Raw genomic sequence first — 288,358 nt, 5'->3', positions numbered from 1 at the left:
TCTAAAACTTTAATTTGATCACATCTCACTCTCCTATTAAAAATTCAATCATGGCACCCCAGAAAGATTAGAATATTATTTAAACTCTTTGACATGTCAGGGAATGCCCTCCATGAGTTGCCCCCTACTTACTTCCTCATGTTTCCTTCTTACTTCTCACTGCTCACACTCACACCCCACCCTCTCTAGTCACTCTAAATTATTTGCAGCTCTCTAATCCCCTATGTTCTCTCGCATCTCTGTGCTTTCTACAAGCCACTCCTTCTTGCTGAAACACCTTCTTTTGTCCATCCCCAGGGTCCTGCCCAGCCCCTATACAACCTTCAAACCTCAGCTAAGATTGTACTGCCCACAAGAAGTCTCTCTTAAGTCTGTCTTCCCTGGTCAGGGTATGAGCCTTGGAGCTCAGCACATAGTAAGGGTTCCATATGTTTTTGTGGAATAAAGTTACCAAATGAGATATGAAGCAACTTGCAAAGGGAAAGGTACTGTACAAATGTTCAAGTGATTATTTTTATTTTTATGAAAATATTTTTTTAAAAAAATTCCTGAAGTATAAAAACTCATTAAAATCAATCAACATTTATGAAGTTATAGCCATCTTTATGATACGGGATTTCTGGACTGGAACACAGAGTGTTCCCCTGGGCAGGATGGCTTCCCCAGATTCTTTGTCCGTCGGAGTCAAAGAATAAAACCATGGGCGGAAGATGGTATAGCAAAGATGGAAATTTATTGAAGAACAAGTACAGACTCCCAAGTGGGGAGGGAAAGAATCTCACAACAGAGACTCCCACGTGGGGAAGGGGAAAGAGTCCTACCAAGTTCTTTCCCCAACCCCCCCCCCACCCCCCACCTCCCCACCCCCACCCCCCCACCCCTCCTTAATAAAGGCTGCAGTTTTTGTGCTTCCATATCCCCTCTGATTGGCCACTATTCCCTTTGATTTGTTCACTATAGTAACTCCAGAGCTCAAAGGTCAAACCTCACATGGGACATGTAAGGTCCTCTTCTTTATTGTGTAAATATAGACCTTTGGCTACTCCCAGTTCCATTGTCTTATGGAAATGCAACTGCTGCCTCTCCCAACTTCCTTGTCTTATGAAAATGTATTCTTTTGCAACTCTATAGCCCTGTGTTTTTTTCCATAAACCCCCTTAATTTTAAAAAATTCCCTAAATCTGCCTATTTTCCCCCTAAAAATTCCTATTTCATTTAGTTTGATATTTCCATTTTCAACCTACCAATGTCCTTACTTAACAGAAAGCTGCTGTATTATAGCCTCTTAGTTTGCGAAAAATAAATTTTATAAGAACTAGTGTTGTACTAAATAGAAACACATAGAACAAAACTATTTTAAGTGATTTACATATTAACTCATTTAATCCCCACAACCACTTTTTTAGGTAAGAACTTTTATTTTCCTCATTTTATAGATAAGGAAACTGAGACAATAAGAGCTTAAGTAATGGGCCCAACATTATACCAGTACATGGTGGAACTGTCATTAGGAACACTACCACAGAAGCACTATTCATCTTATAAGAGAAGTTTACATTCATTACGTATCTACTCCAGCAGTCCAGCAGGACTTAGGAAATGTCTGCCTTTAAGTAAACAAGCATGAATAGCAGCTCTGCAGTCTATTCATATCTGAAGGCTGATGGAGACTTTTGTGCTAATGGACAGAAGTCCTTTGGCAGAGTTGCAGTGTTGCAGGATAAAGAAGATATTTGATCGTCTTTAAAGCATTAGACTTTGGCAGCTATTCCAGTGTTGGACTGACATATTGGGGAAAATGAAAAATAAAAGAAATTGGGTCTGGTGATCCATACTGAGCATAAATCAAAAGAATTGGATCAGTTTTCTCACCTGAATTCCACTTCACCTTCACCCAGCAAGTCCTCTTCTCTCTTTGTCCACTAATTTTCCTTTGTCGCTAAAGGTCTTTCACTGCTTGGAGAAGTATCCTAAGTGTGTAGAGGAGAACCATTGGTCTGGGTGGTTTGTGTCCTCCCATACCTGCTGATGAGCAAGTTACCTAATCTCTTGGGGCCTCTTTGCCCTTCCACCTCCTCCTACACTCCCCTCAGTGAATCAACATGGGGACATTAATGTCAAAGCTGCTTGAATACCAGTCACTGTACAATATCTTTCTCAATACTAGTCTGTCAAACACTTCTTTCTCTGTGTTTCCTTCATATTTCCGTTTCCATGACCTGGCAATCTGGTTAAGATGCAGTCCTCACTCTGGGTTTTGTGCAGGTGCCGGATGGAATAGCAGATGTTGGAGAACAGCCTCTTCCTATGGGCTCCTGGCCCCAACACAATTCCCTCATGGAGAAGACACTAATAGTTGCTACAAAAGCTCTGAAGTCCCCAATTGATGGCTAAAGTGGTCTCTAATGAAAGGCAATTATTGCTTATGGTAATCTCAACTCCCAGTCCCAAATCCCAAAGCCCTAAGACACACTGAGTAGAGTATAAGACACACTGAGTATAGTCTAAAAGCCCTGAGCCCCAGTTCTGCACAGTCCCTTGAGGAGTGAGATACCTCTGCTTTAACTTCTCCAAACAGAACAACGTCAAAAATTGTGCCTGTTGCCATCCTCGTCAACGTAACCATATCTTAGAAGAGGGGTATTTTGCAAACACAAGGCTTTGCAGGAGGACACACTGGGGACTCTACAGAGACCTCAACAAGACACAGCACATCTTCTAAGTTTGCCCTCCATGTGGATCAGGTGTTTTATTAGGCCTCCCCCTTTTTTTCTCCTTAAAAGCAAATGAAATTATAGGGAAAACAATAGCCTGGGATGTTGCCCAGAGGAGAAATTGGCAAGTTCTTGTTGGCATAACTTTTGCCAGCTCTCTTCATCTTTGACACTGACGTATTTTTAGCCCCAAATTCATAGGTATTTTGTTAAGTCATTGAATTTCAACATGTCCCAATTTAGAAAAGGAAATGAGAAATAAGAGAACGTAAGACCACATAGTTCATTGATTCATCATTGTACTAAGAGTTCTAAACAAAGAGCAAGAGATACAAAATGAAACAAAGCCCTCAAAAAAACCACCCACAATGCCTGTCCTATAATAAAACAAGGCCTGAACTCTAAAGCAAGATGTAGGTAAGATGCCATGGGGATTCAATGTAGGCAACATTACTTACATGGGGGTGAATCAGGAGTGACTTTCCAGAGGAGGTGACAGTTACTTTAGATAGAGGTTAGGGTGGAAAGATGATGGGAAAACTTTTCAGGAAAGGGGACCAGTGTGAGCAAATTCATAGGGTAGGACAGCCCAGGGAATACTCCTGGGATGATGAGTGCAAGGAACTTTGGCAACAGAAAAGGTTGTCACTAGGCAAGTCCAGAACTAGGGTGATGTGAGTGAGCCACTCTCCTTAGGTACAAAAGTTAAGGAGGCACCAAAAACGTTAGTAAACAAGGTAAATAATATTTAAAAATCAATGCAAAAATTTTATTATAAACAAAACATCATATTAAACAAATATGGCAAGAGTGTCATTGATTTTTCTTTTTGCCTCAGTCTCTAATTATTATATTATGTCATAATAGACGTATCATATGATATCATAAGACTTATCATATGATATGTCTTAGCATAGCACTAGTATTAGGAGATATGCTTTAAAAGGGAGAGCAAGACCAGAGGGCTTTCAGGAGACTGGCTTTTAAAAAATGCCTTTTAATCATCTAGGGATATTCCACTTCTTTCCTCTCTTCCCTCCACGTAAGAAAGAAAAGAAAATGTAGGAAGGTCAATTTCATGAGATTGAATACTTGCAGAGTATGTCTATCATTTCAAAGCATTCTCTTCATCTAGCTTCACAAGAGCCCTAATTATTGAGAGAGATAATGGGACTCCTCATTTGTCCTGATATAAAAACAAGGCAAGAGGGGCCCAAGGTCATATAGTTAGTTACTTGGTAAGTAAACTAGAAATTTTGCCTATCCTATATACATTACTAATGGACTCTGCTTAAGCCACAGCCCTCAGTGCCCAAACGCACATTTATTTATGACCACATGCACACACATGCACATGCAAGCCAGAGCTCATTAGGTGAAGAGGTGAGTCCTCTGGGCTAGGCTATATTAACAAACTACCTTAAAACTAGAGTGACCTTACACAATAAGTTTTTTTACCCATGAAAAATCTAGTGTGCTGAACACACTGTGCAATATACAGACAATGTATCATAGAATTGTACACTTGAAACTTATATAATCTTATTAACCAATGTCATCTCAACATATTTAGTAAAATTAAAAATAATACAATTATTTACCACAGGAAAAAAATCTAGCATGAGTTAGTTAGTTCTCTTCCATCTTGTAGCTATGCCATTTAGAACAAGTGGCCTTCAAGATTGCTAGTACAGGGGAAGAGCAGGTGAAGGTCATGTGAAATATCGCTAAGGACCAGGCCTGGAAGTGGTCTACTTCACTTTTCCCACATCCCGGTGACCAGAATGCAGTCACATGGTCTCTACACCACTGCAGGGGATCTAGAAAATATACAGGAACATGTGAATATTTGTGAAAACAAATACTGGGGCTAAAATCTCTGCCACAACCCTCTTCCTTTGTTGAGTATAATTTCTGGAACCCATCCCAAAATTTCCAAGGACACTCAAGGGCTCACTATTGCATTCATATGGCTCTCCATTTTTCCATTTCCACTAAAGCATTATTTACATTGTACCTACTTCCCATAACTACTCACCCTACCCAGTACCACATTGTGCAAATCATAAAACATGGCATTTTTTCTTTTTTTCTTCATTCTTTAAAGCAAAATTAACACAGCGCTTGTTTGGATAACAGACTTCTAATAAAGATATTATAGAAAATCTCCAGGTTAGCCAGATGTGACTCATCTGGACTGGGGTTGGTTTACTTGGCCAAACTGGAGCTCAATTCATGATTTGTTTCATGTGTCTCTCATCATCTTTGGGTTAGCAAGATACTCGGTACATCTTCTTTTTCTAACAAAGGCAGAAGCACAGGTGAGCAAAGTCCAATGACCAAATTTCAAGTCTTTGCTTAATCGGGTCTGCTAATGTCCATCTGCCAAAGAAAGTCCCATTGTCAAGGTTAACATCCTGGAGCAGTGAAAGAAGAGTGGAGTGAATATTTCTGAGCAATAATCCAGTCTTTCCTATCATCCATAAATACTCATGCACTACCACCCCAATCACATGCAAAATTGATTCACCACCATCCTGAGACCCCCACCCACTGACTCCAACAAATTATATCATTGGGATCAAAGTCTAGAATCTTGTGATCTCTATCAGTCTAAATGCAGCTCCCCTTGGTGTAGAGAACCATGAACTAAAAAGACAAGTTATCTGCCTGCCCTACAAACACCCAACATGCATTGATGAACCAGGCAGGATGACCTCGGTAAACAAACCCATTAGAAAAGGGGAAGAATGACAGTCACGTGGCAATTACTGGTCCACAGCAATTCTGAGCTCCTACTGGGAAAATATTGCCATATCCCCCTCTCCTCAGAATAAATGCCTTGTTAGGCCATTAACCTACTCCCTGGTGGAGATAGAGCACCCCAGCTGGGGTTCCTCATGGGTCTTAGAAAAATATCATGACCGTTAGATATTTTTCATGCCCAAAGGTACTTTAATACTAAATGCAGATAACTTTTATTTTGGCCTTTTCTCTTGCCATTAGCAATCCCTAAGCACTTAGAGTTTACCAGAGAGAAGACATTATAAGTTTTGGTTAAGAGTATGGATTCTGATATTGGGCTGCTTGGGTTTGAATCCTGGATCCATCTTTTTCTAGCGGTGTGATTTTGGAAAATATGCATAATCTCACTGTACTTCAACTTCCTCATCTGTAAATTCAAATAACAGTACCAACCTCATAAAGTTATGAAGGGAATCAAATGAAATAGAAATGAAAGAGAGAAAGTAAAGCCATGCTTCAGTAAGGTACCCTGATCTTCACCATCAGAAGGGTGTTCCCAGACCACTTCCCGAATTCAATCTTTCTTTCTACTTCTTATCTGAATCTTTACACATTATAGAGTCCAAACCAATGGATTACTTTAAAATAGCACTAAAACTTCCTATCTGAGTTATAATGAATGTAGATCCCACTAGTAAAAATTGTGAGGTCCACAGAAATAGCCAACATTCCCTAATGCCTACTGTGTGCCAGGCAACATGCCAAGCACTTCACATGTAACTTAAAAATTAAATACAGCCCTCACCGGTTTGGCTCAGTGGATAGAGCTTCAGCCTGAGGATGAAGGGTCTCAGGTTCAATTCTGGTCAAGGGCATGTACCTTGGTTGCAGGGCACATCCCTAATAGGGGGTGTGCAGGAGGCAACTGATCGATGTTTCTCTCTCATCGATGTTTTTAACTCTCTATCCCTCTCCCTTCCTCTCTGTAAAAAATCAATAAAGTATATCTTTTTAAAAATTAAATACAAATGATTAAAACAAAATGTAACATTTCTAATCATAATGTGGAAATATCCTCCTCAAAGATAAAGCATTCTTTCTTAGAGTAGTAGTCCTCATAAATCCATTATGCAACTGTCATCTCATCGCCTCCCTATTTCATTTTGCTCTTCCCTAGCTCAATATTAACACTACTGCTGATGTCACATTCCTTGTTGTTGCCATTACATAATTTAATTTCAAATCTTTATCAGTATTTCTCCCCATTATATGTGGAATTTCCTTCATTGACATTCTGTCTTTCATGGGTTTCCCTGGAGACAGGCTTCATGGAAAACTCCTTACCTGAGGATTCTCTGCCTCTGGGGCCTGATTCCATGCCGCTATGTGCTGCAAACACTTGCAAATGATAATGACAGCCCAGATGGTTAGTACAACAGAGGAGGTTTTTGATGAGCATTTTGCCGAGCTGTAAAGATAATTAGTACAACCTGGTTTATTAAGAGCTTTCCTCTGGGCCTCCTTCTCTTCCTTGTTCTTCAGGTTATAAAATCAGAAAGTTCAGCCTGGGACTCACAAGTAGGTAGAACATGGTCACAGCTTTTTCCCTTCCAGGGCCTTGCCTAAATCATTGCATGCATAGATTAAAGCTCGGCTCCCCAAGAGCAACCAACTGCAGTTATATATAAGGCAAAGGTACAGCAAGTCTTAGCCAGGCAACCTGAGTTGCAGATGTTTAGATGGCCTTGTTGATGAACAGGCAGGTGAACAGGATCACAGATAGTCTGGTCAGAATCATATATAGAGCAAATCATATGGAGTAGCAGAAATCACACAGCAGCAGCTGCTACAGGAAGCAATCTACCCAGGTTAGTGCCAGCAGCGATGGGAGGTCACAGAAAATGAAATCAATTGATGAGGGCACTGAGAGGAGAGAGAGACAGTGAAATGTGTATCTAGGCTTGATTACATTTGTCAAACCTCCTAAAATATGAAGTCACCAGCTTCTGCCATGGGACTTATGATGATGACATAAAGCAGGGGTTGATAATGGCTGAAAAATAATCATAGACATCTGAAAATCTAACTAGTATTTCCAAAGAAGAGACATTAATTTCACTCAAGTAATATTTTAGAATATTAAGCACCGGCTTCCCACCATCGCCATCAATTCTTCCAACCCAAGACCCTATGTTCCTTACAGCCCTGGTTTTACCTCCATGACTCAGGAAGCAGGGATTACTTGTCATGCACTTTCTCTTTAGGAGCAAGCCTGATGCATATTTCCAGACTAAAGGGTAGAATGAGTATACTACACATTAATGGGGGAGAAAAAAAATGAACAAGTGATCTATAAAGGGGACAAGAGACAAACTGCCATCAATTTTTCACCTACTGTACTGAACACTAAAAGTCAAAGGAAGAAAACTGTCCATAAAGATCAGACAAAATGATTTTGAATTTAAAATTTAATTCCAATCAAACTATCACTCAAATGTTAATTAATCATACAAGACATTTTCTGACCACAGTGTAAGGCATTCAGCATTTAACAAAGGTCTAGCCAAAAAGGATATCAACCTTTGACATATTGAAATAGCTGGTTCAGTTACACTCAAGATAAAGTGGCACTCATCCTGAAATTCCCAGTTATTTAGAAATAACTGACAAAAGGGATCGAGGAGTCATGAAACCATGGGAGGCGATAGTAAATGATCAGGATACTTTTAAATAGAACCTTTAAAAGAAACAAAGTTTGCTTCTTGCATGCCACAGACATCGAGCCTGTGTTAGGTGCCAGGAACTGTGAGGAATGTGTTCAACCTGAAGGAGTGCATTCATGTGCTCATCACATCATCCACATATATTTACTGGGTACTTACTACACGACAGGCAGTCTTAGGCACTGAGCACACAGCAGAGAATTTACATAACTGTGGGGCAACAGACAACAAAGCACAAAAGGAAAACGTATTATGCCAGATGGTAATAAGAGCTATACATGAAATGATAGCAGTAAAGGATGTGAGGGAGGTTGTTTGCCATTTTAAATAGGATGATCATGAGAACCTCATCAGAACGTGATATTTGAACAATGATTTGAAGGAATCAAGGGAGTAAGTTCGACAATACCTAGAGGAATAGGATTCTAGTAGAGGGAACAGCAAGTGCAAAGGTCCTGAGGTGAGATCATGTCTGCTGTGTTCAAAGGTCAGCAAGGAGTTCAGAGTCTAGGAGAAGAAACAATCATTCAAGAAAGGAACTATTTAATAATTCAATATGACAAGTAATGATGCTGGGAATTTTTGTTAATTAATTATGGGAAGCTGTGCCAGAATTCTGGTGTGGGACTGCAGAATGAGAATGTTTGATATTGCTGGCAGCAGTGGGCAACAAGGTCAAGTTAAACTAAACCTTTGTGCACATGACAAGTGAAAAAAATGTGATTTGGCAGCTTTGGGATGGGTGTAGACCAAGTAATCCTGATCCGTTTCCTCACCTGAACCCCACTTCACCTTTCTCTGGACACTCTCTTTCACTCCTTGTTTATTGTTCTTTCATTGCTCATGACCTTGTACTCTTCCACTGAGGCTGAGGGTGTAGAAAAACAGCACCATATGAGGTAGCCAGTCACCAGGGTCCTCATCCCCAACCCCTACCCCATCTCACCACTATCCTCGACTAGCTGTTCATTTCCTGACTAAGTCCTTTAAGCTCTCTAAGCTTCCACTTCCTCAGCTGTTTAGTATGCACCCCAAAAAAATATGTGATAGTCATGACTTAGCCGCCTGAAAACAGGAAGCTGGAGGTACTCTAACTTGGTGATTAACTTTTCTTCCTATTTCCCTTTCCATGAATTCCTTACCTGTGGTTACCATATGTCCACCCCCAACCCCATGCAAGCACAGGAGGATGGGAGAATAGGAATACTCTTAGTCTTGGGCTCCTGGCTCCAGCATAAGACTCTAGTAGTATGTTCTAGTAGAATACACTGTTGTATTCTATCAATGGCTGACCTGGGTCCCCAAGAAGAGATTATTGCTATACATTGGGATTCCTTACATGCAAATGGCACCCTTAATGTGCGAATAGAAAAGGTCTCTTCTCCCCCATCTCTAAAAGCATTTGCCCTTTTGGGCCATCTCTAACAATGGTTGAGGAAGTCCGAATTCTGGTTCTGATTTATTCATGAAGAGTTGCTTGTCTTCTGAGGTCCGATTCCCTCATTTGGAATAATGACGAATCACAGGTTCTGCCACCCTCACCAGCTGTGACTAGAAGAAATTTTGTAAATACAAGGGCTCCCCCTCTATGCTTCACCCAGAGATGGTATAATGGGAACCTATTCACCTGGGGAAAGACAAGGCCTATTGTAGCCACAGTTTGTCCTCCTGGGGTCAGGTGCTTCATCAGGTTTCTCCCTTTAATCTTTAACACAAGAGAAACCTCAGGGGGGAAAAAAATAAGTAGGACAAGTACATTGCCCAGAGAAGCAACTGGCACAGTCTGCAGGTTGGCATGACCTTTGCCAGCTCTATGCAGCTGAGAAATTGTGGCAATTATTCTTAGCATCTGATGTACAAGCATTTTTTATGAGTCTCAAAATGTCCAGGCAAGAAAAAGGAGAGGTACAGGTCAGGAAGAAATCCTTTGCTAAAAATGGGACCAGGAAGGGGACAGGTGGTAGCCACCTGCACATTCAGTCATATTGTCATTGTTTACTGTGGAAGGTGCTCTACAGTCCATGGGCTGAAACTTACACACACACACACACACACACACACACACACACACACACACATATTTCCTGCTTTCAAGAATTTTATAGGCTATCATGTAATCAATCACTTGATTGTAATTGTAATTGTCATATATGTAATCAATCATTTCCACACCAGGATAGAAATTCAGGAAGATGATTCCCAAGGAAGTGGCATTTGGACTGAAGCTTGTCACGTAAAATTTCAAACTCCCTATTCTTCTTGCCCTATCTTATCTTTCTCCAGAGCTATTATAAACTTCTAAAATAAGATGTAATTCACTTATTACATTTATTGTCCATCCCCCTCGCCCCTATGCTAACTCTGACCAAGGCTGCTCCTTCACTTTCTTCCCACTGCATTACTCCTGGTTGAGAAAAATGCAAAGAAAGAAAAATGAATGGGCTCTTATATTTGTAGAGTACCTGTGACTTTTCAGAGCAATGTCCCATCTCAGATGAGCTCTGTGAAGAACATATATCATATGACCTTTCTATTCTGCTGGAGCAGTAATATAGGCAGGGGGTGGGGGAGAAGGATGGAAGGTTACTCAAGGTCATTCGCTTAATACCCACCAACACTGTAGAGATGTCACTAGAATTTCTCCCGGTATATAGGAAGCTCTCAAACTACAGAAGTCATTATTTAATTTTTCTTATATCACATTTTGCAGGGGGAAAAGCTATTAAATTATATTCTTAGTACTACCATCTGGAACTGTGAATATTTTTCTGACTCCTTTGCCTTTCCTGCCTCCTTACAGAAAATAAAACCACCCTTCACTTCAGTGCCCTAGCTTTCACAAAGACCCAGGAAGATTTTTTCCCAACTAACAGAGGGTGGTAGAGGCAGCTGCACTAATGCAAGGCTCCCGCCTGTTCCTTGCCTCCGAAAAAAGTTTAATCGTGATTATAATGTATTCATGAACCACATCATTAGTAGAGTCGCAAGTCAGAGATCCTGAGTTTTACCATCCTGACAGCTCATTGTTAAAATGATATTCTTTCTACGTATCATCACATAAAACAGATTCAAACAAAATACGATATTTCTAAAAGATGAAAGGTGACTTCCTCGGGAATGTTAGGACATTTCTACTTTTGCCTTATACTGCTAACTGGTAACAATAATGGCTTGTTAACATGTTACACGGTAACGAAGAAGGTGAGAATAACTGTTGGGAGCCTTCCTCAAGCACTGCTTCCGTTTCTCGGATCTCTAGGCTATAAATCAAAAAGTTGCATGCAAGAACTGAAAGTTCCATTGCAATGATCCCATCCATTTCTTATTACAGAAGACAGGCTAAATCTCTAAAAGACAACAGAAGACTGCTCTTAAATAGTATCTTCTTAATTAGGCTATTAATTTGTAACCCCCTGTAATGCCCGTGCTATTTTTGTCTCTTCTAGTAGAGGCCACATCATTCTGAAAGTCAGTTAAATAAAGGAGGATTCTTTCCTATTTCTTACAGAACTTCACTTTGCCAAAGCTCAGCATGCCTTCAGTCAAATTTTACTTTATGCATCAGAATGAAATTTAACTTTAAGATCACTCATTCTTGTTTTTACAGTAAAGAATTTGGGTTCTTCTACACAGGTCAAGTGTTCGCCATTCTCATTAGTACTTGGAAGCTCTCTTTGCCTCAAGTTCTGTATCTATATTAGTCTGCTGGGGCTGCCATAACAAAATGCCATGGACTGTGTGGTTTAAATGACAGGAATTTATTTTCTCACAGTTCTGGAGTCTGGAATCTAAGACCAGAGTGTCAACGTGGTTCCATTCTGGTGGGAGCTCTCTTTCTGGCTCCCTTACTGTAGACGACCGCCTTCCTGCTGTGCCCTCACATGGTGGAGAGAGGTTTCTCTATTGTCTCCTCTTACAAGGACACTGATCCCATCAGATTAGGGCCCCAACCTTATGACCTGATTTAGCCTTAATTATTTCCTTACTCCAAATGCAATCACACTGAGGATTAGGTTCCACCATATGAATTGGGCGGAATAAAATTCAGTTCACAGTAGTATCCAATAACCATAGTCAGGCCTTATCTATCTGAAAAAATTGAACGGTGATATGATAAAAGTTTAATAGTCTGGAAAATTTATTGGGACTTGCCCTGAGAAGGCCTGAAATTAAGTAGTTTATATAAAGTAAACTCTAATTATGGAGAACTTTTCCTTTGTTCCCCCCTAAATAAACATAAACCCCACCTTTATTTATGTTTTTGATTGCAAAATTTGGCTGTATAAGCGAATGTTTGTTTTTCCGAGATAAAGGCACATACCTATTATCAAGTTATCAAAGTCTTGGGGCAAGAAACCCCTCTAAAATTAAAAACCCTTGGGATTATAGATAAACATTATATACTAGAGGCCCGGTGCACAAAAATTTGTGCACTCAGAGGGGGGGGGTCCCTCAGCCCGTCCTGTACCCTCACAGTCTGGGACCCCTTGGGGGATGACCACCTGCTGGCTTAGGTCCCCTCCCCAGGGGATTGGGCCTAAGCTGGCAATCAGACATCCCTCTGGCAGCCTAGAAGCCCTCAGGGGATGTCCACTTGCCAGCAGGGAGCAGGCCTAAACTGCAGTCCGACATCTTTAGCGCTGCTGAGGAGGCGGGAGAGGCCCCCACCACCACCACTGTACTGGCAGCCGTCAGCCTGGCTTGTGGCTGAGCAGAGTTTCCCCTGTGGGAGTGCACTGACCACAAGGGGGCTGCTCCTGCATTGAGTGTCTGCCCCCTGGTGGTCAGTGTGTGTCATAGTGACCAGTCATTCCCAGTCTTTCTGCTGTTAGGGTCAGTTTACATATTACCCTTTTACTATATAGGATAGAGGCCTGGTGCATGGGTGGGGGCCAGCTGGTTTGCCCTGAAGGGTGTCCCGGATCAGGGTGGAGGTCCCGCTGGGGTGCCTGGCCAGCCTGGGTGAGGAGCTGATGGCTGTTTTCAGGCTGATCACACCCCCTTCAGGGTGGGGGTCCCCACTGGGGTGCCTGGCCAGCCTGAGTGAGGGGCTGATGACTGTTTTCAGACTGGTCACACCCCCTTCAGGGTTGGGGGTCCCCACTGGGGTGCCTGGCCAGTCTGGGTGAGGGGATGAGGGCCATTTTCAGGTTGGCCAAGCCCCCTGGCGATGGAAGCTCCCAGCCTCTCCTTTTTTTCTTTTTCTTTTTTTTATTCTGGGATTTATTAGCCTTCTATAATTGAAACTTTGTTGCCTTCAGTGGAACTCAGAGCCGGCTGCGGCAGGCGGGAAGCTTGGCTTCCTCCATCACTGGGGCAACCAAGCCTCCTGCTCACTCCAGCTCCGTGGCTGCCGGCCGCCATCTTGGTTGGGTTAATTTGCATATAGTCACTCTGATTGGCTGGTGGGCATGGCTTAAGGCATAGCAAAGGTACAGTCAATTTGCATGTTTGTCTTTTATTAGATTAGATTGAGAATAAAAAGCTCTCTCTCAAGAAACCAGCAATAAATATCTAAAGACAGATTTTTGCCTTCATTCCTAACTGGCCACGGCATCTGATACCAGTAGACATCAACAAATAAATTAATTCAATTGAATTACAAAAGTTCTGAACTACTGCTCATATAGTACCTTCAAGAAATAGACCATGTTGCTACTAGTATACACAGGTCACATCAAGATGAGATCGAGACCTCATACCAGAGAGAGGCTAGAGCTAGATGGTTAATCTGACCTCACTCCCAGAATTCCTTCTTAATGTTCTCCAGAAAGAATGGTCAGGAGGTTAGTGAAGAAATTCTCTCTTTTGAGCCACACGTGCCATGTGAAGGAAAACCCTCTCCTTGGCGGTGCATTTAGCCCTCCCTGATAATGGATAAAAAGATGCGTTAACATCATGTTGGGTTGGGAAACATGGCAACTCCCACACCTTTTAGGCTCTCTCAGCTTCATCACAGAACAAAAAGACCATAGCATTGGTTTTTCTTACTAAGCCAAACACTCCACCTTTATAGTGAATAAGGCAACCTGCAGAAGACTCTGTGTCTCTAAGACACTGGGCTTGGAGTAGAGACTTTATACTCTTAGTTTCCCTCCTGTACGTGGAGGTTTCAATCTAGAGCTGCTTACTGCGTTCCTTCATCCAGTCAGTCTCTCTCTCTCTCTCTCTCTCTCTCTCTCTCTCTCTCTCTCGGCACTTTAAATATTTCCTGACTCTCTCTTATTAAGACTTGCTTGTATAACTTCCTTACAATCAATTATTACCAGCAATTAATATTTATTGCCATAAAATGATAATCGGTTGTACATAGCAGACTAATTCCAGAGACCCTCTTCCCTCCATCAAACCCTAATTATTTCTTCTGTCCACTTTCCTCATATGCTGAGTCATACTCTAATGATATACCGACACTATTAATAATCCCTCATGTTTATATAGCTCAGGAAACCGGAGAGCCAAGCGTAGAAGAGTTTTGAAAAGTCACCTAGTCTAGACACTGATACTCTGTATGCATCTCTCTTCTATCTGAAGCAGGGGTTGCAAACTGGTGGGCCAGAAGAGACATCCAGCCAGATAAATTTGGTTTGGCCCATTTTCTAAAAAGTGTTCTAAAAATAAAGAAATGTCACATTTAAAATTTAATTTTAAACTTTTCTAGAGAAAAAAATAGTCTTGTTTTAACTTAGGGTAACACTTGGCTAGAGCTGAGAAGTGGTTGCTCCTTTAGGCAGGACAGAGCCTCTCAGATTCACAATTCCCCACCCCTCCTAATGGAGTTATCTTCAACCCACACTGCTCTGTTGTTTGACTCTTTGTCTATTGGGGAAATCAGTCCCTGATGTTTTACTCTTCTACAACAATCCCCAAGAATTCCATAAGTGTATGTTTGAGCACTCCAGGGAAAAAGAACTCACCACCTGCAAACACAATCCATTCCCTCTTCGAGCAGTTCATTCCCAGCTCTTCCTTCAACTCTGAAAGCCGAAGCATCCCCCGCTGGCTCTAGCCCATCTCCTTTCTACTAGACACAGGAAAAGATCCCCTGTGAGTTTTCTCCATGACAGCATCCCAGCTCCTTGTCTAGCTTGGTTTCCAGTTCCTTCACCATCTTGGTTTTTATTTCCTGGACATGGTCCACTCTGTTTTTATTCCTTTTAAAGTATAAAATCCAGAGATGAAGGTTTTCCTTCTGATAGACTCAGCTCATCCCTTTATCTTTTAGAATTTCATTCCAGTACTAATTAAAGGAGTGTTTACTAAACCCTTATGAGGTGCCAGGCAATGGCATCACACTGACAAGCAGTGACAGCTCAGTGCCTTCCTGAAGCTCACGTTCCAGAGGGGAGACAGTGTTACTGAGCGATCTCCCAAGCAAACGCAAAATAAATTTCAGATACATCCAAGAATTAGGGCATAAAAAAAAAAGAAAATTAAACAAATCTAGGGGTAAATATGGATGAATAATATGATAATCTTAGCCCTAGCTGGTTTGGCTCAGTGGATACAGCATTGGCCTAGGGACTGAAGGGACCCAGGTTCAACTCTGGCCAAAGGCACATGCCAGAGTTACAGGCCCAATCCCCACTAGGGAGCGTGCAGGAGGAGGCAACCGATCAATGATTCTTTTTCATCATTGATGTTTCTAGCTATTTCTCCCTCTCCCTTCCTCTCTGAAATCAATAAAAATATATTTTAAAAAATATATAATAATCTTAGAGAAGACTTTCTAATCACAACAGGAAACTTAGAAGCTACGAAGGGAAAAAGGATAAACCTAACTTCATCAAATTTTAACATTTTTTTTTAAAGCTAAACACACCACAAACAAAGGCAAAAGATAAACTTGGGAAAAGATTTGCAACACAAATGACAGATGAAGGACTGATTTCCCCATTACACAAATTACTCTTACAAATCAATCGACAAAGCACATAAAAAATTTACAAAAGGAATATAAATGATGCAAACAAATGAGACGATTCTAAACTTCATTAAAAATGAAAGAAATACAAGTTAAAACAATGAGATATTTTCTAAGTAATATTGGCCATGATATTTTACTCCTTTATTTATTTATTTATTTATTTATTTATTTATTTATTTATTTATTATTGATTTCAGAGAGGAAGGAAGAGGGAGAGAGAGATAGAAACATCAATGATGAGAGAGAATCATTGATCAGCTGCCTCCTGCACACACCCCCACTGGGGATCGAGCCCACAACCTGAACATGTGCCCTTAACCAGAATTGAACCTGGGATGCTTCAATCCACAGGCTGATGCTCTACTGAGTCAAACCAGCTAGCGCTTGGCCATGATACTTTAAATATGAACTCCCTGCTGCTGTCAGTGTGTCCGGGATCTGGCTCTCCCATTCAGTACACATGGAAACAGCCCCTCTGCAGGAAATTCATTGGAGTAATGAAAATCAGCATCATGCCAGGTTGGTGTTACTCATTGATTGAGCATTGACCTATGAACCAGGAGGTCATGGTCGACTCCCCATCTGCCACATGCCTGGGTTGCAGGCTTGATCCTCAGTAGGGGATATGCAGGAGGCAGCCAATCAATGGTTCTCTCTCATCATTGATGTTTCTCTCTCTCTCCCTTCCTCTCTGAAATCAATAAAAGTATATTTTTTACAAAGGAAATAAAATCAACATCACTAATCATTAGAGTAATGAAAATCAAAACTACAATTATATGCCACCTCACACCTATTAGAACGGCTATCAAAGAAGAAGAAAAAACAGAAAATAACAACTGTTGGTGAGGATGTGACAAAACTAGAGCCTTAGTGCATTGCTGATGGGAATCCAAAATGGTGCAGCCACTGTGCAAAACAGTAAGTCATTCCTCAAAATGTTAAGCAAAGACTTACCACATGATCCAGTAAATCCAATTCTAGGTATTGCACCCAAAAGAGTGGTAAACGGGGGCTAGAACAGATATATGTAGACCAATATTCATAACAGCATTATTCTCAACAGCCAAGATATGGAAACAATCTAAATGGCTATCAAAGAATGAATGAATAAAGAAAATGTGTGATATGCATATAGTAAAATATTATTCAGCCTTTAAAAAGAAGGAAATTCTGACATTTGCAACAACATGGATGAACCCGAGGACACTATGCTAAGTGAAATAAGCCAGTCACAGAAGGACAAATACTGCATGATTCCACTTATATGAGGCATCTGAAATAGTCAACCTCATAGCAGCAGAGAATACAATAGTGGTTTTCAAGGACTGGAGACAAAGTGAGGAGTTGCTATTCAATGAATATGGTTGAGATTATGTTCATCCTAGAAAGGAAATAACTACCTCTTAGCTCTTCATCCAATATCTCTGACACAGGGAATTACTCGTGTTATAAAATTTATGTCTCCATTTTTTTCTATAACACTTAATACATTTTAACATACTATATTGCTTTCTATTTCATTTACTTATTTATTATATTCAGTTTATTGCCTATCTCCTTCATTAGGATGTATGTTCCACAAAGGACGAGATTTTTGCCTATTTTCTTCATTGACAGAGCTCCCAAACTGCTAGCACTGTGCCCCACATATATTATCCTCTTAGAAAATAGTTAATTTATTGAATTAATAAACATTTTAGATTATGTCTATAGTGAAAATGTAAAGTAACAGGTGCAGACGGGCTATATATACAATATCTTTTGGGGGAAATGGGGTTTCAAAACCCAAAGAAAGCACATTTACTAAGGGCAGAATCAGAAAGATTTCAGATGTCCATTCCATTACGGGGGGAAGCACTTCTGCTGTAGCTGTCCCTGTCATTTTTTGTGCATTTGCAATATTATGTTTTATATAAGGATAAAGGCAAGTTGAGAAAAAGACACAATGTTCTTTTCAACAGTTTTCAGAACAGTTCCTGGTTTTTGAAGAGAGAAGAGTGAAAACAGCCGAGCCCTCTTCCCGGAGAGGATTAAAGGATGATTTGTATAGTGCCCATGAAGCATCTTGGGCTCCACACACAGCCTGGCAGATGCACCACAGGGAGGCAGGCAGCCTTCCTTCCTTTCAACTTCAGTCAGCTTTCCCCAGTTTCCCAAGTGATTTATCCTCCTACACTCCCTACCTAAGATTCAGGAGAAAATACTGTTGGGGATTTGATGAGGCGAAATGGGATTCAGAGCCTTGAATTATCACTTGAAACCTATATAATCCTATAATCCTATTGAACAATGCCACCCCAATAAATTTGAAAGAAAAGAACCTAGAGCTATCTTATCTTCTTTGAATTCCATCACCAAACAAACAAACAAACAAAAAACAACCTTTTAACCATAATGCTTCATTTTCTTTTTACCTCCTGCCATTATTGCTGCCCAAAAGATCTGGGAGATCCAAGGGGTGAGAGTTGGGGTTGAGCAGCTTATGGTCATTTGCTACCAAAAAGATCTGGGAGATCCAAGGAGTGATGCTGGGGCCTGAGCAGCTTATGGTCATTTGCACAAGCCTATGATGGCATTATCCCTTCCCTGTAGGTTAGACAAATAGGTTGTGAGTGGGGGCGGGGCGGGGGGGGGGCAGGCAGAAAAAGAAATCTAAGAGGTATTTCTATCTGTACTGTATAGATCTCCATGACAAAGTAATAATAATAATTTCTTTGTGATTGTTGATCTTAACTAAAGCATTATGACTCTCCCTGATGATATTCATACCCATATACAAAAGTAAATATATATACACTCTAACCAAAGGCCCAATATATGTGTTATGTGGGTTATACTTCATCATTCTAGCCAATATCCATGCCCTTATGTAATAATCTAGTTAATTTGGCTTTACACCTGCATTCATTCATTTAAATTAATATATGTGAAAAAAGGAAAATCACAAAGTATTGGTGGTGTTCTTTTCTCCCCCTAGCTCTATTGACATGTAATTGACCAAATTTAAGATGCACAGTGTGATGGTTTGCTGCACATAATGTGTTGTGAAATGTTTACCACAATAAAATTAGTTAACACACTCTTCATCTCACAGAATGACCATTTTGTTTTTGTTGTTGTTGCTATGGGGAAAACATTTGAGATCTATTCTTACAGCAACTTTCAAGTGTGCAATACTGTATTATGAACTATAGTCACGATGCTGTACAATAGATCCAGAACTTATCCATCTTATAATGGAAAGTTTAAAGCCTTTGACCAACATTCCCCATTTCCCCAACCCCCAGTCCCTGGTAGCCATCAATCTACTCTCTGTTTCTAGGAGTTCAACTTTTTAAATTCTGCATAAAAGTAAGATCATAGAGTATTTGTCTTTCTCTGACTTATTTCACTTAGCATAATGTTGCCAAGGTCTATCCATGTTGTTACAGAATTTAGGCTTTTTTATGTTTATAGATGAACAGTATTGGTGTGTGTGTGTGTGTGTGTGTGTGTGTGTGTGTGTGTGTGGTCACATATTCATCTGTCAATGGACACTTAGGTTTTTCTATGGGTTGGTTATTGTGAAAAACACATCAATGAACATGGAAGTGCAGATAGTACTAATTTCAGTCCTTTGGACATATACCCAGAAGTGGGATTGCTGGATTATATGGTAGTTTTGTTTTTAAAAAAAATTTTTAGAAACTTCCAAACTATTTTTCATCGTGGCTGCACCAATTTACACTCCCATGTAAATTGCACAAGAATTTACTTTCTTCAATTCCTCACCAGCATTTGCTATCTCGTCTTTTCTTTTTTTATCATAGCCATTCCAACAGTAATGAGGCAACATCTCACTGTAATAGTTTTGATTTGCATTTCCCTTATACTTAATGATGTTCAGCATTGTTTCCTGTACCTGTGCCCATTTGTATGTTTTCTTTGGCAAAATATCTATTCGGGTGCTCTGAATTATTGGTTTAATTGCTATTGAGTTACATGAGTTCTCTATATATTTTGCCATTAACTCCTTATCAGATATATGGTTTGCAAATATTTTTTCTTATTCTGTAGATTGCCTTTTTATTTTGTTGTTTGCTTTGCAAAAGCTTTTTAGTTTGATGCAGAGTTGCTTGTTGATTTTTGCCTTTTTTGCCTTTGCTTTTGATGTCAAAAGACTATTGGCATGCATTCTTGTGGCTGCAGAGGCTTGCCGTGGGCACGTGCGCAGCAGAGGAGGCCAGTGATGGGAGTCAGGCTGGAGGTGGGCATGTGCACAGCTGGAGGGGCTAGTACAGGTGAGCCCAGTGGCACAGGCCAGTAACAGGGGTCAGGGAGAGATCCAGGCCCATAAACAGCTGTCAGACCCTGGCTGTTGGTGTATATTCTTGCTGCTGCAGGGTCTAGCCACAAGCACACTTGCAGCAGTGGAGGCCAGTGACAAAAGCCAGGCCTGCAAGTGCTTGCATAGCATTGGGGGCCGGCTGCAGGATTTGGGACTGGAATTTTGTACTCACGTGGCTGAAGGCCTGGCTGGCTGCTGGTGCAGATCCCTGGCTCTATTTGGAGGAGGGAGATGGAGTAAAGAGGTGGGAAGAACTCGGGTGGCTGGCATCTGCACCCACGAAAGCCTGTGGGTGAAGACCAGTGAAATCTGCATGGGCCTCCTGGAGGCTGTGCTGGCCTTTGGTTTCTTCCGTGGTGAAAGCTGCTGGGGTCTCCTGCAGAGCAGATGGCTGGGAACCATGGTCACGCCCACTTGTGTGGCTGATACTGGAAGCCCCTGCCTGCCTTCCTTGTGCCTAGCCATTTCTTTATATCTCGGATTTGCTGATCTCTGGGTGGGAAAAAACCGAAGCGGGTCTTTTGTGCAAGTTCCTAAAAGGCAGAGGACACTGGTCACTCACCCCACCGTCCCTTTCTCACTGAAGGAGACTCTTTCTAGCTGGGGTGGTGCTTCTTGGCACTGAGGGGATGAAGTCGTTGCAGACAAAATGAAGCTGTTACTGCTTACCTTTTTGTATAGTTACTCTCAGGGTTTTTTTTGTTCCACTGTATTGCTGAAGTTTCTTAAGTGGACTCCTAAGCTCTCCCAGAGCCGTCTTGGTTCATGGATAGATGTGTCTTACTTGCTGATCTTTGTGGAGGGCAGATGGTGGGGTCCCTTATACCACCATCTTGGTGACATCACTTTTCAGTGGTTCTAAATGAGAACATGGCATTTTGGCTTCTTGATGTGTTGAGTTAAAATGGTTAGTTCAAACTCTGAAAGTCTACTTTCTTCATCTTTTCTATATCATTTTCGGTAGACTGAGGCCAGTATTACAGGTAAAAGTTTATAATTCCAAAACCCAGTTCCTAAAAGGGATACATTCAAAAGCTAAAGGACATAAAAAGAAAAAGACTGGATTCTGTTACTTTAATGATTTTAGGATATAATTATGAAGATGTTTCTTAAACCACTTTGTTAATGCAAATGGATATATTAAAAAATTGTACGTATTTAATGTAGACAACTGGCTGAGTTTGGAGACAAGTATATATCCATAAAACCGTCGCCACAATCTACATTGTATACTTAAAATTTTGCTAAGAAGGTGGATATTATGTTGTGTTCTTATCACAAAGTAATAACAATTAATAATAATAAGATAATGTGATGACTTGGAGGTGATGCTTTTTTATTGCATGGAAGGAGATTTGTAACAAGGAATTGTCTCATATGATTCTTTTTTTTTTTTAATATATTTTATTGATTTTTTACAGAGAAGAAGGGAGAGGGATAGAAAGTCAGAAACATCGATGAGAGAGATCGATCAGCTGCCTCCTGCACGCCCCCCAGTGGGGACGTGCCTGCAACCAAGGTACATGCCCTTGACCGGAATCGAACCCGGGACCCTTGAGTCCGCAGGCTGATGCTCTATCCACTGAGCCAAACCGGTTCGGCTCATATGATTCTTCATATGGAAACTGAGAGTCCTATAATCCAGGAGGCCCAGGAAATCAGTGGTGAGGGTTAGTCTGAAGGTCTGAGAATCCCACTCCAAGTACAGAAGACCAGTGTTCCAGCTCATGCAGTCATGCAGGAAAGGAATGAACTCTCCCTTCCTCCACCTTTTATTCTATTCAAGCTATCAACCAATTGGATGATGCACACCCACACTGGGGAGAACAACCTACTTTACCGAGTTCACCAATTTAAATGCTAACCTCATGTGAAAGCATCCTCACAAATACCTAGAAATAATGTTTAGCCAAATACCTGGGCACCTGTGACTCAGTTAAATTGACACAAGAAAATTAACCATCACAACATTCTGTTTTCTAAAAGATTATGTGTAGAATCCATTTTAAGAAGAAGATAAATAAAAACTCTTGGCACAGGGCCTGACACACAATAGGCAATTTGTGAATATTTTCATTTGTTTATTATTATATATAATTGGAAATTCAACATAAATGCCATTTATTCCAGCGCCTTCTCATATTAATCAGAAGATAGTCTCCTAAAACACATTTAAATTTATTTTATCTTACCCACTTTGTGCATCCTGAAGCAACTGTATATACATCAAATACCATGCATGTATCAAAGGTCATTTATTTATGGACAGAGTTGGTTGCCGCTTACTAAGTAGAAGGTGGGAGGAGTGTGAGGCAAGCTCCCACAGCTACCAAAATAGCATACCCACTGCTTAGTATTTTGCCCATTTATTCATTTTTTAAGTTGAAAGTTTTCCCTGCCTTTAAGTATACAAGAAGCCTTGCAAGGGGTGATTTCTTCAGCCTATTAGCACAACCTGGCATATAGCAGAGGTTAACGAAAATGTGTCAGCCTCTTAAGAGGAACCATTTGTATGAGGAACACATGGTGTGTACCTGAGTATACCTGAAGAAGGTCACAATTCAGGAAAGGAAAGGTGTACCAATGAAAAACTAGATGCCTCCAAAACTATATTTCCCCAGTTTCACCACTGTGCCAAGAATCCCTCCTAGAATGGCCATGCTCCCTCTAGCTTTCTGTGGCCTAACATGTATTCTAGAATGAAGCATACAATATTGTGTGCAAAGGAAGCACCATGTCCTGGGATACACCATTTGTTTCTTAGATGAAGTAGATATGCCTCCTTCCATCTCCTTCCATCCATCACACTGAAGTCAAAGGGATCTTTTTAAAATTCAAATAGGATCATTTCATGCCTTGTTCTTGGAGTCAAGTCCACAAGTCCCTGAGTGAGCCTGCAAGGCTCTCTGTGACCGAGTTTGTCCTGAATTCACCAGCTGCATCTCACAATAAATCCCCTCACTCCTTATGCTGCAGCCTCTCACGTCTCTCAGTTCCTCAAGGCATCCTGTTTTACAGGACCTTGCATTTGCAACTCTTTCCATTTGGAATAGTCTCCCCCACCCAAGATTCTGCCATACTTATTCCTTAAGCCTCAGCTTAAATATTAGTTCCCTCAGTGAAGCCTTTTCTGACCACATCAAAGTAGATCAGAACCCTATTATGTAGTATAACAATATTCTGTGCTTCTTTTGTTCCACTTTCCAATATCATATAAAAAAATCAATTAACTGTGTAATGGTTTAATATCTAGGAGGGTTCTAATCTCTAGGAGGAACATGTCTGTCTTACTTGCTAATATATGATGGAACTTAGTATTATGTCCAATACATAGTAGATTGTCGGTAAATATTTTCTAACATGGTGAATAAGATTGAATCTCCATGGAGATGTTTCCCAAGTAATATTTCAGCAGATGCAGAGGTCATTAAAAGGTGGCACTCGAATTCATAGTTATCTGTCTTCTGATAATAAAGTAAATGTCCTACAGGAGATGGAAGTAGATAGTGGTTTTCATTATGGGAGAATATAAAACAGCTTGAGTTGACTGAGGCAGATGGTCCATGGAAAATGTTTCAGAAATAAAATAGTTCTGATCTTTGGTGATCAAGAAATATTTCAAAAGTTATATGTGAGACTCAATTCAGCTCTACATCAAGACCAAATTGTTTCTAGTAATTAATGCAAATCATTACATCTTTCTTTTATTCTACAGTGTCTTGGTCCTCTACATTATCTTGGGAAGTAGACTAACAGATTCTAGTTCAACATTTCACAGTCACATCTCCTTTCCCCTCTATTTTTTCTTTCTCTGTATTTTCCATGACAAATACTTAAATTGAATATGATTTAATGTTGAGAAAAGGTTTTGTTTTTGGTCAAGGCTGATTTCCACCTCACTACCTGCAACCAAAGAATGTGACTGCCCTTACTATGTAAATAATAAGCTATTGTTTTGTAATTACTTCAGGTGCAAAAATTAGCTTCACAGGAAAAAAAAAATTTGGGTTCCTAAGAAAACACTCAACAATACCCGGGTCAGGTCAGAAAAATAAATTTTACATTTTATAGCATGTTATTATTCATTAAGTCCTTTGACATTCCATCTCTCTTAATGCTGGCTATAATCACAGCAAGGCAAAACTTTTTACTGATGTGAAAACTGAGGCAGAGAATTTCTGGATCAAGGTCATAGAGGTAATAAATAAATCACTAAAATTCAAACTATAATTTTCCGCCTCAATATGTCTTTGTAATTATGAGCTCTGGATCATGTGTTAAGGGAACAAGCCAAAAGCCCAAAGGATGATTTGTAGAAACTTTTAATTTTTTTTTTTCCACTTGGAAACCCTCACCCTATGAAAGTTCTTCTTCAGAGCCTCCTTCGCTTCCTTGTTTCTCAGGCTATAGATCATTGGTCCAATGTAGGAGTGACCACAATGCAAAATACTGACACAATCTTGTCCTCCCCGAGAGATTTGCTCATGTTATCTTTCAGGTATATGAATATGAGTGTCCCAAACTGCAGTCATGTGAGAAACTCAGATGGAGAAAGTCTTGGCTTTGCCACCTACTGTACAAATCTTCAGAATGGTCCAAATGATAAACAAGTAGGATATAAGAATCACTAAAATGCTTTGGTTGTTATGACCAAGAAAGCAAAGAGGTAGATCACTTATTCCCATAGCCTGGTCTCACCACAGGAAGCTTCAGCAAGGGTGGAAGGTCACAAAAAAAGAAGTTCACCTGGTTGGACTTACAGAAGGAGACTGAGAAGGTACACTCCGTAGGGGTTGAGGAATTGAACATGCCACTAGCATATGTACCAGCACCAGCACCAGGCACGTCTGTGGTATCATGGAAGTGGCATAAAGGAGGGGGTTACACACAGCCACACAATGATCAGAGTCCATGACAGCCAAAAGGAACCACTCAGCACTAGCCCAGAGTGTGCACGAAAAGCACTGGGTCACACAGTGCTCATAGGTAGTGACCATCTTACCAGTATCCAAGGTCTCAAGCAACTGAGGGACAAAAGCATAAGAGTAGCAAATGTCCAGAAAGGAAAGGTGGCTGAGGAAGTACCTGGGAGTCTGGAGGCAAGGGTCACTCTGACTCAACACTATCATGCCCAGGTTGCCCCCTGGTAATGAGATAAAGAACCGACCACAAAGATGAGACCCATCTGCAGCTCTCCCTACAGCTGGGACCCCATCAGAATGAACTCTGTCACCACAGTGCCATTCTCTGCCATGAATCCTAGAATGCACACAGAAATTTTTTTTAAGTTTCATTAAAGATAAGTCAAGGTGAATATGGCTAGATTTGATCATTTTTAGTAATGATAACAATCTTCTAAATTTGTAAAACACTTGACATTCTTCACAAACTTTATTTCATTTGACCTTAGAAGCACAAATTGTTAATCCCATTTTCAAGAGAAGAACATGAGGGTCAAATAAGTAAAGTGACTAGTTCACGATTTCACAGTAAGTCAAGAGGCAAAGCCAGAGCTACAGTTCAGTTCCTTGGACATTTCCATACTTCTGAAGGGCTCCAAATTGAAAACTTCATCAGCTTCACCGCAGAGCCAGAGAATTCCACATGGTTAGAGAAACCAGTAGAGAAACCCTACTGGTAGAGTTTTAAGGTCATAAACTTTGAAATCAGACCTCAGTTCAAATTCCTAGAGACCTTAGGCAAGTTAATTCATCTTTCTGAGCCTTAATCTCCCTATTGACTTAATGGGGATTTCAACACCAAAGTCACAATATTATTGTGAAACACATAATGTACATACTGTGCCTAGCAAACGGTCTGACTCACACACTGAGAATTATTTTTTTCTAAATTATGCAACAATGTAACAAGCTCCTAGGTTCATGAACATTTTGGAATCTTATCTCCTAATCCACAGCCCCCTGGAGTTCCAATATCAACCCTATCATTCTTTGAAGTTCTTTTGATGTGCATATAAACAAATGGAATTAGGTGCAAGACAGTGAGCAGTGAGCCGTGAAGAGCAAGCACTGTTAGGACCTCTACAAACTGCTACGGGCCAAGTCACTACTTCCTCTCTGTTCCTGCCAAGCACCATGGTCCGGTTTCCAAGTACTTCTCTTATTCCAAAGGACCTGCCCCATTTTTTTTAATGCCAGATCAATATCAATTCAAAAGATACATGAATCAAGCTATTCCAGAATTAGCCTGCACAGCTCATCAAGGGACAAAGCCATCACACTGAGTTTAGAATTCTAATACAGATGGAGTTCTTGCCACTTACTTGGACAATCTTGCCTCAGTACCTTTGAGTGCTGATAATTTGGGGTGATGAAAATACTGAATGTGCACTTCAAAGGTGGTTCTTCTTGTAATTCTTCCAACCTGGAAATAAAAACTGAATTTGAGAAAGATCTCATAGGATTTCAGCTAAATAAGAAAATGAAACTTTGATCAATGTTTGACAAAAGCTGAACTACTGGTGAAATAAAGGCCCGCAACTGATGTTCTCCCCTCACCAATTTCCTGATGATGTAAGTATTTGGGAGTGTTTTTCTTTCCTCAGGAGCCATTCTAATTCTGACCTTTGACCAAAACAATGACTTGCTCTGTTCTGAAAGGAATTTACACAAATCATTCTGACCAAAGAGGGAAGAGAGAGAGAAAGAGAGAGAGAGAGAGAGAGAGAGAGAGAGAGAGAGAGAGAGAGAGAGAGAGAACTACCATTTACTGGTATTTATTCAGTAAGAATCTACTGAGAACTCACCATGTGCCAAGCACGCTTCTGGTTGCTCAAGTGTGTGTGTGTGGGGGGGGGGGGGGGGCCGTGTCGAAGAAATGGACAAAGATCTTTGCCCTTATACAGCAGTCATTCTAGTAGAGAGACAAACATATACAATACATTTTTAAAGTATATTTTCTATTATAATAGAAGATGGTAAATGTTATGAAAATTTTTTAAAAGAAGGAACAGCTAGGTGTGGGGAATTGGTGAGTCAAGTAAGGAGAGTAGTATTAAATAGGACTGTCAGGGAAGGCTCATTGAAAAGATGACATTTTAGCAGAAATGCTGGGGATCAGGCAACTATTCCATTTATTTGCACACATCATTATCCACAAACAATAGAAAATAGAGACACAATTCACATGCAGTGAACCACCCCACTTCCAGTTCAAAATATGCTGAGTTCTTCAGGTCCTTGTGAGAAGCTTTCAAGGCAACTGTGTTCCAAAGGGTCAGCCTCCTAAAACAAAGAGAAGCCCCTAAGGTATCAGAGGCCCTACAATCAGCCCCTAATCATTTGGTGTAAAAGTAGGACTGGAATCCAAACAATAGAGCATAGTGGCTAAGAAAATGGGCCCTGGAAACAGACAGAACTTGTTATTCCAAACTCAGACTCAGTCATTTCTATTTGTGTGACCTTGGGCAAGGCACTTGACCTCTGGAATCTCAGTCTCGACATCGATTGCAATAACATCACACTGCTGTCCTGTGAGAGGTAAAAGAGATAATTCATGAAAGCACATGCGCTGCGCCTAGTACAGAGTAAAGAATCCATATAATTGTGACATAAGGGACTTTTCAACCACTAAGCAGTTCCGTCCTTCCGAAATTTAATGTATCCCCATTTTATTGCTGAATAAAATGAGGCTCAAATGGTTAAACCAACTTTCCCAAGACTACACGGCAACAGGACTTCAGGCTTCAGATTCATGGTGCTTTTTATGAACCTACACCTTGGCTCATCACTTTGGCCCAGGAAGTAGGATGCTGTAGCCCAGCTTCCGGCAACCCCAGCTGGGGAGGCACAAGTCAGGAGAGCTACCTCACTCCACTGCTCCCCAAAGAGGCACCTTTAGATCTCCTCTGGGGGAGGGCAGCTATTTTCCTTTGGAGAGGAGTGTCATGGTAGGGGAGGGGCAGTTGATTATGATAAGCCAGAGAGAGCAGATATGGTAGGAAGGCTGGAAACAGCATCCGCAGCCCTGGATCCAAGTCCAATTTCTGCCATGGATGTACTGTGTAAACTTAAGCTACTGTCTTCCTGTCTTTAGGTCTGTGTCCGCCCATGAGAAGGCTGCACTGAACGACCTAAAATGCTGCGTCTTGTTCTATAACATGATGGTCTCTCTTCTCCTCTTAAAATTCCAATGAGAGAGGGAGAAAGCATCTCTCTATATATATAGAGAGAGAGAGAGAGAGATAAAAGCCTAATATGCAAAGTGTCCCCTTGGGAGTTTGACGGGGAGTTCAATCACTCGCTATGACATGTGCTGACCACCAGAACTAAGGAAGGCCCCCACTGGCAGCTGCTAGGGACCCTAACCATACATGAATTTTGTGCAGTGGGCCTCTAGTATATCAATAATGACATTAAGCTAACACTCACTCTGTGTCAGATATTATTCTAGGTGTTTTACACAAACTGCCTCATTTACTTCTCACAACACCCAAACACCAATAGTGTTATTATCCCCATTTACAGACTGGGAAGCAGGGTTTTATAGAGATTAAGCCATTTGGTTTAAGTAAACCACTGAGCTGGGATTTGAACCTCAGTCTGTCAGACTCCAGCTCCCACCTGTCATCCCATTGCTCACGAGCACGGTGATAATGAGTTACCATGTAGTGAGCACATTTTTATGACCAGAATTTATATACATTACTCTCTACATCTGAGCAAGGAGGACAGTAACGTAAGTTTTATAAAGGTTTTAGAAAATGACCCCAATTCAGAGGTGGAAGCACTATATTTGTTCTTTTTGTAGTATCGACTTTTTTCCTATCTTGCCTGCAGGGAGGGGAGGGTAGAAAAGAGTCACAGGACTACCATCAAATTGAACTCTAATGAGGAGGGTGCAGCCACCAAGGAACCATCCCCTCCAGTACAGGTTTAAGGGATCAGACAAGAGCCATGTGAGCCAATCTTGCTCCTGCTTCCTCATTATCATCTGCCTACCTGTCCTTCCCCTTTGCCCAAATCTCATTCCTCATTTTTAATTTCTTTTTTTTTTTTTATAATCTCTCTTTCTGAAAGTTCACTATTGGTGTATAGAAATGCCTCAGATTTCTTGGGGTTAATTTTGTATCCTGCTACATTGCCAAATTCATGTATTAAGTCTAGTAGCTTTTTGATGGAGTCTCTAGGGTTTTGTATGTATAATATCATGTCGTCTGCAAATAAGGACAGTTTTACTTCCTCTTTTCCAATTTGGATGCCTTCTATTTCTTCTTCTTGCTGAATTGCAATGGCTAACACTTCCAGTACTATGTTGAACAGGAGTGGTGAGAGGGGGCATCCCTGTCTTGTTCCTGTTCTTAGGGGAAATGGTGTTAGTTTTTGTCCATTGAGTATGATGTTGGCTGTGGGCCTGTCATATATGGCTTTTATTATGTTGAGGTATGATCCTTCTACTCCCACCTTGCTGAGAGCTTTTATCAAAAATGGGTGTTGAATTTTGTCAAATGCTTTTTCTGCATCAATTGATATGACCATGTGGTTTTTTTCTTTCAATTTGTTTATGTGATGTATCACGTTTATTGATTTGCGGATATTGTACCATCCTTGCATCCCTGGGATAAATCCTACTTGGTCATGGTGTATGATCTTTCTGATGTACTGCTGGATCTGATTTGCTAAGATTTTGTTGAGGATTTTGGCATCTATGTTCATGAGGGATATTGGCCTGTAATTCTCTTTCATTGTGTTGTCTTTACCTGGTTTTGGTATTAGGGTGATGCTGGCTTCATAGAATGAGCTTGGAAGTGTTCCTTCCTCTTGAATTTTTTGTAGTAGTCTGAGGAGGATACGTTTTAGTTCTTCCTTGAATGTTTGGTAAAACTCCCCTGTGAAGCCGTCTGGTCCTGGGCTTTTGTTTGCTGGAAGCTTTTTGATGACTGCTTCAATTTCTTCCATAGTTATTGGCCTGTTGAGATTTTTAGATTCTTCCTGATTGAGTTTTGGAATGTTGTATTTTTCTAGGAATTTGTCCATTTCCTCCAGGTTGTCTAGTTTGTTGGAGTAGAGCTGTCCATAGTATTTTTTAACAATCATTTGTATTTCTGTGGGGTCTGTTGTTATTTCGCCTCTATCGTTTCTGATTTTGTTTATTTGGGTCCTCTCTCTTTGCTTCTTGGTGAGTCTGGCTAGAGGTTTGTCAATCTTGTTTATCCTTTCAAAGAACCAGCTCTTGGTTTCATTGATTTTCTGTATTGTTTTTTTGGTCTCTATGTCATTTATTTCTGCTCTAATCTTTATTATCTCCTTCCTTCTGCTCACTCTGGGGTTTTCTTGTTGCTCTCTTTCTAATTCTTTGAGTTGTAGAGTTAGCTGATTTACTACCATTTTTTCTTGTTTTTTGAGATAGGCCTGTAGAGCTATAAACTTCCCTCTCAGGACTGCTTTCATTGTGTCCCATAGGTTTTGGATTGTTGTGTTTTCATTGTCATTCGTTTCCAGGATGTTTCGAATTTCTTCTTTGATTTCATTGGTAACCCAATCAATATTTAATAGCATGCTATTCAGCTTCCAGGTGTTTGAGTATTTTGGGTTGTTTTTATTGTAGTTTATTTCTAATATTATGCCATCATGGTCTGCGAAGACACTTTTTATGATTTCAATCTTCTTGAATTTGTGGATACTTTGCTTGTGACCCAATATATGGTCTATTTTTGAATATGTCTTATGAGCATTTGAGTAGAATGTATATTCCCTGGCTTTGGGGTGAAGTGTTCTGAAGATGTCTATTAAGTCCATCTGATCTAGTGAGTCATTTAGGATTGCTGTATCTTTGCTGATTGTTTGTCTAGAGGGCTTATCCAGTGTTGTCAGTGGTGTATTAAAGTCCCCTACTATGATTGTATTGTTGTCGATCTCTCCTTTGATATCTTCCAGGAGTTTTTTTATGAATTTGGGTGCTCCTGCATTGGGTGCATATATGTTTACCAGAGTTATATCTTCTTGTTGTATTGATCCCTTTAGTATTATGAAGTGGCCTTCCTTATCTCTTGTTATGGCCTTCACTTTGAGGTCTATTTTGTCCGATATAAGTATTGCTACCCCAGCTTTCTTTTCCTTTCCATTTGCCTGAAAGATATTTTTCCATCCTTTCACTTTCAGTCTGTGTGAGTCCCTTCTAATGAGGTGGGTTTCTTGTAGACAGCAGATGTATGGGTCATGTTTTTTTATCCATTCAGCCACTCGATGTCTTTTGTTTGGAGCATTTAGTCCGTTTACGTTTAAAGTTATTATTGAAAGGTACCTGTTTGTAGCCATTTCTGTTTTTGTGTGGCTGTTTTCTTTCTGAGCTTTTTATTTCTTATTTTTATACCAGTCCCTTTAGCATTCCTTGCATTGCTGGCTTGGTGGTGATAAACTCCCTTAGCCTTTTTTTGTCTGTGAAGCTTCTTATTTCCCCTTCAAGTTTGAATGATAACCTTGCTGGATAGAGTATTCTTGGATTCAGTCCTTTGCTTTGCATCACTTTGTAAATTTCTGTCCATTCTTTTCTGGCCTGATGTGTTTCTGTTGAGAAATCATTTGACAATCTAATGGGAGATCCCTTGTATGTAACTTTCCGTCTCTCTCTTGCAGCCTGTAAGATTCTCTCTTTGTCCTGAACGTTTGCCATGGTAATTATGATGTGTCTTGGTGTGGGTCTTTTCGGGTTCACCTTGTTTGGGACTCTCTGGGCTTGTGTGACTTTTTTCTTCCCCACCTCAGGGAAGTTTTCTGATATTATTTCTTCTAATAGGTTTTCTAATCCTTGTTCATCCTTCTGTTGTTCTGGTACCCCTATTATTCATATGTTGTTTCGTTTCATGTTGTCCCAAAGCTCCCTTAGGCTCTCCTCCTGTCTTTTAATTTTTTTCTCCAATTGCAGTTCAGTTTGGGTGTGTTTTGCTTCCTTGTCTTCTAATTCACTAATTCGGTCCTCCGCTTCTCCTAGTCTACTGTTGATACTTTCAATGGAGTTTTTCATTGCAGCTATATCACTCTTCATTTCTTCTTGGGTCTTACTTAAGTTGTTGATTTTTTCATCTGTTTCTTCTAGCTTCTTGCAGAGGTTGTCGATTTTTTCCTCCATCCGGTTTATGCACTCTAGGATCCTTATTCTGAATTCTTTTTCTGTCATGTTGCATGCCTCTGTATTACTTAGCTGCTTTTCTGGAGAGTCCTCCTTCTCTTTCCTTTGGGGGTTTCTTTGTCTACCCATGTTTGATCTCACTGACATATCTAGACGTTGAGTCGTTCAGTGGTTGCTCCCTTGGTGGCAGTGACTCCTTGGTCTGTGGTTGCTCTTCGGGTGGTTGCGGTAGCACCTGCTCTTCAGTTGGCAGCAGCTCCTCTGGTGGGTGCTGTTCACAGCTGTGGTGGCTCTTCTGGCTGGTGGGGCGAGGTTTCACGTACAGCTGCTGTTCCTCAGCAGAGGGTGTTGGTGCTCAGGAGGTTGCTGTTGCTTGGATCTGCGGCGTTGATTTAAAGGCACAAAATACAACACAACAAGGCACCACGTACCAGGCACTATACACAAATATATTCACGATATTAATAACCCCAAATAAAGGAGACCACCTGAATTAAGAGAATTAGGGGATAAGGAAGAAGGAAGAGAAAAAGATAAAAGAGAAAAAAGAAAAGAAAAGTAGGGACCAAAAAAAGGAGTGTAAAAATGAAATTGGGAAAAAGGAGGGGGGAAAATAAAAGCGAGAAAAGAAAAGAAAAGAAAAAAAAAAGAGCGAAAAGAGAGAATGAAGTGGAAGAGCGGAAGAGACTTTTTTATATGAGGAGAATACTCCTATGGAACAGCCATTAATCCCAACAAATTCCAGCAACAGCTCCCTAGGGATGAATGCAAACTAGAAACAACCAATAATATAACGATGAAAATAGAATGGAGAACACTAATCCCAAAATAAAATAAAGAGAAAATAAAATGGCACTTAAAAAAAAAAAGGTAAAATGGTAGCAGTAATAATACTGGTTAAAAATAAGAAGGTAGTAATTAAAAGGGTAAAATCAGGTGATGGAAAAAAGAAGAAAGAAAAAAAAGGGGAAAAAAAAGAAAAAAGAGAAAAAAAATTGATTTCTTAGTTAAAAGGTGAAAAAAGAAAAGAAAAAGAAAAAAAAATTGCAGTAGTGAAGGTCCTTCAGTTCTTCTATTCTTCAGTGTGGCTCGCCTTAGACCTGCCAGGTATCCAGGAGAGTGTTGAGTTTCCCTGCGATACACTGTTCCTCTGTGTTGTAAACCACAGTCCTTATTTTAAAGCAAGCCGCATTTGTTTCCCAGACTGCCTTCTTTTGTGTTTAGCAAAGAGTCAGTTTGTGGGTCAGCCTCTGGGTGGCAGTGTTCTGGGGTTGGCCTCTGAGGCTATAGGGCCTCTCTGTCCAGTGGAAGTTCACTGCCCAGAGCTGGCTGCGTAATAGTTAGTTACCGGCGCTGTGTTGTTGCTGGGATTGAAAATCCCTCTATAGGCCAGACCCTGTTAACTCCCAGGGACTGATCAGGTTATTTTAATCCTTGATCTCTTACAGGGTGGAATCTGGGTGTGGCTGTGCTCCTTGCCTGGGGGCTGGGGGGAGGAGTCTCACTCTCCGGAGAGAATGTCTGCCCCAGACCTGGGCTCGGGGGTGTCTCAGCACTCAATTCGCTGCCACCTCTCCCAGCCCCCCCTCTCTCCTTAGTCTCTCCCCAGATTCCACTCCTCCGCACACTCTCCCTCTCTTCAGCACAGGTGAGTGTCTGTATCCGAAATGTCCCATGAACAGGATTCAGTAAAAACAAACAAACAAACGCCAGCCGCGGAAACGGGAAAGGCTTGGTTTCTGTAAGCTTCTTCTCTTACCGGGACTGCATGGTCTGGTCAGCTCTTCAGGCTGCCCCCTTTAGGCTCAGTCCTCTGTGATCACAGAACCCAGCTCTCAATTTTCCCGGCGGCGCCAGGAATCCCGCGGTTCTCCTTTCCCCCGTCAGGGGCTGTGCCTGTCCCAAGGGACGCGGCTGCCGAACGGTCTCCCTCCGACTCTCTGGGTTCAGAGGTCTGGCAAACTTTCCTGCCCAAATCCCTGGGTTTTTTACCTTTCCAGGGGAGTTCTGCTCTTCCTGGCTGCAAACCGTCTCACCAGCTGAGCAATTTCGCCAATTCGGGGTGGATGTTACTAGTTTCAGCTGCTCACTCCATTTGCTCCGGGACAGGACCTGGGACGCGTCTGCCTATACCGCCGCCATCTTGCTCCTCCTTTAATTTCTTTTATCTTGCTTCCTGCCATGCATTCTTACAAACCACTTTACATCTCTTTTGTAAAGAAACATTGATGAATAAATAAATGCAAAATAAAATGGCTTGTTGACCAGGTGCCAGTATAATCAGAAGGACAGGTCCTATCAGCCACAGACCAATAATAGTGCCGCCAGAGGACTTGGCCAGATGGGCTCTGGAAAGACCGCACACGCAGGGTGGTTCAACCTAAATCAGACTTATCTGCAGGTGATGAAGAAAGACAGAGGCTCGAGGGAGAACACGGAAAGCTCGGGGAGGTCTCCGGGACTGTGCCCCTGAAGCCACAGGCGTTTCAGAAGAAAACCCAGCAGGTGTGGGTGTTTAATCATCTTAGAGCAGAGAAAGTACTGAGCTAGGAATCAAAAGGCTACTATAGATCAAACAAGAAAATATACAGGAGGACGATTCTAAAAGTAAAAACATTTGCACTTGGAAGAAATTGTTAGGAGGCCCAGACACCAGCTTTATAATAACATATAATAAGTCCAAGTCTCCCGGCAGTGACCTGGGCCTCCATATTGAGACAGTGAGCAGCAGGGAAGGTCCCTTAACTCAATATGACTCCATGCGATCCTTCCAAGCATCAGTGTGCTCATTTTGCAAAGGGCAGAGGAAAATTTTAGAGAAACTGAGGTTGCCCAGTGTTGGCAGATCCTCTGAGGATTTGGAAAGTTCGGTTCTCTCCAAGAACAGTGCCGCTTTGCCTTGTGATGCATTGTTTACATTCCTGAGCTGGTCCGAAATGATTGATAATTCCACACAGAACAGCAGATCCATTCCCTAATGATTAAGATTAAGGAAAACAAACAGCAGCTCCACCAATACTCAGGCGGGGAGAAGAGCCATGAATCAGTGCGGCCTCAGAGGAAAGTATTTGGTCCCGGGCCATTTAGATAAACTAAGTTGCTGGGGAAATATGAACAGAGCAGCAGTTTCCTGTTTTTAAAGCCCACAAAATAGTTGAAATTACTGGCTCTTAAGGATGCACAGGAAGAAAGTGAATCCTTAATGTCATGAACCCACCATGCTCCACGGAATTGAGTAACGTCAGCATTTCACATTCTCTGAGATCTGTTATCTAAAAGTTGATCAGGCACAGAAGTGCTTCTCTCCGACACAGGCCTCCCCTGGTGCACTTCTGTAACCCTAGGGTTATCTTTCTCCCACATTAGTTATGTCTGCCCAAGACCCACAGCCCCATTTTTATGTCAGCCAATGGCAAACACACCTAGGACATGGAATTCCAAAGCTAAAGGAGAAAGACCTTGAGATTACTAATGCTCCCAAAACAAACGTCCACTAAACCTCGGAAAACTCACAGGGGTTTCAGAAGAGAGAAATACCAGCAGGCGCTGGTGTTTAATCATCTTAGAGCAGAGAAAGCACTGAGCTAGGAGTCGGAAGGCTACTATGGATCAAACAAGAAAATATACAGGAAGATGATTCTAAAAGTAAAAACATTTGCACTCGGAAGAAATTGTTAGGAGGCACAGACACCAGCTTTATAATAACACATACTGTGGAAAAGATATCACCATGGATCTAAAGAGTATTTATATAGCTCAGCAAAACTAACCTACTTTGATCCTCCAAGTCAGGCTTAACGTTATTTAAAGATGGTGAGGAATAAAGTTTGTATGATGTGTCTAAAGTTAAGTAGCCATTGCTCTCAGCTGGAAGTATGCAACAGAGATTCATAAAGGACCTGCCTTTATACTCTGTGCCAGGCAGTAAGCTGGACACTGGGGAGGTAGATGAATATACAGAACAAAATGGGCATGGATGACAATGGTTCTCCTGCTGCCGCTAAAGTAGAACTGGCATCATCTGTTTGTGATGGCTTAAAGAGGAAAGGGGAATAAGAGAAGGAGTTAAAGATGCTTTGATGGCTACTCAAAGTTGTCAGGATGGACTTGGGTTCTCAAAATATTTGAAAGGTAAAAAACAAACATCGCCCCCTCCACCCACACTCTCTCCGTGTTCAGGTAAAGAAGTTGCTCAATCTAGGAATGAAAATAAAGTTTCTATTTAATTTTCCCTTTTCCTTAGGAACTTGTTTGGAAAAACTTTAGTTGTTAATTTTTTAGTTGAATTAAAGCTCAGAAATATATTTTTAAAAAATATTCTCCAGCGAGCCTCTGAAAATAGCAGAAAGGCAGACCAGCCTGGTGTCATGGAACTGGAATGCTTTGAAGGTCTATCACCGGAGAGTCAAATCCCAGCCAGTTGCTTAAATTCTCTGAACTTCAGCTTTTTCATCTATAAGATGGACATGAACAGTACCTGACTCATAGGAGTGCAACCCCTCTTTTGGGTATCTACCCGAAAATTTTGAAAACATTCGCCAACACAAGCATCCCTCTGTTCATTGCAGCATTATTCATGGTGGTCACACATGGAAACAACCAAAGTGTCCCTCACCAGCTGATTGGATAAAGATGTGATACATATATATATAACAAAATACTACTCAGCCATAAGAAAAGATGAAATACTGCCATTTGCAATGACATGGATGGATCTTGAGAATATTATGCTAAGTGAAATAAGTCAGCTAGAAAAAGTTAAGAGCCCTATGATTTCACTTATATGTGGGATATAAAATTGAAAGCACAAAATGAACAAACAAGGTAAACGAACAAACACAAACTTGTAGAAAACACAATAGTAGTATGGTAGTTACCAGAGGGAAGGGGAGTGGGGCTAGTAAAGGGTAAAGAGGGTCAAAGGTATGATGATGGAAGAAGATTTGACTCTGGGTAGCAAACAATAAAATATACTGATTTTCCACAGCCAGATTTTATGTGGGCACCCCTTCCCAAATCTGGTGCTCTGGCCTGGGGCCCCCAGCTTGGGATTGAGAACCCACTCTCCTCAGGGGGGAGCCTTGGCAGCTGAGATATCTCTCCAGGACCTCAGCCACTACCCAATTATATACAGAACTGGGAAGAGGTCATATGAGGTCACATTTGCATTTATACTCCACCCCCTCTCATTTACTCCTGGGAGGTAAATCCAACAAGAGATGCCTTCCACATATGTCAGAAAACCTTCTTTATTGTTTTATTTTTAATAGGGTGTATCTGACAGATGGAATTTTAAACATTTTATGTAGATAAATACATATGCCTTTATGGTTTCTTTCTGTGTGTGTGTTTGTTTGTTCTAAAAAAATACAGTTCCCCCACTGAAAGCTGACAAAGATTCACCTATATTTATAACCTTTGATATATCTGAAGTTTGTAAGCTGAAATAGATACAGGTCAAATTTCTCTTCCCGCATAGTTAACCAACAGTTCCACCATCAGTGATTCAATTAATGTTTCTTTCTACAATTATGTAAAATACCACCTTTATTATATCCTAGCTACTCATGTGTACTTGCACATGTCTGAAAAACAGTTTCAATCATTAAAGTTCCAGAGTAAGCTTTCTTACTATTATTATTTTTCCAGATTTTCTTGGCTGCTTTCACCTACTTATTCTTCCAAATGTATTGAAATATATTTTGAAATATATTTTGTAGTAATATATAATTTTTCTAAGAAACCCCCACATAATGATTATGAAGTGACATCCTTTTCATAACATCCATTGATACTCATTTGATCAGTTTGGTAGATATTCTTCCAGATATTTCAATGCCCACATAAATATATATAAAAGCCTAAGTGACCAGCTGACTGGCCAGCTGGTAGCTATGACACACACTGACCACCAGAGGGCAGACGCTCAACACAGGAGCGGAAACCATAGGCATGGAAACATGGAATAGACTCGTGCACCGGTGGGGTCCCTCGGCCTGGCCTGCAGGGATCAGGCCAAAACCAGCTCTCCGACATCCCCCAAGGGGTCCTGGATTGCGAGAGGATACAGGCCAGGCCAAGGGACCCCACTGGTGCACTGATTCCATGCACCGGGCCTCTAGTAAAACAATAAATTCCTCAGGGCTGATATCAGACCTTCTTCCATTGAAATTGTTAGAAACCCAATAAAATTAACTTAAATGAAAAATGAGACATACTGACTCAGGTAACTGAAAATACTTGATCTGAAGCAGAGCAGCCCCAGGAACACAGATGATGTCATCAAGCTACAGGCTTTCTTTTTATAATTGAGATATAATTGACATTGAGATATAGGTAATGTTGTATAAGTTTAAGATGTCCAATGTGGCAATTTCATACATGTATACTAGTATACTGCAGTATGATTACCACCATAGTGTTAGCTAATGCCTCCATCTCCTCACATAGTTATTTCCTTTTTGCAGTGAGAACATTTAAAACCTAGCCTCTTAGCAACTTTGAAGTACCTATAAGTTGCTAACTATAATCACAATGATGTGCATTAGATGTCCAGAATTTAACCATCTTCTAATTGCAAGTTTGTGGCCTTTGGCCCACATCTCCCCAATTCCATCATCTTCCAGCCCTTGATAACCACTATTCTCCCTGTTTCTATGAGTAAGGCTGCTTTACTAGTAGACTCCATATATAAATAATATTATACCATCTTTCTCTGTCTGACTTATCTCATTTAGCACAATGTCCTTAAGATCCATCCATAATTCAAATAGCAGGATTTCCTTCTTTCTTATGACTAAATAATATTCGTGTGTGACATTTTCTTTATCCATTCATCCAAGATAGTCCCTTAATTTTTCCCATGTCTGGACTATTGTGAATAATACTGAAATGAACATGGGTGTGCAGATATCTCTTTGGGAGAGTAATTTCCTTTATTTTGGATTTATAGACCCAGACATGGGATTGCTGGATCATGAGGTACCTATTCTTCCCCAGGATTGCTTTGGCTATTCAGGGTCTTTGTGGCTCCATACAAGTTTTAGGATGGTATATTCTATTTCCGTTAAAAAAAAAAATGCCATTGGAATTTTGATAGGGATTGCCTTGAAGCCAGTCTTTCTTGATCTATGTCTTAAGCGCCCTCTGGTCTGTCAGTACTCCTCATAGTGGCATCAGAAGCTTCGGGTATAAACTCAAATGTCTATCAGGAAGAAAGCACATCCTTAAGTATCCCAGTTAACAGATCAGTGCAACCACCTGCAGCTGCTGTGAGAGTTGGCTCCTGATCACTCACAGCAACAGCCTTCTCTGGAGCATTGACCTCAACCAAGGAACCTGCTTCTCCCAGAAATGGGGGTTACACCTCCACATCTTGGGGGCAGCCTACAGTCAATGAATAAGTGACATAGGCTACAAAAGGCCAAATCCCTTGCCTAAAGGCAGAACTGAGTGTGTGGTATAATTCATACTCCAGAGTTCCCCTAAGGATCAGACCAAAGCTAGATTCCAACTGAGACTGCATCTTTGCTTATTTATTTCCTGTACCCTTCACTCCTTTACAGGTTTCTTCTGAGAACACTCTCTCCATGAAACACTTTCCCAAAAATCTCTGTCTATAGTCTTTTTTAAGAAACTCAACCTAAGACACAATATTATATTCAGATTCACCCAAGGAAGAAAGGTAATGAATACTCTGCAATCACCCATTTCCACAAGTTCCCCAGGGGAGGTTCCATGGAATGCTATCATTATGGCATATTCTCTCTCCTTCTCTACTTTGTCCCAATTGCCACTCTCCCTTGTAAACCACTCCAGGGAACATTTGCAATCCCGTACACATACTCTGTACTATACAGTTATTTCAATAGGTATTTAATTAGAGGGAATAGTGATAAATATTGTCAAAAATGCATTGGAAGATAGAATTGTCAGTTCTACCAGAAGTTCTGATCTGTGGCTGCCTCCCTTCTTTATAATATATTCTTGCATCATTTGACATCTATAGTTGCAAAAACCGCCCTGGCCTGGCTGAATGCTTGCTAATTACTGAAAGGGTTTATCCCAGCCATATCAGTTGGGAGTGAATGGGTACCATAAATGACCTCTCTGACTGCCCTCTTGCTGAAAAACTTCTGATCCTACATTAATGAGTGGATGAACACATACAGGGCAAAGGGGCGATTCTCCTCAGAGGGCTGAGTGTCTCTGGAAGCAGAATACTAGTTATTAGAAGGACAAGACTGGCTCTCCAGAAACACACAGTCTAGCTGGGGAGATGAAACTAACCACCAAGGAAGAGCCATGAACAATGTAAGGCAAGTGGAACTAAGTGCCAAATTCTGTGGTGATAACAAAGGGAGTACAGGCTTCAGGGACCTGGGAAGACATGTGAGCTGAAATAGCCAGAGAAAGCTGCCAGCAGAAACTCTGGAAATAGATCTTTACAGAAGGCTAACTAACAAGCTACTCTGGATATAGATTCAAATGTTTCATATTTAGACCACCCTAGCCTTATTCCCTCCTGAACCAATAATCCGTCCTCATGAAATTCTGAGCAGACAACACAGCTAGGTTTCAGGGGCTGCAACGAGACCTGACATCAGGTCTAAAGATGGATGCAGGTGAAAGAGAACTTCACACAAGTCCTCAGATATGAGTTCATCAGTCCTGGCACTGGTACTGATGAACTGGTACAGTGGGACATTGAGGACCACTGGCAAAGAGGAACCAAGTTCATTCAGTCCCTATAGAAACGGAAAATGAGCTTTCAGACTAATGAGACTTAAGAGTTGCCACAAAATCCCACAAGATTTCTGTTTTCTTAGCAATTTTTTTATTTTTCAATTACAGTTGACACACAATGTTATATTCATTTTACGTGTATAGCATAGTAATTAGACATTTATATAACTTATGAAGTGAATACCCTGGCAAGCCTAGTACCCACCTGGCACCACATATAGTTATTACAATATTATTGACTATATTCCCTATGTTGTACTTTACATCCCTGTGACTGTTTTCATAACTGGCAATTTGCACATCTTATTCCCTTCCCCTTTTTCATCCATTCCTCCAACCCCCACCCTCTCATCTGGCAACCATCAAAATGTTCTCTGTATCTATGAGTTTGTTTCTGTTTTGTTTGTTCATTTATTTCCACATGATTTGTTTTTAATCCTCTCAGATGTGTGGAGAAGATGAGATAATGAGTTCCTGTTGAAGTGTGTTTTCCCAGATAAGGCGGGCTTTTCCCAGGAGCCGTGGGGGCTGTCCCAGGTGCTGATTTATGGTTCTGGAATAACATTTGTGCTCACTGCCTCCCTCCCACAAGACCATCCCCAAAAGCACTTTAAATATCTTGCTGGTTTTCTTGGTTAAAATCTGTCAGCTACATTAATCTATTTGAGAAATATTAGCTGCTTTCTACAAAATTCTTAAATTACCTTGAATTGCTTTGATTCCAAACCTAAGATAAATCCAAATGGATTATTTTGTCAGGTAATTAAGATGGAATTGTGACCTTGATAACGTTGAGAAAATACTGGCTCTGAAGTAAGGTTCGCACAAACTAGGGAAGGTGAAACTGGGCAGAGAATCTGGCCATTGTCATTGTAATTTGTCATCGAATGGGATTGTGTCCAGACTGGAATTTTAGCTCTTGTATAAAATATACAGGTAAGTTTTAGTAAATTTTTTTTAATCTATAGATGTAATCTCTTTAGACTTATGTGTCACCAGGTAAATTTTAGAAAATATAAACACTTTCATGGGACAAGAATGGGGTATTGGAGTGCAATACTTAGACAAGGGACATTACTGTAAATTGTGGTACTACCTGTAATTATGCTGGAGGTGGGATTGATCATATGTACTATAGCTTTGGCCTTAGAATAAGACAGAAATGAGTTGGAATCTGGGCTTTTTCAATGACTAATCATGTCATCCTCAGCAAGTTACTTAACTATTCCAAGTTTGTATTTTCTTCAGGACAAAATAATACCTTTATCACGGGGTCATTGTGGGGGTTATGTTAGATAATGTACATAGAATGTTTAACATCCTGATTGGCACATAGCAGGTGCTTAATAAATGACAACCAATATTAGGAAGAGCAGCACACCATAATGGTTCAGTCCCACAATTCTTAGATCCAAGAGATCAAGATTAAGATCTAAACATCTTCTCTTTCTAGCTATGAAACCTCAGGTAAAATGCTTAATGTTTCTAAGTCTCAGTTTTTTCAACTGTAAAATAAAGATAAATATTTCACTCTCATAATGTTATTGTCAAGGTGAAATGAAATAAAGCATTTAAAGTACTTTGCATGCTACCTGAGTCAAGTCAAGAGCTCAGTAAATGTTGACAATAATATTTTGAGACACCAATCTCAATAAGGTGAGGAGAAACTTTGTTGAGTTCCTTCATTCTCCCCAATGAACTCGACCTTTGGAAGCAAGAGAAAGAAGAGTTTGGGATAGGTTTCAAGTTAAAGCAAGCACGAGATTTAAGGGCCATCTCTTTTCTGAAGGGTTCCTCTTGGTAAGACTGTCACTCTTTCCCAACTCTCTCCAGAGGTCTCATGTTTTTCTACATTACATATTATAATCAAAACATTTTACAAGTGAGTATGTCAATCCATGTGTCCGATGGCCTTCTTAAAATGTCTACTGGTCATAGACCTTGGTTTTTCCTCTTGAAAACTGTTCTGAGCTCAAGGAACCTGTTGCTGCCCTCTGCTTTGGGCCCATCCAAGCTACTGGCACCCCAAACCCCTTCTTAAATAAAATCATACGAAACTGGGTGCCACCATTCTGGTCCTGAAATTTTTCTTTCTGGGAAATATTCTGGAAATTGACTTTCTGAAAAATAAACACACTCTACCACATTAGGTAAAAATCCATGTAGGTTTTCAAAAATCATGATTATGTTTCCATTTTATTATTGAGAAAACTTGGACTCTAATTGGTTAAGCAGTTTTCCCAAGAACATAACAAAGGTGGGATATGGCCCAACTAAGACTATCTTAACCTTAAAAGAAGAAAGAAGAAAAGACATGAACTACCAAAAAAAAAAAAAACCCTCCAAAACCAAACTTAATCTTCTTCTCCCATGGAAGCTGAGTATTTGCCTAATAGTCTGAATTGCTATGAGTTTAAAAGTTGAGACTTGGGTCTACAGAACATGTAATTCTTTTTTCTGTAGGAGGACAACATGTTGTTGCAGAAAAAGCACAGGATTTATAGTGAGAAAATACCAGATTTAAGTGCTGATTCTGTTTCTCCAGGTGTGTGGCAAGTTAGCCAACTTCCTTCACCTCTGAAAGCCTCACTTTGGTCATCCATAAAATAGTCCTAGCTACACCCAACTTGTGGGGCTGCTGGAAGGATTAGAGCTAATACATGAGGTGGGCCTGGCATGCATGTGGCACAAACCCAGTATGGCTGCATTTGTAGCCCTGTGACCTGCCACCTTATCTATGGTCATATGCACTAAACAATCTTGCCCATAAATTAGAAGGAATGTCTGGACCTTGCCATGAAATGGACAGAAAGTAGACAATGACAATTTCAGAATTAGATGTTGAGAAAGATGTTAAAATTAGTCAAGTTTTCTTATGAGTTAAAAGTAGAAAGAACATGGTTATCTAAAGAACTACAGGAAGATTTTCTGATTCCAGTCATCATAAATATGAAATAAAATGTAGAGAAGCAGAATGAATTAATAGCAAAAAGCACAGAATACGCCATCAAATCAAAATCATTAGCCTTCAGAACTCAGATCTTCCACTTATTAAACTAGGTGGCCTAAGACCAACTTATCTCCCAGAAGTTTAAATTCCTCCCTGGTAATAAATACATAAATAGATAGAGGATAGATAGATAGATAGATAGATAGATAGATAGATAGATAGATAAAGATAAGGTAATAGCAGCTGCTTGAAGGTCATCCAGCCTGTACTGCTGAAGTGGGGTAGAGGGAGCAATCCAAGGAGGTTATGTTTTAAATAATATGTCAGCGTCTCCCTCTCACTAATAACCCCTGATTAGACCTGGAGGAAGCCCCCAAATCAAGACTAAAGTGGAGAAGATTAAAGTGGACAGAAAGACTTTTAGTTATCTTTTTATTAATATGATGTGATATAACTGGCAAAAACATTGTGTAAGTTTGAGGTGTACAATGTGTTGATTTGATACATTTATATATGATAATATGATTACCACCATAGTGTAAACTAACATCTCTATCATTTCTTATAATTATGATGTCTTCTTTGTGGTGATAACAATTAAAAACTAGTCTCTTGGCAACTTCGAAGTTTATAATACAATATTGTTGATTATAATCATTATGCTGTGCAATAGATATCCAGAACTTATATCTTCTAGCTATAAATTTGTAGCCTTAAATAACATATTTTAATATCATGTGACTAAGCAATTTTGCCCACATTATTAATTATGTAATTAGAACAAAATATATCAACAGGTAAGATGAGGGGATAGTCAATATGGAGAGCAGATTCATCATCTTCCAACTTCTGAAAGGTTTTCATGAGCAGGGATTAAATTGTCATGATTGCCTGGAAGGTGTAAAAACTAAGCCAATGTGTAGAAGATAAAGGGGGAGGGAATCCAGGTTCAAAAACAGAATTAACAAGTAGAGCTGTCCACAGATGGAGGCTCACCCAGCAACTTACGACCACATGGAGAGTATGTGGTAGAGGAGTCTCCAGCATCCAATGGGGACTAGAACTGATGCTGAATAGATTCTTTTCAAATCTAAGAGTCTATCTGTCTCTTATCTTCACAGAACTGTCCAAATATAAACCAAAATTTGTTTGAATCAAAGCACCAGCTCATGGCTCAGCTCCAAAAATACAGGAAAAGAATAGAGATGCCCAAGGAGAATCAGCCAGGTAAAGAATTTCTCAAAAAGAAGCTCAATAAATTGGCCTGGAAATATAAACCTAACCTCCACTGACAGAGAAAGAAACTGTATTTCAATTCTAAGGTTTTCTTCTTTATCTCAGTCAAAGTTCACATTGAATCCATGGCCAAGAATAATCTCACCACAGTGACCGAGTTCATTCTCATGGGCTTTACTGACTACCCCAGGTTAGAGATTCTCTTCTTTCTGGTGTTTCTGAATTTCTATGTAGTCACCCTTCTGGGAAATGTGGGGATGATTATTCTGATCCAGCTGGATGTCCAACTGCACAACCCAATGTACTTCCTTCTGAGCCACCTCTCGCTTCTAGACGCCTGCTACGCCTCAGTCATCACCCCTCAGATGCTGGCCACACTGGCCACAGGCAAGACGGTCATCTCCTCTGGCCAATGTGCTGCCCAGTTCTTTTTCTTCACCATTTGCGCAGGTACAGAGTGTTTCCTGCTGGCAGTGATGGCCTATGACCGCTATGTTGCTGTCAGCAACCCACTGCTCTACACCGTAGCCATGAATCCCAGAATCTGCTGGAGGTTAGTGGTGGGAGCCTATGTCTGTGGGATATCGGGGGCCATCCTGCGAACCACATGTACCTTCACCCTCTCCTTCTGTGATAACAATCAGATTAACTTCTTCTTCTGCGACCTCCCGCCCCTGCTGAAGCTTGCCTGCGATGACACAACAAACACTGAGATTGTCATTGTCTTCTTCGGCAACTTTGTGATTTTAGCCAATGCCTTGGTCATCCTGATATCCTACCTACTCATCATCAAGGCCATTTTGAGAGTGAAATCTTCAGGTGGCAGGGCCAAGTCTTTCTCCACATGTGCCTCCCATCTCACTGCTGTAGTCCTTTTCTTTGGGACTCTCATCTTCATGTATCTGCGGAGTGGCTCAAGCAAATCCCTAGAGGAAGACAAGATTGTATCTGTCTTCTACACTGTGGTCATCCCCATGCTGAATCCTCTGATCTATAGCCTGAGAAACAAAGATGTGAAAGCAGCCTTCAAAAGGGTCGCTGATAGATTCCAGGTGTTTTGGAACATGTACATCTGAGTGAGAGGACCTCTCCTTGGGTCCATTTTCTTCCCGTATCAATATAGTCCAAGAGGCACCAACATTATATGCAACCTCTACCCACCAACAGAAGGAAGGTAGATAGGAACTATGAAGCACACAAGAAAAAATGCAAATGTGGTAACATTTGTTTCCAGCAACCCTATAGTACTTTCTTCTTCCCAAATCCTACCTCAGAGCCATTCCTAGAACTCAAAAGCCTCATGTTACACTCTGACATCATGACTTACAGAATCTCCAGGGCCCGAGGTGCCTTCAGTTTTTCTCTTTCCATCCCATTAATTTTTTTTCTTTTAATAGCTGAGTGACTGGTTATCTTAGCAAACAGGGCATGTTGTATAAGACAAAACTGAGTCTCTAAATGGTCAAGGGAAGGGATTGTTTGATAAACAGGCTTTCCTCTTCACCATTCTAGAGACTTGGGTCACACACACAACCTCACCCTCCCCCACCCCTCCACCCCCCACCCCCATTCACTTTCCAGGGATGTCTTCCTTCTTGCTAGTGCCAGAAAAATAGAATTTCTAAATTTGTAAATTGCCTTCCCACTTGAACACTCATTGATTTTGTGTTCCTGCTTTAATGCTACTCCGACATCTTCAAGATTAACTAAACCATCTTATCTTTGGGGCTGTCTGCTCAATGGCCAATACCCTAGTTTATGAGGGATATGGTGTGACAGGGACATACACCCCACAAGGCCAGAAAACCACACTGTGCTGAATGACCTTACTCAGAATGTGTTTTGTAGTCCAAGGCACTCATCCAAACACTGCCCAAATGTCAGTGTATCAAGCTAATCTGAATCTCTAAAAGAAAATACTTAAAAGCTAAGTGAGGTAGGTGTTGGGGAAAGCAAAGACTATTAGGGGGGAAATCTCTGTTAGAAATCAAATCAATAAAAAATGAAGGTGGGCCTCATCTTTAAGACCATTTGTTCTATCAGACAAGTTGTTGTTCTAGACCAGGAGGTGGTAATTTTTTTGTAAAGGACTATATAGTAAATATTATAGGTTTTGCAGGCCATAATTTATCTTGCCTTTTTAGAACATCAGTTTCCTCAAATAAAAAAAAACAATTACTATTTCTCTTTTTTATTTAATTTTCATTTTCCAGTGCACTTTAATCAAAATTCTATCATTGAGTGGATCCAGAGACACAGAAGCATGGAACAGAGTGCAGAATCTCTGAGGGAAGGTGGGGGAGGGGGAGTAAGTGGGAGGTAATCAACCAAGGACCTTGTATGCATATATGCATGGTCCATGGACATAGACAATAGGGTGATGAGGGCCTGGGGCAAAGGGTGGGGACAGGCTGCAGGGGGTCAATGGAGGAAAAAAGGGAAGATATGTAATACTTTCAACAATAAAGAATTTTTTTTTTTAATTTCGTCATTAGAAGAGTAGCATACATTGTCAGGATGGGCGTGTCAATTCAGTCTTACAAATGGAATTTCCACAGATTTATACATTATACGTGTATTAAAAATAAAATATATAATATTTAGCTTTATAAATGCCCCCAGTTAATCACTTTATCTTTAAAATAATTAATACTACCTCTGTCCAATAGATTAAGCATCCTGGAGTCACTAAGCATATATCAGCCAAATAGCATCCATTTCCTGAAAAAGTTCTGGGGAGAAATACTTAATATTTCCTTTTTGAAATAATTTTTATAAGGATTAAGGAAGATGATAAAAATCAATTTTGAGGTTTAGATTAGTCAGAACGGACTGGGTTTGCTGTGGCAACAATCAGCTCTAAAACAAAGATTTTATTTATAATTCACAATCAGTTTTTCACCTGGAAATCAGTAGCAGGGTTATTGCAAGCAAGAAGCCACCAGAGAATTTGGAAGAATCAAGTAAATTATTATTATTATGCTAGAGGCCCAGTGCATGAAATCTGTGCATGGGGGGTGGCGGGGGGGGGGGGGGAGTGCCCTCAGCCAGGCCTGCACCCTCTTGCAGTCTGGGAGCCCTCAGGGAGCAGGCCTAAGCCAGCAGTCAGACATCAGTGCTGCCGCGAGGGCGAGAGAGGCTCCCACCACAGCTGCTGAGCTCACCAGCCGTCAGCCTAGCTTCTTGCTGAGCGATACTCTCCCTATGGGAGCACACTGACCACCAGGGGGCAGCTCCTGCATTGAGTGTCTGCCCCCTGGTGGTCAGCGTACATCATAGCAACCGGTCTATCTGATTTGCATATTAGCCTTTTATTATATAGGATGTATAAATATATTTATTATAAGGAATTGGCTCATGTAGTTATGGAAGCTGAGAAATCCTGCAATGTGCAGTCAGCAAGCTGGAGACCTAGGACAGCCAATAATATAATTCCTGTTCAAGTTCAAAGGCCTGAGAAACAGGAGAGCTGGTGGTGTAAGCTGGAGTTGAGGCCTGAGTCCAAAGGCAGAAAAAAGCCTCTGTTACAGCTCAAAGACAGTCAGGCAGAGAGAGTAAATTCTCCTTTACTGGGCTTTTTTTTTTTCTCTATTCAGGCCCTCAATACCATTGGATGGTACATTGGATGAGGTTCACCCACATTGAGGAGGTCCAGGTGCATTACTCAATTCACCAAATTAGATGTTATCTCACCCAGAAACACTCTCACAGGCACACCCAGAAATAATGTTTAACAAAATATCTTGGCACCCCAGTCAAGTTGTCACATAAAATTAATCATCACAAGACTGGCTATGCTGCCTAAATCAGTGAGAATTATCTAGTATTATGATATAGGATGCAAACTACTGCTCTTTCATTCCATAGTTCATAGTGGTTGGCCAGCCAATAGATAATGAACAGTGGTCTCTTGAAATGTGATGCCCAGTAAAAGCAAGTATGAGGTCTCTGTCACACAGCAAATGGTAAGTAAGGCATGAGGAATTCAAGACGTGTGGTAGGTGGTTACTTCTAAAGGCACTGGATAGTTTCCATTTCTTGATTAAATACAGAATAAAAATCAGAGACTATAAATTATATATTTTAAAATATCTGAACTCTTTCAGCCTAGGCCTAAGATAAGGAAAACAAAACCCAGCATTTGAACTGTGGCATTCCAAATTAACTGACAGAGGAATTACTTCCCCTGTCCAGAACTGAGTTTCTTATCCACCTAGGCTTAAAGTTGTGGTACTGAGAAATAATAAAACAGAGAGAGAGTCACTAACAGCCTACTGGAATGGAAACATAAGGGAAGAATTACTTGGCTCAGACACAAAGATCTAGGGAAGGTTCATTTATCCAGTCTAGGGAAATGGTGAGAGAAATATTCAATCCCAGCAGCTACTGGTGTATTAACCAACTGTATTGTGGCCCATTTCATAGCACATGAAGCCAACAGATTGTTCATTGTAGTTTCTTAGGAATAAATAAAAAAATGTGCAGAAAATAGGGACTAAGAGCATATATAGAGTAGTCTGAAAGTTTTTGCAGTAAACACTTTTAGTAGCAATAAACTCAAAACAGACATGTGTGTTACTCAAGAAAGTTGATGATGAACATGCATCTTGCACAAAATGTTTGTCAGCTTTTATCATCCATCATGGGAGTCAGAATGAGGACTTGAAAAGTAGAAGATACAAATCTGCTGTAGGTATATCAACACTTGCTTTCAAATACCGAGCCTGCTGATCATGGCTTAAAATAGCAGGTGTGTTTACATTTCACTCTGGGAAACGTGACTTTTCAGTCCCATCAAAGGTAATTTAGCTCAACATTTCTTTCTTGCTTCTTATCCACAAGATGGTGAAAGTATGTAAGCCTTTGAAGTGCTACCTTTTAATCAACCTAAGTGATCTGCAATAATATAGGGCTCATTTGTTAAAATGATCTCAAATTTTCTATTGTATTCATTTAAAATCAGTCAGAAATCTTGTATCTTTTATCAAAGCATATAATGAATGGAGCACAAAAGCCTTCAACTTTTAAAGGCTTTAGCAAGTTCCAAGTATTGAAAACAAATCTTGCCAACTGGAAGGCATTGAAATTTATCCCTTCCACTGGATGGGGAAAACTAAATAAAATAAGCTAAAATAGTGCACAAGATGTTCTTTTGAAATTATATAATTGTGGCTTGGAATATATTGACTGTGGCAGGGACAGGTAATGTGTTGAATCTTGATCTAGAAACTCAAGTGTGTTAAGATTGTGAAAATTCATTGATGATGTTATTTTTTCTGAATGTTTGTTATAATTCAATGACATTTTTAAAACTATCATGGTCATTAAGCATATTCCTCTACATGACTATAATATTACCATCATCACACCTAAGAAGATTACCAATTTCACCCCATCATATAATTTAATAACTAGTTTCCATTCATATTTTTATTATTTATTCAAGAATGAGTTTTTTATTTATACCAGTTTTAATCCAGATCCAATCTAAGTTCAAGCACTGCACTTGATTGTTACATGTTTTATATTTGTTTAATCTAGTACAGTCCTCTTCCTTTTCATTTGCCCCAAGACACTGAGAGTTGTGCTATAAATATTCTGTATTCCAGATTTGCCTGGTTGGGTGCTAATATCTGTAGGCAGAATTCTAAAATGACCCCAATGACATATGCCCTTAGGATCCCCTCCCTTAGAATGAGAGCAGGACCTGGGAATATGAAGGGACACCACTCCCATTATAAGGTTACCAGATTTTGAAGATATAAGTAAGGTCCTGAATTAGTGGACTCTGAGTTCATTAAAAGGGACATTATCGTTGGTGGGCCTGACCTAATGGAGTAACTAACCCCCAAAGAGAAATTCAAAGCAGCAGAGACATTTTCCTGCTAACATAGAAGAAGTAAGCTGTCATCATATAAGAGGATAGGCCACGTGGCAAGGACCTAAGCGTGGGTGCAAGACCAGTCCCTGGCCTACTGCTAGCAGGGAAATGGACACCACAGTCATATAATTACACCGAATTTTACCAACAACCGGATGGAGCTAGTAAGAAGATTTTGAGTCTCAGATGAGATGCCCCTCCCAAGGCCTTGATTTCAGTCATGGGAGATCCTGAACAGAGGACAAAGACAACCACTCCCTAATTCCTGTCTTGGGGAAGTTATGAGATAATAAATTTATGTCATTTTAAGCTGCTTTATATTGACTATCATGATCTAACATTCCATACCTAACCTGATTGGAGTAAACTAAATATATCTATTGTGAAACTCTTTTATAAGAAGTCAATGACCTGTACCTGCTCTGGTTAGCTGCTTGTCTTTGGTGAGATGAGAACAGGTGACGGGGGACAGACCCAGTTGAGCAACCACTAGTGCGAAGTCTGTTCTAAATGAAGGTCCACCACTCCCAAGAGAGTGTGAGGATGTTAATGAAGCCCACAAGTACTGGGCATCAATTAATTAAGTGATAGTGCTCCTGGACTGCTCTGGGAAGGGACAGAGTTGAATGGTGTTACACAAACTGTCTCAAGGTGTCAAGGCATCCACATTTCTGAATACTGAGATCCATCCTAAGTTCCTGCTGAAGGGGGTTTAAAATGCTTCTATCTTGCCATGGCTGGCTGACAATGTTATTTACACCGATGACAGTGAAGCCAGCAAAGGAAAAACATCTATAGATAAAGAAGACTCATTTTAGAGAAACAGAGAGCTGTAGCATCCCATAGTCAAAGACAGAATCTCCATAATTGTGCCTTGGAAATAAACTTCTAAGTGGTTGGCATGTGCAAATTGAAAGGCAAGGGCCTAACTAAAGACTACAAACCCTGAAAAAAGAAATGGGAAGCCAAACAAGGAATAAAAAGATTGTGGCACCAGAGAAGCAGGTTCATCCAGATGGGCCACAGTGAAGTAAATCCACATCAAAGCCTTTGACGGTCTTATGTCGGAGACCACCTATCCTCTTCACTAGCAGAGAAGAGTAGAGATCCCCAAAAGCTGGTGACCTTTGAAGCCCTAGCAAAGGTCGGAGCTGTGCACCACCCAGTTAATCCAGATAATGGTAGCTGAAGCAACCTCCCCACCTTTACTCATGTAAATCCTTATTGATAAGATAGTCTGTGTGTCACTGGAACCTCCCTGCCTAAGGGCTATCCCATACCAATAAAAGCTTGGCGAGGCCTGAGCTCAGGTGGAAGTCCCTCTCCTTGAGTTGGACTTGCCCGCCTGGTCCCCCAATATTTCCAAATTATCTCTTGTCTTTTCTCTGTCATTTGTGTGCGGCTCCTCTTCCAGACCCAAACCCTGAACCATGCAGGACATGGAGGGAAACACACTCAACAGTCTTACATAATGGTACATGGCAAACTGTAGAGTTCTGATTTCAGAGTGTATCTGTGGTCACTCTCACCAAGTCCCAAGTCAAAGTACCATCACCAAGATAGAAACCAGGTAGTTCCTTACTAATAATTAAGTCAGTATCCTGATATGCAGAATGGGTAAAGATAAACAGCACTGCTTATAGAATTCTGTCTTAAAAAGTCTTGTTTCTCTCTAGAATTACTCCCTGTGACATTTCCTGGATACCAATGAAGTTGTGACTATGTTAGGCTAACAGGGGTGGGCAAACTTTTTGACTCGAGGGCCACAACGGGTTCTTAAACTGGACCGGAGGGCCGGAACAAAAGCATGGATGGAGTGTTTGTGTGAACTAATATAAATTCAAAGTAAACATCATTACATAAAAGGGTACGGTCTTTTTTTTTTTAGTTTTATTCATTTCAAACGGGCCGTAGTTTGCCCACGGCTGGTAGCACCTCCCAGGACTATTTTTCACTCTGTGAATAAATATACCCCCAAAGTAGGAATTATATTCTCAGAAATTTTCTATTTGCAAATAAACCTGCATTTTCCCTGACACGATTTCATAGTTTATTTTTATTAGTAGTGGCTTTTAAAACTTCAGCTGTCCATAGGAAATATAGTCAAAAATGTTTCCATGACTGTGAATGGTGTCAGGTTAGTGCTTGGAGTACAAGGGGGAACACAATTGTTCTTTTTGGGGGTTTTTCTTACAATTGTCTTTTTAAATTTTATTTCAAGGGAGCTGACATTGCCATAGATATACTTTTAAAACAATTTTCAAGGAGCCATGTGGTATAGAGGAAGGACCATTCTATATTTCAAATAAGATAATGTTGTTACAAAGCAGATAAATGCATGGATCACATGGAAAATCAGTTGTGATTCTGGGTTCATTGTGATGGAAACTGCTGGTTGTCTGCCAAAATTTGTTCTTCTCTTTTCTACAATAATCAGTTCTGGCTGGGTATCTGGCAGCTTAGCTATGGACTGTATTTACCATCTTTGCAATTAGATGTGACCTATGGCTAACTTCTTACCAACAGAGGTGAGTGGAAGTGATGATTGCCATGTCTAGTGGAGAAACCTTAAGTCACATTGTGTGTCTCCTCCATGCACCATCCTCACCCTTCCTGCCCATTGGAACACAGTGTTGACAATGCAAATTACAAGAAGGCGCTAAATTGGGGGTTGGCAAATGGTCTTTGTCATAACTACTAAACTCTATCATGGTAGCACAAATGCAGCCAGAGACCATTCACATGGTGTGACAGTGTTCTGATAAAACTTGATTTATGGACACTGACATTTTAACTATATAAAATGTTTATGTGTCGTGAAATATTACAGGCAGTCCTTGGGTTACATTGGACTCGACGTACGTCATTTCGTGGTTATGTTGCCATCTCCCATTTACAGTATTTATTAAAAAAAAAAAGTTCTGTCATTTCAACGTAAGTACATATGTGCTTTAGGTTTTTTATTATTTATTTACCACAAGTAAAAGTCAGGAATTGTTATCTTTCTTTTAGATTTTTTTTACTGTTTCACTTCATTTCTGCTGTGTATGTGCTCCATGTGAGTGACATAGGTGCTTATGTAGGTGGGTTCCGACTTACGGCGAAAATCACGTTACGACGCATGGTAGGAACGGATCTCCAACGTAACCCGAGGATCTACTGTATTCTGCTTTTGATTGGTTCCCAATTTTTTTTTTTTTTTGTAATCCTCACCTGAGGATATTTTTTCAATTGATTTTCAGAGAGAGTGGAAGGGAAGGAGAGACAGAGGAGAGAAAAACATCGATGTGAGAGAGATACATCGATTGGTTGCCTCCAGCATGAACCCCAACTGGGACCAGAGATCGAACCTGCAACCCAGGTACATGCCCTTGACTGGGAATCCAACCCATGACCCTTCAGTGCACGGGACAATGTTCTAACCACACCAGCCAAGGTAGTTTCCAACCATTTTAAAGTATAAAAACCATTCTTAGCTCACAGGTCATTAAAAACAAGTGTTGAGCTGAATTGGGTTCACAGGCCACAAGATGAAGGGAGCTTGGGTCCTTATATGCTGTTGAGCAGAGCCACCCACCAACTAAGAGCACTCACCTTCAACTCTTGCAAGAAAGATAAAATCTCCTTCATTCGTTAAGCTACCTTATAGTTAGATCTCTTTTGTTATAGCAGATTAGCATTTTATTTTAACTAATACATAGTCCATAATGCTTAACTACCTGGACCTCTGCTGCATTCCATAGTCCTCACCACCCTCTTTCTAAAGGGCAAGGAAAATGGACCCTACCAGCCCCCTCACTGGCCTTTCCAAGACTTGAGGGAAATGGCTCTGCGCAGAGCTCCCTTCACCTCCTTGTTTCGAAGACTGTAGATGAGGGGATTGAGCATTGGCGTGACAATGGAGTAGAAGACAGACACCACCTTGTTGAAGTTGATGGAGGAGGCCACTTTGGTCCGGACATACATAAAGAAAAGAGTGCCATAGAAGAGGCTCACTACAGTCAGGTGAGCTGTACAAGTGGAGAAGGCCTTCCGGCGCTCAGCCGCAGAGCGGATATGCAGCAGCGTCCAGACAATGTTGCTGTAGGACACAGCAATGACCACAGAGGAGGCCAGGAGTACCGCCAGAGAGACCAGGAAGTCTGTGGTCTCTTTCAGGGTTACATCTGAGCAAGACAAGGCTAGCAAAGGTGAGGCATCACAGAAGAAGTGATCGATGACATTGGAGCCACAAAATGTCAGCTGGGACATGAGGTAGATGGGCAACATAGGTGTGAGGAAGCCCACCAGCCAACAAGCACCAGCCAGACGGATGCAGGTGTCCCAGGACACCAAGGCCCCATATCGGAGAGGGATACAAATGGCCACATAACGGTCATAGGCCATGGCAGCCAGCAGGAAACATTCAGTTGCCCCAAGAAAGGTGAAGATGAAGAGCTGGGAAAGGCAGCCAGCATAGGAAATATTCTTGCCCCCTTCTCCTCCAATAAAACCAGTCAGCATCTTGGGCACTGTGACTGAGGTATACCCGATTTCAAGGCAGGACAAGTGTGTCAAGAAGAAGTACATGGGTCTCCGGAGCCGATGGTCCAAAATCACCACCATGATGATGGCCAAGTTCTCCAACAAGGTAAACAGGTACATGGTGAGGAAGAGTGTAAAGAAGAGAAGGCGTGTTTCATGCACCCCGGCAAAGCCCACCATGACAAACTCTGTCACGTGGGTCCAATTTGGGGCATATAGCTGCATATTGGAAGTGAGAGCTCAGTAGACTCATAGTCATGTAGATAATGACAACTGAGAGAGAACCTATGAGGATGTTGGACTGAAATATCTTCCACTTCAGAAGAGGAAAGTGAAGTTAAGACACTATCCCCTCAAAGAATTTATAGTCTTTTAGGGCCACAAGAAAATGGACAATTTCAGTACAAAATCAAAAGTTCTACATAGCAATAAAATAGGATATAATGGGAGGAAATAGACCAGAAGCTCAACCAGTCTTGAGGAATCTGAGAAATATTCCTGGAGAAAGGGCTATCTAAACTGGAACCAGAAAAATAAGTGTAAGTTACTGATATAAAAATAGTGATGTAGAGATGACATAAGTATAAAATCTCAGATGCCAGAGAGAACATTGTGCATTTGAGAAACTTCAGGCTGCTCTAGTTTACTGCAGAGGTTAAGAACTTAGCTTTCTGATCAAGTATACCAGTCCAGGACTCCACACCAAAAAAGGAAAACATGAATCTCTCTCTTTCTCTCTCTCTCTCTCTCTCTCTCTCTCTCTCTCTCTCTCTCTCTCTCTCTCTCTCTCTCTCTCCTCTGTCTGTGTGTGTTGAGGAATAAAAGCAGGGTTTTGTTTTTTTTTCTGTGTAACTTACCTGGACAGGAAACAAACACCCTCAGGGTCTGGCATCCTCTCTCTAAGTCACAGATCAGAGAACTGAAATTATTATAAGACAAAACCTACTCTGTACCAGGTACAATGGTGGATGCAGGGGGACAGATGCTCTGTGCCAGGAAGCCTCTCAGCATCACCATGTGTCCTGCCTGGTACAGAGCAGGTGCCCTGTCATGTACTAACCTGAACTGCATACAAGTTTGGAGGAATGAGGGAAGGAAAAATCTTCCTAGTAAAGACAGGACTATCAAACTCAAGTCACAGCAGAGAGGACAGGTAAAATTTAGGAATAACAGTAGCAATGCATGGATGAAGCAGTCCAGCTAGTAAATTACAGAGCCAGGATATGATCCCAGATGTGTTTGAATCTCATGCGTTTAATGACTATGAAGAAGAATAAACATTTCAGAAAACTTTATTATGAACATTTACTGTGTCTATAATACAAAGTCAGGCTTCTACAATATGAGTGTCTCTGTGAGGAAGGGCATCTCCAAAGAGTGAGCATTCTTCCTAGGCTGCTACATTGTAAGCCAAATTGCTAAAGGCAGAGATGTGCAGGAATTGTGCTCTGAAATTTCCTAGAGCCAACAGAACCATGAAGCATCTGGGGCTGCAATGCAATTATTTGGCCAGGAAGCCAGTGTTTATAAACCACCCACTGTGGGGATGTTGGGGCCTGGACTTGGGCCTGGTGGAGACACGTACAGAAATCTGAAGTCTTTGACCTTGTTCATTTCTGGCTTTGTGTCTCTTCATGCTTTCATTGCCATGAAATCATGGAATGCTGAAGCCAGAGGGAACTTGCTTAATAATTTTTAGGGAAACTGCAAGGGTTTTAGAGCCTGACAAACCTGGATTCAAATTCCAATCTAGGCATTTTTAATTTTTTTGTTTTATTTTTTGTTAATCCTCACCAGAGGATATTTTCCCCATTGATTTTTAGACAGAGTGGAAGGGGGAGGATGGGGGAGATACAGAGAGAGAAATATTGATGTGAGAGAGACACACCAATTGGTTGCCTCCTGAATGCAACCGAGCCTACAACTGAGGTACATGCCCTTGACTGGAATCGAACCTGGGACCTTTCAGTCTGCAGGCCAACTCTCTCCACTGAGCCAAACTGGCTAGGCTTAGACATTTTTAATTTTAGGAAAAAGAAAAACAATTTCCCAATCAGATCACAGTGGGTGGGGTAGGGAAGAAGGCAACCTTTGACCAACAAAACCAAGTTTAGCAGGAAGAGAATGAGGTGCTCCCAGCAAGCCAGGGGAGGGAGGTGTGGAAGATAAATCCGTGAGAAGAGACTTAGAGTCCACTGGAGGCAGGAATGCAGAGTGGTTACAACCACATTCAGGCATTAGATTATCTGGTGCCTTCCAACCCCAGGTCTACCACCTCCCAACCGAAATGCAAAGAAAAAACCTGCATGGAAGGCAACGCATAACCTCATGGAATGAATTTCTGATGGAACCCTGTAAGTCAGCAGCCATGAGTTAAATGAGGAAAGCTTTCTGGGCAAGAATTTCAGGATGAACTCAGCCTCACCTCTGAGCTCTCAGATCATGTGTGGTAGGCAGATGAGCCTCCCTCCAAAAAAAGAGAAGAGGGTTTTTATTGAGCCCCTCTCATGGCCAGATTCTGCTGGGCTTAGATTATCTGATGTAATCCTCACAACCTACTTTGATCCTAGGACCTATCCTTCACTCCTGGGTTTCATGCAACTGAACACTCTGAGGCTCAGAGAAAGAGAGAGATTTGCATCCGATCAAAGAACTAGTGAGTGGCAGAGATGGGATTCAAACATAAAACCCTGAGCTTCCCCCACACGGTGCCATCTCCCTCTGTTATTTCATCTCTCCAAATGACACACCTGCAGCCCTGGCTGCCGGCCCGCCTGTGAGGTTAATGTGTCTGTGTCTTGGATCCCCATTGGTGGAATCTACCACAGGTTCCAGCGACCTGCAGGGCCACCGTGAGGCTCCCAGGCCTATTAACCACAAGAGCTTCCTCCCTGAGGCTGAGAGAACTTATCAGCCAAGTGACGCCTAGGAAACAAGTGGCCAAGTGGAGTAGGTCATAGGGGACAATCACTGAATGAGGAGAGAGACCAAACAGAAACTTGGCCTAATTTGGTGTCCTCAGAATGGAGCTCTCTGGGCTAAGGTTTCCCCTAACAAATATGGAAAAACAGTCTGGGACCCATGCAGGGAAATTAAAACTTGGCTCCTGCGGTGACATGCTTATGCAGACACATGACAAGCCTGGTGAGAGGCAGGCTTCCTTCCCGGTTCAGTTCTCTCCACCTGGCCTCTGGGAGACTTGTCCCCAAACGTGAAAAGAATTGGAAGATGAACTTACTAAGATCCGGACAATGATTTCCAAAAACAACCACCAAATCCACGATGGGCACCATGAGACCGGTGGAAGGGGCTGCAAGATGCCCAGGGTGCTGCTCTCAGCTTCCTCTTCGCTCTCACTCACTGTAGCCAGCTCCCTGTTCACTGCAATGTGACAGCAATAGCATAGCTGGGGTGCACAAGCAGCCCCCTGAGGTCACAGCACGCTCTCTAGAATTAGAGGAGCGAAGTCTGACCCTAACTCCATCAGGTACCAGCTATATTTTGGGAAGTCACTTAGAGGAGCATCAGTACTGTCATCCTCAAATGGAAGGCATAGTCCATACATTTGCAGGGCTCATCTAAAGATCGAAGGGAACAGCATTAAGTGAAAATTCAGGGCCTCTGCTCTTATTGTTCCCTTTGCTTTTCTGTGTGGCTTCCTCCAGCACTTCCTCCAATTCTCTGCATGAGGCTATCCCAACAGAGAGGCCCTTTCTCACCACCCATCTGAAATCGCAGTTCTCTGACCCCCTTCCTCAGCTTGATATTTCTGTCACAGCCTCATTGTCATCAGTCAGGTGTTTATTTGTTTATCTGTAATATCACACAAATACATACACGCACACCCCTAAGCTCCTTGGAGACAGTGCCTCTCTGTCTGCTCATCACTGTGCTGCCAGTGGCATAAAGTCACTGGGTTGGAGTTTGTATGCAGTAAACATACTGATGTCATCCTAAAAGAATGAACACTTGCTCCAAGCATCATGCTGGCCCAAAGTGTTGTTTTCTTTCCACTTCCAACTACCTGTTTCAAGAAAACGGGAAGGGAAGGAAACACATACTTAAGGAAGAGCTATCCAATGTGGGTGTTGAAGTCATAGGACCATCCTGCCAATCAGCTCCAAGACTACAGCACCCACTCTCACTGGTCTTGGGTGGGGGACAAATTAAATTGATTTTTACATATAATTTCTTCTTCTTAGCTACTGAATTTAAATTTTCTAGAAAACTGTTCTATATCCACTTTTTTCAAAGTCTGCTCCACCAAGCCCCACATTTCTCCAGTTGCTGGGAATTATAAAGGGGAGAAAGGGACCTAGCATGTGGGGCTTCCATGAGCCTTGCTTCAACCAGCTGGTAGGTGGCAGCTGATAGGTGGTAGGTCCAGACAAGAATACAGCCCAGCCTGACCCCACCACCTACCATCTCTCCACCACACCACCACTCTGGGGTGCTGGCATTGCTCAAACCAAATTAATTGAGTGCTTCTCTCATTATTCCAGTAGCTTCCTGAATGAGTAGGCATGACCTGCTCCTCAAAGCTACTCCCAGATGGTCTCTTCATGAAGGAAAAAAATGGGAAATTAGAACATAAGAAACGAAATGGAGGTCTCTCCAGTCATACAGGCAGCAGAGGCCCCATCCCCGGCCACACTGAAGAGTTCACTGCAGCAGAAATAACCAAGGTGGGAATCAAACTTTCTGAGCTTCTGGCTCCTAATGTCCAAATAGGAATAATACCTGCTGAATACTGTTCCCAGGACATTATGGGACTCAATGAGATAGTGAATAGGCAGGCCTTTTGAAATGTTAAAGGGACACTCTGGGAAGACCTTCTTATTATCTTACCTCCATTGCTACGGACTATGCTATTACTGCAGAAATTTCAATAACGGGAAAGCCCAGGGGATGGCAGTCTCAGTGGGGCCCTGGTAATGTCCTTGAAGTTGCACTTGAATAATAAGTAAGTTAATTTTATTTAGATTGTAGGTTTATTTGCGGTGGACAGAGACAATGATGAACTAAGACTCCCAAACATTCTTGGCAAACCCCCTACAATATGCAAGCTTAGGCAAATCAGTCGGATTCTGTGTGCCTCTGTTTTCTCACTTGAAAACGGGTTAATATTTAAAACCACAATGACTCTGTAAAAAAGCTTTCGAAAGAATAAAAATAAAATAAAATGGGAAAACTATGAAGAAAAGATTAGGTGAATCTGAAGTCAGAAATCCTTACTCTAGGTTTGGTTTATCTTTGGTTGATGACATTCTTTCCATACACCACCTTCTGATTGCTCTTTGGATATATTCCTGTTAGTTTCCAGCATTGCTGTAAACCAAAAGTTAAATAGCCCATATACAGGTGCTCAGGGGGTCTCTAGAAGAGCCACTCACCTGCCACATACTACTTTGTTTCTTCTCTGGGTGGAACACAAACAAAACATTCTCAGTACCTGGATCTCATTGTGAAACAAGGACCCCAAATTCTAGGATCACAGCTTTCCTGAACCAAAGAAACAGGGCAAAGATCCATCATCAGCTGAACTGGAGAGGGAGGGAACTGAGGTTGTTGCTGACTATAAAATGACTCATACCTGTGTATATGCCTCTGACACCCTAGGGGTGGCCCATGGGATCAAGTCTCAATGGAGGTTTGAAGCACTCAGACAACAAAGGAAAGAACATAATAATCATGGAAAATTTCCTTCCCAGAGAATGTGCAGAAGCTACATGGGAATCCCAAGTTTGTAGACTAATTGGACAAGTACCAGTGGAGGATGAGGGGCCAGCCAAAGAAGGTCCCATGCCAGCTAGACACTTTGCCAAGGTCTCTGGCTCTAACCAATTCTGGAACAGGGTGAAATGAAATTTCCAGAGTTCCAAACTTATCAAGAATGCAATGAGCTCTTCCTCTATTAGGATGAGTTAGATATCCCCACCCACCAATCTCCCTTTATCCCCAGGTGGAGAAAATCGACAATGTTAACAACAGACATTACTGAGTAGTCACTCTGGGCCAGGCTATGTGCTGTGCTGGTGTGAAATGCCCAGCCTCAATCCTGAAGAAGCTCAGAAGGTGTGACTAAGGATCATTTTTATCCAGAATGTAACTATGCCTTCATTCCAAAGACCTTCCCTCAGAGTATTTGAGGATTATCTACAGACTGAGCAATCTTTTTCCCCAAAAGGAAATAATGACATCATTCCACTATAAAGCAAAAGGAAGATCAAGGTTGTGATTATTTACTCTATCTGATTGTAGGAAGCAGCCAAGCCAAAGCTATCAGGGCACAAGGTGACCAGTCCTTTAACATATTCTAAACACAAAACATATGTCCCTTGATTTCATATGACCTTTCCGTTGCAGATGTCTTATCTTTCCAACTAAACAATAAAGCTCCTTGAAGACAGGGCCATTGTCATATGTTACCGGATCCCACAGAGGCTAGCGCATTATAACTCAATATAAACCATCACAGACATGGATCTGAGTCCACTTAAGCCTCTTCATGGATGTGCTACCGGGGGCAAGTCAATCCCTCTGAGCCCCTTTTCTCACCTCTAAAGTTGGGAAAATAATCTACCTGACAAGGATGTGTTTAGAGATAACTGAGGTAACAAAGATGAAGGGTTCACTCACCTGACAGTGATGTGAGATGATTTCACTATAAAACTTCAGGCTTCTCTACATTGTTTACATTAGCCAACACATGCAAGCAACCCAAGTGCCCATCAGTAGGTGAGTGGATAAAAAAGCTGCAGTGCAGCCCAACTGGTGTGGTTCAGTGGTTGAGCATCAACCTACGAACCAGGAGATCACGGTTCAATTCCTGGTCAGGGCACATGGGCAGGTTGCAGGCTAGATCCCTATTGTGAGGCATGCATGAGGCAGCCGATTAATGATTCTCTCTCATCATTGATGTTTCTTTCTTTCTCTCTTCTCTCTTCTCTTCTCTTCTCTTCTCTCTCTCTCTCTCTCTCCCTCCCTCCCTCCCTCTCTCTCTCTCTCTCTCCTCCCCCCTTCCTCTCTGAAATCAGTAAAAATACCATCCCATTGGGCACTAGGATTTAACGTATGAATTTGGGGGAGACACAAAATATTGCCAAGGGTTAATACTTGATCAAGCTGGGAAGTGGGTATAAAGTTATCATTGTATTATGTTCCTTCTTGAGTATCAATTTGAATTATTTCGTGATAAAAATGCATTTAAAAAGAATACCTGCAAAAATACCAAGTCAGACTTTGCTTCTGGGTGTTTTTTTTTTTTTTTTTTTTTTTTTTTTTTTTTTTTTTTTTTTTTTTTTTTAATTAAATCTTTATTGTTCAGATTATTACATTTGTTCCTCTTTTTTCCCCCCATAACTCCCCTCCTCCCAGTTCCCGCCCCACCATCCACCCTCACTCCCCACCCACTGTCCTCATCCGTAGGTGCACGATTTTTGTCCAGTCTCTTCCCGCATCTCCCACACCCCTTTCCCCCCCCAAGAATAGTCAGTCCATTCCCTTTCTATGTCCCTGATTCTATTATAATCATCAGTTCATTCTGTTCATCGGATTATTTATTCACTTGATTCTTAGATTCACTTGTTGATAGATGCATATTTGTTGTTCATAATTTGTATCTTTACCTTTTTCTTCCTCTTCCTCTTCTTAAAGGATACCTTTCAGCATTTCATATAATCCTGGTTTGGTGGTGATGAACTCCTTTAGCTTTTCCTTATCTGTGAAGCTCTTTATCTGACCTTCAATTCTGAATGATAGCTTTGCTGGATAAAGTAATCTTGGTTGTAGGTTCTTGGTATTCATCACTTTGAATATTTCTTGCCACTCCCTTCTGGCCTGCAAAGTTTCTGTTGAGAAATCAGCTGACAGTCGTATGGGTATTCCCTTGTAGGTAACTGAGTTTCTTTCTCTTGCTGTTTTTAAGATTCTCTCTTTATCTTTTGCTCTTGGCATTTTAATTATGATGTGTCTTGGTGTGGTCCTCTTTGGATTCCTTTTGTTTGGGGTTCTCCGCGCTTCTTGGACCTGTAAGTCCATTTCTTTCACCAGGTGAGGGAAGTTTTCTGTCATTATTTCTTCAAATAGGTTTTCAATATCTTGCTCTCTCTCATCTTCTGGCACCCCTATAATTCTGATGTTGGTACGCCTGAAGCTGTCCCAGAGGCTCCTTACACTATCCTCGCATTTTTGGATTCTTTTTTCATTTTGTTTTTCCGGTTGGGTGTTTTTTGCTTCCTCGCATTTCAAATCATTGACTTGATTCTTGCGCTCCTCTGGTCTGCTGTCGGGAGTCTGTATAATATTCTTTATTTCAGTTAGTGTATGCTTAATTTCTAGTTGGTTCCCCAATATAACATCGAGGGTCTCATTAGTTTTCTTGTAGATCTCATTAAGTTTATCGGCGGCTTCTAAACAGTTCTTGAGAGACCTTAAAAGTGTGGTTCTGAACTCTATATCTTCCATTGACAATTTTGTCCTGTTTCTTTGTCTCCGCATTTTGTTATGCTTCCTTGGTGCACCCCCTAGTGGTCTTTGTTCGTGGTCTTATAGTTAAATCTTGATTGTTGTAGCTAATTCCAGGGAGGGTTTGACCTCCAGGCCAAGTGGCTATGAGAATCAGCTGTGTCAGCAGTGAGAGAACTTCTGTCCTCTAGGGAGGTGCTAATCTGGCGTTTGCCTGAGGCTATCCGGCAAATGCCTGTGTGCAGGGCTTGGGCGGGGCGGGTCGCACAGGATCAACAGGGTGGGCCTGAGAGAGCAGTTATGGCGGCTCTCAGTCCTGTCCCCAGGGGCTCTGCCTCTCTGAGTCCCAGCACCCGCTGCAAAGCTCGGAGAGAAAGCTGCACTCGCTCTGACCGAAGCTAGGCAGTCCCGCTTCTCCCGTTTGAGTCTGGGTCCCTAAAGACTCGCCCGGATCTGGAGCTCAGAGTCTGCGACTCTCTCCCGATTGAAAACGCCAACCGCGCCCTCCGCCGCCAGCCCGCTCCGCGCGCGCACTCCGCACCTCAGAATTTGACTTCAGCACTGCGCCTCCTCTGAGTGTCCGTATGCGTTTCTCTTTCCTCCTAGTTGTAGGACTTCCACTCAGCCAGCGTTCCAGTGGTTTTGGGTGATGTCCGTTCCGTCTTTTAGTTTCACTTTTGAAGTAGTTGTTCAAAGCAGCAAACTCCGGCGTTAACCTATGCCGCCATCTTGGTTCTCCATTTTCTTCTGGGTGTTTTAAGGCTGAAAAACACATCATTTGGAGGAAACTGAGCCTCTTTTGTGAAATGAGAACTACCTACAATTCCATAATGACATACAAAAATTCCAAGTACAAGAGGTAATTTCAAATCCCTTTCAGAGGAGTGGCGAAGGCCCTCAGCGTTTCAGTCTAGTCCATGTTCCTCCTCATTTGTCACAGATCCTCCTCTATGTGTCCCAGTTTCGGGGCTGGGATATTTGATTCCTCAGGCAGGAGGAAAATAAAAGGAATATGATCATTCAAAGCCTCTTTCATTACCATCACTCGCAGAGGAGAATTCCGCCTTCAAATCGCTCAATTCTGGACTTCTGTGGTGTCAAACTAGGACAACAGATAGGGTGACAAAAATTAAGACCAGCAAGGCTGGATGGGTTTACATGGTAAATGCAGAGTATTCCAGGCTGAAGAGAAAGAAAATGCCTGGAACATGAGAGGAGAGGGCCAAGCTTGAGAGCAGAGGTTTCGGGTCTGCCTGTGTTTCCTTGGCCCTCTAGGCTCTTGTTTCTTCCTGAGTGCTCGTGGCCTGCTGGCATAGTGGCCTTCCTAGTTGCTTTTAATTAATGCAGAAGAGGGTTTTTTGCTTTGTACTATTGGGTCAAATTGGGTCGGAAATGAAAATGGTTTTTCCATTGACATAGAGCAGCCCAAAGTTACGTTCTTTTTTTTTTTAATCTTTTAAGTATTTATTTCTTATGTTTCAATTACAGTTTACATTCAATATTATTCTGTATTAGTTTCAGATGTACAGCAAAGTTGTCAGAAAATCATGTACTTTACAGAGTGACCCCCCTGCTGCTTCCAGTACCCACCTGGCCCTATACCTATTTATCTCGATAGTATTGACTATATACCCTATGCTGTAATCTAAATCTCTGTGACCATTCTGTAACAGCAACTGTATTGCTTAATCCCTTCACTTTTTTTTTTTAAATATATTTTACTGATTTTTCACAGAGAGGAAGGGAGAGAGATAGAGTTAGAAACATCGATGAGAGAGGAACATCGATCAGCTGCCTCCTGCACATCTCCCACTGGGGGATGTGCCCGCAACCCAGGTACATGCCCCTGACCGGAATCGAACCTGGGACCTTTCAGTCCGCAAGCCAACGCTCTATCCACTGAGCCAAACTGGTTTCGGCCCCTTCACTTTTTTCACCCAGCCCCTCAACCCTCTCCTGTCTGGCAGCTGTCAGTTTGTTCTTTGTACTTATGAGTCTGTTTCTATTTTGTTTATTTTGTTCATCAGATTCCACATATAAGTGAAATCATATGGTCAGCCATGGGCAAACTACGGCCCGCGGGCCGGATCCGGCCCGTTTGAAATGAATAAAACTATTGAAAAAAAAGACCATACCCTTTTATGTAATGATGTTTACTTTGAATTTATATTAGTTCACACAAACACTCCATCCATGCTTTTGTTCCAGCCCTCCGGTCCAGTTTAAGAACCCATTGTGGCCCTCGAGTCAAAAAGTTTGCCCACCCCTGCTCTAGGTCCATCCATGCTGTGGCAAAAAGTAAGACTTCCTTCTTTTTTATGGCCAAGTAGCATTGCACTGTGTAAATGTTCCACAGTTTTTTAATCCACTCATCCACTGATGGGCACTTGGGTTGCTTCTATTTCTTGACTACTATAATTTAGTAGTTTGAATTTGATTTTATTAATTTATTTAATATTTTATATTCGCACACCTTTGTAGTTTTTTCCCCCATCTTCTTTTGTTTGATAATATTTAGTTTCTTCTATTTGGAAGCCATAAATCTTATTCTAATGGCTACTCTAAATTTTTTAACCTACTGCAAATTTTCTGATAGGTCTATAATTATTTAATTTCCCTCAACTTCAATAAGTCCTTAATGTGCTCACCACCTTATTATTGTTTTATAAAACAAAATTATAATTTTTAAACTCTAACCATTAATTTAAAATTTCAACACATTTTATCAACCTCTGTGCTCACTATACCAACTCATTTGGCTTACAAGTAGATGGGAGGAAGAGCTATTTAGAGGCAGCCTGCTTCTTGTATTCCACATCTTCTGTTTTTATTTTTCTATTTCAGAAACAAATTTTAATAGTCTTTAGTAAGAATCTGTGTGTAGTAATATATTTAGTATTTGTGTAAAAGTGCTTTTATATAATTGCCCTCTTGAATAAATTTTAGCTGGTTGTAAAATTCTAGGTTGACAGTTTTTTCCTTCGGCACTTTAAAGTTACTACTCCATTTTCTTCCAATGTCGATTGTTATTAATGAAGTTTGCTGTCAGTCTGTCATTCCTCTATACATAACTCTTTTTACTCTGCTTTCTGAACTGCATTCTGAGTGAGTTCCTATATTCTATTTTTTATTTCTCTACTTCTTTCTATCCCTCTGTTTGTCCCAGAGTTCATTCTATTCATTATGGTTTTTTTCATGTTTTTTAATAAGTAATACAATCATATGATTCAAATCCAAAGATTACACAAAAGTAATCGATGAGAATTACCCTCCTACTTCTGCCTCTTTTTTGGTCTACTGAACATTTGGTGTCCTTTAATCTGGGAAATTCTCTTGAATTATTTTTTTTTTCCATCCATTTTTTCTGTTCTCTTCCTCTTGAACTCATGTTATTTATATGCTAAATTTCCTGGACTGGTCCTCCAAATTTTTTTCTTCTCTTATTTTTATTTTTCTCTTTATATATTTATGTTCTAATTTGAAGGCAAATCCCTTAACTTCACCTTTCAGTACTTTCATTGAGTTGTGTGTTTTTTTCATTTCTGCCATCATGTATTTAATTTCCAAATGTTCTTTTAAAAATATTTATGTGAATTTTTAAAAATTCTGTTTTATAGATACAATATTTTTATCTTGCTAACAATATTGTTTGCTTTTTTTTCTTGTTTGTCTTCTTTTCTATTCCCCTATATAGTCCCTGCTTCCTTCAAGTTGCTTTTTTATGTCTCTTCATTGTGTTTCCTATGTTTCACATTGAAGGCTTTCCTCACTTTTCTGGTAATTTAAATTTTTCTCTTCAAGATTAAGAGTAAAAGGGATTTAAAGGCAGTTTGGATGGTCTGAGAAGATGGATGTGGCTTGTCAGTGAGGAGCTTTCCTCTATAGTAATCTAAGTAAGCCATTTCTTGGGGAATCCCCAATGTCTATATCTTTAGGACTTCCCCTTTAGATAAATTCTATTCCTCATAGAAGAAACTTCCAGCTCCTTCTGGAGGGTAGTGTTTTGGCCACCAGCATTCTGAAAGCCAACAGGAAAGAGCCTGGGTGCCTCACCATTCAGTATTCTTTATGCATATGGTTACTTAATACTACTACTATAATGTGGTAGCCCCACCTTAGCTGTGCCTGATGTACTCCTGTCCATACACACTATGTTTTATCATGTCCAGGGATACGCCTTTAAAATATTCTTGGGATGAGAGAGGGACAGTGTCTAGCACTGTGAGTAGGAAAGAAGATCTAGAGAGGTATAACTGCTTCTCAAATAGCTTTCACCTAGTACTTTTGGTTTAACCCCTACTTTTGCTCCAGGTCACTGGTTTCTGGAATTGCTAGTTCCTGAGACTTAGAGGGTTCTCAGCATAAGCTGGGTTTATTTAATTTTTCAGCTTTCTCAGACCATAATGGCATAGAAATCTAGCTTTTTCAGGCTTGCTAATCAGTTATTACTCAGTCATCTCCTTTCCAGATTCTGTTATGCCCAGATGTCAGGATCCCCAAAAGACCACCAGGGAGCCAGCCGAGTCCGATGCAAAAGCAAAGAGACTTTATTCGAGCTAGCTCGGCTCCCCGACCACACTCACCAACGCAGCAGCAAGTGGCAGAGAGAGAGGGGGCTCTGTGGGGAGAAGGGTTTTATAGGAGGGTTGGAGTAAGGGGAGGAGAGAGGACTGTGGGCCCTGCTGATTGGCCCGGCGCAAGTCAGTGTCTTGTTACACAGGATGTGGTCGTATCTATGGCGCGCACTTCCCTTGATTATCATTGGTTAGTTTAAAGAAATCCTAGGTGTGTCTAGCAGAGGCTTGGGCTTCTGGGAAGAAGCTCCTTGCCAAGCACATGGCTGCCCAAAAATGGAGGGTCTGGGGTAAGATGGAGGGTGTAGCCCTCGCCCTTTCAATTCCAAAATACCATTGCCATTGTCTCTTCACCTATACTTCCCATTCTTGTTGGGTTGAGGTTTTTTCTTTCTTTCTTTAATCTCTTTACTGTGCTTTAAAAAGGTAAACATGACCAAACAGCCATTGTAACTCAAAGCCCCACATTTTTTTATTTCAATGACTCTATTTTTTTATGTTCAAATATTCCAATTGGCCCTTTTTTCCTTATCTCCTCATTCTTGTTTTCAGGCTTTTTCTCATCATTTTTATTATTGTAATGAAAGTTTTTATTTCATTTCCTTCTATGAAATAATCAATGTATTTACTTTAAAGCCTTGCCTGATTATTCAGTAAAACCACTTTCATCTGAAGTGAATCCATATTCTGTTGGTTTAGTGGCTGGTTTTTTGTAGTATTCACTTTTATTCATCAGTTTCTTTATTTGGTTTAAGTCTCATTTTGGAATATGATGTGGTTGGGTTTTTTTCCCCCTTTTTCTCTTCTCCACTCTACTTTGCCTTCATATTCAACTTTCCTGCTGAGCAGCTTTGGGGTCCCCAATTCAGATCCAGGTCTAGTAAGGACCTTAGAGTGGCCATCCTTCAGAACCACTGAGCTGTGGCAGATCCAGGCTTGGTCAAGGGGAAGCTTGACTCAGCTCTTGCTCACAAGGTGATGTCTCATCCTTGTCTCCAAGCCTCCTCTCATGAGGGTGGGGTATGAGAAATGAATACCACCCTCGCCCAGGGCTTCAGTCAGTGAGCCTGCCTCTGCATTCCCACCTCACAGGAAATATTTTTGATTCATTTATCACCACTGACTGCCTCGCCTTGCAAACCCAGCAAGTCCACCCACCCTTTCAGCCCTGATCACTGTGTGTGTCCCTATGCCAGCTTGGAGCTTCAAAAATACCTGTCTTGTATGTAAGCCTGGCCATCCCTTCTTCTTTTTTCTCTTTTTGTTTTATGTAGCATTGTTATGTTTGTGGAGCAGAAAGAATTCTTCAAGCATGGACTCCACCTTGATCTGGCTTTCAGTAAGTGCTCTTTAAAGTTAGATAGTTGGACCGTGTAAATCTCAATTGTGGTTAGAATTCTGATGCTCAAAGTGACCGGATCAGGTCAGTGGCTCTGAATGCTGCCTTAGCCAGGCTGAATTTCCTCTTTATCTCTTGCACATTACCACAACACCGGAAGTACAAGAGGCAATCAAATTAAATATTAACTGAACATATTCTGAATACTCAAAATTCAAACAATAATGGAGTAGCTTTGAGTGGAATAGAAATAAAGATTTGAAGTTAACTCATTTTAGATAAATTTATTCCTAAAATGCACTACTGTAGCATCCACAGGGCTGTGGGATTAAATGAGTGGTTTGTGTAGAACACTTAGTACACTATCTAGCATGTCTTAAGTCTACTAGTATTAGGATGCACCTGGCATAATAATACATTCCAAAGGGACCAGAGGATCCAGTGGGTATAGAGGTTCTTTTGAGAATCAACAGGAAGAGAGGAACAAAAGGGAACAGGAAACGACTGTCCGGCCAACAGGGCAAAGGATTAAAATCACAAAAAGATGATTATCACCAATAAAATGAAGTTTTCCTCCTTGCCCGTAACCTTTGCCCTGTGCACAATAAACAAGGAACTGTTAGCTTAAATCCACAAGCTTTGTAAATCCAGAGTAGCTATCAGGAAGACAACACATTCCTAGACCCTCTGGAATGTATCGTACATTCAATGAGGGTTGGGATTGCTTTCTGCCTAGATCATAGTGAGCATTTAATAACTGTGGGATAGACTAAAGGTGCTCAGACAGGGATTGGTGTAGTAGATCCCAATGCACACACTTGTGAGATGACTTTACATTGTGGGTACAGAGGGGTAGCAAGTCAGCAGAGGACATATTCTGTCAGCCTCCAAGATTCGTACAAACATTGGCCATGTGGAGGATTAGAGTAGGAGCATTCAGGGACATCCTTTTAAGCAGGGAAATAGTGAAGTCTGCATCATCAGGAAGCCCACCCCACAGGACCTCACACATGAGCAAAGCATCATCAATGAAATGGGGTGTGTGTGTGTGTGTGTGTGTGTGTGTGTGTGTGTGTTACAATACTCTCTATCAAATAAACACATTGATTCAATTGTATGGTAAGAATAGTTGACCTGAATTTCAGACATTCCTAAAAGTACTACGAAAGGAAAATATGACAACAGGAACAGCCCTTAAAACCAATTATGAAGAGATTCAAATATAAACTGCATGGATTACAAGTTTGTGTAACCTCCATGTACTCAGAACATGGTTGGTTTCTAATCCCAAAGTTCATTAGAGATGAGTGGCGGAGTAATGAATGCTACTTTCCACACATGTGCCATTGGGACACCACTTCCCCCTCTCTGGTTCTCATATTCTTTATTGATAAAATGAAACCTTGCCTATCAGGACTATGTTGATTGCAAATTAAAAAAAAAATTCAAACTTAATCAAGAATTCCAGTTTATGGGCTTGTATATGAAGAGTCCTACGGATGTAGCCCTGCCAGTGTTGCTCAGTAGTTGAGTGTCAACCCATGCACCAGGAGGTCACCAGCTCAATTCCAGGTCAGGGCACCTGCCTGGGTTTCGGGCTTGATCCTCAGAAGGGGGCATGCAGGAGGAAACCTATTAATGTTAATGTTTCTCTCTCATTGATGTTTCTATCTCTCTCTCCCTCTCCCTTCCTCTCTCTCTAAAATCAAATTTTTTTAATTTATCGTTACTGTTGAAAGTATTACAGATGTCCCCTTTGTTTGTTTGTTTTTCCCATTGACCCCCTCTTCCCCGCACCCACCCCTCCCAGGCCTTCACCACTCTATTGTCTGTGTCCATGGGCTATGCATATGTGCATATAAGTTCCCCAGTTAATCACTCCCCACCCAGCCCACCACCCCTGCCTTCCCTCTGAAAATCAAAATTTTTTAAAACCTATTAAATAATAATTTTAAAAAGAGTTCCAGAGATGTAAACAAGATTTTCAAGGTCAACTTTTCCCATCCTTCTGTTTTGTCCTCTATTTTGACTTCATCATCAAGTCCTCTCCACTTGGTGACAGACTTAATATCCTCACATGTATAAATCCTGTGGAAAAGAGAGCAGTCTCCAACAGTCTAAGTCATGAGATGGCACCTCACTGACTCCAAAGGAGTCAGGTCAACCACCATGGCCAGAGGGACTTGATGTTCTTCTTCCTCTCATCTGAGATTCATGCTCACCCCAGGCTTTCCCCACCAAGATGCAACCAGACTGTCCCATCCACAATCCCACATTGCCTTATGTGTTAGAGCAGAGCCTTATAGAATCTTCAACATAGTCTTACAGAAACTCAAGATAGGCCAGCGAGGAAGCAAAGAGAAGGATTCCCAGGCTGAGTCTTGGAAAGGATGTTGCTGTTGATTAGCAATGTCTGCTATGGAGCTCAAGCCAAGAGAAACAGTGACTCACAAATGACATAGATTTGCCATCCCTAGAAGAGGCCATCTAGACCTTCATTCCCAGGATCAAAGGGCAGAGAAAGCACTACCTGTGCTTCTGTAACCCTAGAGACTCCATGGAATGAAGACTTAAAGTATGCTTTTATATCTGATATAGGAGGGAGAAAGGAAGACTTAGAGAAAACATCATGAAGAAAGCAATGGGAATAATTCTTGAAAGAACATAGCCATGATGGTTTAGTTTTATTAAAAAGAAAAAATCAGAATAATCTGAGTTTAAACCCCAGATACACTCTTTGTCAATTTGATTAATACATTTCTGACTAACTGGTTAAATTCAGAGACCTTAATTAATATTATCCCAACACCTACTAGTATCCATCAGATAATAAATGGTCTTTAACAGTATGTAGAATAAATGGTAACAAATGCATAACCATGAGCAGATTAATATATCCCCTCTGCACGTCAGTTTTCTTATTTATAATAGAGACTTAATAATTCTCCCTATGGAGTTGCTCTGAGGAGTCCATGGGATTATGTATGTACAGTGATCAGCATGTCGTGGAAACTCATCAAGGTACTCTAACACCCACATCAGGGTCACGGCTCTCAAACATTAATCAATAAGAATATTTACTAATCCATACTATATACTCAGCACCTGGAGAACAGAGGTGACAGGGGATAAAATAACCAGAAGAGAAAACACAGGCTGTCACTTTAGAGACTGTCAAAACCTAAGTGTTCATTGCAGCAGCCACTTCTCACTAGATCATCATTGAGGAAGTCAAGAGAGGGCAGCAAAGAGCTATGGGGCTGGAAGGAAAGATGAGCCTTCCTCTCTGATAGCCTATCCCCCAATTCAGAGTAAGTTCTAAAACCAAGCCAGGAATCAGGACCTTCACACTGGCATCCTGATTCAGCCACTTACATGCTGTGTGACCTCAGATAAGGCACATGACCTCTCTGGCCTACATTTTCCAATCTCTAAAATGAGTATAATTAGGGCTCAAAGTTGTAAAGATTCAAAGAATTGGAAGAGTTGCTGAGCTCTACAGTAGAGTGGCCTCGGGGCAAAATGGAGACTCCACACACCCTACCTCAGAAGCAGAGGCAAGAAGAGAGCTGACTTTGGGAATTATATAAGTAGGACGTTTTAAAGAATAACACATATGTTATAACCAAAATGTAGTTACAATTTCATGATGGTACATATACTCCCTTTGACATTCAGACACATGTATCTTAAAAGTGATTGAGGCAAAGACCATAATTTTTGTTCACCAAATCCCATTTCTCTTTTTCCTGCCTGGGCACATGTAAGACTGGTTTGGTCAATAAAATGTGAGGGAAAGAGATGTCCATCATGTCCAGGCTGAAGCAGTGGAAAGCCCCTATGGGACCCGCAGCTTCTCTCCTCTTCTGACGTGAAACCAGAAGCATCCCTTAACCTGAGTACCTCTTGCCCACTGGCTCTGGATACGTAAGACGAACGATAAATAAAACAATGTTGTGTTAAGACAGGTATGTGGGATCTATATGTTATTGCAGCATAGCTGAAGTTGCCCTGACAGTAACAGAAGGAAAAAATATTTAAAAGGGAAGCATGTGTGGCAATATTCATTTAATAAGAACTTGAAGCCCCAAAAAGCATCCAATATCATCTATATTGAATAACGATACACCCCACCAGGAAGATATGTCGTGGTACTTTATTAATTTAAGCTCATCAATTCAAATTTTATAAAGTAAATTGTTTTAAAATGTAAGGGAAAATGGCATTCCTGGAAGGAGAGTCACATGGGAAGCCAGGGAAGAGGTGTGAGTAGCGGGGAGTGGGGGCAGAGACTGGAGTTTTTAAAGGATTATTCTAGCTATTTAATTTATGTTAATAGACTGCAAAGAGGCAAACGCAGAAGCAGGAACATCAGTTAAGAGGCTATGCAGTAACCCAAATGAACAATCACAGTGGCTTGGACCAGAGATGTAGCAACAGAGATGATGGGAAGTGGTCAGCTGCTGGATACATTTGAAAAGTACTGACCATAGGAAGTTTTGGTTGACGGGATGTGAGGTTCAAGGGAAAGAGAAGAGAGGACAATACCAAGGTGAGACCTGATCACTAACATGTGATCAAAGCTGTGAGAAGAGCATGCTTGCTGGGGGAAAGACCAGAGTTTGGATTTGGACCTAATAAAAATGTCCTTATAGACATATCCAGGTAAAGAGATTAAAAGGGGAACTGGATCGGTAAATCTGAAGTTCAGAGGGGAGCTCCGGGCTGGAAATATAAAATCTGGAAGTCTTTAGTTTACAGAGCATTGTTAAAGCGATGAGACTTCCTGAGCATGCTTAGGGAGTGAATATAGGTGAGAAAGAGAAGCCATCCAAGAACTGTGCCCTGGGCACCTGTGCATGATGAGGTTGGTAGATGAGGAGAAACCACAAAAAGACAGAGAAGGAGCAACCCACAGTAGGAAGAAAACCAGGAGAGCCTGCTGTGCGGATGCCAAGTGGAGAGAGTGACTCAGGGAATCCAACATCATCAACTGTCAAACGCTGCTAATACGTTAAGATCTAAACTGAGTTCATCACTGGGTTTCATGCCATGGAGGCCATTAATGATTTTGGGGGGCAGGGAGTGGTTTTTAGTAGAGTAGTGAGAGTCAAAGCTTACTGGAATAGGTTCAGAGAGAATAGAGGAAGAATTAAAGACAATGAGTATGGACAACTACTTAGGGAAATGTGTCTGTAAATCGATGCAGAAAAAATGAGGCAATAGCTGAAGGGGATGTGAGCTCAAAAGAAGGTTTGGAACGATTTTTTTTCAGCTAGGAAAATTAGCCAAATGTTCATGTGCTATTTTTATGTTTCTTTGTCGTTAAATGAGTGAGAGACTCGGTGCCCTTTGCCATCTCTTGGTTCCCAGACCTTCTTTTCCCACAGAAAGTAAGAGAACATGATAAGCTCGTGATGGCTTCAAAGAAGATACCGCATTCGCATGACTAAGCCCCAGTGATGAGCTGTCTCCAAGCCCTCACTGTTACCATCAGGCCATGAGTCCAATCGATTAAGGGTGAGGTGATACCGAAGACCAGTTCCTCAATAGCACTGCTTTTTATTTAATGATTTTTTATTATCAAAGGACTTCATTGTGCAATTTAAAAAATCAAACAGTAGCACGAGGCTCAGGACAAGAAAAAGCTTCCCTGTTCCATTCCTCCCTATGCCCACGCTCCACACCCCGAAGCAATTGTTTTCAACTCTCTCATTTGTTTGTTATGGTGTCTAACGTCATATTTCCAGAACACATGCTTACAGTTTTTTATTTCAAGATTTTCATTTTTTACTTCAAAACAAAAATTTAGTTCTTTTTAACCCACACACCACATCCATATCCCTTTATCCCTTCTATATCATTCTCTCAGTGAACTTATATCGAGATTTTGTTTTGTTAAACTGATATATAGTCCTTACATTAATGACTATAAAAATAGAATTCATAGCAAAGTCATTTGGTATCCTTTATTATATAACTTTATTGTACCCTTTATTATATAACTTTTTTGTTTCTCCTGAATTAATAATTGTCTTATTTTTCACTTGCTTAGTTTTTTTTATGTACCTATAATTAATCCATACTCAAACTATCCCCATACTATTTCCAAACAGAACTAAAAACCCATCTCCATACAGATACCTCAGATAAGGTATTCATTCAAAGTCTTTCTCAGAGACACATCTCCTGGGGCCCTGCACACCCCTACTCTTCTCTGGATGGGTTGCCATTCCAATCTTATGCACAGTTGTCATCCCAGGACCACCCTCAGAATGGGAATTCCTTTTTCCTCTCTCCTCTTTGGATTCCCTGTTTGCTAGATCCTAGATCTTTTTCTTTCTTGGTTTATTTCCTAACTTTGCCACTTTCTCTGTAGCTTCCTGAGACAAGATGCGTGAGAGGTATATTTTATGACCTAAGATATCTGAGCAATTCTTTATTTTACCATTAGATTTGTTTAATAGTTTGTCTAAGTATAGAGTTCAAAGTCGGAGGTCACTCAGCCTTCTGGTTTCCAGGTGTGCTATTGAAAAAGCCAATGCCATTCTGATGCTCATTTGTTGTTTGTAGTCTCTTTCTTTTTTCCCCCAGAAGCCTTATAGAATTTTCTCATTTTCCCTGCAATCTGATATTTTCTGATTGTGCCTTAAGGCAATTCTGATGTCATTTATTTTCCTAGACATTCAGTGTACTTCTCAATTCTGGAAACACATCTTTTAGCTCTGGAAATTGTCCTTTATCATTTCTGTGGCAATCATCTACCCTCTAATTTTTCTGTTCTTTTATTCCGGAATTTCTATTTACTGGATGTTAAAATAATTTGCCTGATCTTCTATTTTTCTTCTGTTTTCTTTAGCAGGTTCTTTTTTAAAGCATTTTTAGCAATAAAGTTTTAATTAAGGTATGTACATTGTTTTTTAGATATAATGCTATTGTCCACTTTATTCTTTTCCATTGTTTTAGTTTTGAGGATATTTTCTCAGGTTTCTTTTTCAAATCTCCTATTGAATTTTTAAATTTTCTTAGCACACTATTACTATTACAATGTCTTTTCTGATCTTTACTGTTCCTCTTTTATAGTACCCTGTTCTTGTCTGTGAATAGAGTTTTTATCCATTCAACTAATAATATTGCTGAGCACCTATCTTGTGCTAGTCATGATAAATGAAAAAGATGGAGTCCCTGATCTCATAGAGCTTACTTTCAACTGGAAGTAACAGAGCTAGTAGATATACTATATAATATCAGGAGGTGATGATGTTACAAAAAGAATGATTTCAACAAAGACTAGAAATAAAAAGTGATTGGGAGTGGCTATTTCACATTCCTCTCTCATCTCTCATATAATATTAATTATAGTGTTTTGAAGTTGATATCTAATCTCTGTATTCTGCTTCCTCCAAGTTCCTTTTCTATTTGTTGACTTTGATCTTGTTTTTCATTTTTGTGTCTTTCCCCAAAAAGCTCAGCTGTCCACTCATACTTAAGAGTGAGGCTCAGCTTGGCATGCTTGGGCAAGGCTTCTTAGCTCCCACACATCAGCAAGAAGTTTAGAGGGGTACTGGCCTTGAAGGTTGGGGATAGGGTAGCACTTTTCTCCAAGTTGGGAGCCATATCGGGGTAAGCAGGCTAGGGAACCCTTTTATAGACTTTCATTCATTCTCCTTTTCAATCTGATACCTGATTACTGTCCTCAACTGTACCTGGTATCCCCAAATCCAAAATCTCTGTGGTTCAACTCCAGAGAGAAAAGTGGCCCTCAATCTTTTACTGGGGCAAGGTAAGGAATCTCTGGTGCAACTGCTCTTCATTTCAATTGCCTCTCCATTTTTAGTACCAGCCCACTTCTACCCCTAGAAATACCTTGTGTCCCCAGCTCCTGAATTTTTAGGGACTTCTGCAGAGACTCAATTTATGTCTTGTTAGCTTCTTCCTGCCCCTTTGTAGGGCTTAAGAATTAACTTTATTTTTTTTAATTTATCATTATTATTCAAAGTATTACAGATGTCTTCTTTGTTTTTTGCCCCATAGACTCCTTCCATCATGCCCACCCCTCCCAGGCCTTCACCACACTATTGTCTGTGTCCATGAGTTATGCATATATGCATATAAATTCCCTGGTTAATCTTTCCGCCAGCACTCACCCACCCACGCATTCCCTCTGAAATTCATCAGTCTGTTCCAGGCTTCTTTGCCTCTGGACCTATTTGTTCATCAGTTTATTTTGTTCATTAAATTCTACATAAGAGTGAGATCATGTGATACTTATCTTTCTCTGACTGGCTTATTTCGATTAGCATAATACTCTCCTGGTCCATCCAAGAATTAACTTTCTTAATCTTTCAACTGCGCTGTTCTCCTTTAAAATTCTCTTTATTCTTAGATGTTCCTACCTTTTCTTTTACTGACATTTTAGTAGAGTCATTAAAAGAAACACATAAAAAAATCGTATTTCAATCCCCATGGTTAACCAGAATAATTCCTTTGTAGTGGCCACTCCTAATTGCTTCTGACAAAATAAGACTTTCTGATTCATCATGAGTGTAGTCTGAGTTCACTGCCAGGGGAAGTGGGAAAATCAGATTCAACAGGGGAAGATCCAATCCTGAGTGATGGGGTCTTCAGATAAACTCTCAAAAAAAACAACTCGGAGACAATTAGCCCAAACATTGAGTGCTTCATCACATAAAGGTGTACAGTGTACAGCAAGCTTCATGGGCACATGACCTGAGCAACCACACAGGGACCCCGTGCTCAGAGGGTCCTGTGCTTGACTTAAATTTCCAGTCACCATCTTGAAATTCTTACTTTTTAACAAGGGTCCCAAATTTTCATTTTTCTGAGCCCCACAAGGCCTGTAGCCAGTCCTGGCTATGCATGAGGTATAGGAACCCTGGGAAGATGGTCTCGCCAACCCAAGATAAGAACAAGATATATAAGGGCAAAGGCCACAAAGTTCATAAAGAAAGAAGATTGTCTGATTTAAGTAATCCATTATCTTATCAATTCAGTACTGGTCAATAGTGAAGCTCAGCTCAGGCCAGTTGTTGATCTTCCAAGTCCATTTTTTGGTTTTAGGAATTGCAAGACTCATCAGGTTATTTGAGCTCAACTAAAACATCTGAGTCACACACAGAAAGCAGTCACAAGTTCACACTCAGGCTGTTTCTCTGATGATTCTGATCAGTTTTCTGAGAAGCAGATGCTCTGGTTTCTTTCCCTGGGGCCTGACCACTTGCTATGTATCTGTCTAACAATCTCTCACATCTTCCAGATTCAGGTCTTGCACAGACAAGTCTATGTGCACGTGCCGAAGGTCCAGCAAAAACTCTCTTTATTATTGCTTCATATCCATTTCCTCTTCGTTCTGACTTAGAAAATAATCTAATATTTTTATGGGGGTGGCAGTAATGTGCCAAGCTAAAACTTTATGTTCCAGCTTCTCTATGGGTAGCCCTGAGTTCAGGCCAATGCAGCTCAAATGGATTGAGCTATGGGTTTTAAATCATTGGCTAAGGATTTCCCAGTAAGGTTTCATTTTCTTGATATAGAGGTTATCTCCTCTTTTGCAAATTGGCCTCTTTTCTGCTACATGTAGCTCTTAACTAATAGCTGGAGTCACAAGAAGCCACTCAGCAAACATTCAGTGCATGCATATTTGCTGAGCACCCAGCACTCTTCCAAGCCACTGAGATACATCAAAAATAAAACACATATCCTGGCCCTTGTGGTGTGAACATCTTGCAATGCGAACAAAAGCAAAAAGAATCCCATGAGCCTCAACTTTGACATTTCTGAGCAGCTGAACTAAAGACAGAAATTTACTTGAGAAAAATTCTTTTTTCAGCCCCTTAGGGCTAGCTAATTGGCATAAAGGATATTAGAGATAGCTTAACTGGAAAAACTAGAGTTATGATTTATTTTAGATACATGATATGTGATCTACTTTGGAACCACAATTAAAAATTTTAATATACATGCATGTGTTTATAATTTATATATCTATGTATGAATGTGTATATATGTCTTTTAGAGAGAAAATAATAAGCAAAGCAAATGTGGGAAAATGTCATTGTGACTCTGAATGAAGGATATATGATGTTTGTTATATTTTTCTTTCATTTGTCTATATGAGAAGTAGGGGAATCTGTGATTCACTTGGAATCATGTAGCAGGTTTATAATCTTTCTATGAATAAAGTAATAAAAAAATTAAGACAATTCCAACAGTCCACATGGGGAGGGAGTACACCGAGGTCCCTTGGGCCTATTTCTCTGCACTATGTGAAGAAAGGAGTCTGACAATCCTTTTGTTAAAAGTATCTACTTTGGAGCAAGCCTTTCTAGCTAGTGCTGGCCTGTGGGCCTGACGACCAAGACAGATCCCCCTTCCAAAGTCCAGACCAGCTGTTCATGCCTGCTTGCCAGCACAGGGCTGTACAGCTGCTGGCATTTGGCCTGGGACTTGCTCTCATGCTGACACTCCAGCAGCAGCGAGGTGGTGTGGGAAGAGATGTAGAATGCCTTAGCATTCTACACCTGCTCCTAGCACCATTCACCAAAAATAATTCGACACTCACGTCATGTCGGTTGGCAATAACAGGACACCAACAGTGGAATGTGTGCCTCTCAAATCCAGAGAGGCATACCATGATGTAATGGAGGGTGAAAGAAGCAAAATGCAAAACAGTGTATCAGAATAATCCCACATGTGTTAGAAAGAAAGGGGGGATGGAGGGAAACAGGGAGGAAGGGGAGGAGGAGAATGAATGAATGAATGAATGAACGAACGAACGAACAAATGAACAAACTGCAATCCAGTGGCAAAATTTTCATATCAGAGTGAAGGGGAGGAAAAGAGAGGCAGACAGAAAGAAGGTAGGAGATGAAAGTGAAGGGAATGGAAGACAAAAATTTTTCTAAAAACTTTATTTGTATGTCTATATGTGTACACTCATATGTGTACACATAGAAGATCTAAAAAGATTCAGCTTAACAGTGGTTCTTCTTAGAAGATGAAGGGAAGGCGCTAATGTTTTTCTACTTTTCCTTGTCTATTGTATAAATTTTCTGAATAAATCTACCTTGATTTTCTTTTCTAGTGAAGAAAAGTTAAGGCAAAGGACTATGTAGTGGGGAGGCAGCTCGCTCCTTAAAGAAAAAGGGCTGCTGCCCCCACTTTGAAGTAAATAGAGGCAAGTGCCGTGGAGATGAGAGTCAGCAAGCTACAGTCAGTGGGCCAAAGGTGGCCTGTCCTCCCCTGTTTTTGTAAATAAGGTTATATCACAGCCCCTTCTGTTTATTTACATATTGCCTATGGCTGCTTTTGTGCTACAAACAGCACCAAGTTATGTAGTTAGTTACAACACAGACACAGGTGTAGCCTACAAAGCAAAAGGTATTTACTATCTGGCCTTTTACAGAAGAAATTTGCTGATCCCTAGTCTCCATTCATAGTCACCTTGGAAATGGGAGTTGTACAGTCTACATTAGAACACTGACCCAAAAATTCAGACTCTGAGAGGAAGGGGTAAAAGGTAAGTTGCAAATTTATCTCATGAATTTAAAGGGTTAAATCAGCAAATGTCACCTCACATCATAAAGACCATCCCAACTCACTCAATGCCAAGAGCCCCAATCACAGCCCTGTCATTCTTTGTTTTGTTCAAAGAATTTATCACCATCTGATACTTTTTGGTTTGTTTATGCTTGCCTCCCCCATCTATATATACACTGAGTGGCCAGACTATTATGACCGGCCAGATTATTATGACCACCCCATCAGTATTTCGTTAGGCCACCTTTTGCCTTAAATACTGCAGCGATTCTTCTTGGCATTGACTCCACAAGATGTTGAAAGGTGATGCGAGGAATCTGACATCATGCCTGATGAATAGCACTGCCCGGTTCTGTGAGATTTGATGGTTGTGGAACGAGCTACCTGATGTCTCTTTTAACTTCGTCCCACAAATGCTCAATTGGATTGAGATCTGGTCATTGTGGGGGCCACCTAAGCAAGGTTAAGTCTCCCTCATGTTCTCGACACCACTACTGCACAATACGAGCACCTTGGCATGGCGCATTGTCTTGTTGGAAGAAGCCATCTCCGGAAGAAGCCATCTCCGTTGGGATACACCATCAACATGATAGGATGAACTTGATCAGTAATGATACTTAGGTATGTTGTGCTATTCAGACGTTTATAATGGTCTGGCCCTCTAGCAATTTCAGCGTGAAATTACAGCTAATTTGCCTGTCAGGTGGTCATAATAATCTGGCCACTCAGTGTATAAAAAGCCAGCGACCCTAACAACCTGAGATCAGAACACCACGCCCCTTTCCTCAGGCTGGCCCCACACCCCAGGGAGCAGTTAGGGGCGCCCCTAGGCAACCCGATAGGGTGCAAGTTTGATGGGGGAAAGTAGAAGAAATAGAGGGGAAGGTCTTAAGGGTCTGCGGGGCCTGGAGTAAGTTTGGAATGTGCTGGGGAAGGAAGAGGAAGATCTGATTGGAAAACGGCTCAGCACAGTACCTTTCTCATTGCAAACCGGGAGGGCGCCAGCCTCCGACTGAATGGGCGGTTGTTTCAGGAGTGCGCTTGGGACCGACATGTTCAGGGCGGCAGCAGGGCTCCCGAAACTTCACTGATTCCAAGAAGTAAACAGCTATCAACGTCAAAGAACAGAAATATCCTCTCCAACTAGAGGCCCTGGACTAGCAAGCGACTGAAGGAAACACCATTTAAGGTGGAGCTAGAAAAACCGGAAGTATGTGACCAGAGGATTGTGGGATTGTGGAGGACGCCTGGGCGCCTAGAGGATTGTGGGATTGTGGAGGACGCCTGGGCGCCTAGAGGATTGTGGGATTGTGGAGGACGCCTGGGCCCCTAAATTATTGCGCATGGACATAGTCAGCCCTGTAAGTCCTCAGTCTCGCAGTATTTGGACGTGACTTCTGGCGGGAAATTAATTCTATTGAGGTTTGCTGTTCCCTTGGGCGAGGAAGATTTGAAGCAGAGGACAAGAGCCGGGAGTATGACCAGTTCTACGAGCAGTACACACCCACCTCCCAGGAACCGCAGGTGAAGCGCACTGCGATCAAAGCCTTCAATGAAACCATCAAGATCTTCGAAGAGCAGGTCCAGACTCAAGAGAAGGGCAGCCAGGAGTATCTGGAGCGCTTCTGGCATGGGGGCAATGAAAAAGAGATGCAGAGGATCCTGCTGAACTCAGAACGGCTCAAGTCTCGCATCGCCGAGATCCACGAGAGCCACATGAAGCTGTAACAGGAGCTGCGGACACAGGCCTTGGACAACGGGGAGCTCAATAAGCGCATGAACAGTTGGCTTATGCACCTGGAGGTTACAGTTCAATTCCTAGCCAGGGCAGATGCCCGGGTTGCGTGCTCGATCCCCAGTAGGGGGCATGCAGGAGGCAGTTGATCAATGATTCTCTCATTGATGTTTCTATCTCTTTGAAATCAATAAAAATGTTTAAAAAAATAAAATAAAGCCGAAACCGGTTTGGCTCAGTGGATAGAGCATCGGCCTGCGGACTGAAGGGTCCCGGGTTCGATTCCCGTCAAGGGCATGTACCTGGGTTGCGGGCACATCCCCAGTGGGGGATGTGCAGGAGGCAGCTGATCGATGTTTCTCTCTCATCGATGTTTCTAATTCTCTCTCTCTCTCCCTTCCTCGCTGTAAAAAAAAATCAATAAAATGTAAAAAAAAAATAATAAAAAAATAAAATAAAATAAGCGCATGAACAGCCTGAAGCCAGACCTCATACAGCAGCGCAAGATCCGAGACCAGTACCTGGTATGGCTCCCCCAGAAAGGCGCCCGGCAGAAGAAAATCAACAAGTGGTTGGGAATCAAAAATGAGCCTGAAGACCAGTATGCACTGGTGGAGGATGAGGATGACCTCCCCACCATGAGGAACGAACCTGGTATGTGGGCAAGATCCACCCCACGCAGGCTGAGGAAATGCTGAAGAGCAAGAGGGATGGTACCTTCCTCATCCGTGAGAGCAGCCAGCGGGGCTGCTATGCCTGCTCTGTGGTGGTGGACGGCGATACCCAGCACTGTGTCATCCACCGCAGGGCCACTAGCTCGCGTTTTGTGGAGCCCTACAACCTGTACGGGTCTCTAAAGGAACTGGTGCTGCATGACCAGCCCACCTCCCTCCTGCAACACAAGGATGCACTTACCGTCACTCTGGCACATCCGTGCGAGCCCCGGCCCGGCCCCATCCCCCACAGCCCACTGACTCATACAGAGCAAGACGTCATCTTTCTGTCTGTCTGTCTCTCTTCTTTGTGAATCTTTCTCTGTCTCAATCTCTCTCTTGTTTTCTCTGAGTCTTTCTCTTCCGGACACTCTTTCTATCCCCATCTCTGTCCTCTCTGTCTCTCTTCGTCTCTGTACCTTTTAGTCTCTGTTAGAGGAGCCTACCTCCTCCACCCCATGCTCCCTTTCCCCATGGGCACTGCCTTCCCCTGGCTCTGGCTACTCCCACCAGTTCCTACAGTTCCCCCAAGCTCCCCTGTACCTGCCGTGTTTACAAAGGCCCCTGGAGTCAGGGCAGGAAGAAGGCAGGAAGGAACTTCACTGCCACTTCCAAGAATCTCAGCTGTGACATTTGGGGCCGGGTGGGTCCCACCCCACAGACCCAACTTCCGTCCAAACCCTGAAGTGAAACCCACACCAGTTACCCCCACATGGAGCTGCTGCCCAGAAGCCCTCCTCCCCCAAAAGCAAAATTATTAAAAATAACCTCAAGAGCCCTGGCTAGTTTGGCTCAATGGATAGTGTCGGCCTGCGGACCAGAGGGTCCCAGGTTCGATTCTAGTCAGAGGCACATGCCCGAGGTTTCGGTCTCGATCCCCAGTGAGGGGCGTGCAGGAGGCAGCCAGTCAATGGTTCTCTCTCATCATTGATGTTTCTCTTTCTCCCTCTCCCTTCCTCTCTGATATCAATAAAAATATATTTTTTAAAAAAAATAACCTCAAGAGCTGGGCCCTACCTGACCCTGGGCTTCCCAGGAGCTGAGGCTACTGCAGGGACTGCTAGACCAGCCGAGATGCACCACTGCCCACAGCACCTCCGCTCGATGCAGTTTCAAGACTTCTCCTTGATCATGTTGGGTTCTCATTTTGTTTCCTTGGCTGTAAACCCATTTTCTTCTCTTTTGGGACAAGAAGCCTGGTTTTCTATGCTGCCATGGACTCCCCCTCCTGCCAGTCCAGCTAGGCTGTCAGATGGGTTTTGTATGGTACTGATGTGGATATAAAACATTGAACTCAAAAAAAAAAGAAAAGAAAAGGAAAATGGGATAGTGACGAATAAGAAATTTTGGAGACAGTGAAGGGCAGTTTGTCCAGACTGTTGAGAGCTCAGAATTAGAGTTTAATGGGGATAGAAATCCTGCTAATAGAACCTGATGCCTGAAATCTGAGCACTCTACTTTTAGGTTTTCCAGTTCAAGTTTTTGGAGACTGCCTATTAAACATTCCTGGTTGGAAAGTGTTTGTACAGAAGCCCATCAGTATTAAGGATTTGCTGTGTTTACCATGCTTAGCTCTCTATAAGGAATATGGAATAATGTTAAATGCCTCATGTTCTCAAGAAGCTTGACTTTTAACATTAAAAAATAAAGAAGAAATATAAATATTAAAAATTAAAAAAGAAGCTTGAGTTTTAGGGGTGAAATCAGGAGCCAGGCGCGTGGTTAGGGGTGATCAGGCAGGCAGGCAAGCAGTTAGGGGCCAGCGGTCCTGGATTGGGAGAGGGATGTCTGACTGCCTGTTTAGGCCCAATCCCAGAGATCCCCCAAAAGGTCCCAGATTGCAAGAGGGTGCAGGCCAGGCTGAGGGACTCTCCCCCCCACCCTGCACGAATTTCATGCACCAGGCCTCTAGTCATAATATAAGAGCCATGAGAACAAGAATCTTCTCATTGTTCTTTGTCCCTCTATCCCCAGTGCCTAGAACACTGCCTGGCCCATAATGAATGCTCAAGAAACACTGAATGATTAAATGAATTAATGAATTAATCACAATTCAGTTGCAAAATTTTTACATCACAGTGAAGAGGGATAAAGTCAATGAGAACAAGAACCAGTCCCACAGTAAAGAAAAAGAGCAGTCAATCTGTAAACAGCCTATGGAGATATCATAAAGATGTGAACTGCAATAATTGGTAACTGTGTACGTGTAACTCCTTTATTTTTCAGCTGAATTCAAAACTAATATGGAGCTGAGGGTCTGCCTGGGTCGGGGAGCGGGTAATACTGCAATGAAATGCGAACCCAGTGTCAGGGGTCAGGTGGGGATGCTTTATTAGGGTGTCTGTGTTTAAGGCAAGGCCCGGGGGTCTTCACCTGAAAAGCAAGGTGAGAGGAAATGGGGAATTCACCCAAGGATGTCCCTTTGGGGAGTTTGGAAGACAGCAGTGATTCAGAGGAAGAAGGAAGCAGCAGAGGGTCCAAACTGGAAATTTCAGCCCTTTTCTTATTCCTTTCAAACGAGAAAGCCATCAAGTGAGGCCCAACACATCCCCAAGCACAGTTCCCTTCTTTCAATACACACAGTGCATAGAAGAGGTGAGCTAGAACACAGTGTCCAAGAGGGGCTGAGCCCATGGGACCCACGTCCTAGAGAGGTGGAGGGTGCAACAAGGGGCTCTCTTTCCCTTCATTCCATGCATCCTGCTGAGAGTGGATTGGATAATCAGATGCCTGGTGTGGATTACCAGTTACAGCCAGTCCCCATACCCATCTCCTTTCTAAGGCCAGTGGATCCTACCACGGGTCCTTTCTTTGTCAGGTAGAGGAGTAGATGGGAGATGAGACTGGAGACTGAAAGGGATTCTATCCTTTCGCTTAAAAACACAGAGAAAAGAAATGAAGGGAATGTAAAACCTCCTCCTTTGGAAGGAAAACGTATGTGACTAATGGGAATTTGTATTAGGTTTTGTCACAGATCAAAACTATTTCCCCAGGACGCACAGAGCCTTTCTGTCTCCCCAAGATATTTTCAATAAAAAGTGTCCCTATTCATTAATCCTTTGTTGTGTTGGACTTGCTTTCTGGGAAATGATAACAAAATTCCCACTTCAAGGTGGGTGTAGGGTCAAGAACAGAGGCTACTCCTGGTGCCCAGTCACATCTGAAATACAAGAATAGCCTATTGTATTCTGAGGCCCTGGAGGTCTTATCTCTGCCTAGACCAAATGCAGAAAAATGTGCAACCTTGAAAGACAGAGAGCCATTCACCGTCCTAGGTGAAACCAAAAAAGCTTGTACTGTTTTAGAAACAAATTAACTCCCAGTTGGCTAGCAGATACCAAAAGAAGACAACAATCCATTCAAAGGCAAATTAATCCTTTGTACAAATAACCAAACTTGAATACTAGAACGGTGTGGACCCACATACCCATTTTAAATTTCTCCAAACTTTGTACAATATGCCCCATTCTCCCAGTTGAACAATCTAATTATTTGTCTAAAACAAGTTGTGTCTGTAATCCCTGGATCTTGTATTTTTCATTAACGCTTTCACTACAGCGTCTTCCCCAGGCCGATAACACATTACCTGATGAATTTCACCTTCAGTCAGAAAATGGAAAAGTTACTCAAATTCACAGTTTACAATCTTAAAGGCATCCAATTCAGAAACTCCTATTTACATTACCTCTAGGTCTTTGCTTTTCTTGCAGAATTGACTCGCTCCTCTTTATCTTTTTCTCGTGGATAATGCAATATTTTATACATCTCAATTACTAATTTGAATCTTCAGAAAATACACAAAATGCATGTACAGATTTACCTCTTGTCAGTGCCTGCATCCCCAAATATTTGTTTCTATTTGGACTTGGCAGCCTCCATTTCAGAAATTCATCTGGATTTAGACCAGACTTTGCCAATGTTTGCTCCAAATTTTTAGCCATCACCTTCTTCTCCTTCACTAAAATCAGATGGTTGCTATGCCTTTTATTCTATTTGTTGTTGAAGTTGAGGGGAGTGGAGTAAGGGGGTGGCAGAGTACAGACTTGGTAGCTGAAATTCAGACATACAAAAAGGTATAAAAAGAAAGTCCCACCCCATTCCCCTGCATTGTGATCACCATCATTAACATTTGGCATGTATCCTTACAAATCTTTAGTATATGTCATTCATGCACACACATATACACATATACGCTGGATTATATCTGGTTATGTGACTTGCTTTTTTTTTTCACTTGCTCTATATGCTCATTCATTTCTCACATTTATTGAGCATCTACTCTGTCCCAGTCCCCTCTAGGACCCGGAAGCACATCAGTGAACAAAATAGACAATTCCTGTTCTCCTGGAGCTTACATTCTTATCAAGAAGGCAGAAAAGAAAAAACAAATAAGCATATGCTATTGCAGATTGTAATGAGTGCTATAAAAAGATAGAACGGAAGGGAGTTGAGTATTGCTACTTAAATAAGATCAGAAAAGGTCTAATAATATGGCATTTGAGCAGAAGCCTGGGATTCAAGTCAGACAACGAAACAGGGGTGGCTGGAGAGGAATGGGCTCCAAAAATGCAGAATAAGCTCAATGCTTAGTGTTATTGTTTCCTAACCTTATCAGAGACATGGAGCTACTGAAACAATTTTGATGCATGTAGAGATAGAACAATTTCATCACAAATACACAGTTATATGCCCTTGCCCCCTTTCCCACTCGTTATAACTTCCTGCCACACACCATCAAAACATTGACCTGAGTCTGTTAGTCACATCTGGGGTTCCTTTCCTACTTGTAGGGTTCCTTCCACCTATAGATAAAGGAATGAAACTCATCTGAACTTTACTTCAGCAGCTCTGATATCTACCAAACTTCCAAAACTGACATAAGAAGAGTAAGTACATATGTGGTCCTATAACTCACAAAGAAATTGAATTCATATGAAAAACCTTCCCACAAAGCAAACTCCTGGTTCAGAAGGCTTCACAAGTGAAATTTTCTAACATTAAAGAAGTCATAAAATTGATCATTTCCCAACTCTTTAGTAAGGCCAGCACAACCCAAATCCATTACATACCAAGAGCATATAAGTAAACTATAGGTCAATCTCTCTCATAATAATAGATACAAAAATCCTTAAGAAAAATGTTACCAAATTAAACCCAGCCATATCTAAGAAGGGTTCTGCATCTCAATGTTGTATTTCTGAGTTAATCTCTGTATATGTTCTGTGAATACAAAAAAGATTCACTTAACATGAAAATAAATCAAAGTAGTTTACCATATTTTCAGAATATAAATTGAAAACTATATGATCACCTGTGTGAGAGAGAGGAGGTAATCTATGGTAATACCTGGTAGCAGTGTCTTCATTTAGGGTGAGGCAGCCACACCTGACAAGTCTTAGAGTGAGGATTGGCCACACCAGACAGACCAACCATATGTCTTCAGGTTGGGGTTTTGGATCATGTGATATATTCATTCTGGAGGTTGAGTTCAGCCACCTTGGCAATCAATCAATCAATCAATCAATCATACCTGCATTAAAACGCTCTAATAAAAACACCCAGGCGAGCTCCCTGGTTGGGTAGTTTGGGAAGCCCCCTTGCATTGGTGTTGGTGTCAGAAGTGAAAGTGGTCTTATATGGACTACTCCTTCTAACTTTGTAATTGGGCCCTAACACTCTGCAGTTGGTGTCAGAAGTCTCAGACAATCTTGTGTGGAGACTGTGCCCTCTAAGTGCATAGCTGGCTAAACTCTCACAGTTGTGTTAAATTGTGGAGCAGCATCCTCACTGATGTCCATTCTTGTTGGTTCTTCCAGTCCTCAGACTCTGCCTCAGGGAACTCAAATACAGAGAAAGAAGCAGGTTTCTCGTATTCTGAGCAGAGATTTCAGTAGAATGAGAAACTGAGATCCTGAGCACTGAGCTAGAGGTCGATGAAAAATTGAAGGGTCCAGGCAGACAGACCACAGAGAGACACCCAGCAGCTAGGACAAAACTGTCCCACAAACAAACTTGCTGCAGAGAGCCCAGGATTCACTTCTGACCCCATTCCACCTTCCTGCGTTTTCTTCATGTGTCTCAGGTGCCAGGCTGCCTCATCTCCACACCACCACACAAATCCACTAATGAGACAGAGCCTGCTATGGCTTATAAGGTAGAGTTAGAGTGGACTTGCTGTGTGGGAAATTACTTTGGTGCCACAGCAGCCTCCCAGTGCACCACCAGGGAAGTTTGAGCAGAAAGGCTCATGGACCAAAATAAGATGCTCAAATCAAATGGTTTATTAAATCAGTAACAAAAATACAGGGAGAAAGCAAGAGGGGAAAAGAGAAATTTAGGAAACAGTTCAAGCAGGTTTGAACTGTTGCACAATAATATTCCAGGGGAGCAGGCGACTAAGGGTCTCCCGCTGCATAGGAGGATTGATGCAGAAGGAAGTCAGGGAAGGGTGGGTGAGAAGAGGTCGTCAACCAATGAACTTGTATGCATATATGCACCAAGTTTGTTTGTGGGTCAGTTTTGTCCTGGCTGCTTGGGTGTCTCTCTGTGGCCTGTCTGCCTGGATTCTCCAGTTTTTCATCTATCTTTAGCCCAGTGCTCAGAATCTCAGCTTCTCATTCTACTGAAATCTCTGCTCTGAATATGAGAAACCTGGCTATTATAAATAACTAGAGGCCTGGTGCACGAATTCATGCATGGGTGGGGCCCCTCTGGGTGGCCTGTGGGGATCAGGCAGAACCCCGCAGTCCAACACTGCCTGCAGCTCCTACCTGCTGCTCCCAATCAGTCCCAATCGATCGATTGGGAGAGGCTCGAGCTGCTGCAGCAGCACTCGCCAGCCATGAGCCCTGCATCTGGTGCCCTCCTGAGGGGAGTGGCCTGCGGGATCTTGCTGAAACCAGCTCTCCAACATCCCCCAACGGGTCCTGGATTGCAAGAGGGTGCAGGCCAGACTGAGGGTCCCCACTGGTACATGATCAGGCTGGGGAGGGACCCAGGTTTGATTCCAGTCAAGGGCACATGCCCAGGTTGCAGGCTCCATCCCTAGTAGGGGTGTGCAGGAGGCAGCCAATCAATGATTCTCTCTCATCATTGATGTTTCTATCTCTTTCCCTCTCCCTTCCTCTCTGGAATAAAAAATAAATATATTTTAAAAAAAAAAAGAACAGATTGATGGCTGCCAGAGATGAGGTGATTGGGTGAAAAAGGTGAAGGGTTTAAGAAGTACAGATTGGTAGTTACAAAATAGGGATGTGAAGTACAGCATAGAGAATACAGTTAATAATATTGTAATAACTATGTATAGTGCTAGGTTAGTACTGGAAATACCAAGGGGAACACTTTGTAAAGTATGTAATTCTCTAACCACCATGCTCTGCACTTGAAACTAATACAAAATAATATTGAATGTAAACTGTAATTGAAAAAGTTTTTTAATATAAAAACAAAGAGTGGACAGGTAGTGATTTACTGATTGAATAAAAAAAATTGGGGCTTGGAGAAGAAGTGATATTGCTTAAAGTAGCAAAAAAAAGACTATGTAAGATCATCCTGACATTGAGGTGAAATCTGAACCCTGTATACTAATAAAAGATATACTGATGAGGTAATAAGAGTAGCCAATACAGGAAGCAAAATGCCCTCAGTAACCCTGGGTAAAGAATATAAAACTGAAACTCAGACACAGACAACAATATGGCAGTTACCAGGGGGGAAGGTGGTAAAGGGTAAAGGGAGCCAAATATATGGTGATGGAAGATGATTTGACTTTGGGTGGTGGGAACACAATGCAATGTACAGATCATGTATCATAGAAACGTACACTTGAAATTATATAATCTTATTAACCAATGTCACCCCAATAAATTTAATTTTAAAAACATTTGTAAAAGAAATTTTAAAAAGAATAGATTGTCAACTGATAACTCTTCAACAGACCACCAGAAAACCTGTTGCTCAACCAAAACTAACTTGATTAGACCTACTGTAGTAAGAGAGGATACAGATCTTAGTGGTGTGAGGGAGGAAATCAATGGAAGACGTGATCAATGGAAGACATTTATAGGGCTTGGGGGTTTAGACTTAAGTGGTTTAAGGTGGATCTTTCAAATCAGAGAGCAGATCAGGATTGGACAAAGTTTGTGATGTTATAGTTTAGGTTTGCCAGATACAGAGAGGGAAAAGCCTGAAAGTTAATCTTGATAAGCACACTATTGTTTGCTGAGAACATAGTTTGTCCAGGTGAGTAATCTATTATCCTGATAGGAGAGCTGTTTGCACAGAGGAGCAACTATTTAATCAGACAGATTGGCTTGCAGAAATTCCATGAGGCAAACAGTGAAGTTATTTATTGGTTTACAGTCATATGTTCCTAGGCCTGAACTTCCTGGAACAATTTGTTAAATCATGTTGCCATAGGAAGTCTCTGCTCTCACTCCCAGTAGTTAAGTTACGTGGGTGTAAATGATCTGGCTTCTCTGCTCAGAAAGGAGGAGGCTATTGCATCATCATGAGCAGAGGACTGACACAATGAAGGGGACGTTTGCGTCAGACATATGCAGGTTGGAATGCAGTGGAGGAGGTCACAGGATTCAAGGCACTGTTTCACTTCTATAGGTGAGAGTCATCAGGTGTCTCCCAGGTGAATAAACCCTCTTTTACCTGCAGGAACTATGAGTGATTTCTCTCATCTACTGAGACTCTCTCCCAGATAAGTAGTCTAGGGACTGAATTTCTTTTACCCAAACAAGTCATTTTCCTAACAAGGCCCTTTGCTTTGCCTTGCTTTGTTTTGCATGGTGATTTCACCTGGGATTGTGGAACCCAAGGTGCCAGGTTGCCAAGAAGAGAGCCAGTTTCTTCCTTCCTGGTCAAAAAAGGCAGTCTCTGTATGCCACATTCTCACTGGAATTGGTCCTCCAGGCCCCATACCGGGAGTTGTCTGTCAGAGACGTGGAGTGAAAAGTTAGAGATATCTTCTTGTCGGCCAAGGAGGAACCGGTTAAGTAAATGATAACACACATGCACAACAAAACAATATGCAGCCAGGAAATGTGATGACATAGGCTATTACTTATTAATTGATATAAAAAAATGTCCACGGCATCTCATTGAGTGAAAAAGCAAGTGACAGACTAGCTTGTATAGTATGATTCTGTGTATGAGGGCATTGAGAGACTTGTAACAAGAATGGTCACCAGTTCCCATTTTTGTAGGGGTGGGATTTCAGGTGACATTTTCTTTCTTCTTGGCTCTTTTCTGTGTTGCTTAAATTTTTGACAACCAGGGTGTATTATTTTTACAAAGACAAGAAAGCTATTTTGTAGGGGGGAAGAATTATGTTGCTGTTGAGGTGAAGAGATGTGTTTTCAATATTGTTAAGTAATTAAAGCAATTACGGTATAACCCTATTATTGTCTACATATAGCAAAAATAAAAATAAAAATACCCTCAAGCATGTTTCCCAGGGTTATTTTGAAGACCAAAGGAAATAACAATTCGAAAGCCACATTAAACCTTCAATGCTATCATTAGCACTTTCAGTCACTTCCTGTGAGACCCGGGATTATGTTGACATGTGTCCCTGATACATCTTGGCCTTGAGAGCCTTTTTGAGTCTCAGTAATATGGAAAAAAGAGGCCCCACAGGATGGACACTGTAAATGAAGAGGGTCGGTCTGGACATTTGGTGGAGCATTTTTGCTCCCCAGGGGTTCCCAAGCAACCCTCAGCCAAATCTTGCCAGCATCCCTTAGAGATAATTAGCCAGTCCAGGTCTGCTCTTGGGAGAAACAGTCACAAATTCCCACTGGCTCATTTCTGAACGCTAGGGATAAGGATGAAAAAAGCCAGGTGAATCGTAAGAAAGGAACAATTAGGAATCTCTAGGCTTTGTTCACAACTGTCTGAGAAGTTCTTTTGAGAAAGCTGGTCAGAGGCAATCAATAAAAAGGGGAAAGAAACACTTCTAAGAGGTCCTCAAAAACAAGGCTATGGATGGACGGGCTCTGCTTGACCACAGGTAAGTGGGCTGAGGGTGGAATCTTATTACCAGTAAGGGCTTAGACTCCCTTATCCCCTCTTCCTCATAAGTCATGCTCAGACTCTTGACATCTGATCACCAGCCCCAGCACGAGGTGAATAGGGAAAGAGATGGAGCAGTGTGCAGTGAGTTTGAAATTGATTTCCCTAGGACTCTACCCTGGGACCTAATGTATTTTACAGCTCAAACTCTCCCTGCTACATCCTATTCCCTCTTAGCCTCTACTACCAGCTTTATTTTGTACACCAGAGACCTTGGAGTTTACTCTGACCACTTGCTCTCCTCACGCTGCCATGGTCAGTCCATCGCCAAATCCTATCACATTTACAGCCAAACATTTCTCAAATCCAGTTACCTCTGTCTCCATTAGCCCCACTCTAGTTTAAGCTATGAATCCCTCCTGGATGACTTCAATATCCTCCCAACAAATCGCCCCCAACCATTGACATTTCTCCAATTATTTCTTCACAATACACTCAGAGTAATTTTATAAAAAAAAAAGGAGATATGACTGTCCTGGCTGGGTACCTGAGTTGGTTGGAGCATCATCCCACACACCAAAAGGTTGCGGGTTTGATTCCCAGTCAGGACACATACCTAGGTTGTGTGTATTGGAGGCAACCAATTGATGTTCCTCTCTCTTCTCTCTCTCTCTCTCTCTCTCTCTCTCTCTCTCTCTCTCTCTCTCTCTCTTTCTCAAACTTGATGAGACACATATCCTCAGGTGAGGATTTTTTTTAAAAAAGCAGATATGACAATGTCATCCTCCTGGTAAAAATTCTCTAATGGCATTCCATAGAATAAAATAAAATTCCTTAACCTGGTCTAAGGTATTAGACAATAATAGTGTGATCTCTAACCTGACCACCTGAATTTAAACCTCAGCTCTGCCACTTACCAGTTGAGTCTTTAGGCAAGATGCTCAACTACTTGGTTTTCTCACATGCAAAATGGAGATTTCAATTGTACATCTTCTAAGATTGTTGAGAGGATTAAATGACATTAAAGGTATTTAGAACAGTGTCCGACACAGCAAGCACTCAAAAAATGTTATAAAACACTGACTGCCTGCTCACCTCAGCTCACACACCTTCTCCCTTTGTCCTGTATCCACTCTGGCCTTTATTCAGCTCCTCCTCCTCACTAGGCTTTCTCAGACCTCAAGACCCTTGTATAGACTGTTTCAATTTCTCCTGGAAAACTCTTCCTAGAGAAAATTCTCCTTCACCTCCCTGAGTTAAAATTTTTGGCTCATATCATTCAGTCCCTCTACTTGGAGCTATAATTTGTATGATTATTAATGCTTGTCTCCCCCTCTAAACTCTAAACTCCCCATGTCCACACCATCAAAACCTACACTTAACCAATCATAACAGATGTCTGACCAATCAGAGTGAACCTTGGCCAGTATCCCATATAAGAGCTTTCCATCTGAATAGCCATCTTGGTTATTTGAAAACCTACAGACAAATTCTTAGGAGCATGACAGCAGCTGAGAGAACTTCCATAAACTGAGAACCCCTCTGGGGAGCTTAAGAAGGTAGACATGTGGACTCTCTGACTGGTGTTCTCTGGTTAAAGACCTCACCTCCAATTCTAACTGAAAACTGTGTCCTGTACTGCACCCCAAAGCCACAAATCCGGCATGTCCTACTGCCTTCAGTTGTTTCCAGTTAAAACATTGACCTTAGTTCTTTGGTTATAATTTTGCTGAGCTGGAGTTTTCATGTTTACTATAACTCCCTGTTCCCCCAGACAAATATTTTTCTCAGTTAGTAGTCAATAATAACACACACTTTATTTTAACTTGTTTTATTTCATTTTCTCTTCCTGGATTATCAGTCCTATCAATAGAGAGAGATCAGGAAAGTCCAGTCTTCTGACATTTGCTTAGCAGGCCCCCATCAAAGCATCAGAGCCTCAATGCCCGAAGCATCTCCAACTGGGTATGTTAGTGACTTGCATACTTACAACTGTGGTAACAACGCACCACAAACTAGCTTGAAACAAGAGAAAGTTATCCCCTCACAGTTCTGGAGGCTCCAAGTCCAAACTCAAGGCGTTGGCAGGGCCACGCTCCCTCTGAAACCTCTCCAGTTCTGGATGCCTGCGGCATTCCTTCATAACTCCGTCTCTGCCTCTGTTCCTCACATGGCCACCTGCCTCTGTGTCTGTATCTTCACACGTCACCTTCCTCCCTGATCTCCATTTGCACTTCTTACAAGTTCACCAGTCATATTGGATTAAAGACCCAACCTAATTGAGCATGATGTCATTTTAACTCGATTACTTCCGTCAAGACAGCATTTTCAAATAAGGTCACATTCACAGGTATAGGGGTTAGGACTTCAACATATCTTTTTGGGAGAAACAGTTCATTTTATAACACCAGGGGAAATGACTGCTCTAGTGAGGCACATTCCATTGTGATGATGTTAGTCTTGACTTCCTGTGTCCCTGGGCTCAGGGACTGAGCCATTGTCCCCAGATATGGTCAAATTGAGACTTTCATGAATTCCCTCTCTGGGACAACATGCCAGATCACAACACCCGCTAATGATGCTAGTTCCCTATGGAAGAAGATTATAACTGTAAAAAATATATCATTATTAGAATGGACTAGGTTCTAATCCCACTTTCCTAATGTACTAGCTCTCTTACCTCGGGCAGGTTGATAATCTCTCCAAATATAAATGGGTCAGGAAGTAAGTTAACACATGACTCATAATAGGTGTCCCCTCCTCAGCTCCCCTAGCACTGCCCACTCTGCGGGCATCAAAAGGGTAATAGCCAGAGAGAAAGGGGTTGAAGGCAGGTGGAAGCAGGCAAAGGAGGGGAGGTGGTAATGGGGATGGAAAGAGACTTTTCTTGAGGTAATGGATGCACAACGCAGTGTGCCGATGATGTTTCATTGAGTTGTATACTTGAAACCTGGTTTTGTGAACCATGTCACCCCAATAAATTCAATTTAAAAATAATAATATGGATTATAAGAAAATAGCGGGGAGGGGTGGGGCAGGAACTGACCCGAGGCCTGCTCTAAAGTACAAGCTTGTCTTATTTGCTCTCTCTGCAGTGCCATGTGCACCTCAGTTGAGAACTGCACCCAGGTCACCTGGTTCCTCCTGCTGGGGCTCACAGAGCAGGAAGGGCTCAAGGGCATCCTCTTTGTACTCTTCTTGTTCATCTATTTAGTCACCCTCATGGGCAACCTGGGCATGATTATCCTGATCCACACAGAGCCACAGCTGCACACGCCCATGTACTTCTTCCTGAGCATTCTCGCCTTCATGGACTCCTGTTTCTCCACTGTGGACACCCCCAAGCTGCTGGAGAACTTCCTCACCTCAAGTCAGTACATCTCCTTTGCAGGCTGTGTGGCCCAGATGGCCCTCATGACTCTCCATGGTATTGCTGAGTGTCTGCTCCTGGCCATCATGCCTATGATCGATTTGTTGCCATCTGCCACCCTCTCCTCTACCACACCATCATGTCACAACGTCTATGTTTCCAGATGGTGGCAGCCATCTATACAGCTTCTATTGCCAATTCAGCTTTGCTAACTGGGTACATCTTCAAGCTGCCCTACTGTGGCCCCAACGTCATTAACCACTATTTCTGTGACATCCCCCCAGTGCTTCAACTTGCCTGTGCAGACACTGCAGAGGTTGAAACCATCGTCTTCTCATCTTCTGCCCTGATTTTCTCTTTTACCATCACCATCATCCTGGTCTCCTATGCCTACGTCCTGGTGACTATCTGCAGAATGCATTCCCCAGAGGCTCAGAGCAAAGCACGCTCCACCTGTACCTCCCACCTCACCATTGTCTGCCTTTGGTATGGCACCATCATCTTCATGTATGCTCAGCCGAGCTCCCTCAATTCCATGGAACAGAACAAGTTCGTATCTGTCTTCTACACTGTGATCATCCCTATTCTGAACCCCCTGATATACAGCCTGAGGAATAAAGATGTGAAGTCTGCTTTAAAGAGGAGATACTTTGGCAAGCTGCCTTATTAAACAAGCACGGAACATTCTATCCCAAGCCACAGCATGGTAGCCACAACATAGAGAATGCATAATATTAGCACATAGATAGAGTGAAATATGTGCCAGCACTTCCATGAGGATTAGAAGAGTTAATGTAGCCCGGCCAGTGTATCTCAGTAGCTGAGCTTCAACCTATGAACCAGGAGCTCACAGTCGATTCCCAGTTAGGGAGAGGTAAAGAGAGATAGAAACATCAATGATGAGAGAATCATTGATCAATTGACTGCCTCCTGCATGCCCCACACTGGGGACCGTGCCTGCAACAGGCATGTGCCATGACTGGGAATCGAACCGTAACCTCTTGGTTCATAGAGTGATGCTCAACCACCGGCCAGGCAACAAAATTTTTTTTTTTAATTTAGTTAACATGAAAATTTGATGAGATTACATTTTAAACTCCATACTCCCAGTTTCTCTGGGGAGAAAATTTAAATGATCACTCCACCAGTCCCATGCTCAGCAGAATCATTTGGTGCCAAGACAAAGGTGTCTTTTTAGACAAGACACAGATTTTCCAATTGTCCTCCCCACCCCAGTGATCCCCTCCACTCTTTTTAGAGAGTCTGCTGCCTGGTTACCATGCCCTGAGCTTTTCCTAATAGTAGAGACATTTTATTCTATTCACATCTCTAGCAAAAGTGGGGAGGGGGGAACATGACCCTAGCAGTCTACATTTCAAGAAAAATAACAAGTGCCTAGAACGATGCCTGGCACAGAGAAGTTTCTCAAACAATACTCTTGGAATGAGTGAAGATAATATTTATTCTTTGGATGTGAAGAATATCCCCATAAGTATGCTATGAGCCCTTCCTCGCCCCCACCCAAAAAAAAAAAAAAACAACCAAAAAAAACTATGCCCTTGTAGAAAGAAAAAACTACCTTTTTCATTCATGTAATGTATCTGAGTGGTCTTTATAGACATTAGAGTTTGCAACCCTTGGACCAGGGAGAAAATTCTCAATGCCTCAGTATTATCCTATAAGCCTGTCTCAACCTCATTTTCCAGGGATCACCCCACAGTTCCCACCAAATACCTCCTCTGTTGCCAGAGCCAATGACCTGGTTCAGCCCAAACAGATCATGTATTTGTATGAAGCTCTTCCTTTGATCACGTCTTCCCCAGAGCCTGGAGGGTCATTCCCCAATCCATTTGTCAGCCTGAAAAATCTTTGTTATCATTCCAGTCCCAGCCTAAATGTAACTTCTTCTGGGAAACATTTCTGACTCTCACAGATAAAATTTATCATTCCTTTCTCTGTGCTCTAGCCTGCCTTTGTTAAAGAAAAAAAAAAAATCAAATCTCAGAAATCAAAGATTGGGTGGCTAAGTGAAAAAAAAAATTACTTTCAAGCAGGGAGTCAAATCTAGCACAGTCTAGAAAAACTTCAGATCTGAAGATGGGGAAGGAGAAATGGGCTTGTTTTCTAAAGCCACAAGACCATGAACTGTCCCTTTCCTGAGTTAGGAAAGCAAAGTTCTGGGGTGTTAGTGACTGGCTGCTGACAAGTAGGTTTGATTTTGGTTTGGGTTTGGGTTTGGGTTTTGTTTGTTGTTTTACAATACTATTTTTTTTTTTAAGAAGGCAAGTGCATTTATATGAAATGAAGTACATGGTTCAACACCACTTGAATTCTTTCTTTGCATCAGTCTTTTGGAGTATAGCAGGATTAGTGCCTCTGTTAGGTTTTTACCTAATGAGAATTTTTTTACCCAAGCACTGTTGACAGTATTTAATTATTATGGCTCCCAACCAGGGATGATTTTGCACCACAAGGGGTGTTTGGCATGGTTGGAGACAATTTTGGTGGTCACACTGCATGTGTGTACATAACACACATAACAAATAGCATAACAAATAGCATAACAAATAGCATTTGAAGGCCAGGGATGCTTCTAAACTTACAATGCATGCAAACCCCCACAACAAAAAATGATCTGACCCAAAGTGTCACCATGCTGAGGTTGGGAAACCCTGCTCTAACCCATTTGCAAAGGGCAGTGAGTTGGAACTTGCTGCTTGTTAGGGCATAGCCTAAAAAGCCTCTCACAAACCCAATGTTTTTTAAAAATTCATGCAGACTTTGTATTGTGCTTTTTTAAAAATATAATTCTTCATTGTTGAAAGTATTACATATGTCCCCTTTTGTCCCACTTTGACCTCCTCCGGCCGGCCCTTGCCCACTGCCCCAGGCCCTCATCACCCCATGGTCTGTGGCCATGGGCCATGTATATATGCAAACAAGGTTCTTGGTTGATTACTTCCCACCCACCCATCCTCCCCCACCTTCCCTCAGAGATCCCACACTCTGTTCCATGCATCCATGTCTCTGGATCCACTCCGCTCATCAGTTTATTTTGTTACTTAGATTCCACATATGAGTGAGATCATATGATACGTGTCTTTCTCTGACTGACTTATTTGTATTGTCTTAATATGAAAAAGAATGTCACAAACTGCTTACCATCAGCCTAGGTAAAGTTCCTGCTAGAGATGGGTGCTGCGGTTCTGCGTGTCCCCAGCACATCATTTGTAGCCCAGGAGGTGAAAATCTGACTTTGAGAAGCTTGGGGCTAAGGTGAGTCAGTCCCTGTACCCTAACCAATGTCTACCAACCTGAGCTAATGAACCAGACCAGGGACTGGCCCGGTGGACACCTAGGTTTAGAGACAATCTGGCTTGGTTGGAGGTGGTCTTCTGGGTGAGGTGTGGCATCCAGCTGCCTCAGCAGGTACATGAGGTGCCCAAATCAGGAGGTACAAGTGCAGTGTCCCTTGTCAACGGGCAAGGAGACCAAGTCAGAGGGCTGATTATTTACCTCTACACCAGCACTCACAGAGGTAGATGTGATCCATGAAAGAAGTGAGCCAACCAAGCTGCATGGGCTCAGGAAACAAGTTGCAGAGGCAAAAGAAAGGCCCTTGGAGCTAAGAGAAAGGTAAAAAATACATGGCTGGGGAAAGAAGAGGAGAAAAGACAAGTGTGTGCTAGGGAGGACACACCTGGGGAATTAAGGAAGTGGGGAAAAGCATAGGTGTTCGCGGAAGAGACAGAAGGAGAGAGAAAAAGAGAGAGCATGCTGGGTCCTTCCTCTTCAGGGCTTTTATCCGGAGGGCACAGGGGAGAGTATCAATAGACTATTCATCAGCTTTCCAGGGGTGTCCCCTCAGAGTGGTGGTCTCCACTGACTGGCCAATGCCAGGGCAGGCAATCACAGTCCTGGCCGCAGGCCCTGAGGCCCACCATCGCATTGCCCCGCTGGCCTTGCTGCTTTTCTGGGCCTGGAGCTGAAACACACTGCGGCCTAGATGTCATCTCTGGTTTGACGAGAACTCTGCCTCTGTGGTCAACAGGCACGAGGCTTTGTTCTTCAGATTATTTGATGCCGGTCAGAACTACATTGTCTTGAGGACTTAATGCTTAAGGGAGTGGCCGTGCAAGGGCTTATATGGGAATCACATGAGGCTTTTCTTCAGCCTCCTGGTTCCTCCTCTAAGGGTGTCTGCTGCATGACTAGCAACATGCCAGGGGAGGAAAGGTCAGGGAGGATCCAAACGGCATGACCAGCAATAGGCCAGGGAAGGAAAAGTCACCCAGGGGTTGAGGTCCCACCTTACAATTGTCTGCTGCTAGGCATCCAGGGCTTTCCATTCTGGTGATCTTCTGTACCCAGCTTACTGTTCCTACTCGGCTCATGTCTACCTAACTACCTACTACAGACAGGCAAGGTCAGAGGAAAAGAATGAGCAGCTAACCACCACCCCTCTGGACCAACCCCCCTCCAGACCTCTCTCCTAGAAGGCTTATCTCCAGTGGGGAGGTCTCTATGTGGGGCATGGGTCAAGTGAGTCACACCTGGGAAGGAGAATGTCTTCTCTCTCCATCAGGATGAGTTCAGGCAGGCTTGGGAGTGCAGGGGAAGGGCCATGAGTCACTAATGATCAAGAAAGCCAAGGAATGGGAGAGGACAGAGCAGACTCCTCTGCTGTGTCAGTGTTCACAGCCTCCCTCTTGACCCATGTTCAAGGATACCCAAGGCCTTTCTGAGTCAGGATAACTAGGAAATTCCTTGACAAGTGGAATGGGGAAACTGGGACAGGTAGCTGAACAAACTGGCTGAGCAATTTACAGCCAGATATAGAAGGTCACCAGGGCAGAAAGCTCTGGGTGCCTAACAGACAAAACTAACACCATACCTCACTCTCAGGGTGGTCTTTCCTCCCCTGGCATATTGATGATCATGCAGTTTAGACACCCTGACCTTTTCTCTCTAGAGATAACATCTGGCCTCAGTTGTATTTCAGCTCCAGGCCTAGAAGAGCAGAAAAACCTGGAAAAGCTGATGAATATCCTATTGAGATCCTTCCCTGAGAGACCTCCCCTAAACTCCCAGCCTTTAAAACCCTCAAGTCAGAAAGACCCAGTGCACTCTCTCCCTCCCAGCAGCATGCCCCCCTGCCTTTCCCTCCCATCTCTTCTTTCCCCACAGGCATGCATCTCCTAAACTCTAAGGGATCCCAAGAGATTTGCAACCAAGGGAGCAATGGGCAGCTCCAGCTTGCCCTGGGATAACTCCCTGAACCTATCTCCAAGGCCCCCTTTTCTCTAACTTCTCAGTGACCTGACAACAACCCCCCCTGGTTTCTCTCCTGTTGCTTCTTCTATCCTAAGCCCTTCCTTGTTTCACTGTCCCCAGCTTTAATACACATACTGTCAAAATCACCTGGACTCATATTGTGAACTCTTTCCTGCACAAAGGAAGAACCCACACACTACAGGCCCGTCCAAGGCAGACACACTCCAGCCAGGGTCTCTCAGCCTTGACACTATTAACACTTGGCGCTGGATAATTCTCTGTTGGAGGCTGTCCTGTGCAGTGTGTTTAGCAGCATCTCTGGCCTCTATCTAAAATGCCAGAAGAATCTGCTCCTCACCCAACAGTGACAACCAAAGATGTCTGTCTCCAAGTCCTCTGGGGATAGGGAGGAATCCACCTGGTTGGGACCTAGGAGGGCTTGCTGGCTCTTTACCCCTTTCTTATGCAGAAGATGGGTGGGCTCTTAGCCTTTCTAATCTCCTCTCCTGATGTTGCCTCTTCCTAGCAATTCCTGAAGATTATCCCTCAGGCTCTAATTACCTCAGGGCTTGATTGTGGCTGCTTTCAGGACAGTGAGTGAGGAATAAGTAAAGATGAGTTTCCAAGGTTTAGAGAGGGAAGGAAGAGCCAGGAAGAGACCCGGAGTCCCTGTCCTATGGTAACCGAAAGCCCTGATGAACTGAGACAGCGCTCCCCAACCGAAACATAATGCAAGCCGCAAATACAGGCAACATATGTAATTTAAATTTACTAATAATTACATTTTTTAAATTAAAATAACTAGGTGAAATTAATTTCAATAATATATTTTAGTGAACCCATATATCAAAAATATAGTCCACTTCAACATGCAATCAATATTTAAAAACTACTCAAGATATATTTTACATTTTTTTTTCATACTAAATTGTTAACATCCAAAGAGTATCTTCTACTCACAATGTATCTCATTTGAACCAGCCACACTTCAAGCTCTCAGTGGCCATACTTGACTAGTGGCTACCATTGGCTAGTGGCTCATATTGGACCCAGCAGGACTAAAGTCTTAGAGAGAGTGAGACTTACTCCTGCCCCCTTCCCAGCACCAAGGAGCTTCAGGAGGCCAAGACTTAGCTACCCAGTGAGGTGATCTGTTCAAGAAGATATTTGTACTTCAGAGATACCCATTTCAAGTGGCCCCTGTCCCATCCAAAACTGTGACATCCTCTTGGGCAGAAAAACACAGCAGCCTCCCAGTTGTCTCCCTGGGCCTTTCAGACACTAAGACCTCACTCATTTTACTCCACACCCCTTAGCAGGAAGAAAGTTATAAATCCTCCGGGTGCAAATTAGCTTAACCCCGCCCTATACTTACACTTTCTTCCAAGTACCCAGTCTCACATGCCCTGCTCCTGCCCGGGATTGTTTGATCATTGTTGGCCTAACCAAGACTGCAGATCCAGGAGGCCCTGTGGGCCCTGCCTTTGGTGCCATTATCAAGTCTCTAGCCTTTCACCCAGTTCTGCTTCCTGGTAGACATATACCATGTTCAGCTGAGCTGGGTGACTCTTCAATTGATAAAGTCCCATGTCTTATGTACAAATACGTAATTAAGGCACCATACCTAGGATTGGGGCCCTCAATGGAAATTTATAGCTTCTCATAGTGGGTGGAATCCTCCCCTTTCTTTGTTCCGCCAGGATATGCATCCTAAAATCAACTCACCCTGCCTCAAAGAAAAACCCTGCAGGGGCTTGGATGGGAAAAGATAAAATGCTGAGGCTGGGCCCTGGCTGGTATGACTCAGTTGGTTGGAGCATCGGCCCATACACCAGAAGGTAGCAGGTTCAATGCCCAGTCAGGTCACATGCCCAGTTTGTTAGTTTGATCCCCGGGTCAAGGTGGGAGGCAACCACTCGATGTTTCTCTCTCACATGATATTTTTCTCACTCTCTTTCCCTTCCTCTCTCTAAAATCTATTTTTTTTAAAAGCCTACTAGATCACCAAATTGTCTGGGGATAATTTTCTAACACTGCTAAGTCTACCATACTGACGGAAAGTGCCAGGCTGATAATGCAAATCTGATTATCTAAGTTCCCAGCTCCAAACCCTTCACTGAGTCCCCGTGTCCCTCAGGGGAGAACTCAAAGAGAATTGCATACCTGTCAGGCTTCTCATGATCTGATCCAGGTTGATTTCCTGGGTTGTTACTCAGCAAGCCCAGTCTCAGACCCTTCATTCCATCATCACTAAGTTTTTAGCTGCTCCCCAAGCCAGTCTTTTTCCCCCATCTACATATGCTACCTATTTGCGTGGAACATTCTTCCCCCTCCATTCAACCCAAGTTGTCATTTTCCACAACAAGCATTCCTGACTTCTACCATGCAGCTTGAGTCAATCCCCCACTTCCATATGTGCTCTCTTAGTCCACCCGCATCTCTTCACACAGTATATTATAATTATCGCCATAGCACTTTTCTTCATTCCTCAAGGAACACCCACCTCTTCCACCAGTTTCAGTCTCCAGCAACTATTTTCTTTTACAAGACCCTGCCCAGAGGTAAATTTCCCAAACCAAGACTTCGGGCTCCTTACCGGCCCAGACCATTCCAAGGTCCCGGGAAGGTCAGGTGTTTTTTGTACAAACTTAAAAAGAAGACATTAGCCACAATTGGTCAATGGGGGGGGGGGGGGGGGGGGCGCGCGCAGGGGAAGGAGACATATGTACTACTATTTGTAATACTTTGAACAATAAAAAAATAAATAATAAATTTAAAAATATATAAAAAATAAAAGCAAAAAAATAAAAACAAAAACCACTGTGTTTTTTTAACCTCAATTTCCCCTTTAGCACACTTTCCCTCCCACTAGAGTGGCTGCAGGCAAGGGGAGGCCCAGCTAAGGGGTAGCTGAGGTAGAAATACACTATGCTTGTGTTTACTGCATATATCTATGTGATTTGTAAATTTTTTATATTTAGTTATGTTGTTGGTAATCATCCCAGTGGAGAATGGGTTCTAGGGGCACTGTACCGACTCACCCAGCATTGATCATGAAAAGGCAGAGCCAGAATTCAGACCATGGCGCTTACAGGGCCCACAGCACTCAGATGCACGTGAGTTTGAAATGTACAGAGCCAAAAGATAGCCTGTGGAAACCAATCCCAACCATCAGAGCTAATTAATACAAATATCGTGCAATTTTTTAAATTTTTGTAATGTTTTAGTCAGCTTTAGAACATTTTTAATTTGTTGAGATTTATTTTCTCATTCATTCCAAGTATCATTTTTTATGTAGTCTTCCATTCATTTTCTTAATGAGCTTTTTTCCCAAAATGATCTAATCATCAAATTCCACATAACTTCTATTTATCCCTAAACCTATCCTCATGGCACAGCTGACCCGAGTTGGAGCCCACAGTCTCTCACTCAGAAATTGGAAGGAAGGATCCTGTGTCACTGGAACTGCAATATGTGAACTTGGGAGCCCTGAGGTAACCACATTGCTCTCTGTGGAAAGCTAGAGGCAGAGAATTCTCTCCACTTTCCTGCCTACTGATTCCTGCCTTCTCCCTTCCGGTGGGGTCTGTTTTAGTTATCCATTGCTGCATAAAAATCACCCCAAAAGTTAGCAGCTTTAAACAACACACATTCATTATGTCACAATTTTGCAGGCCAGGAATCCCAGAGTAGCTGAGCTGAGTGGCTCTGCTCAGCCAGAACCCTACATGTTGTTGGTGGAAATATAAATTGGTATAGTCATTATGGAAAGCAGTATGGAGGTGCCTCAAAAAATGTAAAATAGAGCTACCTTCTGACTCAACAATCCCACTTCTGGCTACATATCCAAAGGAAATGAAATCAGAATTTCAAAAAGATAACTGCACTCCCATGTTCATTGCAACATTATTCACAATAGCCAAGATAGGGAAACAACCTAACAGATGAATGGATTAAAAAATATGAAATATGTCTCTCTCTACATAAATATTAACAATGTGAGATATATATATATATATATGAATATTATTCAGCCTTTAAAAAGAAGGAACTCCTGCCATTGTGACAACATAGGTGAACCAAGAGGTAGTATGCTAAGTGAAATAAATAGGTCAGACACAGAAAGACAAATGGTCACACTGTATGGTCTCACCTATATGTGGCATCTAAAATAGTCAAACTCACAGAAGCAGAGAGGAGAATGGCAGTTGTCAAGGGCTAGGGGGGTGGGCAAATAGAAAATGTTAGGGAAGAGGCATGCAATTTCAGTTATGCAAAATGAGTAAATTCTGGAGATCTAATATATAACACTGTGACCATAGTTAACAATACTGTGTTTTCATGCTAGAAATTTGCTAAGAGAGTAAATCCTAAGTGTTCTTACCACTTTATATATAAACCATGTGAGTTGATGGTTATGTTAATTATAGTGATTATTTCGCAGTATGTCATCAAATTGTACACCTTACATATATACAATTTTTAATTGTCAATTATGCCTCAGTAAAGTTGTGGGGAGATACCAGCAAGAGCTGCAGTCATCAGTCATCTTGAAGCTCAACAAGGGCTGGAGGAGCTGCTGTCCATGTGGCTCATTCACATGGTTGGTAGCAGGAGGCCTCAGTTCCCTGCCATGTGGACCTTGCCATAGGTCCTGTGGACTGTTCTCCCAACATTCCCCCGAAGTGAGTGATCTAACGAGAGAGCAGGCTGGAAGCCACAGGCCTTTTATAATTGCTACTAGAGACCCAGTGCATGAAAATTCATGCACTGGGGTGGGGGGGTCCCTCAGCCTGGCCTGCCCCCTCTCACAGTCTGGGAGCCCTCAGGGACGGGAGGCGACCCGGTGATCAGGGGAAGGCAACACCCCCATCACACCTCTGCTGGTACCACTGCTGGCAGTGCAAGCCTCGGCCGGCCCTGGTTACTTGAGCCTCAGGCGATCCTGGGTGGCTGGGCAGCTGCCATCTGAGGCTTGCCTGCACCTTGGGCCCACCCTGGGCAGCTGGGCAGCTGGGCAGCTGACATCCAAGGCCGGCCCTGGGCAGCTGGGGGGCTGAGAGTGGGTCCAGCCTCACCATGTACCTGCTTCCCCCCCTCCCCCACGGCTGGGCTGAAAGGACTGTGGAATTCTGGCAGCAGGCAAAAGGAGCGGCCGAACCCACCCTCAGGCGGGTCCAGCCACACCGCATGCCTGCCACCCTCCTGCCCCCCTCCCCAGCAGGGCTGAAAGGACTGGGGGACTCCGGCGGGGCTGAGGGGACTGGGCGCTGCCATCTTATGGCTATGGGCACTGCCATCTTTTGTGACAGCATGATGGTCAATTTGCATATTCCCTCTTTATTAGATAGGATGAGTTGAATTGTACCCTCCCCCAAATTCCCATATTGAAGTCCTAACCCTCAGAATCTCAGAATGTGACCTTATTTGGAAATAAGGTCTTTATAGAGGTCATCGGGTTAAAATGAGGTCATTATGGTGTGCCTTAATCCAATGTGACTGATGTTCTTATAAAGGGAGAACTTTGAATACAAAGACAGACATGCATACAAGGAAAATGCTGGTGATTAAGGCAGAGAGTGAGACAAACACCAAAATATTGCCAGCAAACCACCAGAAGCTGGAAAAGAGACAGATTCTCCCTCACAGGGAGTGACCCTGCTGACACCTCCATCTCAAACTTCTAGCCTCCAGAACTGTGAGACAATACATTTCTGTTAAGTCATCCAGTGTGTGGTACTTTGGTGCAGCAGCTCTAGAAAATTAATGGAAGGGCCAAGTCTCAGAAGTCACACACCATAACTTCTTCCAGATTTCATTCACTGGGACTGAGACACTAAGCCCAGCCCAGGGGAGGAGAATTAAACTACAGCTCTTGAAAGGAGGACCATAAGTGAATTTGAAATTCATCACCAAGGCCATGAGATACCTCTGTCACCTGATGATAAATCCTCTTCTTTTGTTTAAGCTGTCTCAAACTGGATTCCTCAGTGCTGCATTCATATGTGTTTATTAAACATTTATATGTCACTCTTCTCTAGTAAGTTTTGGAGGATAAATTTTGAAATTCTGCCTCCCAGGAAACTAATCTGAGACTGGGAATATCTGCTCCAAAAATTGATAAATACACTAATTATGTCCAAATAACAATACTTTACCCTTGGATCGCACTTAGGACTTCCTATGGCCTTTCCCAGTGGATACCTACTCCAGAAATCTGTGGTAGAGACCAACTGAGAGAATGGCTGTGACGTTTCCAATAACATGAAATGTTATTTTCTCTAGAGATGAGTCATTCAATAGATAAGCAACTGCTGTTCGGTTTTTATACCCCTACAGAAGGGCAAAGCACTTTTCATATAACTTCATACTGTCATGCATTCAACAAATAAACATGGTCTACTTTGTACCTCATGCTGGAGTTAGTGTGATGAAAAAGAAAGTCCCTGCCCTCCAGGAATATAGAGTCATGTATTAAAATAGTTACCAGATTATGTGTCCCAACTATCTCTGGATGGCTGTGCCTGTCACCATTCACCTTTCTAACGTGGGCCTGCTTACTAAGAATCCCCCTTTTCTGGGCACTGGATAGAATAGTGAGGTCAAGAGCCGCTGCCTTTGAGAAGTGGCTGTTCTAGCAGGGACCAGATGGCCAGCGGAACGAAGTTGTCTGAAGTTTAATTTTAATGTGCTATGAATACTTTTTCCCTTTGCCTGCTGCAGGGATCTGGGCCAAAGACTGAGTGGGTAACAGCAATAGAGAAATGAAAAACTAAAAATGACAAACAAGGGACACAATGATACATTCTCACTTGAGAAGAACTGAGAAAGGACCGCAGGCAGTTAATGTGGGTGTATGGAAATGCTATGCAAATGTGACATACAGGCCAGCTCCAATTATTACAGTCTTTTTATTTTACAAACCTGGGTGTTGGTTCACTGAGAACATTCACCTAGGATCTACTGTGTGAAAATATTGACTGCTAACCTCACTCACCTTCACTATCCATGTGACCTGGTGATCACTGATGAAACATTTTTTTCCATTCTGGCCCTTAATGTCTCATTTTACATGACAGAGTTGGATACATAGTTTTCAAGGTGTCTTCCATCTTTTACACATGTTCTTAGTACACAGAGTAATAATTTCATTTGCCCTCATTATATTCAAGACACCCAGCCCAGGAATTGAATGCTCCTAGAAAGTCTAAATCATGGTGAATGTACGGGAGAAAGGGAGAGGATAAAAAACAAAGTTGTGGGGAGAATTACCTGGAGAGGAAAGGATAGGAAAAGGTAGAAAACTAGAAATGAACCTGACAACATGGTTGTAGAAAACCATCCACAACCCCCTCGCTTCCTTAGAAATGCAGAGCCTTAGGTAATCTGTTCTCTCCCAGCAGGAGCACATGCCACAATGCTACATATATATTAGGTTCTCAATTTTTTTTAATTTGTTGAACTGAGACAAACTGAAATTCATTCCATTGAAGTTATTGTCTCTATAGCTAGGGAAATTCCCAATACTAGAGTGTCTGAGTAGAGGTTTGTTGCTCACCTGATGAGGATGTTGAAAGGTAAATTATACATCAGCCAATGCCTTTTGGAGGGACCCCTGATGCCCCTTCCAAGTCTGTGATTCTACATTTCTATAACAATTTATTCAGATAAGATTGAATTTAGTTTCTTGCCACTCTCAAAATTTAGGCTGAGACACACTTGAGTCTTTATTTGCAAATCCTTTTGTAGCCTGCTCTTTCCCAGTTCCAACCACTTCCTCCTATGTCCAATCCCCAGTCATCCTTTCTGGCCTAATTGGGGGGGGGGGGGTATCAGATTCCCTGGTCCTGTGCCCCTTCTGCGTGGCTATTAGTCAATTTCAATTTACTTTTCTGTTTCTTTCATTTTCCCCAAAGTCATTTCCTTCTATTATTCAACCAATAAATATTTATTGAGCACCACGGTGTACCCTGCAATGTTTGGAACTATATGGAATACAGAACTTGAAAACACCTTGGTCCCTGCCCTCCAAGGTGCCTATATTTTGACTGGAGGGGCAAAACTGCCACATGTTTGGTAATTAAAATGAGCTTAGGGCAGTTTCTAACCAATGACTAAGAGGCATGTACAAGGGAAAGTGCTGTAGGATTTCAAAATAAGGAAGTATTGCTTTCAGTTAGAATGGTCTAGAAAAGGGAAAGTTTAAATTGGACATTGAATTATGGGAAAGATGAATTTGATTTGGGAAGAAAGAAAGCCATCAGAAGCTTGAAGAATAAAACAGGAATGAGAGCGGAGCATTACTTGCAAAGCCCTGACTGCATGAGCACAGGGCCAGTCCATGCCTGATGAGTTTAGCACAGAATAAACCGTGTTTCTGAAAGCTGTCATCCTCAGCATCTTCAGTTCTTGAGGCTGTAATCCAGCCACGTTAACACTGAGGGCTGTTTATGACTGAGGGAGAACGCATTTTGTAGTCATTAGCTCTCAGAGGCTTATTGCAGATACTTCCCACACTCAGCTCCATCCTAGGAAGGAAGCATATGCTGGCAGCTGTGAGCATTATCTGCAGGAAGGTGAGCAATCAGCCAGCTAGAAGAGAAGACGGGGTGGGATAAGAGAGAAAGGTAGATGTAGCTGAAAGGCTGAGGCGACAGGCTGTAAGAAAGGTGGAAAAGAAGAGGCGTACCTGAGATATTATTTTTAGGAAGCAGAGACGTGTTTAGACAAATTATTTGCAACTTGCTATCTATGGCACTGCGCCTTTTCAGCACCCTCGTGAATGGACAGCAGCGCTTCCCCCAGGCTTGCTCTTCCCTGGAGATAATCATCTTGTTCCAATTCTACCTCACAGTTACCTTTTTCTTCTTCATCCCAATCCCATTTGCACCCCAAGGAAAATCTACTCTATTAGGATGCAATCAAATAGGTTACTCTTTTTGTCTTTGTTTCCAGGAAGACAAAATTATATTCAGCAATTGGTAAATCTAAATTGCAAGGCATAGTCAATATAAGCTATCATTAACTGGAAACTTGCTATGCACTAGGACTATGCTGCTACACACTATAGGTGCTGTATCTCATTTGGTTCTCTCAACATTTCTGTGAGGTAGGGATTTTCAACTCACTTTACAGATAAGAAAGCTGCTAATCATAGCATTATGTAATTAATCCTAGGCTACACCACTAATAAATATCAAAATCAGGATTTAAACCTGGTTTAAGTGATTCCTAAAGCCATGTTAGTGTGGACACCAAGATTTTATGTGAGACACAAGTTAAATTTATTTTAATGTTATATTTTTAATATGCATTAAAAATTAACAACTGTTATATTAAATCCAAGGATTTTAGGAGTGTTTTTTCTTAAGGTAGAGCTAGATTTAGTTAATTTTTAAATGAGTTTTTAAAATATTAAGTAAATATCACAAGTAGCATGTAGATTTAGCAAACATCACAACTGACTTTTAGAAAACATGGCACTAGGCTAGACTTTATATTAATAAATGATATTTCTGGAAATGTATCCAATCCTCAATCTTTGAAATGTCACTATAGCATATAATTTCCTTATAAAATGCATATCCAACAAAGGCATGCTGAGATGCAAATGCTGGGGGCTCAGCTAAATTCAGTCACTGGAAAGTGACTTACTCCAAACACCAGCGGGATAGTGCAGGTGGTTTGAATTCCTTTCTCAGCAAAATTTCGAGTTTCATCTCTGATGAATTTTTAAGGTCATGGAACTGCACATGTTAATTTGATGAGTTCCTAGAGTTCCTAGAGTCCTAGAGTTCCTTAGCTCCTCCCAGGCTCTTTTCCTGCTCCTTTGGGTGTCTAAGATAAAGGACTTATCTAAGGCAAAGGAACCATGCATTGTCCCTTGCACAGGGTAGGTATTCAATAGATAGCTATTAAATTAATAAACAGCCCTAGCCAGTTTGGTTCAGTGGATAGAGCGTCAGCCTGCCAACTGAAAGGTCCCAGGTTCGATTCCAATCAAGGGCACATGCCCGGATTGTGGGCTCAATCCCCAATAGAGGGCATGCAGGAGGCAGCTGATCAATGATTCTCTCTCATCATTAATGTTTCTATCTCTTTCTCCTTCTCCCTTCCTCTCTGAAATCAATAAAAATATTTTTAAAATAATAATAAATAAATAAAGTGATGCCTACATAGGCATGAATGAGTGAATAGTAGGTATTATATGTAAGTAGAATTTAAACATGAAGGAGAAGATATTCAAAGTGGATAAGAGAAAGTTTCCATTTCTCTTTCATAGAGAAAGCAGCATAAAGATAGACACCAAATCCAACCAGCTCAGGGTTTTTGACCCTCCACTAACATCAGTGGATTAAGAAGTCACCTGCCTCCCTTACCAATCTGAGCCCAGTGTTGCAGACCCAGCAACCACCCCTACTCCTTCTCCCTTGCCAGCCTTAAATTATACATGCTTAATAAGCCAATAAGCTAAATACTTTCTTTCCCAGTTACCTTTATGGTGAGAGGTGACCATATGATCTACTTCCGGCCAACAAACCTTCAGGAAAAATTAGCTACCTGGCCTCTGGGAAAGATATTTGTTCACTGATTAAAAGAAGTCTGCCACCACATGGCCAGCATAACTCAGTGGTTGTATCGACCTATTAACCAGGTTGTCACAGTTAGATTCCCATTCAGGGCATAGACCCAGGTGGCGGGCTGGGTCCCCAGTAGGGGGTGTACAGGCGGTAGTGAACCAATGATTCTCTTTCATCATTGACTAGAGGCCCAGTGCACAAATTCGTGCACCAGTGGGGTCCCTGGCCTGGCCTGCAGGATTGGGCCAAAACAGGCTCTCTGACATCCCCCAAGGGGTCCCAGATTGCAACAGGGTGCAGGCCAGGCTAAGGGACCCTGCCTGTGCATGATCGGGGCTGGGGAGGGACACTGAAGCTCGGTCAGCCAGGGAGGGACCGCAGGAGGGCTCCAGAACGTGTCTGGCCCAGCTCACTCAGTCCCGATTGGCCAGACCCCAGCAGCAAGCTAACCTACCAGTCAGAGCATCTGCCCCCTGGTGGTCAGTGCACATCAGAGCGAGCAGTTGAGTGGCCTTAGCATATCATTAGCATATTACGCTTTGATTGGTTGAACGGCCGACTGGATGACCAGACACTTTGCATATTAGGCTTTCATTATATAGGTCAGTGATGGCAAACCTTTTGAGCTCAGCCTGTCAGCATTTTGAAAAACCCTAACTTAACTCTGGTGCCATGTTACATATAGAAATTTTTTGATATTTTCAACCATAGTAAAACAAAGATTTATATTTTTTATATTTATTTTATATATTTAAATGCCATTTAACAAAGAAAAATCAACCAAAAAAATGAGTTCGCGTGTCACCTCTGACACGCGTGTCATAGGTTCGCCATCACTGATATAGGCTGTTTCTATCTCTCCCTCTTCCTTCCTCTCTGAAATCAATAAAAATATATTTTTTAAAAAGGAGTCTGCCACCAAACTAGACATAAATTGTTTACATTTTGTTCCATTTATATATATATTATATAACATATACACATGACAGACAATTTATATGAAATTTTTTCCAAACACAAAACACTTCAGTGAGTAGTTCCTAAGAGTCAGTGACTCTCTTCCTAGCCAGTACAGTTATCCAAATCAGAACAGTTTACAGTGATTTAGTACTATTATGTAATAATCTACAGCTAATATTCAAATCATGTCAATTGTCTCCAAGATGTCCTTTATATTTTTCCCCATGTACCCACCCAGAGATTATTTAAGCCCAATGTTCTATCATTTCCTTTTTTTAATGTCCAAGTATGTCCTTTGATTAATGCTGATACTTTGCTGGTGCCCTGCCCTGTCCTGCTCTTGGTCTTCCTGTCGGGTAGTGCAGTATCATCATGAGCACCCCCTGGACTAGACATGCCTCAACTCTCTGTGACTCACAGACCCACAGCCACGCCCCTGCAGTGGCCTCAGCTGAGTCCAGCATGACGCAGTCTCAGGCGAGGTGTCAGCTGACAAATGAATAGGGAGGAAGCTGGCCCCTTCCCTCGAAGCACAGTCAGAGGAAAAGGAGGGGAAAAGTGACAACTGGGAAATGATCAGTGTGCGTCTCTGCTTCAGGTGAACAATTCCCTTGGCTCCTCCTTAGGCCCATTGGCATTTCCTGTGTTTGGAAGTTAGCTTCATTGTTAAAAACATAATTTTTGAATTGTTAATATAAATAATCTACCCATTCTGTTAACAAGGCCCCCAGTGCCTCCTCAGATGACTCCTTAACAGCCTAAGCCAGGAGAGCTTCCAAAAATGGGTCAGACCCCAGAATCCCTGGCCCATGTGCCTCCAAATCCCCTGGTGCCCCAATACTGTAGAGACACAAAGTGAGGAACTGAGCCCTAGCCCTATCTAACCCTACACCCACACTTTGTGAAGCTCAATGTCACCAATTTAAACAGCATTAGAGCCCAGGACAGGCCCTTGTGTCGAGCAGAGAAGCCCCCCTGGGTCAGTTAGAAATAACTGGGTAAACTGTCCCCCAAGGTCTCTGCAAGTTCCCAAGGGGAAGATGACTTTTCTTCAACCAAACCTCAGCATCCTGGAAAGAGATGGGAAGGCTCTACGTACTCCTGCTGAATCTTCCTGCTGGCAAAAAATGAACCGAAAGTTCAACTCCGCAAGGGGACTCTAGCCTCCCTCCTCCTCAAGACCAAAGCATGTGACCAAAATTTATAGGGGAAAATCTCTTCTTCCCTGAGGTCTGAACCTCCCAGGACCCCTGGAGAGGATATGGGGGTAGGGGTGGTTGAGGACCTCCCCAGAGCCTCCAAAGCCACGTGGGACCAGGAGGCATCTAGCTAGCTTTATAAACTGACAAGACGGGGAGGTGTTCACAGCTCTGGTCCCGAGTATCACATTCTGTTACCCTACGTGTGTGCCCTGTCATCAAGTCTGGATGAGTGGCTACCCCAGAAACAGCTCTGAGGAGGAGAACCTGATGGACACAGGCTGGAGTGAGAGTGAGTCCCAGAATTTCCCCACGTGGCTGGCCCAGAGGATCTTCTGTCTCCACTGCAGCTGTAACAGGCTGGGGAGCACCATCTGCTAAGGTTGGTATTTCTCTATTAAAAAGTCTACTAAGTCCCATCAGAGTTGATTCAGAAAGCTGAGGTTGCCTGTTCTTTCTCTCTCCCAAAATCTACCCCATCCTGCCCCATCTCCTACTCTGTCAGCCTTCAACATTTCCTGAGACCCCCACTGCCTTCTATGTTATCAGATTGTCGTGGTATTGCAGTGCTTGTGTGCAACTCACCCTTATTTTATTTAATAAAGCCCCCAAAGTGCAAGAGTAGTGACGCTGGCAATTCAGATATGCCATAGAGTAGCCGTAAAGTGCTTCCTTCAGCGGTTCTCAGCCTGTGGGTCGCGACCCCTTTGGCGGTCGAATGACCCTTTCACAGGGGTCGCCTAAGACCATCCTGAATATCAGATATTTACATTATGATTCATAACAGTAGCAACATTACAGTTATGAAGTAGCAACGAAAATAATTTTATGGTTGGGTCACAACATGAGGAACTGTATTTAAAGGGCCAGAGGTTGAGAACCACTGCTTTAATTGAAAAGGTGAAAGTTCTCAACTTAATAAGGAAAACAAAAAATCATATCTGAGGTTGCTAATATCTATAGTAGGAATGAATCCTTTATCCATTAAATTGCCAAATTTATAAATTAAATTTTATAGGTATAGGAATAAACATGGCATTTATAGAGTTGTGTACTACTCACGGTCCCAGGCATCCACTGGGGGGTCTTGGAACGTATCTTCTGCAGCTACAGGAGGACTACTGTATCAAGTGCCTACCCCTTTTCCAGAAGTGTGTCATTGACACACATTGTCTTTCAGCCCTCACAGAAACTGGGGAAAATGAGGCTCAAAGAGGTTGCGTAACTATCAGGTTTCCTACTTTTTTTCCAATGCACCTTTTGCCTAGTAAATGACTGAGATTAATTCTCACTTGAGGCTGTTGCACTTCCCCATCTCCTCCATGGAGCCCCGCCTTCCTCATTCCTCCTGGCCCAGCCCTGCTCCTCCTCTCTCTGAAGCCTTCCCAGATGACTCCAATCGGTTCCTACTGCAGAATGGGCACTAACCAACTTCACTCGTGGCAGGAAAGTGAGGCAGTCTCTCAATAGAATTTCAATATCCAAAATGGCCTAAGCCATGTCTCACGCAATTTTGAAAATTGTTGTTTAAATACTTTAAACAGCTGTAATTGTTTACTTTTGAGCAACCACAAATGTTCAAATACTTTCAGACAACAGTAGTTGTTCAAAGATTTGCTCTTCATTGGATTTGAAACTTAGAAGAGTCTCTTGTTTTCAGAAGTTATAATGTGAAAGGGAAGCAAAACAATCTCGTGGGGGCTATGGGGAAGAAGGACTTAGAAATCTTGACAAAGCCCTGCTAAACAATTCTCTATACATCTGTGTAAGTAAAATGCCACTGCCTCAAAGATAATTCAGTTGGGTAAGGGAAGGCTGACTAGAAGGGCTGAGGGTGGGTTCACAGGATTTATGGAAGAAACCAGGAGGCACTTTACAATCTGAGAACCTCAGAGTACACCTGTAAGGCTGTTGGTCAAAGTCACCACAATTGAGACTAACTGAGAGTTGAGCCTCTGAAGGAATTGAATGACCAGCTGGGAATTGGGATGAGAGTAGTAGAGGATTAGAAGGGAATGCAATTTGGACCATGGAAAGATGGTGAGAGGTGGGAAGGTGGGGAGGAGGACAGAAAACCTTATTTACTGGAGAAGAAGATCCATGCGCTCAGCCTAAATACAATGCTGAGAGTGACTCATGTGTGTGTGTGTGTGTGTGTAGGGAATTGAGCTGCCATCCTATTGGAGAAAAAGGAAAAGATTAACAATCATTGTAAATCAAAGACTCGTGGACAAGAACTAAACCTTTAAGAAAGTTAGAAAAGAAGGACTAAACACAAAAGATACCTGAGTGGAGAAACGAGTACAGGGCAGGAAGTTGACTGCTAGGTTAAACTTCAAGACTGACTCATATGACAGGATTCTGCCATACCACCAGGATCCTGACTTTTAGGGTTGCATATTCTAACCTTTACAGTAAGCAGAAGGTTGGTCTGTGAAGTGAGGATGGGGTGTTCTAATGAATTCTGTAAAGGGGGGTGGGGTGCTCCAATGAATTCTACAAAGTCCCATTATCACAAGCCCAGCTCTGGGAAGGAGAGGTAGCGGAGCAGAAGGTAGAGTCCTGAAACTGACCAGTTCTTCTAAGGCCACGGTCCCCAAATTGGGATTGGATACCCCTCAGGGTAAGTGAAGAACTTTCAAAAGGTTCATAGGCAGAAGAATTTTAAAGGAAGCAATTTCCAGAACCTCAGTGTCTACTGACAAAAACCAATGCTCATGAGAGTTTATCTGTGATGGGGGTAATGTATCCTTTATCATCATCTTTTTCACAATTGCCCTTCTCCCATTTTGAAAAGAAGTGCTTCTAACCCATCTGGAATTTCAGTATGTCATTTCACCAGCCTACAAAACTTCCAGGCTCCCACACAGAGATAATCATAAATAGGTGCTGAAAAAGTAAATTACTTTAATGACTGCCTATAAAATCCTTTTTAAGTCAGATGGGAATCTTTCAACAAAATGGAGGGAGGATCTTCCCAAATTGACCAGTGATGGAGCGTTTAAAGTAATTTTTGATGCTACATCACTATGTGATTCTTGGCATTAACTAACAAGGAGTTCAATGAATTGATGGCATTATCATAAAAAAAAAACCTCCTTATATTCCTGTCTATTCATTTATGTTAACAATGTTTCTCAGAACTTCCTGCTTTATGGACAAAATATTTGAGTGTCCAAGGTACTCATAGATCCTTGTGAGCTGGATAGACCCTCCTAAACTTGTCAGTTACAATCAGGTGTAGAGTCTCCTTTGACTAGACAAATTCACATGTATTCTTTTTGTGTTGCCTGGGACTACACTGGCACAAAGATCCACAGGAAGTTCAGGGAAGATGCACTCACTCACTGTCAGATTGTCAGGACCAGATGTGATCTTAGACGTCTTCCATTCCAAGCCTTGACTTTGCCAATGAGGAAGCAGAAACCCAGATAGAGGAGAATTGTCCAAGGTAACAAAGCTAATTTTAGGCAACAGAGCCAGAACTAATAGGTCTCCATTCAGTCACTCCAAGTGCTCTTTCTGTCATACCCTGCTCCTGTGACAACCGGTGGAAACAAGGCTGTTCCATATTCTTCTGCAAAATGGCACTACATTTCCTCCTTGTCCTCTAGATAAACTGTTTGACATGGATGAAGAGGTCAGTGAGGTTTTCCTAGGACTGATTTCAGGATGTACCTTGAAGAGGAAGGAGATGAAGTGTAGAACAGAGAGGAAAGTATGGGGAGGGAGGGCATTTCAAGTCCTCCTATGAATAAAAATAGTGGAAGATAGTCAAGCAAGCACTAAACCATCATTTCTAAGATGGTGATGTCCCAGGTGACAGTCAACTCTATAGATTATCAAAGGACAAAATGATTATGATATAGAGGAGGGGCTGCCCTGAAGTTTAAATAGAAGACAAAATGAGTATTGATGCATACTACAACATGGATGAGCCTTGAAAACATAAAGTGAAAGAAACTAGACACAAAAGGTTACATGTTATATGAAGCTATTTATATGAAATGTCCAGAATAAGCAAATCCACAGAAACAGAAAGTAGATCAATGGTTGCCAGGGACTGAGGAAGTGGAAAATGATAGGGCATGACTACTAGTGGGTATGGGGTTTTCTTTTTTGGGTGATGAAAATGTTCTGCAATTAAGTAGTGGGGATGGTTGCATACTTGTGAATATACTAACAACCACACTAACTTATTCATTTTTTAATGATGAATCTTATGTGAATGATATCTTGATTTTTAAAAAGAAAGAATGAATTATCAAATAGAGTCATAAGCCTATTTGTCAATACAGGCATACGACATTGGGGAAGGAAGCCTTACATTTATCAACCACCTGCTGTGTCCCAAACATTCAAATATTTTACTTTTTTTTTTAGGCCACACAGCAACCCTGAGAAGTAGGCATGTTTTCTTCATTCCACAGATGAGAAAACTAAGGCTCATAGATCTAGTTTATTCAAGGTTACACAACCAGTTAGTGCCATAGTCAGAATTAAGGCAGGTCAGCCTGCCTTCACAGCCCATGAAGTATCTGCCCACTATAGCATGATACTTCCCTTTAGCTTCTTGTGGCTGTTCTCCCTCATTCCAACTTGCACAGTGGTGGGCATGTTTGAGTAATACTGTTTGGGTGATTATCAATTGTCACCTCTGCAGATGACACCTGGAGAACTAGCCCTTGCCAGTGGCAACTACACCCCAGTTACCCAGTTCATCCTGCTGGGATTCTCCAAGTATCCAGGCCTCCAGGAGCTTCTTTTTGGAGCCTTCCTGCTCATCTATGCCATGACAGTGGTGGGCAACCTGGGGATGATGGCGCTCATCCTCACAGACTCCCGTCTCCATAGCCCCATGTATTTCTTTCTCAGTGTCCTCTCTTTCCTTGATATTTGCTACTCTTCTGTGGTCACACCCAAGCTGTTGGTCAACTTTCTGGCCTCTGATAAGTCCATCTCTTTCAAGGGCTGTGTGGTCCAGCTGACCTTCTTTGTGGTACACGTCACAGCTGAGAGCTTCCTGCTAGCCTCCATGGCCTATGACCGCTTCATGGCCATCTGCCGACCCCTCCATTACAGTTCTGTCATGACCACGGGGACCTGTCTCCAACTGGTGGCTGCTTCCTATGCATTGGGTGGAGTTAACTCCGCTCTCCAGACTGGGAATGTCTTCGCCCTGCCTTTCTGTGGGCCCAACCAAGTGACACACTACTTCTGTGACATCCCACCTCTTCTCTACCTGGCGTGTGCCGACACAGCCACAGCAAGGGTGGTCCTCTACATCCTCTCTTCTCTTGTTACCCTTGTGCCTGCTGCAGTCATCCTCACCTCCTACAGCTTGGTCTTGGTGGCCATTGGGAGGATGCGCTCAGCAGCTGGGAGGGAGAAGGCCCTTTCCACGTGTGCCTCCCACTTCCTGGCCATTACCATTTTCTATGGCACCGTGGTTTTCACATACGTTCAGCCTCATGGATTCACTAGTGATATCAGTGACCAAGTAGTGTCCGTCTTCTACACCATCGTAATACCCATGCTCAACCCTTTCATCTATAGCCTCCGAAACAAGGAGGTGAAGGATGCTCTGCAGAGGAAGCTCCAGGTCGACATCTGTCCCTGCTGAGCCCTGCAAGGTTGTTTGTTGGCATGAGAAAGGCATAACATCTTCCAAATCACATTCTACATTGACTTAACCAAGAGTAGCCCTGGTTTTGAAGGAAGTGGAAGAAGTGAAGAAGAAACAGCAAATACCATACTCTGTCAAGAGCACTGCAGTTTTTAAAGTATCTTTATATCCATTATCATATTGGATCTTTGTCACCATATTGGGAAGCAGCATTGTTATGATGATTGCATTTTATGAATGAAGGATACTTGACTCAATGAAAATAAATTAATTACCTGAAGTCATACAGTTAGTGAGAGAATAAGTGTTTGACATCAGAATTTCCACAGCAAAACCAAGGAAATTTCAATTACACCACAGCCACAAGTTAAATCTTTTATTGGGAGCTCATCCTAGCTTTCAAAAAATATCAGACAAGGGCCAGCACAGTCCTTTCTGTTTTGCACTGACGTAGTGAACTGGGGATAGGCTAGGCTACATGTGGCTCCGTTTTTTAATTCCTGTTCCAAAAAGAAAGATGACTGGGACATAACTGTCCTTATTTCTTATTGCTGCTATATACTACTGAGATGTTCCATTTAATAAAACCTCAGGATCAGGTTTTATTCCTTATACATACAGATGTTTTCTAGCCAGATGTATGCACGCATCTCATTATTCTCGGGGCGGGGGGGGGGGGCAGCGATTTGGGCAGTTACAGCATTATATAAGACACTGTGATTAGGAAACTGATTCAAAAATATTATATTTGGCATGAACATCTTTAAATATACATGAAATGTGGTGAATATATGTGATTTAGAGAATTACACAAATGAAGAAGTTGAACTTGACCTAACTTGGGGTTGAACACTGGACTGGAAGCCATGCTCTTACATGAATATGAAGTCCCAATCTGAACTGAGTCAGCCTCACCCTGAGAGTTGTGGATCATTGAAAAGGCTTCTTTCAGATTCAAATTAAATTTTTCTAAATACAGAAAATCCTATTACAAAAACAAGTTTATCACAGAATCATTTTTGAAAACAAAATAAAAATTAGAAACAACCTAACTGTTCAAAGATGAAAAAGGATGAAATGGTTCATCCCCCAGATGGACGATGATGGAACCACTAAAAATTATGCTTGTGCCCTAACCGGTTTGGCTCAGTGGATAGAGCGTTGGCCTGCAGACTGAAGGGTCCCAGGTTTGATTCTGGTCAGGGCATGTACCTTGGTTGAGGGCACATCCCCAGTGGTGGGGGTGGAGGAGGCAGCTGATTGATGTTTCTCTTTCATCAATGTTTCTAACTCTCTATCCCTCTCCCTTCCTCTCTGTAAAAAAAATCAATAAAAATATTTTTTAAAAAACAAACATCCACTTAAAAAAAAATTATGCTTGTGAAGAAGGACTACATGATCACATGGAAAACAGCAGCCAGAACCCCTAGAGTGATTGCAGAAATGTGGGAAAAATGAGTGGCGCCCTAACTGGTTTGGCTCAGTGGATAGAGCAACAGCCTGTGAACTAAAGGGTCCTGGGTTCCATTCCAGCCAAGGGCACATGCCAGAGTTGCAGGCTCGATCCCCAGTAGAGGGCATGCAGGAGGCAGCCAATCAATGATTCTCACCTTTGATATTTCTATCTCTCCCTCTCCCTTCCTCTCTGAAATCAATAAAAATAAAAAAATAAAATATAAGTGGGGGGTGGGGGGGAAGCAGGAAGAACACTCAAAAGTGTAAATAATGGTTGTATTAGAGTGATAGCATCATGGGAAAATGTTTTTCTATTTTTCTCAAAAATTTTCCAAAACTTTTGTGATGTCATGTTTAATTTTGATACTTTATTCTAAAATCAAATAATTAAAGAAATCCTTTCCAGGAAGCTGAGTGTGAGACTTCCTCCATTTCATCTTCTTTCTTTCGGCCAATATTTTCTAAATTCCTCCGGTGTTCCCTATTCCTTTAATGCATAAGCGAAGTTCTTAGAACATGCCCACAAGAGAGGTCAAGACTGGAACATTACAGTGAAGCGACTTGGTAAAAATTAATCTAAGTCATTCATCTGTAAAAATATTGATGAAGCACTTAGGTGCAACATATTGTGGTGGGCCCTACCTGGGTTAGTAGGCAGACCATATATGTATTAATCATATATCTTATGCTACAGTGACTAATAAACCTCAGTCAGTTAAATATGAGACTGATCAGGTGACTCTGCAGGGCAACTATATTCATCCATCAGCATGTGGACAATGTCACCGTCTGAATCTGTGCCAAGATTTTAATGGTGGGGGTAATGATCAAGAAGGTCAAAGCATTGCTTATTACCAGGCCTGAGGTTGGCTCACAGCACTTCAACCCTCATGTTATTAACCTGAAACCAGTCTTATGCTTTCCACCGAACTGCAAAGGAGGCTGGGGAAGAGCCTTCTTTTGCACCTCGAGAAAGGAAAACTAAATGTGATTCAGTGAATACATCGCTTTGTCTCTGTCACTGGCCAATTGGGCAGTTGGTTAGACCATCATCTGTAAGGGTTTCTAAAGCATCACTAGACTAAATCAGAAATAAGGCGCTGGTTAACTCATGATTCTACATAACTGAGGTGGATTGTTTCTTTGGGTAGAAGTTTTAAAACTTCTCTCACCTGTGCTGACCTACCTCTATGGAATGTTCATGGTACTTCTACAAGCAGTATAACTAACTTTGAGATGGCTAGTTGACAGTTGCCTGAAGCTACTTTGAATTTAAAAACTAAATAATGCACAACGTAGTAGCATTTGCTAAGAGTGATCTTATCTGAGTTTAAACCCTATAATGTAACACCCAAGAGTTGGTACACACCCAAACACATACACTCCTGAAGGAAGAATAAGAAACCACAAAAAAAGGAAAGCATTTTAAAAACATGAAAGTCAGGGGAAAAATACAAAAGTTAAATGTGCATATGAGATGACTCTGTGGTGTAATTTTAATTAATAGATTATCCACTGCTATTCACCTCAACTTCATGAATCTTTCTATTCTGTATAATGAGGTAATATGCAAATTGACCGCCATGCCCTCACACAAGATGGCCACCCCCATATGGTCAAAGATAGCCACCCCAATGTGTTCACAAGATGCCTACCACAAGATGACCAGCAGGGGAAGGTTAGTTGTGCGACCAGGCCTGCAGGGGAGGGAGGTTGGGGGCGACCGGGCCAGCAGGGAAGGGCAGTTGGAGGCAACCGGGCCAGCAGGGGAGGGCAGCTGGAAGCAATCCAGCCAGCAGGGGAGTGATTAGGCATTGATCAGGCTGGCAGGGGAGTGGTTAAGGGGTGATCAGGCAGGCAGGCAGGCAGGTGAGCAGTTGGGAGCCAGCAGTCCCAGATTGTGAGAGGGATGTCCGACTGCTGGTTTAGGCCCGATCCCTAAACCAGCAGTCAGACATCCCCCAAGGGGTCTCAGATTGGAGAGGGTGCAGGCTGGGCTGAGGGACACCCCCCCCACACACACGAATTTTGTGCACTGGGCCTCTAGTAAAGCTATAAAGGACATTCTGAGGAGGGGCATCCTGACCCACTGATGGTTGTATCCTCAATATCTAGATCAGTGCCTGGCACATTGTAGGAGCTCAATAAACATCTGTTCAATACATGAATGAATAGATATTTACACATTTGTTTTCCTTAGATCAGTGGCATTGTCACCATCTGAGAGCTTTTGAAAAAGAGAGACTCTGGGTGTCCACACTAGATCTCCTGAGATCTCCTGAAACTGTGTCTTCATTCTAACAGATCAACTTTTTTTAAAATTGATTTTATAGAGAGAAGGAAGAGGGAGACAGAGAGGGAGGGAGAGAGAGAGAGAGAGAGAGAGAGAGAGAGAGAGAGAGAGAGAAAGAGAAAGAAAGAAACATCAATTTGTTGTTCCACTTATTTATGCATTCATTGCTTGATTTTGGTATGGCCCTGACTGATTAAACCTGCAACCTTGGTGTATCCAGATTTGAGCTACCAGGCCAGGGCCATGGTTTTAGTTTTTAAAGTTCAAAGCTTTTTATCACAAAAGTTTTGTCTCTGTTTTGAGTTTCCAAAACATATTTAAACCTCTAAAGCTAGGGATTGACCTTTCTTTGGTATTTGGTCTATGCTGCCATGAACCCACCCAAGGCATGGCTGCCAAGAGGGGCAAGCATCATTGGGTTAAAAATAAATTACCAGAAATAAAATCAGTATATCAAAATAAGATTCCACTATACCTGATTGTAAAGATCCACACATTGACACCCCCACACACTTTACCTCTCAGCCACAAACCTTGGCAACATCTTTATAGCATTTTGTACATATGTTTTAAATCTTGTAGGTTTCTTTTATAATTGAACACAGTTGTCAGACTTGCTTAAATTCAGTAAGCATCAAATTTACTGTTTTTGGCAGAAGAATATCTTCCTTTATCTCAACCGTAAAATCATTAACATCAAACCGTATTTTTTCATTTTCCACTATGCTTTTATGAATAAGGGCAAATATGCAATAAAATGTTCAAGTAACTACACAAACATTGCCATATTTAGAAGTAACGCTCCTACTGCAACACTCCTGGCTGGCAGACAGTGGTACCAGGAGGTAACTTAAAACGGTTACTTGTCTACTGAAATGAAAGTAAAATTTGGAATAGGAAGGACTTGTATGCATGCATATTAGCATAACCAATGGACACGGACACTGGGGTGGTGGGGGCTTGTCCTGGGGGGTGGGAGTGGCCAGGGAGGGGTCAGTCAGGGAAAAAGGAGACATATGTAATACTTTAAACAATTTTTTAAAAATTAAGAAATGAAAAAAAAATTTAATGAAATAAAAGACGAATGTCAATTGCAGATGTGTGTCACCATGTGATTTTACGAAAAATCCAAAATCAGAAGTAAAATCTTTGAGAAAGCCTCTCTTAGAGCCGAGATGATCATGACCCAGCTTTGAGCTCGAACAGCCCAATGCTCCCCCTTGACCTCTTCTTCTCTAAAGCCACTAGTCCCTAAAAAAAAAAAAAAAAAAAAAAAAAAAAAAAAAATGATACATCTCCTTCATGTCAAAAGGCAGCACTCAGCCTTAACCCAGCCCTTCTCTGGATCAAGCTCTGTTAGGATATGATGAGGCCACTCCTACGACTTTGTCCTCAAAGAATCAGCAATTTGGTCAGCAAGATATGAAAATAATGTTGTTCTGACATGTCTTTAAGTCAGTTGACCAACTCACATACCAGCTAGCAATTTTTATTTAAATTTTAACTTTGCTAGAATGGAACTTGTCTCAAACCTGTTCTCTTTGCCCCTTCTTACGCTTCACTCACTTCTCCTTTTCTGCACATATCTACTTCATTTGCCACATACTATGCTCTAGTACTGTGATATAGATATAGGTTCCTCATCCCCTGCAACTGGTGCCCTTAGAGCAGGGGTGGGCAAACTTTTTGACTCGAGGGCCACAATAGGTTCTTAAACTGGACCGGAGGGCCAGAACAAAACCATGGATGGAGTGTTTGTGTGAACTAATATAAATGCAAAGTAAACATCATTACATAAAAGGGTACGGTCTTTTTTTTTTTTAGTTTTATTCATTTCAAACGGGCCGGATCCGGCCCGCGGGCCGTAGTTTGCCCACGGCTGCCTTAGAGCCTAGCACGGTCTATCAGAGGCAGCACCAGCTGTAAGTCCTTACAGCCTTCTCTTGCCTTTTCTTTTCTACTTGTTCAGAATGCCCTATTTTTTTATTTATTTTTTTAGACAGAGAGGAAGGGGGAGGGGGAAGAAAGAGAAAGAGAGAAACATAATTTGTTGTTTCACCCATTTATGCATTTGCTGGTTGATTATTGCAACAGGATCAAACCTGCAACCCTGGCACATCAGGATGATGCTCTAACCAAGTGAGCCACCTGGCCAAGGCAGGAGTGCTCTATTTGTTAGTGGTTATGTGTATTTAGTATCACAAAAGTCTTATGTTAATCAACATCTTTAATTTCTTTCTGAATATAAGAACATGAAAATCAGTGTTCTAATCACAATTTACCAATGTTTTAATTCCCCTTCCGCAAATTACACACTGCCTTTTCCAGTTAATGCTTACTTACTTTTATCAACGTTATTTATCAGTACCTTTGTTCAGCGTTCCTTCTTGCATCTGACTTTCCATTTGAGATCATTTTCCTCTGCCTTGAGAACATCCTGTAGAATGACCCATTCTGAGTGGCAAACTTTGCTTTTACCTGAAATTGTCTTTAGTTAGCTCTCTTAAAAAAAAAAAAAAAAAGTTTTACTAAATGTCAATTTCCATAATAGTTCTTTTGTTCTTAACAGGATAAAAGGTAAGAATTTTTTAAGAACAGTATTCCACTGTTCTCTGTCTTTCATTGTTGATGCTAAGAAGTCACCTGTCTGGGCTGCTTTCCATAAGCTGCATTTCACCTTGATGTTTCTAGTATGAAGCATCTTTAATCTCACTTGGACTTCATTGGGATTCCTAAATCTGAGGTTTTGTTGCCTTTCACCAAATCTGAAGATTTATCAGCCACTGCCTCTTTGGATATTGCTCTTTCTTTCTGTTGTCTCCTCCAGGAGCTCCAGATAATGTATATTAGATCTTCTCTGTTGCCTTCTATTGTCCACAACTGAACTTCTTTGCTATTTTCCATTCTTCCTTCTGCTCATTCTCTGGACTGTATTCTGGATTTCTTGAGAACTATCTTTTAACTCACTAGTACCCCTTCAACTTCAAATTTGTATTTTTCATTTCTAATTTTTAAAAAAAAGCTTTTTTTTTTTTTTTTTTCAAAATCAGCTGGGGTTTTTGTAGGGTTTGTTTTTGTCATCTTATTTTCAAACTTGTTTTAGTTCATGAGCCAAAATATTATTTCATAGTTTGTGTGACAATGCCAAAATCTGAAATATCTAAGGATCAGCTTTTCTGTCTCCCTTTTCCCTCGTGATGCCTTCTTTCTTTGTGCATCTTATAATTTTTGAAGCTTTACAGGGTAACATTTGCTTCTGGAAATAACCTGGTGGCATGACCAACTGAGTACCACTGTAAATTCCCCGGGTAAGATATTCTGGATCACACAGGTAGTATAAATTTGGGAAAACCCTCAGAGGGCCCATCTTGTAGTTATGAATTCTCAGGGAAGATACTGTATCATTTTTCCTTCCATCACCAAGGTTGAGACAAGTATGTTCCTTGCTGCTCCCTTCTACAGTTTCTTGTTCACCTTAATACTGAGGGTATACCAGTTTCACCTCAAGTCACCTGCCAGATTCCTCTTTTTCTGTTTCCTATACCTTGTGAGTCACTAGAGTAAACACTTAAAGTCTGCTGAGTTTGGCCAAAGTTGAGCAAAGGCTAGCTTTAGCCATTGCTTATTTCCTAGGAGTCATTTTCACTTCATTTTGAAAATCTGAATTCCTTACTTTTATGTTTACTCAGCAATGTGTACATAAGTTTCTTTGATAAATACATTTTACCTCCAGGAGCTCTTGTTTCTGCTAAAAGGACTTTTCACAATGCCAAAAACAGAAGCCTGAATGAATTCCAACTACACACACTACACTGCCCCCACCCTTGATTCTGATAACAGAGTGGGTTGTAAAAAGGCCCAGAGTCCAAAGTTTGCAAAAGGCGAAGAGAGGACTAAAGTGAAGACCAGAGCAGACTAAGCGTCTGCCATGTCACCATGGATATCTCATACTTCTTTTTCTTTTCCTCAGGCACAAATGACTTAAGGTATTCAGACTCTTTGTCCATTAGCACAAGAGATATCTGGAGAGAGGCAGCAATATAGTAATCCCTTCTATATCCTCAAAGTGGAAGAACCTGTCCTTTTCAACAACAAACTTGAATATGAGAGAAGTATAGCACTTTTTCTGAACTAAAAGGAAACCAAAAGCTAGTTGCCATGTACTTATGATAATACTTACAGCTCCTACTACTAACAGGTATAAAGCTCTTGATTCAATCCATTTGTGGATAGCTGGCCCTGATCACTTCATACAATATAAAAGGAGAAACACATGTCAGGAGGTTGTGGATAAGAAAGGGGTTCTACAGAAAGCAACCTCACAGGGTGATCTGATCATAATTTCCTAACTGGGGAGGTCATGTGAGTAGTCATGCCCATAGACCTAGAACTTTAGTAAAGGATTTATCTGAACAGGATAAAAGGTCCATTGTTCTTGTGTTACTAGGTTAACACACCTTTGAAATCCTGGAGGAATCCTTTACAGACCCTGGGAGGTACAACCACCCTCTAGGGAGCACATAATGGAATCCCCCACCTTCATTTATTCTTCCTTAGGTTCCCTCAATTCCAAATGCATAAAGAAACTGCAAACTGTCACTTAGAAGGTATTTTTCTCAGTCTATTGAGATCTTGCTTCCAGATGTATCCTGTTTGCCTCAAATAAATTTTTACAAAAAATTTTCTCAGGTTTGTACGTTTTCATGTCAACAATATAATAATGTAGACAGACTAAAATAATTCTTTTCACCAATGCTTTTCCTACCTCACTTCCTCCAGCCTTTCTCTTCACCTATGTCTGCCCCTAAATTCTGGGTGGTCTGCCAAAGAACTAATACTTTAAGGGAGACAGCCAACAGGAAAGTTAAGAGTTCATAAGGTTACATGAAAAAGAAATTAGTTCCTACACCATCTTTTCTTACTCTTTTGTACATTATTTCTTGAGGTAGGTTGTCCCTTGGGAGTGACTTTAAGTTCGCAACAACTTCATTGGCTCCCTAGGTGAGGTACCCTTTGTAGCCAGAAGTGACACTTTAGTCCAAGTCAGCAACTCCAGGGGAGTCTCTATGTCACAGAGGACCTCATATCAAAGACTAGCTTCACCTCTTAGCAGCCTGGGCATTACCTACATGATAATAGTTTGCAAGATAAGAAGTTTCTCCAACCCACAAGATACACATCAGCCTATCACTATTATCTCAAATTCTACAGTAAGCAATTCATTCCTGTGAGACAGACATTCTTCCTTCTAGAATTTTCCCTTACTTGGTCATCACCGCACACCACTACCAATGGAGTTGGAGCCAGTTATGCTGGATTCCGTTAGAGCCTGGAACCTTAAGCAAGTCATCAGATCAGTGTCTCAAGTTGCAACTAACCACACACATTAGAATAAACCAGGTGACTTACAAGATTTTAGAATCCTGCCCTAGCCGGTTTGGCTCAGCGGATACAGCATCAGCTTGTGGACCGAAGGGTCCCAGGTTTGATTCCAGTCAAGGGCATGTACCTCGGTTGCAGGATCCTCCCTGGCCCAGGCCCTGAGTGCAGGAGGTAATCAATTGATGTGTTTTTCTCACATCGATGTTTCTGTCTTTCCCTCAGTGATGATTTCTTAAAAAAAAATTTTTTTTTAAATCCTGAGTCCCATCAATTGAGTCAAGTTTTTGGAAATAGAACATGGGAAACCTGGTAATTCTTGGGTACTTCGCAAATCTATCAGGCTGTAACTAGTATGTCTATAACTATGCCAATACCAAGATGAACCTTTATTACCCTATACTTCAGATATAAAAATAGACAAAATGAGAAAGACTGCTCCTTGTTCTTCCTGGGTGAAATGTTTCCAGTTTGTAACAAAGTGCATTAGTTCAGCAAGAAAGAACAAGTAGACAAGTAAGGTCATAGTTTTAGGCTATCAGAAAGTACGTCACAGCAAAACTCATTACAGTTGGTTGTTTTACACACATGTTCACCATAAAAGCCTCATTTGGGCAGAAGAGTGGTTGAGCATAACCTATAACCTCTTCCAGAAAAACTGAGCATCTTCTATATGCTAGGCATTGTTGTGGATATTTCAGTCTCGAAAATCTAACATCCACAACAATGCCTAGCATATAGAAGATGCTCAGTAAATATCTGTTGAATAAAACAAATGAACCAACCCAGGGAGAGGAGAGAAGAGTAAGCTTTGTATATAGCTCAATGCCAGTAATAAAAAATATGATAAAGTCCACTCTATTCACCAGCAACTAGGTATTTATATAGGTTAAAACAAACAAACAAAAAACCACTATCTTAGGTATGGCTACCAAACCTCTTTGGAAAGCAAACTCTTAATAGCTTTTTGGTTCTGTACTTCATCCTTCTAACCTAAAACTAAACTATGAAACTTTAAATGGTATCAGTTATAATGCTTACATTTCCTAGTCCAAGAAAGTTTTCATACCCAAGAACTATTCAACAAAATTGAGACATGACCATCATCAGAAGCAGCTATATATTTTTTTTAATCTAAAGATTGGGCATACAGAAACATTTTACATAAATTCCCATCTTCTTATTATAAAACAGGAAATATGGGTCCCAGAAAAAAATGTCTCTTTCCACAGGTCTTAATCCCTGATCACTGCAGTAAAGACAATCCCTGGTAATCCAACAAATATTTGCTATCCACCCACATATTTGGTAGGACACAAAGGAAGCCACAGGCCTGTCCCTTATCTTCTTACTAAAGGGTTGCAGATAGCCAGTGAAGCAACAGGATAGCCCAGTTTTTATTTCTAAACATAAGCCTTTTAATCCTATATTTTCATAATTACTAGAAGGTTAGTGTAGTTTGTAGCTTCTAATCTTCTACTCATAAATGTTACGTTTGAGAGGGCTTTGTATTGCAATGGGCTTTATTGAACGTTGGTTTTGTCAACATTACAAAAAAAATCAGTGACTAAGGAAGTCATTAACTCTTTATACTTCATTTTATCTCTAAGTCGGCAATAAGCTTCCCAGGCTCTACTTAGTCACATTTAATTTTTAAGAATCTTCAGAGATTAAGAAGAATGTTGCTTGATAAAGTTGAGATTGAGCTCAAAATAAATCCATCCTGGTACAACCCTCATCTTGGTGCTCTGGAGAGAAAAAGAACACACAGCAATACATAAAAAGTAATCTAGCCCTAACCAGGGTGGCTCAGTGGATAGAGCATCGGCCTGCAGACACAAGGGTCCCAGGTTCAATTCTGGTCAAGGGCATGTACCTTGGTTGCGGGCAAATACCCAGTGGGGAGTGTGCAGAAGGCAGCTGATCGATGTTTCTCTCTCATCGATGTTTCTAACTCTCTATCCCTCTCCCTTCCTCTCTGTAAAAAATCAATAAAATATATTTAAAAAAAAAAAAAAGTAACCTAGATGAAAAGGAGCTTGAAGTAAAGAAATGACACAGACTCCCCCAATACACACTTTAAAAACTTTATTTATATAAAAAACTCATTTGTTTTTAAAAGCATTAACAAGAAAAAGGAAAACAGAAAAGGTATGGAGCAGAAGACATGCCCCTTAGTAGTGTTCGGTGGGAAGGTGCAATTTTTGGTTCATTGGAATTGAATTTTTAGTGTTTCTATAAACGGGTGGGGGGGAGACAGTTAAAGGTCCCCAAAAGCCCATGGCTGTTCTATGACCCACACCCCACCAATAAAAAGAGCACCAGCAAAAGAGCAGAGAGGACAAGAAAAACCAAGAGTGGACCAGGTCAAAGAATGGGGGCAGTTTCCCCTGTGCAGTATGTTCTTAGGGTCAAAGAAGGAAAAGGCTCCTTTTGCCAGAAAAGGAGTGGGGGGGGGGGGGGGGGAATGGGAAGACAGAAAAGGGGAAATAGGGGATTTTAATGCATAGAGGAAGGAGAAGAGGCCAATGGGCTGTGCACTTTTCTCCTACCCCATAGCCTCCATATATAAGGGAAGGGGAGAGAGGAGAAGGATGAAGTTTTCCAGTTTGCACTAAACAGAGCTTTTAGATTAAGGGAAGGAGTCAAAGGCAAGTAAGGAAAAGGATTAAAAAAAAAAATCAACCAGCATAGCAGCTGATTCCTCTAGCCCAAACAGCTAATATACACTAAAATGAAAGGAGGAGTTATCTAGAGGTGGAGGGCAGGCATGAATTCCCTGCAACCCTTCAGAGATGATGGTATACTCTGGACAACTAAGGAATAAGAGTCATACCACTCACCTCTCCCACAAACCTCATTTTGTTATCATTACAAAAGGATTTTTGCAAAATCCCAATTATATACTGTTGAGCAAAAAGCTTGCTATGGCTGAAATTAGAGGCTACACGAATTCCCCCTGGAGAATCTGAGTCTCTAGGTCACCTCTCCTCTTCTTTCTATTTAGGGCCAATAGTGGATAAGAATCAACAAAATGTAATTTGCAAAATCATGAGAAAAGAAATTGCAGAGGCAAAGAAAGGCACATGGAAGGGAAGGAGGAGGTGCATCCCAGGCCAAAGGCACAAAGAAGAGGCAAAGCCAGGGTTGACCCCCACCTTTTAGGGTAAAGGGGGCAGAAGTATGTACATCGAGTCCTTTAGTCAACTAACCAATCCAGGGAGTAGGCAGGAAGGACAGGGCTATATGGGTGGGAAAAGGAGAATAGGGCAGGGGGAAGCCAGCTTTGAAGCTTCCTGCCAGTTTCAGACTGATTCATGTACATTCCTACTAGCTGCTCCTAGAGGTTCCTTCTCCTCCCCAGAAGACACCTTTCTGCTCCTTCTCACCCAAAGTCTTCCTGGACACACTCTCCTCTTTCTACAGCCTCTTGCAAATGGCAAAGCCAAATTAGCAGATATTATGATAAGATACGAGAGGAGAGTTAGGATGGCCTCGATAAGGGGCACTGGCAGCACCCCAGGTTGTCACGAGGCTTGGAGAAGAGATGGAGTCTGTAAGTCGTTGATGGTCCCTGCACTGGAGATGAGGAGAGCCAGGTTTCTTAATCTCAGTTCTAGGAGACCTTCACTTACTCAAGGGCCCTTGCCAGGTGGTATGTGCCAATGTTGCCAGCCTTCTTTGCTTCAAAAATAGCCATTAGACATAAGGAAGAGCTCACACTTCCCATCAAAAAAACAAAAGCAAAACAAAAAGTCCCTTCCCCACCAGGAAAAAAAATCTCTATTAAGAATCATCAGTTTATCAGATTGCTGTATAATGCATATATAGCATGTGACTTCCAATTCTTCCCACGGCTTCCAATGAAGACTCCCACACTCTCTCTCTCTCTCCCTCCGCAGAGGCCAAGAGTTCCAGAGAGAGCTGGCAGAAAGAGCTAATCTGCAGCAGTTTCTCAAGATATGCATACAACTGAGTCAGGGTTCTTGGGAGCAACTGGAGAGGTTCTGGGGTGGGAGGAGGAACGATTAAGCTTCATTGGAAGAAGGAGTCGATGGAAAGAAGGCAGCCACTTAGGGCTATTAGGGCAGGCAGCCTGGCGATTGGCACAATAGTCCAGCGAAGAAAGGGGAAAATTATCAGTCCACCAAAAAATAAAAGTACATATATTATACGCCCAGATGTAGCGGAGATCGTGATGCTAAATCTTCTGCTGTAAGAAAAAAAGAGAAAGAGATGTTAATAGGGTTGTGAGTAAGGAGAACCAAAAGTCAGTTGAACAAATCTGGAAGGAGGAAAGTAGCACATAATGGAGAATCAGATCACCAACGGCCTGCCCCAGCCTCTTAGGTAACAATCACAGAAAAACACCCCAAGCACCACGTGGCTGAGACTAGTGTCTCTGGCCTGATCAGATCAGCATGATTGGCAAACCGCTGGCACACAGAGCCTCCTTCCTCAGCGATGATCTTGGGGGTAGCTAGAGAACATACCATGGGGGGCAAAGACACTTGGTCCCCCTCCTCATCCAAAACCAACACATCCAATTCTTCCTCCAGAGATTCCTGTCCCTCGTCCTGCTGTGAACACATGCAATTTGTTAGTATGGAAATAAGGAAATAGGAACTGCGTGAGTATGTGCTAGATCTAGGGATAATGCCCAAATCTGTAAACTCAAGCAAAACAGGATTAATAGTAAGAGAAGGGCAAGATTTCAAGAAAACACAGGTAGGAACAGGAAGAAAGTAATGTATATGAATAGACCAGTTAGTGTTAGTCATGTCAGTAACACATTTATAGTCTTCCTGCCCCCATCTCAATCGAACATCACAGCATAAAGGCCCAAGAAATCCCAACAGGAGTCAAAACTTCCTACTTTTGCCGAGACCGGTTTGGCTCAGTGGATAGAGCGTCGGCCTGCAGACTGAAGGGTCCCGGGTTCGATTCCGGTCAAGGGCATGTACCTGGGTTGCGGGCACATCCCCAGTGGGAGATGTGCAGGAGGCAGCTGATCGATGTTTCTCTCTCATCGATGTTTCTAACTCTCTATCTCTCTCCCTTCCTCTCTGTAAAAAATCAATAAAATATATATTTAAAAAAAAACTTCCTACTTTTCCCAAAAGCCCCTACCAGAAGAGGATGCAGTCTTTCACTAGGTATTTTTCTCTATTTCACAAACATGCAGGCTTCGAAACAGAATCCGCTGCAGAAGGACAACAGTACATAGAAAATTTACCATCAGGGGTGTTCCCTTCAATGGCTCCATTTCGCCTAGATCCCCGGATCGATCCAGTGTTCTATTGTGGTCCCCTCTCTCATTCATTGTGGAATAGTTGTTATCTAAAGAAAGAAGCACACAGAAACATGATATCCCTCTCTAGTGTATACTATATATTAAGCAGATTAAGTGTGAATTAGATGCCTCTGTTAGGAACTGAACTTTGCCAAATGCTCCAGAAAGGCATTAAGGTCTGGTGGCCCCTGACCTAAAGAGAACTTGAATCTAATTGGGAAGACAATATATATGAAACACAGGGTAGGTAAAAGTAGGTTTAGTTGTTGGTATGGAAAATAATGCAATAATAAATAAATAATAATACAAGAATAAACTCTGTGTTTCATGTACTCATAACTGTAAACCTACTTTTACCCCATCCTGTGGGTTAATAAAGCTAAACAGGCAGATAGGTCTGTCTATAAGGAACGAGAACGAGGTGTGCTGCCACAGTTAGTAAGGGCCTAACAAAGCAGACAGGACTTCAGTTAAGTTTTGGAGGAAGAGAGAATTTAGAAAGGCAAGTGGGAAAAATGGGAAGGACATTCCAGTAAGAGGTATTACATGAGCAAAATCAAGGAAGTATAGAGTGAAGAAATAGAAGAGCAAGTTAGACCAGGTGGGCTGAAACAGAGCACATGGAGAGATGGAGCCAGCATCAGACTATGAAAGGCCATGAGTAACAGTTTAGGTTCTGCAGGAATGGGGGATGCATACAATGATTTTTTTTTTTTTTTAACTTTGAGCAAGTGGGAATGTGGAAGTGGATGAATCAAGTTTCATTAAATTTCCAAATGGCAATGTCCAGCCAATGCTCTTCCAGAATGGTAATGGTGAGGGTGCTAGAAAACACTGCGGAGTCAGACAGTTCTCCTCATCACAACAAAGTATTACTCCATATCCATAGGCAGGAATTAATCACCTACCTAATGATCTTGAGTTTGACCCCATATTGCTCATCTGAATTTCTTCCCGATCAGGTTTCTTATCTGTATGAAGACAGAAAGTTATCCAACTAAAAAACCAAACTTTTCAAAATCGAAACTCATCATAAAAATTGCTCTCTGGTTGTCTTTCATCCCTCTTATCAAATTTTTACTGAGTACTCACTATGTGCCAGGCACTAAACAAAGCCCTCGTGGGACTTAAAGCAATCCCTTCCCAACAGACTCCTAATATAAAGACCCCTTCACTCTAAACCAGCAATTTTTAAATTACTTGGTCTCAAGACCCCTTTACAGTCTTTAAAAATTATGAGGATCCATGCCCAGCTGGTGTGGCTCAGTATTTGAGCGTCGACCTATGGACCAGGAGGTCATGGTTCCATTACCAGTCAGGTCACATGCCCAGGTTGCAGGCTCAGTCTCCTCTGGGGGGCGTGCAAGAGGCAGCCAATCAATGATGTCTCTCTCTCATTGATGTTTCTTTCTATATATAGTTCTCCCTTCCTCTCTCTCTAAAAATAATCAATAAAAAAAAATAAAAATAAAGAATATAAGGATTTAAAAAAATAAATAAAAATAAAATAAGAATATAAGGGTTACAGCCCTAAGCGGTTTGGCTCAGTGGATAGAGCGTCAGCCTGCGGACTCAAGGGTCCCAGGTTCGATTCCGGTCAAGGGCACGTGCCTTGGTTGCGGGCACATCCCCAGTAGAGGGTGTGCAGGAGGCAGCTGATCGATGTTTCTCTCTCATAGATGTTTCTAACTCTTTCCCTCTCCCTTCCTGTGAAAAATCAATAAAATATATTAATATATATATATATATATATATATATATATATATAGGTTACAACATACACTTAAGTGAAAAATTTGCTCATAGGACAAAAGGGTTTAAAAAATATAACCCAAAATAGCAGTCAGTAACCCTAGGCAATAGAAATAAATGATTTTGTTGTTGTTTTTCTGGTTGCCTGTTATTTTCTAATTTTACAACAGTAAACATGTATTACTTGATATTATATGGAAATATTAAGGAAAAAATAATCATTTTTAATATATACATATATCAAACAATGTTGTACACCTTACATTTATACAATGTTGTATGTCAATTACAACTCAGAGAAACAGACTAGGGTTCATTTTCCAGTCATTTTAATTTTAAGTCCACTTGCAAAGACAGGGGTCACACCTGGACTAACTGCCTGTTTTGTTTTATTTTCTAATGATCAAACCTACCAGCTTATGCATTATAATACTTCTGAAATGAAGTATTATTACTCTCTACCAAAGACTAGCTCACTCAAAAAGAAATATATACCCTATTTCTTAGATAATAAGCCCACTAAAGAATAGCAGAGGCCCTAGCCGGTTTGGCTCAGTGGATACAGCATCAGCCTGTGGATTGAAGGGTCCCAGGTTCAATTCTGGCCAAGGACACATACCCAGGTTGCGGGCTTGATCCCCAGTTGGGGGCATGCAGGAGGCAGCCAATCAATAATTCTCTCTCATCATTGATGTTTCTCTCTCTTTATCCCTCTACCTTTCTCTCTGAAATCAATGAAAATACTTTAAAAAAAAAAATGGCAGAGGAGGAATAAAAGCTGAGGGTATGCCTCTGGATACTGCACCTGATTTCTGATTCCGGTCAATAAGAGGAAGAGTGCTATCATCATATGAATGACTGCTCTGGCTTCGAGATGCATTGTTTAGATTCACCTGGAGGCAAACATAAAATGCAATAATGTCAGAGTACTGAATTTACCCACATCTTATTCCCTAATGGGCACAGATCTTTAGGTTCCTGTTCCCAAATACAACTCCTACAAGAAGTAAATAAGGGTTATGTAAATACCTACATAGTGAAACAAAATAGGATATTATGGCTTCTATCTGTGTTCCTGAACAGAAGATTACAAAGATACCAAACACTCATACTATCAGAAGACAGACTGAGAAAATGGTAAACTCCATCAAAGGGCTGCTGCAGATTTGGGGAAAGTAAAAAAGGCTCCGTCCTTCATTGCCACTAGTATATACAGTGCTCTGTGACACAGAGAAAAACCAGAGCTATTTTGGCAGCAAATGAACTGTTGGCACCATTCACATAGGGGGAGGAGCAAACCAAATGATTTCTTTACCACCAGTGTCTAGGGTCAAAAGTACACTTAATGTGAAAGAAAAGAAACCAAACAGAACATTACCTGACATCGAGAAAAAAAGGTAAATGTCTCAGACCCTAAGAATTACCCTACCTGAAAATCTGATTTCTTCCATCCTTCTTTTTCCAGTGGCTTCCGCAGTTCCTTATATCCCCAGATTGTCTGTAATACAAGTGCTGCTGCTCGAACTTCCTTTTCTGAGCGGTTCCTTTTGAGGAAAATAACACCACATGGAATTTGGATGTAAGACCAAGGAAGAAGCTAAGACCCTGTTCTCACTAACATAATGTAACCTATGAACATAAATGCCAAAATGGGTAAGATCAAGTCCTGTATTCTGTCCCAAAGAGAGACATACAAAGATATTTAATGGAAAAGTCTGTTATTAATTTATGAATCAAGATGGAGAACAGGGTAATTAATACTTCACATTTTACAGTAATTAATGGAAAATAACCGTAGAAACAAAAAAAGAAACACTCCTTCCTAACAACTCTCCTCTAACTTAAACTCTTCCAGTTGTAATTTTAGGTGTTGAGCTCACCCTGATTTGTTGATCAAGACCAGCTTCTCAATACCCTGTGTCTCTCGAAGCTTTTTGGCAGCCTCCAAGTTCTCAGCAATAACCTCGTTGATGGTGTTCAAAATAGAGACCACAGTATCCTCAGAGAAATTCTGGGAAGAGCTCTGCTGCCCACCCGGCAGGTTCTTTACCAAGTTGGGAAGAGCATGTTTACCTGTAGCAGTGAGACAAAGGAAAGTGTGTTTGAAGAATGAGCTGAGTCAGGTATGAGGAGCCTAACACTGCTCTTACTTGCAATGATCATATAAAGTATAGGTACTATCCCTATGAATCCATGTCATTCTCCTATAGGATTACCATATCAAAGAGCAAAGGACCTGGAATAGCCATGAATTTATTTCCCTTACTATTTATTTATTTACTCTTTCCTTTTTCAGTCACATTGAAATAATGTGAATACTTATATCAAAAATGCTACACAGGCCTAACCAGTTTGGCTCAGTGGATAGAGCGTCGGCCTGCAGAATGAAGGGTCCCAGGTTCAATTCCAGTCAAGGGCATGTACCTTGGTTGCAGGCACATCCCCAGTAGGGGGTGTGCAGGAGGCAGCTGATCGATGTTTATCATCGATGCTTCTAACTCTCTATCCCTCTCCCTTCCTCTCTGTAAAAATAAATCAATAATATATATATATTAAAGCTACATAGTCCTTTCAGATATTCTAATGAAAAGTATATTTAATATTATAATAGTTCAATAGAATAGAATCATTATGAATTTAAAAAATATATATATCTGGACTCTGCCATTTATGAGGTATTTTAACTCTGAACATATTATTTAATTTACCTGACCTGGAGTTTCCTTATTCTATTAAAAAAAAAAAAAGAACCTTTTTAAAGTGCTGACAAATGAGAACATACAGAAGTGCTTAACAAGGCCTACTAACAAAGTAAGTGCTTAAAAATAATAGCTGTGGCCCTGGGTGGATGGTTCAGTTGGTTGGAGCATCATCCCGTACACCAAAAGGCTGCAGGTTAGATCCCAGACTGAGCCACGTAGAGGAGGCAACCAATGGATGTTTTTCATGTCGATGTTTCTCTCTCTCTCCCTTCCTCTCTCTAAAATCAATAAACATATCCTGGGATGAGGACTTAAAAATAAATAATAGCTATTATTGTTCTAGTTTTAAAAAGTAATCACTTCTTGTCTTTCTAAGAACCATTCAACTACAGTTGACCCTGAACAACACGGGGTTTGAACTCTGCAGATCCACTTACATGCAGATTTTTTAAAAATAAATATTGTAAATGTATTTTCTCTTCCTTATGATTTCCTTAATAATGTTCTTTTCTCCGGCTTACTTTATTGTGAGAATATAGTATATAATACATATAACATACAAAACATGTGTTAATCGCCCTGACCGGTTTGGCCCAGTGGATAGAGCGTTGGCCTGCGGACTCAAGGGTCCCAGGTTCGATTCCAGTCAAGGGCATGTGCCTTGATTGCGGGCACATCCCCAGTGGGAGGTGTGCAGGAGGCAACTAATCGATGTTTCTCTCTCATCGATGTTTCTGACTCTCTATCCCTCTCCCTTCCTCTCTGTAAAAAACTAATAAAATATATTAAAAAAAAAAAAAATGTGTTAATCAACTGTTTATGTTATTGCTAAGGCATCCAGTCAAAAATAAGTTATTAGTAGTTAAGTTTTTGGGGAGTCAAAAGATATATGTGGTTTTGACTGTGTGGGGCTGAGCACCTCGCGCTGTTCAAGGCAATTGCATAACCCTCTGCTACCCTTGCATTCACAAACTATGGAGGGCTAGGATCCTTTCTCTAATCATTTCAATAAATAAATTACTTAGCACCTGATGGATTAAAGCACTGTATTACATGCTGAGGGAATGGTTAACATCCTACACCTTACCAATTAATTCTTTGTTGCGAGCATCCACGGCCAGATTTCTCAGAGCTCCAGATGCGGCTTTCACTACCCGCTCGTGTTCATTGGTCAGGAGGTCAGCGATGGCAGAAAGAGCCTTCTCTTGACGCAGAGCAGAGCGGATGTATCGACCATACTACAAGTAGCACATGGAGATGGAACAGATTACAAAAGGATGCAAACTAGTTAGCTAAGTGCTCCCACCTCCAAATCCATTTTCTAAAAGGTACTCACCGTCCAGCGCCCAGCACACAAGTTCTGGATAGCCCCAGCTGAGGCTTCTAGGATTGCAGGAGTCTTGCTCTCCTTGAGGAGTGAGATGTATATCCGAACCACCTCTGGCTGAAATAGAAGCTCATAGCCTACACAGGAAAGGACAAGAAAGTGGTAATTAGTACCTACAAACCAGGCTATGGCTGGTTGAAGTCCAGCCTTTATTCTGTACTGATGGGTTTATGCTCCTATACCAGTGGTCGGCAACTGCGGCTCGCAAGCCACATGTAGCTCTTTGGCCCCTTGAGTGTGGCTCTTCCACAAAATACCACGTGCGGGCGCACATGTACAGTGCGATTAAAACTTCGTGGCCCATGTGCAGAAGTCGGTATTTTGTGGAAGAGCCACACTCAAGGGGCCAAAGAGCCGCATGTGGCTCGCGAGCCACAGTTTGCCGACCACTGTCCTATACCATTAGACTCCCTCACTCACCTACCCACCCAACAGCAAACTCAGGGGCTTGATTCCACGTCTCCTTAAGAATAATCAGTCCATGGTAAGAGCAGAACAGATATCAACTCATCATTTGCAACGTGTCTCTCCTCCTTCCTTGCCTCTTCTCTTCCAGTTTAGTTTGGCCTTGCCTGGCAGCCAGGCATGGGTAATTAGGGGATTCATTTGCTCATTGATAGCACTCAGGGTTAAAAATTCCTCGTCTCAAACGAATTATTTCTAACTTGACCAAGTCATTCTTCCTACCTTTACTGTGACTAAGTAAAAGGGCCTATCTTTGATTTAATGACATCTAAAAATTTTATATCCATGGAGAGATGGGAATTTTGGATTCACTGGATGGATGAATATAAAGATCCAAACTATGATAAAGAAGCTTCTTCTTTTTTTTGTTTTATTGATTAAGTTATTACATATGTGTCCTTATCCCTGCATTACCTCCCATCCCCGAGGCTTCTTATAATAAGTACATGTTTAAGTCCCAAGAACTACTGTGGCTACTAAAGGTACCCAAATTTCTAATCATCCAAATCTTATCTTCCCTCAATAATGTGAATAGTTGCCATAACAAGCAGTGCTTTCCAAGTTACTGCTATACTATAGTTTCCCAATACTTTCATCATCACTTCAAATCCATAAATCAGAAAAGACAGAATAGTAAACATATTGTATAGCTAGTGTTCGACTACCGAATAGTTATCTGTGGACTATGTTTAGGAGACTCTTGGAAATTGAAAAGAAAAAATAACTTACCTCGAGCGGGACTCGTTCTTTTAGGGAAATCCACTGTGTCATTTGCTGGATCTTCTGTGGGTTTTTTCCCTTTGGAAATTAAAAAAGGTGGGGAGGGATAAAAAGTTTAAGAAAGGAAAGAGTCCACCTGGTGCATTTTTTTATTCTTTAGTCAAAATCTTTGAATCAGAGATGCATCGAGTGGAGGTGGGTGGGGGGAAATATCCAGGCCCCCAGCTTGTCCTAGCAGGGGGCTGTGCAGAAACAAGGACAGGAAACAAGCAGCAGAACGGTAAGATAAGGATAACCACAATTGTTGCTATTGTCCTGAGTTCTAGTAACTGGGACTGCTGCCCAGAAATAGCATGCCAGGGCCATTAGCTCAGATGAGCCAAACTTGTTTCAGTGATCTTCCTCAACTGAATTTTCCTACATGCATCCACAGGGAAGAGTTAGGCAAGGAAATACTAGGGAAGCTAAAACCAAAACATGCACATTAGAAGTAGATAAGCACCTTAAAAGATTCCACTCACCTCTGGAGAACCACTCATCTTCCAGTGCATCACCCAAGGTGGAAAGCAGAGGGGAGAAATGAAGGAGGAAAAATGCAGGAGAGAGATGTCAACAGAATCATGAGCAAATAAGCAGGAAAGCAGAGGAAAAGAAAAACGGGGAAACACAAAGGAGGAATGGAGAGAAGGCCCCAGATTAGCTGAGTTCTCCTCCTTCACTGCCCCAATCACTGATACCACCACTACCACCAACACCAACACCAACAACAACACCACCAACACCACCATCACCACCACCACTACCACCACCACCACCACCACCACCACGACCACCTTCTTGAATAAAGCACACAACACAGGGGAAGCAGCAGCATAGCACAAGGACATACTTGACTGGATAAATCCTATATTACTCAGCAAGCATTTTGCAACTAAAGTTAAAAGCGTTCCTTCCTTTCCCAGTCCTACATCATAGAGTAAGAAGGAAGGAGCTAAGACTCACCTTTGCCCTTCTTGGCCCCAAAGCAACTGGCAGCATGTGGCCCAGTATTGTTGGCAACACTGGGAGGTGCCTCTTGGTAACGTTCTGCCTGTGGAATCTCCCGATGAACTTGATAGGACAAATTCCGAAGAAGGCAAACGCAGTTCTCCACAAGCTTGGGAACATAAGAGAAAAGGCTCAATGAGAAAAGAGAATGCCTATAGTGACTTCCCATAATTCAGATATTACAATACTGATCCAAAAAGCATAGTCCAATCCATCATCTCTAACAGCCTCTAAGTACCCTAAGCTTCTCAAAATCCTTGTAGCCCCAGGCTAATGGAATGACACATTTGGTGAATGGCACAAAACTTAGGGTCTTTTTCCTTAAGCTTTTTACTTTTTCCTACTTAGTAAAATGTACAACCCTGGAAGTATGGCCAAAGAGCTTTAAGGTATAGAGATGAAGAAAATTCTAAAAAATACTTTTCTCCTAAAGTGAATACCCATTTTAGGGAGTAGGGGCTGGTTTACGTATCTAATATTATTCGAAAGCCTGGAATAACAGGTATGCATTTCAGGTACCTCATGGTTGTTTTAAGTGGAATTCACTCAGCCATTAACTTACCTTGCTGTCTGAATCCTTCTGCCCAATCTCAGCCTGAACAATGAAAATGAGGGCATCCACTAAACCATCACATTCCCGAAGTTTCCGGCGAGCTTCACTCCTCTCTGAGCTGACATTCCTAGGGGGAAATGGAGAGGCAGCAAGATGACTCAAATCCAGAAATCCTCCCCTTAAGATCCTTCAACATCTACAAGTCTCCTCACTACCTTTCTTATAACAAATAGTGACTACCCATAATAAAGCAAGGCACTGCAACTGAAATTAAGTAAGATACTCTGCTTTCAGGACATTTAGAAGCAGGCCAGGTGCAGGGGGCAGGGAGGGTGTCAATAAAGTATACCAACCACAATAATTTAAGATGGAATAGATGCTTCTTGTACAGAAGTACAAACGAAGAATGGGGCAGAGCACACAGGAGTATATCCCAGAAAGAAAGAAGATATTGTATCAATTATAGAATGTAAGAAGAAATCAGGAAAACCTTCAAAAAATAAAGGCACTTGAGTTTAGCCTCAAATGATAAATAAGGAGAGAAGGGCACTACAAACAGAAAAAAACAGATCTTCCTCACCCCACCCCCCACCCTTCTAGGACTCTGTATTCTTTTTGTTGCATTGATCACAGCCTGACCTGAAATACAGATCATTGAAAGCATGGGCACAAACACAGGACTAGACAAGTGCCTAACATGTGGTAAGTACTGAACAAATGTTTCCAACTTAAATGAACAAAGTCAAAGAGGCACAGAAGCGAGGAGGATATGTGGAAACAGCAAGTAACCAACATCATGGGTGTATGCGGTACACAAGGAAGTAGCAACAAAGGTAGAAAGACAGGTTGGAGTCATAGCCTGCAATATAGACAGAATGGAGGCTGAATGACAGGCTAAAGAATCTGAACTTTCTTTTTAAAGAAATTTAAATTAGTCCTCAAAAATTCAATCTTCATACTCTCCAAGCCCTTGTGTTACCTAAGGCAGCCAGCTGTGTTGGTAAGCACTGACTCCCACTCAATATGGCGTGGCTTACAATCTTCGTTAGGTTCCCGCTCCCAGCCAGAATGCGGAATGATCACTTCGTCTGTCAAGGCATGCAGGGCATGGTCCACAATCTCCATTTTGATTGAGTCATGGGATGAGAGATTCCACAGGGTTCCTGGCAGAGACAACTCGTCAGACAGCTCTTCAGCACCCAAAATATGCTTGAAGCATGCCAAAGAGAATCCCCTATTCCATCATTTCGCAGTCTTCCCCAGTGACTAAATACCTTGTAATGAATGAGATTCAAGCTTCTGTTTGTGACCCACAGTAAGAAATGTATTTTACATTATGGCTCAATACAAACACACATATCATAAAACAGTTTAATAAAACAATTCTTACTATAAGCAATGCTTTCTAAGGTAACTACACCAGAGTTTCTCAAACGCTGGATTTGGGGGCCAGATAATTCTTTGTTTGTGTGGAGCTGCCTGTCCATTGTTAGATACTCAGCAGTATCTCTGGTCATTACTCGTTAGCACTCTCAACCCCCATCCCACTACCAGTTATGACAATCAAAACTGTCTTCAGACATTGCAAATGTCCTCTGAGGTGCAAGATTGCCCCCAATTGAAAACCAATCATTATTGCAATTTCCTTCCTTCCTTTCTCTTGGAATGCTGCCTGTGATCTACAAATTGTGTTCAATAGACACTAACAAATCACAACCCACAATCTGAAAAATCACTCTTCTAAAGAAAGGACCACAAGCTCAAATGTCTACATATGCCAGAAAGGTGAGTCAGGATAAGCAGATATTTAAAAGAAATTGTTAAGAACATGAACAAATGGCAATGATACTCAGCTTCAATGTTTATGCAACAACTCATGGCAGTTGGTCAGAACAACAGAATGTGTTGGGAATTATTGCAAACTAGAGAGCACAGACCTTAATCAGCACAGACCAACTACTGTCAGGTAGCAAAACAGATCCAATGATACCAGTTCTTGCATATTGTTAACAGAGCCAAGAATCTGGGAATTTTAAGTAAAATCTTCTGAATTTTAAACATTAGCAACAAATTCTTTAAAATTTTTAAAACCCTGCATGACCCAAACAAACCTGTGAGATGAATTTGACCCTAAGGCCACCAGTTAACAACCTTTAATCAAAAGTAAAAAAGACTGGAAATCCTTCTAGCACTCGACATCTCCAGTGGTAACAGTGACCCTAACCTAGCAGTTTCCCTTAGACTTAGACCTACAGCTTACCAGTAATGACTTCAGTGAGGTCCACATCACGAGCCTTACGGAGCAACCGCACAAGGGCAGGAACACCATCACAGTTTTTTATGGCGATCTTGTTATCCTGGTCCCGCCCAAAAGAGATATTCTTGAGAGCCCCACAGGCTCCAAGGTGCACTTCCTTTTTCGGGTGGTCTAACAATCCCACCAGTACTGGGATGCCCTTGAGCTTCCGGACGTCAGTCTTCACTTTGTCGTTGCGATAGCACAAGTGTTGCAGGTACGCAGCTGCATTGGACTTGACAGCATCCAAGCGGAATCCTAGCATGGCTATCACCTCCGGCAGCTCTGGCTGTCTCCAATTAGGGGGTGGAGGTCCTCCCTTGCGCAGGCTATCCAAGCTTGCTAAACTTCCTCGTTCATGCTGGGCCAAAGGAGCCCAATAGTACTGGTCTGAGGGCACCTCCTCACCAATCATGTCTTCATAGCTCCTGCAGTGTTGAAAGAACCAAGAGGAAAAAAAGGGATATATCAAGCTGTTTTCCCGAGTGTCCCCATTACCTCCTCTTCTTTTATGGTAGGAGTAACCCCAATTCTAGTACACTAGATCTTATCTCTACTTTGCATAAATGATATACCGATCAATTTTTCTTAATGAGATAAAATAATAATTTTAAAGGCATCTCCAACTAAATTAAAACTATCTTTTTTCTTCCTATGAAATTAATAAGCATTCAGAGACGTTAATCACAAAACAAGATCCAAACCCTGCTTAGCAGTGAATGTTACCCGACAGCTTCACTTCTCTGGATAGACTAAAATGAAGCTTCAGACAGCAGTTAACCAAAGCAACTGACTAAATGCCACAGTGAAGTCAGCAAACAATGCCTGAGAACACTTATTATAAGCCTGTAACTAAATAGGAAATGAGGCATTTACACACAGGAAATAGCTAGGGGGACCTGATTTGATTCCCATTCAGGGCAAATGTCCAACAGGTCACTGATTTGATTCCCATTCAGGGTGCAAGTCCAGGTTGCAGGTTCAATCCCCAGTAGGGGAAGTGCAGGAGGCAGCTGATCAATGCTTCTCTCTCATCTGTTTCTATTTCCCTTCCCCTCTCTCTAAAATCAATAAAAACATTTTTTTAAAAAAGTACAGGACTTCCTACATCATATGAGGATCTGGTTATATATGAGGTATAAATCTGAACATTAATTTTCACAGTTCATCCCAAGGTCACCTCTGCTATTCAACAAATGTGTTGGGCTGATTTCCAGCCCCCAAATTCTAAGACAATACCTCCAATTCTGTCAAAATAGAGACTACTGATCACTATCTCATTTTAGATATCCAGCCACTAAGAAAAAGAACACAGACAAAGCAACTGAAGGTAGAGATTATCCCTATTTCAGTACTAACAACAACCACTAGAGGGTGAGTCTGCCACACTATCATTTATTCATAACCACCAGGAAGAAATAGACCCATTATCTGTTGAGCTCATCTCACACTGTGGCTCCCACAGGAGAGAGGAGAATCTATTGTGTGGAACTCTCCAAATAAGCACACTGTTTGTTCCACAAAACCACTCCCACTGTCACCAAACCCTCAAGGTTAGCCTAAGCAGAGGGCCTTATAGCTGTCAACATCAACCACTCAACAGTAATTTAGATGAACAAAGCATTTAATGTCACTGAAACAAAATGAACAGGTTATATAGCTAAATTTTTAAAGTAGGCTACTAAACAGTATATTAGTAAGATTCCATTTTAGTAGGGGGAAAATAAAGTCAGAGTCTGTTTACATGTTATAGGAAAAAGAACTCAAAGGGAAAATGCACCAAAGTGTTAACAGTAAGTCTTTATTAGTGTATGGTGTGCTTTTCTGGGTTTTTTCTCATTTTGGAGTGAGCATGTTTAACTTTTATTATTATTTTAATATAAGTAATTACAATAACCATGATTTTGGTCACTCAAGAAATAGGTCCTTCTTTACAAGCAGTGGATCATGACATCCTTTCCTTTGTTTTACCAATAACAAGGCTGTGTCCAGAGAGATTAAATGATTTGCTCGAGGCTACAGAGCCAGTGGCAAAGGCACAACTAGAACTAAAATCTTCTGGTTCACTGCTTTTTCCACTAATCATTATGCCTTACTGTTTTTGTTTGACCTTGTATTACTCTCCTAGGCCCAGAACAGGAAGCTACAAATGTTCTTTCTAGTCAAGCAGGTTTCCAAGTCCAGTGCCACCCTGGAACAAACCCAAGAACCAGGCCCAAAACCCTCTCTGTGTCAACTGTCACAACAAGGGACAGCAGAGAATGACCTGGTCACCCACACCCACCTAAGCCCAATCACTCTACTAATGAGGAAGTCAGAAAAAGCAGACTTGTCAGTAATCAGAAGGAGCCAACACCCTGGGCAGACTCCTTAGATGATAGCTGTTATCAACCATTGCTCCATCTGAGGTCTGCTGCCCCACCCCCTACCCCCAACCCACCCCCACACCCAAGAATAAAAGGTGAGTCACATGGGAGTTGGATTAGATGTCCAAGTTACCTGAAAGGGGAGTGACTCAGGTTTAGATAATGGGGCCTATACCCCTGGGCCCAACCCAGTTCACTGTTAACCAAAGCTACCTAATATGAGGAAAGTGAGCATCAAGGCATTTTTTTAGAAGGTCATGACCTCATACAGAAATTCAGCAACAGCTGCTAGGCTATACTTACCATCAAGACATCCACAAATCTTCTCCCCTACTTCTTATTTCCCTTTAACTGGAAAACACTGTCTCTGATTTATTCTAAAGCAGGACTGGCAGCCCATGGGCCAAACCTGTTCTTGTACAGCCCAGAACTACAAATGATGTTTATATTTAAAAGACTGTAAAAAGAACACCACCTCGCTCAGCCAGCATGGCTCAGTGGTTGAGCATCGACCTATGAACCAGATGGTCACGGTTCGATTCCCAGTCAGGGCACATGCCTGGGTTGTGGGCTCGATCCCCAGTGTTGGGCGTGCAGGAAGTAGCCAATCAATGATTCTCTCTCTTCCTCCCTCTCTGAAATGAATAAAAATATATATTTTTTTAAAAAGAACACTACCACAATAAAAATATAAAACAAAAATTACATATGGCCTGCAAAGGTTCTTCACAGAAAAGGTTTGCCAGCCCCCTCAAACATTATCTCAAGGCAAGCCATCTATCTACCAGTCCAAACATCAATCACTCCCTTTTTCACACCAAAGAATCCCCACGGATGAGTAGGAAAGTCAGATTGGACAGCTGCTTCCTGACCTCTCAGAGTGTCCATAATGTACCACCCTCTAAGGATACCACCCCTGGTTTCACTTTATAAGCAACTATAAGAACCTACAGAGCTTTTGTGAGATCAAGGTTTGTTTTTAACTTAAGACTAAAATCACAACAGAGAAGGTTTTTGTACCTGTCTATTCTGACCCTGAAAGCCTAAAACCCTTAACTCTGTTTTTTTTTTTTTTTTTAAATATACTTTACTGATTTTTTACAGAGAGGAAGGGAGAGAGATAGAGAGTTAGAAACATCGACGAGAGAAACATCGATCAGCTGCCTCCTGCACATCTCCTCCTAGGGATGTGCCCGCAACCCAGGTACATGCCCTTGACCGGAATCGAACCTGGGACCTTTCAGTCCGCAGGCCGACGCTCTATCCACTGAACCAAACCGGTTTTGACAACTCTGTTCTTAATAACAAACCAGAAGCTGAAGAAATTCACAGAACCAAGTGAATATTCCCTAGCCCCAGGCACCAGGCTCCTTTGTGGTGTTCCCTACCACCAAAGGGGCCAGATGTTAGACAGAAATAACAGAAACTCTTGGAGAGAAGCAACAGCCACAGTTTAGAACATAGACCAATAATCATCACAAGTTGTTCTCTATCATTAGAATATATAACTTTTTAAAAAGGAAAAAAAGCAAGTCGATACTTATTTAAATCAGAAAAGGGAAGAACAGGTGGACTTCCACAAGAAAAAGCAAAGGAAAGGAGACCATAAGGTAATAAGAAGGAAAAGGAAGAGCTATCTTTTCCTTCCCCTTTTCTTGCCTACCTGAGGCGTCGGCGAGGGTCAGAAGGGGTCCCAGTCCGACGGGCAGTGCCATAATCAGACATCATGCCGTAATCCAGGTCATCGTAGCCCATGCTACGTTGGTCATCTTCTAGACCATAAGGCTCTGGATGAAAGCGATGCAAATCTACGCTGCTCCCACCTACCCGAACCTGGGGCTGTGGCCCATAGACATCCTGTCTACTAGGTGCCCGGTAACCTTCCATGCTGGGCCTGTACCGTTCCTCAATGCGGGTCACCCGGGACAGACTGCCATAGTTGTCACTGCTACTTGGGTAACCATCTTCATAGTGGCGGCTATATCCATCAGGAGGGTAGTGGAAGTTCCTGGGAAGGGTAGCAGTGCCTGCTTGCCCCACGTAGGGACCAGGTCCCCCATTGCCATTCTTACGGAAGTCACGACCCAGTGTCTGGATATAGTTGTTAGAAACTGATGAAGGGTCCACAGGCAGTCCGTCTGGTCCCATAGGGATTGGCTGTACTGTCCGTGTTGTCACAGTCTTTACTACTTTCTTGACCTTTAGGTAAGAAAAAAGAAAAATTAATGAAGCCCTGGCCAGCATAGCTCAGTATGTAAAAGTATCGTCCCTACACCGAGAGGTCTCGGGTTCAATTCCCAGTCAGGGCACATACCCAGGTTGTGGGTTCAATTCCTGGCCCAATCAGGGCAAGTACGGGAGGCAACCAACCAGTGTTTCTCTCTCACATGGATGTTTCTTTACCTCTCCCTCTCTCTCCCCCCAACCCCCTCTAAAAAAAAAAAAAAGCCAATGAAAATGTCCTTGGGGTGAGGATTTAAAGAAAACTTAATGAAGCGTAGAATCTAAGCTTAAATTCTAGACCACTCCAAGAAGAGAAAGAAGCCCTATCTCCAGCTCACTTTACATAGAAATGCCTTACAACCACCATTTATCCTTCTCCCCACCTTATAGGAAGTCCCCAGGCAGGCAAACTGCCCTTGCAGTAAGTATGCCTATAAGGATAGCTACTGTAGATCTTGATACACCTTCTCTTCTCCATTCCATTCCATCTTCCCATATCTCATCTATCTTCTATGTCTGGACAGAGATCACTTTCGCTTTCACTACAGATCAGTAGCCCTCATCCACCTTAATTAAGTGCTTAACCCCTCCCCCTAACAGAAACCATAGGAAGACCTCATACAAATCCCAGACCTTATAAATCTTAGCTTACTGTGGTCTCTGTGCGGCGAGTGGTTCCATCATCCGAGGTTTCCACAGAGACAACAGACATGGCTCCCTCAGGGTCTTCCTCCGTATAGGTCTCCACAATCTGCCCTGGCTCCTGCATCCTGGGGATGGTGCTATAGAGAAGGTGACTGTGATCCTATAGAAAAGAGAAAAAAGATAAGAGTTACTATTAAGCCATATATAATAACAATCCATCCCAATGAGGAGTACTGTCTCCTGAAGATAGAGACTCCTAATGCATCTTCTATGGGCCCCAGGACTTTAGAGGGGTGGCTGTCCCCATCTTTTGAACTTGTACAGAAAGGCAGGAGATATAATTTCCCAGTTCTAACAAGCATGAACTGAATTAACTATAGCCATTATCAACAACCAAGTGACAGAGACAGAAGATTTCACTTCCCATTTCTGGCCATTTAAGTGAATTTGAACTGTGCTAAGTGCAGCTGCAGCTACATCTACATCTGAGTGATCCTTTAAAAAAGTTCACCCAAAAAAGAACTTTTAAGATTAACCAGGTGCAGCCACTATGGAAGACAGTATGGAGTTTCCTTAAAAAACTGAAAATGGAACTCCCATTTGACCCTGTGATCCCACTCCTAGGAATATATCCCAAGAAACCAGAAACACCAATCAGAAAGGATTTATGCACCCCTATGTTCATAGCAGCACAATTCACCATAGCTAAGATCTGGAAACAGCCTAAGTGCCCATCAGTAGATAAATGGATTAGAAAACTGTGGTACATCTACACGATGGAATACTATGCTGCTCTAAAAAGGAAGGAACTCTTACCATTTGCAACGTCATGGATGGAACTGGAGAGCATTATGCTAAGTGAAATAAGCCAGTCAATGAAGGAAAAATACCACATGATCTCACTCATTCATGGATAATAGAGACCATTATAAACTTTTGAACAATAATAGATACAGAGGCAGAGCTGCCTCAAACAGATTGTCAAACTGCAGTGGGAAGGCTGGGGAGGGTTGGGGGGCAGGAGGTAGGGGGGTAAGAGATCAACTAAAGGACTTGTATGCATGCATATAAGCATAACCAGTGGACATAAGACATTGGGGGATAGGGGAGGCTAGGGGACTGTCTAGGGCGGGGGGATAAAATGGACAAATATGTAATACCCTTTGTAATACTTTAAGCAATAAATTAAAAAAAAAAAAAAAGGAAAAAAAAAAAGATTAACCAGAAAATCTCAGTAAGAGCCATCTTCTGACTAATTCTGTTACCCTTCAGGTATTGCCTAAGGCTCAAGACCAGCCAGAGTTTAGGTAGGATTTTCTACAAAGTAGACACACACCCATTCTAGAAAGGGGATATAGTAGTTGAGGGATCAAATACTGGATCAATGGTCATTAAAATTCATTCTAAAATAAAAACTACATATATTCTTTGAAGCGCTACTGTTTTATTTTCCTACATAGAAGAAACCAATTAATGGGTGCTTACAGCGTGCTAGGCACTTAACAAGACACCAATATGCTTTTATAGGCTGGGGAAGTATGAAGACATACATAATGCAACCCAGACCTTAAACCCAAAGAATTACCTGGGGTCCGTTGAGTTTCAGATCTGAAAATTTCTGTCGCTCAAGGTCAGCATCGCCCACAAACCGGCCGTTCTGAAACATAGCCCACAAGAAGACAATTCATTTTGTGGCCTTCCTTTGCTCTATCAAACACAAATGATCTTTTTTCCAAACAGGAAAAGGACTTTCAAGAAGCTGTTTGTGGCCTGGAGTCTTTCTGTCAGTACTCGTAAAAGAGCCACATCACTCCTTAGTCCTAGCACTTTCTCAAAATTGGAATCGGACCTGGAACTCTGGCAGACTGGTCTCTGGAACATAAGAATACAAGCTCCATGAGGGCAGACAGTTTGGGGGAATGGGGTCGCCAGTTTTGTTTAATAATGTACCCCTTGTGCCTTGAACAGTGCCTGGCACATAATAGACACTAAACTACTTGCCAAATAAATAGCAGGGACTTAGATAAGTTTCCCAGAACACTATCTTTTTGGAAAGCCATACGAATATAAGGAAAGTTAGAAAGGCTAGGTTGGGGAGTTCCCAAAAGCCTTCTTTATTGCTCTACTACTACTGGAAACTCCCATACCAGGCAGCTTTTTAAAGAAAGAAGCAAGAGCTATGAGTCTCCCTTTCCAAAAAGGAAGAAAACAAGTACCCCCAACTCCCCTCAAGCAAACAGATATCTCAACATCTTCATCATCAATTACTGAAGTCACAGAACACATAAAAAAAAGTCACCCTTACGTTGTTCTGTCTTAAACAACAGGAAATAGACTATTGACATTATACTACATAAAAATACATTCGACTGCTCTTCTTCCAATAGAATACAGTGAGATCCAGTCACCTTGGGAGACTCCTCCCCCACCCTACTCCCATTACATAGAGTGTGTAATGCTGTAGGGAGAGGAAGTTAAACATTATTTTCAGGAAGAAGGAAGGGTGTGGTTTCATTGCTGAGCAGAAGTTAAAAATAAAAGAGAGACAGGGAAACTATATACTATAAATCCTGGAATTCCCCACCACCTCCAAGCCTGAGCAATCTTGCTCTCCCCTTTCAATATATGCCTCTCATCCCTAACCCTCTATTCTGGTGTTTATAGAAATCCTAGGAATGTTACAAACATACTGCCTCCAAATTCCTGACCATCCCCCAATAGGAATTCTGTCTTCTCTGTCTTAAAAATAATTAAGAAATCAGCAAAAAAGGGCTACTGAAGCATGAACACTGTTCTTAGTTCCCATTAGAGATCTCTTAAGATGCAGTCTATCAGGCAATGCCTAGAGATTATACCTACACACACACACACACACACACACACACACACACACACACACAAAACCTCAGACAGATTACATCATAGCAAAGTCAGACTAGAGAAACCATAAGAAACACAAGATACTTCTTATTTCTAACACCAACTCTCCCAAGTCACATCACAGAGCCAGCCAACCCAGAGACCACTGGCTCCTGTGGCTATCTGGGTTAAACTGCAGCATGATGCTCCCTCTCCAACTCTAACCAACAAAATTAACAATGACCCCTTCCTCCAAGACATGATTTGCACAGCCAACAAAAAGAGCACACAAGAACAATATGGAACAGGAATACACAATTTATGAACACTGCCACACCTCCTGAGTACATACTGTTCCCTGAAGGAGACTGAATTGGAGTAGAGAGTACAAGGTGCCCAACTTCCCTGACCACAAGCAAGCATTTACTTTCCTGAATTTCTGATACCAAGGGGGAGGGATAGGAGATCAGAGAAAACAGAAGTAACCTGAGTACAACTCCAAACTATATGATCTACTATTATTAGAAGTGCATACCAGCCCAGCTGGTGTGGCTCAGTGATTGAGCATCAACCCATGAACCAGGAGGTCACCAGATGATTCCTCGTCAGGGCATATGCCCAGGTTTCGATTCCCAGGGGGGAGTTAGCCAATTGATGTTTCTCTCTCATCTATGTTTCTATCTCTCTCTCTCGCTCTTCCTCTCTCTCTCTCTTAAGTCAATAAAACTTTTTTTTTAATTGAATTGCATACCAACCCAGAAATCCCACTCCAGCAAAACTGGAAATCAGGTGGATGCTTCTAGAAATAAGTGCACCCAACTCAGCAGAGCAGCAATATTCCCTATCTCTTAATCAGTATTTGTCATCCTTGTAAAGATTCATCATAAAGCATGGGCTCTGAACAGCCCATCACCATGAGGAAAGTAGTTTCCCAAGAAGAATCACAGCCTCTCTATGACAGGCCAAAGTCCTACCTGCAGGTCTGATGGAGAGAGGGGTTACCTGATGCCGGCGGGTGAGGGTGCCGTTGGCCAAGAGTGGGTTGGCATCTTGTGGTGAGACCCGGACGCGTTCCAGTTGCGCCGAGACGTGGCGCCGTTCCTCCTCCAGCGCCCGGGTCAGCTTCTCAAACTGGGCCTCTTGTTCCTTCACAGAGGCTAAGATGCTGGCGGTCGACTCCACCTCTGAGTCGTCCATGAAGGTAAGGGGCAGAGCCGCAGCAGGGCGGGGTAAAAAGGAAGTTGGATCACAGAGGGAGGAGGAAGGAGGGAGAAGGCCCCCCCTCACTTCACACTACCGGGGAGAAGGTAAGAGAAAGGAGAGAAAAGGTCACAGGTCAGAGAAGACAGATGAATTATTCATCCCAGAGCCAAAGATGCCCTCTTGTGGTTTTTACTGCAGTGCAGAAAGCGAGCCACCACCAAGTCTGAGAACCCATCACCAGTGTCTGCTCAAGCAGGATCCTTTGCCCATTACCCTCTTTAATACCCCTCCAGAAATAACTACTGAAAAGTACAACTAGATCCCAGTCTCTACACTGTTGGTAGGAGAGGAAGAATGTGGCTAAGTGCTGTAGTCATGACATGAGATTAAAATTATATTCTTTTTCCCTGAAAAATTTTGCTGGCATCAACTTAGTGGAAGTTGTACAAACAAACACTTACTGTCCTGAAGGGGCAAGCCACTTCTAGAGATAAAGGGACAGTTACAAATCGTAAAATCTCACCCAAAACTGAACGCTGAAACTGCTGCATTGGTGGCAAAATATACTAAATGAATATGCTAATTAAAAGACCAATAAAAAGTGAAGTAGTAGAAAAAACTTCCCACCAACAAAGCTGGGAAACAAGATTAAGGCCCTCATATTTAATACATTTATGAGGGAGCCTTTCTACTTTTCAAAACTATACTATAGTACTGGGGGCAAAACATGTGCCTTGGCTAACAGAGACAAGAAAGCAAGAGAGGCACTAAAAAAACCTCTATGTGTAAAAAGGCACAATTTTCAGTGTCCTTCAGCTCTTTGTGGAAGAAAAGAAACATTAGGCTCATACTAGGAAACCATCCCTCAGAGTAGTTCATATTGTAATCTCAGACAAGCATGCCTCGAACTTCCTACACCTGTTATTCAGCAGAAGCTCTAAACCAGCAGTTCTCAACCTGTGGGTTGCAACCCCTTTGGGGGTCGAATGACCTTTCCAGGGGTCGCCTAAGACCATCCAAAAACACATATATAATTACATATTGTTTTTGTGATTAATCACTATGCTTTAATTATGTTCAATTTATAACAATGAAATTGGGGGTCACCACAACATGAGGAACTGTATTAAAGGGTCGCGGCATTAGGAAGGTTGAGAACCACCGCTCTAAACAGACTATATTTTTACCTCTTTACTTATTCTAAACTCAAGGTAATATCAAAACATCTACAAGGTTTATATGTACTATTTATAAAATAAATGATAGTTAAATAGAAATGAAGAGTTTCCCATATCATATTACATAAACTGCAAGCTGGCTAGTAAATGGAGGAACATTGTAGTCATAATCTTGGGCTTAATGGGGTTTCTCTCTTGCATGCTGGCTATGGCAGACTTTATGGCCAGTCCAAAACACACCATGTTGAAAGGCAAATCCTCTCCCCTCCCCCACCCTCTCATCAACCCCTTAAAAAAAAAAAGACACTTAAATTTTTTTAATCTTAATAAACATATTTCCATACACACCTGTTAAGAGAAGGTCGTAATTGATTGTTTTAACACAGAGAACAGCCCAGTCTAGATTCGAAAAATCATGGGAGAAGCATCCCAGCCACCACAGCAAGGAGGAAGCAGGAAGTAGAGAGCTGCAGAAATATTTGGAGGAAAAATGGAAATGAGAGAAGAAATAAACACACCCAATGCATTAAAAAATAAAAAGAGCATGGGCAGATATTGGGAGAAAGACAATCTGGGAATGAAAGGGAATAACTGAAAATATGACTAGGAATTGCTTAATATGACAAACGTCCTTTGGACTTTGCTCTGTTTTCAGATACCTGGACCTTGGATGTAGCTTTCATTAAAACTTGGATCCTACTGTCATATCAGAGGTTCCTCTACTTGTACTTATATACAGAATCAGGAGCAGGTTATAATACGAATAAAAATTCACTTACCCCCTGTTCCCAGCAACCAAATTGGAAAGGAAAAAAAACGCTGTTGGAATGCCCTTCCCCCTCCTAAGACAGAAACCTCAAAGCCCAGTCCCAGCATGCCCACAAAGATATTGAGAAACCAGTGCAACAGTATAGTAGGGAAGACATGTGGAGACTAGCCTAGGCTTTGCTTCAGTTCCCTTTCCCACGCTCTCCAGAGCCCCACCAAGCACACTTGGGCCTCTTTGCTTTATACAGGCATACTTCAGAGATACTGCAGTTGAGTTCCAGATCACTGCAATAAAGCAAGATGTATGTAATCTTTTTGCTGGTGGAGGGTCTTGGCTTCAATTTGTGAAAAACACAACATCTGTAAAATGCAATAAAATGAGGTATGCCTGTATAAGAGAGCATTCAGCAAGCAAGAGTACCCAGAGTAACTGATAAACGGGTGCTCAATAAACTCCCTATTTAAGTTTCCATCACTCAGACTTCTTCTAGTGGATCCAGTCCCTAAACCCAAGAATGTGGTAGCCCTTTTCTAAATTCCTCCCACTTCCAATTCTAGGCTTCCACAATTACTTATCAACTTCTGTTCTTTTCATTCCAAAACCCACTGTTACTTTTTCATATTCTCACCCTACATTCCAACAGGATACTCAAATGGCTTTAATAAGTACCCTTATTTTTAAAAAAGGTTGCTCCCTTTTCATCTCCATTTCTTCATTTTAAGCACTTGCCATATCCGCTATTACAATGACCTATGAACCTTCCACACCAAGAGGACTCTTGAGTTCAGGAGAGATTCTTCCAGTTCTGGGTTTCAACAGGGCCTGAACTGCAGTTACCACTCTGGTAGCCTCTCTACCCTGTAATTTTCTTTGCTAATAAAAGCTCAAACTACCACTACTATGGGGCATACAGTGACAACACTCCCCACTACACAGAGAAATAGTCTGTCACCCTTCCATAAATGGCGACTTTTTGCCCTCACGACTTTAATTCAATAAAGGGAATTAGGAAGAATAGTAGGAAAACTACTCAGGACTCTAAGTCAGGAAGCAGTATCTTTTCCTAGCTTTGTGGCTTTAAAAGCTGACCACTTGACTCTAATTTGAAGAAGAGGACGGCACAGTTAAGAAGAAAGAAATTCAGATTTCCTAGGCATGGAGAGATTTTCTGCCTGAAAGAGAGTAGAAGCAGAGGCTGTGTAGGACCAGAATAGGACTCAGAAGTCTGGTCCCAGTCTTGGCTCTGCCACTAGCCAACATTGGCAGCAGGTCACTGCCATGTTCTCAGTAAAATCCCAATACCACTAGCCCAGTTTAACTCAGAGTTGCTGTAAGGATAAGGTGACATAATGTATATTATACAAATATGAAGTATTAAGTTGTTTCAAGAGCTAGTTTCTATCTTCCCATTACATTACTTAATGGTAATGCCTCAGCCCAAAAGTATTTTGTGAACTAGTAGGTAAAAATAATTGAATCAAGAGCATAACTGGGTTCTAAGGAGTGGATAAGCTTGTTTTCCTACTCCAACTCTATTTACTAGGAGGTCCCACCTAGGCCAGTGTTTCTGGGACATAGAGTGCTTCTCCGGGGTCTAGGAGACATCATCACATTACACTTCTGCTATAAGTTCTTGAATACTTATTGGAGGCCTTTGCAGTTTATTACCAAGGAGAAAATTAAGGTGAAAAGAACTAACAATTACTGAATGTATATTATCCTGGCAATTCTTAAAACAACCCTAAGGAAGTTTTACTGCAAATGAAAAAACTGGTTCTAAGTGAAGAAATTAACCAAGGTCTCAGTTAATAGCAAGTTTTGAATTTAATCCCATATCTATGCCATTTCACAGTCTGTGTTCTCTTTATCCTGCATGCTGTCAAGTCCAAATAATTCAGTCCAGTATGAGATGGATGGTCCAGCCATTCTTCCCTACAACCCTTGAGAGCATTTCCCCTCAACATCACAGGAAAGGAGGGGGGTTCCATTTATCTTTGGGTTAAAGGATCATCCACATGTCTACATAAAAGATATAAGTAGGGGAATGAAAATAAATGGGAGGAAAAAGAAAGCATAGTTGGGGAAGAGAATAAAGGAATTAGGCAAGTTATTAAGTACACTGCCTCATAACTCAGAGACTTAAGGAAAGATTCTTCTCGATGCCATATATATATATATACACATATATATACACACACACACACACACACACACGCACGCGCACACGCGCACACACACACACACACTAGAAGCCCAGCACACAAAATAGTGCGCCCCCCCTCCCCCCACATACATACACACACACCGGCCTTTGGTCGTTATATCGTTAGGGCCATAGGCCTTTTATTATATAGATAGATAGATAGATAGATAGATAGATAGATAGATAGATAGATAGATATAGAAATACACACACACACACACACACACACATATATGTATGTATGTATGTATGTGTGATATATATATATCACAGACCAGAATCTGTAAACCATTAACTGACTTTGATAGTTTGAGTCAAGAAGGTCTTATGAGTCCAGGCCAACACACCTTCCCAGGTTTGCCACTTAATATTTTCAAATACATTACACTTGCTCTCATTAAAAAAAGACGATCATGGAACTCCCAAAGTGAAGGGGACAGGGCACATAAAATGAGCCTTGCTACTCCCTAAGACTAGATTTTCTGGAAATACTTAATTTTTCTCTTAACAAGTCACAGGTCCTATTAGTCTACAGCAAGACTCCAGCATTCAAGTAATGACAATGGTTAAATATTCAGTCTCTTGTGTAAGAATTCCATACCAAAAATAGTTAAATTGAATCAAGTACCCAGAAGGACCAAACAGCTGAACAATAGCAACCAGGTAGTGGGAGCACTTGCCAGGAGCACAATCCCTATAATGATTTGTTCTACTATAAACTGGCCATAGAATATAATTAGGAATTACAGTTCTTAGCAATTAAGAACAGACTTTGGAATCAAATTGACTAGTCTAAAATCCCAGCTCCATTGCTTCTTAGTTATATGACTTTGGGCAAAGTACCATAATCTCTAAACTTTATGGGGTTTTTTGTAATATGGGAGAAATAAAAATGCATAGGGTGGTTATGAGGACTAAATGAGACAATCTACATAAAGTACTAAGAGAAATGTCTTGACACACAGAAAGCTGTTAATACAAATAATAGTAGAAATAGCAACACAAGAGACTAGAGTTTTGGTGGTATTGGTAGAACCTTTGAATAAAAGATATGTCTCCACATGCTCCCCTCTCCCATCTACAGTAGTCCTGTAGACTACAGGAATTCTTTACACTCCCAAAGGGAAAAACAAAATCAAACTCCAGACGAGGGGTCAAAAAACCTAGTCAAGTCCTGATTCTGCCAAAAACTAGCTGCGAGAACATAGAGAAGTTATAACCCCTGTAAGCTTCAATTTCTATTACTTTTTCAGAGTTTAGCTTTAATGGGCTGATATATGTAAATTTTTAGGCTGGGTGACTCTGAACCTCTCTGTACCTCCATGCAATTCAGGGAAGTATATCCAAAGATATGACCAGACTTAGGCAAGCAAGCCTCTGAGGAAAGAGGAGAAAATTATCTGTCCTAAGAATTCTAAACCCCACAAAATAATCTTTGAGTCCTTAGGAAAGAAATGTTATCTTCTATCGCCAGCCCCAAAATCAGCTTTCCTCCTTTCTTCCTATTTATTCATTATGAAATCAAAACCAATATCACAAAGTTATGCTCTTCCTGTAAAAGCAATGACAAGCAAAACTCCTCTTCTGTCATCCTAGGGATTTTAAATTGCTTTTTAAAAGCACACTGAGCTCCCTCCTACTGAAGAATACTGACCAATAAAATATAGCACCTGGCCCTCGCCGGCTTGGCTCAGTGGATAGTGTCGGCCTGTGGACTGAAGGGTCCTAGGTTCGATTCCTGTCAAGGGCATATGCCCAGGTTGCAGGAGGCAGGAGGCAGCCGATCGATGATTTTCTCTCATCATTGATGTTTCTAGCTCTCTCTCCCTTCCCCTTCCTCTCTGAAATCAATAAAAATATTTTTAAATATATATATATATAAATATATACTTATATATAGTACCTATAATACTACAGAACTACATTATATACATTCAAGCCAAAAAAGGTAGGTAGGTCTTCTAGATATCTAACAGGTATTAATTTGCCTTAACTGGCATTTGTCCCAAAATTCAAAGCAATTATTCTTATTCAACCACAAGAGAAAATTGCCATTTTACTTTTAAAATAATATATTCTGTCAACAGTTTTTCCATAGCTTCTTATCACAAGGAGTGCTTGTACCACAGTCCAAAGCCTAAGTAATACCCCACCACCACCACCACCAGCACCACCACCACCACCACCACCACCACCATTTGATGTTCCAGAAGTTCAGTCAGACAATTCTAGTATTTCAGTCTCAATTCTGCACTAACCCTAAAAACCTGGCATGATTTGCATCAAGACTAAAGAGAACTCTGCTTACTTCACAATCTCATTTCAACTGAGCACTTCTCATAGTTACTAAACTAATATTCTGCAAATGGCCTTGTTTAGGTGCTAGCAATTTCTGAACTTCCCTGTGGATTTTTTATGCTAGGGCTAGGGTCTCCTTCTCTCTCCCCTTAAGGGCATCCAAAAGGTTAGCTGAAGGAGTTTCACTCCGACAAAGATTCAATGTGTCTACCATGAATCTCTCTGGTGACTTAAGGAAGTCTTTCAAAGAATGATACATTCTATCTACTTGGGGTTTCATAGAAAAGAAGAAAAATAAATATATAAGTTTTTAAAATACTCCTTGTTAAAAGGAGGTTGAGCTGGCCCAAAGTTATCTGACAGGATTTAAAGTTTTACTGTGACTTAAAATGTTTTAAAAATCACGTCTACCATCTTAACCCCAAATTTGGAAACCAGATGGAACATTCTTCTTGTTCTCTTTTCCCCTCTCAAGTATTCTGGAACCCCCTCCCTTACCCCACCCCAAATCATAACATACTAAAATGGCTAATGCCAAACTAGCTTTGAAGCAAAGGAAGGGTGTGGCTCTTAGCTAGTGAGGGGGCCCAGGACTGAAAGGGTATGGAAAGAAACTAAACCTGCTTCTCTCTAGAGCATGTATGACACACACACAGGACTGGTCTAACAAGTCCTTCTGATCTCTCAGGCCAGGCCTCCTCCTTCTCCTCCCCCATCATCCACATGCCTCTCCAAAGCCCTCTGGGACAGATAAAAGAATTTTCTCTCAATCCTAAGGGTCTGAGGCACACTAAGTTACTTACCTGGATCCCTGTTGCAACTCTGTCAAAGGGGCCTCACTTAGCCTTATAAGGAGAAAGTAGAGCTGTAGGGAGAGGCCGATAAGAAAACAAAGATAAAAGGGAGGGGCAAAAACAGAGGGAGGTGTCAGACTGGAGGAAGGGGAGAGGCCAATTGCCTTTCTCCTCCTACAAAAGAAAAAGAGAGTGAGGTCAGGTACACAATGGGCACTGAGAAAAAATCTAATCAAAATGGAAAAGTATTTATTTAACTATTGTGTCATAAAAGAAAAATTCTAAAATTATCGAGGATACCTCATACCCTACCCTAGGGGAGAAAAAAAATTTTCAAGGAAAAAAAACGTAACCTTAGGGTTTACTAGAGATCACCCACCTGAGCTCCACATTTCTTTTTGAAAGAGGCAGCTTCTCACCAACTACCACCCCCAACCCCTCCTTACTTTCTATCTATGGCATTCCCACTCCCACTATCTCTTTGCCCATCATCTGAAGATCACTTGGAAAAGTTGAGCGTGTAACTGAGTCGTATTTACACAGTCCTGCTTCCTCAGAGCCCTTTGAAGAGAGCAACAAGAAACCCCTTCCATCAGGTTTAGTATACAGTTCCCTCTGAGGCAAGCAACAAGGAAATCAGAGGAAGTGTGAAGGTACTATTTCATCTATAGGACAGAGAACTGAAGAAAATGTTTCTCCCTATCTTAAAAAAAAAAAAAATCTGACCTTACAGGGGAAGAAAAGTTGTGAGTTGTTAATTATTAATCTCCCCCTATAAGTTATCACATAATCTTTTCAACAACTTCTGAGGTAATATTGGCCCCTTTTTATTTATTTTTCTTCCTTTTATTGATTTTTTAAGAGAGAGGAAGGGAGGGAAAGAGGGAGGGTTGGAGAGAGAGAAAAACATCAATGTGAGAAACATAAATCAGTATGCACAAAGACCTGGGATTGAAGCTGGCTAATTTGGGGGGGGGGGGCGGGGTCGGTTTTTGGTGTTTTTTAAATCCCCATCCGAGGATATTTTTCCATTGATTTTGAGAAAGAGAAAAGGAGAAGGTGAGGGGGAGGTGGGGAGAGACACATCACTGGTTGCTTTTGGCACATGCCCCAAACCGGGCCAGGGATCAAACCTGCAGCCAACCAAGTACTACATGTCCTTGACCAGGAATCGAACCCAAGACCTTTCCGTCCTCGGTCCAATGCTCTAACTACTGAGCATACCTGGCCAGGGCACTGGTCCCTTTTTAAACTATATGTCAGAAGCATTCAAAATGCTGCCCAAAGCCATATACCAGTAAGTGCCGGAAAAGCATCTGTTCTACTCCAAGTCCATGTTCCTTCTCCTGGACAGAGTGAAAGGAGCATGACGTTTCTATGCTTCTTGTGGTTAAAAGTTATTCTAACTCCAATAGAGCTGAACTGACTGAGATGAGAGAGGATGGGGGTGGAAGCAGCTAGATCTCTGGTCTTACCTTCACGTTAAAGGGCAATTCTGTGGAAGAATAGCTTGCAATCTACCTCAGGATTTCCCATGTTACAAGGAACAAGAACTCAAGAGGGATGGTGCAAGGAGAAAAGTAGTACTACTTTGTACAAGTACAAAATTTGTACAAAGTCACTTAACTTTCCACAGGAACGCCTGTTCTAGACATCTGGCTATATGCCATCTTTTCTAATCGCCCCCACATCAAGAAAGAAACTCTCATCACAACTATCCCTACTCTTATATTTAATGTGACATCTTACTAAACCAAATGCAGAGATCAGTGTTGGGGTGGAAAACAGAAGGAACTAGAAACAGGGAAGACTGTGCTAGCCAGCATCAGACAGAGGGGAGGGATTGTTCTAGCGGTATGTTAGCAATCTGCCTCTAGGGCAGCTGTCCTTCCCAGCAATCAAAGACTGGTTTGTGTGTATGTGCTCTGGGGCCAGCCAGCTTGGCAAGAAGTTTAAGGACTCAGCCACCCAATCCACAGTGAGACGAGATGACCATTTCACAGCGGGAATGGAGGGCAGGGAAAAGACAAAACAAGGCAAAAAAAGGAAGGAGGAGGGGAACAAAGAAGTGCTACAGATGCTATTTCAGTCTAGATCAGGGGTGGGCAAACTTTTTGACTCGCGGGCTACAATGGGTTCTTAAACTGGACCAGAGGGCCGGAACAAAAGCATGGATGGAGTGTTTGTGTGAACTAATATAAATTCAAAGTAAACATCATTACATAAAAGGATACGGTCTTTTTTTTTTTTAGTTTTATTCATTTCAAACGGGACGGATCAGACCCGCGGGCGTAGTTTGCCCACGGCTGCTCTAGATGGTCACCAACTGGTGGTCTGTGAGGTCCAAAAGGTTGGCGACCACTGGTTTAAGGAAACCTTTGGAGCAGCGGTCGCCAACCAGTGGTCCCCATGAGGTCCGAAAGGTTGGCGACCACTGGTCTAAATAGAGGGGGGAGAAGGGGAGGCCCAGAAAACTACCAATCATTCCCTAGTTATGTGCAAACAGACTTGCCAATACCTCTCAATACTAAAATCAAAGAATGGGTAGGTTTCTCCAGTTCTGGATGTAGTAGGGTGCCAACTGAAAGGACGAGATCTAAAGTGTAGGGCCCCAGCAATGCCTTTCAGACCCACCAAAATATCTGCAATATGTAGTTTAAAAATTACATAAACATCTATCTCCTAGAATTTCTTTCTTAATTAAATCCTAGAGATCTATAAATAATAGTAGCACACACAAAAACTCAGTGAGATCCCCAATGCTAAGAGATGGAGCACATTTCTGTAACTCAAGTGCTAAGATGCAAAGGGCCACAGTCAGAATTGACTCTCCTAGAATCTGCTCTGAGACCCATTAGACACACAAAGGCGGCTCTCTTCTCAATAGAGGCTTGTAGCAAAGCTCCTCTCCAAGGACAAAGAGATTTCACAGGAGAACCACAAAGACATCGCCCCTCTCCGTTTCCCCACTCCCAGCTTTCTCACTTCCTGTCACAGTAGCACCAGACCACAGTCTCCCAGAAACAAACAAATACAAAAGTGCTGGATTCTGGGCTGCAGGCCAACCGCATTCCAGGGCATCCTGTCTACCAATCACCAGCCAGAGCTCCCACTTTGCCCTGCTCAGTTCCTTATCATGTTCGGGGAAAACAACCCTCCTCCCTGCCCCAAGCCAACGCTGCATAGGACAAAGCTCAGGCCTTTAAAAATCAGCAGAAAGATATTGTGTGTGGATCTAGGGTTGGAGTGGGTAAGGGGATTTTTAAGATTCCTATTTGGCAAGTTTCTTCACTTTGGAGACACTGCGCTGGGGATTTTAAAACTACTGCTGCTATTATACTCAGCTCAGCTACATGTAATACATCCCAAAGAAGCTTCATCATGCCAATCTGTTCTCCAAACTGGATTCAGTCCATGGAATATTCCCACCTGGAGAACTACTCTAGGACACATCCTCTGTCACCTTCTCCATCACCCATTCCCACTGTCCTCCAAGTCTTTCAACACTTTTCCCCCACAAGCATAAAGCTGAGTCCTAAGAGGCCCCACCGAGAACAAACAAAGGCAGCGGGCTCCACCCTACAAAGAGGCAGGATACAGGCACCAGCAGGTGCTAGGAGCAAAGTTCCCTACTTCCCTAGGGAATGAGAGGAGGATCCCTAAGAATTGCACAGTAGCCCTGGCAACAAAGAGGTCAAGACAAAACCTCAGCTTTTTTTGCTCACCACTCCCCGCCTCTGGGTCAGGGGCTGTAGATTTGGAACCTTGTCAGAAAAGAAAGCCTCCCTTCCTAATAAGGGTTCTCAGCTGCTTCCAAGACTGGGAGAAAGATACATTTTTCCATTATCTTGTACAAGCCCAGTGGACCTTAGCCCTTAACCCCAGAAGCAAAGATGCAGACAGAAGTCAAGCTCTGTTAGCCAGAGTTTCTTGAAATCCAAAGTAAAGCCCTCTGCCCAAAGGGCTCAATTCCCTTTGCAGAAAGCATAGCACAAGGCTCAGCGGAGTTCTCCAACCAGAGGGATATTCCAGGCATAATATACCACCATCTTTTCTCCTCCCTTTCTTTCTCCTAATTTCCTTATCATTCTTGGATCTATTAAGAAGTACTCTGGGCTAAACTCTGATTTAGATAGTACATGATGCAAAAGGAGCTAAGTCTAAAACAGCACAACTTAGCCCTAACCAGTTATGTTCAGTGGTTAGAGCGTGCCCCTACCCCCTCGGACCAATGGGTCGAAGGTTTGATTCCCGATCAAGGGCATGTACCTTGTACCTCAGTTGCAGGCTCTATCCCCAGCCCAGGTCAGGGCTTGTGCTGGAGACAACCAATCAATGTATCTTTCTCACATAGATGTTTCTCTCTCCCCCCTCTCCCTCCCTTCCACTCTCTCTAAAAATCAATGGAAAAATATCCTTGGGTGACGATTTAAATAAATAAATAAAACAGCACAACTTAGGAGAAATTAGTACATGTCTAAATCTGATATAACTAGGCAGAAAGAGGTAAGGCAGGAATATACACAATAGTCAGCCATTCCAGGGCTAGAGAGAAAAGAGGATATTTAGCAACACTGTTTTAGAACAGAATTTCAAAAGTAGGGCCTAGCCACTGCAAATTTTATCAATGAAACACAAAAAAACAACAACAATAGTTTAAGATCTCTTACCTAGCACTGAATCAGAGTAACTCCCTTTTTCTCTCAAGAACAACTGAAAAATTAGTTACAATTGTTAGTATTCTTATCAGATTCTCCCTCATTCATAGCCCAGACCAAATAAGTCAGTTAAGTACTATAGTGGTAGGTGGATACACAAAAGCAAATAAAAATAATAGTCTAGTAGGAGAGCTTTCTGAGATATTTGAGAGAGAGAGAAGTAAAAGACACACCCCAGAGACACAGAACTGGACACACCTAGATCAATGCTGCTGCTCCAAAAGGATGCCTGACAGGTTCCTGCCTCGAATGATGGTGAGACAGAAAAAGAGTGCTGACTCCAAAATACAGTCACCCAGGGTGTGAGGGAGGAAAGAGACTAGTACAGCCAACTGATTACAATTCAGCAGGACTTCAGCAGAGGTTCTGGTTCTAATTGTATCTCTAGCTGTTTGCAGACATATTTGGAAAATCCACCGAAGGAATAATGAATGGGTAAGAAGAAAGTCAATGGAGGGGCCCAACGACTTAAGATGAATACTCAATGGTTGGAAAAGCATGAATCTGTTTTGCTAACTTTCCACATTTCCCTTTCTCATCAAATCAGGCCCAACGCTATAAGCACTGGAGGGAGGGGAGGCAGAGAAAAGAATGTGATTGGGGAAGGTTAGCTACATTACAACTAGCCAGTGTCCCGCATAGGATTAAGAGAATCCAATCCCACTGTTTGAAAGATACTGGGACTCTGCTAAAACACATCCAATCCCTCTGCCACCCACCATCCCCCACCATCCCCACTCTTAAAAGAAGCATAATTGAGATAGCTTGATGAAGGCACCAGCTGTTTCCACCACTCTCCCTCCCCCCAACTCCAGAGACCACAGTTCAAACTCACATCAAACACTTAATACAATTGACAGGCCAGTAGGAAGGAGAAGCCTGGACTAAAATAGCAGGAAGAGTGCCAACTGGCCCCACTAAGAAGGAATGCTTTCTTGGCTCACTGTAAAAATAAGAAACCTTTGACATCCCCTCCCCTCTGCCTAATTATGTTCTCCTTTCCACAACCTATCCCTCAGTGTCAAATGGATTTCAGTTTTTCCTCTACAGCTCCTTGATCTATTTTCAAATGTCAGAAAATACAGGGGCAATGTAAGGTTGAATGTAAAATAATACTTAGGAGATTGGAAGGCTTCCTGGACTGCAACAGCCAACCCTAGTACAGGGCTCCCACACAAGGACAAGGAGATAGGAGCCCACATAGCACTCTTTTCCGTGTTTCAAGTAAGGAAAGAATGGAGAGAACATTGTTTCCACACTTGAACATTAATGGTAACCCAATTTCTCAAGGCATGAGTAGCCAGTTAAAAGTATTAACTTGATCAGCCCCTCCACACCCACATTCTAAGTTGACCAGAGTTAGCCAAGGAGGAAGGGAAGGAAGTCAGAACTTCCTTTACAGACAGGAAGTAACATTGGCCCTTCCTGTTGAATTTTAAACAAATTGTCCAGTTGAGTTTCAATGTTAACATCCTCTCCTGACTTGTTCCACAATTTCAAAATGGAGAGGGGAAATGAAGATTATCTTAAAGTTTCCCTTCCCCTAACAGGCAAGTCCAAGAGTGCTGGCATAACCCCCAAATCAGGTGGTGACATCTGTAATTCCAAAACAGTATAGGATAGCGTGGTAGAAAACTTGAGATTAGCCACTTGCTCACCATGTCCACTACCATGAGCTATTCTTCTCTACTTCTCATACTAATTAATGACCACTCACCTGAGAAATCACATAGATATGTTGCTTAACTCAAATGTTTAGGTTTTGTGGTCCTCAAACCTGAAAGCATGGATTTAAATATAAGGATAGATGGAATAACACAATCTTAAATCCTATATTCTAGACTCAGAACCTAGAAAGAACTGTCTCCCTTTGGAATTCTGAGTTGCTACCCTGGATCCCTATTTACATTGCAGATTGGGCAAAAAGATTAATTTTAAAATGTCTTAGCTTAGCTTTCCTCCAAGGAACAAAGAACTGTGCCACTTTTTGAAAGATTGGATCAGTTCAACATTCCATCCCAAAAGAAACCCAAAAGTCCTAAATCTAGCATTTAAGATCCTAGATAATTCTAGCCTTTTGACAATATCTATATATATAAAAGCCCAGCAACCAGAATGGTTGAACGACCAGAATGACCAGAACAACCGGTGGCTAAGATGCGCACTGCAGCAGCCAACCCACCTGATCTGGGCCCTGGTTGCCCCCCCACCCGACCCCCTGGCCAGCCCGGCCCCCGATCAGCCCCCAACACCTCGATCGGGAACAGGCCAGCCGGCCAAACACCCATGGCCTCTCCCACCCGCCAGCCTGGCCCGATGAGCCCCCATAGGGGCAGGCCAGCCAGACCCCACCCATGCACAAATTTGTGCACCAGGCCTCTAGTAATAGAAATAATCAAAATCTCTGGATTCAAGTGTTACCCCTGACACATATCCAAGTAAGTTATTTTAACTTCTGGTTTGAGTAAGATTAAGTGAGTGGCAAAACATTTTTAGAAAAACCATAAAGAGAAATATTTCCAACAAGGTAGTATGTGTCACTAAAGATTTAGGAAAGAAGAATGGCATTGAATAAGATTCTTTCAAGACAACTAAAAACATCTACAAATGTAGACATAATACATATCAAGCAGTTACTTTGAAGCAACTTCAAAATTTGGGGGAGCCCAGACAATGTGAATCAGTGGTTAAGTGCTGATCCATGAACCAAGAAGTCACCAGTTCTACACTCAGTCAGGGGGTCAGGGCACATCCCTGAGTTGTGGACTCAATCCAGGCAGTTGATGTTTCTATCTCTCTTTCCCTCTCCCTTTCGCTCTCTCTCTCAAAATCCATAAAAATGTATTTGTAAAAATATTTGGGGAAATCTCTGATTGCCTAGAATAATTCCTATGCAAGATGATACAGTTACCTGACCATAGGAAAAGGAAATAGAAGGGGGAAAAAATGTTTCATGATTGAGGTCATCTCCCAATGATGATATTAAGTAACAGATGACAACTAGATAGGTATAATTAAAGGGAAGAACAGAGGTTAAATAAGGTCAAGCTAAACTCCAAACAAGAGAGGGAGACAGAGACTTCCATCACTGGGGGACAGACTAGCTAAACCAGAAATCTACAGAGGGAAAGTAAGAATGGATGATTCAAGACACAAGTACTCTGGTAATCAGAAATCCTTTTACTTTCCCGTATGGGGTTACCACAGGACATCACTAATTGGTGCTTCTTCCATCTTACCAAAGTATACCAGGCCAAGTAATTCAGTATATGCTTTAATAATCTTTATTGCTTAAACATACATATGGAAAGGGGAAAAAGACATACAGTTAGTTATCAGGAATGATCATCTACCCCAATGTGCAAGACAGAAATATGGATATGGTAATCTATAAAATGGTCCCTGAAAGTCATTAAATCCCAATGATTAGACTTTGGCAAAACTAGAGTTTTTTTGGTCAAATAAGCAAAGGAAAACAGGTAAGTAGGGCAGGCATAATATTTGGTCAAAAGCACAAAAACCAAACCAACAAATGTACTCAAAAGGGAACTGTGCCGAATTTAGGTTATTACTTCTCCTGTTCACAGAAAATTGACTATGGAGGTAAGAAGGTGGAGAAATATATTTCTCTAGGGAAGAAAATTTTGATCTCACTTCCCAAATACAGACAGGCTTATTCTAAGTCATTGCCCTACTATTATTCTCCTAGACAAGGGTCATCAACCTATGCAAAATCTGCTACTCTGCAAATTATTTGCTGACTATACTCAATTGAACTTCTGCAATGGGACAAAGATGGCAGTTAAGTCAAATGTTGCCTAAACTCCTTACAAATACACAAAGGTTAACAGCTATTGTCTACGAGATCTGAAGTGAGAAGACAACTTTCTTTGTACTGTACAGTGAATGATGAGGTCCTCTATTACCCTCTTCTTCCCCCTCAACACACTCCAATGGTGCCTCTCTGTATAGGTCCAGTTCTCCCATCTCTCTTGCTGGCTGGTAAAAACGAGCCTCAGGGCCTTTGTACTTTCTACTCTTATCTACATGACTCCACCCTAATTACATCTAGATCTCTCTCAAACATACCTTTAAGTGAGGCCTTCCCTGACCACACTATTAAAAAACCTCACATCCCTCCTTGCACTTATTCAGCACCCTACATATTCTACTTTATTTTTTCTCAATAACATAATATGTATTTGTTGCTTATTTATCTGTCTCTTTCAACTATAATATAAGTTCTGTGAGTATTTGGTAAGTATACTTACTGTTTAGTCCAGCATATAGCAAATTCTCAAATTTCCTTTGAATGAAGAATGTTTTACTTTTTTAATGAAAACAAACAGCTAAATTAAAAAAAAAAAATCAACTTTGCTTCATTTTTGTGCTATAACCTTTTTTTCTCATTATCTTAGGCCTATCAATTGGGGTCTCCTGTAGCTTCACCTGCAGATTTGGCTGACCTTCAGGAAGGTAGACATTCAAATAGCCAACTCTGCCCTGATTTAACAAAGTAGTCAATGGAGAAGAGAACAGCAGAGGGGTTATAGAACTCCCATTCCAACAAAGAAACAGTGGAAAGAAATCAGATTGGCACCAACTTCTCCTTTAAAATAGACTACTCTATTTTAAAAGTGTGCTGAATATACACCAGCTACTTTATTTCAATGAGATTTATTTCACTTGCAATGAACTGTAGGTGCTTTGATAAAGGTATTGAAAAGTTGACCTAGTTTCTATAACAATGTCCTATGTCCACAACTATCAGAATATATTTTAGTTTCTTAAAATACAAGCTCCCTAAAACAAAAATCTTTTTACTCCACAAAAACCTCTAAATATGCTACTGTATTCCAATATAGAACAACATGGGAAGCACACACAAACCTGACATTTACTCTGGAAAAAGTAAATTTCATTTGCTGTACTGTCAAATTAACCAAAATGAGTAATTAACTAGCAAATGTGGATGAGATTGAAAATGGAAAAGATAAAAACTAATCTAAATTTTTGATCTCTTACTAAAAGAGATCAATCTTCTGAGATGACAACAATTAATCCTAATCTAGATCTAACTGAAATAAACCAGAAGCAGTAGCCTAATATTTGTACCTTTAGCACATGAGTACAATCCTATATAATAAAAGGACAATATGCAAATTGACCCTAACGGCATAACAACTGGGAATCACTGGTCACTATGACACACACTGACCACCAGGGGACAGACACTCAATGCAAGAGCTGTCCCCTGATGGTCAATGCACTCCCACAGGGGGAGCTCTGCTCAGCCACAAGCCATGCTGATGGCTGTCAGTACAGCGGTGGTGGTGGGAGCCTCTCTGGCCTCCTCAGCAGCGCTAAGGATGTCCGACTGCAGCTTAGGCCTGCTCCCCACTGGCAAGTGGACATCCCCCGAGGGCTTCCGGGCTGCCAGAAGGATGTCTGACTGCCAGCTTAGGCCCAATCCCCCCCTATGGAGCGGGCCTAAGCCAGCAGGTGGACATCCCCCAAGGGATCTTAGACTGCGAGAGGGCACAGGCTGGGCTGAGGGATGGCCCCACGAGTGCACAAATTTTTGTGCACCGGGCCTCTAGTTTATTTATAATAAGAATCAGAAACTTTTCCCATATTGTTAGTGAGGCAAAGCAACAGCCATAAAGACCAACAACCTAAAGGGAAAATAAATAGGGCAGGGAAAGGGAGACACCAGAGAACAGGAAAGCAACCAAAAGGAGAAAACTAGGAAAATCAACCGTTGGTTAAAAATGTGCAGAGCTGGGTGGGGGAGTTTGACAGAAAGCTATGAATACCAATCGAAATTAGTTTAAATACTATTCAGAACACTAGTTTTATGGGTTACTTAATATGAAGGAAAGGAAGGAAAACTGTAGGCTGGAAGAAACCTAGAAGTTTCCAAACACGGCTGCATCTAATACATATATTTTCCACAGGCCACAGTTTGACGATCTATAATAATAAAGGTGTAATATGCAAATTGGCCAAACAACCGAAGAGCAGAACAACCTTCCGGATGACCATGCTATGACACGCACTGGCGCCAGACCAGCCAAGGCAGGTGCCATGTGATTGGTCAGGAGGGTCCCGCCATTGCCCCACGATCACTCCGCAGAGGGAGGCCCAGGCCACCCTCTGCAGGGTGATCGATGGGGGGGGTGGGGGGGGGGGGACCTCCACGATTGATCGCCCCAAAGAGAGAGGCCCTGGTCACCCTCTGCGTGGCAACCGGTAGTGGAGCCCCAGCTGGGTAGGGGGGGGCCTTTCTCTGCGATGCAATCGATCTGGAGGCCCCGTGATTGATCGCCCTGCAGAGGGAGGCTGAGGCCAGCCAAGTAATCACACCCTACTCCTGTCACCAGCAGAGGGAAGCAACTAGTGGCGGGGGGCAAGGGGCCAGCACTGCATAGATGGCCCTGATCGCCAGCCAGGCCTAGGGACCCTATCCGAGAGGCCCCAGATTGTGAGAGGATGCAGGCCAGGCTGAGGGACACCCCCCCCCCACATGCACAAATTTCATGCACCAGGCCTCAAGTTCCATACATGAGTAGACCTCTTTCTTAACAAGCACACTTCTTGCTCGGCTGGCATGGCTCAGTAATTGAGTGTTGACCTATGAACCTGGAGGTCACGGTTCAATTCCCAGTCAGGGCACATGCCCGGGTTGTGGGCTAAATCCCCGGTAGGGGGCGTGCAGGAGGCAACTGATCAATGATTCTCCCTCATCGTTGATGTTTCTATCTCTCTTTCCCTCTCTCTTCCTCTCTGAAATCAATAAAAAAAAAATTTTTTTAAAAAGAAGCACACTTCTCACAGGAAGCATTGATGAACTCAAAATTGCTACATGTCTCAGTTTTATTAATGTCCATAAATAAAGACTGAAATAGAGAATGTTTCTTAAACATAAGAGAGGGAGGTTTATCTCAAGAAAAGGGATAGTAAAAGCTGCCTTCATTTCTATGTAACTGTTTCCTGTACAACCACTCATAATGCAATGTTATCCTTGAAAATCCTAGTTGAACAAGTGAGACTTCAAGGTAAAGAATCTGATTCAAAGTCAAGAGTAATAAACCAAAACTAAGCTTTTTCAATCCATTCTCTGCCAAAATTAAAGTTTACCCTAGGATGCTGGAGTTCTGTCTCTTATAGATACAAAATGATGAGAGACACTTGTACTGCTTTTCCTTCTTTTTTTTTACTAAAGCATCCAAGTCTCTGAAGAAATTACTGCAAGATATTCAAGCTTTGCCACCTGTTTTTCTTTTCCCACTCACACCTCACTTTACTTCATTAAAAGTTATCTATCCGTCCCCACAACACGCTTATTTTGAACAACCACATCCACACCACTCCCAAACTTGCCTATTACTAAAGATACTTTTTCCCATTAAAAAAAGTTAGCTTATCCATCCAGGAAGTCCATTTATTCTCTAATATAAGCATCTATATCTACCACAAAGTCTCAGGTCTTAAGAGACCTTAAAGGGCATTTATTCCAACAGACAAATTATGTTTGAGTTCATTTAAAGCATCCATTCTAATAGCAAGCACTTACAAGATATTAACATGAGCTGGGAACTGTTCTATGAATTTTAAATATATTAAATCATCTGATGGTCACAACAATCCTATGCTATGGTTAATATTGTCCTCATTTTACAGACAAAGAGACCAAGGCATAGAGCAATTAAACAGCTTACCCAATATTACATGGCCAATAAGTGGCAGAGCAACATTTGAACCCTGGCAGTCTGGCTCCAGCATCCATGCTCTTACCTACTATGCTATGCTGCCTTGCCTCTCCATATTTATGGAACTCTCAGATTGGAAAGTTCCTGTTTGATTAGCATATTGATCAAAAAATAGAGAAAAGTAAAGCCTCTGTGGCAAATGTTAACAATGATGTCTAAATGAAAGAAGAGTATATAGGAATTATTGTGCTATTCTTGCAACTTTAAGTCTGAAATTTTTTCAAAATTAAAAGTTAAAAATTGCCCTGACCGGTTTGGCTCAGTGGATAGAGCATCAGCCTGTGGACTGAAAGGTCCCAGGTTCGATTCCGGTCAAGGGCATGTACCTTGGTTGCGGGCACATCACATCCCCAGTGGGAGGTGTGCAGGAGGCAGCTGATCGATGTTTCTCTCTCATCGATGTTTCTCTCTATCCCTCTCCCTTCCTCTCTGTAAAAAAATCAATAAAATATATTTTTTTTAAAATAAAATTTAGAAAAGTTAAAAATTTACTTTTATCATCGTATAATGGGACATGTTTTGTGAAAGTAATGCCCAAATTACCTGTTTAAAGGCAGCTTTAAAATAAAGAAAACTCTGGATCCTTATAATATCCCCACTCCATGCCTGATCCAAATTGCCCACACTATTCGAATCAGACTGAAGGACTCACTGGAGAAGTGGCCCTAAAAATGGGGAACACTGTCCCTAAACCGGAATAGTAAATGTGGGCCATGTTCTCAATGCTTAATATTTAATAATCAACAATATACAATTCTAAGTAGAATTAGAGAGAAAAAGTATTTCCAAAAATACATTATACAACATAACTAAATACAAATAAATCCATGCCCTTATTTCCCTTAGCTTAGTTCTAACCTGAACAGTTGTTTTCCCCTCCTTACAATCTCCCTGCCAGACTATCTCAATGCTCTCTATTAGAAACCTCGAAGGCAGCTGCATTGGGCAGAGTAATCCTACTTCAGCTTCTCATGGCATTTAACCCCTTTTGCGAGAGGAGAGAACATGAAATCACCCACTGATTACCTACAATTCATTCCTTTAGGCAAGTTTCTTGTTACTATTATTCTAAATTATACATGAAAATTTGGGTTCTTAAACTCATAAACTTCCCAATACACTTTGTGAACAAAATCTCCTGAAGTTTCATGGTGGAAGCAGTGGCCAACAATACAGTGATATCCAAACACAATTCCGTTGAAACACTAATGTTCAAACTATCATCCCAATCTTTTTATGTTCTTATCAACAAATATAAAAACCACTCACTTCTGACATGGCTGAAAGCAATATTCCCCTGATGCTGGCCTAATATGTTTAAGGTAACCAGTTCCTATCCCCTAGAAGTGGCTACATTAAGATTTCAATGATTGAAGTTAGCAGCTGTCTACATTATGAAATGAACTGATGAAGACCCTTACTGTTTTTTTTCATGTATTATTTTTATTGATTTCAGAGAGGAAGGGAAACAGAGAGAGAGAGAGAGATAGAAACAGCAATGATGAGAGAGAATCACTGATCAGATGCCTTCTGCACGCCCCCTACTGGGGACCAAGCCCACAACCCAGGCATGTGCCCTTGATCAGAACCTAGCCCAGGACCCTTCAGTCCACAGGCCAACACCTTATCCACTGAGCAAAACTGGCCAGGGCGACCCTACTTCTTTATACTATTCTTTGGACTGCTTTCCCAGGAAAGAAACAGAATTAAAGAAAAATTTAAATTTTAAATCTTCAATATTTAAAGAAACTTTACTTAAAAAATGGAATGTGGGAGATGACTCAAAGGTTGAAATTGAAACTACAGATTAGAGTAAAAGTTTCAAAATTACATTTCAATTTTATTAATCTAGGTGGTATTGCTTCCTATCTCAACTTCCTTTCAGCCTTCCCCACAAAGGTCCCTCACTCTTTCCATCAAGATCCTTATTTAAACAAGGCTTACTGAATACCTCAGTGATAAGATAATACCTACATTCAAGCAGCTCATACTCTAGAAGGAAAGACAAAAGTAAATAGACAATTTTAATACAGTGTGATAACATTTGAACTACCCACTATAAGCCTCTGTCCTGCAAATTGGCAGTATCATTCCAAACCACATGCCTGAAAATTCCCTGGAAGACATTTCATTGATAATCAATGAACTTTGAGGCATTTCCAGTAAGTTTAAGAAAGGACAGCAATGGTGTGCATATGGAAAGATCCCTGTTCTAAAGATTGAAATAATAGCATACCCACTTCTCCATTGCTTTATGGAAAGTGGATTTTTTACATATGTTATTCCAATAGGGAGGAGTAAGAAATCTAAGTGAGGACTGACCCTCTGCAAGATGAAACACCCTTTCCTTTAGCAAAGGCTGATTTTAGTTCTGGCTCTTTTTTCTATTCTCTCTGGAGAATGGCAGTGCATAGTGGTTAAGTCTGTGGACTTGGTAGGTAGTCAGGCCAGGGTTTAATCCTGGTCTTGGCCACTAACAGGCAGTGAAATTTCCAGCAAACCTCAGCTTCTCTGAGGCTCAAATCCTTTAAGAAAACAAAAACAGTTGTTGTGGGAAATTAAGTAAATAGTTTATGCAAAATGCTTAGCACCACGAGAAAAAAACAAGAGAGGGAGAGGGGCTGGCATTTAATAAGGGGGCCATCAGATACCAAAATAGAAAGCAATAAATTATACAGAGCTAATAATTTTTTATTCCAATTGAATAGTGATCTATGCTTAATTTATTTGCACCCATCCCTAAAGAGAACTACCTCATAAACTTAAGGATAAATTGCAATTACTGGGAGCTTTTTTTTAAAGATTTCCAATAGTCCCAATTCTTATAATAGCTGAGAGAACATGTTCTAGCCCCTCTGACTCTCCATAATTGAAACCCTAAGAAAGGCACTACAATTCTAACCACCCACAAGAAACCCTCACCTGGAACACAGATTATACCTTAGTCATATAACAAAGAAACCAACAGTACATGGGAGTCAAACAAGGAAAGAAAAATCTGCATAACTCATACTTACTTGTCATTTTTTATCCCAAAACCAAAATGATGAGCAAAACAAAAATCTAAAGATTTACTTATTCGTACCCCTTATTATATTTCCTGAAAGAACCAGTAGAGGTGAGGTAAAAGACAATCTTCCATTTTATCATCCAAAAGGCTCTATAGTACATACCAGTTAAAACAATGCCTCAGTTCGTGGAAATAGTCCTGGACGACAGTTAACTAGGATGCTCACTGCAGCCACACAAAGCCCAGTATTTAAAGCTGGACCCAAATCACCACCATTCAGTCATCCAGAACCTATTTTCAAACTGCCTTTGTACTCCTTCAGATTCCCTCCTCCCTCCCCCTAAAGGTTGAGTAGGAAACCGACACTCTGGCAGCAATATGACCAACCCTTCAAAGATCCACCAAGAAACCTCCCTAGGCTGGAGTCAAAAACAGAGAACATTTGAAAGAGAAATTGGAAAATATCAAATAAGAACTAGAGCCCAACAGATTACAGACATTGTCTTTTTTCTTTCTTTTTAACTGCACTTGCTATAATTATGAGATCCAGGCATGAAAAATCTTACTGTAGCCCTTGCAGATTATATTAAAAGGCAGAACAAAGTTGTTTCCTATGAAGCCACAACCTCATAAGGATGAAATCATCTTGCAAAAAATACTCTCAGTTCTAGAAAAGAAATACAAGGAAGTACTATAGTCTAAAAAGAATGGGGGGGGGGCACAAGAAATCAGAGGTTATAGACATATCAGTTTAAAGCTAATGAGCAGCTTACATATTAAGGCCCATCTTGTTACAATTAGGGCAGCACTTAATCCAGCTATAATTTTCAGACTGATTCGCATTTTCAACGAGAGAAGGAAGAGAACACTCAGGTTTCAGCTACTGATGAGTTGGCTATATAATTATCTAGAATCAGTATTTTTTACAAGAACGTATCTGCAAAAACAAACAAATCTTAAGACTAAATATAAGATTTGAAAGCACAGTCATGGGCCTTTAGCTCTTACAGATTTCTGATTTCACAGCAAACAAAAACTTACCTCCAAAAAAGAACTTTCAGTTTGGTTTAAAATAAGAATTCCCCTTGTGCTTTCTCAAATCCATTCTAAACACTAAAGTTTGTATGTACAACATTAGTGTTTTCTCTTAGCCTAGCCTTATTTAATCCATGGCCCTTTAAGAGAGCATAAAGCTGAAAATATTTTCAGGTGTGTTGCCACTTTACTCAGGTGAACTAAAAAAAAGCATGATTAAGATTTCCTAATCCCTTTCAGCACATACACCAAATGCTATCGTATTTACAGACTGAAAATACAACACCTCCACAAATCTTTGCCATCAAAGGTAGTTTTAGAAGAAAAGGGGATTACAATTCAGTTAACATGGACCCATCTGTTTTCTTTTATAAGGCAAAGCAGGGAGGCAACGTCTAGCAGGAGAATGAGGCTCCCACCCACCACACCTGGAAAGTAAAAGAGGGATCCACCCAGGAATAGCTGGGCTGAAACCGATCTGGGCCGTTCAAACTCTCTGTGGGAGAAAAACACCACCGTTTAAGCTGCAAAGCCCCCAGCAACTTTCCACTTCCACAAATCTAATGATAAAAGGGAAAGAAAAGTTTTGAAACACATGAGGTAGCATATGTATAACCAGCTTCCGACCCAAATTCCTTTCCCAACTCACACGCAAAATGCCAAAAAAAAGAAACCCAACCTTTGGTTTGGTCTCTGAAAGCACAAGTTTGTAAGCTTAATCCAAAAAAATATATAAAATCAAAGAACACACCAAAATGTAAACTTTTGGAGTTGCTCTCACCCCCTCTGAATCTATTCATCTCTATCAGAGAGACCTAGAAGTTGTTTCTGAATCTTGAATATTTTACCTTTTAAAAATATAATAAAATTCCCCAAAGTAAGAAGAAAAATTAATAATTGCTTAAAAGTTACCCGTCAGCATAGCAGAATCTCTCGTTTTTAAATTCCCTCTGGTTACCGTAAGGCAAAAATTCGATTTGGGTTATCCTCCTTCACCCGTCTGAATACACATTTTTTTTAAAAGGCACACACCTCAAATGTGGACTTCTGTAAACCAGTCCTTTAAGAAAGAAACCCAAGGCTTCGTCAATGTGTTGAGAAAGACAAATCCAGCAAGGTAGTTGATTTTTTTCGCCACCTCTTCCTCCTTTCAGTATCTTTCCTGGTCTTCTTTCTCTCCCTCTTTTTTTTCCCTCAGATCCAACACCTAAAATGGAAGTTGCACCCAGCCAAAGGCTAGGGAGCCTGGGTGGTGACAAACTGATCTGGCAGCCCTACCCCCTCGCTTTCCTAAGTGATGTCAGTCCCTGAGAACTTCCAATAGGAGCCAGGCATAAATCAGGGAGCAGATTTTATCCAATAGGAAACTTCATTATAGGAAATTAAAAAAAAAAAAAGGAAAGAGAGGAGGAGAGAAATGGGGAAGTTTTATATATATATTTATATTTAAAGTGGAAACCGTATAATATCGGAGGAGTTACCGCAGGGCTCTGGGGGCCCAAAGGAACAGAGCTTTATAGAAGGGCATGCCTAAGAGTCGGTTCTCTTTGAGGGTGTGGCTCTTGCTCTCTCTCCCTTCCTTTCCGGGTGAGGAAAAAGAGCTGATTTTATTTGCCTGCTGCTATTTGATTTGTTGCTTTCTACCCCAAAGCATTTTTTTCCCAAAGGAAGCAAGGGAGAGAGAAATCCTAAAAATAGAACTATTATATGGTGATCGGGATGATAGAGGATATCTGAGGTAAACTCGCAGATTCATTATTTTGGTTTAACTTCATTAGAGCTAATTAGAAAAAAATAAATGCCTGGACTTAAACAATTCTTAATGTCTACACTTTCAACTACTGAATCCACTGGATTGTTGAGGAAAATCACTGTCTTCCCATTTGTCCCCAAATTAAAATAATGTGGGTTTGAGGGACAGAATAAATGGAATCCAACAAACAAGCAATATATTTACAGAAGATAACAGCATGTGTAAGGAAAAGTCTCACATCAAGAAAATTAGCTTTCTTTGTGAATTTCAAGCTTCTAGCTCATACATTCTCCTATTACACTTGTCCTAGAAAGTAAAAAGGATTATACAGGTATTCTTTTTCTGAGTTATTTTAATATGTTGTTAACCATTATTCACCCCATGTTTGATCTATAGTCCCATAGACCCTCATATTTGGTCTAAAGTGTCCAAAAGAACGCCTGAGAAGTGCTAGAAGACCAAACAGGCATCACAAGCACTTGTTTGATGGGCTTTAAACAAACTAGATAGAACGAACAGACTTTAGCTCTCATTATCTAAGATTCATCTCCTATTTTTTTATATATATTTTATTGATTTTTTACAGAGAGGAAGGGAGAGAGACAGAGAGTTAGAAACATCGATCAGCCGCCTCCTGCACATCTCCCACCGGGGACGTGCCCGCAACCCAGGCACATGCCCCTGACCGGAATCGAACCCGGGACCTTTCAGTCCGCAGGCCGACGCTCTATCCACTGAGCCAAACCAGTTTTGGCGATTCATCTCCTATTTATTACCTTATCACATCTTCTAACTCTACTTTCCATCTATTCCTGCTCCTCCACAGCAAGTTCAAAAGCCAAAGGTAATTGCCAAAGGAAAGCAATCAGCACAGAAATGTTTGCTGATTTCATGGGTTGCTAGATCAGAACCATATTCTAAATATTGTATTATTTTCTAGAAATGGATTGGTCTTGTTTCCCTCACACCACCACTAACAACTTGCAAGTGCTTTGCCTTCCCTTTTCGTGTGTGTGTGTGTGTGTGTGTTTTCCTGTCTTCTCCCACCAGAAGATAAGTTCCATGAAGGCATGAACAGTGTCTTTCTAGTACTGGTATATCCCAAGAGCTCAGCCTTATAGCAACAGATGAATGAGTGAATAAAGTCTCTTGGCTTACTACTTATGTAATCCTGGACAACATTAATGTATTTGTAGATTATATTCAAAATATAGCCCAGCTGGTGTGGCTCAGTGGTTGAGCGTCGAACTATGAGCCAGAAGGTCACAGTTCGATTCCTGGTCAGGGCACATCCCCAGGTTATAGGCTCTATCCTCAAAGAGGGACTTGCAGGAGGCAGCCAATCAACGATCCTCTCCCATAATTGATGTTTCTATCTCTCTCCCTCTCTCTTCCTCTCTGAAATCAATAAAAATATATTTTTAAAATATATATATAATTATATATAAAACATTTTAAAAGATAACTCAATGGTGAAAAAGTTATTACAATGTAAAGTAATCTGAAACAGCTATCTTCAAATAAAGCGTCTCAAGGATTAATATGCGCTAAGGAAAAACTGTTTACACTCAATTTATAAAAAATAAAAAGACTAGTTCTAATTATTTTAAGCACCTACTGTGAGCCAGTAAATGTCAAGAATAATGAGATAGACACATTTCCTGCTCTCAGTAAGCTTATATTCTAGCGAGGGAGAAAGATTAATAAGTAAGGTGCCAGATGGAAGATTATACAGAGATTTCAGAGTCTGATGAGAATGACTTTTGGCCTGTCTTAAATATTTTTTATTGATTTCAAAGAGAGGAAGAGAGAGAATCATAGATCTGCTGCTTCCTGCATGCCCCCTACTGGGGATCAAGCTCAAAACCCAGGCATGTGACCCAACCAGGAATCAAACAGTCGTGGGTCAATGTTCAACCACTGAGCAAAACGAGCCAGGTGACTTGTGGTCTGTTTTATTTTTTTACTTTTTTTGTGTTTTAAATCCTCCCCCAAGGATATTTTTACATTGATTTTTAGAGAGAGTGGAAGAGAGAGGAAAAGACAGAGAGAAATATCAATGTGAGAGAAGCACATCAATTGGCTGCCTCCTGCATGAGCCCCATGCAGGGCCCGGGCCAGGGAGGAGCCTGCAACCAGGTATGCGCCCTTGACTGGAATTGAACCCAGGACCCTTTGGTCCACAGGCTGATGCTCTATCTTCTGAGCCAAACTGGCTAGGGCTTGTGGTCTGTTTTAGATTGTATGTCAGGGACAAACTCCCTGGAGAGGTGACATTTAAGTTGAAATCTGAATGGTAAGAAGCAGCCAACCACGAGAAGATATAAGCAATGATAACTACTAATGCCAAAGCTTTAAAGTGTGGGGTTGAAACACACTGGATCCAGCAGAGTTGTTGCAAATGAGGAGGGAGGGGTAAGCAGGAATCAGAACATGAAGGGTTCCTATAGGTTAGAGAAAGTAGTTTTTATTTTATTCTAGGGGAAAGTCTGTGAGGGTTTTAAACAGCAGAATGTAAGTTCTAACTCACATTTTTTAAAAGTTCAGGTTATCTATGTGACAAATGGATTAAAAAGGGAACAAAAGTGAAAGCAAGGAAATTAGTTTGAAGGTCAAGTGATGGTGATAAGCAGTTCACTACAGTGGTAGCAGTAAAAATGGAGAGAAGTCAATGGATTGAGGATATGTTTAGAGATAGTGTTGTTTTTTGTTTGTGTTTTCCCCCCTTCTTTCTTTCTTTCTTTTATTTTTCTGTATCATGGAATATTACATTCAGTGGTCAGTTTTATAACTCTCCCAGTTTAACTTTCCCACCCATAACTGTCACCACTTACTTAACACATAAAGAAACACAAGATAGCCCTAACTGGTTTGGCTCAGTGGATAGAGCATCGGCCTGCGGACCCAAGGGTCCCAGGTTCGATTCCGGTCAAGGGCATGTACCTTGGTTGCCGGCACATCCCCAGTAGGGAGTGTGCAGGAGGCAGCTGATTTATGTTTCTAACTCTCTATCCCTCTCCCTTCCTCTCTGTAAAGACCAATAAAATATATTAAAAAAAAAAAAAAAAGAAACACAAGATAACATTAAATGGTGAAAGATTAGAGAAGAACTGGGAAATAAAATTGTATTTTAAAAATAAATATTAAAGGGGGTCGGGGGGCAATGGGGGGGGGGGGTAAGGACACATATGTAATACCTTAATAAAGAAATTTTTAAATAAATAAAATAAAAATAAATATTAAAATTCTTATATGGTGCAGCCCTAGTTTGTTTGGCTCTGTGGATAGAACGTCGGCCTGAAGACTGAAAGGTCCCGGGTTTAATTCAGGTCAAGAACACATGCCTGGGTTGTAGGCTCAATCCCCAGTAGGGGGCGTGCAGGAGGCAGCCGATCAGTGATTCTCATCATTGATGTTTCTATTTCTCTCTCCCTTCCTCTCTGAAATCAATACAAATATACATTTTAAAAAAATTCTCCATATACGGTGCAGCATGCTATGCTAGAGTGCTATGCTGTAATGACTCTACTTCTAAAACAGACTAAAATGCCCTAGCTGGTTTGGCTCAGTGGATAGAGCGTTGGCCTGCAGACTGAAGAGTCTCGGGTACCATTCTGGTCAAGGGCACATGCATGGGTTGTGGGCTCGATCCCCAGGGGCATGCAAGAGGCAGCCAATCAATGATTCTCTCTCATCATTGATGTTTCTATCTCTCTCTCCCTCTCCCTCTCCCTTCCTCTCTGAAATCAATAAAAACATATTTTTAAAAATTAAAAATAAAATAAAATAGCCCAGCCAGTGTTGCCCAGTGGAGGAAGTCCTGCCTAGTTCAATTCCCAGTTGGGGCACATGCCCAGGTTGCTGGCTTGATCCCCAGTAGGGGGCATGCATAAGGCAGCTGACTGATGATGCTCTCTCATCCTTAAAGTTTCTATCCCTTCCTCTCTACATTCAGTAAAAATATATTTTAAAAAAATAACATAGACTAAAACTATAAATGCCAAGAAGAAAAAAATCAATTCCAAAAAAAACACTGGCTACCTGTACAGAAGAAAACAAAATATTTTTACCCCTTTCTACCCTCTGGTGGCTACACATTACCATCCAAAGTTCGTCATTTTTGACGCTCTAGGTAGGATGGCCATTTAACATTCCCTTTAAAAATTCTACTAATACATAATTTAACGATAATGGTATTGGATTTTTAAAACATCAAGAAGTGAGTCTCTCTACTAATCCTGATAATAGGATACTGTACTCGTGAGGGGGGTAGAATATTTACATTTTTGTTATAGAACTCCATAGAATCACCTAAAACTGTACTAGTATTCCACTGCTTAATCCCATCCTGATTCCACACGAACAGATGCCATAAACAAATATTGTTCTGACTTCTGTCTGTTTCCTCTTTTTTTTTTTTTTTGGCTTGCTTGCTTTTTTGTGTATCCGCATGCTGATCTAAATTCTATTCTTCTTCTTCTGCTGAAACCGGTTTGGCTCAGTGGATAGAGCATCGGCCTGCGGACTGAGGGCTCCCAGGTTCGATTCCAGTCAAGGGCATGTACCTGGGTTGCGGGCATTTCCCCAGTGGGGGGTGTGCAGGAGGCAGCTGATCGATGTTTCTCTCTCATTAATGTTTCTGGCTCTCTATCTCTCTCCCTTCCTCTATGTAAAAAAATCAATAAAATATATTTTAAAAATAAATAAATAAAATCTATTCTTCTATTAAGTTTTTTTTAAAAATATATTTTACTGATCTTCTACAGAGAGGAAGGGAGAGGGACAGAGAGTCAAAAACATTGGATGAGAGAGAAGCATCGATTAGCTGCCTCCTGCACACCCCTACTGGGGATGTGCCGGCAACCAAGGCCTGGAAGCATTCAGTCCGCAGGCTGACGCTCTATCCACTGAGCCAAACCGGCTAGGGCCCTTCTATTAAGTTTTATGTCCTTTCAAGAATTGTTTCCTCTTCAAAATAGGACAACTGACAACTGCAACCAAAAATGTCTCCTGTTCTCCTTTCTTTTTCTATCTTCAGAGCAAAAGCCGTGCCCTGACCGTTTGACTCAGTGAATAGAACCTCGGCCTGCGGACTGCAGGGTCCCAGGTTCGATTCCAGTAAAGGGCATGTACCTTGGCTGCGGGCACGGGGCACGTTCCCAGTGGGGGGGGGGGGGGGGGTGCAGGAGGCAGCTGATGGAAGTTTCTAGCTCTCTATCCTTCTCCCTTCCTTTCTGTAAAAAATCAATAAAATATATATTTTTTTAATATATTTTATTGATTTTTTACAGAGAGGAAGGGAGAGAGATAGAGAGTTAGAAACATCGATCAGCTGCCTCCTGCACACCTCCTACTGGGGATGTGCCCGCAACCCAGGTACATGCCCCCGACCGAAATCGAACCTGGGACCTTTCAGTCCGCAGGCCGACGCTCTATCCCCTGAGCCAAACCGGTTTCGGCAATAAAATATATATTTTTTTTAAAAAAGAGCAGAAGCCTCAAACTAGGGAAAATATTACCTGACTTGGAAATACTCAACCACCCCCTCTCCCCAATAGTTCAACTACCTCAAATCCTTTTTTGAGAAAGTATTAGATATCAATCAAGACATATTTGAGCGTACTGTACTTACTACTCACCCCTCCACGGCTTGTCCCCTTCTCTTAGGCGACTTCCTTTTCTGCCTCCAGTTGGCCTCAGCAGGGACTGCTCCGTTTTAATTCATCTCACTTTGTCATCAATGGCTTTGGGTTCATCCACTTTCAAACAGCGCTGGCCATCCGGTGACATCTAACCGAAGCTAGGAATCGGGCCTAGCACACACAGGGCAAGGACCCACTGTCCAGGTTGACAACGTGGGTTGGCATTCTCGCTAAATGTTTACAAACTTGAGATCATTTAATTTTTCATATCATCCCTGAAAACAGCTGTTTCCAGTCAGGAAGTGTTCTAAACAAACCACCTCTGAAAGGACACCGCAGACCACTCCAGACGGGAAGTTCTGCAACCCTCTCTAGTCAGCAGTTTGCCAAGATTTGGAGCTGGAGTGGAATCTGGGAAAAATTTGAATTCAGAAAGTAGCTCAGTAACCTTGATCCTGGCCTGAGGAGATGTCTGGTTGAGAGATTACGGGACGACACGTGAGGAGAGCCATCACCGGGACTATTTCCTCCATTAAGCCTGGAGCGATCTTAACAGGGCCGCCGCCATTTGCAACCTCTTCTAGGAGACGCCGCAAGTCTCCTTCAAGTGTTCTGGGGCCTGCCCAATTGGAGAATCCAGACCCTGTTTTCGGGGTGCGCTCGGCGCTGAGGGAGAAGCCGGCTACCATCAGAATTCCTCCAACCCCACTTCTCTTCTCGCGCGGACCTTCTTCCCCCAGCTCCCAAGTACCTCGAGACTTAGCCTCCCGCCAAAGTGCTCCTCCTCTTGTGATTGGCTGTCCCAGAAACCTTCGGCCAATGGGGATGATGTATCCCGGCAGACTAAACCAGAGAGCTGGGGAGGAGGGAGGACGTCGGCCCTACGACGCATGTGCGCGAGGGCAGCGGCGCGAGGTGCGTGGCGCCAGGCGCGCGTGGCCACAGGTTCTCACAGTCACCACCTCCCAGTGCATGAGGGCGCCCCGCAGGAAGAGGACGCCGGAGAGACGGAGGCTGCAAAGCCCGCGCGGCCATAGCTGGCGGTGAGGGTGAACCCTGAATTCCGGCCTCCGGGATCCCCACGCTCCATTCCCAGAAACCTCTGCGCTACGGAGTCTCTCGTCAAAGGAGTTGGGCCAGGGCGCCCACTTTGCAGGGCCTTCCCTGTAACCCTGCTTCTTCCGCCAACTCCGTTTCCCTTGGTTCCAGACAGACGGAGAGAGGAACCTCACGGCGACTCACCCACTGGTGCTGCTTTCTTGGATAACCTTCCGGTGGCGAGGCTGGACATTGGGAGGAAGCAAGCACAGAGAGGACAGCAGGGGCAACTCCTACTGCAGGTGGGGCTGGGGGCTGGCGGGAGCTGGCGGGTTGGGAAGCTTCCCCAGGGCCTCAGTGTGGGCCCTTGCAACAGCTGCCAGCCTCCTCCACCCGCATCTCCGGCTGGATCGGTATTGAACCTACCCTTTTTTAATTTACTTTTTCACTTTTTTCTGTCCTGATAGTTTAACTCTTCGGATCATCAGTGCCACCTGACAGAAAACTGCATGCCAGGAGAGGAACACCAGCTGTGCAGTAAGTGTAAGGGGTTCAGGGCAAAACGCTGGAAATGTAGTTAGCCTGAAGTCAGAGTATCCAGTTTGTTTTGGTTGGGGTAGAATGCTTAATTATCCTTGTCCATTGTTAGCCAGGTAATCAACCGGACTGACAAACGACAAACCTGAAGACCAGATTCTTTGCCAAATGGAATCCAGCTCGCTTTAGTCAAGAACATCTGAACCATTAGGTAATGTCCTAATTTCTGTGCCCGACGTTCCCAACTCCAGCAGCTTTTCTTTACAGTGCACCCTCTGCTGGTTAGTGTGGTAGAATGAGCTCAGAAAAAAAGATGTATACACTTAAACTAGAGAATTTTATATTCATATTATTTCTTAAATGTTAAATTGAGGATTATACCCATGTAACTCTGGAGTGTGGTGCTCAGGAAGAATATGAGTAGTCAGAACTATAGGTACTGTGAATGAGGAAAGTTCAAGGATAAAAGCTACCATTTTGCGGGTGATAGTTATGTGCCAGGCACTCACAGTACTAAGCTATTTTACCTGCATTGACTCATTTAATCTTTAAAACAACCCTAAGAGGTAACTACTGTTATCATTTCCATATCATAGAGGAGAAAAGTGAGACTCAAAGAAGTTAGGTTATTTACCTGAGATTCAAATTGAGACTTATCTTGTATCTCCCTCATGAAACAACTATGATAGTCTTTCTTGAAATAGCTTGGCACAATTATGGATCCTCAACTTTCAAATTTTCCTGCCATTTCAAAGACAGAAAAAGGTATAAACAAACATAGTTCTGAAATGTATGTTCTTTCATCCACAGGAATCTCATCTGTGAAAACCTAGTTTTATTAATAGACCAACATGTGTTCTCCTGCCAGTCCCAAAATCATATACAGAAATTCCAGGTTCCTCCGATTGGCTTTTCTACAGCTGTATCACCAGCAACAGAGTGGGGTATTCTGTGATGTCCTTCTGCAGGCAGAAGGTAAGAGACTGCAGCAGGTCCTCAAATAACATTGTTTTGTTCAATGTTGCTTTATTACATTAATGAGGAAAATAATATTGATTCCTAGATAGGGCCACTGTGGGTGTGGATTTTGCACTTTCTCCCAATGCCCAGGTACTAGTTTCCTTCCACATCCCAACGATGTATCTGTTAGGTGAATTAGCATGTCTGAGTTGTCCCAGTCTGAGTGGGTATAAGAGTATGTTTGTGAGTGCACCCTATAAGGGAAGGGTGTTTGTCCAGGGTTGGTTCCTGCCTTGAGCTGCCTTATAGACTTTGGCCACCTACAACCCTAAAGTAGAATAAGCAGGTTGGAAAATAATTATCTGACTTGCTTTTATTAATCGTTGTTAACTGTACATATACCTCACATTACAATGTTTAATACTGTAAGTGTTTTGGTTGTTCCTTATTTAATAGCTTGGTGACATTTTTGTGACCAGAAATATGCTTAGAAACTTAACTCTTGTTTACATCATTAGCCTATGGTAAAATTAGTTTCTTTATAGTCATTTCGCTTAAAGTTGCAGTTTCTAAAAACCTATCAATGACATTGAGAACTTACTGTAGTGGGGACTCAATTGAAAACTCACCATAGAATAAGATAAAAAAGACTTTAGAACCAGGGAGAGGAGGACAAAACCAGGGGGGAAAAAGTGTTCTTGCCTTTGAGCACTGTAAACTATTTGGTAAAGAGCTGTTTGTTTTCTAGGACAGTTATATTTGCAAGAGTGAAAATGAGACATTTTTCTCTGAAAAAATGAAATTAGCCCTAGCCAGTTTGAGTGGATAGAGCATCAGCCTGCAGATCAAAGGGTCCCAGGTTCAATTCTGGTCAAGGGCACGTACCTCGGTTGCAGGCTCCTCCCTGGCCCACATGCAGGAGGCAACCAATCAATGTGTTTCTGTCTGTCTTTCCTTACTTTCCACTCTCTCTGAAAGATCAATGGAAGAATACCCTCAAAAAAAAAAAAAAAAAGAATACCCTCAGGTGAGGATTAACCAAAAAATAATAATTAATTGTAAAGTTTCTTTAAGTGTAGAAATTCTATAAAACTTGAATAATATAATGGGATGGTTGTGAATATTTAGTTAACATGTAAAGCACTTACAAAAGGGCTTTTAATATATTAGATGATACTATTACATATTTTCCCTTTTTCTTGCCAACCTGTTGCTTTTTTTATTCTTATCTTCAAATTGTTGGTTTTGTTGTTTGACCTAAAATACAGAGGTAGACAAAAGTAGGTTTACAGTTGTTCATATAGAAAAATATATAACACAAATATATATATATATATATATATATATATATATATATATATATATGCCTAAACGATCGTTATGACCAAACGACTGGAATGACCGGTTGACCAGTCGCTACGACACGCACTGATCACCAGGAAGAAATGCAGGAGCTGTCCCCTTGGTGGTCAGTGTGCTCCTGCCAGAAAGCAGGCTCACAGCTGGTGAGAGCAGCTGTAGTGGCAGGAGCCTCTCCTGACTCAGAGGCAGTGCTACTGATCAGCAAGCAGGTACAGCAGGTACAGCAGGCCAGGATGAGCGTGAGCGGTGCCCAGCCCTGGCTCGGGCTCCTTCCTGGCCGCCTGCCACTTGGCACACTGCTACATCCCCTGAGGGGTCCCGGATTGCAAAAGGGCGCAGGCCAGGCTGAGGGTCCCCCTTTTCCCCCCCATGCACAAATCCATGCACCAGGACTCTAATAAATGATACAAAACTAAGCTGTGTTTGGCATACAATTGTAAACCAGCTTTTGGTCACCCCTGTATATATACCTTATTTCCACCTCTTCCCTTTACATTTGAAATGTTAAATCAGCATGAGGTTGAGCCTGGGAAAGGCCTAATACTAGGAGTCAGTTTACATTCTAGCTTTTTACTTAGTAACTAAGTGACAAATGGGCAAGTAACTACATTTCTCTGGAGCTCAGTTTCATTTATAAAAAAGGATTTTTTTTAAAAATATATTTTATTGATTTTTTACAGAGAGGAAGGGAGAGAGATAGTCAGAAACATCGATGAGAGAGAAACATCGATCAGCTGCCTCCTGCACATCTCCCACTGGGGATGCGCCCGCAACCCAGGTACATGCCCTTGACCGGAATCGAACCCGGGACCCTTCAGTCCGCAAGCCGACGCTCTATCCACTGAGCCAAACCGGTTTCGGCTATAAAAAAGGATTTTGACAACCAATATTGTACAGCACTCTACAGTTTACACAGTATATATTCTACAGTGTATGTCTCTTATAACAGCCTTGTGAAATAAATAATGTTATATATAAGGTGAATGAATTGAGGCCCAGAGAATTAAGTGACTTGCCTGTTTGTTCTCTTAATAAGTGCAGAGTTGGGATTCATTCCTTAATTCAGAATAAACAAAAAAAGTATCACGTTACCTATTGTATGCTAGTGCATTATACTGGCATGGGCATACAGTATATGTAAAGATAAAAGTCCTTCCTTGAAAGGAAATCATATAAAGGGAGACACTCAAATAACCAGTGTATTTGGGTAGAGGCCGGCAGGACAGGTGTTCCCATGGGAGTGAGTTAGGGTTTGTTTGTAGTTTGATAACATATTGGGGTAACTATTGGCTGATATAGAAGCATCCTTTACAGGTTTGAGGAGTTTGGGGAATGGGGATTAGGGAGATTCTCTTAGAAGTAACCCTCTATAGTGAGGTCTGACGGACAAACAGAAGTAGGAGGAAGTGAGGAAAGGTTTTCCCCAGGCAAAAAGAACAGAATACACAGAGAATTAGAGATGTGACCAGTGATTTGTGAGTGGCTCCTTATAGCTAGAGTGCAGACTACAGAAGTGACCAGAAATATTACTAGAGAAATTAGCAGCAGCCATGTGGGGTCTGAAGTGTTATACAAAGGAAGTAGGTCTTGTCCTCAGAACATTGGGAATTGCATTTATAGGTGTTTTTTTGTTTGTTTGTTTTGTTTTGTAATATATTTTATTGATTTTTCATAGAGAGGAAGGGAGAGGGAGAGGGATAGAGTTAGAAACATTGATCAGCTGCCTCCTGCACACCCCCCGCTGGGGATGTGCCCGCAACCAAGGTACATGCCCTTGACTGGAATCGAACCCGGGGCCCTTCAGTCCGCAGGCTGACGCTCTATCCACTGAGCCAAACCGGCCAGGGCTGCATTTATAGGTTTTAAGGTCATGATCAGATACCTTTTAGAAACAGCACTCAAGCTGTGTAAGAATTATTGGATTACTCATGGGCCCAGATAGGAGACTGTTTTGTAATCCAGAAGAGAGGGGATAGTGGCCTGAACTAAGATGAGTAGAGAGAAATTTCTGGCTTTTGAGCTATTAAAAAGAATTTTTTAAAACTTCCTGCAGTTAAGAGTATAGATTCTGTAATCAGCCCCACTCCCCACCCCCCAGTACAAATCTTTTTTTTGCTACTTACTAACCGTATAATTGTGGGCACATTATTTAACTATGCCAAAATTTACTCATCTGTAATAACAAAGCTACTTCATAGGGGTCTGGTGAAGATTAAATGAATACTGGTAAAACCCTTAGAATAATACTTGGCATATAATGACTCAAAAACGATTTGCTTTAAAAAAATTAATGCTGCCGAGGCCGGTTTGGCTCAGTGGGTAAAGCGTCGGCCTGCGGACTGAGGTCCCGGGTTCGATTCCAGTCAAGGGCATGTGCCTGGGTTGCAGGCACATCCCTAGTGGGAGATGTACAGGAGGCAGCTGATCGATGTCTCTCTCTCATTGATGTTTCTAACTCTCTCTCTCTCTCCCTTCCTCTCTGTAAAAAAATCAATAAAAAATATATTAAAAAAAAATGCTTAGCTCTAGTCGGTGTGGCTCCGTGGATAGAGAATTGACCTGTGGAATGAAGGGTCCAGGTTCGATTCTGATCAGGGCACGTGCCCGGGTTGCGGGCTTGATCCCCAGTAAGGGGTGTGAAGGAAGCAGCCGATCAATGATTCTCATCATTGATGTTTCTATCTCTCCCCTTCCTCTCTGAAATCAATAAAAATATATTTTAAAAAAACTGATTAAATGCAGTAGGTAGGGGAAAAGGAAGAATGAAAGGTTAACGTCTAGTGCTCAGGTTTGAACAACTGGGTGAATGTGACACTTTATTTTGAAATAAACAGTTTTGGTGGTGTCATTGGCAAGCCTTTGGTATTTGAAGCCATTGGAGACTGAGATTGCCCAGGAAGTGCCCATAAAGTGAGAAGGTGGCTCAGGACAGACCACTGCATATTAGGCAGTAGATAGAGCTCAAGAGAGAATTGAGCTCTGAGTGTACATATCCAAAGGTCATGCCCTTTCTATTAGACCACAAGCAGCTTCTATAATTTTTCTACATTTGTGAGAGTCACAAAAATTTATTCAGCAAGTATTTGATCTCCTACTCTGTCAAGCATTAGGTATACTGCAGTAAGACAACTGGTCCTTACATTGTGAAGGTGGACAATACAGATTGCTAAGTGCTATCTATGATAGCTGCAGAATACATCTCTGTGTTCAGGAGCACCAAACCCACACATGGGGTAGAAAGGGGGAAGGCTTTTTGAAAAAAGTAATGTCCAAACTAGATTTTTAGTTACCTAAGTAATAGCTCAAGGATCCAGGAAGGCACCTTGAACTTCCATGGAGGGAAACTGAGAGAAGGGGCAACACATTTCAGTAGTAGTATCTGTGCTTAGCTCATGAACATGCCAGCCTGCGTGAGATAACCAAGTGTTTGGGTTTCCCCCCAGGTGAGGTAGTCCCAGCCCATTGCTGTATCCTGTCTGCCTGCAGCCCCTTCTTCACAAAGCGCCTGGAGCAGGAGAGGCCAGCTCAGGGTTGTAAGGTGGTGCTGGAGCTGGGGGGCCTGAAGATCACAACACTTAGGAAACTGGTGGACTTCCTGTATACCTCAGAAATGGAAGTATCTCTGGAAGAAGCCGAAGATGTGCTTTCTGCTGCCCGTCAGCTCTGCATATCTGAGCTAGAATCCCTTCAGCTAGAAGGTGGGAAGTTAGTAAAGGCCCCTCAGGGCCGAAGACTGAACCGGGAGTGCTTACAACCTCCAAGTGCTGCACCAATCTCTGCCAGGGTGGTGGCATCCAGCCACTGCCCTACTCCACTGCCTGTTACCCAGACTCCTTGTCCTCTTGGGGCAGTGAGATTGAAGTTGCCAGGGAAGGACGAAGGGCCCCAGGACAAGAGCAACCGACAGAATGCAGGGGACTTATCTGGCACTCTTCTGCTCAAGAGGAAGGCCAGAGCCTGCCCAGTTCCGGAAGAAGAAAGCTCTTCGCCATCAAGCCACAGTCAGGGATCTAAAGAAAATAAGAGTGACCCTGCCCTTGGTCCTACAGAGCTTTCCCCACCCAGCTTGTACCCCTCTGTGGATAAGCGACTATTGCCCAGAAAGATCAGGCTGAGTCGTTCAAAGCCATCACCTGATGTCTGTACATCCAAGCCTTCCAGCATTTTAAGTGGATCCAGCTCAGTGCCAGCAACCCCTGGCCGGCGTCTTTGGCGACAAAAGAGTATAAAGAAAGAAGTGCTAGAGGACAAGCACACACTAGGGAGAGCTAGTCCTCTACAAAGCACCTCAAGCCCATCTGGTCTTGGAAAAATGGGTGGGAGTAAGAAATGGAGCCCTGAAGTCAGGGCACCTAACTTAGACTCTGCAGAAGAGGGGCAGGTTGGGAGAGTGAAGCTTAGGAAGACTGTTAATGGGACCTGCTGGGAAGTGGTACAAGAACCTCCCCTCAAAATCTCTAAAGATAGCCCTCATGTCCCAGAACCTGGAGACTCAGAAGAGCCTCCAGGAATTCAGCCATCCTCAGTTAACCAGCAGGAAATGTCATCTACTAGAATAGACCTGTGTCAGGATTCCCCTGTGTCCTGTAAGCTACAAGACATTCTGCTCTCTGCTAGTCGCTCCCCAGACCACCCAGTAGTGAAGTCTGAGTTTGGATCCAGTCCAGAGCTGGTAGGGAAGGAACCTGGATTCGATATTGACAGCACAGAGCCATATGCATTTGACACAGCCCTGCTAGAACAGCCCTGTGAAGCTGAGGAGTACCGAATCACAAGTGTTGCTGCCACCAGTGAGCTGGAGGAGATCCTGGACTTCATGCTATGTGGCCCAGACATTGAGCCACCTACAGTATCTCTGCAGAGTCCTGAAGCTGAGGGCTGTAGGACCCCTAGTTATCACTTGACAGAAACAGGGAAGAATTGGATCGAAGGGGAAGGATGGTATTTACCAGGCATGGAACTCTGGCCCAGAGAGCTAACTGGATTAGAAAAGGAACCTGTGGGTGAGAACAAAGAGCCAATTGAACCCTTTAGCCCCCTTGTCATGCCCTCTAAGATTAGTGAAGGGGAGATGCTTTCTGTAGGACACTCTTGGAATCAAGACCAAGAAATTACCAGTTCCATGCCACTGGATGGTCAGGGGGACAAACTTCTTCACATTGACTCCCTTGACCTTCCCCAAAGGTCCTATGGAGACCTCTTACCTCCCTGTTCTAACTGGGTAGAGACAGGGCTGGAAGTATCCGTAACTATGGAAGAGGTGTTATACCCTGCCCCAGAACCAGGCAAGGAGGTACTTAGCAACTCTGAGCTGTTAGACCTACCTTCTGCCAGCTCTGAAGAGGAAGAGATTGATGTGGTAGACTGGATAGCAGAGGGGAACCTAGTACCTACCAGTATTCCCTCCATATGGCCAGACCCTTCCTCAGAGTCAGAAACAGAGGTAGATATACTAACCTAGTGGATAGGGAAGGCAGTTTAGGGGCACTGGGAGGATGGGAAATGTTGGCTAGCAAAAGTGGTATTGGCAGAGAAGCTAGCACATGTCTGCCCTCTCAGCACGAGAGGCAGGCATTCCCTTTGTTCTCCTTAGGCCATGCTTTCCCCTCCCCAGGTTTTGGGAGCTGGGCAGAAATTTAGTACCATGGGTAGAAAATTATGAACTTAAACCTTCTTCGTTCCTTTTAATCTACTTCCCAGTTACAAATAAGTAGAATAATAAACTATGAGGTCTCCAACTCTTGTGGTTCATAGGTAACAGCCAAGGCCAGGTCTTCCAGGTTATGACACACAGAGAATTCAGGAAAAATTAAGTACATCCTCTGCAGTAGTTCTGTCAGAGAAATGTTCCAGAAGGCGTGAAGCGGTGGAGTGGAACACAAAAGTGTATGGGAGTGAGAGGACGTTGTCCAGCACCTTATATGTGGGGCTTCTTTATTCCCAGTTTGGAAAGTCTAGCCAAAATCTCTGCAGGGGCCAGGAAGACCAAGAAATCACCAGTTCCAAGCCACTGGATGGTCAGGTCATCACTTCCAAGATAGTAGCTTTAAAAAAAGTTATTTTCCCCCAAAGTTTTTACAAATATTTCACAGGGTCTACCAGACACCCTAGGAGTTTCAAGTTAACTGGTGACTTTAGGCTATGAAAAATACAAAGGGGACCAATCCCATAAGGTTGGCTTTCATCCCTTTCCATATAATTTTAACGTTATTAGCCATGAACTTTATTTCAACTTTTATTAAACCAAATCCAACAACTTTTCAATGCCTTACTAGAGTGTTGCCTCACAACTGAACCATCAATTCTGCAGGGGAAGAAACTATAGCTTCAGGCACATAACTGTAGTTTGGCCATGTCCCGTCATAAATGTTCCATCACCACCAGGAACAGAAAGCTGTGAAAATGAGAGAAAAAAATGTTAGAAAAGAGATCTAGGCAATCATATAGCCTGAGGAAGGTGTGTTCCTCTATCCTTGAACCCAAATACTCAGGAGAGCTCAAGGATTGCATCCTCCTCTCACATCTCAACATATCAAGGTTATGAGGCACATACCTATGACATGTGAAAGCATGGTATGAACCACTAGATATGAAGACAAGGACAAATTTAAGTGGCTAAGAGTACAGTAATGAAGTGTTGCCATATGGGACTATTAATAGAAAGACCCTACTAGGAACAAAAAACAAGAGGGTTGGGCTAAGTATGCATGAAGTTACACAAAAATTTTTGCCAATAAAAGGGGGAATCACAACCCATACAAATAAACACGTGTCAGTGATTTTGTTGAACTCATAAATGAGGGTACTGGTAGGATTTACAATCCACTTCAAAGATTCAATACACCACCAGGGGTGTGGAAAATGAAATTTTTTACAAAACCAGCCCATACCCTCAGGACAATACTTAACTGCACCTTCAAAGGACATAAATTGCATTTCTATAAATCATTTACAATTGCCTTTGAGCCAAGTCTTAGAACTTAGATTATGAAATAAAACCTGGAATTAGTAAAGGGCACACTAGATAGAAAACAGTAAAAAAAAAAAAAAAAAAAAAAAAATTGCTGCTTGCAGTTTTTCCCACCAATATAAAGGGAAAGAGGTATTCCCAATAGAGGAAATACTAACAGTTGAAGCGTTATGAAAAAAAAATGTAGCTCCTCTGTGAAATGCGGGGTAACAGTTGCTTCGAAAATAAATCACGCCGAGATCAACCCAATCCCTCCCTAGACCGCCGCCCCCATTTCAAACCTCAGCATGAGGATGCCAGCCCAAGCCTCCTACGGAAGGCACTTCTTCAGCTTCTCCACGACTTCTTGCGGCTCAGGGAACTTGAGTTTGCGTGGGGGCCCCTTCTTAATCCCAGTCCAGAGCTCCGCACCTGGGGCAGGACCGGAGGAGGCGACGTTACTATCTCCGCCGCCGTGAGCCCAGCCCTTCCTCCTCCGAACCATGCCCTCCTCCCAGCCCCGGGTCCCCACTCACTGCTGCCGTCCGGGCGCAGCAGCGTCACCTCGAAGCTGCCCCTCCGGGGCTTGGCAGGGTTCACCTTCACCGGGAGCTCCGGGGCCTCCCGGCGCAGCGCCTGGCTCAGGGCCGCGGCGTTGCGCCCGTACACGCGTCAACTCGTGCTAGGAGACGGGGAGGGTCAGAGCCCAGGGCTCCGGGTGCGCGACGCCCTTTCCGCCCCCCTCCGGGACTCCCCGGGCGCCTCACCAATGCTCGATAACGACCGTCGCCGCCTCCACCTCCTTCTGGCCGCCAGCCAGCTTCTCCTGCTTCTCAGCTGCCGCGACCACCGCCGCCTCGGCCTTCCGCTTCCTCCCGCGGGAAGCCATGGTGCCTGGAAGCCGGCCCGGGAACAGGGCGGAGACGCGGCCACGGAGCAGCGGACGACCCCTCTGCGAGCTCCAAACCGCAGGCCACTCCGCTCCCAGAACAAAACCTCCCGCAAGCGGCGGAAAGCGTGGCCCACGTGGTCGGGGGCGGGACCTCCGGGCACAGCCACTCTGCGCGCTGGGTAGGGGAGCACCAGACCTAACCACCTGCGCCTAATATAAATCTGCTTAGTGAATTCATGAGGCACAGCAGGGACAGGGACTGGGTAGCTCTAAAATCAATCCTGGTTTCAGGTTTTTCTTTAACCGCACGAGCGGCTAAATAGTCATAATGAACTCGACCCCCGCCACCACCCCGCAATTAAAACCGCTTCTCTGGGACCTATCCCAAGCAAAGACTACAATTTAAAGGGATGCGACCCAAACTCTGGATTTAAGGAAACTGTTCTTCCCCAGCGCTCCCCAATCCTGGGTACCAATAACTGGCATTTGGTGAAACTAATGAGAATGGCCTTTGAAGTTACTTAGAAATTAAGCAATTCATTTGCAGTTGCTTGGTTTTTAATACACAGACGCGCAAACAAAAGGAAATCCCAGTGTCTTTATTATGGAAAACCATCAACTGGGTGTGGGAGAGTAGGTTGGAAGGTAAGAGGAAACCCCAATCCAGCCCTAGGGCTCTCTTCCGGGCTGACCCCACAAAGGAAGGTCTCAAACTTCTATTCCCTTTCCTCCCAACCTCCATATTGTGGTTAAAGGTTTGTCCTTGGGGATGAGTAACAAAACTAGGTTTATTTTTAATGAAGGCCAAAGATCAAGCCAGGGGGCCTAAAGTAAGGGTCCTTGGGGGAAAATTTTTAGTGCAGACTCTGTACCCCGGCATTTTGTTAGGGATTAACCTACTGTAAGTAGTCTGTAAGTCCAGTAAGGAATACTGAAAAACAACATGGTGGAGATGTGTGAGTGGAGGGCAGCACTCCAAGCTTGGAGGGAAAGCATTTCCTCTTCCATTACATGAGATCTCTCCCTTCCTCCAGTGAAATAGTTGGCCCCAGGCGTGGTTCCTGCAGTGTGACTGTCAATTCCCTGGATGCCTCTTTAAAATCAGAAGCAGCACCCTGCACCACCCAGGCACAGCCAAACAGGGAAAACATAAATAAAAGGCGAAGCCTCACTCAGGCAAGGCTGTGGTTACAGAAGGGGCGGGGCTTCAAAGGTGCCTAGGATTGACCAGAAGGAAGCACTAAGAGGCAGGAAACCTATTTGTCCTTCTTGCTTTCCCCATTTGGCACTGCTGTGGGGGTTGGGGCCATGGACTGCTCCTCGGGAATATTATCCCCAGTCTTCCACTGCTTCTTGGACCGCTGATACAGTTCATTCAAGCTGAATTCTCGGATCACATTCTCCTGCACAAAAGAGATGCAGAGGTCAGGGTTGCGGGGGAGAGTTCAGAATCTGGGAAATAAGTATTTAGGCACAGTTAGGAAAAGAGGAAGCAAAGCACAGAAATTTACTCTAATCTAAATCTCTTTTATGGGAACCTAAAAGTCAACTAATACTTAAGCACCTATTATATGCCAATCACTGTGCCAAGAATTATAGCTACATAATAACGTAATCTGCAAAACAACCCCATGAGCCAGGTATTACTGTCTCCAATTTACAGCTAAGGAACCTAGGGCCTACAGAATATAGATACAGGTCCTTTAAGACTGAATCTTAACTAATAATTTCCCAGTACTAGCAGGAGAAGCATAATATAAATTTGCTGAGTGAATTCATGAATGAGATCTAATAACTAGTCCACACTGTGGGTAAGTGGTAGAGCTAGGAGTCAAACCCAGGTTGGGTTTCAAAGACGACCTACTGTCCCATATGCTTCTTCAAACCACTTGCCCGCTCTTTCCTGTACCTCAGAGAAAGTCCAAGAGACAGCTCGTCCTTTCTTATCAATCTGTGGCCGCCGCATGACTTCCTTGCCACCTTGGAACAGGATCAGGGTAGGAAGCTGCTTGGTGAGGGGGGATGTGCTCACTTTGTACCTACAGGACCCAGAAAGTACTCTGTAAATGCATGTGTATACATAGCTCGAAATGATTCCCTGTTTACACCTTCTACCCAGGCCCTCACATACCGTTTACTAACATCAGTGTAGCGTCCAACATCCACCTTCCCAAAATTTAGCCCTGTACAGTTGTACCTGAGAAGGATATATTATTTAACATAGTGTAAGAAGAAAGAATGGATCAAGGGAAGTTGAAGTACAGCTATTGGAGGAGATGCCTTGGTTGCAATGTATAAAAATTAAGGCCAAAAAACAATGAGAGGGAAGGTACAGCCTCTCAATTCCCATCATCCCTCCCTTTGCACCACTCACTTGAGGGAGAGGTCAGCGTAGATTGGAGCAAATGATTGGCAGTCATTAGACCAATTGGCAAAGAACTCCACAATCCAAGTGACCCTCTTGTCCCGCTCCAGCTCTTCCTGCCACACACAGGGAAGAAACAGTGAGCTGGATCACACAGGCTCCTGGAAAGGTTCAGACCTTAGCGTCTTAATTCCTCATCAGGGCTTCCCCTCTCTGCCTCCCTTAGCTCCCATGATGAACCAAGTATCCTTGACTTCCATTCTGAAGCACAGCTGCTCCTCCTAGTGAGTAGGGTGCACAACTACAAATTTACCCACAACAGACCCAAGAGATGGGAGGGAGGATGATCACTCACATCAATGGTTTTATCGTTGAAGTACTTGATGTACTCAGGGCCCATGTACAGCGGAGGCTTGCATGTCATCAGGAACACTAAACACAGAAAAAAAAAATATGTTGAAGGAAACAAATAAGGCCTTGGGCAAGGATTTACTTTCAAACCAAATCAAAGACTTCAAGCACCAAAGAACACACTTTGTGGACATATATAGACCACTGACACATTCCCTTCCTCTAAAGTCTCTAGATTCATACCGTCTGAGCTACACACATAATTAGGAACAGGTATGGAAGACGACTATGGAGAAACTGGTTTGGATTTGGTTCCAACCAAGTCTTGTTGTCTCCTTACCTATGCAGAGTGTGATGTAAAGCAGGCCCATGCGAATATCCAGGCGGAAGAAAAGAATTGCATTGGCCACTTTACTGAACATGAAGATGTTGCCTATATGTTGCTCCACAGTGACTGAAACACAAAGATGTCACGGGTCAGGCTAGGCAGCAAGCTCCTATATCCCATTCTTGGTCCCTCTTCCTGGAATACTTTGAAATGGGAGAGTGGGGGAGGGGGATAAAAGTCCAAGATCAAATTCAGTGTTGGCATGGAATGAGGGACTGGTACAGTAAGTAATGCCTCTCTCATAACATGAATGAAAACACCTCCGAAGGGCTTTGGGCCTACCCTTGGGAGACAGAGAAACAGGCTAGACTTACTGGACCTGCGGTTCTTCATCATCACGATGGCACTGAGAAACATCAGGATCTCTATTTCTCTCTGCAACAGAATCAGAGTGGCAGGAATGCCATCAGCAGAGATAATATTGGTGGGTAAAGGCGCCAATATGGAACAAAACCCAACAGAGATCCAAAAAGGGAATGATAACAATAAATAACTACGCTAAGGCGTAGTGGGAAAAACACCAGTCAGAGGATCTAGGTTCAAGTTCTAACCCTGCCACAAACTGGCTGGTGCCTTTCAGCATATCAACTGCTGAGCTTTGGTTTCCTCCACTGAACAACGTCTATCTCAAAATGCTATTATAAAGATTAAATGATAATGGATATAAAACAGTTGTATAAAGTATAACATGGAATAAAACTGTGAGGAATTACAACCAATTCTGTGATTCTGGGAAAACGAAACTTTTCCGGGAAGACTTTCTTGTAATATTACATTCATACAATATATGGTTATTTACTTTATTTGGTTTTAAGTTAAATTATTCCTCTTCATCTAATATTCACAGTAATAATCATGCACCTTTAATATAACCTGAAAGCTGAAGGAGGCATTTCAGAGCTCCCAAGGCCCTTTTCAGTATCCTTGGCTTATGGTTCTTTCTCACATTCTAGAACAGTGACGGTGAATCTATGACACGCGTGTCAGAGGTGACACGCGAAGAACTCATTTTTTTGGTTGATTTTTCTTTGTTAAATGGAATCTAAATATATAAAATAAATATCAAAAATATAAATCTTTGTTTTACTATGGTTGCAAATATCAAAACATTTCTATATGTGACACGGCACCAGAGTTAAGTTAGGGTTTTTCAAAATGCTGACACGCCGAGCTCAAAAGGTTCGCCATCACTGTTCTAGAATGTAAGCGCCAAGTGAGCAAAGTGAGAAAGACAATAAACATGACAAAGAAATAAGTAATTTGAAAGAGTAATAACTGCAATGAAGAATAACAATGACCATGTGAAAGAGAGCATGAGAGGAGGGCAACTATAAATTAGATGGTCTGAGGCCTTTCATACCTTTCTGTTTATAATGCAGGGGGCAAATCAATGTCAGACAGAACCAATCAACTGTGATTTTACAGCTGGGAGTCAGAGACTTAGGTTTTTAGCCTCAATTTCCAACAAAAAGTAACTTACTGGATTTAGAAATGGCCATGTAAAGTGGAAGTTAGGGAAGATGATAGACCTTACTACATATACCTGAGCAGAAATGAGGAAGAGTTGACCTAACCCCTTTGGCTCAGTGGATAGAGCGTCGGCCTGCGGACTCAAGGGTCCCAGGCTCGACTCCGGTCAAGGGCATGTACCTTGGTTACGGGCACATCCCCAGTAGGGGGCATGCAGGAGGCAGCTGATCGATGTTTCTAACTCTCTATCCCTCTCCCTTCCTCTCTGTAAAAAAATCAATAAATATATATATATATTAAAAAAAAAAAAAAAAGAAATGAGGAAGTTTTCCCAAATGAAATTGGGTTAGCCCAGTGGTCGGCAAACTGCGGCTCGCGGGCCACATGCGGCTCTTTGGCCCCTTGAGTGTGGCTCTTCCACAAAATACCGACTTCTGCGCATGGGCCACGAAGTTTCAATCGCACTGTATGTGCGCACCTGCACGTGGTATTTTGTGGAAGAGCCACACTCAAGCAGGAGGCAACCAAGTGTGTGTTTCTCTCACATCGATATTTCTCTTTGCCTTTACCTCTCTCTTCCACTCTCCCTAGAAATCAATGGAAAAATATCCTCGGGTGAGGATTTAAATAAAAAAGAAATTGGTTAGAATTGAGGCTTAAAATTGTGGAAAGATGGATTTAAAAAGGGAACTGTGGTCAATCAGGAGACAACGATAGGACTAACAGAAATATTCTGGCTCTATAGCAAAGACTAGCTATGTATACTCTGGGCAAACTGCAGCTAGACTGTCTCCTTACATCTAGGTAGGACTGTGTGACTAGCACTCCTGAATGGAATGTGAGTGGAAGCGATGTGTCCCTGTTGCACACAGGCAGTAAGAAAGGGTGTGTCCTTGCATTCCAGGTCTCTTTCTTCATCTGCTGGCTGGATGATCCTGGGATGACCGTAAGTCCATAAATTGAAGACAGTATGAGACTGGTTTCCAGACTAACTATATGAAGCAGAGCCCTTTTGATTGTTCTGCTTGTTTGCTCATTGTTTTTAAACTTTTTTATTATGGACATTTTCAAACATACACATAAGTTGAGAGGATACTGAATGGTAGCAGAATATGACAGCCCAAAATATGCCACTTTGGCTGAAGGATTCTTTTGAGCCTAAAGGCAATTGAGAACTAAATACTAAAAAAAGCCCAACCCATTTATCTAAAAGCAAGACATAAAGTTTCAAAGGTGTCCCTCTAACCCAGTGGTTCTCAACCTTCCTAATGCTGCGACCCTTTAATACAGTTCCTCATGTTGTGGTGACCCCCAACCATAAAATTATTTTCGTTGCTACTTCATAACTGTAATTTATCCGTTATGAATCGTAATGTAAATATCTGATATGCTATATGTGTTTTCCGATGGTCGCTGAGAACCGCTGCAACCCACTCTACCAGGAAGGACAAAAGTTAATCAAGGGACATAACCTTAATCCCTATTAGCTTGAAGAGAACACCAGAGGAATCTATATAACCAACTAGATTTTATATACCATTAGTTTATCTTCCTATTGTTAGTTGCCTCTGGAAGCCTAAAACTTCTGTGTCTAGTCATTTCTCCACAATTTTACTGTTCTTTGTTAAAGACATTATAAGCCAGAGTTTTAAGCCACCTCTTTAGTAAAATCTTTAGTAATATCCGTTATATTTTTTAGTCCCATTTTGGTGAAAGTAATATAGGATTATCAGATAAAAATAGGATCTTTTGAAGTAGCATGGTTACCCTTAAGCTAATTGCTAGAATGGTCTGGGAAAGGACAAAGGAAATAATAGAGAGTAAACAAGGGATGGAAGTTGTAAGGGAGTGGGCTCTGCTAAAGGTCAAGACTCATTTTTTGGAAAAAAGATCAAAACTCGCCCTAACCGGTTTGGCTCAGTGGATAGAGCGTCGGCCTGCGGACTCAAGGGTCCCAGGTTCGATTCCGGTCAAGGGCATGTACCTTGATTGTGGGCACATCCCCAGTAGGGGGTGTGCAGGAGGCAGCTGATCGATGTTTCTCTCTCATCGATGTTTCTAACTCTCTATCCCTCTCCCTTCCTCTCTGTAAAAAATCAATAAAATATATTAAAAAAAAAAAAAAGATCAAAACTCAGGATGCCCTCCTTCCTCAGAAACAGATGCTGCGATACAGCAGAGGGCCCAGAGCTTCGGCTGGTCTTTCTGGGTGCTCCCTGCATCCCTACTCAGGAAGTCAACAGCAAGAGGCGTGGGAGAGATTTCTCTTCGATGTGTTTTTTACAATTCCTTTCGACTGGTGTAACCACTGTATTCATTTCTGCGTCCTCCGCATGCAGCATAGTTCCTAGCATATGGTGTGCATTGAGAAGCGGGTGGTAAGAGCGTGTAGGTAATACGGCCAGGAGCATGGTTTCAAGTCCTAACCGTGTGACCTTGGACAAGCCGCCTCATCACGCCGAGATCAACTTCCCCACCGGGAGAACGGGAACACGACTACGTGTGTATCTCAAAGGCTCCGTGAGAGGCTCACAGGTGAGCAGCACCGTGGGCGGCTGCACGCACATACGCGGAGCTGGGGTCTGGCTGTCGTGCAGGCTAGCCGTTTTTACCGTCTTCACCAAACACCAAGAGGTTTAGACTCGATTACGGCCCAGGCCCTATACGTTACTGGTAAGCCCGCGACAGGCGCGGAATCTCGGATGCAGCCACAGAGAAAGGGCCCGTCAAGGTCGCGGGGTCCTGACTAAGGCGGGGGTCGCTCACCCAGTCAAAGTCACACGGGTTGCCGTCTTCGCGTTGCGTGGGGAGAGTGTGACAGAGCGGGGGCAGCTTCCTCACGAGTAGGAAGGCAGCAGATAGCAGGGCTGAAAGAAGGTAGTAAGGTCGGGCCAGCCATCGTGAAAGGCGCGGCACCGAATACACCAATGCAATCAAAGGTGCCAGGACCGCCATCTTCTTGGCCGGCGGCGCAGGCCGCTCTCGGGTGTCGGTAGGCCGGGCCCCGCCTCTTCCACCATTGAGACGTCCAGTGGGCCGAGTCGTGGATGCACCGCCTCTGGACCCAAAAGTCGATTTCTGATTGGACGCTACGGTACGGACTGAAAAAGGTATATGATACTTTATTGGTCAATCTGGCTGTCGCTTTTCCATCTCAGTCATTTTATTGGATATGCGACTACGGCCGGGGAATAAGGTTAGCTAGTACTTCCTGTACGTACTCACAAAGCGACGGAAGTAGTTGCCGGGACGAGGTAGGCAGGCCCCGAGGCATCCAATGATCAGTGGCTCATGGAGGAAGAGGACGGTACGCCGGAAAAGGATTATCCAATGAAAACCACTAGCGCCAGACACCAGGATAGCGCTGGGGCAGAAGGAAAGATGGAGAATTTCACGGCGCTGTTCGGAGCTCAGGCTGACCCACCCCCGCCCCCAACCGCACTCGGCTTCGGACCAGGAAAACCTCCACCCCCGCCTCCTCCTCCTCCAGGCGGGGGGCCCGGCACGGCTCCGCCCCCCACCGCGGCCACGGCCCCGCCCGGTGCTGACAAGTCAGCAGCTGGTTGCGGTCCCTTCTACCTAATGCGGGAACTGCCAGGTAAGTGCTAGGCCTGGCCAAAGTCAGCCAATCAGGTCATAATCAGGGGGTGATGGGCGTGATTGTTAACCGGGTGGTGGAGTTGCCAGGTAACCTAGGCAACTCGTGCCAGAACCCTGGAGCTCTAATTGAAAGGCCTCCGTGTAACAAGTTTGAGGAGATGGAATCAAGAGTCATTTTGAACATGGCTCCAAAATGCCTTTTAGTTCATCCCAAGTTCTGCTACATCAAGAATTAAGGGAAATAACAATGGGTATTGGTACAGTAATTTGAAGTTCATAACGCAGTTCTATATGTGTAACATAATATATAGAATAGCCCCCTGAGGTAGGCATTGTTATCTACATTTTATAGTTGAAAAAACTACAGCACAGAGAGGCTGAAGCATAGAACTTTCCTTTGGTTAGTTATTGGTTGGTGTCTACCACTAACCTTACCTATTCTGACTTTACCTATCAGTTGACAGATATTGAATATATGTTTTGGGCAAATGTTGAGTGTGTAGGTAGAAGAGGAACAAGATTAATAAGTCTGGTCCTTGTTTTTAAGAAGCTTGTTTTACTTAGGGATGCAAAGTATGTAGTTTAAGGAAAGTGACCATATTTCTTGCCAAGGCCAATCTCATTATTTGGTGGTCATGCCTCACATACAATTAAGAACTACGTGGTGGTTTTCAAAATATTATCCAAAATGAGAGCAAGAATAAGTTGTCACTTGAGCTAGACCTTGATGAATTTATATTGGTGAACAATATTAGGAAGACTTTTCCTATAATTAGGTTAGTTTTCCTAAAAGGAAACACTATGAGGGGTGTTTTTTTTTTTGTTTTTTTTTCAGGACATTAGGAGACCCATTTGGATGGATCAAATATTTTGCATAGGGGACTAATGGTTGACTAGGTCCCAAAGCTAAGTTATAGTAAAATGTGTTTAACCATGAGTGCCAACGGAATTTTGAGGTCTTTCCTGAGGGCTATAGGAAATCATTGAAGGTTTTGGTTTTTTTTAACTGATGAGTACTGCTTCTAAAAATATCTAGAGAATGGGAGGTACCATGTATTGTGGCTGGGTAGCTCAATTGGTTAGAACATTATCTTCATATGCCAAGGTTCAATCCTCAGTAGGGGAACATACAAAAATAAACCAATGAATACATAAATAAGTGGAACAACAAATATCTCTTTCTCTGTTTCATCACCCCCGCCCTCCCATATCTCTCTCTAAAATCAACCGATAAATAAAAAGCCATAGTATCTACACAGAATTGACTAAGTCACAGAGGTGAGGGACATCGGGCCCGTGGGACATTGTAAGGCCCGTGAAATCATTTGGTCTAGCTCTGACAAGGCATGAGGGGTGAGTTAACTAAATGTTTGATCAAATATAGCAGGCTAATTTTTAAGTGATAATTTTGTATGACCCAAGAATGTTGTTATAAATATCTAAATGGCCCTTGGCAGGAAAAAAGTTCCCCACCCCTGGACTAAAAGTAAATTGGAAGTGCAAGTTTTCAGGAGAGGAGTCAGGGCTGGGGAGAGAGATTTTAAATCATCTTCATAGAACTGACGGTCAGAAAGTTGGAATGACTCTTAAGTTAAAGCTCAGAAGAGGCAGAGTGTCTTCTCACCTGAGTCTTGAGCATAACCACCTGGAAGGAGGAGAGTCAACAGAAAGAGGGGATAAAATCAGAATAGTATAATGGCCAGAGGCAATGCCGAGTTTGAGGAGAGGTACTCTGGCACTGTGTCTCCTACCATTAATAGTGTGTGTTTTTATTTTTGTTGATGAGAGAGGGCGAGGGAGAAACACCAATTTGCTGTTCCACTTTTTTATGTATGTGCCCTGACCAGAGATTGAACACACAACCTTGGTATATGGGGACGACACTCCAACCAACTGAGCTACTTGGACAGGGCTGCTCTCTTTCTTATCAATGGAATGTGGTAATATCTTAAATACACTGATTTTTTTTTTTAAGGTTTAAACAAACACATACTGAAAAGTATAATATAAATGTAAGGCATTATCAGTATAAATATTGTGTGGCTGACTTAAAAACATCTTATTCTCCCTGCATTCTCTAGGCAGCACGGAGCTGACAGGCAGCACCAACCTGATCACACACTACAACCTGGAACATGCCTATAATAAATTCTGTGGGAAGAAAGTGAAGGAGAAGCTGAGTAACTTCCTGCCTGACCTACCCGGAATGATTGATCTGCCAGGTTCCCATGATAACAGCAGCCTCCGCTCCCTCATTGAGAAGCCCCCTATTCTTGGTGGCTCTTTTAATCCTATCACAGGGACCATGCTGGCTGGATTCCGCCTCCACACTGGCCCGGTGAGTCCCCTCTTGGGGAGGAAGGAGGCAAATGGGGAGGTCTGAAAGGCATGGAGGTAGTTTTTCTGTCCAAGCCTGTTCCTTCCTAACTTACTGAGCAGAACAGTGGGGAGCAGGGGCTTTGCCCCCTACACTCATCCAGACCTTCCTTTGGTTCCTTCAGTTGCCAGAGCAATGTCGTCTGATGCATATTCAGCCTCCCAAGAAAAAGAATAAGCACAAGCACAAACAGAGCCGTACCCAGGATCCTGTCCCCCCAGGTAAGAAGCAGTTCTATTCAAAGCCAGAAACCGGATGTTCTAAATCTGGTTCACCCATCCTCAGTTAAAAAAAAAAATAAATAAAAGGCAAGAAAGTTCCTTACAGAGTCCTGGACTCCCAAATTCTCCTGAAAAAAGAAGTTGATGTTCTGGGGTCTCCTGGGCAAGTAGGACCTTGGGACAGGGACCTTAGCAGTGCCTCCATATCCTCTCTGGCTATTTGAACAAAAGCAGTTGCCCTTGACCAGGGGTTGGGTTTTCCTATAATCTGCAGGGTTCTAGCAGGAGGGGATTTTGAGCTCTACATTTGATAGGCACCTAATGTCTCCAACAGAAACGCCATCTGATTCAGATCACAAGAAAAAGAAAAAGAAAAAAGAAGAGGATCCTGAACGGAAAAGAAAGAAGAAAGAGAAGAAGAAAAAGAAGGTAAAATAGGGGCCTGTGGCTGTAGCCCAGTGAGTTTCCCTTATGTCTCACCCCTATACTAGGTTGGACCCAACATTGAAAACTTAGGGCAGGTTGCACTGTTTTCCCATCCACTCCTGGTCAATGCCAAGGCCACTTCCTAGTTGTTCTTGTGTTCCTGCTTTGTCTTCCCCAGAACCGACACAGTCCAGACCACCCAGGTATTGCCAGTTCTCAGGCCAGCAGCAGCAGCAGCCTCCGCTAACAGGACAACTGGACTCTGCCAGAATGACTTTTCCTGCTATACTGAACCTGCTGTCAAAAGCTGCCTTCCTGGCTCTTGGACACTGCCTTAGGAGCATCTACAGTGGCTGGATCAGAAGCAGTCCTACTGTGCTCATAAGAGGAATGCATTATGAGAGAGAAGGGCCATGCTTTTGTAAGGCTCAGTCCAGCTTTCTCATGGACATCTCTTCCTCTCCCAAGGAAGCTTTCTTTTCATCTCTTTTGTGCAGTTGTCTGATTTAGGACCTTATCTGATTTGTTAGGGTTTTTCTTTAAAAAAAAAAAAAAAAGAAATTGCATTTATCAAACTGGCTGAAGTATGACTGCCTATTAAGAGGTAAGTGCCTTTCTGTGAGAGTCAGAGTTTAAGCCACAGCATGCTAAGATCTGGGGGGATTTGGGCCTTGTATTATATTATCAGTAGGCAGGGAACCAACCAAAATGAAATTGGGGAACATGGTCCAAAAGTTAGGAAGAGTTTGTTAATACCTTTCCACAGACAAATAACACCTTGCCCATAGTGTTGACAACCAAACACCTGGATGAGCTTCATACTCCATCTGAAGAGCTGATCCAGTTAGGGCTTGACTGTATTCTAGGTCAATTTTGTGTTGAAACAGAATAGCCAACCAAAAAAGCACCTATAATCAATCACCACTGTACTTCAACAAGTTGATTCTTGGTCAAGCCCATGAATTTTTTGAAGTGAATATCTGGCAAGCAAAGGCAAATGCTTCTCTTATCTTTATACTAGTAGTAAGAACTTTGGAACTGCCTCATTCCTTAGTTAAGACAAAGTATTTGGCTGATGTGAAAACATTTCTAAGCTTCTAAGCAACAAAAGGCAGCCTAAACTAACAAAATGTAAAGTTAAGTCCCTTTGGTCTTTGCAGGCCAAATAACTGAAAAAAATCTGAGAAAACCCAGCCTAATGTAATCAGACTAGAAGTTAAATTGGCAGAACAGTTAAAATCTATTGCTACCAGCCTCTAGATTGTAGAGGGAAAACCACTCATTCATTTAGCTCTAATTTTACAGTAGGATTTCAGAGTTCATATACTTGTTATAAACAGTGAAAATAAAGGGTTCTAGCCAGTTTCCTGAGATTAAGTGTCCAAGGCTGCCTATTAAAATTAGGGCACAGCCTTTTGCTTTTGCAAATAGAAGACAAAAACAGGAGATATCAAATTGAACTGCCACCCATATATACAGTTGGCCTTTAAGAGGGCTTTCATATTTTGATCATTCAGTCTTCCCTTTGGCTACATCCAAAATGAACTTTACTTTTCAGAGACAATTCTGTATTAAGAAACAAGTGTGGCACAAGTCAAGAGTTCTCTAAGCTTCGAAATGACAGACTTTAGTAGTTGCAAATGATTTCCCATCCCCAGGAATTTTGGGGATTAAATCACTGGGTAAAAAACACCAGGACCTGTTGTCTTAAGTGGTTATTTTCACTACAGTCCTATCTAAAGATGGGTCAGGACCAGAGAAACTTCTGAGGCTTTCTTTATGACTCTCCACCAGAGACCATTCACCCTGCCTTAACCAGACAAAATAACACAAGTCAGGGGGGAGCTGGTTAGATCAGGATTTCTTTTTATTCCTTGTTGGTTTAAAATGGCTAATCAGAATAAAAAATAAAATGGCCTCTATCTAGAGGCTGGGGTCTCCCCTGTTTAGAGGTTAGAACCCAGGTATCTCCTCTACCCAGCACCATACTGAGGTGGGCTGAGGGGTACCTCTCACGGGACAATTGGAGGGGCTTAGGCCTGCCACTCCTCCTCTCTATCCCATTTTTGGCATGTGATGAAAAATATTGCTTTTTGGATTCTTCTCTCCTAGCCTTGGATTTAAAAATGTTAACTGTGTGTGAAATGGGGGAAGGATTTGAGGGGCTAGTTGAAGAAGCCCACCCTAATCCTTCCATCCCAAAAAGGGGATTATCCAGTTGTTTCTGGAGCTTGGCCAAGCTCTTTTCCTGATCTCTCCTCCACCAAAAACATCATGGGGCTGTGACCCCTTTCCTGGGAAAACTAAGTGCCAATGAGCCCTGAAAACTTTACTCTCTCCTCTGACCAAGACTTCAGACTCGCCTCTCTCCAGTTCCTTTCCTGATCACTAAGCACCGACAACATCGGGTGCTATTTTCTTAATTGGTAATGGACAAAAGAGAGAACCCTGGGGCAAAGGAAGACTTCTATTCACATCTTTCCTCTTCTCCTGCTGGTCCCAGGAATGGGAAGAGTAAGATCCCCCTCTTAAACATCCCTCCCTCATTTTCCCATCCCAGGATAGATATATAATTTCTTTGATATTTATAATATATATATGTATATATATGTACACACACACACCTGGTAACGCAGAAGAGGAAAAAAATAGAATCCGTAACAATAATAAAAAAAATTATTTCTGGTTTAAAAATGATCTGGTTCTCTCCAGGGCGAGCAATTGCACAAATGTCCACTGAGTCTGGTCCAGGGGTTGAGGAAGGGAAGGTCTTAATAGGTAAAGGGGGTTGCTGCCCCAGTCTCAGGGCCCCAACTCTCGACTCCCCAACCCCATTGCATTTTATAAAACGCTCCTCATCCTCTTGGAATCGGTGGTTTAAAAAAATGTCCATGCAGGGGAGGAGAGCCCCTTGAGGAAAGGAAGGTGGCCACCTGGGGGGCCCTTTGGTGCAGGCGCAGAGGTGTGGGGGAGGGGAGGTGCCGAAGGCTCACACCGAAATCTCATAGGTGGTGCCACCTACTCCTGACACTTTCTTGACTCCTCCCCTTGTAGGGCTACTGAGAGGTGGCTGGCCTGGGCCAGGGGAAGCTGAGCCTATACTCTTGGGCTGCCCATTGGACTTGCTGTAGGCGGTCTTGAGCTGTACTTCATCTCTGGGAAGGAAAGAGAGAGAGAGAGGTGTCAGGAACTGGGACACAAAACACAGAAAGGGGAGACAGTTTTAAAAGTTCGGGGGGGAAAAATGATGTACTTTTCTCCATACATACTTTTTTTAGTGTGATGAATAACTTAATTAAATGATTTGTACTTAAATATGCTTTCTTATCAAAACATTCCCTTTTGTTTTTTTTGTGTTTTTTTTTTGTTTTTTTTTTTAAATATATTTTTATTGATTTTTTACAGAGAGGAAGGGAGAGAGATAGAGAGTTAGAAACATCGATGAGAGAGAAACATCGATCAGCTGCCTCCTGCACATCTCCTACTGGGGATGTGCCCGCAACCCTGGTACATGCCCTTGACCGGAATCGAACCTGGGACCTTTCAGTCCGCAGGCCGACGCTCTATCCACTGAGCCAAACCGGTTTCGGCTCCCTTTTGTTTTATTGCACTGCTTGAAACAAGCCTGATTCCCTATCTCCTATTTATTTCTTCTCTCCAATAGCAGCTATCTTGTATATTTACACTCAGATTTTTAGGAGGACAGGATTAAGAAAAAGTATTAAACTTCAGTCTCTTAACAGGAATGGCCCATGAAAGCAGCTGGAGTGAAAATGAAAATGAAGAGCTATCCACAAGCAGGACAACCCTGGGTCCATTTGCACTAGAACATACAAGGGCAGTCCTGATGCCTTCTACAGGGCAGGATGCTAATTATAAGTTCGCTGAAGGCCAGGATGGACTAATACTTACTTGGGTGTCAGTAACGGCTGCAAGGCCACTTCTTCAGTCTCAGAGACACCAGGTTGGGCTTTTTGGCTGCTATAAGACATGGATCGGCCCAGGTATGGAGCAGTTGGGCCTGATTCAGGGGACCCCAGTCCCCGGCCCCTTAGTCCATCTGGCTTGCCAAATCGGGGCACAGCTGGGCGTCCCAATGGAGTCTTGCCCAAGGGTGACCTCTTCGAATCATCTGAGGAGGAACTAGTACGAGGGGCATGGCCTGAGCCTGGTGTCGACTGAATGCCGGAGTCCCCCAAGCCTGGTTCTTCCTCTCGACCTGGGAGTGGGGGTGACTGGCGTAGCAGCTTCTCTCGTTCCTGGAGGGAGGCCACAATATGGCGCGACAGATTGTCGTACCGGACTGGTGAGGGCTCTTGGTGTGCTGGGCCAGTTGGCACCAAATGTGGGTGCCTCTCAGCTTCCCGCTGTTGAGCCAGCCGGGCTGACAGGAAGGGAGAGGTGTAGCCTAAAGGTGTGTCTGGCTCAGGCCCTGCCTGCACTGACTCAAAGTCAGGGCTGTCGGAAGGAGTGAGCAGGCTGTCATAAGATAAACTTCCATTGCGTGTCTGGTTAGCCAGGCTCTTATAGGAGGTGGAGGTTGTGCCCTCTGAACGGATGGACTGCAACTGGCCCAGCTCAAAGCCTGTGCCCTGGGCCGACTTGAGGCTGGAGGAGCGTGAACCACTGGACAGTGGGTCGAAGTGAAAGCTTTTGCCAAAAGTGGGAGAGCGGAAGCTCTCTGGCTCCAGGCTGGGTTCTGACCGGTAGCTGGGATGGCGGCTGCTCTCTGCAATTGAGGTTGGCTCCTTCAAGCTGTCACCACGACTCAACTGGGGGAGAAAATAAAGCAGGCTCTTAGTGCTGCTCCTCGCGTGACATACCAGGTCCCAGGGCCCAAGGAGTACCTCAAAAATGGCCTGTTACATGCCAGCAATATTTAGAACATTTGTATGCATTATCTTGTTTAACCCCTAAAGCAAATCTCTGAGTTAGTACAAATAATACCACATTTTAAGATGCAGAAAATAAAACTTAAGTAACTTGCTCGTGATGGGTTTGAACTTAGGTATGACAATCAGTGCTTTTATCTACTTTGCTTCCTTGCCCCCTTTAATGAAGTAACATCAACAAGATTCAATCCCACTAACACAGTGGTGGGCAAACCGTGGCTCACGAGCCACATGCGGCTCTTTGGCCCCTTGAGTGTGGCTCTTCCACAAAATACCGCATGCGGGCACGCATGTACAGTGCGACTGAAACTTCATGGCCCATGCGCAGAAGTCAGTTTTCAACCTGGGCGAGTCTATTTTGAAGAAGTGGCGTTGGGGGAGAGGGTGTTGGGGGGTCGGTCGGTCGGGCGACGGGAGACACGGCGCAGGCGGGCCGCGGGATACACAGCCGGGGGGAGGCACGCACGATTCATGCACGAGTTGAGGATGGGAGAGCTGGAAGGGGTCGACCTCAGTGAACATACCTCAATCAGATTGAGGATGTTTTTAGCAAAGGCCAGCTTAGGAGTACCCTAATTATATACAATGTACCTACCTATATAGTTTAAGTTTAAAAAATTTGGCTCAAAAGAAATTTCAATCATTGTACTGTTGCTGTTTGGCTCTGTTGACTAATGAGTTTGCGACCACTGCACTAACACCAACAATTAGTAAAATGCCTTTGATTTTCTTTTCTTCCCTCTGCCTCTTCTTCCCCTTCTCCCAATCTTCTTCCCAGAACAAGTGGCATATTTCCAACCCTACTACTTAGGGAGAACCCAGTACCTTGGCGCTGGAAGAGTGAGGCATGGCGGCTGATGTGCTGCTGCTACTGTAGCCTGGCCGATACTTGTACATGGTAGGTGTGGGGGGGCTGTCCTTGCTCAACAGGCTGCTGTCTGTGGGGAAAAAAAGGCCCAGAGGAACCACTTTACAAGCTCTGCTCTTAACCTAGCTAGAGTTCCTTAAGGTAGAGGAGAGAACAAGGTAGAATAGGTATACTCAGCCAAGGGAACATGATTTTGTTGAAATCAAGACTAAAGACTCCTATTAGTTCAGATCTCAGTGAATATACCAAACAGGATGCTCTCTGTCTAAAGCTGACAGTTCCCCCACAAACATCTAATTCACTGCCAGCAGCTAAGTGGTATCCCCTTTCTCCCGGCTGTTCAAAGTAGTGGCTCAAGTGCCACCTATTGGGTGTTCTCAGCTACAGCAAAAGCATTATCTAGCCCTTGCCTGTATCTGCGCTACAATTCAGTCACCTTCTCACTCCTGCTGCCCTTACCCTCATTAGCAGCCAGATTGAGGTGTGTTCGTAGCCCTGTATAACGGCTCAGGTCCGGCTTAGGAGGAGGTGGAGGTTCAGCATCTGCGGACTGGCTCTCTGTAATCTCCAAGCTTCCTTTAGACTGGATAAAAGAGGGAAAATCAGGGCATTAGGCAATTCACAAGTATTAAACTGGTAACAGAGGAGTGTTGGGAGAGTCAATTATATATTTCTAAACGGACTGGAAGACAAGGGACAAGAGTCAGTTTGAGAATGGTACTGGATTAAAAAAAGTTTTCAACAAGCGTTTAATCCTGCCATTTATTTGTGGGTTGGTTTTTGTTGTTGTTAATCCTCATTGTGAGGTTATTCTTCCATTGATTGTTATGTAGAAGAGCAGGAGGAAGAGGGAGAGAGAAACATCATTGTGAGATAGAGACATCGATTGGTTGCCTCCCCCACGTGGGATCGAACCTGCAACCCAGGTGTGTGTACCTGACCAGGCATTGAACCCCTGACCATTCGAACACAGGCTGGCCTGGGCGTTGTTCATTTTTACCATTAACTACTTGAGTTCCAACCACCTGCAAGCTACTATTTTAAGTCCTATGAAGACATGGAAATGAATGGACTCAATTTATAATGTCACTAAATTACAATCTAATGGAGACAAGATATATATTTTTAAGTAATTTTAACACAAGTCAGAAAGTGAGAGATGTAAACTAAAAGCGTGTTTCCATTTCTTTACCAGGAGTGAGAGCCTCCAAGTTACCTAATTTTGCTCCCCTAAATTCCTCACCTTAGTTCTCCTCAGCTCTCCCTGGATGCCATTGTCCATGATCTTCACAGTTATCTGCCCATCTGACACTTCTGGTCGAAGGAAGGGAGGTCTGATTACAATGGTCTTCTCTTTCTTTGGTCTCCCCAAATACCTGAGTGTTAAGAATAAAAAGGCTTTCATTCATTCATTCATTCATTCCAATGTATCTACTGATTGCCTACCTTGTGTAAAACATTTTTTTAAAAATATATTTTATTGATTTTTTTACAGAGAGGAAGGGAGAGAGATAGTTAGAAACATCGATCAGCTGCCTCCTGCACATCTCCCACTGGGGATGTGCCCGCAACCCAGGTACATGCCCTTGACCGGAATCGAACCTGGGACTTTTCAGTCCGCAGGCCGACGCTCTATCCACTGAGCCAAACCGGTTTCGGCGTGTAAAACATTTTTACACAATAAACAGTCCAACCAGGCCAGTGAAAAGATCAACATTGAACAGATTTGATTCCATGACTGTAATAAGACTAGGCCTTTGGGCAGATAGCTAGCTCAGGACACTCGAGTAAATCTCAACTCTCAGAGGAGAGTAACCATAATACCTGATGACTATCAACTGAACTCATGGTGTCCACTAAAGGATGGCATGTCTTTCCCATGTAGGTACTTCCCATTCTAAGAGAACCCTTCCTAATGGCAGTCTCCCATCAGACCTTCTGGCACCAGAAGCAGCCCAAAGGAGACAAAAGTTATAATGAAGGGTGAACAGCAGACCAAAGGGATATAGATGTACCTGGGTGCTGGGGAACTGCAGAGTACACGGCTGACATTATTACAGCAGCCATTGGTGAAGGGGTTCACACCTCCCCGGAATTTACCCGTAACCTAGGAGGAAAAAAGAGCCAGAGCAGTCAGACAATGGGTCCCTGACTTCCAAAGACCAAAACACAAACCAATGAAAAATTATTGTATACCCACTATCTGGGAGATACAAAAAAAAAAAAAAAATGAGTAAAACACAATCCTGCCATCAACCAACTTCTACCTGGGATAGCTAAGAATGGCAACTCTAGAGTCAGTGTCCTCAGTTCAAATCCTAGGTCTTCTTCACCATAGCTATCTCACCCTCAACATCAGTTTCCTCATATAAAATGGGGATAAATAGCTCTCTGAATATTGAAAACTAAAATATACAAAATACCAAGCAAGCAAGGTTAATTATGCACAAAAATAACTGTCTTTAAGCAGCACTATAAGCTTCTTGAGGGCTGACGCAGATCTTTTATTAAGCCTCTCTAAGTTCGGAGCCCAAATTGTCCAGTATAAGTGGACATTCTCTAAATGCTAACTGGAGATGGCTTCTATTCTCATGTTTGCATGAGGAAATTGGACACTACCTCATAAAACATTTAGGGGGCGGGGCAAAAAATATAGTATTTGGGTATCCATTTGTAGAAGCACAGGCCAAACACTAATCACAGGACCAGAAGACAAGCCCTCCTCTGCAGAGGTCTCCCATCACTTCTTCCTGTACCTGTTCATTGGTTGTGCGTCCCCGAGCCACCAGCACCACATGAAATCCCGTGAGGCCAGCTACAGGGATGAAGAATAAGCCAGCCACACACATCACTGCCATCCTGAAGCCAAACAGTCAAGGAGAGCAGAGCAACATGATCTCATCTTCTCCAGCCCATACTGTAGCCATCTTCCCTTGAGCCTTACTACCACAGGATTCAACCTTCCTCACTCTTCCCCCTCCCAATCCCACCACCAAGCCTTAAAGGATACGTGACAGCCGTGCAGACCCCTGAGAGTTCCTCCACGTGGGAGAGGACATAAAGGAGGCCAAAGCCAAACACACCCATAATGTGCACTGTCAGGGAAAGGAGGAAGAGGAAGAAATAACGGTAGTTCCGGCGACCAATACAGTTGTTCACCCAGGGGCAGTGATGATCAAATTCCTAGGGGCAAAAAGAGAGAATGAGAGGCATCCTTGGACCACAGCACTAGATCGCTTTTCAGTCAAGAAGACAGACAAACGGCAGAACTTAACTGTTGTTTTTATCTATGGTTATGCTAATCATTTAGTTGCAAAATTAAAACAGGAAACAGGATCAAGCAGTTTATCTTGCTCTACCAGTCTCACAGGAAGACTTCCCAAAGGTTGATGATCAAAGACCAAAGTTGCCTCTCAAAGTTTATCCTATGTGACCAAGGAACTCTGAAATGGAATAATGTCAGAGGCTTTGCAAAAACATCAAGATTCTTGAGAAAAGAGGCTTGAAAGGAAAATCTGATAGGCAAATGCTTACAGCTACGTAAAAACTGGGGGGGAAAAAGTCAAAAATAAAAGGGCCCTGGCCAGTGTGACCATCCTAGACATGGAAAGGTTGCCAGTTCAATTCCCAGGTCAGGGCACATGCCCAGGTTGTGGGCTCCATCCCTGGTAGGGGGCATGCAGGAGGCAGCTGACCTATGTTCCACGCTCACATGGATGGTTCTGTCTCTTTCTCCCTCTCCCTTCCTCTCTCTAAAAACCCCAAAAAAACACAAAACCTTAAGTAAAATGAAAAGGACACAGGAAGAAAAATATAACTAAAAATTGAATGCAACAGTATGATGATGTAAAAGCAAGAGATAACACAAAGCCAGGACACATAACCAGAAAGATGACCCAAGGGAAGGAAGGCTAGAGCCATGAATCCTGGTGCTGGGAAAGCCTAGGGCACTTGGGGTCCCTCCTGTAACATAATATTTGCACTCTACCTCTCATGTACACACTACCCACATAGTTAGCCAGGACTGTATTTCATGCACAGGATTCGATCCTTACTCTATGAGACAGAAGATCACTTGGGTTAAGCATCAAGTGACCCCACTCAGGGTTCTTACCTCCACACAATTGTCACAGACACTGCAGTGGGAACATCGAGGAGGACGGTAGAATCGGCAGGTGGCACACCATTTCATACGCACTTGGATGCCCTTGATTTCCACTGTTTTGTAAAGGGGAGCTCGGAAGTCATCTTCCTTGTCTTCATCCTCCTCAGCTGCAGAGAGGAAAGTCAATAAAAAAACAACTGTGCCAAAACTGTACCAAGCATTAGGGATGCAATGATATTTAAAATATGGCCTCTGCCTTCAAGGAATTCAAGACTAATGGGGGAGAGAATACGAATTAGTAACTAATACTGTGAGATCAGCTCTTTATACAACATTATTGGAACACAGTTGAAGAAGCAATTTATTCTGCACTGGGAAATGAGGTTCAAGAGAATATGACTCGCCCAGCTGGCATGACTCAGAACCAGAAGGTTATGGTTCAATTCCCGGCCAGGGCACATGCCCAGGTTGCGGGCTCATTCCCCAGTGTGGGGTGAGCAGAAGGCAGCCAATCAATGATTCTCTCTCATCACTGGTGTTTCTATCTCTCTCTCCCTCTCCTTTTCTCTCTGAAATCAATAAAAATATTTAAAAAAAAAAAAAAAGAGAATATGACTCAGAGGTGGCTGTGATATGGATACACTGATATTCCCAGTTTACATACTATAAATTTATATAAACTAGTTATCTCTGAGCTGTGAAATTATAGGTGATACTTATCTTGTTTATACTTTCTATATAATGAACATACACTATTAAAATGTTTATATTTAAAATTTTTTAATGCTATTTATTTTGAAACCTCTGATCCTTCCACACCATCTATCAGAAGTAAGTTATTTTTTTTAAGTACTATATAGTTATTTGGTTACTCTTATAACTTAACTAGAGGCCCAAGTGCACAAAATTCATGCACTGGGCGGGGGCGGGGGGGTGTCCCTCAGGCTAGATTGCAAGAGGGCACAGGCAAGGCCAGGGGACCCCACCGGTGCATTATCGGGCCAGGGAGAGATGTGGGAGGTTGGCAAGCCTGGGAGGGACCATGGGAGGGCTCCAGGGCGTGTCTGACCCATCTTGCTCAGTCCTGATCGGCCAGACCCCAGCAGTAAGCTAACCTACCAATCGGAGCATCTGCCCCCTGGTGGCCAGTGCACATCATAGCGAGCGGTTGAGAGGCCTTAGCACAGCATTAGCATATTACGCTTTGATTGGTTAAACAGACAACTGGACGACCAGACACTTAGCATATTAAGCTTTCATTATATAGGATACGCAGTGTACCTATTCATACAAATGTCTTTCCTATCTTCCCTTCATTTGAAAGCAAGGACCTTTAAAAAAAAAAAATCACCCCTAATGACCATAATGTCTTCCATATAGATCAGTGACTTTCAACCTTTTTTATCTCATGGCACACATAAACTAATTACTAAAATTTTTTGGTACACCAAAAAATATACTTTTTGCTGATGTGACAAAAAAAAGGTATACATTTGATTTATTCACACCAGATGGCTACTGTTGTGTTGGTTGTCATTTTTTTCATTTGACAATCTAGAAAAGAAGTCAGTGCCTGACTAAATAGTCATGTTTTAAAAATTCTTGCAGCACACTGGTTGAAAATCATTGGAATACATAAATATTTGACAAAACACTAAAAGCTCATTAAAATAGCCCTACTTGTCTTTAGGAACTTAAAGTTCCTTTCATTCATCTGATACTTGAAACAAGTTACAAATGAAGCACAATAACACAGCTTTTTTTAACATAATGAATTTCAGAAAAACTTCACCTCATCGAAGTTGCTATCCCAATTCCACTTGTCTCACTTTTACAAGATAACTTCACATTTGAGAGAAAAAGTAGGTGTCTTCATCAGTGTCTTTCTACTTCTTATTCTATCAATGACAGTTTTTACTCTCACCTCCTGTCTCAGAAACAGCTTACTACTTCTGTATGCAAAACCCTTTTACCATGCTCTCTACCTCCCATCCTACTGAGTTCAGCATTTCATGGCTACAAGCTTCTGCCTAGAATGTCCTTCCCTTCCATCCTCTACTTGGTAAAGTCATTCCTATCTACCATTAGCAGCATTTTCCAGTTTATATGGGCACATATTAGTGCACACTTTTCTATGGTCTCACAGAATCTTGTTCATGCCTCCCTTACAGTTTGTACCACACTGTTTTAACTGCCTAATTCATCTTGGATAGTATTGTGCCTAGCAATACCGCCCAACCAGTATGTTCAAAATATATTTCTGCTGAACAGATAACTGAAAAAGAGTTGATTCAAAGTGAATCACATGGGTAGAAGTTATGACATACAGTAGAACTAAAGGCCCTGACCTGCTTTTCATCATTAGACTATAAAAGTATCCCAAAACCTTATCACTCAATGTATATGTCCAAAAATCATTCTTTTTTCAAAGATAATGAGCTTCCAAAAAAGAGGAAAATCTTACCTCGAGGGAAAATCCCTGGGTCCATGAAGGTGGCCATGCTGAAGTTAGCCAGCACAAAGAGAAAAACAATCGCATTGTAGATGGGCACTGCAGGTGACACATAACGGCTTAGTCCTGGACAGCTGCACAGATAAGAAAGAAAATGAGGGGCTGCTTCTAACACTCTGGACACCAACCATATAAAGATTCAGCCCACATACTTATATTTAAATCTTGTGTAGTTCACCTTTGCTGTCTCAAATTGTATCCTTCCCAACAAATGTGTCTAGTTTCCTAAAGAAATACTTATTTTAGACCAAGGTACAAGACTCTCACTCTCTCCTACCATAACCCTTTGCACTAAAGGTCTGTGTTCTTCAGATTCTTTCTTCCCTGGTGGATCTTTCCAATGTTTTAGAATCTGCTCTTATCTCCTTTTTAAAAAGGCACAAAAGTTAGGGACTGAGTATGTAACTAATACCAACTACACTCCCTTCTCTGTAGCAGCCTTGAGGCTTCTGGATCCCAGCCATGCCCCAGTGACCTGTACATTGGCCCAAAGCATGAGATACCACCTGCCTCTCTGGCTCCCACTCCCTCTGGCTTTGTACCGCTCTCAACTGCCTAACATTTCTTCACTGCGTCAGATATTCCTGAAAGTTTTATTCATCTAGAAACTAGTTCTCAAGGTGAAAAAATAATAATACCCAAATATGAATGGCACAAAACTAGACTTCTTGAGGTCTATAAATGAAGCAGAAGAGTGGGGAATAAAGAAAAGATTCCAGGCCTGGCCAGGTGACTTAGCTGGAATGTCATCCCATGCACCAAAAGGTTATGGGTTCGTTTCTAGGACAGGGCACATACCTAAGTTTCGGGTTCAATCCCCGGTCAGGGTGAGTACAGAGGCAACCAAAGGATGTTTCTCTTTCTCTCCCTTCCTCTCTCTAAAATAACGCTTTAAAAAATAAAAATAAGAGAAGAAACCAGACCAAGCCACCCTAAATCCTGTAGGTAAAAGAAGCTGGTTAAATATATCCACTATTTCACAGGGTCCAAATCAAGAAATATGCATAAGGTAACTTTTCTTGGATTTAAAAAAAGAAAAGAAAAGAGTGCCCCAGTCCAGGATTACACTCAGTTTCTGTCTGGATGTGAGTCTAGTAAGAATGCTGCAGGTGCTCTTCCTTTCTCTGATGATATTCTGGGAGCTGGAAGTTTCAGAACACAGATGTGCTGCTTGCTCTGTCAGTAATATCAAAGACCCTCTCTCCTGTCTCAGCTCAGGAAAAACTTCCCAATACAAGACAGTGGCTAAAGACACTAATCTGCTTTGTAGCTGAGAACTTAATCTTTAGAATTAGAACAGCATCTGCCTTTGTCCCCTTTATCTAGACCAGTTAGAACGAAAGGAAGAGTTCATTGAAGGAAGCAGGGGCCAAGAGAACATGACAGCATGAGTCTGAAGAATTCATCCACAGCAGTCCTGGATTCTGTTGTGATGTGTCTCTACCAAATCAAAAAGCACAGCCCTGAGCAGTGATTCAAGACAGTTCATTGGAATTGAGCTCCTTAATGAGATATAAACTAATAAGAAACAAAGGTGATGGTCACAAAGCATCTTGACTACCACCATCTATTTATTCAAATTCCATTAAAATTTTTTAAGTAAATATTATGTGCAAGGTTTTTTAAGTAATAAATATCAATTAACTCTTAGCTTCTCCTAATCAAAACTGGAAGATAATGAAGTAATGAAGGTAGAGTTAAAGGCACTGATTTCAAGGAAAAAACAGATCTCCCATCACAATTCTGGGTTTATTATCAGTCTCCTATGGAAGACTCTTCCTCTAGGGTTTCTTTGGTTCAGAAAAAATGTCCCCCTATTTTGGCAGGTTTTGGGGTGAACTATAAGCAAGAAGGAAGAATCCTTACACAGCCCCACCTAAAGCCTGAGTTCCTAGCTCCTTGGGAGGGAGAGAAACTGAAAACCAGTCATCCAGGTCAGAGCCCCTCCCTAGTACTTAGCTGTCACTTTAATTTCCGCCTGGGAAGAGGAGAAAGGGTGACTCACTTGACTCCTACAGCCTGGGAAGATAATTAGAAGGGAAAAAGAAATTAAATCCTTAGAACACTGAGGTACCATGATTTAAAAGTCTCATTCCTAGAATTGGCCATTATGGCTACTGTGGCGGCCTCCTGAGCTTCTGAAAAATAAATAAATAAATAAATAAATAAATAAATAAATAAATAAATAAATAAGGGTATTTCTGTTCTTGAGGGAAACCAAGGTGAATAACAATGAGACATCAGCTACTTCACAGGCCCAAATGTCAGCCTTTCTGGCCCCATTCTTTCTTCAGTTTCTGCATTTCCAAACAAAGAAAATCACATAATTTCTTCTGTATCTGGCCAAACTCTGGTATAATGAACCTTACCCCTACAACCTTCCTGATATCAGCCTATCCCAAAGTGTGAAAACCTAGAATCAAGTTCCAGGATCTGTTGCCAAAATAAAGCCTGTCCTAGAGTTGGCAGTTTCTAGAAATGATACAAATAAGTGCATAGGCAGTATTTGCTCCTAGATGCAAATCAGGGACCTACTGCTTCCAACCTAAACACTCTAGCTCAGAGAGCACCCTACCAAGGAGAGGCATGTGTGAGCAGTGCCTGTTCCTGCGATATCCCATTCTGTTTAGCTCAGGGAGAAGACTGCTGTTGCTATAGTATTCTGCCAGATCCTAGGTGACCACTCCAAGTAGCCTGTCTGAATCTGTTGCCTTTGATGGAAGGAGATGAGGGCTGAGCTGAGAGGAGTTGTTGGGGCTCGTCCTCAGCCTATAGCAATAATCATAGTGCTCCAAAGCACAGGGAGTGGCCGCAGCCCAATAGGCTGGCTGACTGACTCACTGATGAAACTCCCATTCCTATACCAACCCAGAAAGAACAGGTTCTTCTGCCCACCCATTCAGCCCTCCTGTTTTCAAGCCAAATAAAACGGGGAGAGTAGGTTTCAATACCTACACTCTTGAAAAATCTGTTTCATAGCCATCTCACACTTCCTATTATAAATGGTTCAATTCCTAGTACAAAAAAAAAAAAAGTAGGACTCAAGAAGCTTTGATTTTAATTCTCTCTCAATCAATATTTTGCTAGGTAGCCTAAGGTAATCCACAGAAAACTCTCCAAGTTCATTACTTAACTACATAATACAGATATGAGACTGGAGACAAAGTTTGAAAAGATCCTAGAATTCTTTTTAAACCAGATGGCTTAATACTGGGCATTCACTGGCTAAAAGATACACACACACACACACACACAACACATTACTATTACAACAATCACAATTATCATTCCAGCTCCACCTTCATCCTTCATTCCACTTCCCCATTCTGAGGTACTGGACATTCAAGAACACTTGAAACACAGGCACTACCCTCCCTGAAGGACAAGTCTATACATTCCATCCATGCCTACCACATAGTTTGAATGTATGACTAGTGTTCCTTGTTAATGAGGAAAGGTTGAAATAAATACCCCTCTTCCTAACCCTGGGGATCAAGATTCCACAGGAAAACAATTTCTTCTCTTATAGGTGGGTAAGTTCCCCTTAAAACACTTCACTTATGGTGTGTGTGTGTGTGTTACTCAGACTTTCAAGCAGCTCAGTGCAAGACATAGGACCTGGACACTTACTCCTGGATGAGAAAAAAACGTGGGAAGGAAAAGGAACAACCACTGCTCAATTAATGCCCTAAATCACAAGACTGCTCCCACTCAAATCAGGTGCTAGCACCTCCAGTCATGAAGAAAAAAAAAACAGAGGGAGAGTCACTCCAGTTGCCCAACTCTCTGGGGTAAAAGGGTTGGGAGGGGCCAGAGGTAGAAACTGAAAGGAAGAAAGCTCTCTATGGATGGGACACTAGAAAGACCATCACAGATTTCTGCACAACCCAGACTTTTTTATCTTTCCTTCAGAGGACCACCTGCAGCAGAGATGTACCCCCATGCCCACCCTAACCGACCTTAAAAGGAAACAAAATGAGCCCTAACCGGTTTGGCTCAGTGGATAGAGCGTCAGCCTGCGGACTCAAGGGTCCCAGGTTTGATTCCGGTCAAGGGCATGTGCCTTGGTTGCGGGCACATCCCCAGTAGGGTGTGTGCAGGAGGCAGCTGATCGATATTTCTTTCTCATCGATGTTTCTAACTCTCTATCCCTCTCCCTTCCTCTCTGTAAAAAATCAATAAAATATATATTTTTTAAAAAGTTAACAAAATGAGACACTGGTTGACTTTACTCACAGTTTGAGGAGACTTTAGAGGATACAATTCAGTGATTTATTTCAAAGACCACTGCCAGGAGCCCTAAAAAGGTCTCAAGGCTCCTCAGGAAGACAAAGAGTATGCACCAAGTGGCTGGGCCTCTATGCACCTGCCTCAGCTGAACCAGACAGCTCTACCCTTATGTTTTATGTACTGGGGTTCCAAATAAGATCTCATTTGAAAAAGGTCATGGTGTTTAAATAACTGCTCTAGGCCAACTTCCTCATTATACAGAGGAAGAAACAGGTCCACAAAGTTTAACAGGCTTTACCAAAATCTGTCTCCTGACCCCCCAAAAGTGTGCATTCCTTTTACCTAGCACTGACCCCTGCCAACCACAAAAGGAGGCTTAGTAAAGACAAAAAGGATACAGGCACATTATCTTAAGTGCAGAATCTAATACCTAATTAGAAGGGAGAGGGTTACTTTAGCAGACACTCTCCTTCCCAAGCACTAAAAAGAGGAAAGAATTAAGACATGATCCCCAATAACTCACCTGCTTAGTTTTAGTACTGAAAAAAATTAGTGAATGAGGGGGATTAGGCTTCTAGGAGGAAGACCTGAACTGTTCTATTCAAGCTTCTCTGGGGCAGAAGATCACCATTTTTTGATGATCAAGCCCAACTGATAATAATCTGCTCATAGCTTTCCCTACTTGGCAGGTAAATTACATCTAACTGGTTGAAGCCTATATGCTTCCACTAATAATGTCTGCCAGCTGAAAGGGACTTTTTCTCCCACTCCCAGTCCTCTAGGTCCCAAAGTAATTCTCACCTGGGGCTTGTACAAATGGTTGAAAAGATAGTTGTAGCCTAGGGAAGAGAATAGAAGGATGACAGAATTGTTACAGATTTAGGCCCCTATTTGGAACTGGTTCAAAGAAAGCCTTCCTCTTGTCTCTCTACTTGAAACCATAAATTATTTTCTAGGTTGTATACAGTTTTAAACAGAGGGTTCCCCAAGGACTTGAACCTCAAAAGGGATAGAATATGTAGGAGAACAGTTTTTTAGATCAGTGGCACCTCAGTCCAGATGTATGCTTGTAGAGGAACTGCTATGGTTAGATGGAGAGGAAGAGTTGAGAATTTCAGAGGTTCAGGGTGTTTATGTCTCCGCAGATGGGCGAGGAGACTCTAGCGAGGAAAAGAGAGCCCAGAAGTTGGTCCTGAGGAAAGTGCCAGGGGGAACTCTCACTAGGACTTAAGGCTTCTAATTTTGGATTAGAGGCAGTAATTCCAAAGAGAGTCAATATTGTCCTCCAAAATTCTTTTTCCTCAGGCTATGAGACCATAGAATAAGGAGGGCCCCTACTTTTCTGGCACCAGGGAATAGAAAAGTAGGTTAAATAGTTTCAACTATCAGTTGAGAAAATGTCTATGTCAGGACAACAATTTGTGGCAAAACTGGTATAACCAGCCAAGCACTTCAATGTTTCCAGATTAGCAAAGTAAGACCAAGGATTCTGCTCAAGAACAAATGGGTTGAAAGAGAGAAACCACTTAGTCCCCTGAATTTCCAACTTCCCCTAAAGCTTTGACCCTTGAAGGAAGATAGAACCTCCCCAATTAAGCAGGTCTGAGGGTGTCAAAGTGGTCTTATATATATCCCTCCTGACACAGCACCACAAGGGCTACAAGGATACTAAGATCCCATATAAATGTCCCATGGTTAAAATGTTGATTCTACCTACCCATAATAGCAGAAACCAAAATAAGGATGACACTAAAATTCCCTCCTCCTTATTGGCAGTCAATGCATGAAGAAGGGCAGAACACTGAACATGTTGAGACAAAGATTATAAAGACCAGAGATGAGCAGGGCTGCTCTAGATCCCTGAAGGATTCCACAGGTAAGTTCAGGCTGGAGAGCCGGGGGCAAGGAAACTATGACTTCTACTCATCCGAGGAAGAGGTGAGAAATAGGATCGTGCTTGTACCTTAGGTAAAAGACCTTTCCCTTATCAAAAAACTAAGAGCTCTCGCCCTAACCGGTTTGGCTCAGTGGATAGAGCGTCGGCCTGCGGACTGAAGGGTCCCAGGTTCGGTTCCTGTCAAGGGCATGTGCCTTGGTTGCGGGCACGGCCCCAGTAGGAGGTGTACGGGAGGCGGCTGATCGATGTTTCTCTCTCCCTTCCTCTCTGCAAAAAAATAAAATATATATTTAAAAAGAGTAAAAAAAAAAAAAAAACAACTAAGAGCCCTAGACAGTTTGGCTCAGTGGACCGAGTGTTGGCCTGTGGACTGAAGGGTCCCGGGTTCGATTCCAGTCAAGGGCATGTACCTAGGTTGCTGGCTTGATCCCTGGCCCGGTCAGGGCACATGCCCGGTCAGGGCACATGCAGGAGGCAACCAATAGATGATGTTTCTCTCCCTCTGTCTCTCCCCTTCCCTTTTACTCTCTCTAAAAATCAATGGGAAGATATCCTCGGATGATGATTACCAAAAACAAATAATTAGCCCTTGCTAGTTTAGCTTAGTGGATAGAGCATCAGCCTGTGGACTGAAGCGTCCCGGGTTCGATTCCAGTCGAGGTCACATGCCTGGGTTTCGGACTTAATCCCCAGGAGGCAGCCAATCAATGATTCTCTCTCATCATTGATATTTCTATCTCTCTCTCTCTCCCTTCCTCTCTGAAATCAGTAAAATATATTTAAAAAAAAAAAAAACTAAATAGAAAGCACCACTATTACTTTGCTGACCCATATTTTTTAGAATTCCTTATGGCATAAGCTCAATTTGAGAGGTTTCCCTCCCTCCTTTCTCAGATTTAATTTCTGTTCGCTATTTCTTCCCATAATAGTAATTGCCAGCAATTCCTGCTTCATTCATCCTTCAATGAGTCCAAACTGCTTTATTCCTCACCACTTCATTTTCCTCTTCCCAACAACCTCCCATTGCTCTAAATAGCACCTCACAATTACGTTTAAGCCTGAACTACAGCAAAGTGAACTCCCCAGAAATATCTACCATGCTCAGACTGTTCCAAGAGCTACAACTAGAACACCAACTCAATGCCTCGACAGTTTAAGGCTCAGAAGGCTGGTCCATGTTAATTATAAACAGGTAACAGCAAAGACGTTTCCCAGATGGTTGACAGTTAAAATACTGGGGAAAAGGGGAAGAATAAATCAGTCTCCTCCAATAACAAGCCAGTGAACAAAGTCTGTATATCCCAAGTGGGAAACCTTTTAATATCAACTGTATTTCCTAACACAACCAGGGAATAGAAGAATTGCTGCCATTCCCTTCAGCAGGAACTAATATAAAGAAAGTCTTCTAGGACTCTCCTCCTAAATAAAATTTGCGTTCACTTCCCATTGGCCTTCACTCCTTAAGTAACACTAAAAGCTAAAACTCTCTCAATGGTATATCTTCTAAATCAATTCTGAAATTCTCCAGTACTCTGTTCCTATAATCTTAAATTTAAGCTTCAAATAACCAGGGGAAAAGCCACTGCTAGTGGCTGATTGCTTAAGCTGCTTCAAGCCTCTCTGGCGGTTTCCTCCCACTTCCTCCCTAGTTCAGGATCATCTAGTGATGGAGCTGGGTAGGAAAATATGAACGTCTGTGATTCCAGAGGAAGGGAGGCAGGGGAAGGTAGAGGATTCAATGGAGTAAAATATATACCATGTTTCTGGGATTCAGATTTACCTCTATCAGACATCCAACACCCAGTCGCTTGGCTTTGAAAGCAAAACTCAAGAGAAAAACTAGCCCATTACCTCCCATGGAGTGCCCCCAAATACCACTGCTGGGAGAAAACTCACGTAAAGGCAAAGAAGAGGGTCGTAGCTCCCACTAAGAAGATGGCGGCTGCTGAGACCGGAACATACTTGCTGGGTTTGAATCTCTTTCCAGACTCTGCGGGCATGTTGGAGGTCTGATGGGAGATCTGCCCTGCCGCATAGCCCAGGCCCACACAACGGCAGAACAGACAAGAAAACGGGATGAGGGCAACACCGGAGATAAGAGCACAGGACACCAGGGAAAGAGAAAAATTTAAATTATCACCCTTCCCCCTCCCAAATGAAACCAAAGGTCAAAAGATCTCAAATGAAGGAGAGCATATGGGAGGGGGAAAGGTGATTCCAAATAATGAATAACCACCTCCCCAGAACGAGGCAGGAGACTAAGAAACACAACTTGTACAATTTGAAAACTGGAGACAAACAAGAGACTGTACACATGCAAATGGTTGCAGGTAGAGAACACAGGCAGTCAGACAGATCAAGGAATAGCTCATGGATGGAGATAAGTCTTCAAAAGGAAAGAAGGGGCGAGTATCGGGGTAGGGCAGAACACTTCGGACAAGGAAAAATTCTTCGGAAGAGATACTGTAGTACCTCCACGACTACCACACTTCCACAAAATGTGAGCTTCACCCAGAGGTGTGCCCTGTGCTTCTATTTTAATCCAAGGAGGAAACTGGGATTTTCAGCGTTAAAGAGAAACTGTTTTTACTGTAGTCCTTGTCTCTTTTAGGCGGTTTTCTCAATGCCACCACTCCCACACCTTGACTTCAGGGCTTGTAGTATGGCAATGGTGGTTTAATTTTATTTCTTTTCTCTTGATGGCTAAAGCTGGGCAGCAGCTGTTACAAGACTGAGTTGTAATCCTTTTCTTTAAAGGGGGAGGGAAAACAGAAAGAGCAAGCTTGTCTGTCTTCAATCTCTTGTTGTTATTCTCAAGCCCTTTTAGGGCTCCGTTTTCTAGAGAGTTCATGCAAAACTAAAGGGAAACATAAAATCCCTGAGGCCATGTTCTTCCCAATAAGCAAAATTAAGATGGAAAAAAAAAAAATCAATTCCACTCGATACTTTTTAAAGATTACTGTGAACGAAAGTAAAGTTCCAAAGAGGTCCCTGTTTCCAGGTTAGTGTGTCTGCTCTTTTGTCTTCAATCTTGAGCTGTCTGAATGCAGAGTCCAACTGGGTTACAGTGCCTCACCTGGAAAAAACAAAAACAAATATATTTATCAAAAGAATTCTTTCAGGGCATTTCTTACCATCATCAAGGCTCAAACCCCACAGACCACTGTTTAAAAGTGCCTTTTGAAAGAAAGATTAGTTTCCACTTCACTTACATGTCTGATGGGCTCTTACATTTACATTCTAAATGCTGTTCATATTAGAAAGAGAAGAACATGGCTTCACCTGGCCTAAGGTCATCAAAGAACTAGTTCTTGTAAGGGGGCCATCATACCTGACACAAATAATAACAAATATCAAAATCTAAAAACAAACAAGGGCCACCCGTGACGGGCAGTCCTAGACACGAGATTTCTCTTTGGACAAGGAATATTTCTTGCTATGAAAAGAGAAAAAAATAACCTCAAAACTAGGGCAGTAAGTCTCATTTCCTTACTGTGTATGTGTTCGTTCTCTCTCTCTCTCTCTCTCTCTGTCTCTCTCTCTCTCTGTCTCTCTCTCTCTCTGTCTCTCTCTCTTTTAGTTATAACCCTGAAGAGGTAGAAGCTGAATATTTCGTCTTCTAGAGTAACACATGAAAGGACCTGAATGAGAAATGTGCTTGTACTGAAAGGTGAGATGCCCTCTTTAGGAAACTGAGTCAACCCTAGTTGACTTTTTTCCCAATTCAATAGTTTTTTTATTCCTACATTGGTCTATTAGGAAGTCAACTGAGCCCCACCTTCCTCGATATGATTAAAAGTAACAATTATTTCTGTTGATGGTAGTAGCAAAATAACACTAGCATTTTGGATTTTATAGGGTGCTTTTCATCTAGTGATCTCAAAGCACTTAACTCACATTATCGGAGACAGTCCCTTATCCCACCCCGTAAAATTGAAGGCTAGAGAATGCCTGAGGCTGTTCCACTGAATCACTTGAGCAGTCAAGTTCAGAGCCCAAGAGTTCACATGCCCCTTTGCCAACCCAAGCCCTTTCTGTCTCTTTCTCATCCACTATACTACCTGCCCAGTGATGACAACTGGAATCTGCAGACCAAAAATTTTACTTGTTAGAATTTAAAAATAAAAGCTTTATCACACCCAAGTGATCTAGGATTTCCCTTAATACCAAGGCAGAGATCAAAGTATCAGAAGATTCAAATGAAATACAAATGTGCCCTGGAATTTATTACTTCCTCTCTTACCTGTGGCATGGAAGGCAGAGGAACCCTTCTTCAAAAAAGATGCATTGTCTCTCTTTAAAAAAGTGTTTTAGAGGGCCAAACAGCAATATTAGAAGTGAACACCCAGATAGTACAAAAAATTGTTAACATCCTAAAAAATTTAAATCCTCTCTAGTCCCTAATTTATGATTATTTAATTCTCAGTTTCCTAAAACAATCAAATCCCAACCTTCCGAATGTAGGCCTACGTAACTTTGTTAACAATGAAAAGCAAATTCTTGACTTGCAGACAATACCATTAGGCTTTCCCCTCAAAACCCCAAAGATTAAAGAAAAATGGGAAAATGTACTGCTTATATTTTATCTAGAGCAGGATATAATTTAGACAGCATATGGTATTCCAGATTACATTTTCTAACAGAAAAAAAAGTAACTTGGGTTAATACTGCCACAGTAATGCAGGATCATAAAAGGCCATGCAAGTTTGGGAGCATTATACTGAGAAACATCTGAGATGTTTGGGGGATATACATTACAATGGGCAAGACATAACCCAAGAATTTATTGGGTATAATAAAGACATACCAGGGCTTAGCAGAAGGATGTGGGAAGTAAGGATAAGATTGCAGGGTGAGTGTGTTTCATCAGAGCCAGTAGTCTGGATCCATAATAGTATGAGGTGTACAAGCCATGTGTATGACACAGGCAGAGTAATTTATGGAATGGAATATGTATATATGAAATAAACTAGAGAATATGTGCTTGAAAGCTCTAATAAAAGTTTCATAAAAGGACCTCCTTAAAGGGTGAATGGATATGAACAGTACCAGTAAAACACAAGTATTGTTTGTTGAAACAAAGAGATGTAACAGTACAACATAGTAAATCTGAATACAAAGTAATCAAGGTCTCATGGAATAATCCACATGGCAAGATAGCTGAAAAGTCAAGCAGAAGTTTAACATGGGCGTTATCATTTACTAAGGTAGCAAAGTACACGGGTATATAATCCTTGTGAGCATTAGGTGGGTTTTGAAGAATGGGTGATAATGAGCATTCTGAAGATATTTGATACAGGACAGAGGGATACTGGGATAAAAGGATAGAAATGCGGACAGAAGACCAACCTAGCCAAGAAACCATTAATCAGGAAGTGAAAAATCCAGGACAGGAAAAGGGTCTACACTACAATATAGCACATATCTGATCTTACACCTTTCATAACTTTAGGTCACTTTCTTACTTCTCATCTAAGTGTTTTCATTCAGCCAAGTGGATACAACCTCTTCCACTTCCTTGTCCCATAAAGAGAGAGATTCCTATTGGTAAAATTTAGCAAATACATCCGAGCTCCGCTTGTATTAAGTACAAAGTACTAAAAGCACGAAGCACCGGCTGGTGGGAGTGAGGAAGCGGACAGACGGGAGCGAACAGGTAAGAGGATGAGGCTTGAGCCAAAATAAGTATCAGCGGAGTGGAGCGGGGGACCCGAACCGGAGGGAGGAAAAAGGGGAACAGCACGCAGTCCCCTCCCAGAAGCTGAGCGAGGAGAATCACGGTATGGGGCAGAGCTGACCGAGACAGGAGGACGGAATTCACTGGGCAGGGCCCACTGGGGCTGCGGGAGACTGCGGAGCCCAGCGGCGCAGGGCTGGGGGCGGAAGGGGCGGCGGCTGGGCACCAGGCGCCCAGGGGGACCGGGGTCCCGAGGTAGAACCGAGCGGCCGGCACTAACCCGTTCTGAGCCCGGGCGGCCGTGGATCCCCGGCCTCTGCTCGTCGTCCGTTTCCGGGGCCCACGGGTCCCGCCGCAGTTGGATGACCCGGCCCGGAGGAGCAGTGGGGCCTCAAACCACCTCCCCCTTCCAGGTCCCCCTTCCCTAGAGGTCACTCTCCCCTCCCACCTCACTGGCCCCGCACTTCCGGTTCCGCAGGGGCCGGTGTCCCTGGTACTCACCCCCGGCACGGTTCCCGTCACCGCTGCCGTCGTTACCGCGGCCGCCTCTCGGCAGCGCCGTCGGGCCTCTGAGAGGCAGCGCGCGGCCCCCGCACGCTCCACGCCCGCCCTGCTATGCGCGCTCCCGCACAGTGACGCTCGTCTCCGAGCCGGCGCGCGGCCGTTGCCCTCAGTGCCGGGTCCCGAACCCTCCCAGCGTTCCCATTGGCTCCCTGTCCCGGGCGCGCGCGACGTCTCGCGCCGGGCACGTTTCTCTCATTCATGCGGCTCTCGCCGCCGCGCCCGCCCCCGCTCACTCTCCCATTCACCCATAGCCCCGCCCCCACCCCTCTCCAGGCCGTGCGCGCGAACCCCGGCGACCGCAGCGACCTCGCGTTCTGATTGGCTGCAGGGGCACAGCGCCGTACGCGCGCAAGACAACGAGAACGCGCGCGCAAGGCCGTCGGGTCCCGCGGGCGACTGGGAAAAGGGGGTTGGCGTCCTGCGCAGGAGTCGGAAATGGGGAAGTGGCCGGGGGAGTCTCCCCTTCTCCTTGTCCTACTTTCCCTGCCTACTGTAAACAAGAAGGAATCTTCGGGAGTAAAAAGTAGTTATACGTGTGTTCTGGGAGAACTCAAAAGCCAGCAGCTGCCTTCTGGAGTTCGCCAAACCCCCTCCACCTACGTTGGTACAGTCCAGACAGGCTTCTAGGAGAACCAGTCGCCTGTAGAGGCCCCGCGTCTTCCTGCTTTAGCACCTTCCTTCATTGGCCAAACTTTTGTCGACTAAATAGCCCTCCTCTTCCCCCCCCCCCCACCTTTTTTTTTTTAATGGCGAAAACTTTATTTAAAACCATCTATCAGCGGTTCTCAACCTGTGGGTCGCGACCATCGGAAAACACATATAGCATATCAGGTATTTACGATTCATAACAGTAGCAAAATTACAGTTATGAAGTAGCAACGAAAATAATTTTATGGTTGGGGGTCACCACAACACGAGGAACTGTATTAAAGGGTCGCGGCATCAGGAGGGTTGAGAACCACTGATTGATGAAGCAGTTCTCGGTCCAGCGGGTTTCCTGGTATCAGCAGAATCCCAGGAGCACGGAATGGTCTGGGGCTGCCCGTCCCGCATGGAGGGGGCGCCGGGACTGGGAGAGCCCCTGAGGGGCGCAGCTCCAGCCAGACGCCCGGCATCAAGAGGAAGGAGGTGCGTGGAGGGCGCGCCCTTGGAGGAGGGGGCGCCCCCCCCCCCCGAGTGCGGGCCTACGGGGGCGCCCCCCCCCACCCCACCCCCGAGTGCGGGCCTGCTCTTGACTCTAATTACCTCCGTTTCTCACGGCAGCACAGGAGTGGGCGCCGCATCCCTCGCCTCGCTGGGAGGAAGAAGTTCCCTAGAAAACCTGCGCCACGCCTGGCCTTAATTAGCCTCACACTGCTGTAAGGCCAAGGGCTCTCATTTAGTTCGAGGCCATTTCTCTTCTGAAAGCCCTTCTCGCTGTTACATAACACTCTTTAAAAACAAAAGTGCTCCACCAGCCACTTCCGAAGCCAAGGGTCCTCATCTATAAAGTGTAAGTCTCAATCTTGCGGTCTGCCCTTGCGCTTGTGTCCAGTGCTGCTGGTGTAACCGTGGTTTTACACTTCAGCACTAGGTAGCAAGGAGAAAGGTCTACCTTCTGTTTTCTGGGATCTAGTTCCTTATCTGACCTGGCATATACTAGATACATCAAGTTCTAGTTTATTCTTGCTAAGGGCTCCAATCCATCTTTTATTGCCACACATTTTGGAGGGCTCGCCTTTTAGTGACAGTGTGTATTAAAAAAATTATATCACCCAGTTTAGCTCAGTGGGTAGAACGTAGGCCTTCGGACTGAAAGGTCCCGGGTTCGATTCTGGTCAGGGGCACATGCCCAGGCTGTGGGCTCAATCCCCAGTGGGGGGCGTGCAGGAGGCTGCCAATCAATGGTTCTCTCTCAACAGGGATGTTTCTACCTCTTCCTCTCTGAAATGAATAAAAATATTTTTAATTGTATCTTCAAAATTCTTTTGACCCTATGGAAGTAAAGTTATTACTGGGCAGCGTATTTTTTTTGTTTATAGAGGCTTTTCTGTCAGGTTGATTCGTTTCCTTAGGAAGAAATCAATTTCATTTTTTTTCTATTGCCTATTTTTCTTGGATTTTAAAACTTCTCATTTCCCCAAATTCATAGATTAAGCATCTTTCTTTTCCTTGCAACAGTCTAGGAACCTGTAAATTGTTTTGTATCTTGTCTCTACAGTGCTAACTGTAAATAAAAAGTCGATCTTCCACCATCCAACCACACATTCTAAATTCCCCTGGGACACTGACTACTGGATGCCAAACTCTTATCTGGATGAGCACTAACAGTGGCATAATTACTATCCCAAGGTTTGGAGATTCCAATTTCTTGTCCAGTTTTCCCTAGGAGCATGCAACGTATTTCCTGGAAAGGTTGTTGAATAGAACATAAGGTTTAAACTGCCAGCCATTTCTGAAAAGTATTGCACAGTATAAACCAGGTTAAAACAATGGGATATCTAAACAACCAAACTTCAAATAAATTACTTTGTATATCAAGAAATACCTTATAGGTGGGAATGCAGACTGGTATAGCCACTACAGAAAACAGTATGGAGTTTCCTCAAAATATTAAAAATGGAACTGCTATTTGACCCAGTTATCCCACTTCTAGGAATATATCCTAAGAATCCTGAAACACCAGAATGAATATATGCACCCCTATGTTCATAGCAGCACTATTTACAATAGCTAAGATCTGGAAACAGCCCAATTGCCCATCATTAGATGAGTGGATCAAAAAGATGGGGTACATTTACACAATGGAATACTATGCAGCTATAAAATAGAAGGATTTCTTACTCTTTGAGACAGCATGGAGGGACCTGGAGAGTATTATGCTAAGCAAAAAAGCTAGTCAGAATAAGACAAGTATCACATGTTCTCACTCATATGTGGAATCTAATGAACACAATAAACCCAGAGATACAGAAGCATGGAGTAGACTGACGAATCTCAGAGGAGGGTGTGTTGGGGTCCATCCCCAGCTGGTCCAGGGGTTCCCAAAGGTGTGGACAGAGTCGGCGAAGAAGGAAGGACACGGAGGCAGCCTTCAGTTCATGATGGTTGGGTCCTCCTCTCATTATCCTGTTACATCTATATTTATACTATTTGATCCTATAAGCATGCCTCTATAATTACATCATGGTATGTTTTGGGTCCTCCCTTAACCTTCTACAGTTCCTTGTTTCTTGTCTGACCTTAGCCAAAAATCCTGTCTCTATCTAGTTCTGTTGATTTTATCTTGTCTAGGTTAATCTCTGTGTTCCATTACAAGGGCTATTCCCAGGTCATTGCTCTACTGATAGGCTACAAGGAAGTGACTGAAGGAGATTATCCTACCCAGTAAAGGTTATGTCCTCCCAGCCCCGCTGCTTGCCTTCCCTGGGACTGCTCTGTGTCAGAGGGTCTCCAGGGGTATAGGCTTTGGTGCTTTCCCTGGTGGGCAGACCCCTGGGGATGTGGGCCCAACAAGTCCCAAATTTATTGCCAACAGTCTTAGTCCAAGTTCTTCATAAGTAGTACATGGTATTTCTGTAACACTAGGGGGTTTCACTGATTTATCTTCCTTAGTCCTGTTAACTCAGCCGTGGGCAAACTATGGCCCGCGGGCCGGATCCGGCCCATTTGAAATGAATAAAACTAAAAAAAAAAAAAAAGACCGTACCCTTTTATGTAATGATGTTTACTTTGAATTTATATTAGTTTACACAAACACTCCATCCATGCTTTTGTTCTGGCCCTCCGGTCCAGTTTAAGAACCCATTGTGGCCCACCCCTGTGTTAACTCCAGGGAAAAATCCTCACCTGGGGAAACAACCTTTCTCAGGGAGGTGGTCCTGTTTAAAACACATAGCACTAAGAGGGGGAGCAAACATATGTCATATACGCCAGGTTCCTTGAAACATAAGCTGTGCAGATGTTTCTTCCCTGCAGCGACTGTGTCAAGCAGCAAGAGTGGACTGGCTTCCGGCAAGGGTCGGGGTAGAGGGTAGGGTGGAAGAGATTAACACGTTAAAAGCCCAGTCACCAGTGACTATACAGACACTATACTTTGTGTCCAGAAGACAAAATAGGCTGGACACTTAACGTGTTAACTAAAGAACTTACATGCATATATACACAACCCACGAACACAGACAAGAATGTGGTGAAGGCATGAGGGAGGGTCACTGGAAGGGGAGGAGAGAGGACATTTGTAATACTTTCAAAAATAAAGGTAAATGTAAAACAAAAAAAGAAATATAGTGTTTCTAGTATAGTTTACCTATACTTTTTCAAATAATCTTCACTTGTATTCCCTCATGACTATAGATGGCAAACCACAGGGTCATTTTTAGTTCAACTCACCGGTAAATAAAAAGGCAAACAACATGAACAACAAATACACATCTATCAACAAGTGAATCTAAAAATCAAGTGAATAAATAACCTGATGAACAGGGGGGAAAAAACAAAAACAAAACAAAACAAAACAAACAAGGCAGATAAGAACAAAATGCTACCCTGGGGTTTAGATTCAATTAGAGAGAAATGACCTATCTTTTAGCACTAACCATCTGTATTATAAAAAGTCAGTGGCCGGGATGACCAAACCACCAGTCACCAGGCGGTGCATTGACGGGTCCCTCGGTGGCTGGCGGCAGGAGGGACTCTGGGTCCCACACAATTTCGAGTGCTGGGCCTCTAGTCTCTATTTAAATACTGCCACCTTCCCTCCTGTCCTTATGAAATGCCTCTGCTTGTATTAAAGGACAGTTTCTCCCCTTCACTCCTGCAACTTCTTCTGAATTTTTCCTTTGACATTTTATTTTAAAAATGAAAAACATACAGAAAAAATAGGATAGTGTCAAGAACATACCATGTCCATCATTAAATTCTCTCCCTCTTGAGTCTGTTATGCTGAGAGGCATTCTAACTAAAAACAAAACAAAAACCAAAAAAAACTAATAACTCTCCCTTGACTCCATATCACTGCCACTCCCATCCTTAGCAAGCTCCTTGGAAGAGTTGTCTATAGTTGTTATCCATATTTATTCAGATTATATCTCAGTATATTCCAATAGGACTTTTATCCCCACCATTCCAAGACTACACTCTTCAACATTCTTGCTGAAATCCATGCCTCCAGATCATAGTCAAGACTCCTTTGCTAATAGCTCCCATTATACTTCAACTCGTATGTTTGAAGTACCCTGAAAGTCCATCTGCCTTCTGATTTCCAGTCTTTAAGTGACTTCATCCAATACCACTGCTTTAAATGCCTTCTATAGGACAACAGCTCCCATGAACCTTCAGCCCTAACCCTCCAGATTCATGTTTCCAGCTGTCTGTGTGGCATCTCCATATGTATGAGTAATAGCCCAAATTTAACAGTGCCAAAGTAGAACTCAATATTCCCTTACCCCCTCTGAGTTTCCCCAATCTCATAGCCAAAGTTGCTCAAGTGAAAAATGTAGGAATTATCATATATATAATAAGGGAGAGGGAGAGAGGGATAGAAACATCAATGATGAGAATCATTAACTGGCTGCCTCCTGCACACCCCCTACTACTGGGGATGGAGCCCAAAACCCCAGCATGTGCCCAGGAATCCAACCATGACCTCCTGGTTCATAGGTCAACACCATACTGACTGGGCTGGAATCACCTCTGATTCCAGTTTCTTTTCCTTAAGGCTCCCATCAGCAAGCCTATCAACTTTACATCCAAAATATCCCCAGACAATCTACTCAACGACTCCACCTATGCTGCCATACTTTCAATTCTCCATCAATTATCACATTGAAATTAACTTGTGTCCTTGCTTCTCTACTCTTGCCTCTTTAATCCATTTTCCACACAGCAATGATCTTTTCAAAATGTAACTCAGATCATGCCATTCCTGTTTAATTGGCTGCTATGGTATGAATGTCTGTCCCCCTAAATTCATATACAGTAGGTCCTCGCGTTATGTCAGAGATCCGCTCCTACAGCGTGATGTAACGCGATTTTCGCTGGGAGTCGTAACCCACCTACATAAGCACCAACATCACTCACATGGAGCACATACCAGAAGTAATGAAGTGAAACAGTAAAAAAAATTTAAAGATAACAATTCCTGACCTTTACTTGTGGTAAATAATAAAAAATAAAAAGCACACATGTATATATGTCAAAATTACAGAACTTTTTTTTTTATATAAATAAATGGGAGATGGCGACATAACCACGAATCGACGTATGTCCAGTCCGATGTAACCCCAGGACTGTATTGAAACCCTAACCCCCAAAGATGACTGTACTAGGAGTGGGGCCTCCGAGAGGTGCTCAGGTCATGCATGAAGAGCCTCCATAGAGCTCCCTTACCACTCCCAGTACATGAGGACACCGGCTAGAAGCTGGCAGTTAGCAACCTGGAAGACAGCCTCTATCAGAACACAACCATGCTGGTGCCTGGATCTTGGACTTTAGAACTGTGAGGTTTCTAATATTTATAAGCTACCTAGATTGTAGTATTTGTTATAGCAGTCCCAAGGGACTAAGATACACGTCCTCACCCACTGTTTCCCACTGCTCTGGGATTACAAAAGCCCTAGATTATCTTGTCTTTGCTGCTCCCTCCCCCCTCAATTTTTACCTCGCTCCCCTTGATTCACTATACTCCAGCCAAGCAGACTTTTCCTTCACCAAACACACTGAGCTTTTTCCTTTGTTTTTCCACTGTTCCCTCCACCAGGATTTTGGCCAAATTTTACACAGCCATTCAAGTCTTTTTTTTTTTTTTTAATCTCTCATATACTCTTTTTTAAAATAACTTTTTAAATATGTTTTTATTGATTTTAGAGAGGGAGGAGAGATAGAAACAGCAATGCATCAACATTGATAGGCTGCCTCTTGCACATCCCCTGCTGGGGATCGACCCTGAAAACTAGGCATGTGCCCTGACCAGGAATCAACCAGCAATCTCTTGTTGCATGAGTCAACTCTCAACCACTGAGCCACACTAGCCATGCGCCATTCAGTTCTTAACTCAGGAGAGGCCCTTCCTGACCACCCCATTCTAACGTAGCCTCTCTGTCACTGTCCTGTAGCACCCAACTTTAAGTCTTTGAATAGCACTGACCTTTGTGTTTATTCTATAATGTAAGCTTCCTAAGACTTTATCTTGTTTCCCATCTAGAATGGTTCCTGGCAAACAGTAGGTGCTCAATAAATACTTGTGGAAACAATGAACAGATGAAGGGGATCAGATACTTATTCAGTAATCCAAGTCCAAACTAGGACCACCAAGCATTTGCAGGAGATCAGAGAATGAGCTTTCCCGGTTTCTTACTACCTGAAAGTTCAATTTACACTTTGACTTAGATTCTGACTCCAAGCAAACAGACAATGGGAATGACAGTTGACGCTGGGAGAAAATGATCTCTGGGAAGTTATTAGATCTGAAATCTCATCCCAAGTTTATCACTAGCCTCTTTGGTTCCTCATAGTTACCCCTCTGCACCGAGAACAGAGTTAGCATCTATTTACCTGCTTGGCTTATAGGTGGGCTCTTTGTTTTCCTCTTTTCTAAGCATTCAGCAATAAATCATTTTAATAATCCTATATGATAAAGAGCTAATATGCAAATGGTCATCACCCCCTTGCACCCTCATGCTGGGGCCGGGGGACCTGAGGCTGCATTCCCCACCCCAGTGCCGAGGGACCTGAGGCCGCACCTCCTGCCCTGGCGCCCGGGCGGGGCCGGGGGACCTGTGGCTGGGCCCCCCCGCCCTGTGGGGCTTGACGGGGGTGCAGCCAGCCAGGTCTGGGTCTTGCGCAATTTCGAGGCGCACATGGGTGGGCAGGACTTAACTGGGTCCCGCAGCACGCCCCAGACTCTGACAGGAGGGAGATTTTCATATACATTTTAGTAATTTTTTTTCATCTCTGACACTTCTATTATAGAGAAAAGGCAAATAGCAATATTAAAATATTTCCTCTAATTCCCTTTTAATGTGCACGAATTTCATGCACCGGGCCACTAGTGTTTCTATAATTCTTAGGGAGAAAAACAAAATTAAAAAAAATTATACCAACTTCTGTGATATGGCAAAAATATTTATTAAATTTTTTTCCAAGTTTGAATTTTATTGTAAAGAGTCCTTCTAATACACTTGAACATCCTGGAAAAATAAGGTAACAAGTACTATATATAGCATATAAAGCAGTGATTTTTTTAAAAAATGAGTCCACACAGTAACTGGTTAAAGAAATGGGATTCTCCAGGGCCTTAGAGAATTTGAAGTGGCACCTTAGGTGATCTAAGAAACCAATTAGTCTCATGGTTTTCCTTTTGGTTCAAGATTAGTAGTTAAGTTACCACCACCTGTTTTAAGAGGTAGAATATATGCTTTTTACTAGTCCACCATTTACTGGTCAGCCTGGCCTCAAAAGACTCTCCCTCTTCAGCCCATCTGTCTCTGTGATGGCCACAGATCTCCAAGCCCCAGGCAGCAAGACTCCCTGATCTCTATTTAAGATCCATGAACCGGATATCCATGATGAGAAGGAAGTTCTTAGGCAGTGGACGGGGGGCTGGAGAGAGAACAGTAAACACCTGATGCTCCAGGTCCACACTGGTCACCACGATGAAACCGGCCACACTGGTCTCAGAAAGGTTCTCCTCTGTGCCCTCAGCAGTGCTGACACTCAGGAGGTGGTGCACCATATCTCGGCCAGGGGTGACAGGTACTAGCTTCAGCTGATTGTCCTCCTGAGACATGCCCAAAGGCAAACAGGAGTCTGGAATGGTGGGTGCCCCAACTTTGTAGATTTTCACATCTGAAAATTTGACATTGAAGGCATGGGGATAAAAACAGCCCCGGAATCCATAGAAATACTCACGGATACGCTCATCCCTACATTCCCGCCGGAAATCCTTGGAGCGCTCCACCACACCCCCAGATTTAGGGAGCAGCACAGTACGCACGAAGTGAGGCAAGTCCCGTTTCAGTTCATTGTAAAGTCGTTCTTGATCCAGAACCACAACCACATCTACCTCAAAGGCTGACGCTGCATGCACCAGGGCCTGGTAACCAGAGCCCTTGACCCAGCCACAGGTGTTAATGACACAGCCACTCACAGAAGCCCTTCGGTTCACTTCACACCTTTGGTTGAACACATCTGCGAGACGAGATGTAATCTGCAAAAGACAACCAAGGTGAGGAGAAAAAAAACACACAAAATGAACGAACCTATAACTATTCTGTCCCTCTTTAGAATAAGTACTATTAGGTACAAGAAAAACATTCTTAATGGCTGTAGTTTTGACCCCATAACATGGATTTAATTTTTATGTTGCTTCTTCTGTCTCCTAAGTGGGAATTTAATAAATAACTTAATAGGTCCACAGAAACATTTAATAATCTGAGATTGACTTACATTTGAAACTGTCTTTTCTGAAATCATATGGGAATAATACCAGTGGAGAGGGAGCAAAGAGATGGCTACAGCGTTAACTAGCAAACTTTGGCACAGCTTCCTACCCTGATAGCAACCCTACCCTCCATCCCACCTTGGCTCTGACCTTATTATAAAGCTTGATGTTGGTGCCAGGAGTGGTGGAGCCAAAATGATACACCAGAGGGGCCTGGATGGAGAATCCTTCTTCAACATCTGCCGGCCGCTCAATGTAGAGGGCCCCCATGGTACCAGGGATAGACACAGAGCCCTGGCCCACATCCAGCTCCACGTAAGTGGGACGGCGGCCCAAACGCACTGCGTAGTTGAGCAACAGGCGGCACACTGTGGATTTGCCCACATCGGTGGGGCCCACTACCATCACCCGGGGGCCTCGCTCCTCTTCCTTCTCCGCCTGCCTCCGCATCTGCTCCAGAGCTGTATGAGTGTTCAGGTAAAGCAACATAGGGGTGTCCTTGGAGACATAAGCCACCTCGGTGCGGCCACTCAGCTGTACCGAACAGCCGTGCCAAGTGAAAACAGCTACCTTGGCACCAGCATCAAAGGTGAATTTCTTGTTCCGGGTCAGCTCGGTGCCAAAGACTTCTGCCATGCCAGCCAGCAGCTCCAGCTGAACTGACTGAGACGCTTCCACCTCAAAGCGAAGTTCTGTTTCTCGCTCTAGTTCAAATTTAGTTGTTGGCTTCTTGTCATCATTGGTCTCCTCGCCCATCTTTTCTGTGTAGCTGCTGTGCCTAGTACACAAGTTAAATGTCAGATCTAAATACAAGTTAGAACTCTGTTCAAAATCCTCCAATGACTGTTTCCCCTGACCCTGCTTTATTTTTCTCCTTATCTCTGATCACCATCTGTCTACCCCACTAAGGTTGGACATTGTCGTTTCCTGCTGTATCTCCAGTACCCAGGATAGGGCTTGATAACCCACAGGCACCTCCGTACATACACCGAGCGAATACATGACTGAGACATCAGAATAAAATTATAGCCCTAGCCGGTTCGGCTCCGTGGATAGAGCGTTGCCCTGCGGCCTGAAGGGTCCCAGGTTCGACTCCAGCCAAGAGCACATGCCTGGGTTTCGGGCTCAATCCTCAGTAGGGAGCGTGCAGGAGGCAGCCGATCAATGATTCCCTCTCATCATTGATGTTTCTATCTCTTCCTCTCTGAAATCAATAAAAATATTTTTTAAAAAAACGTATCTACAGTTTGACAGAACACTTGATCACATCACCTCATCGCTCCCTTCATCATTCCATAGGGATACTCGAGAGAAGGCAAAAGGTGCCCACTCCCCAACCCTCTTAGTCAACAAGAATCCGGACGCAAACCAGAGAATAGCAATGCTGGACTTAAAAAAAAACAAAACAAAAAACATTTCAATATCCCGCCCAGCAACGTCTAGTAGTGTCTTCAGACAAATCAGCTGACCTCTCTGATACTTTTCCTCAGCTGCCAACGGGAGGCACTTACACTTCCTCACACAAAGTGTTGTTCTGGGGACCAGCCAGCAGGGATTGTTGGAGGAAAACAGCACTTGGTAAACTAGAAAACGCCGAGAAATAATCAGGAAGTTATTTCCGATACCAGACCGCAGCTCTAGGTCCCGCATCTGACCCAGATACGAAATCCGCCCAGGTCCCAAGGAGGCGACGGTTGCTTTCCTGGGCTTATTATCTTACCTGCACAGCCACTACCCGCAACGGTAAACCGAGAAGCCCTGCCGGGCAGGACCCGAAGCCCAACAGCAGCCGGGCTCGCCCGGACCCACGCCGGAAACACGAGCGGTTCTGCACTTGCGCAGTGGAGGAGACGCGGTCGCGCGATGCCCCTTGGGATATGTAGTTGTGCGGAAACGGCTGGGTGCCGTTGAGCTCGCGCAGCCGCCCGGCCTTCTGGGAGTTGTAGTTGCAGGACTGTTTTGATTGTGACGCAAAAGGTGGGCGGAGCAGCGACGGTCACCGTTCGCCTGCTGACTTAATCCGGGAGGAGTGGCGGTTACGCCCCCGCGCGGCCCGGACCGACCGAGGGGCCAAGAGTTGCCCGAGTGTAGCGGTTGCGGACTCGCCACCCTGTTCTCGCTCATCCGCTGCCCGGGAAGGGGAAGGAGAAGGGGAAGAGCGGCGGGGATGGAGGGAGACTCACTGTCTAGGTCCCAAGATAGCCTGCTGGCCTAGGCATCTTCTCTCTGCATCCCAGGACAGCAATGCCTAGCAAAGAGATGATGCTCCCAAGTCAGCAGCTGAGTTGCACCTTTGGACATGGACATGGTCCAAGTGCCTGGCTTTGGTCTCCAAGAGACCTGCTTTGGAATTCCAGACCTGCCACTATACTCACCAGCAACCACTGGACAAGTTCCTGAGGTGAAATAAACTGCCTGGCCCCTAATTTGCTGTTATTTCAAAACACTGTTCTCAACTTCATACCCGGAGACCTATGGACGGTTTACTATTAAAAATTCTGTCTCAAGAGACACGTGCTAAATGTGTGTCTTATTAAGAACTTCTCTCTTTCAGGGTTATTTTTCTATCAGATTCCAATTATATTTCATTTTGACTCAGAATATTTCTCAGGGAGTGCTGCCCTGTGCGCATCACTAAAGTATGTAGTCACAGAACGTGTCCTCTAAGGAAAAAAACCCTAATTCCTAACATTCAGAACATGAAGTATCATAAAGGTAGGGGCTTACTGTACACAAAGGATTGCCTGTGGGTGGTTTGTCTTTCCACGTGTAAGGAGGGGGAAACCTTAAGTTAGGGAAATGTAATGGGAGACGTTGCTAGCTGAGTATGAAGAAAGGAACTCCAAAAGATTCTGGGGCTTAAGATAAATTCTGAAAACATCATGTGTGTTGAGTGATAGCACTCTCTGGTACCTTGAGTGATAGTACCAGAAGTTTGACATTGAGAGGGAGAATTGGGTACAGGAAAGAAAAAGAAAAAAAAGGGACAAAAAGGAGAAGAGGGGGAGGGGGAGGGGGAGGGGGAGGGGGAGGAGGAGGAGGAAGTGTTCTTGTCTACACAGCAGACCAGAAAGGAAATGTAAGTACTGGAGGAATATGAGGAACTATTTTTGAGGAAAACAGTGGGAAGTGGGGGAAAAGGTGAGTAGTTTTGGGGGTAAGGATTGAAAGTTTGGAAGCAAAATAGGTTATCAGTTTAACTCAGGAAAATAATAATCAAGGATTTAGCTGGAGAGGAGATTGAAAAAGACCATGAGGACAGTGCTATTTGGGGGCGGGGGTGGAGATGACAGGAGGGCTTGCTGAAAGTGAGGAAAGAGAGTGTAGGCAAGCACAGATGCTTTAAATGTTGTGCCCTGACTCTGTGTTTAAGACGCAGAATGGAGAGCAGTCTAAAGGGGGTGGGGTGAGTTCTCCTCCCTAAATTCAGTTTGAGATAGCTATACAGTAACCAAATAAAGACGACCTTCAGATAATTGGGAGAAATTGCCTCAAGGGAAAGAGTGTGGAGGCGAAGAAACAGATTTAGGAGATACACTGAAGAGAAACAGGAGAGCATGAGCTTACATGGGGAGAAAATATGCAAATGGAAGACTGGAATTTTTGAAGAATGGTGAAAGATTAGTGGATACCTAATAGTTCACTAAAGAACTAATGCATCATAGTGAATGAATGAAATAAAGTAAACCATCAGAGAAAAAACTGAGAAGTGAGGAAGGCATCCTAAGAAAGTGAGTGCTAAGGTAGGGCCAGCAGGAAAAAGGCAACCAGGAAAAGCTCAGGTTTCTCAGTGGATTAACCATGTGAGCTAGACTGAAAAAAAGTACTCATCTGTAAAGTGAGGATGACCATGACAGGATTAAATGAATTTACACCTGTACCTGGCACAACATATGTGTTTGCTGGTATAATAACTGGACTCAGTCTCCAAAATCCTGGGTTTGAGTCCTAGCTTGGGCAAGTTCCTTCACCTATCTCTCCTCCTCCATCTGGAAATAATAAAACTGACTTTACAGGGTGTCTGTGAAAGAAGATATCTGAAAGGGCTTTGAAAATGTGAACCACTGTACAAATGGATGCCATTTTCATAGCTGCCCCTCCTCAAACTGCAATAAAAACTTAAAAGCTAACATCAGATGCTTGCTTGTTACAGGCATCATGCTTAGTACTTTATGTGTATCATCCCAGTCAGTCTTTGTGGGAAACCGCCTATTGTCTTCATTAGCAGAGAGGTGTGGACATGGAACCCAGAAGGCTGGTGACCCTTGTAGCCCTGAAAAGGTTCAGAGCTATGCACCCACTGTTTAGTCGAGACAATGGTAGCTGAAGCAACTTCCCCACCAGATAGTCATGTAAATCCTTATTGATAAGATCGTCTGTGTGTTACCGGAACTTGCCTGCCTAAGGGCTATGGGTGTATCCCAAACTAAATAAAAGGGAGAGCTAGGCCAGAGCAGTGGTAGTCCTCCCCCTACAGGTGAACTCCGGCCTGGCCCCCATTTCCCAAGTTAATTCTTTTCTAGCCTCCATTTTGTGTGCGGCCTTCTCCAGAACCCAAACCCCGAACAGGTACCCTGAATAACGCGGGACGTGAAAGGGGCTACCACATCTGGCGCCCAAAGGCGGGGCTTCCGGAGGAGATGATATTTTTCGTCTAGACTCTAGAGCGAAGGAGGAAAAATACACCGAGAAAAGGTGTGGAAAATTCACCGAAAAAAGGTGAGGGAAATTCACCTCACGCAAAAGCCCACGGACCAGCTACAGAATCCAGATCTGTAAGTAGGGTGGGAACGTCTTTTTCAGCCAGGCTAATGGGGAAGAATTAGAATTTTGGTTTGTATGCCTAAGGAATTAAAAGTTTCAGAAGGTATTCTTTTATAGTTTTTGTTTGATGTTATAGAACATAACCCTTGGTTTCCTGAGGGAAGCACATTAGATCGAGTGTTTGGCAAAAAGTTGGCAGCAGAACAACAACAACAACAAAACTCACCTCAAAAAACTGTTTTTCCATGGGGAACACAATATTGCGTTTGCTAGAACCTTTCAGAGAGGCTGAGGAGGAGCCTCCTCGCCTGGTTCCCTCCACTCCTCCTAGAGAGGAGCGGGAAGAAAAATTGGAGGAATGGCCTTTATGGCCCCCTCCACCTACATGTCCTGATCCTGAAACGTTGAATTCGCCGCCAATAGGGCCGCCAGTAGAATCATCTATACAGAGAGCCATCAGAAAAGGAATGAAGGACATGTCGGTGGAAGAAAGGCTTGCTGACCCACAGCTCCCAAATCAGATAATAAGACACGATGAAAAAATTGATTTTCAAATGATAAAAGCTTTGCGAGAAAGCGTTGTTCAAAATGGTCCAACGGCTCCTTTCACAAGAGAAATTATGAATAATATTTCTGAAGCATTCTTAACTCCTTGTGATTGGTATTCTCTGGCTCGTGCAACTCTGGATAGAAGAGATTATTTACTATGGAAGGAAGAATTTTTGGAAAAATGTCAAGAGCAAGCCCGCGCAAACGGAGGGCCAAATGCTCAAATAACTTATGAAATGCTGGCAGGACTGGGACAGTATATGGATATACAAAATCAGCTACATTATGTGCAACAGGCATATGAGCAAATTAGACTTTGTGGAAGGAAAGCCTGGTGGGCTTTACCAACAAAAGGGGACCCTCAGGGAGCTTTTAATAAATGTATGCAGGGACCTACAGAGTCATTTTCTGATTTTGTGGCTCGTCTCACTCAAGCAGCGAGACGACAGATTCAACATGAGGCCGCAGAAGCTATTTTAATTCAGCACTTAGCTTATGAAAATGCCAATGCTGATTGTAAGAAATGCCTGATGCCTCTGAGAAGAAATAGTACCATCACAGAGATGATTCAAGCATGTCAGAATGTGGGATCAGGCACTTTTCAAGCAAATTTACTCCCTGCTGCAGTAACAGGTGGAAATAAGAGGTGTTATAAATGTGGAAAAGCAGGACATTTCCAAAAGGAATGTAGGCAACCGAGAAGGCTAGGGAGAGGCATAAACACTCAACCTCCAGATTCAATCTCTCGGTGTCCTAAATGTCAGAAAGGGAACCATTGGGCCAGTCTGTGTAGATCGAAATTTCATAGAAACGGGCAGCCTCTAGATCAAGATAGAGGGCATGGCCAATCGCCGGGAAACGGCCAGAGGGGCGCCCCCCAGCCCCATCATCAATAGGGGAAATCTGTCCTACAAGGCCCACAGTGGATTCCCTCATCCGAGCAACTCCAGGAAGCCCAAGCCTGGATCTTAACAGCACTATTGCGGTCACTTTGACCCCTGATATTGCTCGGCATGCGATTCCTACAGGAATTTGGGAACCTGTGCCACTGAGAACTTTAGGATTAATCTTAGGGAGGAGTGGAAACACTCTAAAAGGACTAACTGTCCTGCCTGGAGTCATTGATTCAGATTATGAAGGAGAAATTAAAGTTATACTAGAATGTAATCATGTTATGCAAATTACTCCAGGACAAAGAATTGCTCAGATACTACTTCTACCTTATGTTCAGCAAGGTGAGGCTATAAATAGGAAAAGAGGAATGCAAGGATTTGGAAGCTCAGACATCTATTGGATACATGAAATTAGCAAAACCCGTCCCGTGATTAATTTAAGAATAGAGGGAAAACAATTTAGGGGTCTAGTGGACACTGGAGTGTATGCTAGTATTATCAGCAAAGAATTATGGACTCCAAGTTGGTCCACAGCAGAAGCTATGGGCTCAGTTAAGGGGGTAGGAACTCCTGATGACACACAACATAGAGCTGCAGTGTTAAGGTGGCGAGATGAGGAAGGACAGACAGGATGGTTTCAGCCCTATGTCATCTCACGAATTGCAGTCAACTTATGGGACCGGGATGTTTTAGAAGGTTTACAGGCGTGTATTGTTACCGGCAAAGGAAAGCAGTTAATAACTCAGATAGGATATCAACCTTTTAGGAGCGGTCACTGCTGAGTCTCCTCACCCTCATGCTGATCCTATACAATGGAAAGATGATAGACCTGTATGGGTGGATCAGTGGCCATTAACCAAGGAGAAATTAAATCATATTCATGAATTAATACAAGAACAAATAGAGGCTGGCCACATAGAGCCTTCCAATAGTCCTTGGAATGCACCTATATTTACAATCCCTAAAAAGGCGACAGGAAAATGGCGATTGTTACATGATCTTAGAGCAGTTAATGCTACTATGCATACCATGGGAGCTTTACAACCTGGACTCTCAGCGCCTTCACAAATCCCTTTAAATTGTTCTCTCATAGTAGTAGATCTTAAAGATTGTTTTTTCACCATTCCCTTGGCACCTCAAGATAAACAGATTTGCATTTTCAGTGCCATCTATTAATAATATAGAACCCATGAAAAGATATCAATGGAAGGTTTTACCTCAAGGAATGGCCAATAGCCCTACTTTGTGTCAAAAATATGTGGCTCAAGCTGTTCAGCCTTTAAGAGACAAATACTCCCAATGTTACATTATTTATTACATGGATGACTTGCTCTTAGCAAGCCCACTGGAAGAGCAGACTTTGGCCATGTTTTCCCAATTAGAAGAGGAGCTCCCTAAATGGGGTTTAAGAATTGCTCCAGAAAAGGTACAGAAAGAAATGCCTTTCCAATATCTGGGAACCATAATTGAAAACCAGTGCATTAGGCCTGAGAAGGTGGAGATAAGAAAAGATTGTCTTAAAACTTTAAATGACTTTCAGAAATTATTAGGGGATATTAACTGGTTAAGACCTTATCTGAAGATCTCTACAGGAGAAATGACAAATTTATTTAGCTTACTTAGAGGTGACTCTAATCTTTCCTCTCCCCGAACTTTAACAGATGATGCTAGGAATGAGTTGCTAAGGGTTGAGCAGGCAATTTCCTCAGCCCAAGTAGCATGGGTCCAGCCCGAATTACCTTTATTGGGACAAATTAACGCTACTGCAAATAGTTCCACTGGAGTCATCTTTCAAAATAAAAATTCTCCTGCCATTATTGAATGGGTCCACCTAGGGCATCAATCCTCTAAAACTGCGGTTACATATGTAGAACTATTGGCCCAATTATTATTTCAAATTAGAAAATGTTGTAAACAGCTTAGAGGGGAAGAGCCCCAGTGTATCTACCTCCCCCTCACTGGGAAGCAATTAGAAATGTTATTTCAGACTGATATAAATTGGCAAATTGGGTTAAGTGGATATTCAGGGGAACTTAGCTGTCACCTATTAAAAGATAAACTACTACAATTTTTATATAATACCTCCATCATTATACCAAAAAATACTAGGCAGGAACCAATTCCTGGAGCTTTAACTGTTTTTACTGATGGATCATCAAATGGGAAAGCTGCCTATCATAAATTGACCACAATAAATTCAGACCGAGTCATACTGACCAGTCATACTTCTGTACAAAGAATTGAATTAGAAGCTATTAAGGCTGCATTGCAGGATTTCCAAGAGCCTCTTAATATCGTCTCTGATTCCTTTTATGCTGCGAACTTAGTGAGTAGAATTGAAACTGCCCGGTTGAAATGGCTTAGTGACCAAAGTTTATTTTTACTATTCAAACAAGTTCAGCAGATTGTACAACAGAGACAATATCCTTTTTATATCACTCACATCAGGGCTCATAGTGTCTTACCTGGTCCTTTAACAAAAGGAAATGCACAGGCTGATCAATTGGTTGCTTTATTAAAATAAGCCTTAGAATCTCATCAGCTTCTACATCAGCCTGCCAAAATGCTATCTAAACAGTTCTCAATCACTCGACAACAGGCAAAATAGATTATTAAGGAATGTCTAACTTGCATGTTACATCTACCTCAAGGGCTTAACACAGGAGTCAACCCTAGAGGTTTGCTGAGGGACCATATCTGGCAAATGGATGTAACGCATTATAATTCCTTTGGACACCTTGGGCCATTACATGTCTCTGTAGATACCTTTTCAAAAGTCCTATGGGCTACTGCATCTACAGGAGAAATGGAAAAACAGGTTATTAATCATTGCCTAGCTGCTTTTGCCATCATGGGAATTCCAAAAATTATTAAAACTGATAATGGGCCTGCTTACACAAGCTGTCAATTCCAGGAATTTTGAAAAGGTGGAAAATTCAGCACATTACAGGAATACCATATAATTCCCAAGGACAGGCCATTATTGAATGACAGCATCAGCGGCTAAAATCCCAACTTGTAAAACAAAAAGGGGGGATGATGGAGAAATCACCTGCGGGTAGGCTGCACCAAGCCTTAATTACTTTAAATTTTTTCACTTGTGATGCTGATGGAAAGACACCTGTGGAGCTACATTGGTGTCAGAATAAAACAAAAGAAAATGGTCTAGTTAAATGGAAGGATCCCGAATCTGGTTTATGGAAGGGACCTGATCCATTATTAACCTTTGGCAGAGGGTATGCTTGTATATTCCCAGAGAATTTTTCCAAACCCGTGTGGATTCCTGCTAGAAATATTAAACTGCAACAGGGATCCAAGAGAGAAACTAGCCAGACTAATGAGGACCTTTCGCCTGGAGCCACACCATGCAGCTGCAGACAATCAACTACCTCAGCCACAGAGAGCAGCGACTCAAAGCAGTCCACTGAAGACGAGGAGCAGGAGGAGTACGAGCCGGACAGCAAACAGCCTGGAGACCACCTGGGGCATGGTAAAGAAGACAGTACAGGTGCCTGATGCCTGAGAATGTCTTTCTTGCCATGCTAGCAATAATCATCTGTACGGTAATATTACCTAGGGCAAATGTGGAAGTATTTCATACTTATGCTCCTGACCCTTCATGGGTAAGAACCGTTACATGGGCTGATCCCCCGCCTAATGTAGCATCCAGTAGGAACATGGGTGGGGCAAGGAAGTAGGGGACTATCACTACTTGCTCCTGGGAGAGGTGCAGAAAATGTAACTAAGACCTTGTCTATACAAAAAGAAATTGACAGCCAGTTGAAAATTGAATTGCCGTGGCCTAGAGCAGGGGTGGGCAAACTTTTTGACTCGAGGGCCACAATGGGTTCTTAAACTGGACCGGAGGGCCGGAACAAAAGCATGGATGGAGTGTTTGTGTGAACTAATATAAATTCAAAGTAAACATCATTACATAAAAGGGTACGGTCTTTTTTTTTTTTTTTTTTTAGTTTTATTCATTTCAAATGGGCCGGATCCGGCCCACGGGCCGTAGTTTGCCCACAGCTGGCCTAGAGCAAAGAATATCCTTACATGATATTATTCTACAATGTCATTAATAATTTTTGATATTTTACAACAGCATATTGTACATTTATCCCAAACAAACTTATAAACTAATTCTTTGAATGTTTGGCAGCAATTTAATAAAGACATGAAAGGATTTAATCCCTTCCACTGTGTGGAAGGCCCCCTGGGAAGGCACTTGAGCATTCTATATTGGCCTCTCTTGCCCTTTTTGCCAAGAGGGTCCCTCTTTTCACAATCCAATTGCCCACAGCTGTTGCCTGAGCTCTCTGTTCATGCTGAGGTTGAAGCCTCATGGTGGCTGGTACCATGGATCTGTCTCTCGCCCAATAGCGTGAGCTGGGCCCTCCCTGGAGAAGAAACCTGGGTTCCCCAAGATATGTGATCAATGCCAGGGCCCCGCCAGCAGGCGAAGGGATCCCAAGGCAGTTGCTGGGCGTGGAGGCCACAGGGGCATAGGCTACCAAGGAGACAGAAGTGAACCTCACATCACCCTGCTTGGCCCCGGAGGATGGCTGGTTAGCCAGAGACGGGTAAGATTCCTCAGGGAAGGAACAACCTAAGACAGGCACAGTCGCAGAGGGGCCATCAGGAGAGAACTTGGGGGTCAACAGAGGTGGGGCACAGATCCTCCCCCTCTCCCCCCAACTATGCAGGGGCTTGAACACTCGCCCCTTCTAGAGGGAGGTCTCCTGCCCCCATGGCTGCTTCCCGCTTCCCATGCCCAGCTCAGATCGGGACCCAGATAACAGAAAGGGACTTGGCCCAGCTCAGATCAGGACCCAGACAACAGAGACTTCACTGACAGCAGCTACCCTATATCTAAATCCAGCCTAACACCAGGAATGCTCAGGGCCTTCTCAAGGATGCAAAATAATCTTTTCCATTAATATTTACAGTGTAAACTAAGATTGTTGTTAGAGTATTAAGTTTGACAGTAAAATAGTAGTCAAGTTTTCAGATTAATTTAAATTGGCTAATTGAAATAAGTAAATATTCAAGAAGTATTAACCAAAATTTTCATTTCATGGTAAAATTGCTTAACATGCAATGAACCTAAAGCAGTCATATTTTTGTGCAAAAAATTAAAATTTAAAGTTATCTAGACTACATTATAAAAATTTTCCAGAAGCCTCCTAATAATTAAATCAAAAAAGGGGGGATAGTGGAAAAATACCATGTAAGGAAAAATATCCTGTAACTAAATTACATCTAGAAAAAATTTTTCATTTGTAATGCTAACAGCAAGACACGCATGAAAAACATACATGGTGTCAAAATAAGCCAAAGGAAAATCATTTGGGCAAATATAAAAAGGATACCAAGTAAAATTTCCTTTATTAACTTTTGGTCGAGAATATGTTTGTATATATTTCAGAAAACAACTCCAAGACCATGTGGATTCCTGCAACAGAGAGGAATTATCAGGAATGCTCCAGCCATGAAGACAAGAGGAAAAACAATCCAGAGATGGAAGACGTTGACGACGCTTTTCATGCTAGGTTGCCCAGGACCAAACCAGAGAGGGTCGGACCTGCATTGCCATCATTTGTTCACCATCCAGAACTGAAATATCATTGCTGACATGTACACATAAGGAACTGTCAGACATTGAAACTTGGACTCAGAACTGTTGGACATTGAAATTGGGACTCAAACATTTTTTGTTCTTATATGTTTATTTCTGGTCTGCAGATACAAGATTTTTTAAGGAAAAGAGAAGGGGGAGATGTGGGAAACCGCCTATTGTCTTCACTAGCAGAGAGGTGTGGACAGGGAACCCGGAAGGCTGGTGACCCTTGTAGCCCTGAAAAGGTTCAGAGCTATGCACCCACTGTTTAGTCGAGACAATGGTAGCTGAAGCAACTTCCCCACCAGATAGTCATGTAAATCCTTATTGATAAGATAGTCTGTGTGTTACTGGAACTTGCCTGCCTAAGGGCTATGGGTGTATTCCAAACTAAATAAAAGGGAGAGCTAGGCCAGAGCAGTGGTAGTCCTCTCCTTAGAGATGGACTCCTGCCTGGCCCCCATTTCCCAAATTAATTCTTTTCTAGTCTCTCTTCATTTTGTGTGCAGCCTTCTCCAGAACCCGAACCCTGAACAGGTACCCTGAATAACGTGGGATGTGAAAGGGGCTACCACAAGTCTTCAAAACAACTTGAAGAGGTTGGTTACTGTTATTACCCCTATTTTACAGACAAGAAACTGGATCTCAGAAAGTGTAAGCTTGTCATTTGCTCAAAGTCACACAGTGAGCAAGTGGCATAGCAAAAAATACAAGATTCCAAAGCCCAAGCTCGTGACAAGAGGCTTATAGACGTGGCCCAACCTGTTGCCTGCAGGGTAAATGATTGACATTGTGTAACTGTCCAGGATTCAAAGAGGGAAAGCGTCCTCAATAAAATTCCCAGCTCAGTAGGAGAGAGGCTGTTGGGGAGTGACTGACTTATAGGATACCTGGAAGACATTCTTGGATTTTTAAAAACAATTTTTTAAATATATATTTTATTGATTTCAGAGAGGAAGGGAGAGAGAGATAGAAACATCAATTATGAGAGAGAATCATTGATTGGCTGCCTCCTGCATGCCCCCTACTGGGGACTGAGCCCACAACCCAGGCATATGCCCTTGATTGGAATCGAACTTGGGACCCTTTAGTCCACAGGCTGATGCTCTATCCACTGAGCTGCCGGAAGCCGGTCCATCCTTGCTGCTTGACACAGTCACTGCAGGGAAGAAACATCTTCACAGCATATGTTTCAAGGGACCTGGCGTATATGGCATACTGTTCTTAATATGTTTGCTCCCCTCCTTAGCGCTATGTGTTTTAACCAAGGTCACCTCTCCGAGAAAGGTTGTTTCCCCAGGTGGGGATTTTTCCCTGGAGTTAGGGGGGAATAAAACCCCTTAACTAAGTGCCAGGCGGGTAGTTAATCACTTTAACTATGAACAATCACGCTTAAGCTACATAATCTTTACTCCCTGGAATGGAGATAATAAATTCCCTAACCTTTGGAATAGAAATTGATAGGATTAAAATCAACTGGTATAAATACAGTTGTAACAAGACAATAAAAAACAGAACCTGGCTGGAGAACCTAGCGAGAGAACATGGCAAGAGAACCTGGACAGAACTTGGCTAGAGATCCTGGCTAAAGAACCTGGCTAGGCTGCTGATCAACTGAACGCTGTCTCTGTGTCATTCCTTCTTTGCCGACTCCGTCCACACCTTTGAGAACCCCTGGACCTGCTGGGTCTGGACCCCAATACTGAGCCAAACCAGCTAGGGCTAAAAACAATTTTAATGCCCTCTAGGTGCCAAGCACTGTGTCAAGTAGGGGCTGACAACCCAGGTAGGTCTTCGACAGGCTGCATTCCTCACTTTCCCTTCCACTAGGTTTCCCTATGTCCAAAGGGGGTTTTGCTAATTTCCTCACTTCCTGGCTTGTGGTCTAGGCCAGCAGTCACCAACCTTTCGGACCTCATGGACCACCAGTGGTCCATGGACCACCAGTTGGCAACTGCTGGCCTAGAGCACCTGCCTCAGAAAGTCTACTGTTCAGAAGGGAACCTTATGTAATGTAGGTGTCTCCCTTTGTGAAGCACAAGGAATTGGGAGGTGGTTCACAGGTTCCTGCATGTGAGATGTCCTATTTAGTCTGTGACTCCTTTGAGGGGTCTTAAGCTGAGGCGTTGAGGCTGGGAAGTACCGGGCACACGCTTGGGGGCACAATTTGCTGTATGTGACAATTACGATGTCTTTTCTCTGTGTCAGTCTGGGGTCCCAGCTGAAATGGGAAATGTCATCTTAAATGTGTGTACAGGAGCCTGACTCTCTTCCTCCATCTCTCACAGTCCCCTGCCTCACCTCCTCCTTTCCTCCAGCCCTGCCACCAGGACTCCATCCTTGTCCAGCCCTGTCCTTCCCCAAGGTTCTATCTCCTTGACCACACTGCCTTCCTCCTCAGCAACCAGCCTTTCCTCTTTCGTACCCCTCCCGTCCCGGCTTTCTGCTCCCACCCCTGCCTCACTCCCCCCAGCCCCTTCGCTGGATGCCTGCCTTCTCCCTCCCGACCCGCCTCCTGTGTCTCCCAGCCCTGCTCTGACGTGGGAGGTGAGGGGGGTGGGGGGATGGATGACTCACAGTGTTATGATGCAGTTCCACAACACACAGCTACATTCACCCACAGACCGAGGTACAGACGGGAGGCAACCTCTGGCCCCCCAGCAGCTGGCCAGCTCTGCAGCCCCAGTCTTGAGCCCTTAACTCCCCTCCCCCACCCCCACCCCTTCCCAATTGAAGGAGCGGAAAGAGAAGAGAGAAGAGTGAGGAGAGAGAGAGAGAGATAGACGGAGATCTCTGGAGCAGACCTCAAGGTGAGGGGGCAGCCCTTCTCCAAATGATTTTTTTTCCCTTTGCAAATTTCCTCCTCCTGCTGCGTGTTGCTTTCTCCCCTTTGCAAAAGCATTATTCATCCATCCTTTGTCCTCCCTTCCCCCTCCCTGCTGCCTCCGCTCCTCAGCTCCTCCATCCCTCTCCAAGCTCTGCCAGTTCCGCACTTATTTCCCGGCAACTTTGGCTGCAGCATCAGGCATCGCTGTTGATTGTTTTGTGGCTGTTGCAGACCACCGCCCCCCCAACCTCCCCCCTGCCCCAAAGTCCGCCCTGGCCGCGCTGCTAATGATTTTGGACCATACCATGCGAGAATGCCAGCCCAGAGGGGGCCGACGCCTCAGAGCAGATGAGAAAATCCATTGTGAGTGCGTGGCCCCCTCCCGTTTTTTCCCCCTGAGAGGCACCGGATTCGCACCTGCCTCCTGGAGCCTCTGCCTTGGGGCCTCTGCTGTCAGTGATGGTTGCTCAGCAGCCCTCCCTCCCCAACCCTCCCTCTTCCCCGCCTCCCACGGTCCAGCTCTGGCTCACTCGGGGAATATCCTCTCCCCAGCACTCAGCTTGTCTTTGTTTTTCCCTGTCATTTGCCCAACTCTGTGATCTGAGATGGAGAAGATATGACCCCTACCGCCCCTCCTGTGAGTGATTCTCTGGCCTGTGCAGCCTCTGCTTTGCTTGGTGGGGAAGCAGGGGAGAGAGAGGGTGGGAGGCGTGACGGAGGCCCGGGGAAGGAGGCCGAGCAGGGACCTGGCCAGCCCCCTCCTGGGCCCTTGAAGGTGCGCTAGGTGGAGCGGCAGAGGGCCACCGCAGGCAAAGTTGGAGGCAGACCCGTGAAGTGGATGCTGACCAGTTTGTGCTGGTGAGGAGAGCCTGTTTCTTGCGACCTGAGCCCAATGTCACCCTGGGTGTCTTCCCGGGGCTGGCCACGGGGACAGGACGTGGAACAGAAGATGGTCTCTGTCCGGGGTTTTATGGAGAGATTGCCGGCCCCAAGAAGGACTGGAGCAGCTGGGCCCTCGCAGCCACTGCAGAGGGCGGGATGACAGCCTGTTTGCCCTGGCTGCCCGGAGCCCTGCTGCCTCAGGGCCTGCCGTTGCCAGAGAGCACCCAGCTGGCACCTCTGAACCAGACTTGGGCTAAACCACCCGCCATGGCCCTGAAGGCCCCATGAAGGAGAAGGCAGCACCTCACCTGCTTATCAAAGCCACCAGAGGCCACCTCCCTTCTTATCCTCTGCCTCCAGCTCCCTCAGCCACGCAGGGGCTGGCGTTTGGACAGATGTCAACATCTTCCTCAAGACTCCTAATCAGAACCCGGCAAATATATCTTCTGTCACCCACAGGGGCACTGCTGTTTGTCCCTGCCTCCAGCAGAAGGTGGGAGCATTCTCTGCCTTGTGCCCCTAAGCACAGCTTTTGAAAATTCAAGTCCCCCCTCTTGCTGCTCCTTGAAGATGTTGTCCATACACGACACCCCCCCAGCCCTGCTCAGCCCAGGAGGAGTGCTGTCCTTCCTGCCAGGGGGCCCGTTTTCCATCGGGTCCAGCCATCAGATTTGCCAGAAGAGAGTTTCTCTCCTATAGCTGGGGGCCTCCATCCTGAATTATTGGCTAAGGCCATTGTAAAGAGCAGTAGAAAGAGACCAAGGGGCTCAGAGGCTGAGAAGACAGCCAGGCACTGCTTCTGAGCCAAACAGAGTGGACCAAGGGGCAGGCTCAGGCAATAACAGCCACTTCCAAGGTCTTTGGTAGAGAAGGTGACACCCATGGAGCTCTGGTGCCCAGGGGAGGGATGAAGCCCGGTGTGTGCACCTGCTGGCCTGGCCTGCTCTCCCTCTCATCTTCCCCTCCTCCTCTCACACGAAATGTATGAAGGACCAATTGTATTGCAAATAGAGGCGATGAAATAGAAAAACTGCCAGACATCCCCAAATTCTAAGAGGCTTAGAGCCCCACAGCCTATCAGAGCCTGTGGGACGCAGATCCTCACCGAGGAACTGAAATCAAGGAGAGCACTGCAGATGGCATCGCTCCCATGGCAGCGTGGACCAGCGGCTGCTCCCCGTGGAAATGCTGGAGGCTGCTCCCGCCCCGGGGGCGGGCGGGGGGGTGCGCGCGGTGAGACAGCGCCTCCCCAGCTAGGGCACCTGCGGCCTGGAACTGCTGCCAGGCTTGCCGGAGCAGATGGGAATCCAGGGGACAGGGAGGCTCAGAGCGACTGAACGCTGAATTGATGGCGATGGGGCATGTAGGGCAGGGGTGAGATGAGCACCAGGTTCGCCATTCCCTCGGAGGGGCTCCACATGAGGTCACAGCTCTCCTGATGCACCTTCCCCTCTTCCCAGGTGACTTCTATTCCTACCTGGCTCACGTCTTGGGGGGGGGGGCCCTGGCCGGGCAGCCCCCCCACATTTCTCCTGCCCTGAAACACGGCTCTAGCCAACCTGCTCCGCTGCTTCACCTGCGACCGCCTGTGTGGGGGCTGCACAGCGCCGGCCCCTCCAGCCCGCCAGGGCATCGTCCTCCAGCCCGTCATGCCCAGCTGTGACCCGGGTCCGGGCCCCGCTTGCCTCCCCACCAAGACCTTCCGTAGCTACCTGCCCCGTTGCCACCGCACCTACAGCTGCGTCCACTGCCGAGCACACCTGGCCAAACACGATGAGCTCATTTCCAAGGTACGCCACATGGGGGCCTGCCACTCCCCTCCTCTCCCCCACAGCCTGCCCTTCCTCCTCCATGCCCCTGGGGATTCACTGCCTGTCCCGTGTCTCCACAGTCCTTCCAAGGGAGCCACGGCCGAGCCTACCTGTTTAACTCCGTGTGAGTCCACCTCTCTCTTTGTGTGTGTGCGCATGTGTGTGTGCATCGTGTTCCTCTGTGGACAAAGAAGGTGAGCCACCAGAAGGTGGCCTTGCAACTCTGCTTTGCGTCCCCTCTTGCAAAGGGGTTCAGAAGCTCAGGCTGCAGTTCTCTTGTGGGGAGTCTGGGCAGAACTGGAATCCCTGTTGGAGGAAGGCCCAGGCACTCGTCTCAAGGGGGCAGGTTGCTGAAGGCAGGGGCTCCCAGCTGGGCGGGTTAAGCTCTCCAGATGGAAGCTCCTTTGGGCTGTTGGGGGGGCTGGACTGACAGAGCGACACCACTCGGTGCTGGGTCCCTCCTGTTTCTTGAGACAGGGTCAACGTGGGTTGTGGGCCGGCAGAACAGCGCCTTCTGCTCACCGGGCTCCACTCGGTAGCTGATATTTTCTGTGAGAGCTGCAAAACCACACTGGGCTGGAAATATGTAAGTACAGGGGAGGGGGGCCCTCCCAAACGGACAGTCTCATGGCCCTCCAAGCCCCAGTGGGGTGGACTGGGGGGGGGGGGGGCGGGACTTTCAGGGCAGGGGTAACACAGGAGGTAGGAGGGCCTGGCGGGGACTGCGTGGTCCCACATTCACCACTCCCTCCCCACCAGGAGCAAGCCTTTGAGACGAGCCAGAAGTACAAGGAGGGAAAGTACATCATTGAAATGTCACACATGGTGAAGGACAACGGCTGGGACTGAGGGGCTCAGGCAGGCAGTGCCCTTCCTCCGCATGCCCCACCCTCCCATACCTGTCTCCTGGCCCTGACAAGCGGTCTGTACCAGCATGAGTACTGCTCCACCCCTGGGGGGATCCCGGCTCCCACCACCCCCTCCCGCCTCCACCTCATCACTCCCAGGCCTCTTTGGAACAGGGGTCTGGGGGGCTCCAGGGGTGTCCAAGGCTCAGGAGTGGGCAGCAGTCAGGAGAGAGGCAAAACTGGGGAAAGGGGTGGTTGTGGGTCCTCCTAGCCCCAAGGTCCTATAAATGGAGGAGATGGCAGGCCATGCGTTAGGCGGAGGCCAGTAGGAGGAATCTGCTTTTGCTCCACCTTTTCGAGTAAACAGAGGACAAAGCTTGAGTCAGGGGCTGGTATATCCTGGGCCACGGAGTATCAGAGAAAACGCTTGGGTTGGAGTGAAGTTTGGGCCTCATACACAGGGAGAAAGCAGTCTCTGAGGGTGAAAGGAAAAATCTCAAATCCCAGGCCCTGGGAAATAAAGGAATCACAAGGGTTTCCATTTCACTCCACTTGTTTATCTTGGCACTAAAGAGGCACTTTCCAGTATCTAACCTTTGCCACTTAGTGGGATGGGGAGAGCTGCCTCGGGAGCAGCCCCCACCCCCAGCTGGCTGTTTCCGGAGCGAGCGGTCTCTAGGGGCATTCCCTGAGGCCCAGCTACTGCTCCCTGGGACGCAGTCCCCGGGAGGGGAGGCGGGAGATCAGTGCTACGGGGCCAGGCTTTCTCGTGGCTGCCACCAGCGAATGAAACTTTTGTATGATACATAAAGTGTTTGGGTTTATTTTTAATAAAAAGAGGAAAAGCAGCTATGAAGTGCTGTCCTCTGACTTTCCTTCCTTGTGCAAGTAACCAGTACCCCCCTCCCACCGTCCCTTCATGCCACTAGGGGGCAGCAATTGCTTTGTCTGTGGCAAAACCCCACTGGAGTTTTTACTAAGGGATGGGTATCCAGGTGAGGTTTTGTTTGGTTAGAGGGATGGCTTTTGTGAGTCATTCCATTTGGAGTACCCAAAAACAGCTTGAGTCTACTGGAGCCCTTGATGATTAATCAGTTTTGCCTGGATTCATGATGGGACATCTGGAAGAAACTCATACCAGAGCTAGGGTGTTCTTGGGTCCCATTGCCTTTGCATATTTTCTGATTCTGTCATATTTTGGTCAGCTCACAGCCATACTTAAGGCTAAGAGGAAAGTTGCCCAGCTAAGGTGCTGCCCTGGCAACTGATACAAAGTGGAACAAAACAGTTCAGATTTGCAGCATCCACGCAACCATGTGACCCAAGTGCAATTTTTTGGCAGTGATGTGAAGTTGCTATTGTTGTTGGGTCACTGACAACTGCAGGGAGGACTGTACACATTATAAAAACCAAATAACAAGCTAGCTGGTTATTTCCAGGTTCACTCATTGATACTGCAAATATTTGCAAAGCAACTATTGCTTTTCAGGCATCGTGTTAACCACTGGAGTTGCAAGTGAAGAGCAAGGCAGCATGGCCTGACCTCATGGTGGCCTGGTGGGAGGACAAACAGTCATCAGGCAATTCCAATAGGAGGTGACAGGATCTGAACAGGGACGGGGAGCAATCTTGGGAGCTTGCAGGAGAGGCTTAGTCAAAATCTGAGTCAAAAATAAAACTCTGAGTCAAGGTAGGCTTAGCGAAAGTGATGACGGTGATGGCACCTGCAGGATGAGAAGTTGGGTGGGTGAAGAGTAGGAGGTGGGGGAATAGGTCAGGCAGAGAACTGCGTCAGGTGGCTCTTACTTAGCCAATTTGAGGAGGAAATAAAAGTTTCCCCTATCTGGAGTACAGGTGCAAACGGGTGAGAGATGAGAGGACACAGGAAAGACAGGCAGCAGTCCCAGACCATTTAGGGAATCAAGATTTCATCCCGAAGGCATTGGGGAAAGACTGAGAAGTTCTTGTTTTTTAACAAGAGTGGAGTGGCATCATCAAATGGCTTTTTTGTGCCCAGAGAAGACACTCAAGTAGAACCATTCATAGACTGAAGAAAGTACGGGACATAAACTGTGTAGCATCTCCAATGCTGTCAGATGTGAGGATGGAGCTGTCTGGGCAGAAGAACAGAAGAGAACTGGAAGTCAGGTGCAAGAAAGCAAATGCATCCCCATCGGAGAGGCCTTGGGGGGGTGTCTGCCCCCCTGTTCAGTGTCTGCATACCTGGTGATGACTAGAGATCCTCTCAGGCTCCGGCGAGGGACCCAGAACCCTGTCCCTCTTGGTCCCATTTCTTGCAGCAAAGTTCAGGAAGGTTTCTGAAGCTTCAATCTCTGACCTTGAAAATCGGGCACAAACGATCTGCCTTCTTAAGGCTCCCCAAATATGCCTGTCTCTCAACTTACTTTTAAGTTCTTACTAAGCCAACGAGGCACTGTGGGAAGCAAAGAAGTAAATGGCATAGTTGTTGCTTTCAAGATCCTGCAATCTCTCCAGGAAGAAACCTTCTGTGGGCTCTGCCCAGGGATCCTATTTAGTCTCTAAGATCAGCCTGTGGGCAATGCCGTCTAAATCTTGGATGTCCAGACAGTTATACCCTCAAGAAACATCATTATCAAACACCTGTGACCAAGAGGGGTCATGCTGGGAATTACAGGTGGATATAAGCTCTCCTTTCTATACCTAAGACCCAGAGAAAAAGCCACAGGCGTTGAATGCCAGGAGCACCCATGTCCTCATCCCTGGGGAGCAGTGTTTTCAAGTTAGCCCTTTTATCTTTCCTGTGCATCCGCTTTTTCTCATAGAGGTCTACTCGGGTCAAAATAGGGATTCTCCCAATCTTCTCCAATCCCAAGCCACGGCTGAGAACTCAAGCCAACAAGCCACCACTTTTATCCTTAAAGGCTTGAGACTTTGGAAGATACCCTCATACAACCAGCAGGTGGCATTCAAGCCTTCCACCCCTCAGCTCAGTTGAGAACCTACCCAAACCTCTTCAGATAGTTCTACAAAAGGATAGGTGAACTGTCAGATTTAGGACAAGGTTATATCCAGGCTCTGCAATTTAAGAGTTATATAACCTTGGCCATACTGCTCAAACCTTCTGGCTCAGTTTCTTCATCTGTGAAATGGGGTTATGGCTTGCCAAGACGTCACTAGTGCACACCCACACAGATTGCATGTAGAAGTGCTTTCATAAATGTGAGCTATTCACCTGTGATAGTGAGGCTTCCCGAATTCCCACTAGGGTAGCTGATTGGTGCCCAGATGGGAGAGGAAGTCTTGATGCTGAGGAGGCAGCCGGCGCTGGTAGCACTACACGGCCAATGCCCTTTTAACATTGCACTGCTAGTGGTAGGTGCAGACAGTAGCACAATGTGAAAAGAGCTCCGGCCTGCAGCAGAGGCGTGCCGGCCCTGCCTCCTCACCCCTCTCCCAGTCCCCGGCCCACTCAGCCTCCCTCGGCCTTTCTCATCTTCAGTACAGCTTTCCTCCCTTCTCCTCCGTTCCCAGTGTTAATCCTCTATTTTCGCTCCACTCCTTGCCTTCTTCCTCATGCCTGCCCAGCACTGCGGCCACCTTTTTCTTGAGTTCTGGCGTGGAAACGGGGTCCAGGGAGGCAGCCAAAGGAATACCTTGAGTTTTGCTCTCAGTCTTCACAGGAAGTGACTGGGGGAAACCCCAGAAAATTTGGGGACACTCACGTTATCTGGTTTGTGTCTCTGTCAGCTTCTCTTCTGGAGAGAAGCTTGCCCACCAGGACCACAGAGCCCTCTATTCTTCCCTACTTTAAAGCTCTCTCCTTTTTAGATAAAGGGGGGTCCTAGGCCTCAAGGGGACACCTTGGCTGAAGCTCCAGGTGAGGGACTATAGTCATAAGTCCCCAGGCAGCACAGATAAGCTTCCAGGTCTGGAGGTGGCCCTGGATCTCCTCTGAGGTCTTCAAAATCCACTTTAGGGATTCAACATGAACCAAAATAGGGTGATTCCGTCTCTCATACTGAGTGGTAGGGATAGGCTTTCACTGGCAGTGGGATTCAAATCTAGGGTGCTTCCTATTTTCTCCAGGGACTCCCATTAGGAAGTCTTCAAGCTTACCCAGGACTTCCCCATCCTACCCTACAGGAGGGGGCTTAAACTCTGGATAAACAATCCTGAGACTGATTAAAACCCAAAGCACACGACGGGCCCTGGAGAGCCAAAGGTTCAGAGCCCTAGCAGGACACACTCCTGGCCAGAGCTGTGGCCCCAGGAGCCCAGCTCTAGTTCTGCCCCGGTGAACTGTGGTGTACCGACCAGGGAAGGCCTTTCGACCATGCTGATGCCCTCCCTCCCCCATCCACGGCCAACAGGAGGAATGGAGGACAGAATCCCAGTTGGGAGCTCTTCCTCTGGGCTTCCCCTCCAGCCTTCTCCCACCCCGCTCAGGAAGCAGGAGAGTTTGTTCCTGTAATCTGCAAGCATGGGCCCTGTCCCCTAGTTTGCACAGTTCTAATGGACGGAAACGAAGGCCCCGCTAGGGTCAGTCACCAGGCCTCTGCTCCTGGGTTGGGCAAACCAGTCCCAGCTGGGAACTGGATCATGTCAACAGAGGGGGAAAGACAGGACTGCCCCGCCAGCTTTAGGGAGGCTAGAGGAAGATCCCTCACCAAGGCGTGCTCCTAGCGAAGAGAAGGGAGAGGGGGCCGGGGCCAAGATCCCCTCAACTCTCACACCCAACTCATTGCAGGGCGGGATTCCCTGCAACTCACCAGCCAGCAGGGCCCCTCCCCCACCTTGGGCCCAGGAGCCATCCCCGAGCTCCTTCCAGAGGCGGGTGTAGAGGCCGAGGAGGAAATGGGGGAGGGGAGGCCCGGCTCAAGTTCTCTCTACTCCCCCTCCTCATTGGCCACCATCTTCCGGCCCCTGCCCCCCAGAGCAGCAGGGGATGGGGCCCAGCCTGTGGAAGGGAGAGAAAGGGCCGCGGAGGGTTAGCTGGAGCAGCGGGGGCAGCGGCTGGCCCCAACTGTCTCCTCCCACCCCCTCCCCGCAGCCATGGCGACAGGAGGAGGAGACCAGGAGGGTCCTGAAAGCCATGTTCTGTGAATGGGATGAGAGGGGTAGGGGGGAAGAAAGGGGTGAGGGGCGCTCTCCCTCCACACCCTACTGTGCCCCCCCCACACACACACCTCGAGGCTGGACCACACGCGCGCACGCGCGCACGCGCACACACACACAACTCTCAGCCACAGTTTCTGCACAACTCAGCCCTTACAACACACACTTACCCGCAACAGCCAGCCCGGGAGTAGGAGCACACTGCTCCCGACCTCCCGCACCCCGTAACACGCCACAACTCTCAGCTCGGGGGCGGGCCTCATCCCCCCCCGCCCCCACCCCCCCCCACACACAGTCCCTTAGCTCAGTCCAACTTCTTAAGATGCACAACTCCCTGCCCTGCTCCAGCCCTTGGGCCACGGTGCGCCCCTCCCAACACACCCGCCAAGGCCCCGCACCCTGCCCAGCCCCGGGCGGACAGATGGCCCAGCCGCAGCCCTGCCCCGCGGAGCCCCCCACGCCTCCCCACCCCACCACACCCCCCACTGGAAAGTGACAGGGAGGCCGCCCCGGTGCGTCCCCGTTCAGAGTTGCTTGTAAAGGAAAAGGCAGAGGAGATCGGGAGTGGAGAAGGAGGGGAGAGAGGAGACAGAAAGAGCCCAGACCACCCCTCCCCTCCCCAGCAGAGAAGAAACCCGAAAATCGGTGGCGTTTCCCTTCTGGGAGCTGCCGATACCTACACATGGCTCTTCGTTACGTTCCTCTGCCTGCCACCTCCTTCTTCCCGGGCTCTTTCTCTGCCCTGCCCTCCCTCCGGGCTGCCCTCCCCGGCCGCGCTCCCCCTCTCTCACGCCCTCTCGTCCCCCGCCTGCCCCGCTCCCCGGCCTGGCTCCATCCCCCGCGGCCGCGCCCCCACCCGCCATCCCGGGACCGAGGGCCCCGGTGGCCGGGCGCTGCGCGCTCTCCTCGGCGATCTGGCTCTTCCTCCCGTGCCCCCTTTCTCCTTCCACACTCCCTGCCGTCCATCTTGAATACTTGGGATTCTTGAATGGAGTGAGCAGTATCCGCTCCCCCAGGCTCCCATTGGCTGTGGGTTAACCCTTTTGAAACGAGATCCTCCCTCCCATTGGCTGCCTGGCCCCCTCGTCTCCCCCAACTCCCATCCCCCTCCGCCTCCCAACAGCCGGCGAGGTCAGGGCGCTCCCGGGCGCCCCCTCCCCTGGCCTCTCACCTCCCTATCCCCACCCCAGGACGCCTCACTCTCTGCTCTTTCCATCAACCCCCACCCCCCACAGCACTGCAGGTGAAGGCAGGTCTATTTCCCGCCAAATGTGGCCGAAGCCCAGTTCCCAGATGCCCCTTAAGCTGGACTTGTAGACCTAGGAAGATGCAAGGGGTACAATTTCCTGCCCCACTTCTGCCTCTCCTTGCCCAGGAGCACCTCTCCAACAGGGGATCCACGGAGCCTCTGAGCCTCACTCAAGGCGATGGGAGAGCCGGGACAGCGCTCCTGAACCAGCCAGCCTCCGAGGCTGGCCAGGAAGAGGGCAGCTCCGGAAAGAAGATCTGGGGCTCTTCAGAGAAGCTAATTCCCTGAGTGCCTGGGGGCAGGTCTGACCCTTTGAAGAATGTGCAGCATCTGGAGCTCTGCTCAGTCATAAACATCCCCCGGGACCAGCCCAGCCGCCCGGCCCAAGTGCTGGGCCCACTAGAGGCCCTGAGTTGGGAGTCCAAAGAAACATGAAGTAGACAGCAGGGAGTGAGGACAGCGAGTCAGGCCTGGGGGTCAGGGCACCTTTTCTCTAGGCCCTGATCTGCCCATAACAAGCTTGATGAGGTCCTATCGCCTCTCTGTGCCTCAGTTTCTTTATTTGCAAAAGATTGGTCTAGAACAGCGATTTTCAACCAGTGTGCCACAGAATTTTTAAAATATGCAATACCTGACTTTTAGTCAGGGGCACTGACCTCTTTTCCCTTAGATTGTCAAATTAAAAAATGACAAGAGCCAACATAATAGTAGTCCAGTGTTAATAAAAATTATACCTATTTTTGTCAGATCGGCAAAAAAATATAATGTATTTTTTGGTGTGCTGCAGAATTTCAGTAGTTTATGTGTTAGAGAAAGGTTGAAAATTGCTAGTAATTAGTAACTAGAGAAAGGCTGAAAATTACTAGTCTAGAAGACTGCTGTGATGTAGACATTTTTTTGTTTTGTTTTGTTAATCCTCACCCGAGGATATTTTTCCATTGATTTTTAGACAGAGTGGAAGGGAAGAGGAAAGAGAAAGAAATACCAATGTGAGAGAGAAACATCCACTTGTTGCCTCCCGCATGCACCCGGACTGGGACAAGGGATTCAGCCTGCAACCCAGGTATATGCCCTTGACTAGACTCGAACCCGGGATGCTCTACCCACTGAGCCAAACCGGCTAGGGCCTTTAGACATGTCTGCGTGAAGATGGACATGTTCTGTGTCTGCGTCATCCAATGTGGGTAGCCATTAGCCACATGTGGCTATTGAGCACTTGAAATGTGGCTACTGCAACTGAGAAACTGACTTTTTTTAAATGTATTTAATTTCACTTACTTTTAAACTTTTTTTTTTTAAATATATTTTATTGATTTTTTACAGAGAGGAAGGGAGAGAGATAGAGAGCTAGAAACATCGATGAGAGAGAAACATCGACCAGCTGCCTCCTGCACATCTCCTACTGGGGATATGCCCGCAACCCAGGTACATGCCCTTGACCGGAATCGAACCTGGGACCTTTCAGTCCGCAGGCCGACGCTCTATCCACTGAGCCAAACCGGTTTCGGCTCATTTACTTTTAAATAGCTGCATGTAGTCAGTGGCTTCCCTATTGGACAGTGAGTTCTCAAATTCCTGTGATCCTGCTGGTGAAGAAATTTTCAGATTCTTGCTGGGGGAAAAGTATCCTTTCACTTCGGCCTCAGGTCCAAAACCATCCAGCTCCAAAGCACAAATCACCAAGGGCCTCAACAGCCAGGTGAGGTTCCAATCCCTGCCACCTCGATCAGGAATCCTTCCCTCATGGCTGTCATCTCTGTTCTGAGAAGCTGAGATATACCCAGGACACAATGGGAGATTAGGACTAGCAGGGACTTTGCAAGTTTGTCCAACTTGCTTGTCTTTTCAAGGATAGAAATCAAGATATTGGTGGATGAAGATGGGGGGTGTCACTTGCCCAAGGGCAAGAAGTTATGTTTGTTTACAAGTTAACATGCACCATAAGCTTAGTACATCTCTTTGGGGGCACTGTCCATGCGCACATGTACATCATTAAGTTCATTTAATAAGTACTTCTCTGACCCAGGCCAAAGGTGAACTGGGATTGAAATCAGCCACTATGGCTGAGATCAAGCTATGGCCAGCTCCATGGGAGTGCCAGATAGGCCCTCTGACCAGCATGTGAAAACCCAGAGCTCTGGGGTGTGCCACGTTACAAGGACATGGACAGCCCAGAATCTGCTTTCTGAATCAATGTGGTTGAGGGATCCCCTTGGTGACATCCCATAGGATAAGGGGAGAAAGTTGTAAGGTAGGTAAAGAATGCTCTGGTTTCATTCTAGGATTGACCAGAAGCAGAATTAACAGGGGGACTGGAGCTACTAGAGGAGGAGTGTCCAGGATTCTGGTAGCTACAGGCTATGACTGGTGCATACAGGGCCCTAACTTAGCAGAGAGAGAACTGCCATAGGGACCTGGTCAAGAGAATGCTGCACCAGCCTGCACCTGTACAGTATTTGTACAGTCCCCACTTCCAAAGGGCCTGTGTCTGGGTAATGTTCTATGGGTGAAGGGAAGAGAGAGCTGCCTGGGGAATGGCTTTTGTCCTCGATACTTGTTACTACTAGATGATAATGGCTAAATGACTTCTCTAGTGACAGACAAGGAATCCAGAGGAGAGAAGTGTTGCTCCCAATAGAGAATGGAATCTAAGAAGTCTTCCTAGAGGAAGTAGCATCTAAGACTTGAAGAATAGAAAGGACTTAGATCAAGAAGATAGGAAGAAGGAGGCCAGGAAGGCCAAGGAGAGGCGACCACAAACACAAACACTGAAATGTGGGGAAAGTCAGTGAGAACCTAGGAAGAAGGATAGCAAGGATTGAACACTTCCCTCGAGCCCCTTGCTCAACTCCAATGACATCATTTGAGTTGGTAAAAGGGTAAGAAGATGCCCTTACCCTTTTCCCTGCCAAGAGACCCATCCCACCTCCTCACCCTCTGCTTTATGCTGCTTTTGCCTTAGTCTGCAGGCCTGCTTCCCAGGGCAGAGTGGATTTCAGTTCCCATCAGCGATGGATTGTACTTGGTCCCTCTCAGCTCAGCCTCCAGTCTCTGGAATCCTGTTCCCAAAGATGAGCTGCACAAAGGGAACTTCCTTTTTCATGCTCCAACTTCCAAAACTTTGCTTGGCTCCATCCCTTCCCAGGGGGGAAAAAAAAATGGAGGCCAGAAACAGCTAGACATGGTCCAACTTGTTACAGGAGTGTAAAAAAAAATTTACCCAGGAGCTATTTGGCTCCTGGCCACCCCACTCCACCTCTACATCCTTCCATTATGCGCCAGGGCTTTGCAGTAGCCTCCCTCCCAACTGTCCCCACAGCAAGTTCAGGACCAGTCTGGAGGTACCCTCGTTGTCTTCTTCCCCAATGCTCAGAGTCCTACCCAGATCTCTATTTGGGTAAATCTCATGGAATTCTGTAATTGTGAGATGGGAAGACCTCTGCCTCTCGGGAGGACTGAATCTGAAACATTGGAGAAGAGTTGGCTTCCTGCTTCAACATCAACAGAGATAAGTGGGATTGCTAATCACATGGCTTCTAAATCACTGAGATGATAGAGACCTTTCCCTTTGAACCTCTTCAATTTCCTCTCTTTCCAAAATAGGCACCTCTTAGTCTTACATCTCTCAACCACACATGTGTCTAAGCAACTCCTGTGTGGAAGGTTCTGGAATCATTGCTGTGAAACATTCTGGGACCCAAGGTGCTCACAGTGGAGGAGCACAAGGCAGACACATGAAGAAGTCAGACTGCAACAGTGCCCCAATCGATGCAAGAACCTTATTTCTGAGGCAAAGATGTTCCCCTGAGGTCTTGATCCTATTCTTGCTTCATCAATTGCCCCATTTATTGCATTTTCAATCCCTTTCCATGAGCCTAGAGCAAGGGTCAAGCAAGCTGCAGCCCACAAGCCAAATCCTGACCTCTGCCTGTTTTTTGTAAATAAAGTTCATTGGAACACAGCCATGTTCATTTGGTTACATATTGTCTCTGGCTGCTTTCGCACTACAAAGGCAGAGTTGAATGGTTGCAACAAGACCCTATGGCCAGCAAAGCCTAGTATATTTACTCACTGGCTCTTTATAGCAAAAGTTTGCCAACATCTAGTTTGTGGGAAGTTTTGGACCCTGTTATCTCAGAAAGATGTAACAGAACTCAAGGAAAGCAACTGAAATTACCTTGAGATTAGAGTGGAAGGACACAGCCCAGACTTTTTCCCACAGCCTACACATGCTCAAGTCTTCCCACAACCTGCCATGAAACTTCCCACAACGCTACTCAGTTTTTTACATCTCTCATTCCTGTCCTGCCCATTATTAGACCCATACAGTCTGGCTTCTGCCCCTAATTCCCACTGAAATGGTTCCTACTGGAAACATCAATGACCTCCTCATTATTGATCCACCATTCTTTTCTCAGTCCTTATCACACATAGCCTATCTTTAGCATCTGCCTCCATTGACTATATGAGTCTTGAAATGCCCATTGCCTTTAGAATGGATTACATCCTACTTCTGCAAAGATTCCTTTTCAGGTCCCTTCCTGGGTCTTCTTCCCTCCCTTGCTATCTATATGTTCACTTCTGCAAGATTTGACCTTGGCCCTCTTCTTTCTCCATGCCCTCTCACTGGACAAAATCATCCCTGTGCCTGAGTTTAACAATCTCTTCTTTTTTGGTGGCTTCCCAATACTGTATACAACTCCTGAACTAAAGATGCCCAGGTTGCTAGCAGAAGGCTGTGCTCCTCAAATGCATGTCTTATTGACCAGACAAGCTGAATTTGTCCAACATCAAACACAACTTCCTACATCTCTGCTCTAACTTATAATCACCTCTGCCTCTTCTTTCATCTGCCCATTAATTGTTACTGTTTCCAAGAGATCTACCCTTGACCCTTCTCTTTGGGCGATTTTAGGAACTACGTATATATATAGTTTCAGAGAAGAAGGGAGAGGGAGAGAGAGATAGAAACATAAATGATGAGAGAGAATCATTGATCGGCTGCCTCCTGCACGTCCCACACCAGGGATCAAGCCTGTAGCTTGAGCATGTGCCCTGACCAGGAATCGACCCATGGCCTCCTGGTTCACAGGTCAATGCTCAACCACTGAGTGATACCGGCCAGGCTGGTAACTACACTTTAACTTTCCTTTGGGGAGACACTTATTCTCTACTTTTAGTTCCTAGGGTTGACATGAGACCGATCCCATCTGCCCCTTCAGGAGCAGTCACACAATCCAGGTGTATTAGTTGTCTATTGCTGTGTAACAAATAAGTCCAAAACCTAGTGGCTTAAGACAACACATTCATTTTTTCACAGATTCTATGGCTCAGGAATCTGGGCAGGGTTTAGTTGGATTCTGTGATGATGGTCTCTCATGAGGTTGCAATTAAAGGGTCACCCAGGGCTGGAATCTCATCTGAAGGCTCAGTGTGGAAGAATTTGCTTTCAAACCACCTCTCATGGTTGTTGGCAGGATTCATTTCCTCAAGGGCTATTGGACCAAGGGCCTCAGTTCTTTGGTGACTGTTGGCTGGAAGCCACCCTTATTTCTTGGCAATGTGAGTATCTCCAATATGATAGCTTGCATCTATGTCAACAAGAGAGTCTGATAGCAAGATGGAAGTCACAGTCTTTTGTAACCTAATCACAGAAGTGACAATCCCTCTACATTGCCATAAACTCTTCGCATAAGCAGTCTGAGATAACCTCTGAAAATGGTTCACTATTCACTTGATCCAGAAAACCCCACAAAATCATGCAAATCAAGGGGTTCAAATCTTCGTGTTCACTCTAAGAATACTCGTGAAACTGCTTAGGCCAGTGATCGGCAAACTCATTAGTCAACAGAGCCAAATATCAACAGTACTTCTTCAAAATAGACTCGCCCAGGCTGAAAACCTACTTCTGCGCATGGGCCACGAAGTTTCAATCACACTGTACGTAAACGCCTGCACGTGGTATTTTTGTGGAAGAGCCACACTCAAGGGCCAAAGAGCCACATGTGACTCGCGAGCCGCAGTTTGCCGACCATGGGTTAAGCCTTAGGCCATCAAGGGTATACACATTCAAAGAGCCACCAAGTATCTGAAGGATGTCATTGCAGAAACAATGTGTGCCATTCCATGTGCCATACCAAACAGGTGGGCTGGACACAGGGTCAGTGGTCCAAAAAGAGTGCTGTATTTTTGCTGCACGTGCTTTAAAGAGCAGAGAGTAATGCTGAACTTAAGGGTTTAGATGTAGATTCTCTGGTCATTGCGCACATCCAGATGAACAAAGCTTCCAAGATACAGCCCAGAATTTACAGAGCTCGTGGGCGGATTGACCCTACGTGAGCTCTTCCTGCCATAGTGAGGCGATCCTACTGAAAAAGAGCAGATTGTGCCTAAACCAGAAGAGGAGGTTTCACAGAAGGAGAATATATCGCAGAAGAAACTGAAGAAATAAATTTACTCCAGGAGTAAATTCAGCATAAAATAAATGCTAATAAAAGCAAAACAAACAAAAAGTAGAAGTAAGTTACTCAAGAGGTGGAGACTACACTAGAGTATGGTTACTAGGAAGCGGGGGCTGACTTAGAGGCTGAGTTAGCTTAACTCACAATAACGGATTCAAGGATGAGTATCCAAACAGAGTCAATCAGATGTTTACTGGAACCTTTGGGAAAGTGGCTTTGCTGGTAGAAGAAGGTAAGCTTGAAACTGGAGGATAATCTGCTTAGAGTGAAAACAGAATAAACAAAAGATAGGGAGAGACAGATGCCTGATAACATCGTTTGAGAACTGAGACAGTCAGGCCTACAGCAGAACCTCTGGAGTTTTTAGTTATGTAAATAAACCAAGGCATGCCCTCCTCTTACATTGGTTTCAGTTGGAGTCTGTCACCCACAACCAAAGGTTCCTAACAGATGAAAGGTCTCTGAGATGCCCTGGATTCAGTTTGCCCAAACCCAATTTAATTATCTTTATCTTCATCTTCCCCACACACCAGCTCCTCTTGCTAGGTTCTATTTTGCAGTTAAAAATATAACACAGTTGCTTAGACTGACAACCTTGCTGTCATCTTTGCTCTTCCTTAGCTGCTGTGGAAATTGGAACAGCCCATGGAATATGGATTGGTTCTATGGAACCATAAAAGAGACTTTCTGCTTTGCAATGATAGGGGATGCCCTAAGGTGACCCAATGAAACACAATCTTAAGTATAGGCAAACAAGTAGCTCTAGGTTTTTCTCCAAGTCATTAGAGGGTAACAGAATTTCTGGATGCGAATCACATGACTGAGAGGATGAGAAGAGTGTATCTGACTCTTATATCAAAACACACCATAGACTAAAATGAAATTCTGGCAAACTGCCTGGTGAGCTTGTGGTTTGGAAGGCACCCTGGGCTGCATTTGTGAAAATATTTCTTCCATATCTAAGGCAGATTAAAGGAAATTCTGTCGTTTGAAAGTCAGTCATAACTTTTTACGTCTTTTTTCCTTAGGGTTCCAGTCATAATTCGAATCCTTCCCTTTCCTTCCCTATGCTACCTTCAATCAAGATGCCCTAAACCCTGTGCATTCTCCGCTCAGATGTGTCCTGTTTTCTCCATTCCCTTGCTAGTTGAATGCCCACCTTGGGTTCTTGTATCACCTCTGAAAAACTTTCCTTTCCACCTTCATAACTCAAACCTCAGGTCGTTTATCTGCCTCAAACTGTGATGGTGCCCTAGTGGTAAACCATGCTTCCTAACCTTTACTGGGTCATGGGTCCATTTATAAAAAGGGGATGAAAATCTTTCTAGAAAAATCTGTGTTTTGTGTTTTGCTGTACATTTCAAGGGGAACATGAACTCTCTGGAGTCCCTTTATGCACCCGACCCACGTGATGACATATCCTCTCCTCCCTCAAGGATAGACCTTCTTAAAGAGAATATGTTACAAACTGCTTAACATGGCATTCAAGGCCTTCCAAATTTACGCTTACCTGCTTTTTTGGCAGCACCTCTGCTTTCGGTGATTGGGGTTATTTGATGTCTGATTTCCCACCAGATCAAGAGCCTCCCTGAATGGTGCCCTTTCATTTTTCCTTGCTCTATCTTCCCAGATGGAATGGAAGTTTCTCAGGAGTAGCAACCAGAAGGCCCAGAATAGTGCTAGATAAATTGTTAGTTCATTGCCAAAACCGGTTTGGCTCAGTGGATAGAGCGTCGGCCTGCGGACTGAAAGGTCCCAGGTTCGATTCCGGTCAAGGGCATGTACCTTGGTTGCGGGTGCATCCCCGGTGGGGAGTGTGCAGGAGGCAGCTGGTCGATGTTTCTCTCTCATCGATGTTTCTAACTCTCTATCTCTCTCCCTTCCTCTCTGTAAAAACTCAATAAAATATATATTAAAAAAAAATTGTTAGTTCATTGTCAGATTTATTTTATTTATTTATTTATTAAAAATATATCTTTATTGATTTCAGAGAAGAAGGGAAAGGGAAAGAGAGATAGAAACATCAATGATGAGAGAGAATCACTGATTGGCTGCCTCCTGCATGTCCCCTACTGGGGATCAAGCCCGAAACCCAGGCATTTGATTCCGGATCAACCCCGGAATCGAACCTGGGATTCCTTCAGTCTGCAGGCTGATGCTCTATTCACAGAGCCAAACCAGTTAGGGCACCAGATTTATTTTTAATTTATTTTATTGTGGAAAGTACACTTAAACACTTAACATGAGACCTATCCATTTTATTTTTTATTTATTTTGACTTATTTACTTTTATTTTAAATATATATTTTTTATTGATTTTAGAGAGGAAGGGAGAGGGAGTGGGAGATATAAACATCAATGATGAGAGAGACTTGTTTGATTGGCTGCCTCCTGCATGCAGGATCGAGCCTGCAACCCAGGGAATCAAACTGTGACCTCCTGGTTCATAGGTCGACATTTAACCACTGAGCCATGCTGGCTGGGCTTCTCCTTTTTTAAGGCTGAATAATATTCCACTGCATGCACATAACACATTTTAAAAATTCACTCAATTGTTGATGGGCATTGAAGTTGTTTTTACATCTTTAGTATTGTACTTATGTTGCAATGAATTGCTAGAGTCATTATTTGAAGCAGAAAGGATCTTGGGGTGATGGGCCTAGCTAATATGATATAATGTCATCTGCTTCAAATCGATAGTTGGAGAGAGTTCTGTTTTCAATTTTAGTGGACCCCATAGGTATAGGGACTTCTCAGATGTGTGCCATGATTTTGGTTTTGAAAATACAGGTCACCCCCTGGTGAACTTACCATATTTGCCGGTTATTGCTGCCAGAAATCCTTTTTTGGAAGCTGGGGTCCGTTGAGACCCCAGAGAAACAAGGAACTGGCCCCAGTTCATGGATTCCTAGGTGAGTTAATTGACTTCATATTAAAGCTCTGACTCAACCTTAACCCCCACATAAGCTAGGGCAGGAATGTGTCCTATGTGCCTCCAAAATGGACATTCTGAGGAAATCTGGGACAATAAAATTGCTCTTCCTTGGCCATATTTCAAAATTCCTCCTGCATTTCAGTCCTCCCCCACCTCCCCCACATACACAGGGACATTTCCCATTACATGGTGGGAAGTGGAAGAAAGACTCTATCAATCCATAAAAGTGCACATTCTGGGGTGGGTGTGGGTTCAAGGACTCTTTGTCTTGTGTAACACTGTCTTCCCAGTGCCTGAAACAATGCCTAGAACATATTAAGCATTTGATTAATACTTGCTGAACAAAGGAATAAATGAGAAAACAGGAGGTGTCAATGATCTTGGCTTCTAATTTGTAAAAGTTGTCTTCAGAAACCTCTATACTTTCTTTGTAGGCATTTGATATCTTGTAATTTTATCCAACCATAAGCATTGAAGGATGTGGGTTCTACTAGACATGTCAGCACCAGTGGGATGACTTCAAATTTCTCCCGTGTGCAACATTTGCAGCATCAGTAAATTAGATGCGTTGTGTGGGAGGGCCTCACGTGATGGTGTCAAGCTGCTATGGTCTGGGTTATCAATTCAGATTGGATTCTACCTCATGATCCTTGATGTCCACTCAGGCTCCAGCCATCATCTTTTATTCCAGCCAGCAGAACAGTGGAAGGAGAACTGAAGAAAAGTGTGCCCCTCTTTTCAGGAGACCTCCCAAAATTTATCTATGGTACCTCTGCTTACACCCCATTAGGCAGAACTTAGTCACATGGCCACAGCTAGCTTCAATGAAAGAAGTCTTCATTCCAGGAGGCTGTGCATCCACCTGAAAGTCAGGGGTTCTATTACAAAGGAAAAAGTAGGAAAGATATTGGGAGAGACCATTGAAATGGTTGGGGAGGTGGTTTGACATGGAAAGTCTGGCCTTGCCAAACCAGAGAAACTTCTCTGATTTCATGCTCCCACTCACAGCTCTTATCTACGAAGCATGTCACCAGCCCCAAATGCCACCTGAGGGCAGAGGAGTCTGAGACCTGGCTAGAAAGCATGGCTGCTGGAGTCAGATGGTTGTAGGTTCCAATATGTCTCTGGACCTCTCCTTTCCTCCCTTTATGAAGCGAGGAAAACAATACCCATTGTGCAAGGTTGTGCCATTTTAACTGGGAAATTCCTGGGACAGTTACTACCCATGAACGGTACTTGCTTTCTGGTGGTAAAAACATATAACACACAATTTACCCTTTTAACTATTTTTCCTGTACTGCACAGTAGTGTTAACTATATGCACATTGTTGTGCAATAGATTTCTAGAACTTTTTCATCTTGCAGAACTGAAACACTACACGTGTTGAACAACCCCCTTCCCTCTCTCCCTCCAGCCTCTGGCAGTCACCATTCTACTAAGGGTTTGGCTAGTTTAGACACCTCGTATAAATGGAATCATATAATATTTGTCTTTTTGTGGCTGGCTTATTCATTTAGCACGACATCCTCTAGTTTTATCCATACTGTGGCATATGGCAGGATTTTCTTCTTTTTTAAGACTGAATAATATTCCATTGTATGTATATGCCACATTTTAGAAATTCAGAAACTGTTCATCTAACCCAGTGGTCGGCAAACTCATTAGTCAACAGAGCCAAATATCAACAGTACAATGATTGAAATTTCTTTTGAGAGCCAAATTTTTTAAACTTAAACTATATAGGTAGGTACATTGTTATTAACTTAATTAGGGTACTCCTAAGGCTTAGGAAGAGCCACACTCAAGGGGCCAAAGAGCCGAATGTGACTCGCGAGCCGCAGTTTGCCAACCATGGATCTAACCGACCTCTAGGATGCTCCCACCTCTGACTACTGTGAATAATGCTGCAAAAATAGTGCTTCTTGCCCTAAATGGATTGGCTCAGTGGATAGAGTGTCGGCCTGCGGACTGAAGGGTCCCCAGGTTTGATTCTGGTCAAGGGCATATACCTTGATTGTGGGCACATCCCCAGTAGGGTGTGTGTAGGAGGCAGCTGATCGAGATGTTTCTAACTCTCTGCTCCTCTCCCTTCCTCTCTGTAAAAAAATCAATAAAATATATTTTTTTAAAATGGTGCTTCTTATCAGAGACTAGTTAGTATAAGACAGTGGTCGGCAAACTCATTAGTCAACAGAGCCAAATATCAACAGTACTTCTTCAAAATAGACTCGCCCAGGCCGAAAACCGACTTCTGCACATGGGCCACGAAGTTTCAATCGCACTGTATGCGCGCCTGCACATGGTATTTTGTGGAAGAGCCACACTCAAGGGGCCATATGTGGCTCGCCAGCCGCAGTTTGCCCACGACGGGCATAAGAGATTAGCTCTCTCCTTTCTTTTAACACCCTTGGGGGGATGGGGTGGGGGGAGGACAGCCTTTCTTTCTGTATGTAAATAACTGTTAGGTTAAATACCTTACGTGGAAACAAACAAGGGGAATCTGGGAATTCTGTAGAAAGCACATATCCATGAGAGGGAAAAGGATAAGGCCCCCCGGATAAGGCCCCCAGGACAATAACAGCCTATAGATGCTCGTTAGGTGGTCTGTTTGAATAGATAAGGAGAGACAATCCATAAGGCTGTCACACTGTTTAATCCTAGCACAGCTAAAATTCCAGACTCCAGATGTTTACCTACAGGAAGGGTGCAGACCCACCCCCCAGTTCTCACAGTGGTCTTCCATCGAGGAGAGCTGAATCCTGACCCCAAGATCAAAGGCCGGGGCAGCTGTGAGGAAGAAAGACCACCCAAAAACAAATGTGTAATCCCCGCAGTTGAGAGACAATTCTCAAAGGCAAAACCCTAACTGATCCTAATAACTATGAGAAGCCATGCTTGGGCACTCCTTCCTACAATGATTTCTTGAGGAGCCACCTAAAATAAGACTAAAATCAATGTCATCATTATAAAATAAAAGTCTTCACCCAAGTGTGGATATTGCACACTTTGGATCAAAAGTGTTTGCTGTGCATTTATAGGCATAGATGGTATCAGAGAAACATAGGTTGAATCAGGTTCCCAAGGAGCTTTCTAGTACTCGGAATGAAAAGGCAAATACTCATGAACATGGTATGAATTATACAAAGTCCTGTATGGTGAGTGTGGTGTTTGGAGGAGGGGGAAGTGCGTTTGGTTGGGCAGAGCAGAGAGCATGACGGGGGCGATGGAGTTTGCACCAGACTCAGAATAATGACAGCATTTAAATAAACCAACAGGGTTCTGAAAGGCATTTTTTTTTTTGGTTTTGCTTTGTTTTGTTTTAGCTAGTATGAGGACACTGACAGAAAGACATGGATGGTCTCTGCCTTCCAGGAGGTTTCCAAAAATTATTTCATTGGGGGAGCAGATTTTTCTAATGAGGCTCACACTGTCCTGGCCTCACCCTCTGAGGGGACCCCAGAAGCACCTACAGGACACTAGGTCCCCGAAACACAGCTTGATGGGCAGGGGTCGGGCATCTAGGGCTGACAGTCTGGTTGTGGCAGCAGCTCAGGACTAGGCTCACTGTGACCACACCACTCGGACCTCAGTGTGGCCATCGTCCAGCACCACGTTCATCTCCCCCAGGCTGGCTGGCCCCATGCATTTTTCTGCTCAGCCCCTGACTCTTGATTCTTGGGGCTTGTGTTTGAGAGGATTCTTCTGATTTTGGCTCTTCAGCTGATTTAGGAGAAAAGATAGGAAGAGGTGCGCGTAGGGCTTCCAAGAGGAAGTGCTTGGCAATGCACCAGCTCTTCAAACTGAGATGGTGAGTGGGGGAGTCACACAGGGAGGCGGGTGGGGTGGGAGAAGCATTGGATCCTGGGAGATACTAACGGCCGACTCTGGTTTGAATATCTAGCTTTCCAGCTGGGTGACCCTGAGCACATTGCAGCTTAGAGGCTCCTTTTCTTCATTTGTAAATCTGGCAAAATGATACCAAGTCACAGGATTCCTGCAAAGTTGCAGTTGCCATGAAATACTAAAATATGAAGCCCCCTGCGGGGCATATGGTAAAAGGCCAAAGGAAAGGGGGTTATGCCTGAGAGGGACGGGGAGTGTCCGTGAGCTCTCAGTGTGTAGAGAGAAGAGCAGAGCCTAACTGCTGAGCCAGGGCAGGTCCACGTTTTTGATTTTGGAGAGGATTTGAAGACTCGGCTAAAATGCTGCCCCTCACTGTGTGGAGCCAATCTGTGGTCACTCAAGGAGAAATGGAGGGGAGTGGGGGAGGGGGCTGGGAGGCCAGGAGGCGGCTGCACAGCCAGCCTGTCACTCCAGGATGATGGATGAGCCTATTCCATGGCTTGTAATTAGTGCTGACTGGCTCTGAGATGCTTCCCTTGAGGGAGAGCTCCCTGCTCCATGGCCAGAGGCCCTCCTCAGGGAGGGGGGCTGGACTGGATGTAAAGTTTGTCCTGAAACTCTGGCACGGACTCCCAGGGGTTGGTGTGCATGCGCTTTTTGTACACGCATGTACATGTGTGTATGTGCATATTTGTGACTCCTGTACCAGTGCGTGTGAACACATCTGCAACTATGTGTGTACTGACATGTACATGAGTGTGCTTCGTGCTAAGTTGCTAGTCAAAACAAAGATTGAAACATGCGATGAGAGAAAAGTGGGAAATGCTAGACTTTTGTCTGCGTCACTTGAAGGGACTTTCAGTTTCAAGAAGTCACTTGGCTCATTGTCTTAGTTATCCACAGGGCAGGCAGCCCCTGTCCTGAGGGAAGAAGTAACAGAAGCTTCCGTGCCTCCATGGAGCTGGCACTCCCTGAGCAGCCTAGCAGCCACAGCAGGTCAGGATGGCGGGGCTGTCCCAATCTGCATACAGGTTGTTTTTTTTTAATCCTCATTGGAGGAAGGGCGGGGAGAGAGAGAGAGAGAGAAACATTGATGTGAGAAAGAAACATTCATCAGTTGCCTTCCGTATGTTTCCTGACGGTGGAGCAAACCCACAACCCAGGTATGTGCCCTGACAGGGGATTGAACCGGCAACCCTTCGGTGCACAGGACACGCTCAACCAACAGTCAACTGAGCCGCTCCTGCCAGGCTTGCATACGGGTTTTTCTGGGATAAGGGGAATTCATATTTCCCTAACATTTCTTTCAAAGATTCAAAATTGTAGAGAGTAATTTCAACCAAAGTTTAGAACAAAGAATACCAGTAAATTCTCTAAAATAAAATTACCTTGAGAGAGATGGAATCCAGGTTACTGAGCACTCGGGTCTACTCCCAACTCCACTATTTACCAGCTGAGACCTTGAAAGAGTAGATCAACTGCTCTCTAAGGCTTCATTTTTCATTCACAAAAAGGGGAGAAAAATGGTGTGGTGCTATCATATATTATATACATTTGAATGATGCAAATGTGAAAAACTGCAAATCCCTTAATTAAAAAAAAAACAAACACCAAAAACTCACCAGGCTGAAACCGGTTTGGCTCAGTGGATAGAGCGTCGGCCTGCGGACTGAAGGGTCCCGGGTTCGATTCCGGTCAGGGGCATGTACCTTGGTTGCGGGCGCATCCCCAGTGGGGAGTGTGCAGGAGGCAGCTGGTAGATGTTTCTCTCTCATCGATGTTTCTGGCTCTCTATCTCTCTCCCTTCCTCTCTGTAAAAACTCAATAAAATATATTTAAAAAAAAACTCACTTACCAGGGTTGCATAATGTCCTAGCTGGTGAGCTGAGTGGGTTGTAGACCCTGCCACATGACAGCATCACTTGAGCTGCAAAGCAACTGCCATCAATGTTATATCCTGAGATCCAAGCTGTCCATGAGCTCCTCCTACTTCTGACAGTGACATCAATGACTAGCGTGCTGTTATTTTAATACACAGCATTATCATTTAAAATACTTTCTGTATCCTAGAATGATGTTATCTGAGAGTTTAATAACTGATGGCGTGAGTGCCAAAATCCACTCTCCAAATTCAATAGCTTTCTAGTGGAAGTTAGATGTGATAAGACGCTAGGAACCAGCCCAACCTACTTCCATGATGCGCCAAGCAGTTACCTTAGGAGGGGCAACTCTGTGAAACATTAGAGAGTTTAGTGAATAAAAAATAACACACAGGCAAACATATGCTCCAGTGGTTAAGGATTCCTCTCCCTACCTTTTACACTTATTTGTCTGGAAAATATAGTGTCAAATCACACAAGTCTTGAATTATTCGAAGTCTTAAGTCACATGTCGTCTCCCTTTAAAGGAAATGTAATCCATGAAAAATTCTCAGCACAGCAGCACCTGACAACTTAGTAAGTAAGTGCTCAATGCGTGTTGGTTTGCTGCTATTGTGGTTGTCATCCTTGGCCCTAAAGATCTGTAGGGACCAGGATGGTTCTGAACAACCCATGGCTCAGGTCAGAAGCCTTCCAGAATCCAGGCAGAACCTGAAGGTATTGATCTTCAAGAAACAGTGGCTGGGGGGAGAGAGATCAACCAAAGGACTTGTATGCATGCATATAAGCCTAACCAATGAACACAGACAACTGTGGGGTGAGGGCATGAGTGGGGGTGTGGGGGGAAATGGGGGGATAAGGATACATACATAATACCTTAATCAATAATGAAATTAAAAAAGGTTTTCGGTTTTGGATTACCCCCCCCCCCAAACAAACAAAAGAAACAGTGGCTGAATAAGTGTGAACTGTAAACTTCGGATCGAAGTTTAAATCCTCACAGTGGTTGTTTAAGAATCTGGTACCTCACAGGAAATTACAAATGTCCAAAAGGCTATGCAAGACAAAGTTTCAACAGCGACACCATGTGGCAGTAAGGAATAACGCTTCAGGGTTTTCAGGAAGCCCTGAACCAATCCCGGGTGTGGAGGCCTGTGTCCTTGGATCACTGGAACTTTGTCTCTCAGACTAGGACTGCAGGGCAGGGCGGGTGGGTGGGGGCCTTAGGGGTGTGTGTCTGTGAATGTATGGCCCTCTTTCTCAAGAGTGACACATGCAGATGGAGGAGTCAGGGGTTAAATATGACAGAGAGGACAGAAAAGAGTAAAATGATATGAAAGAAACTTGAAACTTCACATAATAAATCATTTCTAATATTATGATATAGACAAAAAAGTAGCAAGTTGCTGGGGGAAGTTGTTAATAGTTTCTCTACAAATATGTAAGACCACTGTGGTAGATTGGAAAAGTGGCCACAATTATTCATTTAATAATTGCAGAGTGCAACTTTTGCCCTGGCTGGTACAGCCCAGCTGGTTGAGTGTTGTCCTGTGCACTGAGAGGTCACTGGTTCGATTCCGAGTTGGGGCGCATGCCCAGGTTGTGGGCTCCATCCCCGATGTTTCTCTCTCATCCATGTTTCTCTCTTTCTCTCCCCCTTCTTCTCTCTCTAAAAAAAAATTACATAAAAAAAAGTAGAGATGTTTTCCTTATTCTTTGTACCTAAGCTGGTCTGATGACTTGCTTTGGCTGATACAATGAGGCAGAAGTGATGTTATATTGCCTCTGCTCACTTCCTTAGACCCCTGCCACCTCCACATATAAGACCAGACTATCCTCCTGGAAGATGAGAGTCCAAGAGGAGCAGAAGCTGTCAGCTGATTCCTTTCAGCCAAGGCCAAAGACAATGAAAGAGACTATACAAGCTCAGCAAAGCCAAACCTCATCACACCTTTCAGCTAATTCTCCAGCTAAACCTGCCAGGCCCACACAGACAGTGACTCATGAGCTAAATAAATGTTATTGTTTTAAACAAACACCCCCTCCTCCTCCCAAAGTGACACATGCTCTCTTACAAGAAAAGGCTCAGAACAGAAAAGTCTCTTCTCTTCCAGATTTTCTACTCTTCCCAGATAAATAAGAATCTTTTCTTTCCCTCTACCTGGATGTGGTGATTCATTCATTCACTCAATAGATTGGTTTTTTTTCCAGTGTAAAGGCACTTTGTTAGGCTTAGTGGGGGCACAGGGTGCAGGGCAAAAAAAAAAAAAACAACAAAAAACCACACAGATCTGATTTATAGTCTGGTTTGGGCAGAAAGGAAATAAGCCTGGCCAAATAAGCCACTGACTGCATTCGAATTCAGCCGTGGGATCACCTTACAGCTGTGTGACCTTTGGGTAGTTACTTAACCTTTCTGAGTTTTCCCTTCCTTATCTCACAAGCAGGCATAATACCTGGCTCTCAGCATGAGGGAGAGGGGGGTAGAAAATGTGCCAAGTGCTGTGCCCCTGGATCAGAATCACTTCCCACCCCCTGCCTTTGCTCAGTCACATTTCATCACATCAGGCTCTCCCACAGGAGGGGGCAGTTCCCCTGAATTTGGGAGGTGCCTCTGCTTTTAACAGCTCAGACAGAAATTCGGCATCTTCCCAGCAGCCTGAGAGATCGACATCGGGGGCACTGAGAAAAGTTGGGCACACAGAGACCATTCTGCCAATCAAGCCCAATGTGAAGTGCTGATCTCTCCACACCCCCAGAGCTACAAGTCAAGTCTGGGTGACTCTTGTTTGGTTCTGAGCCTTGGCTGCGAGACTGAGCTGCAAGAAAGGCCTCGGACCTGACATGGCATCCGGAGGTTTTGCCCACATGGGCAGCCAGGTCCTAAGGGGAAAGCCAATGGTGTTAGAGGATGGGGTAGGGGGCTAAGCCATAAGTAATCCTCAAACCCAGTCTTCTTGTTTCCCCTCTCAGAAACCCCTGATCTCAACCAAAGCATGTACGAACTAGAAAGAACACACTGGAAGCTTGGGTCACCTCCCACCTTGCATGTCAGCCCAGAACTTGGTCCTCAGCTCAGGCCATAGAGAAGGGGACCAGCCCCAAGGACTGCCAGCTGCCAGCCCAGTGACAGTACCCAGCTAGGTGAGTTACCACCCTGCCCCTATGCCTCAGTTTCTCCTTATCACCAGGGTATTCTGTGAGAGGGGAACTGGGAAGCCAGATTCCTCAGGTGGCAGAAGTTCCTGAGTGGGGGCAGCAGGGATGTGAGCCTACATCTTGATGGCTGTGATGGCCTTAAGAACATTCATGCGTGCCCTAGCCAGTTTCCTCAGTGGTTAGAGAATCAGCCTGAGGACTGAAGGGTCCCGGGTTTGATTCTGGTCAAGGGCACGTACCTCGGTTGCAGCTCAATCCCTGGCCCCAGTTGGGGCATGTGCAGGAGGCAAGCAATAGATGTGTCCCTCTCACATCAATGTCTCTGTCTCTCCCCATCCCTTCCACTCTCTCTAAAAATCAGTGGAAAAAATATCCTCAGATGAGAATTAACCAAAAAGAAAGAAAAACACTCACCCCATAGAAATATTTCGGGCAGGACTAGCTTGATCCATGTTGAGACCCTATAGGATAGATGCTTGAGAAGTGGCTGTGGACTGACAGCTGAATCCCTCTTGTCATTGTGGGGAGTACACGTACCCATTGGGCTGCTTGTGGTTGTGAACCTGACTGAGTGTGTGACAGCTGGGGGAGAAGGGGAGGGGCCAAGGATGACGGGACCTGCAGCCAGAAGGACTAAACCCAGAATGGCAGTCAGAACGCTGGGTGGACAACACTGTACCAAGGAGAGGGGAAGGGAGGGAGAGGAGACACATACAGTGGGGAAATGGGGGGAGAAGAAAGAAACAGGGACAGGGGACAGACAAAACAATGGGATTAGGAGGGAGAAAGGGAAGGAGGGAGACAGAAGGGCTAAGAATCAGAGCACCGGTGAATCTGTGAGGATAAGCTAGAAGGGAGAAAGACACACCAAGACATCTTTAGAGACGAAAAGAGCGCTGTGTTAAAATCTGTCTTCCCATGGGTCTCCCTCATCAAGCTGTAGGTTTTGAAGGCAGGCACTGTCTTAAGTCATCTTTATGCCCTCTGTGCTTAGCATAGTGCAGACATAAGGGCACTGTATTTGTTGAATACAGAAAATACTAAGAAAAGGCAGAATTTTGCCTTAGCCAGTTTGGCTCAGTGGACAGAGCATCAACCTGAAGACGGAAGGGTCCCGGGTTCGATTCTGATCAAGGGCGGGTACCTCTACGGCAGGCTCCTCCCTGGCCCTGGTCGGGGCTCCTTGCAGGAGGCAACCAATCTGTGTGCTTCTCTCACATGGATATTTCCCTTGTCCTTCCCTCTCTTTTCCACTTTCTCTAAAAATCAATAGAAAAATATCCTTGGGTGAGGATTTAAAAAAAAAAAAGGCAGGATTTTAAGCTAGAAGGGCAGAGACAGAGATAGTGG

General features: G+C 43.3%; 11 protein-coding genes and 2 pseudogenes across 22 annotated transcripts; 6 read left to right on the top strand and 7 right to left on the bottom strand.

The window, feature by feature from the left end:
* Positions 1–20,497: 20,497 nt before the first annotated feature.
* On the bottom strand, positions 20,498–27,011 carry LOC308524778 (olfactory receptor 9I1-like; annotated as a pseudogene). Its single transcript has 4 exons — positions 26,958–27,011; positions 26,723–26,823; positions 24,795–25,636; positions 20,498–20,653 (listed from the first exon to the last, which is right to left on the bottom strand). The product of its transcript is annotated as an olfactory receptor 9I1-like (transcript).
* An 18,571-nt stretch (positions 27,012–45,582) lies between these two features.
* Positions 45,583–46,533, top strand: OR9I1 (olfactory receptor family 9 subfamily I member 1; the record flags this gene model as incomplete). Its single annotated transcript, XM_081099322.1, has 1 exon — positions 45,583–46,533. One exon carries the CDS (start codon positions 45,583–45,585, stop codon positions 46,531–46,533), a length of 951 nt encoding a protein of 316 aa, XP_080955448.1.
* An 8,600-nt stretch (positions 46,534–55,133) lies between these two features.
* Positions 55,134–56,087, bottom strand: OR6Q1 (olfactory receptor family 6 subfamily Q member 1; the record flags this gene model as incomplete). The annotated part of the gene is made up of 1 exon (XM_081099978.1): positions 55,134–56,087. The coding sequence occupies one exon, from the start codon at positions 56,085–56,087 to the stop codon at positions 55,134–55,136; it is 954 nt and encodes a 317-aa protein (XP_080956104.1).
* A 41,283-nt stretch (positions 56,088–97,370) lies between these two features.
* On the top strand, positions 97,371–121,277 carry LOC308524775 (uncharacterized protein; the record flags this gene model as incomplete). Its single annotated transcript, XM_081099321.1, is given in 5 exon segments — positions 97,371–97,728; positions 97,731–98,301; positions 101,648–101,727; positions 119,269–119,294; positions 120,318–121,277. Coding segments are annotated over 5 exon segments (1,995 nt in total).
* Positions 121,278–132,480: 11,203 nt separating this feature from the next.
* On the bottom strand, positions 132,481–180,889 carry CTNND1 (catenin delta 1). 3 transcript variants are annotated; one of them, XM_081099931.1, is made up of 17 exons: positions 155,718–155,994; positions 153,442–153,513; positions 151,864–152,016; positions 150,652–151,187; positions 146,587–147,050; positions 145,306–145,489; positions 144,336–144,453; positions 143,729–143,882; positions 142,736–142,804; positions 141,491–141,618; positions 141,242–141,392; positions 139,333–139,525; positions 138,882–138,996; positions 138,258–138,345; positions 136,609–136,671; positions 135,644–135,747; positions 132,481–134,620 (listed from the first exon to the last, which is right to left on the bottom strand). In XM_081099931.1, the coding sequence occupies exons 1-17, from the start codon at positions 155,910–155,912 to the stop codon at positions 134,609–134,611; spliced, it is 2,799 nt and encodes a 932-aa protein (XP_080956057.1). In that variant the 5' UTR covers positions 155,913–155,994; the 3' UTR covers positions 132,481–134,608. The 3 variants fall into 3 exon arrangements, with proteins under 3 accessions (XP_080956057.1, XP_080956056.1, XP_080956058.1); XM_081099932.1 differs by lacking the exons at positions 132,481–134,620; positions 135,644–135,747 and adding exons at positions 157,445–157,563; positions 180,728–180,889 and having other exon boundaries at positions 136,364–136,671; positions 155,718–156,008; XM_081099930.1 differs by lacking the exon at positions 132,481–134,620 and having other exon boundaries at positions 135,385–135,747.
* An 8,470-nt stretch (positions 180,890–189,359) lies between these two features.
* Positions 189,360–196,448, top strand: BTBD18 (BTB domain containing 18; the record flags this gene model as incomplete). Its single annotated transcript, XM_081100066.1, has 2 exons — positions 189,360–189,640; positions 194,431–196,448. The coding sequence occupies exons 1-2, from the start codon at positions 189,517–189,519 to the stop codon at positions 196,446–196,448; spliced, it is 2,142 nt and encodes a 713-aa protein (XP_080956192.1). The 5' UTR covers positions 189,360–189,516.
* Positions 196,449–197,200: 752 nt separating this feature from the next.
* On the bottom strand, positions 197,201–200,015 carry SELENOH (selenoprotein H). Its single transcript, XM_081100057.1, has 4 exons — positions 198,704–200,015; positions 198,473–198,618; positions 198,239–198,368; positions 197,201–197,381 (listed from the first exon to the last, which is right to left on the bottom strand). The coding sequence occupies exons 1-3, from the start codon at positions 198,823–198,825 to the stop codon at positions 198,268–198,270; spliced, it is 369 nt and encodes a 122-aa protein (XP_080956183.1). The 5' UTR covers positions 198,826–200,015; the 3' UTR covers positions 197,201–197,381; positions 198,239–198,267.
* Positions 199,409–206,497, bottom strand: TMX2 (thioredoxin related transmembrane protein 2; the record flags this gene model as incomplete). 2 transcript variants are annotated; one of them, XM_081100031.1, is made up of 8 exons in its annotated part: positions 206,169–206,497; positions 202,247–202,307; positions 201,885–201,998; positions 201,549–201,625; positions 201,203–201,309; positions 200,960–201,025; positions 200,738–200,867; positions 199,409–200,231 (listed from the first exon to the last, which is right to left on the bottom strand). In XM_081100031.1, the coding sequence occupies exons 1-8, from the start codon at positions 206,355–206,357 to the stop codon at positions 200,085–200,087; spliced, it is 891 nt and encodes a 296-aa protein (XP_080956157.1). In that variant the 5' UTR covers positions 206,358–206,497. The 2 variants fall into 2 exon arrangements, with proteins under 2 accessions (XP_080956157.1, XP_080956158.1); XM_081100032.1 differs by lacking the exon at positions 199,409–200,231 and having other exon boundaries at positions 200,775–200,867; positions 200,971–201,025; positions 206,169–206,426.
* On the top strand, positions 206,354–213,945 carry MED19 (mediator complex subunit 19). Of its 2 annotated transcripts, XR_013996454.1 has the most exons (6): positions 206,354–207,000; positions 209,084–209,340; positions 209,504–209,600; positions 209,935–210,029; positions 210,205–210,630; positions 213,770–213,945. XR_013996454.1 is itself a non-coding variant. In XM_081100036.1 (5 exons), the coding sequence occupies exons 1-5, from the start codon at positions 206,694–206,696 to the stop codon at positions 210,271–210,273; spliced, it is 825 nt and encodes a 274-aa protein (XP_080956162.1). In that variant the 5' UTR covers positions 206,354–206,693; the 3' UTR covers positions 210,274–213,536. The 2 variants fall into 2 exon arrangements, 1 of the variants encoding a protein (XP_080956162.1); XM_081100036.1 differs by lacking the exon at positions 213,770–213,945 and having other exon boundaries at positions 210,205–213,536.
* Positions 211,871–230,775, bottom strand: ZDHHC5 (zDHHC palmitoyltransferase 5). Its single transcript, XM_081099938.1, has 11 exons — positions 230,427–230,775; positions 222,356–222,477; positions 219,901–220,058; positions 218,797–218,969; positions 218,543–218,645; positions 217,802–217,893; positions 217,030–217,162; positions 216,246–216,369; positions 215,744–215,856; positions 213,939–214,798; positions 211,871–213,181 (listed from the first exon to the last, which is right to left on the bottom strand). The coding sequence occupies exons 1-11, from the start codon at positions 230,528–230,530 to the stop codon at positions 213,016–213,018; spliced, it is 2,148 nt and encodes a 715-aa protein (XP_080956064.1). The 5' UTR covers positions 230,531–230,775; the 3' UTR covers positions 211,871–213,015.
* A 10,775-nt stretch (positions 230,776–241,550) lies between these two features.
* On the bottom strand, positions 241,551–246,035 carry CLP1 (cleavage factor polyribonucleotide kinase subunit 1). Its single transcript, XM_081099959.1, has 3 exons — positions 245,913–246,035; positions 244,343–244,970; positions 241,551–243,958 (listed from the first exon to the last, which is right to left on the bottom strand). The coding sequence occupies exons 2-3, from the start codon at positions 244,946–244,948 to the stop codon at positions 243,287–243,289; spliced, it is 1,278 nt and encodes a 425-aa protein (XP_080956085.1). The 5' UTR covers positions 244,949–244,970; positions 245,913–246,035; the 3' UTR covers positions 241,551–243,286.
* Positions 246,036–258,589: 12,554 nt separating this feature from the next.
* YPEL4 (yippee like 4) lies at positions 258,590–263,239 on the top strand. 6 transcript variants are annotated; one of them, XM_081100049.1, is made up of 6 exons: positions 258,631–258,825; positions 259,074–259,479; positions 261,185–261,514; positions 261,616–261,659; positions 262,013–262,121; positions 262,295–263,239. In XM_081100049.1, exons 3-6 carry the CDS (start codon positions 261,374–261,376, stop codon positions 262,382–262,384), a joined length of 384 nt encoding a protein of 127 aa, XP_080956175.1. In that variant the 5' UTR covers positions 258,631–258,825; positions 259,074–259,479; positions 261,185–261,373; the 3' UTR covers positions 262,385–263,239. The 6 variants fall into 6 exon arrangements, with proteins under 6 accessions (XP_080956174.1, XP_080956179.1, XP_080956175.1 ...); XM_081100051.1 differs by lacking the exon at positions 259,074–259,479 and adding an exon at positions 260,085–260,217 and having other exon boundaries at positions 258,744–258,825; XM_081100048.1 differs by lacking the exon at positions 259,074–259,479 and having other exon boundaries at positions 258,590–258,825.
* An 11,208-nt stretch (positions 263,240–274,447) lies between these two features.
* On the top strand, positions 274,448–275,180 carry LOC308525274 (large ribosomal subunit protein uL22-like; annotated as a pseudogene). The gene is made up of 2 exons: positions 274,448–274,550; positions 274,779–275,180. The product of its transcript is annotated as a large ribosomal subunit protein uL22-like (transcript).
* Positions 275,181–288,358: the final 13,178 nt, after the last annotated feature.

This window comes from Myotis nattereri (genome assembly GCF_964212035.1).
Source record: "Myotis nattereri genome assembly, chromosome: 9".
Lineage (NCBI taxonomy): Eukaryota > Metazoa > Chordata > Mammalia > Chiroptera > Vespertilionidae > Myotis > Myotis nattereri.
Note: the sequence above shows the minus strand (reverse complement) of the source record. Positions and strands in the feature narration are given on the sequence as shown.

Excerpts from the sequence above, each read along its gene's own strand:
- CLP1 (XM_081099959.1), bottom strand. The coding sequence starts at position 244,948 with ATGGGCGAGGAGACCAATGATGACAAGAAGCCAACAACTAAATTTGAA. Across the intron at positions 243,959-244,342 it reads ACATCAAGCTTTATAATAAG|ATTACATCTCGTCTCGCAGA; the intron begins GTCAGAGCCAAG and ends TGTCTTTTGCAG.
- MED19 (XM_081100036.1), top strand. The coding sequence starts at position 206,694 with ATGGAGGAAGAGGACGGTACGCCGGAAAAGGATTATCCAATGAAAACC. Across the intron at positions 209,601-209,934 it reads CCAGGATCCTGTCCCCCCAG|AAACGCCATCTGATTCAGAT; the intron begins GTAAGAAGCAGT and ends TGTCTCCAACAG. Across the intron at positions 210,030-210,204 it reads AAGAGAAGAAGAAAAAGAAG|AACCGACACAGTCCAGACCA; the intron begins GTAAAATAGGGG and ends TGTCTTCCCCAG.
- YPEL4 (XM_081100048.1), top strand. The coding sequence starts at position 261,374 with ATGCCCAGCTGTGACCCGGGTCCGGGCCCCGCTTGCCTCCCCACCAAG. Across the intron at positions 261,660-262,012 it reads GCCTACCTGTTTAACTCCGT|GGTCAACGTGGGTTGTGGGC; the intron begins GTGAGTCCACCT and ends TTCTTGAGACAG. Across the intron at positions 262,122-262,294 it reads CCACACTGGGCTGGAAATAT|GAGCAAGCCTTTGAGACGAG; the intron begins GTAAGTACAGGG and ends CCTCCCCACCAG.
- ZDHHC5 (XM_081099938.1), bottom strand. The coding sequence starts at position 230,530 with ATGCCCGCAGAGTCTGGAAAGAGATTCAAACCCAGCAAGTATGTTCCG. Across the intron at positions 217,894-218,542 it reads GACGCACAACCAATGAACAG|GTTACGGGTAAATTCCGGGG; the intron begins GTACAGGAAGAA and ends TTTTCCTCCTAG. Across the intron at positions 215,857-216,245 it reads CAATCTGGCTGCTAATGAGG|ACAGCAGCCTGTTGAGCAAG; the intron begins GTAAGGGCAGCA and ends TTTTCCCCACAG.
- CTNND1 (XM_081099930.1), bottom strand. The coding sequence starts at position 155,912 with ATGGACGACTCAGAGGTGGAGTCGACCGCCAGCATCTTAGCCTCTGTG. Across the intron at positions 153,514-155,717 it reads CCCTCACCCGCCGGCATCAG|AACGGCCGGTTTGTGGGCGA; the intron begins GTAACCCCTCTC and ends GCTATGTTTCAG. Across the intron at positions 138,997-139,332 it reads GTCTTGATCAACAAATCAGG|GAACCGCTCAGAAAAGGAAG; the intron begins GTGAGCTCAACA and ends TTTCCTCAAAAG.